Source organism: Heterocephalus glaber, unplaced genomic scaffold (genome assembly GCF_053883595.1).
Source record: "Heterocephalus glaber isolate CG9 unplaced genomic scaffold, H.glaber_assembly_v1.0 deba00001805, whole genome shotgun sequence".
Taxonomy (NCBI): domain Eukaryota; kingdom Metazoa; phylum Chordata; class Mammalia; order Rodentia; family Bathyergidae; genus Heterocephalus; species Heterocephalus glaber.
Genome location: NW_028258480.1, coordinates 1,535,631 through 1,808,848, shown reverse-complemented (window position 1 = coordinate 1,808,848; position 273,218 = coordinate 1,535,631). Strand labels below are relative to the sequence as shown.

At 55.1% G+C, this 273,218-nt stretch overlaps 15 protein-coding genes, 5 long non-coding RNA genes and 1 pseudogene across 50 annotated transcripts; 10 read left to right on the top strand and 11 right to left on the bottom strand.

The window, feature by feature from the left end:
• Positions 1-28,742: 28,742 nt before the first annotated feature.
• On the bottom strand, positions 28,743-75,743 carry Ctnnd1 (catenin delta 1). Of its 11 annotated transcripts, XM_087203646.1 has the most exons (20): positions 61,130-61,727; positions 50,225-50,509; positions 47,463-47,534; positions 46,385-46,537; positions 45,552-46,087; positions 42,138-42,601; positions 40,856-41,039; positions 40,256-40,373; positions 39,511-39,664; positions 39,126-39,143; positions 38,674-38,742; positions 37,780-37,907; positions 37,535-37,685; positions 36,601-36,793; positions 35,963-36,077; positions 35,502-35,589; positions 32,362-32,424; positions 31,538-31,638; positions 31,052-31,138; positions 28,743-30,775 (listed from the first exon to the last, which is right to left on the bottom strand). In XM_087203646.1, exons 1-20 carry the CDS (start codon positions 61,133-61,135, stop codon positions 30,764-30,766), a joined length of 2,997 nt encoding a protein of 998 aa, XP_087059772.1. In that variant the 5' UTR covers positions 61,136-61,727; the 3' UTR covers positions 28,743-30,763. The 11 variants fall into 11 exon arrangements, with proteins under 11 accessions (XP_087059772.1, XP_012922943.1, XP_021103941.1 ...); XM_013067489.3 differs by lacking the exons at positions 50,225-50,509; positions 61,130-61,727 and adding an exon at positions 75,492-75,743; XM_021248282.2 differs by lacking the exon at positions 61,130-61,727 and having other exon boundaries at positions 31,052-31,135.
• Positions 50,236-72,766, top strand: LOC110346704 (uncharacterized). Of its 2 annotated transcripts, XR_015448267.1 has the most exons (6): positions 50,236-50,423; positions 51,735-51,917; positions 52,007-52,569; positions 52,974-53,392; positions 59,917-60,020; positions 72,588-72,766. It is a non-coding gene; the product is annotated as an uncharacterized LOC110346704 (long non-coding RNA). The 2 variants fall into 2 exon arrangements; XR_015448266.1 differs by lacking the exon at positions 72,588-72,766 and adding an exon at positions 61,724-61,909 and having other exon boundaries at positions 52,007-53,392.
• Positions 75,744-84,092: 8,349 nt separating the features above from the next.
• Btbd18 (BTB domain containing 18) lies at positions 84,093-89,976 on the top strand. Its single transcript, XM_087203654.1, has 2 exons — positions 84,093-84,306; positions 87,794-89,976. Exons 1-2 carry the CDS (start codon positions 84,183-84,185, stop codon positions 89,530-89,532), a joined length of 1,863 nt encoding a protein of 620 aa, XP_087059780.1. The 5' UTR covers positions 84,093-84,182; the 3' UTR covers positions 89,533-89,976.
• A 125-nt stretch (positions 89,977-90,101) lies between these two features.
• Selenoh (selenoprotein H) lies at positions 90,102-91,645 on the bottom strand. The gene is made up of 4 exons (XM_004869761.3): positions 91,497-91,645; positions 91,268-91,413; positions 91,071-91,196; positions 90,102-90,263 (listed from the first exon to the last, which is right to left on the bottom strand). Exons 1-3 carry the CDS (start codon positions 91,616-91,618, stop codon positions 91,096-91,098), a joined length of 369 nt encoding a protein of 122 aa, XP_004869818.2. The 5' UTR covers positions 91,619-91,645; the 3' UTR covers positions 90,102-90,263; positions 91,071-91,095.
• Positions 91,646-91,876: 231 nt separating this feature from the next.
• On the bottom strand, positions 91,877-96,145 carry Tmx2 (thioredoxin related transmembrane protein 2). The gene is made up of 8 exons (XM_004869760.3): positions 95,915-96,145; positions 94,169-94,229; positions 93,895-94,008; positions 93,430-93,506; positions 93,238-93,344; positions 93,070-93,135; positions 92,861-92,990; positions 91,877-92,314 (listed from the first exon to the last, which is right to left on the bottom strand). Exons 1-8 carry the CDS (start codon positions 96,101-96,103, stop codon positions 92,213-92,215), a joined length of 846 nt encoding a protein of 281 aa, XP_004869817.1. The 5' UTR covers positions 96,104-96,145; the 3' UTR covers positions 91,877-92,212.
• Positions 96,146-96,425: 280 nt separating this feature from the next.
• On the top strand, positions 96,426-103,162 carry Med19 (mediator complex subunit 19). Its single transcript, XM_013067483.3, has 5 exons — positions 96,426-96,772; positions 100,383-100,639; positions 100,724-100,817; positions 100,945-101,039; positions 101,187-103,162. Exons 1-5 carry the CDS (start codon positions 96,505-96,507, stop codon positions 101,253-101,255), a joined length of 783 nt encoding a protein of 260 aa, XP_012922937.1. The 5' UTR covers positions 96,426-96,504; the 3' UTR covers positions 101,256-103,162.
• Positions 102,920-124,897, bottom strand: Zdhhc5 (zDHHC palmitoyltransferase 5). 7 transcript variants are annotated; one of them, XM_021248286.2, is made up of 13 exons: positions 124,761-124,858; positions 122,329-122,478; positions 120,737-121,789; positions 114,133-114,254; positions 109,156-109,313; positions 108,444-108,616; positions 108,215-108,317; positions 107,497-107,588; positions 106,356-106,488; positions 105,747-105,870; positions 105,022-105,230; positions 104,035-104,822; positions 102,920-103,912 (listed from the first exon to the last, which is right to left on the bottom strand). In XM_021248286.2, exons 3-13 carry the CDS (start codon positions 120,838-120,840, stop codon positions 103,753-103,755), a joined length of 2,166 nt encoding a protein of 721 aa, XP_021103945.1. In that variant the 5' UTR covers positions 120,841-121,789; positions 122,329-122,478; positions 124,761-124,858; the 3' UTR covers positions 102,920-103,752. The 7 variants fall into 7 exon arrangements, with proteins under 7 accessions (XP_021103945.1, XP_087059778.1, XP_021103944.1 ...); XM_087203652.1 differs by lacking the exon at positions 124,761-124,858 and adding an exon at positions 124,170-124,376; XM_021248285.2 differs by lacking the exon at positions 122,329-122,478 and having other exon boundaries at positions 124,761-124,897.
• A 176-nt stretch (positions 124,898-125,073) lies between these two features.
• On the top strand, positions 125,074-128,725 carry LOC147820746 (KRR1 small subunit processome component homolog pseudogene; annotated as a pseudogene).
• Positions 128,726-138,878: 10,153 nt separating this feature from the next.
• On the bottom strand, positions 138,879-142,399 carry Clp1 (cleavage factor polyribonucleotide kinase subunit 1). Its single transcript, XM_004869771.3, has 3 exons — positions 142,239-142,399; positions 140,898-141,525; positions 138,879-140,002 (listed from the first exon to the last, which is right to left on the bottom strand). Exons 2-3 carry the CDS (start codon positions 141,501-141,503, stop codon positions 139,331-139,333), a joined length of 1,278 nt encoding a protein of 425 aa, XP_004869828.1. The 5' UTR covers positions 141,504-141,525; positions 142,239-142,399; the 3' UTR covers positions 138,879-139,330.
• A 5,828-nt stretch (positions 142,400-148,227) lies between these two features.
• Ypel4 (yippee like 4) lies at positions 148,228-149,992 on the top strand. Its single transcript, XM_004869773.4, has 4 exons — positions 148,228-148,397; positions 148,510-148,553; positions 148,957-149,065; positions 149,161-149,992. Exons 1-4 carry the CDS (start codon positions 148,257-148,259, stop codon positions 149,248-149,250), a joined length of 384 nt encoding a protein of 127 aa, XP_004869830.1. The 5' UTR covers positions 148,228-148,256; the 3' UTR covers positions 149,251-149,992.
• LOC147820745 (uncharacterized) lies at positions 149,949-154,474 on the bottom strand. 2 transcript variants are annotated; one of them, XR_015448265.1, is made up of 3 exons: positions 154,289-154,474; positions 153,937-154,094; positions 149,949-150,182 (listed from the first exon to the last, which is right to left on the bottom strand). It is a non-coding gene; the product is annotated as an uncharacterized LOC147820745 (long non-coding RNA). The 2 variants fall into 2 exon arrangements; XR_015448264.1 differs by having other exon boundaries at positions 149,949-154,094.
• A 278-nt stretch (positions 154,475-154,752) lies between these two features.
• On the top strand, positions 154,753-166,421 carry LOC147820744 (uncharacterized). The gene is made up of 2 exons (XM_087203662.1): positions 154,753-161,310; positions 161,875-166,421. Exon 1 carries the CDS (start codon positions 154,753-154,755, stop codon positions 155,740-155,742), a length of 990 nt encoding a protein of 329 aa, XP_087059788.1. The 3' UTR covers positions 155,743-161,310; positions 161,875-166,421.
• A 301-nt stretch (positions 166,422-166,722) lies between these two features.
• Positions 166,723-178,652, bottom strand: Serping1 (serpin family G member 1). The gene is made up of 8 exons (XM_087203624.1): positions 178,343-178,652; positions 178,065-178,159; positions 175,996-176,419; positions 174,709-174,843; positions 173,859-174,062; positions 173,611-173,747; positions 169,227-169,446; positions 166,723-167,147 (listed from the first exon to the last, which is right to left on the bottom strand). The coding sequence occupies exons 1-8, from the start codon at positions 178,650-178,652 to the stop codon at positions 166,894-166,896; spliced, it is 1,779 nt and encodes a 592-aa protein (XP_087059750.1). The 3' UTR covers positions 166,723-166,893.
• Positions 178,611-188,627, top strand: Ube2l6 (ubiquitin conjugating enzyme E2 L6). Of its 5 annotated transcripts, XM_004869778.4 has the most exons (6): positions 178,611-182,041; positions 182,390-182,591; positions 183,267-183,395; positions 186,051-186,146; positions 186,754-186,940; positions 188,065-188,627. In XM_004869778.4, exons 4-6 carry the CDS (start codon positions 186,075-186,077, stop codon positions 188,214-188,216), a joined length of 411 nt encoding a protein of 136 aa, XP_004869835.1. In that variant the 5' UTR covers positions 178,611-182,041; positions 182,390-182,591; positions 183,267-183,395; positions 186,051-186,074; the 3' UTR covers positions 188,217-188,627. The 5 variants fall into 5 exon arrangements, with proteins under 5 accessions (XP_004869835.1, XP_087059789.1, XP_004869832.1 ...); XM_087203663.1 differs by lacking the exon at positions 182,390-182,591; XM_021248314.2 differs by lacking the exons at positions 178,611-182,041; positions 182,390-182,591; positions 183,267-183,395 and adding exons at positions 183,622-183,752; positions 185,284-185,568.
• Positions 188,628-190,383: 1,756 nt separating this feature from the next.
• On the bottom strand, positions 190,384-197,131 carry Smtnl1 (smoothelin like 1). 6 transcript variants are annotated; one of them, XM_021248342.2, is made up of 9 exons: positions 196,927-197,129; positions 196,095-196,169; positions 194,077-194,588; positions 193,735-193,876; positions 193,607-193,658; positions 193,174-193,302; positions 192,969-193,080; positions 192,495-192,646; positions 190,385-190,639 (listed from the first exon to the last, which is right to left on the bottom strand). In XM_021248342.2, the coding sequence occupies exons 3-9, from the start codon at positions 194,584-194,586 to the stop codon at positions 190,495-190,497; spliced, it is 1,242 nt and encodes a 413-aa protein (XP_021104001.1). In that variant the 5' UTR covers positions 194,587-194,588; positions 196,095-196,169; positions 196,927-197,129; the 3' UTR covers positions 190,385-190,494. The 6 variants fall into 6 exon arrangements, with proteins under 6 accessions (XP_087059783.1, XP_021104001.1, XP_021104000.1 ...); XM_021248341.2 differs by having other exon boundaries at positions 193,174-193,305; positions 196,927-197,128; XM_087203658.1 differs by having other exon boundaries at positions 190,386-190,639; positions 193,174-193,350; positions 196,927-197,131.
• Positions 197,132-200,828: 3,697 nt separating this feature from the next.
• On the bottom strand, positions 200,829-212,697 carry LOC106008163 (uncharacterized). Of its 4 annotated transcripts, none has more exons than XR_015448269.1 (3): positions 212,447-212,697; positions 205,502-209,359; positions 200,829-204,578 (listed from the first exon to the last, which is right to left on the bottom strand). It is a non-coding gene; the product is annotated as an uncharacterized LOC106008163 (long non-coding RNA). The 4 variants fall into 4 exon arrangements; XR_015448270.1 differs by having other exon boundaries at positions 200,829-203,434; XR_015448268.1 differs by having other exon boundaries at positions 200,829-205,683; positions 206,375-209,359.
• Timm10 (translocase of inner mitochondrial membrane 10) lies at positions 203,093-205,054 on the top strand. Its single transcript, XM_004869779.4, has 2 exons — positions 203,093-203,191; positions 204,757-205,054. The coding sequence occupies exons 1-2, from the start codon at positions 203,121-203,123 to the stop codon at positions 204,956-204,958; spliced, it is 273 nt and encodes a 90-aa protein (XP_004869836.1). The 5' UTR covers positions 203,093-203,120; the 3' UTR covers positions 204,959-205,054.
• An 80-nt stretch (positions 212,698-212,777) lies between the features above and the next one.
• Positions 212,778-230,393, top strand: Slc43a1 (solute carrier family 43 member 1). Its single transcript, XM_087203655.1, has 14 exons — positions 212,778-213,071; positions 218,205-218,382; positions 218,462-218,517; positions 218,602-218,678; positions 220,705-220,797; positions 222,466-222,599; positions 222,910-223,067; positions 223,698-223,844; positions 223,916-223,951; positions 224,073-224,211; positions 225,302-225,443; positions 225,711-225,784; positions 226,314-226,437; positions 227,019-230,393. The coding sequence occupies exons 1-14, from the start codon at positions 212,918-212,920 to the stop codon at positions 227,118-227,120; spliced, it is 1,614 nt and encodes a 537-aa protein (XP_087059781.1). The 5' UTR covers positions 212,778-212,917; the 3' UTR covers positions 227,121-230,393.
• On the bottom strand, positions 214,531-219,116 carry LOC147820743 (uncharacterized). Its single transcript, XR_015448271.1, has 2 exons — positions 218,663-219,116; positions 214,531-217,266 (listed from the first exon to the last, which is right to left on the bottom strand). It is a non-coding gene; the product is annotated as an uncharacterized LOC147820743 (long non-coding RNA).
• Positions 230,363-239,351, bottom strand: Rtn4rl2 (reticulon 4 receptor like 2). The gene is made up of 3 exons (XM_087203660.1): positions 239,127-239,351; positions 235,214-235,689; positions 230,363-231,486 (listed from the first exon to the last, which is right to left on the bottom strand). Exons 1-3 carry the CDS (start codon positions 239,155-239,157, stop codon positions 230,716-230,718), a joined length of 1,278 nt encoding a protein of 425 aa, XP_087059786.1. The 5' UTR covers positions 239,158-239,351; the 3' UTR covers positions 230,363-230,715.
• Positions 239,352-245,196: 5,845 nt separating this feature from the next.
• On the top strand, positions 245,197-252,781 carry LOC147820742 (uncharacterized). Its single transcript, XR_015448252.1, has 3 exons — positions 245,197-251,569; positions 252,265-252,384; positions 252,476-252,781. It is a non-coding gene; the product is annotated as an uncharacterized LOC147820742 (long non-coding RNA).
• The last annotated feature ends 20,437 nt before the right edge of the window (positions 252,782-273,218 follow it).

Below are 273,218 nucleotides of genomic sequence, written 5' to 3'. Positions count from 1 at the left end.
CAGCAGCAGGAAGGGGTTGGCACCGTGGGTCAACAGGGCATGTGACTGTGGCTTCCTTTCCGAACGAGCCCTCGCTACCAGCAGGTGGTGGCCCCAGCCAGGACGGCCTGTCCCAGGCCCCTTCAGGTAGACATGGTCTCACCAGGGCAGCTCGAGGAGAAGACAGGCCCCACTCCAGAGCATAGACATGGAAGAGGAGGGTAGCGCTAGACCTCCTGACCTAGTCTCATCCGCCGGCAGCTGAAGACACCATGTTAAGTCACTGAAATCTGCATCTGTCTAAAGCTGTCACAGTTACTGAAGAAGAACTTGGTTACTGAAGTGAACTTGATTCTTCCCCCTCGGCTGATAGAGCCTTCTCCTTCCTCCCTTCTGTCTCTGGCCGCTTCTGTCATCCCTTCCCTGATGGCTGCATCATTTGGCAATGCCTCCCCATCTCCTACCATGCAGAGCATCCTAGTGATATCTAAGAGTACGCTGAGTAACTGTCATTCTGATGATAACAGAGCTCCTTCCCCCTCAGGGCAACCATTTGTGGGGTGGATATTGTCATCCTCCTTTTACTCATTAAGAAAAAAGATTCAAGAAGTTCTCAACCTCCTACAAGTTGAGTCCACAGTTCAAACACATTCTCACAGCTAATAAAGACTTGCAAGATCTGGTTTGCTACTAAACATAGGAAAATATCCTTGGTAATTAGGGAAATGACAGTGAAAATTCCAAGATACACTTTTATACCCAACAAATGGGCAAAAAAAAAAAAAATCAGATAGTACGAGCATCAGTAAGGTTGTGAAAGGGCAACGTGTAAAATTGAACACTTTCAACAATAATTTAACATCAGATTAAAAAGGTGAATGTTATGTCTGTAATCCCAGCACTCTGGGAGGCTGAACCAGGGGGATCGCAAATTCAAACCCACCCTGGGCGACTTAGAGAGGCATTGTCTCAAAATGTATGAATAAATAAATGGATGGATGGCAGGATGGATGGCTAGTGGTACGACTCAGTGCAAAGGACCTGGGTTCAATCTTCAGTACCACAAAAAAGAAGTGAATATGTATATGTGCTATGACCCAGCAGTTCAATTAGTAGGCATATAATCTAGAGAAGTTCATGTTTGCACTATGAAACATGCACCAGAAATGCTTATAGTGACACTGTTTATCACAGCAAAAAACAAAAGAAGTAAACTTAAACATCTATCAACGATAACCATTAAAAAAATAAACATGGATGGACACAGCAGGGGAAGTTTGTACGATAAAAACTGAACAGCACAAGTAAACGAACCATGCAGCAGGAAAATGTGTCTGCAACAAGCCCGAGCCGCATGAGCACATCCAGATGCCCACAGCACTATTCCACTTGCACAAAAGTTTGAAAAGGGAGCCTGTTCTTAGGGGCTCGTGTGGAGCAGGCATGGAAACTCCGCCCAGCCCTAGCCTGGCCTTGGACCTCTCTCCACCTGTATCCCTTGTACCCCGCCCTTCCCGAAGCTCTGAGGTCAGAACACTGTCTGCAACTGTCCAGCTCACACCTGTGCCTGCACCCCCAGGCTCGTGGGGTCCCCCCTTTCTCCTTGCTCTCCCCAGCAGGCAAATGCAGCTCAGTCCCATGTATGCCCGAGACTCAGGCAGGCCTGAGGCCTCCACAGAGCGATTTCCTGGCCCAGCGCACTGCCCTCCCTGCTGAAGCGACCTCTCACCTCTCCCACCAGACTGTTCCCATTCTGAGAGACTAACCAGAACACACCTGCCTGTCTGAAATCCCAGGGGCCAGCACAAAGCCGGGCAACCTCCTCTTCAAAGAAAACAGATGTCACTAAAGGGCCATGACCTTTGTAAATTATTCTTAAGTGACGCATAAGGAGGGATATGTGTAATGTCTAAAATTCTGCAATTCAGGCTGGGGAGTATTACATTTGCTAGCACGTGTGAGGCCCTAAATTCAATCTCTAACATCAAATTAAGTATGTAAAAATTCCGATTAAAATCCCAGTTTGGGCCGGGCGTGGTGGCACACACCGTAATCCCAGCACATGGGAGGTTGAAGCAGGAGGATCGCTGCAAGTTTGAGGCCAGCAGGGGCTACATAGTGAGACCCTGTCTCAAAAAAATTTTTTTAATTAATAAATAAATAAAATCTCAATTTGGTTCAGAAAAAAAAATTAAGGAAGCAAAACAAAACAATTATATAATGCTTAGAAATCCATTCACAGATGGTAAGACTATTTAAATAAAGTAAGGAACAACCCACATGAAATTCGGGAAAACGGTTACCTCTTATGAAGAGAAAGAAGATAAATTTGGGGGAGGTACACAGAAGCCATTTAGACCCTGCTGCCCTGCCTGTGATGGAGAGGTGTGAGCCCAGGTCCTGGGGTCAGCCAGGGTGGGAATGTGGAATCTGGCTCCTCCCCAGCTATCCGGTCAGGATCCGCATTTAAACAGGATCCGAGGATGAGGTGGAAGCACAGTAAAGATACTTGTAAGGCTCTATTTCTAAGATACAAGAGTGTTTATTTTAGCAGCATTCTCTAAATGGGATACGTTTTAGGCACTTTCCTATGTACAATTTATTTTATAAGTTAATAATAGTTTTAAACATACCGTGTTAATAATTCTTTTCGGTGGTGATAGTGGTCCTGAGGACTAAATCCGGGGTCTTTGCACTGAACTACGCCTCCAGTCCTTTTTTCGGCTTTCTAATTTTGAGACAGGGTCTCACTAAATTGTGCAGGCTGGGTTTGAATTGGGATCCTCCTGCCTCAGCCTCCCAGAGTGCTGGGATTACAGGTGTGCACCACTACCACACCCAGCTTACAATATTATTAAATATATATATGAAGACAAAGGTGAACACCACAAAAGAACTGAAACAAACCAAGACATTCGGTCTGCTAATTCAGTGCTGGACTGTGCCTTTGCCCCAGGCAGGAACTGAGCTGACCCTGGTGAATGTGTCTGTCTCTATGGCCATGCTGAGACTGCATGGACCAACGCTGTCTTCAAAATAGATAAACTACTGGAAGCCTCCCTGGCTTGGTCATTCTTACTTAGGTATTCCAAGAAGGGGCATATCCCGAATGGCAAGGATTCCCATTCAGACATTCTCTACCTTTGATAACACAATACTTCTTCCCATTTTAGAAAAGGTTAGAAAGTCAAATGCCTGAAATCTGAACTTTATACTCTGGTGTTTTATTTGGTAGAAGAGAAAAAAGGAAAGAAAGAGGAGAAGAGATTCAATCCAGAAAGCTAAAAAAAATTATAGTTTCCAACATGGTATAAAGGCTTGATTTCATCAGGCATGGCACACGCCTATAATCTCACCACTCAGAAGGCTGAGGCAGGGGGATCACCTTGAGTTCGAGGCCAGCCTGGGCTACACAGTGAGCTTAGGGCCAGCCTGAACTACAAAGGGAGACTCTGTCTCAAAAACACTAAAAATTAAAAATAAAAAGGCTCAATTTGATCTTACATCTGAATGTTAGGCACTGTTTATAAACCATTTAAAACAGCTCATACTTTACATATTCACGATCAAATTTCACTTTCTGGTATAACTTTGCAACTCAATATCATTCAGTGTTCTTGAAATATTTGGTAGAGATTTTTTTGTTTGTTTGCTTTTGTTTTTAGAGATAGGGTCTTATTATGTAGTTTAAGCCAGTTTTGAACTGACTGTTAGCCTAGGCTGGTCTTGAACTCATGGTGATCCTCCTGCCTGAGCCTCTTGAATGTGCTGGGATTACAGGTGTGTGCCACCATCCCCAGCCCCAGCCCTGTTTTTTTTAACTTTGAGACAGCCTCACTAATTGCTAAATTGCCCAGGCTGGCCTTGAACTTATCATGCTCCTGCTTCAGCCTCCCTGAGTGCTGGGATTTTAGGCATGTGCCACCACATCCAGCTGAGAAAAAATTAATTTTAATGTTGCTGAGAAAAATCTGCTACTAGTGTCTATGCAAATGGCAGAGGATTGTGTAACTGTGAAGATGTCTTTTCAGTGCTCTCAAAAAGTTTGTAGAGGGAAAAATATAGACATGGATCACACTTCTGTATGAAAGGAGTCTTTCTGTCTGTCCAAAGCAAAACCACGGCCACCAGTGTGGCAGGCTAGGGCGGCCCTCTTCCCAGTCCCCAGCCCATGCAGGACGGGTGTCCTCTGAGGCCCAACCCATACCAGCGGAGCTTCTGCACCCTGCGAGTCCAAGAGAGCTCTTGGTCTAGCAGATGACAAAGCGCAATCTCCGGCGGTTCAGAGCCAGCAGTCGGTGAACAGCCTGCCCCTGACAGGCTCAAGGGGCTTGCGGGGCAGGTGGAAGGCGGGACAGGCAGGGACAGGGCGGCCTGCCAGGCTCTCAGCGGCGCCTGTTCCTGCCCGGCCCAGAGACCAGGGGCGCTTCACCCGTCTCCCAGCCTCTCCGACTGGCTGTGGAGGTTGCCTCGCGTCGCCTCTGCCAGCTCTGATAACGGAGGGTAACTGGACCACGGAATCTCAGGGCTCACTTGCTGATGGGGCGGGGGTCACTGTGGGCTCCTCCCCGGACGTTGCCTCCTGGCTGCCACGCTATTCCTCCAGCATGCTGTTGTGAGTACCAAAAAGATGTTCAACCATGCCGACATAGGGTGCCGCCAGGTAGACATTGCCATTCCAAAAAAGTGAAGGGGGGGATAAAAACCAATGGGACAAAAGCAAATCTGAAATCCAGCAGGACAAACATTAAGTCCCACAGTTCCATGTCCAGCTCCCTGGGGGTAGTTTCTGGAAAGAAATGAACTCCAAAGGGCTTGGGCAACCCCGTCCCTATGGCATTGCTGGTCGCTTCAGCTCCCATGGCTTCTCTCTCCTCTCTTGCTCGGTCCTTGCAGCTTTCCTCAGACAATCCACGCTCCGGGCTTCTCCAGGTTTATGGGGCCTCCACTGCACCTTCAGCTTCACACTCCCAGCTTCACACACTGCCCGCTGAGGGGCACACCGCCTGGCCTCCCAGGCCTTCTTCTGAAATCTGGGTGGAAGTCTCCCTGCAATACAACTCTTGTATTCTGCATGCTCTTAAAACCAGCATCACATGAATGATGCCAAGGTCTGCTGCCAGCTGGAGCAGTAGCTAGACCCTCTGGTATCCTGGTTACAGCATGTGCACACATGCACGCGCCCACGCGCGCACACACACACACACACACAGCCATTTCTTCTTAAGACGTACAGAAGTTCCAGCGGGTGACCCACAGGATTCCTGCCTGCAGATTCACCAAACACCAAAATGACTTCTCTTCACTTTATAAGCCAAAGGAATGTTTATAAAAGCTTTGAGAGAAAGGAAAGCACTGGAGAGACCAGCTCTGACCAACCACATTTTCTTACATGCTTGTGGTTAAGGCATGACTTTATGCTCTGGGTTATTGATGGTTCTAGCTTTTGAAGTTCAAGAGCTTTTTAATCAAAAAGGTTTTATCTCTGCCTGGAGTTTCCAAAACATATCTTAAACCTCAAAGGCCAGGGATTGACTTTTTTTGGTATCTGTGCTATGCTACTACCCCTATCCAAGGGCCTGGTCACCAAAAGGTCAAGATTGAATAAGGAGGAACACTGAGTAAAAAGAAATTTATTGTCAGAAAAACAGTATATCAAAATAATACTCTACTGCACATCATGGGGAAGATCCACACATTTGTTCCATTGCTGCACCTTACTGCTTAGCCACAAACGCTGGCGATGTATTTGTAACATGTTGTTTACCTCCAGTTTTGTTGTTTTCCTTTGTAATTGAACACAGTTGTCAGACTTGCATAGGTTCAATAAGTATCAAACTTACTGCTTTTGGCATAGTAAGTGGTATCTTCCTTTGTCTCAGTTATGAAATCATTAACCTCACCGTTTTATTTTTCCATTCATTTTCTGACTTTATAAATAAGGGCAAATATGCAATAAAATGCCAAGTGCTTGCACAAACACTGCCACATATAGAGGGCAACACAGTTAAAACAGCTGGCGCAGCACCAGGAGGAAACTTGGTGCAGCTATTTGTCTCCTGAAGTAGCCCTGTCACAATTTGGTATGGAAAAGAAATTTAGAAGTGTGGATGGCTGATATACAAAAACCCCATTTACGCGTGCTGGGACATGGTCAGTAGTAAAGCATTTGCCAAAATTAAGGATTACTTGCATTTAATTAACTTTTTTTCCCTGTCACTTTACACCTCTTAAATATGAATAATTATAACAATTTTACTTGTAAAATCTTTATGGAGATACAATTCACATAATGTACGATTTACAAATGTGATTTTTAATACAGAGAGTTGTTGCAACCATCATCACAACAATATTTGAGCATTTTCATCACACCTTCCCCCCAAAAAACCCTGCACCCTTTCACCATTACCTGCACTTGGGAATCACTGAAACACTTTCTATTTCAATAGATGCGTCTTGTGCACATTTCTATAGGTTCAGTCACAAAATATGCGCTTGTGCTGGGCTTCTTTCTCAGCAGGGTTCCATGGTTCCTCCCACGGCAGGTATCAGTAGTTCATTCCTTTCATGCCTCAACAATACCCTATTGAGGAGATAGATGATACATTTCATGGATCCATGAGTTACTTAGTAGACATTTGGATCATGTCTACCTTTTGGCCATTGTGAATAAGGCTGAGCATTCTTGTACAAGTCTTTGTATGAACATGTATCTTCTGTTCTCTTGGCTGTGCATCTAGGAGTGGAATTGCATAGAAAAATTCTGTTTTAAACTTTTCAAGGAACTGCAAAACTGTCTTCCGTGGACTGTTTAATAGTCTCACCAGCAAGTGTGAAAGAGTTTCAATTTTCCCACATCCTCAACACTCCGTATTATCTGCCCTTTGTGTTACCAACATCTAAATGGATGGGACATGGTGTCTCACTGTGGTTTTGACTTCTATATTGCTGATTATTAAACATTGTAAGCACATTTTTGTGAGCTTACTGGCCATCTTCTTTGACGAAACTCTTTGCTCAGCTCTTGCGTTCATTATTAATTGGGTTATCTTTGATTATTGAGCTTGAGTTCTTTATATAATCCAGATATAAGTCACTGAACAAATATGATTTTCAAATATTTCTCCCATTCAATATTTTGTCATTTTCTTATTTTGATAATGTCCCTTTGATGCCCCAAAGATTTTCCTTTTGATGAAGTCCAATTTATCTATTGATATGAACTGAATTACCCCCCCCACCACCACCACCAAATCCATACGTCAACATTCTGAACCTCATGGAAAGGTATTTGGAGAGAAATCCTTCGGGAGATAATTAGCTTTAGTTGAAGTCAGGAGGATGGGCCCCTCGTGATGAGATTAGTGCCCTTATAAGAAGAGACATCAATAAGCAAAGCTCTGGGTTCAGTCCTCAGCACTGCAGAAAGAGAAACAGAGACAGAAACTAAAAACCTAGCACATGCAGAGCTGACTGATCTCTCTCTCTTCTTTCTCCCATGTATTCCTTGACCTCTGTGTGTGTGTGTGTGTGTGTGTGTGTGTGTGTTTGTGTGTGTGTGTGTCCTCCAGACATGTCATTTACTCCTTCGGGACCTATAAGCATAAAAATCTTTATTTGCATCTCACATCTTTCTTAATCACTGATTACTAAGAACTATCCTAAATTAAAACCTTACCATTTTATATTCATCAGAACCCATAGAATGCACTGATTTCTGCAGTGAATCTTAAAATAACTATTTCTTTTGGATGATGTACTTTCAGAGCTGACAGGTGCCTGAATACCACAGTGCTGGAATGATTGATTTGGGTATGGTGGTGCACGCCTGTAATCCCAACACCCTGGGAGGTTCAGGCAGGAGGATCACAAATTCAACCCCAGGCTGGTCTGCGGATGTAGCTCAATGCAAAGGCCCAGGGTTCAATCCTCAACATCTCGAAAATCAGACAAAATGAAATGGAATGATTGGCTCTATAGGTGAGTAACTAGCCTTGCTGTGCTCATGTAGCTAGTTAAAGGAAAAAATGGGACTAGCACCGAAGTATTTCCCCTATGTCAGAAGATAATCTAAATCAACACTTCTCATTATTCAAACAGCAGCAAATTTCAGGGAACGGTGTTCATTTATTAACAGGTGTGGGGTCAGAAGTGGAGGCCTGATGTGTGAAAGCGCCCTTGGAAATCTAGGCTGAGTCCTCTCTGCATGAGATCCAGCGTCTCCTCAGAAGGACGGCCTTGAGCAGGGAGAGGAGCAAGCGCCAAGCCCGCTTCTAGCAGTGTGAGGGGCCTCGGGCAGAGGCAGAAGAGCGCCAGACCGCCCTCCTGAGCTGCCATCCGCCCGGCTCGGGGCACTGGCAGCAAAACGGGTGAGGCTGAGACCAGCAGCGCCGTCCCAGCTACTGCTGGAGCCTGGGGAGTCGGAAGTCACGGCCGCCCCATGGGGGAGCAGCGCGGTGTCTCTGGGGCCAGCAGAGCCCTCTCGTCCCGGGCCACATCGCGCCTCTGTGACACCCTCAGAGCCTCTGCAGTCCGCGTCCTCCGTCCTCCGAGTGCGCTGGGCCTGGGCCGCAGCTCCCCTGCCGCCCGAGCGGAGCTTGCTGTGAAATACCCTCCGACCCAGCCTTTAAAAGTCCCTAACTCTCAACCCAGCAACGCCCCCTCTGGAGGAAATAATTCCGAAAACAAAGATTTAGGCATAAAATGTTTATTACGGCATAGTCGTACTACTATCCGTGGGCACTGAGGTATCAACAGCTCAGCGAAAGTTAAGTAATGGTACATCCATGCAGCCATGAAAAAACTATGAAGAGTCAACTTAGAAATGTTATAAAGCAATGTTAGGCAAGAAAAACAGGTAACTATTGTATATATTGTGTAAGCTCCTTATGTTATTTTTTAAAAATAGAAAAAAAAATAGATGCCAAAATGTTAACAGTGGTTGCCCTTAGAAGGTGAAACCATGGATTATAATTGATTTATCCTCTGCTATTAAAAAAAGCTAAATTTTCTAAATTATCTTCAATTATATTTTTTAAATTTATAGCCGGTAAAAAAAAAAAAGATTCAATTAAAAGAAAGTTATTCAATAGATTAGAAGATGCAGAAACAACTCCAGACATGCTCAGCCACCTCATCTTTGACAAAGGATCCAACCACCCTCATTGGAGGAAAGATAGCCTATTTAATAAACGGTGTTGGAAAAACTGGATTTCAACCTGCCAAAGATTGAAAGTAGACCCATACCTATCACCATGCACTAAACTGAGATCAAAGTGGGTTAAAGATCTAAATATTAAGACAGAAACACTAAACTTGCTGGAAGGTAAGTTAGGTAGAACTCTTGAAGACATTGGCATAGGAAAAGACTTCATGAACAAAACCTCAGCAGCACGGGAACTAGCAGAAGGAATCAACAACTGGGATCTCATCTTATTAAAAAGCTTCTGCACTGCAAAAGAAACCACCAACAGAGCTAACAGACAACCTACAATATGGGAAAAAAATTTTAGTAGCTGCACCTCAGACAAAGGACTACTATCTAGAATACATAAAGAACTGAAAAAAATCAGACCCCACAAATAGAAAGACCCAGTTCAAAAATGGGCATCTGAAATGAACAGACATTTCTCAGACAAGGAAGTAAAAGCAGCAAACAAATACATGAAAAAATGTTCAACATCACTGGTCATTCAAGAGATGCAGATGAAAACAACCCTGAGATTCCACCTCACCCCAGAAAGAATGGCTGCTATCAAGAAATCAACAAATAACAAATGCTGGTGGGGTTGTGGGGAGAAAGGAACTCTTCTCCATTGCTGGTGGGAGTCCAGACTGGTGCAACCACTGTGGAAGTCAGTATGGAGATACCTCAAAGAACTAGGACTACAGGTCCCATTTGACCCAGCTATTCCCCTGCTGGGTATCTTCCCAAAAGGATTAAAAGAATCATACCACAGCAATATATGTGCACCCATGTTCATAGCTGCACAGTTTGTAATAGCTAAAGCTTGGAAGCAGCCCAAGTGCCCATCAACTGGAAACTGGATAAAGAAAATGTGGGGCTTATAAAATGGAGTACTACTCAGCCATAAAGAATGAAAACCTAGAGTCATTTATAGCTAAATGGATGCATATCGAGGCCATACTCTTAAGTGAAATAAATAGGACACACATGTGTAAATACCAATAGTTTCACTAGTGTGAGAAACTGATAGTGTAAACAAGGGTTAAAATGATTAAAATGAATAATTGATAATCTGAAATAGGAAAAAAGGTCCAAAGATGAAGGAGTGAAGGGAGGGGAAGGGGAAAGGAAAAGAGGGAAAGGAAATACTATGAGAAAAGAAAAAAAATGGAAATGAAATCTATGTAAATAGGGAAGGGCGGAAGGGGTGAAGGGTGCACAGGTAATGGGGAAAAAAAAATAAGAACCAAGATATATCGTGTACAGGTACAAACACCCAATGATAAATGTAAATGAATTGTATACCTAAAATGTACAAATAAAAGAACAAAAAAAGAAGAAAGTTATTCAATATGACCTTCTCAGCTGTTCCCAGTTTTGAACCTCTTGAGAGTAGCTGGACCTGCTAAATGTAGGCTGAAATCTGGGTGTGGTGGCGCACAACTGTAATCCAAGCATTCTGGGAGGCTGAGGCAGGAGGATCTCAAATTTAAGCTCACCCTGGACAACTTAGACCTTGCCCTAAGATTTTTTTTGAAAAGGGAGGGTCCTGGGGATGTAGCTCAGTGCGAAGACCTTGGGTTCAATCCCCAGTAACCCCCAACACACACACCCCAAAAAGATATAGACTTAACTCTGCAAAGCTTTTTATTGTATGCTTCCAATGCACTTGCAAGGCCCTGGATCGCTGTCCATGCCACAGGAATAACGCGCCTGGGAAGAGGCAAAGCTTCAGTCGAGCAGGCCTCGTGCTCGGTGGGCTGCTCTCATCCATACCGGAGAAATGGGTAGAGAGCAGCAGAGGGGCTCTCTGGGACAGGGGCTGGACTCTGGATTCCCACCTCCTGAGGGGAAGGGCCCGGACCTCCCTGTGGGATTCCACAGCTCCTCCAAGCAGGGCTCACTTTCCAGGTTCAGCCCGAAGCCACTGCCAAGTGCCTGGGGGAAGAAGAGGCTGGTGGGAGATTAGTGTCTTTCCCGCAGAACTTCGCCGCTGTTAGTGAGGCTACAAATTACTAGGAGGCTTGTGTGAACTGCTGGTCCCTGCCAGAAATTCTGATTTAATAGGTCTGGATAGGATGGAGAGTACTGATTTATTATCAGGCAGTCCTCATTCCCAAGTGTTTTTGATGCAAAAATCTAGAAACTCAAATTGCAGGCAAAATACAAGTGAGGTTATTTTGTTTGGTTGGATCTGTGTTTGGTTTTGTTGTTGTTTTGAGAAGACCCATAACTATTATCAGATTCTCAAGGAATTCCATCAAAGTTCCATGACTCAAGGTTAAAAACTGTCTTGAGCAAAAAAGATCAAAACTAAGGTGGCCTCATCCAAGCTTCAACTTGAAAGGTTAAAACACACATACACACACATACACATACACACCCACTCACATGCACGCACACGCACGCTCATACGCACACCGGAGCGGAGACTCGTGAGAATGTACAGAAGAGATTTTCACCTTAAGTCTTGGACATTAACAGCCTATTTTCATTCCACATAGGCAACGTGGTGCAGCACCTCATCCCTGGAGACCTGGGGATCAAGGAGGCTCAGCCTCAGCAGAGGTCAACGGGAGAAAAGGTCCCGGGTTTTCCCAGTTGGACAAACTCCAAGGGTTCAGAGACAAAAAACAAAACTGTAAACTACTTTGGGGTCTTTCCGTCCAGAGATGAAACTGTTATAAGAAGGCAAGGCAGTCCAGAAGATGCAGTGTGTGGACAGGGAGCAGCGGTATTCGAGAAGAGGGAGCTGGACAGAAGCAGCCACGGTGAGCCCGACCCGATGGCTTCACCCCGATCTCCTGACCCCGGCAGTGGTGTGCACAGGGGACCAGACTGGACACTGTGCCACAGCGAGGGGCCCTGAGTGCTGCTGCTGCTCTCAGCGGGGAACTGGGTCCAACCCACATCCCATGTGCTGGGAGGGGCCGGCTCAGATGCTCTGAAAATCTGTGAGCACATTTCCACATTCACCTTGTGTCCCCCTAGAAGGGGCCTGGGAAACACATATCAGCATAAACGCTGCCCTCCTGCACCTAATCTCCCTGGGCTAAATTCCTCTCCAGGTTTCTCCTCGCCGCCTGCTGCTCAAGCGCAAGGACCCGAGTTCAATCCCCGGTACCAAAAAAAATAAACAAACAGATTTCTCCTTCGCTGCATATTGTAATTAGTCTGTGGCTGACTTCTCTACCTTCTGTGCTTCTGGACTGCAGTCTTCCACACTACAGCTCAGGTGACAGCCTCTAAAATATTCCACTGTTCCCTCAGTGGCAATAGAGAAAATTTTTTAAATCTTCCAGAATCCTGTTTTTAAATAAAATATTACCCCAAAGCCATATTTAGCAGAAGTGAGAAGCAGAGCTGTTCTAGTTACAGTGTGACCCAGGGTCCCCGGGCCAGCTCTCCTCCTTTCTTGTGGCTGCTGGGGTCCCACCCCCAGGCCTCCCCAGCAAGGTGAAAGCTGCCTGCTGGCTTCCTGGTGGCAGGAAAGGAGCTTCCTAAGCCAGCGCCAGCCCTGCTCCTACTGCCCCACCTGGCTTGCTTCCTGTGGCTCCCAGCACTCCCGCCCCAGCCGAATGCAGCTGTTTGTTCTCAAGTCCACCACCATTACAGGGAATTTCAGATCTGCATAAAAATCAAATGGAATACTACAGTGAGCCTCCAGAGCCCTACCCGCCTGGGTGCTGAGGAGTGGATGCCCCGACCGCAACAGTCACCCACCAAAATGCCAGGCCACTGCAGCACCCATTCCCGAGGAGCCACCACGCACAACAGCACATCACAAAGTCATCTCGCCCGGGTAGCACCAGACAGCTCGTGTTTGAATGCCCAGTGTCTCATAAATGTCACCTTTACATTGGGATCCAGAACAGACCCATGCGTTGAGATTGTGTCTTTCTTTTAAAGCTGCAGGGCCTCTGAAAATGTTTTCTTCTTGAACTCATTTATTAAAGGAACTGAGTCAGGTGTTTTGTAATCCTTCCCTCGTTTCACTCATTAATCTTTATGGGGTGGTTTAACATTTCCCCACCCTATTTCCTGTTACATAGGAGCTTGACCAGACCCATGCTTGAATATATTTTTTCTCTTTGCAGTGTTGGGGTCAAAGCACCCCACGTGCTAGGCAAGCACTCCGCCACTGACCCGAACTCCCCAGCCCCAACTTCTTAACTTCCTCCTAGGCGACCCCGCTCCTTTTGGGTTGCCAGCAGCTGCGGACACTCAACGCTCAGACCTACTTACTGGGGTGGTGAAATGATGGTGTTCTATTTCAGTCACTCCTTCATCTACTCGGTGAAATGTGTCTGCACAAAAGACCTGCCCTCGCCCGCCTGGATACCAGGAGACGTGTTCTGTGAGTGCCTTGGCCCTTGGGCACTTCCCTCTGACTCCACCCTTTCATATCCTCTCCAATGGGAGGATCTGATTATCCTTTCAAACCAGCCCAAGTATCACCCCAAGAAGACTCGCCTCCCTCCTGGCAGAGTTCGCCTCTCTTCCAAGTGTTAAAAGGGCATCATTATAATAATGCTTACCTCATTGATACTGTTCATTTACAGCCTCTGTCCCCAGAACTGGAACTCCTCAAAAGCAGGAAGTGCCTGAAGCCCTGGTATCTGTGTGAAGTGGCTATGGAACAAATGTTCGCAGGATAAATGAAATACTGAAGGAGCTGGGTCGCATGTAAGAAAAGTTGGTTTCACTTAAGTGGCACTACGTAGCATGCAGGTCACAGGACCACTGGCGGTGAGGTGACCACCACTAGAACGACTCCCCTGAATCCAAGGCACCCACAATGAGTAGACATGGATTCAGTGAGTTACCAAATCAAGCGCCCACAGTCAGACATCCTTCCACCGGGCCAGAGAGGAGAGCCTGGGGCTGACTCCTCAAAGTACGGAGAAGCATGAGGAGAACCAGGCTGAGCCGGGCGTCTTCCTCAGAATTCCCTCTGCAAAGAGTCAGACACAGGGTGTCGCCTTCAAATGACAGCCAGGATTCAAAGCCAGCTGCATTCCCTTTTCTGTCTCTGCATCTGGTCCATGCAGGGCCAGGGTGGAGTGGGCTGAGGAGGGCAGGCAGAGAATCTCCTATCTCTGATGAAATGTGGTTTTTGAGAAGTCCCCTGTCATGTTCTAAAGAGGGAAGGTGGCATGTTTAGCGCCTCTGCTCTGGCACAAAAGCAGAAGTTTATTTCTAGGTCTCCTTGGGAAGTCAGCAGGCTGAGCGTGCCAGACAGGGCTGGGAAATGTGGCTACAAGTTCTGGTCCTCCTAACCACAGGGTCGGGGCTCCAAGACTCCCCAGGAAGTGGCTGGCTGCTTCCCTGGTGGCCCCTGGAAGTGATCCAAAAGCAGAATACCAGGTCCAATAAAACCACACAGACTTACAGTGCTAAAATGGGCAATCATGAGGAAAACAGGGCAGAACCATAGGCAGTGGAGTAGAAAGCTGTCCGTGATATATTTTCATGAGAAAAACAAACTGCAGAATATATGTACTATGCATAAAATCACCCCATCAGAAGTAAGTCTCTGTGGTTTGAGCACATAGAGAAAGACATCCAGAAAGGTATGTGACAAGTGGCCAACAGTAGTTATCTCAAGCAGTGACATCAAAGGAAGGGAGGAATTTTAATTCTGAAATCTGCTGTATTTCTTTTTTATAAGTTACAAGGGCTTTTATAATTTCAAAGATTTTTTTATGCTGGGGTTTGAACCCAGGGCCTCATGCACACCAAGCACATGCCCTATCACTGAGCTACACCCCCAGGCCCCTAACACAGGCCGGCATAGGAAGAGGGTGGGCTCCCGGCTAGTGCAGGGCTCTGCCAACAGAGGGCAACCACTTATTCTCCCACTGGGGGCCACCACATGCGGCTCCCGGGACACCTAGGCTGGTGCTTGGCTGCACCTGCATTGTAGTGGAGGCCACTCTGAAGGGCATGTCCTAGCCTGCTTCAGGCCCATTCGACCCTCCAGACCTGGGTTGATGTGACAATAGTTGTGTTGGAATCACAGTGAGCTACGGGGAAAGGGACAGAAGCAAAAAGGGCAAGGGCCATATGGGTTCCCAGGCCGGTCCGGTCAGTGGTCGGGAGGACACGCTGCCGGCGACTTGCATGGAACGTCTTCCCTCTTCCAGCCCCAGGACGGGGCAGGATACAGCCTCTGTTCTAAGACCAGGGATGGGAGAGTTTTTAACAGACTGTGAGGTAGCACTGGGAGCAACTGGAGACCTAGTGGAGAGAAATGAAGAGAACATCCAAGGAGACAGAGGCCACAGAACAAGCAGGGAGAAGAGGACGAGACAGGCCTCATCAGGCACAAGCCTACAACAGGAAGGAAATGCACTACCGCTGATACGTGGTCCTTAGTGCTGAGCCCTAGCGTAAACCAGCAGGAGAGAGGATCCAGGGGAGCACTGAATCCATGCCCTTTACCACTCCAGACCCCACAGCAAGATCCCAGCACTGTGACCAAACGGCAGGAAAAACGAACACGCCCGAAGATGAGACAGATCCGGCAGACCCTGCTCCATCTGGCGCTGATGCGTCCCTCTGCACCAGGAAGCTCCCCAAGCCCCTTAGAAAAGAAAGGCTCCTGTGCACTGCGCTCCCTCACTTTTCAGGCTCTCGCTCCCCTTCTTGAGTCTTCCTGTGCTACCAGGCCCAGAGCCAAACCAGCACCCCAGGCCGGCCTGGGCTGAGCAGCAGGCCTCTCGGCGCCATCCTCAAACCGACAGCTCGCTGCACTCCAGGGCCTCGAGGGACCCCAGCACCTTCCGCACCCACCCTCCCACTCCTCCTCTCCTCTCCGCCCGCCACTGGCACCAGCCAGGCACCAGCCTGCCCTCCCTAACTCTCCACCATGCCCTCACCCACCGGCCCTCCCAGCAATCCAGGTCAGTCATTTGAAAACAAAGGACTTCCAAGCAAAGACTTCTATCAGAGTCTGACCTCAGCCCTGAGTGTAAGGCAAGGCAAGTTCCTTAACTACTTAAGACCTCCTTTCTTCATTGTAAGACAAGGATAATCAGAGTTGCAGTAAATATTTAACAAAAATTGTGTATGTGAAGCCTTTAGGTCACAGCTTAGTCCAAAAATATTTGCTGTTGGGGCTGGGGCCTGCCCAGAGAGGAGCTGCATGGGCATGTGGGCTTCCGACAGAGGCCCGCCATTCCATCGCTGAGTGCATACAGATCCTGGGGAGCACCTGTGTGGCCCAGTTCCTAGAGGCTCGGGCACACCTGCCCAAGCCAAAGGCCTGCCCAGAAAGGGGCTGCACAGCGAACAGGCTTCCGCCAGAGGCTAGCCATACCATCAGCCACAGCCAGGGACCCGTCTGGAGAAGAGCTGTACAGATACACAAGCAATACCCAGAGGCTCGCCCGATACCATTGATAAGTGCAAGGAGACCCTAGCCAAAGCCTGTGCACACAACAGAAACTGGGGTGCACAGCCCCCAACCAAAGGCCCTCCCAGACAACAGCTATGTAGGGGGCCCAGTGAGAGGCACACCCAGATACCATCCCAAGTGTGCTCAGGCCCCAAGCAGAAGCCCGCCCAGAAAACAGGTCAGCTCAGGGATCCAGAAGGCCACCACTCTGAACCCAGAAATTGGTGTGCTGGTGAGCAGCAAGAGTAAAGGCTGCTCCGTGGCTTCCTAAGAATTCAAGACCATTGGGTGAGCAAAAAGTCACCTCAACAAAGACACAGCAGGTTGCATCTGTTGAAATGAGAAGACACATAAATAAGTCTCAAAACCAGACTTCCAGATCACCTAAGGCAACCCCAAAGGGAAAAGAGATAGAACAATATGATGCTCAACCACCTGGACTCCCTGAACTGGCAACAAAAGAGGATCTGGAAAAAATGAAATCAGAAATAATTTCTCAGATAACAACAGAAATTGTATCCATAGTGCAAGACATGATTAATAAATCTAGATCATACACAGATTAAAAAAATAGAGGAGCTGAGGAACATGATGGAATCCCAACATAGGAAACAAATGGAATCCATAAAACAGATGCAAACAGATTTCCAGGAGATTAAAAATTCCATTGAATTAGGCCGGGGATTTAGATCAGTGGTTTTGCCACCTGCTGCGGAAGCACAAGGACCCAAGTTCAATCCCCCATACCAAGAAAAAAAAAAATTCCATTGAAAGTCTACGCAGCAGAATGAGCCAATGTGAGGACAGAATTTCAGATACAGAAAATAGGATTGCAATGAGTGACCAGGAAATGAAAAATTTAAAATAGTAAGGGACCACGAGAAATCAATCCAGCAGCTGCTGGACGATGCAAAGAAGAATAACATAAGACTGATCAGACTCAATGAAGAAACAGGACAGAGTGCAGATGACATAAAAACTGTTCAAAGAAGCAATGGCAGAAAACTTCCCAAGCGGGGGGAAAAAAACTTGACATACAGATAAGTGACATATATAGGACTCCAACTAGCCTTGATCAAAAAAAAAATCTACAGGGTCGGGGATTTAGCTCAGTGGTTTCGCCACCTGCTGTGCAGGCGCAAGGACCCGAGTTCGATCCCTGGTACCAAAAAAAAAAAAAAATCTACACAAAGGCATATAATAAAGATTCCAGAAACCCAACAGAAGAACAAAATTCTACAAGCAATTAGAGAAAAGAAACAAATCACATACAAAGGAAAGCCCATGTGAATCATAGCAGACTTCTGAATGCAAACCCTCAAGGCAAGAAGAGCTCCGCATGATATATTTCAAGCCCTAAAGGAAAACAGCCTCCAACCCAGATTGATGTACCCTGCAAAACTATCTTTCAAAATCAAGGGAGAAATAAGATACTTTCATGACAAAGAGCACCTTAGGAACTTCATGAATACCAAACCAGCACTCCAAAAAATGTTAGACAACATCCTAGGAAAGACAATGAGGATCACAACCCCAGGAAGTACAGCAGAATTAATCTATCAGGCACAACAAGAAATTAAATCCAAAGGGGGAAATCCAACAAAAAGAAAAAGTCATGACAAGGATAAATCAATATATATCAGTTATAACCATTAATGTTAATGGTCTCAATTCACCAATCAAAAGAAATAGACTGTCAGAATGGGTCAACAAGCAAAATCCAATATGCTGCAAACAAGAAACACACTTAATTCAAAACAAAACTCAGAGACTGAAAGTTAAAGGGTAGAAAACAATACTCCATGCAACAGGAACCCCCAAAAAAGTAGGAGTAGCTATCCTCTTTGCAGATCAAGTGGATTTCTAACCAAATTGATTAAGAGAGACAAAGAAGGACACTACATCCTTGTAAAGGGAACAATCCAAGGGGAAGAGATGACAATCATAAATATGTATGCACCAAACACACTAGGGCACCCAACTATGTAAAACAAATACTAATGGACATGAAAAATCAAATAAGCACTAACACAATAGTAGTGGGAGAACTCAATACCCCACTGTCACAAAGAGACAGAGCAACTGGACAAAAAATAAACAACAAAATACAAGAACTCAATCAAACTCTTGAACAAATGGACTTAACACAGGTTGACAGAGTGTTCCACCCCACAAAATCAGAATACACATTCTTTTCACCTGCAAATGGGTCATTCTCCAAAACAGACCACATACTCGCTCATAGAACATGTTTAAGTAAGCACAAAGGAATTGAAGTTATCCCCTGTATATTATCAGACCATAGCATGATGAAGTTGGAGATCAATAGCAAAAGAAACTCCAAAAATTTCATAAAAACCTGGAAACTGAACAACACACTTCTGAATAACCAATGGGCCACAGAGGAAATTAAAGAAGAAATCAGACAATTCCTTCAATTAAGTGACAATGACAATACAACATATCGGAATCTATGGGATACAATGAAAGCAGTCTTACAAGGGAAATTCATAGCAGTGACTACTCATATTAGGAAAACAGAGTGAGCCCAATTAAACAACCTGATGTTGAACCTCAAGCTTCTAGAAAAAGAAGAGCAGGACAAAACCCAAAGCTCATACAAGGGAAGAAATTATAAAGATCAGAGCAGAAATCAATGCAATGGAGACTAAGAGAATGATACAAAAAAATCAATGAAGCCAAGAGTTGGTTCTTCGAAAGAATAAACAAAATTGACAAACCCTTAGCCAATCTTATCAGAAAAAGGAAAGAAAAGGCCCAAATCCATGCAATTAGGAATGAAAAGGGTGAAATTACAATGGACCCAGCAGAAATCCAGAGGATCATCAATACCTACTTCAAGAACCTATACGCCAATAAGATGGACAACACAGAAGAAATGGACAGATTCCTAGATACATATGAATTACCAAAGTTGAATGAAGAAGACCTAAAAATTCTAAACAACCCAGTATCAATCAATGAAATTGAAAATGTAATTAAAACCTTACCAACTAAGAAAAGCCCAGGTCCTGATGGCTTCAGTGCTGAATTCTACAAGACATTTAGAGAGGAACTGCTGCCACTACTGTTTACACTCTTCAATGAAATTGAAAGGGAAGCATTGCTCCCCAATTCATTTCTGGAAGCAAGCATCACCTTGATCCTCAAAGCAGAGAAAGACCCAACTGAAAAAGAGAACTATAGGCCAATCTCACTAATGAACATAGATGCAAAAATCCTTAATAAGATACTGGCAAATAGAATGCAGAAGATCATCAAGAAGATCATACACCCTGACCAAGTGGAATTCATCTCAGGGATGCAGGGATGGTTCAACATATGCAAATCAATAAACGTAATACACTATATCAATAGAGCCAAGGACAAAAACCATATGATCATCTCAATAGATGCAGAAAAAGCATTCGACAAAATCCAACGTGGATTTATGATAAAAACCCTACAAAAAATTGGAATAAACAGTCTCTACCACAATCTGATAAAAGCCAGCTATGAAAAACCAACAGCCAATATCATACTAAATGGTCAAAAACTGAAATACTTCACACTCAAATCAGGAAGAAGACAAGGATGTCCACTATCACCATTCCTGTTCAATATAGTTTTGGAAACATTAGCCACCACAGTTAGACAAGAGAAAGAAATAAAAGCAATAAAGATAGGAAATGAAGAAGTCAAATTGTCACTATTTGCAGATGACATGATACTCTATATAGAAGACCCCAAGAACTCCACCAAAAGTCTTCTAGACTTAATAACCAAATTCAGTAAAGTAGCTGGATACAAGATCAACACACAAAAATCAATAGCTTTCCTCTACAGGAACAACAGACTCATTGAGAGAGAAATACGGCAAACAATTCCTTTCACAATAGCATCCAAAAAGCTGAAATACCTAGTAATCAACCTAACCAAAGAAATCAAAGACCTCTTCTCTGGAAACTAAAACACTCTGAAAAAAGAGATTGAAGAGGATATCAGAAAAATGGAAAGGCACCATGAATTTAGCTCAGTGGTTACGCTGCCTGCCTTGCAAGCACGAGGACCAGAGTTTGATCCCTGGTAACAAAAAAAAACAGAAAATGGAAAGACATCCCTTGCTCCTGGGTAGGAAGAATCAACATAGTGAAAATGGCCATACTTCCAAAACTGCTATATAAATTCAATACAATCCCAATTGAAATCCCAGCAGCATACTTCACAGACCTGGAGAAAACAATCCAAAAATTCATTTGGAACAAGAAGAGACCTAGAATAGCAAAAGCAATAGTAGGAAATAAAGACAATGTAGGGGGTATCACAATCCCCAACTTGAAACTATTCTACAAAGCTACTGTAATAAGAACAATATGGTACTGGCAAAGAAACAGACCTGAGGACCAATGGAACAGATTAGAAGATGCAGAAATAACTCCAGACACACTCAGCCACCTCATCTTTGAAAAAGGAGCCAAACACCCTCACTGGAGGAAAGATAGCCTCTTTAATAAATGGTGCTGGAAAAATTGGGTTTCAACTTGCCAAAGATTAAAACTGGACCTATATCTCTCACCATGCACTAAACTAAAATCAAAATGGATTAAAGATCTAAATATTAAAACAGAAACACTGAACCAGCTGGATCAGAGGTTAGGTAGAACTCTTGAAGACACTAATGTAGGAAAAGATTTTATGAATAAAACCTCAGGTGCCCGTGAACTAGCACAATCAAAAAGTGGGATCTCTTCTTACTAAAAAGCTTCTGCACAGCAAGAGGAACCACTAACTGTGAAGAGACAACCCACAATGTAGGAAAAATTTTTCACCTGCTGTTCCTCAGACAAAGGACTACTATCTAGCATATATAAAGAACTTAAAAAAATCAGACCTCCCAAATTTAAAGACCCAATCCAAAAATGGGCATCTGAAATGAACAGACATTTCTCACACAAAGAAGTAGAAATAGCAAATAAATATATGAAAAAATGTTCAACATCACTGGTCATTCGAGAGATGCAAATGAAAACAACGCTGAGATTCCACCTCACTCCAGAAAGAATGGCTGCTATCATGAAATCAACCAATAACACATGCTGGCAAGGCTGTGGGGGAAGAGGAACCCTGCTCCATTGTTGGTGGGAGTGTAGACTGGTGCAACCACTGTGGAAATCAGTATGGAGATACCTCAAAGAACTAGGACTGGAAGTCCCATTTGACCCCGCTATTCCACTGCTGGGGATCTTCCCAAAGAATTAAAAGAATCATACCACAGCTATATATGTGCACTCATGTTCATAGCAGCAGTTTGTAATACCTAAAACTTGGGAAACAGTTGAAATGCTTATCTACTGGAGGCCGGATAAAGAAGATGTGTTATTTTGTTTTTATAGAATGGAGTACTACTCAGCCATAAAGAATGACGAACTAGAGACATTTATAGCTAAATGGATGCACATTGAGGCCATACTCTTAAGTGAAATAAACAGGACACACATGTGTAAATACTGAATATTTTCTCTAGTGCGAGAAACTGAAAGTGTAAATAAGAACTAAAAGGTATAATAATGTGAAATAGGAAGAAAAGGGACAAAGGGGAAGGGGAAGTGGGAGGGGTAGGGGAAAGGAAAGAAGGGAATGGAATCAATATGAGAAAATTAAAAAATGGAAACAAGGACTTTGTAAATAGGGAGGGGTGGAGGGGTTGAAGGGAGGGCAGGGGAAGGGGGAAAAATAAGAACCAAGATGGATTATGTAAAGGTGCAACTCTCCAGGCTGAGTGTCATATATTGTGTACCTGAAATGCACCAATAAGATTAATAGAAAAACATTTGCTGTTACTACGCATGCTCACGGCCCTTCCCTCTAATGAGTGGACGTGACGATTACGCGTGTGGGCAGAGCACTGAGAATAAGGCGGGCACTAAGTGCTAGCCACCCCGCTGGTCCTGCACAGATCCAAGACCCCCAAGCTTCCTCTCTGAACCCCGACCTCGCAGGCTGTCACCATTCTGCCCGCCCTAGAACCTGACACTCTCCCTAACTGCTTGCCCAGTTTTCCACTTTCCTCACCCCCTAGTAATCTGGTGACTTCACTGCTTAAAACTCTCTGCCTCAGGGTAGACTTAGCACAAACTCCTTGGGCACACTGTCCAGTGGCACTACGATATATTACTAGTATACATTTACCATATAGCAAGGTACTTAGTACACACATATTTCTTCTTTCATTCAACTAAATCCCTTCATATCTCTCATGGACTCTGCATGAAAATTACTTTATTTTTTGGTACCAGGGATCAAACTTGGGACCTTGCACTTTCGAGGCAAGCAGCGGAACCACTGAGCTAAATCCCTGGCCCTGAAAATTACCTTTTTAACCTCCTCAATATTCAGACATTCAGAAAAGCTTCAGTGCAGCTGGGCAGGATGGTGTACATCCCAGCACTCAGGAGGCTGAGGCAGGAGGATTGCAAGTTCAAGCTTAGCCTGGTCAACTCAGTGACTCAGGGAGACTCTGCCTCAAATTTTTTAAAAAAATTTAAAAGCAGGGGATGTAGCTCAGTGGGAAGATCCTGGGTTCAATCGTCATTGCCACAAAAGAAAAGGAAGAAAACACAGGTCTGCACAATAGGCATTGTAGACTTGCTTTAAGTGCATAAAGAGGAAATGCTTTCCAGTTCGAACACGGTGCTGTAACAAACACTTCAGGCACCATCTCTGAGCAAACCGTTCTTGGAGCCCAAGAAGTGCCCGACACCACAGAGGCAAGCTCCACACACCAGCGCTCTGCCAACAGTTGCCACTGTGTCGTGTCCCTCGTGTGCAGCTCTAGCCCGGCCCTGTGAGAAGATGGGAGGATCCCGAGAGACGACAGCCCTCTCTCTCCCTTGCCACCGGCAGGCCGCTGTGGAGAGGAGGCGCTGACCCGCTGTTGTGACTGCTGCCACAGAAGCCCCAGGTTCCTCCACTCTGCTCCCGCCTGCATCTGTCCTTCCCCTCTCTACTGGGATCTCTACTGGGATTCGTTAGTGGTCATCCAGGTTCACTAGTCTGCATCGGTACCTCGGCCTTCAAATCTAAGACGCTGAAAATCACAGTGCCCAACTTACAGGGTACTTGTCTTGGGTTCAGCCTCCCCACAGGGCCAACACGGCTGCTCTGGCTAAGGCCCACTTCCCCAGCAACCCCTACCAGTGCTTTTGTTCAGTCCTTCTTGCAGCTGACCTTCTTCCCCTCCCAGACGGCCTTCTGCAAGAGGAACTGCTGTCTGAGAAGGTTCTCAGGCCTCCTCGGCCAGTCCCGGCGGGAAGCGTTCTGAGACAGGGTCTTGCCATGCTCCAGGCTGGCCTCCTACTCACAATCCTGCCTCAGCTCCAGAGGGCCTCCGGTGCCTGGCTCGGCCTCCTCTTCTCAGGCAGTTTCCCTAGATGTACGCCTCCTCCCTAATGCTCCTTTCTTTTGCAGTACCGGAAATCAAACTCAGGATGCTGCACTTGCCAGGCAGGCTTGGTGCCACACAGCTACACCCCAGGCCTTCGGTAACGTTCTTCGAGAGACCGAGACGCCGCTTTCTTCCACTGTCGATGCTGAAGTTATCTGCCTTGGCTGTTTTCTGCAGTAATCTATTATTTCTAGCTCCACACTTGGCTTTCCTACACCTTTTCTTAATGCTCCCAGATATGTTGCTTTTGCTTGGGAGTCATCGGGTTTCTCAATTTTTATTTGTCTGTTGGTACCAAGAATTGAACCCAAGGAGTGCTGAGCTACATCAAGGCCCTTTTTGAGACGAGCCTGCCTCGAACTTGACCCTCAATCCTGAGCCTCCCAGGTTGCTCGACCACAAGTCTGTGCCCCACACCGGAACTGGGCCTCCCGAATCTGAGTCTCAGTGCTTTCGCCAAACTGAAAACTATCAGCCATTCTCTTTAAATGTTACTCCTCCTATACCTTTTCCCAAAACTCCAAGTAATATACATTCTTACTCCTTTATCCATATCTCAGTTTCTTTCCTATTTGTCCTATTCTTTTTTAAAAATTAATTTTATTGGTACATTTTCGGTATACAATATAATGATGTTCATCACTGGAGGTTTGCACCTTTACATAATCTTAGTTCTTTTTTCTCCCCACTCCCCTGCCCTCCCTTCAACCACTCCCCCCCATCTCTATTTACAAAGACTGTTTCCATTTTTTCATTTTCTCATGTTAATTCCTTTCCGTTCTTTCCTTCCCCTACCCCTCCCACTTCCCCTGCCCCTTTTTCTTATTCTAGGTGAGTGGAGAACTTCCATTTCAGTAGCCTTTCAATTTGTCTATTTAACCCATCCACTTAATACTTCAAAAGGCTTTTCCCTCTAGATCAGTAGTGGCAAAACTATGGCACAAAAGTGCTATTTTTCTTTTAAGACAAAAGTTGGTAATGTATGATTTTTTTTTCTATAAAGACCTCAGTGTTCCAGGTTAATTGCAGTGCTGGCACTTTTTGATAAATGAGTTTTGGGTTGCATTAGGACAATCATCTCTAAAAGGTTCACCATCATTGCCCTAGACCTTCTGGGTTTTTAAAATCTCATTTTCAAACCTGTTTTAGCTGATTAATGAAGTTATTCTGTTATAGTCTGACAGCTACCAGTGTCCTCAGGATTTAAGGGCTGGCTTCTGCCTGTTTGTCCCCAGTCTCTCTCTCCATTCCTTCATCTCCGTGAACTTTCACCTGCCTTGGCCTTGGGTGTTTCTCTACAGGGGCTGCTTCCGGAAGTCACACGGAACCATGACAAGCTGAGCTCTTCAGATTTCCCTCCCCGGTTTCTGGGTCACCGGGTGGCCTGGAGTTGGGCTGAAACTCCTGTGGCAGGGATTCTGGGGGAAGGCATTTTGTACGCCCCCTCCCCATCTGGCTCCAAGGCTGGGGTCACTGTCTGTGGAGTGAGCTGACTGCTGCCCACCTGCACACTGAAGCTGGTCTGTCATTTCCTCTTTCTCATATTCTATAGAAGCTTAAGGCCTGCTAAGTCGGGCACGATCTTGAGTAAAAGCAGCCTTTAGCAGTTTGGGATTTCAGTTTTTGCTTAATTTTCAGGATCTATGGGTTTCTTTTGAGCCTTCTTCGTAACAAGTTAAAACATTTTTAATAAACAGTTACTCGGCATCCTAGTTGCTTCTGTTGAAAGGGCTTTTCAGAGTATCCAATCTACCACACCACCAAAAGCAGAAGCCTGCATTAGTTCCAAACACACACCCTGTTCTCCTCTGCTCCTAGCTCCAACAAACATTGTAAAAAGACCAATGCAAAGCCAAAAGAGAACTAAAGCAAAAAGTGGGCAAGAAGCAACTGGAACATAACCACAGCTTTCTTCTCCTCAGGCACAAATGCCTTACGGTGCTCAGACTACCTGTCCGTTAGCACTGGAGGTATGGGGAGAGACAGCAGGGCTGAAATCCCACATGTCCAGGGAAAGTAGAAGAGCCTGTCTGCAACAGCGAGATAGACGCATGTGGAGGGAGGTGCAGCGCTTTCTCAGGGGGGATGGGGGGCAGTTATCACGTGCAAACGAAAACCTTTGCGGCTCCCAGTTACAGCAACAGGAGTGACACTATTGACTCATCCACTCCTGGCTGACCCACCCTGGTGATTTCATGCCACATAAAAGGAGAAAAGAAGAGGTCCGGCCATGCTAGACAGATCAAAAGGGTTTTCACTGATGTTTTACTGCATCATCACATCCTCCAGCTTTTCTCCATTCCTGTCTGCCCATAAATCGAGTGGCACATGTGAAGAATTAATGCTTCGGGCATCACAGCTAGATGACAGGGAAAAACTGCTCTACCAGTATCTTGTCTCCTGCTTTTGTTCGTTGAAGTAGGTGGGTCCTCCCTGTTTCCTTCTTTGGGCAATAAGCTCACCTGGCTGGTGGGTGCAGCAGTGCCCTGCATAGTACACAGGGCGAACTTCCCCTGCAGGTGACCATGTGCCTTGCAAGATGCCACCTCCTGCCTCTCACTACACCAGAGGCTACACAGGCAGCTCTTTTGAAATAAGCACTGCTTCCTCTGCAAATTCTCCTCAAGGGTTGACTGATCTACTCCACTCACCATGAACCAGCACCACGCAGAGTGCACTTGGAGCCAGCCAGCCTGAGCTCCACTTGGGAGGCTGGCACCTCCAAAGACCCGGTGTCTGGGAAGTGAGTTGACTGACCCCACCCGGTGACTCAACAAGACGTCAGATTCCCAGTCCCTCTGAATCAGTGTCTGAAAGGGACATGGAAAGGTGTGGCTGGGGGTGGAACCAGGGTGCTACTCTAGCTAGGCAAGGTCTCTATCACTGGGCCACTGGGCCACTGGGCCACCCCCCCACCCCCCCCACCCCCGCCCTCAGAATCCACATTTGCAACAAAGAGCACAGGTGACTCTTTTGCACTTTCTCAGATCTACAAAGCTAGGTCTAGTTGCCCTGTAACTCCATCTACGTCAGATATTAAGATGGGCAAGATGAGAAAGAATGACGACAGAGATCTGGTCCTCAGTTCTCCCTGGGTGAAATGTTTCTAGTGCAAAGTAACTTGGTTTAGCGAGAAAGAGTGACCAAGGGCGGTCACAGCGAGACTCACAAACATGCTCAGAAAAAAGTCCCGCTGCTGCCATACGGTGGTCAGCCTCATCTTTAAGCACGTCCAGAAAAATTCAGGCCCTACAGGATGTACATGGAAGTACATGGGCAAATCTCAGACAAAATCCAAAAGCTTCCTAACGTTCAGGTGAGCAACAGGTATCAAGAGGCTTCAAAAGCATTACATCAGCACAGAGAAAGTGGAGATACTGCTAACACCTCACTCTAGATAAGAGCAAAGAGAGATGTGTTAAAGATCCTGGATCTCAGCCACCTGAGTCTCACGGAGTGCAATCTATGAGAAAGGACCCATCTGCTTCATCCTCTAATTTAACTCTAACCTCCACAGGCACACCCAGCACATTTACTGAATGAGATAAACAAATCGACTGTGTGCCAGGGATGAAGCTCAGTGGTACAGCGCCTGCCTGACAAGTGTGAGGCTCTGAGTTCAAATCCTGGTTCCAAAAACAACACGAACAAAAACAAATGGACTAATCCAGGGCTAGCTAACAGAGAAGGGTAAGGTGTGTACCTAGCTCAATGCCAGTGAATGATAAGAGTGTAACAGGGAAATAGGCTGCTGACCAGTACAGCCAAGTTTTCCTACCAACAGTAACAGTCTCAGGTGGGACTGGCTCCCAAACTGCTTCAGAAAGCAGACTCTTGACAGCTTTTTGGATTTGTGCTGAGACTACAGATGTCAGGCACAAAGCAAACTGCAGTGATGAGTTTCCAAGTCTCACGACCCCAAGAAAGTTTCAAACCTAAATCTTAGTTCAATAAAATGCACCAAGTCAGGAGCAGCTATATAACTTTAATCTAAAGATGTGGGCATACAGAAAGCATTTTACATAGGTTCTCTGGAGGTTTTCAAGTCATAGGACAGGACATAAGGGTGCCCCCAAAATAAGTCTCTTCCCATAGACCACAATCCTTGGCATCCGAGGAAAAGCAGCCTTGGGTAACCCAGTGAGTATTTGCTACACACGCCACAGCGCTTGGTAGGACACCTTTTTCTATCCTATCCACCAGCGTGGACTGTCAAATAGCCCTAAGACACATGGCCCGAGAAGCAACATGACGACCTGGTGATCTGTACATGGGCCTTTCGAGTCTACATCTGCACACCTGTGGGAATGGCAGCTGGGGCTGGAGGCTTCTAATCTACTCAGAGCGTTGTGTCCGAGAGGGTCACGCGCTGCAGAGGGCTTTATCCTGTGTTAGTTTTGTCAAATGATCCATACGAATCCCAGGGACTAAGGATGCCATTAATTCTTTACACTGCCATTTCCTATCTCTCAGTCAGCAATGAGCTCCCAGCGCTCCACTTTGGCCACATTTAATTTTTAAGACTCTTCAGAGGAAAAAAAAAATGTTTCGTATAAAATTAAAAAGTATTGCTTGATAAGAGCTGGGACTGAGCTCAAAATAAATCCACCCTGATGTAAGCGCCGTCTGGCTGCTCAGGAGAAAACAAGACTGACACATGAGGAAGTGACCAGGGTGAAGAGGAGGAGGAAATGCAGCTGCGAGTGAAGAAATGACACAGACCTCCCACATACACACTTTAAAAACTTTATTTATATAAAAAACTCATTTGTTTTTAAAAGCATTAACAGGAGAGAAAGAAAAGAAAAAGAGCAAACGTGTGGAGCAGAAGACACGCCCCTAGTGTCCAGTGGGAAGGTGGGATTTTTGGTTCTCTGGAGACGAATGTTTAGTGTTTTATAAATGAAAATGGGAAAACAAAAACAGTTACAGGTCCCCCAAAGCCCATGGCTATTCTATGACCCACACCCCACCAAGAAAAGAGCACCAGGAAGAGCAGAGGAGGACGAGAGAAAGCGAGAGCGGAGCCAGGTCCGGATGGGGTCAGGTGCCCTGTGCAGTGAGCTCTGAGGTCACGGACAGCAAAGGCTCCTTGCGGCCAGAGAAGGTGGACAGCAGTGGGGAGAAGTGGGGGGGAAGGGGCTGGTGGGTGTGCACTTTTCTCCTACCCCACAGCCTCAATATGCAAGGGAAGAAAGGGGAAGAGGGAGAAAGAATTCCAGTTGCACCGAACGGAGCTTTCAGATTAAGGGGAGTAGAACACAAATAAGGAAAATGGTTAAAAGAAAAATAATCAACCCATGTAGCAGTCAACCTGCTCATGTATACGAGTGACAGGGCCTAGGCCGGGCTGTGTCCAAGCGCCCCTTCCCAGGGATGGCAAACGCTGGGCACTCAGTTGGCCACACTGCTCACCCCTCCTGCCAGCCGCAGAGACCCCTCAGGAGGAGATTTTCACAAAACCCCAACCCCATGCTGTGAGAAGAGCTTGCCATGGCGGAAATCAGAGCTACACCCATCCCTACTGGAGAATCTGGGGTTCTCTAGTCACCTCTCCTCTCCTTTCTGCTGTTGAGGGCCAATCGTGGGTAAGAAAGCAACAAAATATTTTAACTCAAAAAATCATGAACAATGAGACTGCAGAGGCAAAGAAAGGCACATGGAAGGGAGGGAGGAGATGCACCCAGGCCAAAGGCACAGAGAGGAGGCAGAGCCGGGGCGATCGCCACCTTAGAAGGGAGGGGGACAGCAGTTCTGTACATCAAGTCCTGTAGGTGCCAACCAATCCAGGGAGGAGGCAGGGAGGACAGGCTCAGAGGGTGGGGAAGGAGAAATGGGGCAGGAGAGCCAGCTTTGAAGCTTCCTGCCCGTTTCAGACTAACCGCTTCTGGTACTTCCCTTCCGGCTCCTCCTGAAGGTTCCTCTTCTTCCCAAAAGACATCTTTCCCTCCCTTCGCCACCAGTCTTCCTCGATGTCCTCCTCGACACAGCCTCCTGCAGATGGCCAGGCCGAGTCGGCGGGCACCGCAGGGTGGAGAGGAGGCTCAGGAGGCCTCAGCAAGGGCCAGCGGCAGCCTGGGGTTGGCTCGAGGCTCAGCTAAGAGATGGAGTCTGTGGACCTTGAGCTCCCTGCCTCAGAGATGAGGAGAGCAAGGGTTTCCCACCCCAGTGCGAGGAGACCTTCCGTGACTCAAGGGCTCTTGCCAGGTGGGATGTGCCAATGATGTCAGCCTTCTTACTCCACAACAGCCACTGGAATGAGGAAGAATTCACACTTCCCACTCTCCAAAAGAAAATAAAAAGTCCCTTCCCCACCAGGAAAATCATCTTGACTAAGAATCATCCGTGTAGCAGATTGCTGGACATTGCATATACAGAACGGAACTTCTGATGCTCCCCATGGCTTCCAGTGCAGATTCCCATTCCCTCCCTCCCTCCACACGAGGCCGATTCCAGGAGAGCCGGCCAGAGAGCTCATCTGCAGCAGTTTCTCGGGATATGCATACAACAGTCAGGTTCCTCGGCAGAAACCCAGGGGCTGAGAGGGGATGGGGGCGGGACAATTAAACTTCACTGCGAGAAGTTGGGAGTCGATGGAATGAAGGCAGCCACTTGGGGCTGAAAGGGCAGGAGGCAGCCTGGCAGTTGGCACAATAGTCCAGCGAAGAAAGGAAAAAATCATCAGTCCATTTCACCACCAAAAAATAAAAGTACATATATTATAAGCCCAGGTGGAGCAGAGATAGTGGTGCTAAATCTTCTGCTGCAGGGAAAAAAGAGAAAGAGGCTGTTAACTGGGTTGGGAATAAGAAGGCGGGGAAAACACTTGAGCAAATCTGGAGGAAGACAAGAAGCGACCGCATCATGGAGAAGCAGACCACCAGCGGAGAGGCCCAGCCTCTCAGGGGTAACAATCACAGAAGCAGAGCCCCGGCCCAGAGCTGAGACTCGCATCTCCGCCTGATCAGAGGGGTGATTGGCAATGGCTGGCACACAGGGCTCCTTCCCGGGCCAGTCTGCGAGTGGCTGGAGGACATACCATGGAGGGGTAAGACACCGGGTCCCCCTCATCATCCAAAACCAACACATCCAACTCTTCCTGCAGAGACTCCTGCCCCTGGTCCTGCTGTGAACACATGCAGTGGGTTAGTGCGAACAGAGAGGAGCCACCCGGTGAGGGCCGGGCCTACGGAAAATTCCAGAATTGGTACATTCAAACAAACGAGGTAGAGTAAGAGAGGGGCAAAACACTCATGAACAGCCGGGCACAAGAGGAGGTTGGCTGAGAGCAGATGGGTTAGTGTTAGTAGTGTCGGTGACACCTTTGCAGACTTCCGCAACCTGACCAATGCAGAATAATGGCCCGAGGGTCCCCACAATGAGTCAAGAGCCCTACTTTTTCCTGCAACCCCTACCAGAAAAAGACCCTCTCTTCCTCTTTGTACTTTGTCCCCATTTCATACAACATGCAGGCCTCAAAATAGAAGCAGTCTTAGATGGGCCTCGGGATCCAAAGGGGGTTTACCATCAAGGGCGTTCCCTTCAAAGGCTCCATGTCACCCAGATCCCCGCTTCGATCCAGTGTTCTGCTGTGATCCCTCTCGTTCAGTGTAGAATAGTTGTTATCTGTGAAGACAACACACAGACACATGGCGGCCCCTGAATACCCACCACACACCGAGTCCTAGGTGGGAACTGGCACCTCTGCTGGGGCTGAGCTTTGCCTCCAGAAAGGCTTTCAAGTATGACAGTCCTGGGCTTCCAAGCAACTTGAAAACAGCAGAAAGAGAGCACAAATGAAACACTTACAGCTGACATGTGACTCGAGGCTGACCGAAGAGGCCAGTCTCTAAGGGAACGGAAACTAAGAGAAGAGTGACACATGGTGCTGCAGGAAGGACCTGATGAAGGAAAGCAGAACTTGAGTTAAGCCTTTGGGGATGAAGAGAATTTTGAAAAGCAAATGGGAAGAGGGAAGTCCAGAAAGAAAATGAGACAGAGAAGACAGAACAGCAAGGTGAGACCAGGAGGCTGAGAGAGAGCACTTGGAGAAGCAGGGAGGGGGGCGAATGGGTCAGACCGTGGTGGGCTGGCTGCACTCGGGGACGCGAGCGTTGACTGCAGTACTGGGGGAGGCGTGTGAAGGTTTTCTGAAAACTTGAGTCTGTGCAGGAAGTAAACGGACCAAGTTCTACTGCACTTCCTCACATCCTTCTCAGTGGAAGGGGTCACCACGGCTCTCGCAGGACAGCAAACGGTGAGGGTGTCAGGAAAACCCTGGAGATCCAAGCAGGGCTCCTCACCCAGGGAAATGCTAGTCCACACCTCAGGTGGGAGTGCGTTACCTACCTAGTGATTTTGTGTTTGATCCCATATTGCTCATTTGAATTTCTTCCCGGTCAGGTTTCTTATCTACATGAAGTCAGAAAGTTATCCAGGTCAAAACCAGCGCTTCAAAACCTATCCACATCATCAATCGCTCTCTGGTCTGTCCTGCCCTTCCTTCATTCCAGTCTTTACTCCGCACCCTACATGCCAGGCTCCGACCTCAACTGCACAGCTAGACCACAGCCCAGGCTTAGCGAGGTCCTGTCCCTACAGGTAACTCGCTACTCAGCAGTTTGTCATGCTCTTCGTCTCGAGGCCTCTTTCCAGCCTTACATTATGAGGAGCTGGGCTGAGGATGTAGCTTCGGGACAGAGCAAGCACCTAGCGTGGGGGAGGCCTTAGGTTCAACCCCCAAAGCAGCAATTGAAAAGAACTGTGAGGATCAAAGACCTTTCACTGGTGAGTCGTACGTATTAGTATTTACTGTACTGATAAATTTTAAATGTCAGCTTTGCTTTAAAAATACATTTACGGGGGCTGAGGATTTAGCTCAGTGGTTTCACCGCCTGCTGCGCAAGCGCAAGGACCCAAGTTCGATCTCCGGCACCAAAAAAAAAATAAATAAAATAAATAAAATTAAATTAAAATAAAAACATTTATAGGGCCAGGGATTTAGCTCAGTGGTGCCGGCACCTGCCTCTAATGTGCAAGGTCCCGAGTTCAATCCCCAGTACCAAAAAAAAAAATACATTTACTACATGTTATAGTAATTTTTTGGTTTTGCCTTTGCTTTTGTTGTTGGTTACTGAAAACAGGGCCTTGCTATGTAGACCAGGCTGGCCTAGAACTCACTGTGATCCTCCTGCCTCAGCCTCCTGAGTCCTGGGATCACAGGTGTGTACCACCACACCTGGATTATAAATAATATTTTTAATACAAAACATTGTCCCCAATTTTGCAGATAGCTTTAAATGCTGGCTTAATCAAAGAAAGCTGGATTCTCACTTCTGTTTCTGCATTCAATCTCTTGTGATATTATTTTGGTTGCTGAATAATGAAGAAAATCTAGCCTCCCAGATAAAAAGAGAATTTGAATAGCCTTTCAGGTAACTGTGGATACTGTTTGATAACTAATACTCACAAACAGTAGTTCCCTTCCCACCCTTTTTGTGGTGCTGGGATCAAATCCAGAGCCTCCCTCATGCTAGCCAAGTGCTACCACTGAGCTACGTTCTCAATCCCAGTAGTACTTCTTTTTTCTTTTTATGCAGTTCTAAGGACTGAACCCAGGGTCTTCACACTATGCTATATCCCCTAAGCTTTTCATTTTTTTAAATTTCTAGACAAGATCATGCTAAATTAGGAGGGATTCAAACTTGTGATCCCTCCTGACTCAGTCTCCCTCGGTGCTAGGATTAGTACAGGTCTGGACCACCCTTTGGGCTCCAAAGCTTACAGGTTCTTAAAGGTTAGCAGTAATGTGAAATAAGAGAACAAACAATCTCTCTGTATCCTGTAAAACTAAAATCCACTGCTCTATGGATCGACTGCCCAGGCATGATTCTAATGTATCGCAACACTGGTCAACTGCAAGATACCAGCATGCCCAGGCTGGGCACAGCGGCAGATAGCTGTGATGCCAGCACACTTGGGAGGCTGTGGCAGGAAGATTACTGCGAGTATAAGGCCAGCCTGAATTACATAGCAAGACCCGTCTCAAAGAAAAAATAAAACAAAAATAATGATAAACCACAAAAGAAAACAAACAAAAAAACTAATTCACAGAAGTATACAGATGTTCCGGACATTTACACATTTCATACATTTTGTCTTGGGGTTTTTTGGTACCAGGGATCAAACTCGGGACCTTTCGCTTGCAATGCAGGCGGCGGAACCACTGAGCTAAATCCCTGGCCCCCCATTTTGTTTTTAAAAATCGTATTCACTAATGTCACTTCACCACTGATGCCATTAGAAAACCTTAAGTACTAGAAAGTTAGCAGACTCACAGAGGCAGACTCAAGATTTTCAAGACTATGATTTTCACTTGAAAGCTGAGGCAGAAGATACTATCGATTATTTTGCTCAAAGCGACAGGCTCACTGCATTCATTCTTTATTGCACCCAAGTGCCAGTTTATTATTTTAATGTTTTGCAACACTGGCGATTGAACCAAGGCCTTCACGCAGAGCAACATCTCAGCCCTCTTTACTTAAAGACAGGGTCTCAATGCACTGGTAAGGTGCCCAACCTGGGATCAAGTTTTCGATCCTCCTGTCTCACCCTCCCAGAGTGCCAGGACTAAAGGCATATGCCACTGAGCCCGGCTCCTGAATTCATTTTTGAGGAAATGCCAGCCAAATACGCTGTCTAAATACTGATAGTTTGTCTTCCAGTCATTTTTTCACGTAGAATGATGCTCCGTAAACAGGCGGCTAGTCTAACAACTGCTCCAGCAATGGCACAACTGCTTCCCCTCAAGACACCCGTGCCACTTCCATGCGTGGCAGAAACACTTGGAGAGCGCCTCTTCTCTCCCGGGCACAGGAATGTGAAAGATGTACACTCACAGCAGAAACGGAAACACCATTCCCCTGGGCTCATGCTCCAGCAAAGATGGCTTTTCTCGGCCTGGGAGTGTAAGGAGACTAGGGGCTCACTGGGTTGGGCCCCACTCGGCCCGGGCCAGAGCCCAGTCCTCAGTGGTGGCACCAGCGCCCAGCACGCAGGCTCAGCGGCCTGCAAGAACCAGGCCGGGCCAGGCACAAGCCACGTGCCGCCAGGGAGGAGGGCCACAGCGCACGGTAAGCGAAGCAAGGAAAAACCACTCACTTCCTGGGAAATGCATTTGTTCACGCGGCAAAAGGGTTTAAAAAGCTGTAACCCCAGACGGCACTGGTTAACACTGGTATTAGAAACAGCTGATTTTCTGTTATTTTCTAGTTGTCTATGTTTTCTAATTTTAATAGTGAACACACATTAACTGGAATTATATAAAAGCTTTAAAGGGAAACTAGGGTTCACTTTCCAGCAGAGGAATCACGCACACACGCCCACCCCAAGACTCTCCCTCAGAACAAACCCCTGCACCCTTCTTTGTAGCCGAGCAGCCCCACAGCGCCGCAGGAGGGGCCGCCAGGAGGGCGGCTGGCAGGGCGTACCTAGCTGCTGGGTGCGGTCGATGAGGGGCAGCGTGGTGTCGTCATAGGAACGGCTGCTCTGGCTCCGCGTAGCACTGCTGAGGTTCACCTGGAGGCCAACAGGGAAGCACTGCCACAGAGCCCTGGACTCACCCACATATTTTTCGCGCCCCTCTCCTCCGCACCTCCTCCTTCTCAAGCCAAGTCTGCTTCCCCACTCGCCATCTCCACACCCAGACCCCACTCCCCAGCAGAAGCCCCGAGGTTCCTCTTCCCAACACCAGTCTTAAGAGGGGTGGGACACAGCCCGGGCTTCAGGGGCCACAGACACGAGCGCCATCTGAGGGAGGCTGAGAAGCCACAGATGTTCCCTGAGCGGAGCTCCGAGTGATGGTGAAACACAAGGACCCAGAGACAGAAGAGGCAGTCCCGGTGTCCACCCCTACAGGTGGAAGGTGTGCTGGTGTCCAGCCTTACAGTACCTGGAAGTCTGACTTCTTCCAGCCTTCTTTTTCCAGGGGCTTCCTCAGCTCCTTGTACCCCCAGATTGTCTGCAACACCAGTGCTGCTGCTCGAACTTCTTTTTCCGAGCGATTCCTTTTGAGGAAAGTAACACCAAGGGAAATGTGGGTGGAAGAGCAGAAAGGGCGCTTAGAACCTATCCCCCCTAACAGCACCAGCTGGGCTCGGGGCGTGCCCACAATCCCAGCTGCCCAGGAGGCTGAGGCAGAAGGACTGCAAGTCTGAGGGCAGCCTGGCCACCGTCACTGGATCCTGTCTCAAAATACAAGTTTGAAGAAACAGCCTAGAAGCTGGTTGTGGTGGCACACGCCTGAGTGTAGCCTGGGCAATTCGGAGCCTGGCTCACAACAAAACATAAGGAAAAGGCCAGGGATGCAGCTCTGCATAGAGGCGCTGGGTTCAATCCTCAGTACCACAAAACCACCAAAGTAAAGCCTATTACCGACTTATGGATCAACATTAAGACAAAATAGCGCAATACCTCGTCACACTACTGCTCGAGTAAACAAGGGAAAACAATCCCAGAGAGCAAAGGAGGAGAGCCCCTTCCCAGCAACCCCTCCTCCAGACCCCCCTAGCTGTGATGCTAAGAGCTCACCCTGATTTGTTGATCAACACCAGCTTCTCAATGCCCTGTGTCTCGCGAAGCTTTTTGGCAGCCTCCAAGTTCTCAGCAATAACCTCATTGATGGTGTTCAAAAGAGAGATGACGGTATCCTCTGAGAAACTCCAGGAGGCGTTCTGCTGCCCTCCTGGCAAATTCTTCACCAAGTTGGGAATGGCATGTTTACCTGCAGCAGCGAGAGGAAGGAAGGAACACAGGCAAAGGAGCACACGTGAGGCGCGCACACACCGCACTGTGCAGGCACCGCCACACAAACTGCCCTTGGCAGCTTCCAGGGCTGTCAGACACCAGGGGAGAGGACAGGGAACAGCCAGGGACTCGCTGTCCTTCCTCACAGCTCCTGTCCTCAGATCACAGCAGAGCAATCTAAAATCCTGCCCAGTCCCCTCCGATCCCGCATGGAAACAGTGTGCTCATTACTGCAGTAATTCAATACAACACAGCCATTAGGAATTTTTTTAAACCAACAACCTTTTAGAGGCTGAGGCAGAAAGTTCGCTGCAAGTTCAAGGCCAGCCTGTACTACATAATGAGACCCTATCTCAAAAAAACAAAAAATTTAAAAAAACGACAACAACCTGCGCTCTGCCACTAACCAGGCTCCATAAACTTGGGGCAAATTACTTAACTTCTGTGACCTTTGGTTTCCTTATCCTATTAAAAAACAAAATGGACCTTTGTAAAGTGGTGATCAAATGAAAACAGTGCATAACAATGCCTAGTAAAAATGCGGTGCTGCAGTAACAGCGATTGTTCTTCTCTTCTGCAGCCATCACCTCTGCCTCTGAGAACCGCTCTGCCCCAGATGCACAGCCATGGAGGCCCCGACCCCTCCCGTAGTGATCTCTGCCAGCGACTGTCTGTGTGAGCTCCTGTTGCAGGCGGCACCTGCTGGCGCGCTCCTCACCAATGAGCTCCTTGTTGCGAGCATCCACAGCCAGGTTCCTCAGTGCCCCGGAGGCGGCCTTCAGCACGCGCTCGTGCTCATTGGTCAGGAGGTCCGCTATGGCCGAGAGAGCCTTCTCCTGACGCAGGGCGGAGCGGATGTATCGGCCGTACTAGGAGCACATGGAGGGTGAGGCACAGATGACGGAGGCAGAAAGCCGGTCAGCAGAACCCCATGTCCAGACCTATCTTCTAAAAGGTACTCACTGTCCAGCGCCCAGCACACAAGTTCTGAATGGCTCCGGCAGAGGCTTCCAGGATGGCAGGGGTCTTGCTTTCTTTGAGAAGTGAGATGTATATCCGGACCACCTCTGGCTGAAACAGGAGCTCATAGCCTACACAGAGAAGGGCGGGAAGACAGGGTGCTCAGTGATCCCCATGCACCGGGCTCTGGCTGGCTGGCGTCCGGCCTTCAGACTGGAGATCGAGAACTTACTCTCCTGCGGCACTAGGCCCAAAACCCCCTTGCCCACCAACAGCACAGCAGGGGCTCGACTCCACGCCTCTCAGAATGATGCTCCACCCTGCAAAGGCACCAGCGCCTCTCCTTCCCCTGGATGCTCCTTCCCACGGCGCACCCAGCCTCGGCTGAACCACTTAGCCCACCCACAGCATCCAGGGTTAAAAACTCATCTCAAATAAATTACTTCTACTTTAACCCAGTCATTCTCCCAACCTTTACTAGAACCGAGTAAAAGGGACCATCACAGATTTAACAACACTTAAATTTATATCCTTGGAGAGCTGTAAACATTACATTCGTCAATACAGTGAGTCCAAAGAGCCAATCTACAGCAAATAGGCTTCTTCTGTTAGTAAGGTGCAAGTCCCCAAAGCTGCTCTGCTGCTCTGGCCCACCATCAGGACCCTACTCTAGGCTGCTGTCCTCAGGTGACTCAGTACACCGCCTTAGCAAGCAGTCCTTGTAAGTTACTGCTGTAACTCTACAGCTCCCCAGTACACCGACCATCACCTCAAATCCAACCCCTAAGTCAGAGAAGAGAGAATGGTCAGCAGGCAGCATAAAGTCTACCTTGGGCTATCAAACACCAATACTGTGTTTATGAGACTTTGGAGACGGAAAAGAAAAAACTAACTTACCTCGAGCAGGACTGGTTCTTTTAGGGAAGTCCACTGTATCATTTGCTGGATCCTCTGTGGGTTTTTTCCCTGCAGAAATGGGGGGGAAGGGGCGGAGTTTAAAAAGGAAAGATTTCATCTGGCACATTTTCATGCTTTAGACAGAATCTTTGGACCAGAGATGCATCAAAGGGGGCCAAAGAAGGGGTCCCCCCACATCTGCCCCAGCAGGGGCTATGCAGAAACGAGGACAGAAAACAGGCAGCACTGTCGGTGCTATGACCTGAGTGTGGGGACAGGGCCGCTGCCCGCACCCTGAGCAGGAGCTCAGAAGAGCTAGCTCGTGTCAGAGGCCTTCCTCAGCAGGATTCCTACATGCATCACAGGGAAGGCTTAGGCGAGGAAATGCCGGGACCCTAAAACCGGAACACGCGAATGAGACGTAGAGGAGCACCATCAAAGACTCCACTCACCTCTGGAGAACCATTCATCTTCCAGGGCGGCACCCAAAGTGGAAAGCGGAGGAGAGAAATAAAGGAAGAAAAATGCAGGAGAAAGACGTCAACAGGATCATGGGCCAACGAGCAGGAAAGCACAGAGAAGAACGGAACGACACAGGGAACTCGAAGGAGGAATGGGGAAGGGGCCCCACTCAGAACTGCTGTCCCTCAGCACCCCAGTCACTGAGGCTGACAGCCGTCGCTCCGCCACCGATGCACACAGCAGGGGAGGCGGAGGCACAGCCGAAAGCCCGGGCAGAGCCCACGTGTCCGCCAGCACCCTGCACCTCAAGCTGCACTCTTCCCTCTCGCTGCCCTGCCCCGCGTTCACGAGCAAGGACTGAGCAGTAACACTCACCTTTGCCCTTCTTGGCGCCAAAGCAGCTGGCCGCGTGGGGCCCTGAGTTGTTGGCAACAGTGGGCGGTGCCTCCTGGTAGCGCTCGGCCTGTGGGATCTCCCGGTGAACCTGATAGGACAAGTTCCGCAGGAGGCAGACGCAGTTCTCCACGAGCTGGGGCCACAAGACAAAGGCCCGATGAGAGAAGAAGCCGTCTACGGTTCTTTCCCAACAAGGACACGTTTCCATGGCTCAGGTATCAGGATGTCCATCCTCAAAGCCAGGCGTGGTGGCACACGCCTGTGCTCCCAGCACTCAGAAGGCTGAGGCAGGAAAAGCACTGGGAGTTCGAGGCCAGCCTGGGCTACACAGTGAGTTCAAGGCCGGCCTGAGCTACATTGTAAGACCTTGTCTCAAAACCCCAAACACAACGAAAGCCCTTCTTCATAAGCACAGACCAAGCCATCCTGTCAGGACAGCTCCTCTTCAGTGCCCCAGGCTCCTGGCATCCTTGCATCTTCAGGCCAATGGAAGGCCCAATCATGGATTTAATGCTTCTACCACTGTTTGGTACGTGACCCAAAACTCAAGTTTTGTTTTTCCTACTTAAAAAGTAGTCTGGGAAGACTGCCAAGCAGCTGTGAGTAGTGTGAAGGAACCATTCTTTTCTAAGCTGAACACCCACCTGAGCAGGAAGGAGCTAGCCTGAAATGTGAGGAGGTGGGTCGGTCTGCACCACAGTACCTCCCAGATGCAGCAACTCACCTTGCTGTCAGAATCCTTCTGTCCAATCTCAGCCTGGACAATGAAAATGAGGGCATCAACTAGGCCATCGCACTCCCGAAGCTTCCGGCGGGCTTCACTCCTCTCTGAGCTTACATTCCTGCGGGGAGACCAGGAGATCCCTGAGGTGACCCAAGCCCAGCAGTCCTCCCGAAACACCCTCAACATCTGCAAGCTTCCTCGAGGCCTTCCGCTCACCGTGATGAGTGAGTGTCTGCGGTGAGCAAGACACTGCCGCTGGGAGGAGCAGGACTGCCAGTCTCTGCCTTCTCCAAGCCCAGAGCCCCATACATGTAGGTGTGAGGTTCCCCAGACTGCTGAGGTTCCAACAGATTTCCCAGATGAGATGAACAGTCAGAGAGACATAGGAGCAAGGAGGACACATAGGGACAGTGACAACCCACATGGCAGGTGTGTGCGGTACACATGCAGGGGCAGCCATAAAGAGGGACAGGTTGGAGCTGCAGCATGTGATACAAAAGCAAAGGCGAGGAGGAGCAACGGGCTCAAGGATTTAACTATTTTTAAAGAAACTGTGTAAGTCTTTAGAAATCGCAGTCTTCTTCTAAAGCCCCCCGTTACCTCAGGCAGCCAGCTGTGTTGGTGAGCACGGACTCCCACTCGATATGGCGCGGCTTGCAGTCCTCACTCGGCTCCCTCTCCCAGCCAGAGTGCGGGATGATCACTTCATCCGTCAAGGCGTGCAGCGCGTGGTCCACGATTTCCATCTTGATCGAGTCGTGGGATGACAGGTTCCACAGGGTTCCTGGCAGAGACAAGGGGCAGAGCCCAAGACAGCCCTTGAAGAATGTCAGAGGACCCCCTATTTCAGTGATAGCGAACCTTCTAGAGCTCTCACTGATAACAAACAGCCTGCCTCGGCACGCGTGCCACAAGCTCGCCTCCACTGCCTGTTCCATGGCTTCCCGGTCTTCCTCAGAGACCCGATGATACCTGTGGTGACATTCAAGCTTTTGTCTGGGACCCGTGGTGAGAAGCACATCTTACACTGCAGCTCAAGACAAACAGACCGTGAAAGCACCATGCATCTGTCTGCCATTCTCCACGGCAGCACCACGTCATCTCGGGCCACAGGGTCTTTGCTGCGGGATGGGTGTTTACCAATGTCCCTGTCTTCACGCAGTAGATGCCAACAGCATTCTCTCCCCAGACTCCAGGTAAGACAACCAAAAATATCTCTAACAGCAAACGTCCTCTGGCAAGAAAAATCTCCCCCACTTTAGTTCCCATGGGTTACACTATTGCTTGTTCTTTCTTTTTCTTAGAATGCTGTTTGTGACCCACAAAATTAAATTCAAGTCACTCTAATGCATCACAGCCCACAGTCTGAAAAACTACCATTCTGAATGAGGGAAAGACCACAAGCTCGAATGTCTAGATGGCCACGCAGACATTTAGAAGAAATGATAAGACTGTGGGGAAAGGTGACTGACTCAGCTTCCATGGGCGAGACACCTTCCTTAGGACTGCAGCTGGTCAGGGCCAACGGAATGTGTCCAGATGGCTGTGAACTGGAGAACAGCGTGTCCAGTCAGCGCAGACCAAACACTGCCACAGGGGAAGGAGCCATCCTGTCCTCATCAGCTCTTCTGTTTTTAACAGAAGCCAAGAATCTAAAATTTCAGATCACAGCTTCAAAAATCTATACATCAGCAACCAATTCCTTAAAATTTCTTTAATCCTCAGTACTGTGAAAAGCAAACAATTCTTTAAGATTTGACCCAGTGGCCACCTGCTCAGAAGCTACGACCAAAAGGCAAAGGCCCGAAAACGCCTCTGGTTCTCGACATCTCTGGTCCGACTGAACCCAGCCTAGTAACAACTCCTCCGGCCTAGGACTCACCAGTAATGACTTCAGTAAGGTCCAGATCACGAGCTTTTCGCAGCAGCCGCACAAGGGCAGGAACACCGTCACAGTTTTTTATGGCAATCTTGTTATCTTGGTCCCGTCCAAAAGAGATATTCTTGAGAGCACCGCAGGCCCCAAGGTGCACTTCCTTTTTGGGGTGGTCTAGCAATCCCACCAGCACTGGGATGCCCTTGAGCTTCCGCACATCGGTCTTCACCTTGTCATTGCGGTAGCACAAGTGCTGCAGGTACGCGGCTGCGTTGGACTTGACGGCATCCAGGCGGAACCCCAGCATGGCGATCACCTCTGGCAGCTCTGGCTGTCTCCAGTTTGGAGGCGGGGGGCCTCCCTTGCGAAGGCTGTCCAAGCTTGCGAGGCTTCCTCGCTCATGCTGGGCCAGAGGAGCCCAGTAGTACTGATCCGACGGCACCTCCTCCCCAATCATGTCTTCATAGCTCCTGCCAAGGTTCCGGAAAAGCAAGAGAAAAGAGTACTCCATCAAGCAGTTGTCTAGCTTCCTGGCACCAGCCTGAATCCTCATCTGCAGGATAAACCAAGCCTAGCACACAGATCTCATCTCTCATCTTCATGAAGGACACACTGACCAATTCTAATAATTTTAAAGGCACCTACACTTAGACTAAAACTACTTTTTTTTCCTGTGAAGTTTGCTGGCTCAGAAAGTAACATTTGGAAAACCCAACCACAAAGGAGGAATTAAATCTTGATTACTTAGCATTTATTTAAATGATATCTGACAGCTACTAACTTCTCTGGGTAGAGATTAAAATAAATCCTTAGACAGCAGTGTTAATCAAAGCGACTGACTCAGTATGACAGAAGTCAGCAAGCAAAGCCTGAGAACAATTCTTATAAGACTTTAGCTAAACAGGAAATGGGGCATTTATACACAGGAAACAGCTGGTGGAATAAAATCCTTGAACACACTTCATATTCAAGCTTCCCCTTACCCCACTTTAGAAGTTGTAAAAAACAGGGCTGCTAGAGAAAAGCAGAAAAGCACTTCTTACATCATAAGAAGACCTGGCTTTCATACTGATTGGGCATAAACTTGAACACTGATTCTCAGAGTTCACCCCAGTGTCACTGTGCTACTCCACAAATACGTGTGAGATAGGACTTCCCACCCTCCAATTCCTAAATATCTCCAACTCTGCTGAAATGAAGGCTAGTGACCAATGTCACATTTGGGACACCAGGCCTCTAGGAACACAAGACAAAGCGACTGAAGTCAAAGAGGATGCCTCTGTTTCAGTACTAACAGCAACCACTAGAGGGTGAGTGGGTCCCACCATTACTTATTCATAACCACCAGGAAGGAAGAGACCCATTATCAGTGAGCTCATCTCCTTCTGAGGCTCCCACAGGAGCGGGGTAATCTATTGTGTGGAACTCTCCAAATAAGACCGTTGTTTGTTCCACAAAACCACTCCCACTGCCACCCAGCGCACCAGGTTGGCTGAAGCAGAGCTGCACAGGTACCAGCGGAGCCCTCCAGTGACTCAGAGACAAAGCGCCTCATCAAAAGCACCAAGACCTTTTCAAACTGCATGGAAACAAAATGAAGGCATTACAGAGCTAAGTTTTAAATCTGACCAGGGGAAAATGGGCCATGTGTGCATTAATAGGAAAAAGAATTCAAAAGCTATGTGCCAAAATGTTCACAGTGGCCTATGTGAATGTTGTGCTCTTCTGAGATTTTCAGACTCTGTTGACCATGCCTTGCCTTTGTTATTATTCTAAGCAATTCCTAAAAAATTACAGTAACCAAACTGCAGTCACTCAGAGAAATCTGTGTTCTTTTCCCTCTTGCACAGCCAGAGGATCAAGATTTATTTTTTTTACAAAAATAACAATGCTGGGCCCAGAAAGACCAAGCGACTTGTCTGAGTGACACTGCAAGGGGCAGGTGTGACCTTGTGCTGCTCTCCCAGGCCTGCCCAGGAAGCGGCCAATGTTCTGGCCAGTCAGGCAGGTTTACCAGCCCAGCACTGCCCTGGAACCCACCCAGGAAGCAGGTCCCAGGCCCTCCCAGTCAACTGAGCAGCCAGGGACAGCAGAGTGGCGGCGTCCAACCCACCTGCACACTCGATGCTCCAGGAAGTCAGGAGAAGCCATAGCCAACGCCCGGGCAGACAGCAGCTCCAACCCTGATAGCTGCTATCTCCCGGCTCTGGGCCCCGCCACCCTCCAGGACTAAGCCTGAGTCAGACCCCAACACCTGAAAGGTAAGCAAGCTCAGGCTAAGATTATAGAGCCCCTCCCCTCCCTGGGCCAGCCCGGCCCAGCAGGCTCCGTCCGTCCCAGGTTGGGAACACTGCAGAACAGATAGAGAAAAGGCACCGAGGCGATTTTCATCAGAGGGTCATGGCCACTCTCGCAGGAACCAGCAACAGGGGCCTGGACGGCGCCACCAAGACAGCCATGACTCTTCCCCACTTCTCACTATTTCCCTCTGCCTGGAGAACATACTGATTTACTTGGAAGCAGGATCTGCAGCCCATGGGCTAAGCCTGCTTTTGTACAGTCCTAGAATTGAAAAATACTTCGAAACCTGCTTTAGCTAGGTGTGGCGGCACACACCTATAATCCCAGCTACCCGGGAGGCTGAAGCAGGAAAAGTCAAGTTAGGGGTCAGCCAAGGCAATTTAGCAAAAGGCTGCCTCCTAAGTAGCTGGAAAGCACCACTGCACTCAAATGCAAGGCTGTTTTAAAAAACAAAGAACATAGCAGGGTGTGGTGGTTCACGGCTATAGTCCCAGCCCCAGCACTCCAGAGGCTGAGGCAGGAGGATTGCCTGGAATATGTAGTGAGTTCAAGGCTAGCCTGAACTACATGGTGAGACTCTATCTCTGAAAACAAAACTAAAAACAAACAAAAAAGCAACAATAAGAAAAACCAAAGATCAAGACAAAAGACGATGGTGACACATGGCCTACAGAGCCCCAAGTATGTCCTGTGGGAAAGGTCTGCCGATCCCATTGGAAAGTCTTCTCTCAAGGCAAAAGCCAGACCTCCTCCTAGGCCAACATCAGTCACCTCACTTGCACCCCCACAGAATGCCCAAGGACACGTAGGTCAGAGTGGCCGCTGCTTGGTGGCCTCAGAGTGCGGCTGAGGCCTCACCAGGTGGGACCCACGCACCCTACTCGGTCTCTTCTGCTCCCGGCTGCCAGCACCAAGCCAGAAGCTGAGCAGATTCCCGGGGCGAGGCGCCGAGTGCGGGCCAGGACCACAGAAACCACAGTGCACCTCTGAGCCGGAGCACCGTGTGGGACTCCCAGAGAGGGACAAAGGGGCGGCCTCCTCCGGGGAGGACGCCACGGAGCTCCCAGAGGTGGGAACAGCCACCCGGCTGTCCTCAGACCCCCTCCTTGCTCAGCTCACCTGAGGCGGCGGCGAGGGTCGGAGGGCGTTCCGGTGCGGCGGGCAGTGCCGTAGTCAGACATCATGCCGTAGTCCAGGTCGTCATAGCCCACGCTGCGCTGGTCGTCCTCCAGCCCGTAGGGCTCTGGGTGGAAGCGGTGCAGATCCACGCTGCTCCCACCCACCCGCACCTGGGGCTGGGGCCCGTAGACGTCCTGCCGACTGGGGGCCCGGTAGCCCTCCATGCTGGGCCGGTACCGCTCCTCGATGCGGGCCACCCGGGACAGGCTGCCGTAGCTGTCGGTGCCCCCTGGGTAGCCGTCTTCGTAGTGGCGGCTGTACCCGTCGGGAGGGTAATGGAAGTTCCGAGGAAGGGTGGCGGTGCCCGCCTGCCCCACGCAGGGACCCGGGCCCCCGTTGCCATTCTTGCGGAAGTCACGGCCCAGAGTCTGGATGTAGCTGTTAGAAGCCGAGGAGGTGTCCACAGGCAGCCCGTCTGGTCCCACAGGCATGGGCTGCACTGTCCGGGTCGTCACGGTCTTCACTACTTTCTTCACCTTCGTGAAGGGAAGAGCACCGGTTAACAGGCCTCGCAGGAGCCAGTGAGGGCAGCTCAAGCTCCACACAGAGCCAGGCTTCAGCTCCTCCACCCAGAAACACCCTGAACGGTGCACCCAAGGCCCGGCCCAGCCCAGCACATGGCCCGCTGCTGCAGACCGGACCCAGCCTCTCTCTCCTCTCCGCCCAGACAGAATCCCTGCCCTCGGGAAACCAGGGAGACCAGCACAGACCAGCGCCCGCCCAGCCCAGAGGAGCAGGAGATGGCCTCTCCGCCACCTGTCCCTGCAGCTCACCGTGGTCTCCGTGCGGCGCGTGGTCCCATCATCTGAGGTCTCCACAGAGACCACCGACATGGCTCCCTCAGGGTCCTCCTCTGTGTAGGTCTCCACGATCTGCCCTGGCTCCTGCATCCTGGGGATGGTGCTGTACAGAAGGTGACTGTGCTCCTACCAGGGAAGACGGTAGAAGGAAGCGGCCGCTGAGCCCCGCAGACTAACAACCCTCCTGGTCAAAGCACAGGTGACCCTGGAGGCAGCTTTCGGGCACCCTCCACAGGACTGAGCAGTTTTGCTTCCTTCTGGGCAGAACAGGGCCTTCGCACTGAGCTACCTCCCTGCGCCTTTTTATGGTTTGAGACAGGGTCTCTAAATTGCTAAGTTGCCTAGGCTGGGCTTGAACTCCTGACCCTCCTGCCTCAGGCTCCCAGAGAGCTGGGATGACAGGCATAGGCACCACACCCAGCTCAGACTGGGGATTTGGGGAGGAGGTGCCTATCAACTTTGGGGCTGTGCAAAAGGAGAGAAAATGAAGCCTGCAGATTCTAGTCACCTAACAAACATGAACCAAGTTAACTACAGCCACGCCAACATCCAAGCCACAGAGACAGCAGCCCGAACTCCCCGGTCCTTGGCACCTAAATGAGAATGAACTGTGTCAACGGCGTACATCCACCTCTAACTGACCCTTCAACAGAGCTGCCTGCCCATTCGGAAACTGTGAGATAAACAGAAAATCCCCAAAAGAGCCATCTTTTGACTAGGTCTAGGTTACTCTCTCTCTCTCCTGCCTAAAGCTCAAGACCGGCCAGATTTTAGGTAGGAGTTTTTGCAAGTAGAATCACACCCTCCCTAAAAACCCGAAGGAGAGCCCAAGGATGCAGGACCACATGGGGGCAGGGAGACGGTGATGAGTATTGTACTGATCTCAGAACAAAACTACCTGTCCACTCAAGCTCCACCCTCCTACCTCCCTAAAGGAGAGAAACTAAAGAGCGGGTGTCCACACTTTGCAGCCACCAATGTGCTCTTACAGGCGGGGCTGGGAGGAAAAAGATCCAAACAAAGCAACCCAGGCCTTGAGCGGAAGAATTACCTGGGGTCCGTTGAGTTTCAGATCTGACAGTTTCTGTCTCTCAAGGTCAGCATCGCCCACAAACCGGCCGTTCTGAAACACAGCCCATAGAAGACAATTCATTCCCGTGGCCTTCCTCTGCCCTAGTGGACACCAATGTCTCGCTTCCAGACAGGAAGAGGGCTCCAGAAGGCACTGCCTGAGTCCTGGTGTGAGCGCTCACGGAGGACCCCTCGGGTCTCAGCACTCCCCTCACACCTGCGAGCAGGCCGGGGCTCTGGCAGGCTGGATCTCGGGAACCCAAGAGCACAAGCCCCAAGGGGAATCAGAGGGCCTGGCCAGTTGGCTTAGGGTGGGCCCCTCTTCCCCTAGCAGCGCCCAACACAGGACAGTCAAAACTGTTTGCTAGCTGGACATGAGAGTCCATGCCTGTGATCCTAGCACTCAGGAGGCTGAGGCAGGAGGATTCCAAGTTCAAACCCAGCCTGAGCTACATAGCGAAACCCTGTGTTAAAAAAAAACACAACTATTTGCTGAATAAATAGCAGAGACTCAGATAAGCTTCCCTACACACAACCTTTCTGGAGAAAACCCTAACAATGTAAGGAAAGTTGGGAAGCCTAAATCAGGGGGTTTCCAGGAACCTTCTTTATTGTTCACGAGTCTTCATGCTCTGCTCCCAGTGGAAGCTCCCATTTTTAAAGAAAAGCAACAGATATAAGAAGCCCTTTCCAAAGGTAAAGAATTAGGTACCAAAACTGCTGCCAAGGGAGGTCTCAATGTTCTTATCACTGAGGGTTACACCAAAGAACACGCTCCAAAAGCCCTCCCGAAGCTGCTGTCCTCAGTGGCAGGAAAGAGCTGAACAGCCCTTCATGAAAATACACTCCCTGCTCTTCGTCCAGCCGGGCAGTGAGGCTGGCTGGCCAAGGAGTCTTCTCCCACCCCATCCCCTTCATATCAGGAATGCTGAGGGACAGGAAGTTCAGCATCACTTTCAGGAAGAGGAAGGGTGTGGTTTCACTGCTAAACAGAAGTTAAAAATAAGAGCGCCAGAGAAACCTCAAACTAAATCCTGGAATTCCCCACCGACCAACGCCAGCCTGAGCAGCCCTGTTCTCCTTCCCACTGTCCACGGACACACAGCATCCCTCAGCCTCTGTTCAGTACCCTTAACATACCTGGGACCCTGCAAACACACAGCTCCTTCAAATCTGATCACCTCCAAGTGGATTTTGTCGTCTCACCTAGCTACAAGACTCCTCAGCACGAGGGACCTTCTTAAATTTGCATAAGCAATATCAGCTGCTTGGGAAGCTGAGGCAGGACCCAAGTTCAAATCTATCTTGGGCAACTTAGCCAGATCCTGTCTCAAAATTTACAAACTTTTTGCTGGGCACACACCTATGATCCCAGCACTCAGAAGGCTGAGGCAGGAGGATTGCCGAAAGTTCGAGGCTGGCCTGAGCTACATAGAGAGTTCAAAGCCAGCCTGAACTATTTAACATGGCCCTGCCTCAATAGTAAAAACTTGGGCCAGGGATTTAGCTCAGTGGTTCCGCCACCTGCCTGGCAAGCCCAAGGTCCTGAGTTGGACCCCTGGTACCAAAAAAAAAAAATTTACCTAAAAATAAAAACTTTAAAATGTTTAAAAAGTATGTATTTCAGTGGTGGAGTGCTTACCTAGTATTCACAAGGCACTGGGTTCAATACCCAGAACTGCCCCGCCCAAAAAAAGGAGGAATCAGGGTCCTGGTGCATGTCTATAATCCCAATATTGTGAAGCTCAGGCAGGAAGATCGAAAATTAGGGCCCAACCTGAGCAACTTAGTGAGGCTCATGTTAAAAAAGCAAAGCAAGGGCCAGGGATTTAGCTCAGTGGTTCCGCCACCTGCCTGGCAAGTGCAAGGTCCCGAGTTCAATCCCCAGAACCAAAATAAATAAATAATAAAAAGCAAAACAAAAATACAAAGGGCTGGAAATGAAGCTCAGTGCAAAGGCCCAGGGTTCGATCCCCAGTAACATAAAAAACAAACACCAAAAAGTATAAGCATCGTTCTTCTTCCAACCCCGAGATCTCTGAGATACTATCAAACAATACCTAACACACACAGACGCACTAAACCTCAGACAGATTCCATCACAGGGAAGTGCGGCAAGATAAACCACAGGAAACACAAGCGACTTCTTTCCTCACTGCAGCTCTCCTGAGCTGAGCTGAGTCTCAGCAGCCGGCCTCCCCAGAGAGTGCCAGCTCCTGCATCATCTGGTTGAACAGCAGAGCGGTACGGCTCTCGACTCTGGACTCTCACCAGCAGAGCGGAGGAGGAGCCCTTCCTCCAACAGAGGATGTGCACAGCCAGCAAAAAGGGACACGGGGGACGCGGGGACACAGGGGAGTGAGCACCTCACAGCTCCGAGAACTCTCCCAGCGAGACCGAGCAGGGCTCAGACAGGATGCTCACCTCCTCCACCACTACGTGGGCCTTCACTGTCCTGAACTTCTGGTACCAAGGAGGAGGAAACAGAAGTAACCTGAGTGCGGCCCAAACTACACAATCTGCCATCATCAGAACTGCAGCCCAACCCGGAAAACCCACTCCAGCACACAGGAAGTCGGACGGTCGCTACCAGTGCTAAGAGCCCCTCTCAGCACTGCGGCAGCGCTCATCTCTCACTCAGCACGGTCCCCACGGGAGAGGCTTGCAGGACGCCCGGCCTGGTGAGCCCCAAGGGGAGCCGCGCGAAGGCCACGGCCCACCGCGGTCTGCTGGAGGGGTTACCTGATGACGGCGGGTGAGGGTGCCGTTGGCCATGAGAGGGTTGGCATCTTGTGGCGAGACCCGGACGCGCTCCAGCTGCGCCGAGACGTGGCGCCGTTCCTCCTCCAGCGCCCGGGTCAGCTTCTCAAACTGGGCCTCTTGCTCCTTCACAGAGGCCAAGATGCTGGCGGTCGACTCCACCTCTGAGTCCTCCATGAAGGTAAGGGGCGGAGCCGCCGCAGGGCAGGGTAAAGAGGAAGGTGGCGCAGAGGAAGGGGAGGAGGGAGAAGGCCCCCTCACTTCACACTATCGGGAGAGGCAGGGGGAGGAGAGAAAAGAGCACAGGTCAGAGGAGACAGGTGCATCGCCAACCCGAGCCGAGCACACCCGCGAGCGGCTCCCTGCAGCGCGGAAAGCAAACCGCCACCAAGCCCAGGGCCCACCACCAGTGACCGCACAGGCAGCCCTTGGCCCGCCACCCGTGCCCACAGCCTAGAGTCTCGGGAACAGGAAAGGTACAGCTGGGTCCCAGGCGGCAGGAGCGCGGTCAGGTGCCGCGGCCCTCGAGTGAGGTCGGAGCTGGAGTCTCCCGCCCTGCCGTGGGCTAGTGCCCACTAATGCAAGCCTTAGCTCCAAGGCTCGGACTGGCACTCACTGTGCTGGAGGGGTCAGGCTGCCCTGGGGTCCACGGGGTCCAGACTCTCCTTCATGTCCCCCAAAACTGAACACTGAGACTGCCACAGTACTGGCAGAGTATACTAAATTAATGGGCAAGTAGGAAATGGAAACACTGGGCCAGGAGTGAGGGCACATGCCTGTAATCCCAGTGCTCTGGGAGGCTGAGTCAGGGGAACTGCCAATGTGAGCTCAGCCCTGGCAGTGCAGCAACTTAAGGAGACCCTGTATCACAATAAAAATTAGAGAAAAGGGCTCCGGGGATTTAGCTCAGTGGTTCTGGCACCTGCCTCACAAGCACAAGGTCCCGAGTTCCATCCCCAAAAAAAAAGCTAGAAAAAGGGCTGGGGATTGTAGCTCAGTGCAAAGACCCCGGATTTAATCCCCACTAATTAATAAATCAATCAATGAATGGAAAATATTAGTTAGGCATAGTGACATATAACTATTAATCCCAACTACTCAGGAGCTGAGGCAGGAGGAGCTCATGTGCAAGTCTGGCCTCCCAAATTCAGTGAAACCTGGTCTCAAAATCAAAACAGAAGACCTGGCAGGGTAGCTCAGTGGCAGAGCGCCTCTGGCTCCATCCCCAGTCCCAAAAAACAAAGAAAGGCCTTAGAACTCTTACCATCAAAGGTGGAAGGCAAAACTAAGGTTTCCTTAACACCTTTACAAAAGGGCCGTTCTGCCTCCCCAAACTGCAGTACAGTACCGAGGGCAAGCGCATACCTCCACAGAGAGGGCACGAGGCCCCCACCCCGGGACAGGGCCTCGGAGCAGCTCCCACCCTGACCCCCGATGGCTGGGCCTCCCACGGAAGCCTGAGCAGAGCTCTTTCACCTCTTTGCTGTTCCAGCTCAATAAACAGCCAGCATCGGAGGACTCCCGTGCGCCTTCGTACAGTAAGCAGCAGTTACTACACACAGCACCTGCGAGTGAGCCCATGGCAGACACACGGGAGTCACCCTGCAGGCTCGGGGTGCTCCCTGACAAGCTGCAGAGACACTGTGGCCAGTCCAAGACACACTGGGGGGGCAAGGTAGGCTGGGCACCCACCTCCCCTGCTCCCCACCCCTCACTGCCCTACAGGAAAAAGGCACTTACAGTATCTGTGCTCTTAATAAACAGATTTCCATACACACCTGTTCACAGAGGGTCGTAACGGACTGGTCTAACACAGAGAACAGCCCAGTCTAGATTCAAAAAAACCACGAAGAAGCATCCCAGCACCACAGCAAGGAGGAAGCAGAGGAGAGAGCTGCAGAGATATTTGGAGGAAAATTGAGAATGGGAGGAAAATTGAGAATGAGAGGAAAATAAAATATACCCCATGCGTGAACCCAAGAGAGCCAGAGGTGTCGGGGACGTGAGGAGTAACTGGAACAGACTTGGCCTTGCTGAGTGTGACAAGCGCCCTCGGCTCTGCTGCACCAGCCCCGGGACCCAGGCAGGTCTCACTAGAGCACGGATCCGAATGTCGAGGCTCAGTGCTGGACCCGTGCTGCCTGCCCAGCAGAACCAGGGACAGCTTGCGATGCGGACAGAAGCCCACAAGGCCCTGCTGCATGGTGGGGGAAATCTTGGCTGGAAAGCCCTTCCTCTCCTTCCCTCCCCTAAGGCAGAAACCTCCCTCCAAAGCCGACCCATCATCCCCGCAATCACATTGGGAAACAGCCGACAGCGGCAGCATGGTGAGGACAAGTGAGGACTAGCTTAGGCCGGGCCTTTCGCTCAGGTTCCTGTTCCCACGCTCCGCAGGGCCCCACCAAGCACAGAGGGCTGCAGCGCTCAGCAGCAAGAGTGCCGGAGGGAGGCTGGGGAGCAGACCAAGGGACTTGTGCAGGCGTCCAGCCCCTAGCCCAGGCAACACAGGCCCTTCCTACATCCCTGCCCAGCGCTGGGCGCTCTGGGCTCCCGTCACTGCTGACCAGATCCTGTTCTTTCAGTCCAAGGTGCCTGCCCATTTCTCATATTCCCACCCTTTATTCCAGCAGGCCCTCTGACCGGGGTCTTTCTTTAATAAGCACCCTATTTTTCAAAAGTGCTCCCCTTTCATCTCCACTTCCTCATCTCAAGCACTTGCCCTTACCGCTAGGTACCATGACCCGTGAACCTTGCACACCCGAGATTCTCCGTGACGCCATGGAACAGGGCCTGCACTACACTCTGTACTCACAGCCTGCACCCTGCAATGTTGCTTGCTCACCAACGCCCAGACAGCCACCGCCCGGACAGAGACAACACTCCTAGGGGCACCCTGCCATTGAGGGCCACTTTTGGCCCCCACAACTCTAACTCAATAGAGGGACTGGACAGGAAGGAAGGAAACTACCCAGGCCTCGGTCCGGAGCGGTGTCTGGAGAAGGCGACCCCAGGGCTAGGCAAGGGAGAGCACAAGTTGAAAGGGCCCTGGGGCTCCACCGCAGGCCCAGCCCAGACTGCGTGCAAGGCAGTATCGCCAGCCATCTACTCTGCCGCCCTGAAGACAGGGGAGACACTGTGAGTTACACACAGGTGAGGTCGGCAGCTGCTTTGAGAGCTGCTTTCTATCTTCCAATTACATTACCTCACGGTGATGTCTCAGCCTCAAACTATTTGGTGAAGTAGAAGATGAGATTACCTGGATCAAGAACAGAAGTGGGCTCCGGGGAGTGGCGAGCTGACCTCCCCTCTCTCCCCTCCGGCGCCCTTTACCAGCAGGTCCCACCTAGACCTGCTTCTGGGGCAGAGGGTGCTTCTCCAGGGTCTGCAGCCCCCAGGGCATCACGGACCTGCTACCCGGGGCTCTGGGCTCCCCACCCACGGGGCCTTCCTTCCCTGTTATGACCAGGCCAATGGGGACTAGAAGAGCCAACAGACACTTAGCTCCCTGGCCATGCTCTCAACAACGAGGGCTGAGGCTTACTACAAAGGAGAAAAACTCACAGTGAAGAAATTACCCAAGGTGCTGCACTTAACAGGCATTTATTTGTTCTTAGCAGTACTGGGGATTAAACCCAGACCTTCACACTGAGCTACATCCCCAAATCTTTAAAATTTTTATTAGTACACCCTGACAGTATGTAATGATTACACAGAGAGTTGGTACATGTACTTAGCACATCTTAATTCCTTTTACGTCTCCTTCTCCCCTCCCTCCCTATTTTTGAGACAGGGTCTTGCAAAGTTGTTAAGTTGCCCAAGCTGGGCTCAAACTTGCAATCCTTCTGCCTCAGCCTCCCAAAGTGCTGGACTACAGACATGCACCACTAGGCCCAGGTGGAAATTAGGAATTTAAACCTAGGTCTACCCCACTCCAAAGCCTGCAGTCTACCCAGTCCAAATAAAGGGGCAAGAAGAGATGACAGGCCAGCCCCTGGCCCCAATAACCTCTGGGTGCTTTCTTCTTCACCATGCTACAGAATTACCTGTTGCTACATAGGGAGAAGAGAGAGGATGAGGGGGAAAGGAAGGCATCATGGGGCAGAGAATGAACCCATCAGACCAGCTTCAGCACACTCCTACAGCTCTGAACATGATGCTCCCTCCATGCACACCCCCTAAAGAGTCTAAAACCACTACCTGACTCTGAGAGGCAGGGCGGGCGAAGCCCTATGAGTTCCATCCAACCCCTTTCACATTTGTTGCTTAATGTTTTCAAATAGCTTACACCTGGGCCAGGGATTTAGCTCAGTGGTTTTGCCACCTGCTGCGAAAGCGCAAGGACCCAAGTTCGATCCCGGGTACCAAAAATTAATAAACAAACAAACAAACAAACAAATAGCTTACACCTGCTCTCCATCGGGTACGTCCCAGAGAGGGATTTTCTGGGAATAGCTGCCTTACCTTTTACTGAGCCACAAGTGCTGGGTTACTAGGGCCCACCCACTGCCAGGCCTGTTCTGCCATTGCATCCATAGCAAGGTACCTCATTCAAACAACGAGCACAGACTCCCACCCCTTGTCAGAACTCCAAATCAAAGCAAGTGACTCGACAACCAGACAGTACCAACCAGACAGCTATCAGTGAGGAGGTGCATGCTTGTGATCCCAGCACTCAGGAGGCCGAGGCAGGAGAACTCCCACCTCCGGGCCAACCTGGGCTACACAGCAAGTTCGAGGCCAGCCTGGACTATGCAGCAAGACCCTGTCTCAACCCCTCACCAGAAAAAAGCCACCAATAGCACTGTCCCTAGAATGACTTGCTGTACAGTAAACTGGCGGAAATGTAATTTGGAATTATGATTCTAAAAGGCTAAGAATATAGGCTTTGAAGCATATACAATAACTCATGCCTGTAATCCCTGGCACTTGGGAGGCTGAAGCAGGAGGATCAAAAATTTGAAGCACTGGCAACTCAGCAAGGCCCTGGCTTAAAAAAACTAAAAGCCAGACATAGTGGTGCACACCCGTAATCCCAGCACTAAAGAGAATGAGGCAGGAGGATCACCATGAGTTTGAAGCTGTCCTGAGCTATACAGTGAGTTCAAGGGCAGCCTGGAATATATAGCAAGACGCTTGTTTCAAAAAAATAAAATACAGGGGCCCAGGATTTAGCTCAGTGGTCCTGCCACTTACCTCACAAGCGCAAGGTCCCAAGTTCAATCCCCGGTACCAAAAAAATAAATAAATAAAATAAAATACAGCACAGCACATGTAATACTACAGAACTACAGGACACAACATTCAAGCCAAAAAAGGATTTGCCCCAAAACTCAAAGTCACTTATTCCTGTCCAATCACAAATGCACAGGTAGAAAATTGCCTTTTGGTTTCTAAATCAAAAGAATGAATATATAATGAATTTTTTTTTTTTTGAGACAGGGCCTTGCTATGTAGTTAAGGCTGGCCTTGAACTCATGGTGATCCATCCTCCTGAGTCCTGGGATTATCACACACACGCACAAAGGGATCCATTTTCTCAACAGGTCTTCCTTCTGTGGCTCCTGGCAGAGACCAGTGCCAGAGTCCAGGGGCTGAGCGCCCTGTCCCCAGCTGCCGGCCATCCTGTTGCCCTCTCTGAAGCACAGGTCAGCTCCAGGCCCCTCACCTCCATGGGAGACACACTCTTCCTGCCAACCTGGCATCCGGGCTGCCCCTACATGGACATGGATCAGAGCTGGGCAGTCCCAGCTACAGGGGAGCCTGAGGAGGATGGATCACCTGAGCCCAGTGGCCCAGGGCCAGCCTGGGCAACAAGGTGTGACCCAGAGGACAAAATTTCAAGGCACCCTGCTCCCTCAGTCTCCTCGCCAGCTCAGCGCACCTCAGGCTCAGGCCTTCCGGGCTCAGCCTCCACCGGGCCTGGCCTCTCCCCTGGAGTTCCCAGGAGGCTGCTAGTCCTTCTCGCACCCACCCTGAGCCTCCCCAGGGAGCTGAGGAAGGCTCCCCGTGGGCAAACCGCCTTCCTCTTGGGAAAGGGCGGCACAAACCATCAGACCACAGTGTGGAACACAGAGCTGTTGTTTTTACACACCCCTGCTTCCAGCTACTGGGAGGCAGAAGTGGGAAGGTGTGGGAGGGTCACTTTAATTCAGGAGTTTGAGGCCAGCCCAAGCAAGTTTAGGAAGACCCTGTCTCTTTAAAAACCAAAAACAAGAAAAACTTCCAGGTAAATTGACGTTGAGCCCGGGAGTGGCAGCACACACCTGTGATCCCAGCACCTGGGAAGCTGAGGCAGGAGGACTGACACAACTTTGAGGCCAGCCTGGGCTTCACAGAGTTCAAGGCCAGCCTGAATAACACACTCTTCATGGTCAATCAGGCACCTTAAATTATCTTATAATCATAACCCAAAGTTACCTTGCAGGATTTAGTTTCCACCGTGACTTGAAAAAAATAAAAAAGCCTGGCATTGTGGCACATGTCTGCAATTCCAACACTTGGGAGGCTGAGGCAGGACAATCGTTTTTGAGTTCAAGACCATCCTGGACTACATAGTAGAAAAAAAGGAAGGGCCAGGGATTTAGCTCGGTGGCACCACACCTCCATGGCAAGGCAAGGTGCTGAGTTTGATTCTCAGTAGAAGAGAAGAGAAGAGATCAGATCTACAATCCCCCTATTTAAGAGGCTGAGGCAAGAGGATCAGAAATCCACTTAAGAAGGGGTGGGGACGAAACTCAGTGGCCTCAGTGGCGGAACACCCGCCTAGCAGCTCCAGGCCCTGGGTTCCATCCCAAACACTGTGAGGGGCAGGAGTTCTGGGCCTTGCAGTACACGCTCAGGGTCCCAGCAACCCAGAGGCTGAGGCAGAAGGATCACTTGCACTCAGGGGTTCAAAATGAGCCTGGGCCACAGAGAGCCCATCTCAAAGAAAATACCCCCTCACCCCAATGTGGGACCCCAAACCACAGCAAACTAAAACAGCTAAACGCTGGGCTGGCTCAGAGCAAGGGAAGGTGAGGGGCCCAGGCTGAAAGAAACAAAACCTGCTCCTCCGGGCAGGCGCTGGGACACCCAGGACTGGTCTGACGAGTCCCGCAGTCTCCCGGCCAGCCTGCCTCCTCTCCTCCCCCTGCCCACGTGCTCTCTGGGCCCTGCAGCGGACGGCTCGGCTCGACCCGCGCCAGTCTCCTCTCCATCCTGAGTCTGAGCAGTAACAGTCACTCACCTGGGTCCCTGGGCAGCCCTGCCAAAGGTACCGGCCCAGCCTTATAAGGAGAAGCAGGGCTTCAGGGAGAGGCAATAAGGAAACAAAGACAGGAGGGAGGGGCAGGTGAGGGAGGTGTGCAGCGGGGGAGGGAAGAACCCCCGGCCTCTCTCCTTCCCACAGGCTGGGAGGGAGGGCGGGAGGCCAGGTTCACAGTGGGAGAGAAAAAGCTGACGGAAGTGGGAAGGGGTGTAGTGTTTAAGCCTCTAGTCTTAAAAGAGAAATCCTACAATAACGGGGGGACCTCACGCTTCCCCAACTCGGCCGGAAAGAAATGTTCCTGGAAAGGCTTGACCCAAGGTTTGCTAAGTGTCACACAACTGCTTGAGTTCACATTCCTTTTTGTACAGAGGCAGCTTCTCACCAACGCCCCCGCCCGCTTCCTATCTGGCACCCCCACTACTTGGCGATAACTTGGGAAAGGTGACAGTGTGTAACTGAGCCACTCAATCAGACACGGTCCCTTCCTTTCCGGCTTTAGGTTTGGGGGACGCACCTCCCTTTATGGAGGAGCACCTGGGAGAAAGGGGGGGGGCACACACCTGTGACCCCAGAGCTCGGGAAGGCTGAGGCAGGACTGCAAATTCGAGCCCAGCCTAGGCAATTTAGCGACTTGGTGAGAACCTGAACTCTAAAAGGCCGGCGCAGTGTTACAGACCAGCTATCCCAACACTCTGGGAGGCTGAGGCGGGAGGAAAGCAAGTTTGAGCCCAGCCTGGGCAACTTAGTAAGAAAGGGTCTCAGAGCAAAAAACTTCGAGACGGCTGTGCTTTTATAGCTCAGTGCAAAGGCCCTGGGTTCAATCCACAGTACTCGGTACTGAAAGAAAAAAAATGTTTTTAAGAAAAAAAGAAGAAATCAAGGAAGTGTTCATTTCCTTGAGACAAGGTTTGCTATGGAGTTCATTCAGACTTGGCCTGAACTCACCGTAGCCCAGGCCGGCCTGCCACGCACTCACAGGGATCCTCAGGCATTCTCCACCACGCCCTAGGTATCAAGGCAAGTGGTAAAGTCCAGGTAAAGAAAAAAATGCCTTTTTTTTTTTTTTTAAGTACTGGGGATTGAACCCAGGGTCTTCACACTGAGCTACATCCCCGGTCTTTTTTACTTTTTCTTTTTAATTTTCAGACAAGATCCTGCTAAATTGTTCAGACTGACCTTAAGCCTCTAGGCTCAGCCCCCAGAGTGCTGCGATTACAGGCATATGCCACCACACCCCCACAGGAAATACAGTATTTCTCTCTAGTGAAAGAGAAAATCCAGCCCTAAAGGGGAAGGGAAGTTGTTTATTACTGATCTTCCCCTAGAAGTTATCACATACAATCTTCCAACCACACTCTCAAAGATAATGCCTCCCCCCACCAGTAGGCTGCCCAGGCTGGTCTCAGCTCCTGGGCTCAAGTGATCCTCCTGCCTCAGCCTCCAAAGCAGCAGGGACCACAGGCAGGCACCACCCCTCCCAGCTAATGGCCCTTTTTATGGATGAGTAAACCACACATCAGAACTAATTAGGACCTTGCCCAAGACCATGGGCTAGTAAGTGGTAGAAACAAAGGCACTATTTGGATTTATTTTTTGGATCTTGAGACCTGCTCTCACTGAGTGATCTAGGTGGGTCTCAGGCTGGCCTCAGCCTCCCGCCTCAGGCTCCCAAGTGCTGGATGGACTATAGGCATGTGCCACCGAGAACAGCTCGAAACATGACATTCACTCTACACTCCTAGGTACAGTAAAGGAGTACAAATTTCTATGCTTCCAAGGGTTAAAAGTTATTCTAAGTCCAATAAATAAACAAAAGAAAGCTCTGTGTGCGCACACGAGTGTGTGTGTGTGTGTAGAAGAGAGGGCAACAAGATGGCATGGAACCAGCTGAATCTTTGGGTCCTACCTTCACTTACTTATTTGGTTTTTGTTTTGAAACAGGGTCTTGCTGTGTAGGTCAGGCCAGCCCTGAGCTCACTCTGTGTCCCAGGATGGCCTCAAACTAGCAATGATCCGCCTGCCTCAGCCTCCCTAGTGCTGGGATTACAGGCGTGAGGCACCACATGAGGCTCCTTAGCTTCACTTTAAAGAGCAAGAGCTTACTCAATTCTGGGGAAGAGAAGCTTGCGTTCCACTTAGATCTCTTCTTTTATGAAGAACAACTACTCAAGAGGAAAGATACTAGGGAGAAAATAGGTCCTCCTTTGTATCAATCACCTCCCTTCCCACCAGCAAGCCTGCTCTAGAAATCTGGCTACATGACCCCGTTCCCAGATCACTTCCATCTCAAGAAAGAAAACACAATCATGGGCCGGGGATTTAGCTCAGTGGTTCCGGCACCTGCTTCGAAAGCGCAAGGGCCCGAGTTCAATCTCCGGTACCAAAAAAAAAGAAAACACAGTCACAAATAGTCCTATTCTCATTACAGTGTCACGTCGCACTAAACTAAGAGCAAAGGCCAAGCTGATGTGGGAAAAAGGAAGCGGGCAGCCAGCATCAGACTGAGGGCAGGGATTGTTCCACACTCTCGAGGTATGTCAGCAATCTGCCTCAGGGGCAGCTGCCTCCTGGGCAATCAAAGGGGTGTTTGTGTGTGTGCTGGGGGGCAGGCCAGCCCGGCAAGAAGCTGAGGACTGAAGCTGAGGACTTGGTCACCCAGTCCCCAAAGTGAGAAAAGATGCCTGCTTCACAGCTGGAACAGAGGGAGGAAAAACACAAGAGGGAGCAACGAGGGGGCAAAGAGTGCTACAGGTGCCGCTTCAGTCTAGACACAGGGGGAAATGCAGGAAACTACTAGCAGCTCCCTAGCTCTCTGCAAACCAGGGAATGGGTAGGCTTCCCCTGCTCTGCACCAGCAAGATGCCACACTGAAGGCTGAGGTCTAAAACGAAGCCTGGCCCACTTTACAGGTCTCGGCCCTTCCGTGAAGTAAAAACAGCGCAGGAACCTTATTTAACATCTATCTCCTAGAACTCCCTACTTAATTAAATCCTAGCCACCCATAAATAAGAGTAACACACACAAAACTCAGTAAGCTCCCCAAGGCCGAGATCAAGGCCACCCGAACTCACACCCTCAGATGGCCCTGAGAGCGCGACACTCTGAGACCCATGAGGCACACAAAGGCTGCTCTCTCTTCAGCAGGGCCTGAGCAGAGCGGCTCTCCAGGGACGGGGATTTCACCGGAGAGCCACAAAGACAGCGCCCCTCTCGGTTCCCCCACTCCCAGCTTTCTCACTTCCTGTCACAGTAGCACCAGACCACAGTCTCCCAGAAACAAACAAATACAGAGTGCTGGATTCTGGGCTGCAGGCCAGCCGCATTCCAGGGCATCCTGTCCACCAATCACCGGCCGAGCTCCTGCTTTGCCCTGCTCCATTCCTTATCATGTTCGGGAAAACAACCCTCCTCCCTGCCCCAAGCCAAGGCTACACAGGACAAAGCTCAGGCTGCTAAGAATCAGCAGATCCTGGAGCACTGTGGAGGGGGCTCCAAGAGTCTGCAGAGAGTGGGGTGCTTTGAAGCTTCCTACTCAGCAAGTTTCTTCACTTTGGAGACAGTAACGCTGAGGATTTTAAAGCTGCTCTGTTATGTTCACATCAGTTATGTGGGACCGGTCCTCAGGCCATCTGATCACCTACCTGCATTCAGTCATGCAACATCCCACCGGAAAAAGTACTTCAGGACATATCTTCCATCATGTCACCTTCCCTACCACTCAGCTCTGCGGCTTGGCTTTCGGAGCCTTTCAAAGCCTTCCCTGCAAGCACAGAGCTGATTCCTGAGCAGGCCCCACCGAGAACAAACAAAGGCAGCAGACTCCACCCCAGTGAGTGGCAGTTGATCAAGTGCTGGGGCAAAGTTCCCTGCTCCTCTAGAGAGGGCCACTGGGAAGGAGCTGCACTGCAGCCGGCAGGCAGCCGAGAGGTCACAACAGCAACCTCAGCCTTTCCGGCTCGGCTGGAGATCTGCAACCCAGTCAGAAAAGAAAACCTCCCTTCCTAATTAGGGGCTTTGGCTGAATCTAAGAATGGGATAAATGATACATTTTTCTATTATCCTGAACAGTCCACTGGAAGTCAGCCCTAAACCCAAAGAACTCTGGCCCACAGAGCTTGATTCCTTGTGCATAAACATGGTAGTATCAGCAGAAATCTCCAACAGGGACATTCCAGGCAACTAACTAGTACTGTGCTATCTTTCTTCATCTTCTCTCATCCTTTTCGTTCTCCTAGATCCTCCCACACTCCTTTCTTGGGCCTGCTAAAAGCGCTGAGGACCAAACCCTAATCTCAGGAGTCTATGATGCAATGGGAGCCCAGTCTAAACCAGCACAATTCAGAAGGATCAGTTCTCACCTGGACCTGGTACAACCAGGGGGAGCACTGGGGCGGGAATGTACACAACAGTCAGCCATTCCAGGCTTGGAAAGAAAGCCAGAGCCAGCAACAGTACTACTAGCTTAGAACACAACTTCCGCAGCAAGTCTTGGCCACTGTAAAGTCTGTCCTGGAGCACACAAAAGCCAAAGTTTAAGATCTCCTATTTAGGGGGCGGGGGATTTAGTTCAGCAGCACTGCACCTTGCCTTGCAAGCGCAAGGTCCTCAGTTCAATCTCCTACCCAGGACCAAATCAGACTGGCTTCCTTTCTCTCTCAAGAATACTGACGCTGGGCCTAGTGGCACACACCTGTAATCCCAGCACTTGGGAGGATCGTTCAGAGTTTGAGGCCAGCCTGGACCACATAACAAGATCTTGTCTCAAATAAAACCCAAGAGAAGAAAGAGATACCTGATGCTCCTTTGCTCATGGCATAGACCAAATATACCAGGCTCCAGCACCAGTGTGCACACAAGAACTCAAAAGCAGTAGCTGGCGTCTAAGGGAGCAGTTTTCTGAGGCACTTAAAAAAGAAAAAGTTGTGAAGGACCCAGCCCAGACAGGGCACTCCACACGCCCTCATCAATGCTGCTGTGGCCTGCAGAGGGTGCCTGGCAGGTTCTGTGCTTCACCCGAACAGGTGAGACAGAAAGGAGTGCTGACTCAGAAACAGTCACCCTGCCGTGTGAGGGCCGGGAACAGCCAGCCCGAGGAGTAATGAATGGGTGAGGAGAAAGTCACTGAGGGTGCTGGACGTGCCACCACAGGACGGATGAAACGCTGGCTGTCCAGCTTCCCACACCACTCTCCGCCACTCTCCAGAGGGCCCAGAGCTGGCAGCACTGGAGGAAGGGGAGGCAGAGAAAAGAATGTGACCGGGAGCAGTCAGCTACATTCCAGCTGACCAACATCCCACACAGTACGAGGATGCCTAAGACTCAACCCCACCAGATCCTGGGGCTCTGTTGTGTGGCTCCAGTTCCTCCACACCCCTCACCCTCCAGCCCTCGGGCTGAGGAAGGCACCAGCTGTTTCCGCCACGAGCCCTCCCCCACCTCCCAAGACTTGCAGTTCAAACTCACATCAAACACTCAGACAACTGCCTGGTCAGTTGGAAGAAGCCTGGCCTAAAATAGCAGGAAGGGTGCCAACTGGCCCCACTCAGAAGGAACGAGCTCTTGGTTCAATGGTAAATAAAAAAACTTTTGTTATCCACTCCCTTCTGCCCAATCATGTTCTTTCTACAACCTAACCCTCAGTGTCAGATGGGTTTCAGTCCCTCCCTACAACTCCTTGGTTTATTTTCAAATATCAGAGAACACAGGGGAGGTGTGAACAAACTAAATGTAAAACAACGTCTGGGCGATCAGGTTTCCTGGCCTGCTAAAGCTACACCGAGTGCAGGACTCCCGTGTAAACCAGGGGAGACAAGGGTGCACACAGCAGAGGGGCAGCCACACCTCATCAGTGATGGAGACACAATTTCCTACAGCAAAGGCAACTGGCTGTGAGCAGCACGACCAGCTTCTCCCCCACCCAAGTTCCAAGCTGGCCAGAGTTAGGCAAGGAGGAAGCGAAGGAAGCCAGCACTTCCTTTTCAGACAGGAAGTAAACTGGCCTTTCCTGTCCAGTTTTAAACAAATTGTCCAGCTAAGTTTCAATGCTGACATCCTCTCCTGAATTTGTTCCACAATTTCAAAATGGAGACGCGGCCTACAAGTTTCCCTTCCCCACAACAGGCGCGTCCCCCACACCATGGGAAGTGCTAGCCTAACCTCCACACCAGGGGTAACATTTGCCGCTCAAAAGCAACACAGGACAGAGGTCGATCAGTCCAGACCCCTCTGCCCATGTCTACTGTGGGAACCGCAGGTCTTCTGGGCTTCTCCTGCTACTGAAATAACCACTACCTGAGAAACGGCATGGAGCCTAACTCAAAGGTTCAGGTTATATGGTCCTCGAAACTGACCATCAGAACACAATCACCTGGGAAGCTTTTTGGAAAAAAACAGTCCCTGAGCTCAACTGTCGGAGAGGGGCTAGAAATTCTGTGTTAAGCTCATTTTTCTGTTGTTTGCTTCTTAGCAGTACATAGGGCCTCCACACTGAGCCATGTCCCCTGGCCCTTTTTGTTCGTTTGTTTTGAGACAGGCTCTTGCTGAATCCAGGCTGGACTCACAAGCCATCCTCCTGACTCTGCCTTTCATTATGCTGGGATTATAAACGTGTGCCACCACATCAGTGTGGAAATTCATGTTTTGAGGCCGGGGATTTAGCTCAGTGGTTTCACTGCCTGCTGTACAAGCCCAAGCATCTGAGTTCGATCTCAGTACCAAAACAAAAAAAAAAAGGAAATTCATGTTTTTAAAAAGTCCTCATAGTGGCTAGGGATTAAGGCTAGGGGCCTTCTACGGAGGAGACCCTGTCTCAAAAAGCAAAACAAAACCATTCCTTCAAGGAACAAAGAGCCATGCCACGTTTTCAAAGACTGGTTCCATATTCTGTCCCAAAAGAGGTCCAAAGTCTTGGACCAGGGATTTAGCCCAGTGGTTCCGACGCCTGCCTCACAAGAGCAAAGACCCGAGTTCAATCCCTGGTACTGGAAAGGAAAAAAAAACACAAGGTTCAAAGTCTTAGTCAACACTCAGGTTATTTCTAGCTCATTTGACAATATATAAGAGAAATAACCAGAAATCCAGATTCAAGGGTTGCCGGACATTTACCCAAGCAAGTTACTTTAACTTCTGGCTTAAGTAAAAGCAGGTATGGTACCAAAATGTCTTTCAAAGAACTGTGGGGAAGGTGAAAGGGCTGGGGATGGAGCTCAGTGCTACAGAACCCATGCATAAGGCTGGCTTTGATCTCAACACTGCAAAAAGAACAACAGAAAAAACAGCTATGGAGAAAAAAATTTTTTTTTCTTAAATTCTTTTATTGGTACATTTTAGGTATATGATACATTTACATTTATCATTGGGTGCTTGTACCTGTGCATGATGTATCTTGGTTCTTATTTTTTCCCCATTACCTGTGTGGAGAAAAATATTTCCAAGAGGAAGCATGTGTCACTGAAGACTTAGCAAAAGACAAGCTATCATGGCCGGATGGGGGGGGGGGTAACACGTCTGTAACCACGGCACTGGGGAGATGGGTTGCCCTGGGTTCCAGGCCAGCCTGAGCTACATAGCAAGACCCTGTCTCAAAAAAACCAAAAACAAATTTTAAAAATTTTTTAAAAGATACACTATCGTAAAAAAAAAAAGATACGCTATCATGATAATTAGCCAGGTATTTAAATCAAGTTCAAAATCTTAAGGAATCTGTGATTGCCTCTAACATTTCCCATGCAAGATGATAGTTACCTGACCAAAGAAGAGAAGTGAAGGGGAAAAATGCTTCTTGATTAAGGTCATCTCCCGAGGATGATATTAAGTAACAGGATGTAGATTAGATAAGCATGATTAAAGGGAAGAAGGGAGGGTAACCAGGTCAAGTACTAGGGCTGAAAACTCCCAACAGAGAAGAGGAGACACAGAGACAGACCCGCTGAGCAGCGGGCTGGCTGAGCCAGTGAGAGTAGGTGACTCACAACACAGGTCCTCTGCTAATCACACACCCTTGCCTCCTCCACGGGGTTGCCACAGGATAGCCGGCTTCTTCCTCAGCTCTGCCCAAATCAACGGTGCTCTGATGGCCCCAGTGAGCTACACATTCACACAGAAGGGGAAGAAAGACCTGCCAGTCAGGAACGATCCTGGACCAGGATGTGCAGGCTGGAAAAGTGAGTGTGGTAACCTGTCAACTGGTCCTTCATCCCCAGACAGAGGGAGAAAGGAGGAGGGAGGAGAGAGGGAACAAAGGAGAAGAACCAGAAACAGTGAGGAAATCTGGCCCTGAAGCCTTCAAATCCCAAAGGCCACAGAGCTTTGAAGACGCAAAAACTTTTGGTTAACAAAAACAGCAGGGCCGGGGATTTAGCTCAGTGGTTCCTGCCTCGCAAGCAAGCGCAAGGGCCTGAGTTGATCCCCGGTACCAAAAAAACAAAAAACAAAACAACTAAACAAAAGCAGCAGCAGAAGATAAGTGAGGCGAGTGTCGCATTTAGTCAAAGCAACAGCTTCTGTCTTTGAGGACCAGGTCTCAGCTGCCGCCCTCCTATTCAGAGAAAACTATGTAGCTAAGAGAAAGAAATTTGCTCTCAGCTCCCAACCACACAAACTTACTCCTACTTGCTCTAATGTTATCATCCTCCATGACAAACCTGCTACTACACAAACTCCTCTCCTGGGGCTGTTGCACCGAGGCGGGGGCCTGGACCAGTGCTCCTCAACCCAGGAGCAGCACGAAAAGCCTTCGAAGCGAGGAGAAAAAATCTCTTTGTGCTGCCTGGGGCTCAGCCAGGTCCCCCAAGGGCCTACAACAAGGGCTGTGCCCTTCCGCGTGCACACTGCGGGCCCTCTCCCCCATCTCCTGGTCCCCAGTAACAAGGAGCCCCAGGTCTTGGCCTTCCCAGCCCTCGCATCGGCACCGGCACCTGCACCTGCGTGGCGTGGGTCTGCAGCCACTCCCCACCAGGGCTTCCTTCCCACACCGTCCGCTCCGCACCTCTGACCCTGCGTCCTCCCTTCTGGCTCTGCCTGTCTTTCTCAGCAGCAGCGCAGCACACTCTGACACGTCATGCACTACTTGCTTATTTACATTTGCCCCTCACCACGCTGACATGGACTCTGCCAAGACAAGCACAGATGAGGGCTTCCTGGCTTATCAGTGTGCGCCCGCCAGTCCACAGTATACAGCATGCTCTCAAATTTCTTTTGAAGGAATGAAGATGTTTTACTTCAAATAAATACAAAAAGTTAATTCTCAGAAAAACAAATCAGCTGCGTTCCATTTTCATTCCGTCCATGTTCCTGGCTGTGATCTGAAGTCAGTGCCCTGGGGCTCCTGTGGCCGCCCCACCCCATGTGACTGACGGTCAGCTGGGGGACACTCGAGTGCCAACTGCGCCCCAGTTCATGAAGTCAGCAGGGAGAGCAGGACAGCATGGAGGGTACAGAGCCTCCCATCTCAACAAAGAAGCAGGAAAGAGATCAGATTGGCACCAACTGCTCTTTAAAATCAACTCCTCTATTCTGAAAGTGTGCTGAATATACAGCAGCTACTTTATTTCAATGAGATTCACTTCACTTCCAATGAAATGGGAACTGCAGGTGCTTTGATACAGCAAATGAGAAGTTGACCTAGTTTCTGAAACAGTTTTATGTCCTCAAACATCAGAATAAATTTTGGTTTCTTAAAATATAAGCTCCCTGAAAACAACCATCTTCACTCCACAGAGAGAACTCCCAGTGTGGCACTGCTCTCCAGCGCTGAACAACAGGGGCAGCACAGACAACACTGAACACTCATCCCAGGAAAGTAAATCCTTTTCCTCCGCTGTCAGCTGGACTAAAATGAGCAATTGATTAGGAAATAAAGACAAGCTCTGAAAATGAAAGCTAAAAACTAATCTGAGGACTAGAAGAGACCACTCTCCTTGGGTTACAACTGTAACCGTAATATAGACCCAACTGAAACACACCAGGAGTGACACCTAACACTCCCAACTTTGGCACATATGTACAATTCATTCCAGAATAAGAATCAGAAACTTCTCCACTATCAACCATCACTGAGGCAAAGCAATGCACATAAAAACCACCAACCAAAGGGGGAAAGGGGGCGGGACGGTAAAGAGAGACAGAGACACCACAGAATCAAGAAGGCAAAAAATAGAGGAGAAAAACTGTAGAAGAATCCGCAGAGGAAAATGTGGAATAAAAAACTGAAGGAAGCAGTCAGGTGTAGTGGTTACACACCTGCAATTCCAGCTACTTGGGAGGCTGAGGCAGGAGAATGACCAGGTCAAGGCCAGACTGGGCAATTTACGGATACTTTCTCCAAACAAAAAAGGGCTAGAGATGTTGCTCAGTGGTAGAGCAACTGGGAACAAGAGGCCCTGGGTTCGATCCTCGCTACAGCTAAAAAAAAAAGCTGGGCGAGAACGTTCTGGCAGGAGGCTTCAGACTGTCAACAGAAATTATTTTAAATCCTACCTAGAATACCAGTTTCATGGGTTACTTAGTGTGAAGGAAGGGGAAGAAAAGAAGGAAAATTCCAGGCTGAAAGAAAGCTGCAAGCTTTAGGCCGGGCTGCCTCCAACACAACATCCATCCCACAGGCCACAGCCTGGCTTTTCCACAGGAAGAGCAGGTTCTGTTCTTAGAAGTACACTTTCCCCAGGAAGCATTCACAAAACTCAGAACTTCTACATGGCACAGTTTTGCAAATGTACGAATGTTTACTGAGCACAAAAAAAGGGAACTTATTTCAAGAAAAGGGATAGTAAAAGCCTGCCTTCACTACCGTGTGACTGTTTCCTCTACAGCCGCTCTGTAATCCTCCAAACTCTTTTGGACAAGTGAGACTCTGCGGTAAAGAATCTGGTTCCAAGTCAAGAATAATAAACCCAAACAAAAGCTTTTTCAATCCCTTCTATGCCAAAATTTTTTAAAAATTGCCCTTTGGATACTAGAGTTCTTTCCTATACTGTAGACCCAAAACGGTAAGAGTAACTTGTATCACCAATTTTGTCCCTAAACTATCTAAGTGTCATGAAATCATTAAGAGCTGGGTGTGGTGGGTGGCACACACCAGTAATCTCAGCACTCTGGGAGGCTGAGGCAAGAGAATCACAAATTCAAGTCCACTCTTAGCAGCTTCACAAGATTCTGTTTCAAAATGGGAAAAAAAGCGCCAGCCACAGTGGCTATAATCCCAGCACTCAGAAGGCTGAGGCAGGAGGACCGCCGTGAGTTTGAGGTCAGCCTGGGCTACACAGTGAGTTCAAGCCCAGCCTGAACTACAAAGTGCGACCTTGTCTCAACCCATCAATCAATCAATCAACAACAACAAAATAAATGGGTTGTGAATATAGCTCAGTATGAAAGACCTGGATTCAATCCCCTGTAGCAGGAAGGAAGGAAGGAAGAGAGGAAGGAAGGGAGGAAGGGAGAAAAAGAGACTGTAAAATACTCAGGCTTTGCACCTATTTCTCTTCCCCCTCACTCACACTTCACTTTAATAAAAGTTACCCATTCTCTTGGGCCGGGGATTTAGCTCAGTGGTTTGGCCACCTGCTGCACAAGCACAAGGACCCGAGTTCGATCCCCGATACCAAAAAAAAAGTTACCCATTCTCAAACTGGGTGCAGTGGTACACGCCTGTAATCCCAGACCTCAGGGGGCCGAGGCAGAATGAGTAAGAATTCCGGGCCAGCCTGGGCTATACAGTGAGGTTCAGTCTCCTGTTTTGGACAATTCCACCCCACAAAACCTCCTAAATTTGTCTATTACTAAAAATGCCCTTTTTCCCACTGTAAAAAAAAAAAAAAAAGCTGGCCTACGTACCCAGGCAGCCTAGTTATTCTGTACTGTAAGAAACTGCATCAGTCACTGTCAGGTTTTGGTGGTTTTCTGTTGTTTTTGGAGCTAGGAATTGAACCCAGGGCCTGTACATGCTGGGCGAGCACTCTGTACTAAGCTGCAGCCCAGCCCTAAATGTCAGGTTTGTGGGGTTTTTGGGGGGGCAGGGGTTAAAGCTCAGCTTTCCTTGTTGTTATTTTTTTTCTCTTAAACTTCGGCTTTGTTGCTGCTGTTGTTTTCTTTTGGTAGTACTGAGGGGTTGAACCAGAGCCTCACACTGAGCCGCATCCCCACCAGTTTTTGAGACAGGGTCTCTCTAAGTTGCCCAAACTGGCCTAGGACTGGCCATCCTCCTTGTCTCAGCCTCCCAAGTACCTGGCACTACAGGCAAGGGCCAATGTGCCCACTTAGATCTTGGGTTTTAAAAGGATTTAAAAAGATATTTAAATCCGGGTGTGGCACTGCGCCCCTGTAATCTCGGCACCCAGGAGGCTGAGGCAGGAGACCTCAGAGCTCAAGGCCAGCCCAGCGAGACCCTGTCTCAAAAATGACAGCAAAGGGCCAGAGATTTAGCTCAGTGGTTCGGCCACCTGCCTCAAAAGCTCAAGGTCCTGAGTTTGATCCCCAGTACCAAAAAAAAAAAAAAAACCACAAGGTACCGAGTTCTATCCCCAGTACCAAAAAAAGAAAGAAAAACAAAATGACAGCAAAAAGGGCCAAAGATTTAGCTCAGTGGTGCCACGCCTGCCTCACAAGTGCAAGGTCCTGAGTTCAATCCCCCATACCAAAAAAAAAAATTAACACTGAAAAAGACACAAAGCCCACAACCAAAGTTTGAGTTCATTTACTGTTCCACTCTGAGCTGCTCACTGTTCCATGCATTTTACGTACCAAACCACTGCACTGTCCCAGTGGAGACGGTTAACGTCACTGTCACCACATCACAGGGATCAAACCACGCACGCGCCCCGTCAGCCTCAGGAGCCGCAGCTCCAGCTCCAGGCCTCAGCCGGGCGCACACTTGACTGCACTGGCCCAGCACTCGTGCTCCCGTTAGAGCCCGCCTCTGGGTCCGTACAGTGACCGCAGGCGCCTGATGCTTAAACAACGGAAGCAGAACACTAACACCGGCGTCTGAGTGCACGGAGGTGGGCAGGGGTCACTGCGCTATCCTCGAAGCTCTGCTGCAAGCCTGAAGTTAAAGCTTAATCGCTTGTAGCAACACACAGCGAGACACATTTTGTGAAAATCATGACTAAATTACCCAAGGCCACCAGCACACGACACTATGAGATAAGAAAACTCAGAGCTAGGCACCAGGCATGCACGCGCCTGTGGTCTCAGCTACTTGAGAGGCTGAGGCAGGATATCATTTGAGCCCGGGAGTGTAAGGCTAGCCTGGGCAACACAGCGAGACCATCACACACACACACACACACACACATACACAAAACAAAAAAACCTCTTTGGATCCCAGTAACACTCCCACTCTGTGCCTGATCTAAACTGTCCATCCCCTGAGAAAGGGGCCCTACCAATGGGAAGCACTATCCCTGAGCCCGAATGGTAAACGCAGGCTGCATCATCAGTGCTTAATATCCATAATCAACAACATGCAATTCCAAATGAACTAGGGGGAAATTATGTCCAAAGCTACATTATTACACCTAAATGCGCATCAGCCCTCCCTAGTTCTCCCCTTGCTCCCTCGTGCTCCCTGGACCCTCAGAGCAGCACACCTGAGGAAGGGTAGCGAGAGCGCTCGAAGTCATCACGTCCCGCTTACCCGAAGCTCATTCCTGAAAGCGAGCTTCCTGCTAGTACACTTCCAAACTACCCGTGAAAACTAATTTTGGTTCTGAAACTCATAAAGTTCCGAGTACACTTCATGAAGAAAATCTCCCACAGGTTGATGCCTGAAGCAGTGCTTTTGAAAAGACAGTATCAGGCACTGGGGATGAGCTCAGTGGCAGCACCCTTGCCTAGCAGGCACAAGGATTCGGGTTCACTCCCCAGCACCACAAGAGAAAATAACGAAAACCACAATGACAGCAATATACTTTCTTTAAAGCACTAACATTATTGATGTCCAACACTCTCACTCCAACCTCTTTTGTTTTGGAGACAGGGTCTCTCTATGTAGTTCAGGCGCTGAACTAACGCACTGCGTAGCCCAGGCTGGCCTCAAACTCGAGGTGATCCTCCTGCCCCAGCCTCCCAAGTGCTGAGATTACAGGCAAGCTCTTTATATTTTTACTAACAGGTACAAAACCAAGGCTGAAGGCAGAGCTTCCTTGCCGCTGCCTGCTATGCTGTGCCTAGGGAACAGCTATGTGAAGGTTTTCAGGGGTCGAAGCCGGCAGCTGCCTGTCTGTTACAAAAGGAACTAAGACCCCTTACTCTTTGCTCTCTGACCGCTTGCCAAGAAAGGAAACATGATTGAAGCAAAGTTAAAACTTAACCTACTGTTTCCAGTAACTTTGCTTAAGAATAGGAAGGAGGGGATCCATGATGGGGTGAAGCCACAGCCTACCATAAGTTTTTACATTACATGGAAATTTTATTAATTTATGTTGTTTTGCTTCCTATCTCAGCTTCTTTTCAAGTCTTCCACACAAGTCCCTTACAGTTTCTTGTCTTATCAAGCGACTCGTGTAACCTGAGGCTCCATGAGGGACAGGTGCTAGGAGGACGAGTACAAGACAGTACCTCACCCAGGCAACTCAGTCAGGAGGAAAAGAAGACAAAATAAAACAGACCAGTGTAATACAATATGATAATACATTATCTGAACTACCTCCCACCAGCCTCCTCTTATGAGGGGATAGCACAATTCGAAAGCAAGTACCTGAAAATTCCCTGAAGAAATTTCACTGACAACCAAATGAACCAAATGAAGTTTAAAAGTTGAAGCAATTAGGGCAGCAGGACAGGGGCACAGCTCAGTGGCAGAGCACTTGTCTAGGTTCTGGGTTCGATCCCCAGTACCTCAAAGAAAAAAAAAGAAAAAGAAGTGTGATTAAAAAGCCAGGAGTGGTGGCTGAAGCCTATAATCACAGCACTCTGGGAGGCTGAGTCAGGAGGATTCCAAGTTTGAGCCCTGACTGGGCGATGTAGCACTTAGCAAGTCACTCAGAAAGGAAGAAAGGGCTAAGGATGTAGCTCTGTTCAGTGGGGTGCACCCTGGTCACAGATGGGAAGATCCCTGCCTAAAGATTAAAATAACACCCATTTTACCATATCCTGCCCCCACAGGTGCGAAGGAAAATGGACCTAATGATCCCCACACCAGCGGGAGGAGAAGGCCTGAAATCTGCCTATGACCCTGCCTGAGATACAGCACATCTAGCAAGGGTCCATTCTAGTTCCAGCTGCTATTTCCATTTCCTCTGAATAAGGTCTGTGTACTAGGTAAGTCCATAGAACTCTCTAGTTAGTCACCAGGGTACATCTGGGCCTCCACCAGTTATAGACAGCAAACCTCAGCTTCTCTGAGTCTCAAATTCCTTTAAAAAAATGGTTGGTTTCAGAAATTAAATAGTTTATGAGCCGGGGATTTAGCTCACTTAGCTCAGTGACACCATGCCTGCCTTGAAAGTGCAAGGTCCTGAGCTCCGTCCCCAGTGGGGGGGGGGGGGGGGGGACGGCTAGTTTACACAAAATGCTTAGGGTACAGTAAGAAACCAGTGAGGAGGAGGTCAACGACAGGAGGGCCTGGTGGTTACCAACAGAAGACTGGCAGGTCCCAAAATAGAAAGCAATAACTTACACAGAGCTTATCATTCTGTTATTGCAGCTGATAGTGATCTATGCTTACTTCATTTGCATCCATCCTATCTCACTGTCCCTAGAGAGCAGCTACTTCATAAACCTCGACTAGATGATAATTGCTCAGAGCTTTTGTTTTTAAGATCCCCAACAGCCACAATTTTATAGCAGCTGAAGGAACATGTTCTTGCCCCTCTGCCTGCCCAAGGAGGAATCCTAAGAAAGGAACTAGAACTCCACCACCCAAAAAAAGACTCCCCCGGAATAGAGCCCTCTACCTTACCCATGTAACAAAGAAATCAGCAGTATTACAGGGGAGGCAAACAAGGGGGGAAAACTGCACAACCCATACTTATTTTTCATCTTTTTTTCACCCCCAAATCAAAATGAGGTGCAAAATTTTTAAATTACAAAATTAGACATTTACTTAGCACCCCTTTCCATCAATTTCTGAAAGAACCGCTGGAGGTGGGAGATAAATCTTCCATCTTACCAAAGGCTCTATTCTCCACACCAATCAAAACAATGCCTCACTCCGTTCGTTCAGAGCAGCAGTGCAGACCGGCTAACTTCCATGCTCCAGGCAGCCACACAAAGCCCACATCTAAGGCCGGACCGAGTCATCATCACCCAGCCACCCAGAACCTACCTTCAAACTGCCTTTGTACTCCCTCCTCTCTCCCCCAAAGGCTGAGTGGGAAACCCACACTCGGCAGCAACGCAACCGAGCCTCCCAGACCCACCAGGACATCTCCCGATGCCGCCGAGGGCCAGGCAGAGACCCTCAAAGGGAAATCTGAAAACCATTAAATGGAGACTACAGCCCAGCACACTGTACACACGGCTTTTTCTTTCCTTTTAACTGACTTGTTATAATTATGAGATCCAGCCATCCAAATGTTCCTGTAGCCCTTGCCTAAATTATATTGAAAGAAGAAACAAAGTTCTGTTTCCTCCTGAAGCCACAACCTCACAAGGATGAAATCATCTTTCAAGAAATGCTCTCATGCTACCAGGGAAATCCAAGGAAGCAATCTAGTTGAGACAGAACCAGGCGGGGGGGCAAGATCAGAAGGTTACGAAAGAGACACACCACCTTAAAGCTAAGGGGCGGCTTACACACGCAGCCTGGTCTACTCACAATTAGGGCAGTGTCTCTTCCGGCTATAATTTTCAGACGGATTCAAATTTTCAAAGGAGGAAGAGAACACCCTAGTTTTCAGCGACTGATGAGTTGGCTATATAATTATCTAGAATCAGTACTTTTGCAAAAATGTATTTACAGAAATGAAAATCAAACAAATCTTAAGATTAAATGTAAGCCACGACAGCACTGCCTTCAGCTCTAACAGACTTACGATTTGTGGTAAATCAAACAAAAAGCTCACCTCCAATAAAACAACTTCTTGGTTAGTTTAAAAATAAAAATTCCCCTCATACTTTCTCAAATGCATGTTAAACATGAAAGTTTGTGTGTTTTCGCTCAGCCTAACATTCAACCCATGGCCTTTTCAGACCACAAGGCTGGAAATATTTTCAAGTGTGCGGCCACTTCACCCAGGTGAGGAAAAAGCGCAATCAGAATTTCTCCTCCCTTTAAGCACAGAAAGCAAATGCCGCTGGATGTGCAAACGGGACGTGCGATGCGCCTGCACACCTACACCTCGGTCGGTCGTCAGAGGTGGCTCCGGGAGGACAGGGGTGGCAGTTCCGTCTACATAGACCCACTTGTTTTCTCCTCCGAAGCAGAGCAGGGCGGCTCCCACCCACTGCACCTGGAGAAGTGGAAGAGGGATCCACCCAGACGCGGCAGGGCAGAAACCGATCTGGGCCGAGCAGAGCAAACGGGGGGGGGGGAAGAGGCACTGCTGTACCATTCAAGCTGCCAAGTGCCCTGCAACTTTGCACTTCCACAAAGCAGTGGTAAAAGGAAAACAAGTAAGTTCTGAAACATATGAAGAGCCGTCTGCATAACGAGCTACTGACCCGGACAAATTGCTTTCCCAACCCACACACAACATGCCAAAAAACCAACTTTTGATTTGGTCCGTGAAGACAAAATTGTGTTCGTTTAATCCAGAAAAAAAATATAACATCAAAGAATACATTTCTGCAACTTCTCTTACTCCTCTGGTTCTATTCCGCTCCCGGTATTAGACTGAGAAGTTTTTTAGGTCTTGAATATTTCACCTCTTTTAAAATAACAAAACACCGAAATTCCCCCAGAGTATTCAAACTAGAAAGAAAAAAATAATGGCATCACCAAAACAGACTCACTCCCGTTTTTAAATTCCCTCTAGTTACGGTCAGACAAAAATTCGACTTCACTTTTCCTCCTCTGCCCATCTGTACGCCCATAATAAATAAAATAAAAATTAAAAAGGCACACACCTTGAATGTGGACTCCTAAAAACCAGTCCTGTGGGCAAGAGACCCTAGGCGTAGCCAATGTGCTGAGGAAGGCAAATCCAGCCAGGCAGTTGATTTTCGCCACCGCTTCTCCTTTCAGGATCTTTCCTGCTCTTCTTTCTCTCCCTCTCCCTCTCTCTCTTTTTCTCCCCTCAGATCCAACACCTAAAATGGAAGTTGCACCCAGCCAAAGGCAAGAGAGCCTGGGTGGTGACAAACTGATCTGGCAGCCCTACCCCCTCGCTTTCCTATGTGATGTCAGCCCCTGCGAGCTTCCAATAGGAGCCAGGCATAAATCAGGGAGCTGACTGTATCCAATAGGAAACTTTATTGTAGGAAATTAAAAAAAAGAGAGAGGAGGAGAGATCGCGACAGGAGGAAGTTGTATATATACATTTATATTTAAAGCCAGGACTGTACAATCTCTGGGGGATCGCTGCAGAGCAGTGGGGTGGGTGCGCGGGGACAGGGCTTTTCAGAATGGGCCTCCTAAGCTTGGCTTCTCTTTGATGGGGCTCCTGCTGCTTCTCCTGCCCGGCTGGGTGGGGAAACAGAAAGAGCTGATTTATTTGTCTGCTGCTGTTCAGGTTTGTTGCTTTCTACCCAGAGCATTTTCCCAAAGGAAGACAGAAAAGGAAGGAGAGAGACTCTGGAAACGGGACTCCCGCCTGTTACTGGGACGGTGGGGAGAATCCAAGGTAAACTCTCATCGTCAGTGCATCAGAGCTCAGTAGGGAAGAAATGCATGGACCTGTCACTAGCTTTAGTCTCTCTCTTCCCAACTACAAGGAGGAGAATCCACGGGACTGTTGAAGAAAATCACTGTTTCCCATTTGTCCCCAAAGCAAGAGACTGTGGATTTATGGGACAGAGAAAATGCAATCCAATAAACAAGCAATCGATTTGGAGCAGATAATAGCATAGGTACAATAAGTCTTACATCTGAAGACTTGATTGCTTTGTCAACTCAGGCTTAAGACTATCTGGCTCATACATTTTCTGCACACAGGTCACCTAGATAAAGAAGTGCTGGGGTATTCTTTTTCTGAGTTAAGAATTATTTTAATATGTTCTTAAACTGTCAGACCATAAAGGAGAGGGGCTGGAATTTTTTACCTGCTGACAAACACCAGTATTTTATAGTTACTCACTGATCACTGAGAATCTAAAACCTATCTTTCTGCCACATGACCCTTCATGAAGCTTTCGGAGTCCAGAGCAGTGGTTGAGAGCACAGCTCTGTGGGCAGACAGCCTGGCTTCCAACTCCACCTCTGTAAGTCACTGACTCGAGTACAAATACTGCTGTGCACCCTTGGCCACATTATATAACCTCTCTGACCCTCTGTTTTCTTACCTGTGAAGTAAGCTAATAACTGCATCTCTATTACCAGACTGTTGTAGCTGGGTGCAGTGCACAGGCCTGTAATCCTGGCAGTCGGGGAGCCTGAGGTAGAAGGATTGCAAGTTCAAGGCAGCCTGCACAACTAAATAACTTAGTGACACTCCACCTCAAAATAACAAAACAAGGGCTAGGAAGTTAGCTCAGTGGTACAGCACTTGGTTAGCATGCATGAGACCCTGCATTCAATCCCCAGTACTGCAAAAAGAGAAAAAGTAAGAAAGAAATCAAATAATAACAAATGCTGGTGAGGCTTCTAGCAAGGCTTCTGAGCAAAAGGAACCTTTCCAACCTTTGGTGAGACTGTAAACTAGTGCTATCTCCATGGAAACCAGTGTGGAGAGTCCTCAAAAAACTAAAATTAGAAACTCTATTTGGCCCAGCCATTCCCCTTCTACGTATCTTTCCAAGAGAATTAAAGACATCATATCACAGTGAACCATGCACACCTTTGTTCATAGCAGCACCACTCATAACAGCTAAATCTTGGAAGCAGCCTGTGTGCCCATCAGCAGGTGAATGGATAAAGAAACTATTGTTTACACACTACGGAGTACTACTCTGTCATAAAAAGGATAAACTTGAGTCATTTGTAGGAAAACGGGTACACCTTAAGACCACACTGTTAAGCGAAATAAATCAGACACACAAGCTTAAATATTGCATAGTTTCTCTTACATGAGAAAGTATAAATACATTAAAGAGCAAAATAAAAGACAGACAATAGGAAACAGAGATAGATCTTTTCCAAAAGGGAAGGAACCAAGAATGGAGGGAAGAGAAGGGGACATAAAATGAATTAAGTTGTGCTACGTACATGCACCAAATCTTCACAATTAATGTAATCTTTATGTACTACAAACAAGTACTAATAAAAATAAAAATTGAAAAAGGCAAAAGTGAATGCCAGATTTGTGAAATCAGCACAAGAAATGCTTGCTGATTTCACTGGTTCCTAGAGCCATGTTCCAGAATAGTCTATGATTTTCTAGAGGTAGATTAGGCTTGTTTACTTAACATGACTACTCACAACTGGCAAGTATTTTGCCTTTTTCTTGAGTGAGTGAATGTGTGTGTGTACTTCTGCCTGTCCTACCAGGAGGTAAGCGCGCTCCATGATGCCATGCACAGTGCCTTTCTTACACAAGGTATCTCCCCAGAGCTTGCCCTTATGTTTCATGTTCAGCAACGGCTGAGTGGGTGAATGAAGATGCTGCCTAGTCGTTACATAAGCCTGGACAGGAATCTGTGCATAACACTCAGAAGCAAACTGTATAAATCAAAGACACAGCAGCAATTAAAAAGATGTTGAGGGCCGGGGATGTAGCTCAGTGGCACCATGCCTGCCTGGCAAGTGCAAGGTCCTGAGTTCAATTCCCAGTACAGAAAAAAAAGATGTTAAAATTTAACTGAAAAAAAAATTTAACTGTACCTGAAACATTCTCCAAATAAAGCATTACAATCATTAATTGTTTGAGAGACAAACTATTTATACTCAGTTAATTGGAAATAAAATAAAAGGACTCGTCCCACAGTGTTATTCTGAGTACCCACTGTGAGCCAGGAGCTCTACTAAATGGCAGGGATAAGACAGACGAACTTCCTGTTCCCATAAAAGCTTATATCCAAGGTACAGTAAATAGAATAGGGGTGATGGTGTATCCCAGTGGTATGCTAGAGGCCCTAGGTTCAATCCCTAGCACCAAAATATAAATAAAATAAAGACATATGCAAATGGCTGGGTGGTTGCTCTAGACTGAATGTCAGGGACAGACTGCAAAGATGACAATTAAATTGAATTCAAAACACTAAGAAGCAGGGCCGGGGATTTAGCTCAGTGGTTCCGGCCCCTTCCTCGTAAGCACAAAGACCCGAGTTCGATGCCCCCCCCCGTACCACAAACAAATAAACAAAAACCCCCCAAAACAGTAAGAAGCAGCTGTGAGAAGATATTATCAGCAATGACCCCAAGGTATGGGGCTGAATCACACTGGACCCAGTAGAGGGCACTGGAAATGAGGATGGAGGGATGGCCATTTATCATTCCCTAAAGAAATCCAACTAACACAAGAAATGATGTTAGATTTTTTTAAAATTGAGTCCTCTACTTCTTTGAAAATTAATATAAAGCCAGGGTGGTGGCTCAGCATGCGGGAGGCTGAGGCCAGAGAATGGGAATGCAAAGACAGCCTGACTTATACAATGAGTTCAAGGCCAGCCTGGACTATACTATAAAACCCAGTCTCAAAAGCCAAACCAAAGAATGCATTTAAACCCGCTGGAAAGATACTGATGAGGGACTATCATATCCATAACCTCCTCTTGCCCCCACAGGACCATCTGCGGTGAGAATCAGGATACAAGAAGGGAGCTACGGGGCTTATTCTCAGATAGACAAAAGCCTGTGGGCTTGTTTGTGTGATACAAGGCTTCACATCGACCTATATCCCCGGCCCTTTTTTAGCTTTTATTTTGAGACAGAGTCTTGCTAAGTTGCCCGGACTGGACTCAAACCTGTGAACTTGTGATCTTCCTACGTCAGCCACCTAAAGTGTTAAGATTACAAGTGTGCCCCAGGAAACCAGCTCCCTGGGGATTTTAAATAGAAAAGTGACACCACCTAAATCACAATTTGAAAGAGCTAGTAAGTAGATTTCTGCAACAAATGAATTAAAGAGGACACAAGAGTAAAAGCAAGACGAGTTTGAAGGCTATTATACCAGTCAAGCTGCAGTGACAGGGAGTCGGAATCAGGTGCCATCGTAATGGGGGAAGTTAATAGATAGGTATTAAACCAGACACGGTGGTACACACTTACAATCCCAGCACTTTGAGAGGCTGAGGCAGAAGGATCACAAATTTAAGTCTTGCCTGATCAACTTAAGAGTGATCTTCTCTCAAAAAAAGAAAGATGTTTTAGACATACAGATGTTTTCTGTTTTGTTTCTCTTTTACTTGTTCCCATGGAACATTACATTCAGTGCTCAGTCTTAAAACCCTCAAAAGTTTAACTTCTCCACCCATAACCATAACCACATACAAACACAGAAAAACAAAATACCATAAAATGGTGAAAGACAAGGTAAGAACTGAGGGCAAAAAACTGTTTAAAAAAGAAATAGGAAGCTGCAGATAGTATACACGTCTGTAATTCCCGCTACTCAGGAGGCTCAGGCAAGAGGATCACAAGTTCATGACCAGCCTGTGCAACTCAGTAAGGCTTTGACTCAAAATAAAGTTTAAAGGGCAAAGCACATAGTTCAGTCATCCCTGGGTTCAACCCCAACCCAAAATAAATAAAAAATAAAATAAAATAAAATGATCGCATAGGACAGAGTGCTGTGCTATGATGATACCAGTTCTAAAACTATAAATACCAAAAAGAAATGAAAAAAAAATTAACTTCAAAAAACACTAGCTATCTGTCCAAAGGAAAACAAAGTATCTTTACTCCTTCCCACCCTCTGGTGGCTACACATCCAAAGGTGCCCTTCTTGTTGTTTTTTGTTTGTCAGTATTCAGGATTGAACACAAGAGCTTCACACTGAGCTACATCTCAGCTCTCTTTTTATTTTTTTAGCTTGAGACTAAACCAAAGTTGCCTAGGCTGGGCTTGAACTTGTAATCCTTCTGCCATGACAGATGTGAAACACCACCCCCAGCTCCAAGTTTGTTACTCCTAAAGCCCTGAGGAGAAGGGCCATTTATCATTCCATTTAGAAATTCCACAAACGCAAGAAATAGTGTTAAATTTTTTAAAAGAAAAGAACCTAATCCAAGAAGTGAGTCTTCTGTACCTCCTGACAATCAATTTAATCCTGGTGGCAATATATTAAGGAAAGGGTGTGATATGGTTATCTCCTGGTCCCGCCAAAGAATCAGCTACACTAAAATTCCACCTGTCCAGTCCGCTCCTGATTTGAGAGTAACAGATGCATAAACAAGAAATTGTTATGCTTCCTCATTTTCTTCACTTGCTTGCGTGTGTGCATGTGTGCACATGTGTGTGTTGCCGCTGCTAACATCTAAAATCTGTCCTCCTAAGCTTTATGTCCTTTCACAAACTGCTTCCTCTTCAAAACATGACAACTGCAACAGAAAATGTCTTCTGTTCCTGTTTCCTTTTCATTTTAAGAAGTGATACTTCAAAGTAGGGAAAAGATGATATGACTTGGAAATGCATTTCCCACATTACCAGTTCAGTCAACCACCACAAATTCTTTTTGGGGTCAGGGGACATGCTAGAGACAGAACCTCCCAATCACTGAGCTACAGCCCCAGCCCTCAAATCCTTTGGGAAAAGATGTCAGATATCAATGAAGGCATACTGCAAGTCAGGAAAGGCAGTGTAGGCCAGTCAATTTGGGAGGCTGAGGCATGGGGATCACCAGTTCAAGCCCAGCTTGGGCAACTGAGGGACTTAGCAAGACTCGTCTCCTCAAAAAAAAGGTAACGGGCTGAGGATGTACATGAGTATAAGGCTCTGAGTTCAATCCCCAGTACTGGGACTGGGGGCATATTTGAGAGCACTATACTACTCACCCCTGCACGTTCTGTCCCTTGCAGATTCCCTCCTCTTAGCCACCTTCCTTTGTATCTCCAGATGGCTTCTGCAGGGGCTGCTCCTTTCTCATTCCCCACATTTTGTAACCAGCAGCTGTGGATTCAGCTATGGTGGCTCACAGCTGGATGTCACTGGACCTCTACCAAGGGGCACATGGGAAAAGAATGCTGTCCACATCTGTATCGTAGCTTGGCATTCTCTGTAAATGTTTTATCACTTGATTTTTAGTATCATCCCTGAAAAACAGCTGTTTCCAGACAGCTCCATAAACCATCTGTGTGATGGGCACTGTGGCTTATCCTGTAATCCCAGCACTCGGGAGGCTCAGGCAGGAGAATATCTGTGAGTCTGAGGTCAGCTTGGGCTACATAGGGAGTCCAAGGCCAGCCTGAACTACACAGTGAGACTGTCTCAAAAAAAAAAAAAAATCACTGATTAATTAATTAAGCCATCGTGGGGAGGGAGATTTCTATAACTCCCTTGGGTCATGAGTTCTCTGAGATTCAAGGGTGGAATGGAGTCAGTAGAAATCTGAATTAGGGCCGGGCTTAGTTCAGTGGAGGAGGTTCCCCTTGTCTGAGGCCCTGGAGTGATCCAAAAATAACCAAAAGAACCCTGAATTCAGACACTGGCCCAGTGACTTCGCACCTCTGGCCTTGGAAAAGATCTAAATTAGAGATACGGGGGACTAGGGGCAAACGGAGGCGCCCAGAGGCCTCTGCCACCCTGAAGCCTCACATAACCTTAGGCTAAGGTCACTGGCACCTCTTCGAGGGCCAGGTCGGAAATGTCCTTCCACAGCCCTGCAGCCCACCCTACTGGGGTGTCCTCCCTTCCCAGGGTGTTTCCATCGAGGGCCTAGGGCCAGTCGGCTCCCACCACAATCCCTCTCAGCTAGCACGCCCCCTACCTCGGCTAGCGCTGCAATCTTCCCTCCACCCGGGGCGCCCTCACGTTCGGCCTCCCGCCCAAACATCTCCTCTGCTCTGATTGGCTCTCGCTGGAGCCCCGACCAATGGGAACGGGGTATCCACATAGACGCATGAGCGCGTGGAGGGGAAAACGTCGGCCCCACGACGCACGCTGCGCACGGACGCTGCGAGAAGTGTGGCGCGGGCCTCTAGAGCCCGGGCCTGCTGTCCTCAGAGCCTTGCGCATGAGGGTCCCGGGGCCCGCGCGATCAGAGGGCGCCGGGGCGGGACTGCACGGCCTGTGCGGCATGCTGGAGACGACCTGGAGGACGCGCCCCGAGTCCGGGCCTCCGAGCCCTCCTTTCCCAGCAGCCCTCGCGCGGTGTCCCTAGTAGCCGAGCAAACCCAGCGTGCGGGTTCCCGACGCCGCTTCCCACCACCCGGTCCGGGACCTGGGGGCGGCCGCAGGGCTTGGGGCGAAGCTGGGTGGGACGGAAGCCCCAGCCCAGGAGGACGGCCGGACGCAGCCGCTGCAGAGCCATCCCAGGTGGGGCCTGTGCGAGGCCGGGCGGCCCTGTACTGTACTGGCTGCACACCCCCGGCTCGGGCTGGCATCAGAATTGAGCCCGGCCTTTTCTGAGACAGAATCCTGCTGTGTAGTCCAAGCTGGCCTGGAATTTGTGGCGATCCTCCTCCCTCAGCTTCCCAGATGGTGGGATCACAGGTGTGCGCCACCGCCATGCTTGGCTTGAGCCGGTGTCCCTTGAGCCGGTGTCCGGATGCCCAGTTTGTTCTGGGAGTGCAGTGCTTTCCTGGCCGGGTTCCACTGCTAGCCAGGTGGTTAACCAGGCGGACAGACTGCAAGGCCACACTTTTGCCACGTTAGGGGCGCTCAGGCTGGGTTTGGTCAAGAACAGTTGAACCTTCAAGGGTGGCAGCGTCCTTGCTTCTGTGACAGTCCTCTCCACGTGCACCCTCTGCTGGTTACTGTGGAGCGAGCTCAGTGGAAAGAGTGCCAGCGACTTCCAGAGAATGTGACTCCCAGTATAGCGCCCCTAAATGTGTCAAATGGAGGTTTGTACCCGTGGAACTGGGAAGTCAAACCAGCAGTTATGGGAGTGAGAAAGTCGAAAGATGGTAACACCTGCCGCTTGAGGGGTGTGGTTTATTTGTGCCAGCACACACTGTGCTAAGTGACCTTACCTGTGTAGCTCACATAATTTTTAAAGCATCCCTAGCAGGTAAGCCCTCTCATCCCTGTTTCATGGGTAAGCAAAGTGAGACTCGAGGACGTTATGTCACACACATCAGGTCATACAGCCAGGCTAACAGACTTGAAGCCAGGCCTGGTGACAATATGTCTGCCACTCAGGACTTTGTGGGGCTGAGGTAGGAGATGACAAGTTGGAGCCCTGGGCAACTTGGCAAGTTAGTGAGACCCTGTCTGAAAATTTAAAAAGGGCTGGGGATGTAGCCGTGTGAAAGCCCTGGGTTCACTCCTCAGTACGAAACACACACACACACACACACACACACACACACACACACACACACATATACTTTGGATTCAAATCTAGGCTTACTTTCCCACATGGAACTTCTACAGGGATGTTTTTTCTTGAGATACGCTTGGCACAACTGCACTGATGTGTCCTCAACTCACTGTCTCTCACTTTCAGAATTTCCCTGCTGTTTCAAAGACAAAAATTAAGTATTACTGTGCCTCTGAATTGTATGATTTCACCTGCAGAAATCTGGTCTGTGAAAACCGAGACCCCATCTTGAGAGGCTCCCAACATGTGCTCTCCTGCCAGTTCCAAGATCCTCTACAGGAACCCGAGGTTCCCCCGCTTGGCCTTTGTGCAGCTTCATCACCAGCAGCAGAGCGGTGTGTTCTGTGACGTCCTGCTGCAGGCAGAAGGTAAGAGCCTGGCAGGACTCAGCCACAAACCACCACCAAATAAGATGGAATGAATTCAAGGCTCGGGTGAAGGGCAAAACCGGAAGAATGTTATTACCTCTCAGTACTGTAAAGTGTTTGGTAAAGAGCTGTTGTGTCTAGCTGTTTGTGTTTTCAAGAGTGAAATTGTCTGTGCTTTTTTTTTTGTTGTCTCTTGTTGAGACAGGCTCGATATGTAGTCCAGGCTGGCCTTGAACTTGCGTCACCCCAGCTGGGCTTAAACTTGCAGACCTCCTGCCTCAGCCTCCTGAGTGCTGGGATTACCAGCTTGCACCACCACACCAGGCCCTACTTTCTTTTTCTTTGTCTTTTCGTTTTTTTGGTACTGGGGATCAAACTCGGGTCCTTGCGCTAGGGCAGCAGGTGGCGAAACCACTGAACTAAATCCCCGGCCTTACCTTTTCATTTTAAAAAATGAAAATAAAATTCTGTGAGCATAGAAATTCTCTAAAATGTCAATAATATCTTCATGGGATGGTTACAAAAATTAAGTTAGCATATGTTAAGTGTTTAGAACATTGCCTTTAATATACTAACCACAGGGCTAGGGATTTAGCTCAGTGGTTTTGCCGCCTGCTGCCCTAGCACAAGGACCTGACTTCGATCTCCGGTACCAAAAAATAAATAAATAAAAAATAATATACTAACCACAATATGAATGTTAGATGACACCATTGTGTTTTCCCATTTTCTTTCCAAAGTGTTGCTTAATTTTTTTCCTTATCTCTAAATGGGTGATTCTTGTTGTTTGTTGATGGAGCAAAAAACGTGTAGCTTATTTCCACCCCTTCTCCTCACATGAGAACGTTAAATCAGCATTAAGTAGACCATGGTATAATGTAAAAAGCTCAAAATTAGTAGTCAGAAGCCCTGGATTTAGTCCCAGTTACTTAGTAACTGTCAAACGAGCAAGCAATTTCATCTCTGTGGAGCTCAGTCTCTTCATTTATAAAAAGATTGTGGCCAGGGATGGTGGCACATGCCTGTAATCCCAGCACTGACAGAGGCTAAGGCAAGAGAAATGCGGAGAGTTTGAGGCCAGCCTAAACTACATCATGAGACCTTGTCTCAAAACAACAAAAAGAGGATTGTGACATTGTATGGCACCCTACAGTTGGCAGAGTGCTCACCGTGTAGTGACTCATTTGACTCCAACAGCAGCTGTGCAAGATAAGTAGTGTTATATGGTTCCAGTTCTAGAGATGACTGAATTGAGGCCTCCAGTTAAGCGACTTCCCCATTGGTTCTTTTAGTAAGTATGCAGCTCAGATTCATTCTTTTTCACTCAGAATAAACACAAAAATCGCCAGATGTGGTGCCGCATGCCTGTAATCCTAGTACTCAGAAGGCCGAGGCATGAGGATTGTTGCAAATTTGAGACCAGCCTGGGCTACATAGGGAGTTCAAGGCCAGCCTGAACTACATAATGAGACCCTGTCTCAAAAAACAAAACACACACACACACACCAGCTCCCTGTTGGATGCTACACACTCTGCTAAGGCATACAAAGATAAAGTCCGTCCCCTGAAGGAAATCGTGTTGGGGAGAAATCAAATAAGCAGTGCAACACTTTAAGAATCTAATTGGTAATAAAATGTAGGCTGAGGGTCACAGAGGGCCCCCTTCAGAGACATGAGGCATCTGGGAGGGTGCAGTAACTGTTCTTGGAGGAGATAACCCCTAAAGTGGAATCTGAACGACAAGCTGAAGTAAAAAAGATTTCTCCAGACCGAGAGAAAGGCACATAGAGATGCACAATTCTGTCACAGAGCTCAGGAGAGATCCATTACGGCCAGAGCTCAGTGGGAGAAGTGCTGCCCAGCCAGGGCTAGAGGAATGAGCGCTCCTGTCAGGTCCGAGGCAGGACACCTTGTTCCCAGGACACTAGGAAGCTGCAGAGGATTCTAAGCTGGAGAGCCCGCTCCGATTCCCACTTAACGGCACTCAGGCTGGTTAAGAATCACTGCCTCATCATAGGTCATAGAGCCCGAAGTGGACAGTGGCCTGAGCTAAGGCATCAAGAGTAATGTCTGGGCTTTTGGCGAGAATTTATAAAACTTGCTGGAGTGATTAAGAGGGTAGACTCTTCAGATCTTACACCTGCCACTTACTAGCTCAGTAATCGTGGCCATGTTACTCAGCTCTACCCAGTACCTACTTGACAGGATCATAGTGAAGAATAAATGGATTAATACTGGTGAAACCCTTACAACAGTGCCTGGTGGCGTACAATATTCAAGTCTTAGTCCTTTAAAAATTGTGGTTGGAGCTGGGTGTGGTGGCATCCACCTCCAGCACGCAGGAGGCTGAGGCAGGATCATGAGTTCAAACTAGAGACTATCTAAAAAAGAAAAAGGATAGTAGACATGGTGGGTAAGGGAGAGAGGAATCAGATGACCTAGTTTTCAGGCTTGGGCAGTTGGATGAATTTATCTTACTTTGAGGTACAAAATAGGGAAGGAGGGGACAATGGTGTGATGAGTTCACTTGTTTTTTAGGGTGCTTTTTGAGACAGGCACACTGTAGCCCGGGCTGGCCTTGAACTCAGTGAACCCCATCTCAGCCTCCCGAGTGCTGGGGTCACCACACCTGGCTTCTTTTTTCTAAGACACGGTGTTCTATGTGGCCCAGGCTAGTCCTGAATTCACTGTGTAGCCCAGGCTGGCTTCAAGCTCACGATCCTCGTACCTCAGCCTCCGAAGTCCTAGGCTTGCAGGTGTGCACCTCCATGCTCAGCACGAGCTCATTCTCTAGGAAGGGTGCGTTGGAGGGGTTTGTGAGGTGTCTGTAAAAATGCTGGCTGTGACGTGTATGTGTGCTAGCTCAGGAAAGACATCTGCGGAGAGATGTGGATTGGGGGAGCAGCCGTGAGTCTGGGCGTCACAGCCATGGACGAGCCTGAGGTGCCCATGTAGTGAGGAGAGGTGCCTCAGAGCAGGCAGGGGCAAAGCTCAGGAGAGAAGGGACCCAACTGGCACCCTCCACAACTCTTGCTTGTCCTTAGACATAAGCTGGCTCTGTGACAGTTTTGAATCCTTAGGTAAGTCAATAAAAATGGACTCAGCAAGTACCCGATGCCCTGCTTCGTGGCAAGCACTGCCTGAGCTTACTTGGTTTCCAGAATGAGCAGGGCAGAGAAGTGGCACCGCCCCATGGCTGTGGAGGACCTCAGGGCGGGGCACCAGCCTGGCTGCAGCTCGGGGGCTGGAGGGGCTTTCTGAAGGGAGCCCCGGCTGAGCTAGACTGAGCTGGAGGTGGGAGAAAATGTCAGGCCAAGGCGAATGGTGGAAGGTCCCAGGCCCATGGGAGCAGGTTTCTCCCTTGTCCTTGCATGGATGGGACCCAAGGGAAGGGGCGGCGCTCGGGGTAGCACAGCCTGCTCCCTCCCTCTGCGTGCCGGGCCATGTGTGGGACATGTGTGGGACACGGGTGTGTGGCTTCCCCCAGGTGAGGCTGTGCCAGCACACCGCTGCATCCTGTCGGCCTGCAGCCCCTTCTTCACAGAGCGCCTGGAGCAGGAGAGCCCTGTGCAGGGTCGGAAGGTGGTCCTAGAGCTGGGGGGCCTGAAGATCAGGACCCTCCGGAAGCTGGTGGACTTCTTGTACACGTCGGAGATGGAGGTATCCCGGGAAGAGGCCCAGGACCTGCTGTCTGCGGCCCGCCAGCTCCGTGTGTCTGAGCTGGAATCGCTGCAGCTGGAGGGCGGGAAGCTGGTGAAGGCGCCCCTGGGCCGAAGGCTGAACCGAGAGTGCCTGCAGCCCAGCGCCCTGCCCATCTCCGCCAGAGTGGTAGCCCCCGGCTGCCACCATCGACCACCACTGCCTGGCACCCGGCCCCCCTGTCCTCCAGGGCTGGCGAGGTCACTGAAGCTCGGAAGGGAAGAGGGTCCCCCAGAGGAGAGCGCCCCGCCGAGCACCAGCCGGGCAGGCACGCTCGGCCCCGTGCGCGGGCCAGCGCCGTCCCCAGCCCGCCTGTCCCCTCCTGCGGACCAGCAGCTGCTGCCCAGGAAGATCCGGCTCAGTCGCCCAAGGCCACCCCCCAGCGGCGGCACAGCAGGTGGGCCCAGCTCGGTGCCCACAGCCCCAGGCCGGCGGCTCTGGCGGCAGAGGATGAACAGAGGCGCGGTCGAGGACAGGCAGGAGCCAGGCAGGACCAGTCCTCTGCAGAGCACCCCCAGCCCCTCTGCGCCCTGCCGGAAGCGGAGCCCCGAGGCCAGGGCGCCCCCGCCCGAGCCCGCGGAGGAGGGGCAGGTGGGGAGAGTGAAGCTTCGGAAGGTGGTCAACGGCACGCGCTGGGAGGTCGTGCAGGAGCCGCCCCCGCCCCTCAGGATCCCCGACCGCGGTGATGGGGAGGCTCCTCCCGGGGCCCCGCTGTCCCCGGCCAGTGGGCAGGAAGAGGCGCCGGGCCGGCTGGAGCTGTACCAGGACTCCCCCGAGGGCAATGGGATGCTGGACGTCATGTTGGCCGGCGGCCACTCACCAGATCAGCCCGGGGCCGGCCGGGCGTTCGGGTCCAGCCCCGAGCTGCCGGGGAAGGAGCCCATGCTGAGCAGTAACCGGGGCGAGCCCTGCGCCTTCGCAGGTGCCCTGCGCGGACCGCGCCATGCCGGGGCCTCAAGCGCCAAGGCCGCCAGTGAGTTGGAGGACATCCTGGACCTGATGCTGTGCGGCCGGGACCTGGGGCCGCCCGAGGGGTCCCCGGAGAGCCCCGGGCCCGAGGGCTGCCGAACGCCCAGCTACCACCTGGCGGGCGCGGGCGGGGCGTGGATGGAAGAGGGAGCATGGTGCCTGCCAGACCTGGAACTCTGGTCCAGAGAGCTCTCGGGCCTGGACGAGGAGCCTGCGGGCCAGAGCCAGGCGCCCCCGGGGGACGGAGACGCGCTTCCGGTGGGCGGCGCTTGGACTCCGGATCTTGAAGCCCCGGCCTCCCGGTCACCGGAGCTGGGGGAAAAGCCCTCGACGCCGGGCTCCGGCTGGACAGAGCGCGGGCTGGACGAGCACCCAGCAGCGCTCGAGGAGCTGTGCCCCGCCCCCGGGACGGGGCCCGGCCCGCCCACTGCCAGCTCCGAAGACGAGGAGATCGACGTGGACTGGACGGCGGAGGCCGCGCTGGTGCCCGCCGGCGTCCCCTCCGTGTGGCCCGACCCTTCCTCGGAGTCAGACACAGAGCTGGACGTCCTGACGTAATGAGGAGGAGTCTGGACTGCTAGGCCCCTTCCGCACAACCGGCTGCCCCCGCAGCTCGGCCCCTGGCTTGGGCGCCAGGCGGAAGTCAAGGGGATACCAGGGGTTGAAATCAAACTCTTAGCATCCTTTTTCTTTGTAATGTTTTCCCGTTAGTGGGAGGTCGGTAAACTGTACCCAGCTAGCGGGCCCTAGGTGGAGCCCCGCCCTGTGAGGCAGGCCCCCTCGGAAGGGAGGCTCCTGCCTCAGCCAACACTGCGTGCGTTCAGGGCGTCCTGGAAGAGCAGCACCTGCGTCTGAGACTCGGCCAGCGCCAGCGCCACTCGGGAAGCCCAGCTGACAGCTCCACCGGGCCAGGGAGATGCACTTCTGTCATCACTTCCAAGAAGTGAGTCCAAAAAGGTACAGTTGCTTTTTAAAAAAATAATTTCCTTTGCTCCCTTAGTTTTGACAAGTATTTCACATGCTTTACCAGAGGCCAGGTGACCTGTGGCTATGGAAAATAAAAGGCTCAGCAACCCCAAAAGGCCGCTCGTCCCTCCCTCAGCGCGAGCTTCCGCTTACTCGGACACTTTATTTCACCTTTTATTAAGCCAGTCCCCGACCCGTACCGCTCGGGGCCGCCGCACAAGAACGCTCGCTTCTGGAGTGAAAGAGACCGTGGTTTCAGGTCCATGACTGAAGTTTGGCCATGTCCCGTCACAGACGCTCCAACAGCACCAGGGACAGAAACGCTGCAGAGGGAGGGGCAGGCGGTCAGACCTACGCCCACACCCCGAGCTGGAGGACCACCCTTCTCCAGAGCCCCCCAACTAAATGCCCGGAACAGGGCTGTAGAAAGCACCAGGGACAAAGAATTCTGGTAGCCAGGAGTGACGATCTCAGCACAGGCGCCTCTTAACTAAGGGCAGCCTGGCATGGTGGCAGATGCCAGTAATCCCATCACTCAGGAGGCTGAGGCGGGAGGGTGGCTGCCTAAATAATTCAAGGCTAGGGCTAGCTTGAACTGCGTCTCCAAAAACTGAAGAACCTCAAGAATAAAACCCAGAAGGGTGTAGGGAAAGCTGCTGCCAGTAAATTGAAAAAATCCCTAACTCATAGCAAAGCAGCAAATATCAGTTTCGTATTTGCTATCTCAGTAAGAGAATTGGTAAGATTTACAAGTGAATCAAGTAATTAAAATAACCACCAGGAATGCAAAGTGAATTTGCAAATAAATGCAAAACTGGTCCACACCCCAGGGCAACAATGAACACCAACCAACTGCAAAGGACCGAACAGCCCACCCACAAGAGCCTCGAGCCGCTCCCGCCGGAGGTCGTGGGGCCGAGATTCGGCCTCAAACTGAAAACTAGAAGGGCCGGGCCTGTAGCTCAGTGGCGCCGCGCCTGCCTGGCAAGCGCAAGGACCTGAATTCGATCCCTGAACCCTAAATAAAAGGCAGGGTGTGGAGCGCAGTCCCAGTACTCCAGGACCGGGCGGGGAGGCCAGGAGAGAAACTGGACGAAGGCAGCCCGCCCCCCCCCGCCCTGGCCACGAACCTCAGCGTGGGTCTCCGGCCGCGCCTTACGGAAGGTGCTTGCTCAGCTCCTCCACCACCGCCTGCGGCTCCGGGAACTTGAGTTTGCGCGGTGGTCCCTTCTTAATTCCGGTCCAGAGCGGGGCACCTGCGAAGGCCCGAGTGAGGCGGTGCGGGGCCGCGCGCCCCACCCGCCGCCCGCTGCCCCGGCCCACTCACTGCTGCCGTCCGCGCGCCGCAGCGTCACCTCGAAGCTGCCTCTCCGCGGCCGCGCCGGGTTCAGCGCCACCGCCAGCTGCGGGGCCGCCTCGCGCAGCGCCTGGCTCAGCGCCGCGGCCTGGCGCGCGTACACGCGTCAGCTGGTGCTGCGGACAGGGCACAGTGAAGGGCTCAGGGCGGGACGCGGGCACCGGGGTCCAGGGACGGGGCTCGGGGACGCGACCCTCACCAGTGCTCGATGACCACTTGGACCTCCGCCGCGCCCGCCCCACTGTCAGCCAGCTCCTCCCGCTTCCCCGCGGAGCCGACCTCCGAGGCCTCCGCTTTGCGCTTCCTCCCGCGAGGAGCCATGGCGCCACAGTAGTGTAGGCCGGGCGGGCGGAGGGCACCACGTGCTGCGCGGGCCGGCGGGCTACAGGCGGGGCGGGGCCTCAGCGGGGCGGGGCCCTTGGGCGCCCAGTCCGGGAGCGCGCGCCCCAAAGCCCGCCCACCCGCCGTGCTGCAGCCGCAGCCCCGGAACTGGCGCACGCTTCACCCGGTGAGGACGCGGAGACGGCACGGCGTTAGCGCTGCAGGTGCCCGGCCGAGGCCACAGACAGAAAACCACGCTCCAGAGGGAACCGGGCTCTTTATTGCGGGGGCCTCCGAGTGCCGGGAGGCGCGCGGCCGCCTTGTGGCGCCGCCACCCTTCTGCTCCCCATCCGGGGAGGGCGTCGTCCGCTGTGGCGACAGGTTTCTCCCTGCGCCTCTAGTCTTTTTGTTAGCCTGCTTTCCCTGGAGCAGCCCGGGCGGCAGGGACGAGGAGACCCTGGCTGGCCGCTGAGGGGGCACCGGCTGGCACCAGCCGAGCCCGGAGGGACCTCGCCCCCGGTCCCGGCTGGCCACCGTCCAGCAGGGTCGCATGTGCGCAGCGACAGGGCAAACAGGGTTACTGGAGAGCAGGCCCTATTTGACTTTCTTGCCCTCCGGAATGCTGTCGCCCGCCTGGGTCGCCCCCTTGGCCCGCTGGTGCAGCTCATTCAGGTTGAATTCTCGGATCACATTCTCCTGCAGGAAACGGATGGACGTGTGAGGCAGCCAGAAGGCCAAGTTCAGGGCCCGGGAGAAGTTGTTTTTGCAGTCCTGGCATTGAACCCAGTGCCTCCGCGCTGACCTACATCCCCAGGCCTCTTCAGGCTTTGATTCTGGGACAGCGTCTTACTAAGTCGCATAGCTCCCCAGGCTGGACTTCAAACTAGCGATCCTCCTGCCACAGCCTCCCAGAGCGCTGGGGTTGCAGGCGTGCGGCCCATACCCAGCTGAAATAAGTATCCAGACACAGTCTAAGGAAAGGAGGGAGGAAGCAAGGCCAGCAATCGGCCCCATTGTAACTGTGCTCGCTTTCAGGTGCCCAGCAAAGCAGTCAGACCTAAGTGTCCGGGCGGTGCCTGCCAACATTTACACTCTGTGCAGTCTCGCGGGACAAACCTGGGCGCCGGCCGCCCCAGGCCTGCGCGCCGACCCCCCGGGGGGCCAACAGGCTGCCCCAGCACTGCCCGGCCCACACTGGCCCACACTCCCACAGCTCGGAGCGGCCCGGCCCCGCCTCGGCACCTCGGAGAAGGTCCAGGACACGGCGCGCCCTTTCCGGTCGATCTGAGGCCGCCGCATGACCTCCCTGCCGCCCTGGAACAGGATGAGCGTCGGGAGCTGCTTGGTGAGGGGCGACGTGCTCACTTTGTACCTGCGGGCAGGCGGGAAAGGCCTCAGTGTGCCGTGCATACGCGCAGAGCACTCACCCCCCACCCACCCCCGCTGCATACCGCGTGCTGACGTCCGTGTAGCGCCCCACGTCCACCTTCCCGAAGCTCAGCCCCGCGCAGTTGTACCTGGAAGAATGGAACCTTGAACACTGAGCACAGAGAGGGATGGGGGAACAGCGACCGAGGCCGCGGCTGCCCCTCCGCTCCGTTCTGCTCTCCGCTGCTCACTTGAGGGACAGGTCGGCGTAGATGGGCGCGAACGACTGGCAGTCGCTGGACCAGTTGGCGAAGAACTCCACGAGCCACGTGGCCCTCCTGTCCTGCTCCAGCTCCTCCTGCCACAGGAGGGGTGCGGTGAGCTGGGTTCCACGGCCCCGCCCAGCTCCTCACCCCTGCCCCGGACGCAGGAGGAGCACTCACATCGATGGTCTTGTCGTTGAAGTACTTGATGTACTCGGGGCCCATGTAGAGCGGGGGCTTACAGGTCATCAGGAACACTGCATGGGGACGGGAGACAGAGCTGCCCTCATTTCACAGCCACTGCGGCCACCAGCCTCCAAGAACAGACTTGTGGGTGGGGGCACACAGCAGTGCCCTCCTCTTGGGTTTCCTCTTTCCCCTGCCATACTAGGGAGCAAACCCGGGCCTTCATGCTGAGCTACATCCCCAGCCCCATTTTGTTTACTTGGAGACAGGGTCTCACTAAGTCACCCAGGCCAGGCCTGAACTTGAGATCCCCTCCTGCCTCGGCCTCCCTGCGTGCCGGCTTGCAGATGTGCACCGCCCCACCTGGCTCTTCCCTTCCTCTTAAAACACAGCTCAGGTAGGTTCTGATCACCTGAGCTACACTCATCTCACAGGCCAAGGGAGGACGGAGGCCCTCACCTATGCACAGCGTGAGGTACACCAGCCCCATGCGCAGGTCCAGGCGGAAGAACAGGATGGCGTTGGCCACCTTGCTGAACATGAAGATGTTGCCCACATGCTGCTCCACGGTGACTGAAACGCAGGGCAGCAGGTCAGCCTGGCGGCGGCTCCTGAGCCCAAGGGGAGAAGGAAGGGGCAGGGGAGGGCACAAGTGCCCGGCCAGGCTCAGCCTTGGCCTGAGGCAGGCTCAGGACCCTCCTCGCCAGGAAGCCCGAGCCCAGGCTGCACTCACTGGACCTGCGGTTCTTCATCATCACGATGGCACTGAGAAACATCAGGATCTCCACTTCCCTCTGCAAGAGCACAGGGCAGGAGGCTGAGAACACCTGGGCAGCTGGAGGCCGAAGCCATGGAACCTCGCCTCAGCCTCCCAAGTGCTGTTCACTTCCGAGACGGCCTCTCACTGTGTTGCCCAGCTGATCTTAAACTGTTGGGCCCAAGTGCTCTGCCTGCTTTGGCCTCCCCAGTAGCTGGAACGACAGGCACACACCACTGTGCTGGGTACAGAACTTGGGTCCTGAATGTCCTTCATGGCTTGTTTTCCAAGGTGGTGCTAGGAGGTGCGGACAGCAGGCCCTTGACGTGCCCTTGTGGGGCATGGAGGGACTCTGACCCCTCCTTGCTCTTTCTTCGTTGCACGGGGCAGGTGATTCTGCCCCTGTGGTCCTCCCTGAGGGACTGCCTGGCCACAGGCCTGAGGCTCTGGGCCCAGCCAGTCATGGCCTGAAACCTTCCACACTGAGACAAAAGAAACAACTTGCACTCGAGGCTGAGATAGGAGGCTGAGACAGGAGGATCGCATGTCTAAAGCACCTGCCTGGTGGGCACAAGGCCGTGGGTTCTATCCTCAGTGCTGGGGGGAGGGGTTTATGGAGAAATTAATTCTAAAAAGGACTCCTACATTCATTAAAATTCTTATTACTATACACGTATACTTTTGAGCCCCGTCTCCTTACAGTGATACAGCATGTTTTGAAATAGCGTGGCTACATTTGAGCTAACAAATAATACTGCCTGGGAAAGGGCAGACAGCAAGAGAGAAGGGGGAGGAAGCAGGAAAAGGTTAGGGGATGGGTTCTGGTAAAAGTCGGGCTCACCTTGGGCCCTGGAAAAGGACAATCCTAGGGGCTGCTTTCATTTCGGCTCCTCTTGGCACTCCTGGCAAGGAAGCAGCTTGGGACTGATTTCTTTCTTTCCAGTACTGGGGACTGAACCAGGGGTCCCAGCCCTTTTTATTTTTTATTTTGGGCAGAGTCGCACTAAATTGCCTAGGCTGCCCTTGAACTTGGGAGCTTCCTGCCTCAGCCTCTGCAGTAGCCGGGATTTCAGGCCTGGACCCCTGAGCTGTGCAGGGTGGATTTGTTTACAATTTATTTTTAGGTTTTTGTTTTGCTTCTTTTTTTTCCGTGTCTCAACTGTGATTCAGTTTCGCATCCTCGGGGTCCTGCACTGCCCTTAGGAAAGAATGTGCATTCTGGGAACTTTAAGGAATGAAGACACGCCCGAGAGGGTGTGCGGCTGTGCGCTCTCCTGCCCGCCTTACCTTACGTAAGGAGCAGCCCCGCACACTGCTGTGCTGCGGTTTGGTGGGGCTGTGGATTAGCACGAATGGTGTGATGGAAAAAAGCATGAACTGCGCGGGGCGTGGTAGGGCACGCCTGTCATCCCAGGCCTCTGGGAGGCTGAGGCGGGAGGGCCTCAAGTTCCATCCCAAACTGGACAACGTGGCGAAACTGTGCCTCAAATTTTTATAAAAGGATGGGGATGCGGCTCGGTGCCAGGGCGCTGATTCTGGTCTCAGGAGCGCGGGGATGGGCCCAAGATGAAACGACCTCAGGTGGTGGCCGGGAGCTGCGGCCGCGGCTCGGGGTCCCCCGAACACCCAAGCCCCCGCCCTCCGAGTCGCCCGGAGCCCCGCCGGCCGCAGCTGCGGGCAGGGGCCGTCAAGGTCGCGGACGGGGAGCCAGGGGGCGCTCACCCAGTCGAAGTCGCACGGGTTGCCATCTTCGCGCTGGGTGGGGAGGCCGTTGCAGAGCGGCGGCAGTTTCCTCACGAGTAGGAAGGCAGCAGACAGCAGGGCCGACAGCAGGCAGTAAGGCCGGGCCAGCCATCGCGAAAGCCGCGGCACCGAGTACACCAGGGCAATCAGAGGTGCGAGGACCGCCATCTTTCCGGTCCCCGCGCCCCCCCCCGAGCCCCGCCCCCTCAGTAGGGCTGGCCCCGCCTCCCCAGTCTCGAGACTTTATTGGGACAAATCTGGGGGACTCCGCCCTTGGACCCGGATGTAGATTTCTGATTGGGCATTACATGAGGTCAGACACCCCCAAAGAGGGATCCAGCATTTTATTGGTCAATCTAGCTGTCACTTTTCCAACCTAAGTCATTTAATTGGATATGTAACTTTGACGAACCAGCTCTGAGACGAGCTAATAAGGTTAGTTAGCACTTCCTGAACGTTCTCACAGAGCGACGGAAGTGGTCGCCGGAAGGAGGTGGGCGTGGCCTGGAGTATCCAGTGACTGGAGGTCTTTACAGGAAGAGGGCGTTTCCCACTCAAAGGCTTGCCCAATGAAAATCACTAACGCCAGACACACGAGCAGCGCCGGAGCCAAGTGGACGATGGAGAATTTCACGGCGCTGTTCGGAGCTCAAGCTGACCCACCACCGCCCCCAACCGCACTCAGCTTCGGGCCAGGAAAACCTCCACCCCCACCTCCGCCTCCTCCGGGCGGGGGACCCGGCACGGCCGCGCCCCCTACCGCGGCCACGGCTCCTCCGGGTGCGGACAAGTCAACAGCCGGCTGCGGCCCCTTCTACCTAATGAGGGAACTACCAGGTGAGTACTAGGACTGGCCGAAGCCAGCCAATCAGATCAGAGATAGTGGTGGGCGTGGCCGCCAGCCTGCTGCCAAGCTGGGCGGTAACCTAGGCGACGCGTGGCCAGAAAGTGCAGCCCAAATCAGAGGGCTTTGAGGATCAGAGTTGGCTTGAACATAGGAGGGCTTGGAGTGGGTCAGTGTGCATCTCTGGGACAGCCTTTCGCTTTAAATTCGGGTCCTGTCACTGACGTGTGTGCCTCCTTTAGGAAAAAATGGTCGAGTTTGAACCTAAGGTTTTAGTTTCCAGTCTGCCACAAACTTGTTGGCTTGGGGCAAATTGCCTTTTCGGGGAATAGACGATTCATCTGTTCAAAGATGGGGTTAAAAATTAAGCCAAATCTTTTTATTAAAATAAAAGTATTTAAAAATATATATTTCGGGCCGGGAATTTGGCCCAGTGGTTCCGGCGCCTGTCTCGCGAGCGGAAGGTCCTGAGTTTGATCCCCGGTACCAAAAAAAAAAAAAAAAGGAAAGGATTTGGAGAAAGGCCTGGTGGAGCACACCAGTAATTCCAATTCCAACACCTGGGAGGCTGAGGAAGGAGGTTCGCAAGTTCGAGCCCACCCTGGGCAAGTTAGAGATTTAGTGAGACCCTGTCTTAAATAGAAAATCCAAAAAGGGCTGGAGATGTATCTCGGCAAAGGGTGTGAGTTCCATCCTCGATACAGCAAAAGAGAAAGAAGTGCTGGAGGTTTATGTGAACAGGACTGATAAGAGCCTTACCTTTTGAAGCTTACCTGTCAGCAGAGGAGGTGAAGTGTAAACAAGAACATCAGAGAGTGGTCAATACCACCAGGAGAAAAAGTGAATGGACATTCGAGCCACAGTTGTGTGTGGACAGATGGCCGGGGACTCGGACGGGAGGGAGAGATGCTTTTCGGTATCAGGAGTCTGGGTGTGAGAAAAAGCCTGAAGACTGCGGGACGGAAGTCCTGTGGGACTCCAGCGATGAGAGCGAGAGAGGTGGAAGCAGAGGCCTTTACCAGGCAACATAAGGATTTAGCTTCCATCCGCCAAAGGCAAACGGTTTTAACGTGGGAGGGAAATGATCAGATTTATTCATTTTTAATTATTCCAGCAGCTACAGGAGCACAAAATGGGGACATGTGTGAGAAATCCAAGGAGAGATGATGGTTTGTAACAGGGCTTGGCTGTGAAGTGAATGGATGCAGGGAACAGGTGCGTGGACAGGAATGAAGAATCAAATGTCCTTTGACCAAATTGGTGTCCTCTAGCAGTTTCCTGAGCCTTTCTTGTGCCTTGCTTATTCAGATCGTACCTGTTTCTATCAACCAGTTGACAGATACAGAATAGGTATTCTGAGCAAATGTGGGAGACTTCAGCTTGGGGAGGGGGGAATTAATAAACATGGTTGCGCATGTGTGAACCCAGGGCTTTTACATTAAGCTAAATTCTTAGTCCCCCTTTAAATTTATTTAGAAAAAACATCCTCTAAATTGACCCAGCAGGACTCAAATTTGCAGTCCCCCTTCCTTAGCCTACCTCATGATGGGATTATGGGCATGCACCACTGTTCCAAGCTGCCTCCTTGCTTTTTAAAGGATCCTATTTAAGAATATAAAACATGGGCCGCGGATTTGGCTCAGTGGGTTCGCCGCCTGCTGCGCAAGCGCAAGGACCCGAGTTCGATCCCCGGTACCAAAGAAAAAAAAAAAGTAAAGAATATAAAAACATGGCATATGAATAACAATTATATTTCTTGTCAGTGCCAGTCTCATTAGTTTGTGGTCATGTTTTGTATATAGCACTTAACAATATCTTAGCAAACAATATTAAAAACTATCCAATAGTTTTCAAAATGTGTTATCCAAAATGACAGTGGGGGCTGGGGATTTAGCTCAGTGGTTCTGCTGCCTGCCTCGAAAGTGAAAGGTCCTAAGTTTGTTACCCGGTACCAAAACAAAACAAAACATAACGACAGTGGGCCAGGGATTTAGCTCAGTGGCACTGCGCCTGCCTCAAAAGTGCAAGGTCCTGAGTTCATCTCTGGTACCAAAAAAACAAACAAAATGACAGCAAGAATAAGATGTCATTTGAACTTTACCTTGAAGAATTTATACAGGTGAAGAAAACTAGGAAGAATTTTCCTAAAATGAGAAAATATAAGGTCACCCCACTACACACCCCCAGGAGACATGGAAACCCATTTGGATGGACCTGAAATTTCCCACAGAAGAGTGGGATTGAAGAGCTTCGGTGCCAGATAGGGATTTTGAGCTTTTTCCTGAGGGTGATAGGAAGGAAGCCTTTGAGATTTTTGAACTGAGGAGCACTGCTTTGTGAAAATATCTGGAGAATGTGAGTGCCAGAGATTAAAACAGCCGCAGGGAATGTGGGCATCCTTTGGAATTTCAAGGGAAAAATGGAATCTGTGTAAAGTTGATGAAGTTGGGAATCCAAGATTCTTTTTCAGGAGAGGAGTCAGCGGTGCAGAGCAAGGTTTGGAAATCACCTTCACTGGGCTGAGAGAACAGGAAGTTAAAGGCTTTTAGGGTTTAGGAGCAGCCCAGTGCCTTCCTGGGTGAGGAAGCATCACCCTGGGCCGGGAGGCGGGGAGATGCGAGGGGCAGCTGCCCTGCTGGCACTGTGTGGCAGGAGACGGCAGCTTGTGTGTGCCCTGCAGAGGCTCCCGGGCCACTCTTGCCTTCTGTGCCCTTTGTGTCCATCCTAAGTATAGAACCTCGGCAGGGCTGAGGCAGAAGGATCAAAAGTTCGAGCCCAGCCTGGGCAACTTGGCGAGAAGACCCTGACTCAAGGTAAATTACCAAGGGCTGAGGACAACGGAGGTCGGTGCAGAGGCCCTGCCCATCCCACCCCCAAAAGGCACAAACCTCCAGAAAGAAAGTCTTCCCAACTCCCCAGGACCCTCAAGTCCTTGATCATTGTAGCTGAGCCGCGAGCTGCTGTTATCCCTGTCAGGTCAGAGAAAAGAACTCCTCACTCTGCGTCTTCTGAAAAGCGCGCCCAGCATTGTTTAGCACAGAGCAGCTGTTACTCCAGCCGGTCTGGTCTTGTTCGTTACATGTTATCACAGGCACAGTGTCCTTATCCAAAAGGCTTGGACCAGAAAGGCTTCGGATTTCAGGTTGTTTGCATACTTTACCCTAATCCAAGAATCTGAAACGCTTACTATCGGAATTTATTTATTTTGGTTTGTTTGTTCTTGTTTTGTTTTCTTGGTTGTACTTGGGATCAAATCCAGGTAACACAGGGATACATCCAACCTTTTCTACTTTTTGAGATAGGCTTTCACTAAGCTGCACGGGCTGGCCTCAAACATGCTATCTTCCTGTCTCAGCCTCCTGAATAGCTGGGATTATCAGCATGTGCACTGCACCCAGCTGAAATCTGAAACGGTGGAATTCAGTGTTTCATGGCATCTCAGATTTCAGGTTTTCAGAGTTTCGGACTTGTGTTTACGTGTGCTGCTTACTTCAGAAGCTCCACCATGCCCACACCTGGGTGGCAGTGCAGCCATCAACCCTCTGGTGGAGCACGGAGAGCACTCTCTATGGGCACTGAACCCCCCCCCCCACCGGCCCGCAGGCAGCACGGAGCTCACGGGCAGCACCAATCTGATCACACACTACAACCTGGAGCAGGCCTACAACAAGTTCTGCGGGAAGAAGGTCAAGGAGAAGCTGAGCAACTTCCTGCCCGACCTGCCTGGCATGATTGACCTGCCCGGGTCCCATGACAACAGCAGCCTCCGCTCCCTCATCGAGAAGCCCCCGATCCTGGGCGGCTCCTTCAATCCCATCACAGGGACCATGCTGTCCGGCTTCCGGCTGCACACGGGCCCGGTGAGTCCGCTGTGGGGGAGGGCAAGCTGGGAACCAGGCCCAGAGCACCCTGAGCCGCCCTGAGCCGCGTGCCTGTCCCCGCAGCTGCCGGAGCAGTGCCGCCTCATGCACATCCAGCCCCCCAGGAAGAGTAAGCACAAGCACAAGCAGAGCCGCACCCAGGACCCAGTGCCCCCAGGTGAGGGAAGGGTGCGGGGCCAGGAGTGCGCGGGACCTGGGACCTGGGACCTGGCACGGCCACAGCCGTCTGGAGGGAGAGCAGGAGGTGGCCAGCTCTGCAGCGACAGCCTCTCATGTCCCCACAGAAACACCTTCCGACTCGGACCACAAGAAGAAGAAGAAGAAGAAGGAAGAGGACCCTGAGCGGAAGAGGAAGAAGAAAGAGAAGAAGAAGAAGAAGGTAGGGTGGCAGGAGCTTGCCCAGCGCGTGCATGCGTGCCCTGAGTGGCGGCCTGAGGCACTGGCCCAGGGGAACCACAGTGTCCCAGCCACCCTGCTGCAGGCCCAGGCTGTGCTCCGTGTCCTGACCCCACCCTTGACTCCCCAGAGCCGCCACAGTCCCGACCACCCTGGCATGGGCAGCTCCCAGGCCAGCAGCAGCAGCAGCCTGCGCTAAGGGGACCACCAGCCTCCGCCAGGACAGCTCTTCCTGCCGCGCGGACCTGCTGTGGACAGGACAGGACAGACCGGGCTGGGCCGGGCCAGGCCAGGCCAGGCATGGCGCCCACCTGGAGGGAGGAGGAGCGGCTCCCTTAGACCTCTCCTCCTCTCCCAGGAAGTGTTCTGTGGCTCGCTCTTTCCTTTGTGCAATTTGTCTGATTTCAGGACTTGATTTGTTAGGGTTTCTCACTTTTAAAAAACTGAGTTTCCAAACTGGCTCAAATGTGGCTGCCTGTCCAGAGGTAAGCGCGCAGGGCTGGGGGCACAGGCCTCGGGTCCCAGCACTGGGAGACCTAGGCCAGCCCAGGCAAGGTGGACAGCAAAGCCCCCTCTCCAGATATGAAGCGTTTAGAAAGGGCCGCGGATGTAACTCGGGGCCCTGGCTTCAATCCCCAGTGCTGCAGAGAGAAGAGCTAAGTGCCTTTCTTGGGTCAGGGTTGAAGGCAGCACCGCTAAGTGGCGCTGGGGGCTGGGTCTCCGTCTCAGTGCATCTGTCCTGGGCAGAGCAAGCTGCGCTTGCACCTCCCGGCAGACATCCCACACCCTGCCCGTGGGGGAACCTGCAGGCGTCACCTGAAAAGCTGCCCCTTAGACCCCTGCTGCACATTCCAGGCCATTTCTGTCCAGGAACGGCCGGCCGCCCGCAGGAAGGCAGGCAGTCCCTGGGCATGTGAGCAGCAGCAAGCCAGGCCTGAAGGGTGTGACCTTGGCAGTGAGCTCCTGGCAGCCAGAGGCACCTGCGCCTTCCCTGAGGAGCTGAACCTGCCTCGTTCCTTGGTTAAGACAAATCCAGCAGCAGAACAGACTGACTCCTCCAGCTCAGCTCGCCTTCAGGGGCCGCGAGCAGGGGTTTGTGAACACTGCTTGGGCTGTGTGTGCACTGGCAGCCTGGCGCCCTCACTGCTGTGCTCCACTTGCGGAGAGGCGGAAACAGGCACTCCGGAGTCTGGCGTGGCATGGTGTGGCGGCGCCCTTCCCAAATCAGGGGCATCTTCTCTAACGACTGCCACCCCACCCCTGGCTGCTCTCCAGGCCTCCACACGGGCCGCCTGGGGAGAGGAGCCTCTTCCCCGGGACAAAAGGGGACAGCAGGACACAACCAAGAGGTCTCTAAGCTTAGCAATGGTGAGTGCTGGTTGCTGGACTTTTGTAGGGGTTTTTCCAAATGGGGATTAAACCCAGGCCTTGCACACACCAGGCAAGTACCCTACCATTGAGCTTTTTTGAGACAGGGCCTCACTGAATTGCCCTTGGAGTCGGCCTCCTGCGCAGCTGGCATTACAGGCATGCACCGCTGGCCCTGGCTGTTCTCACAAGTCCTGGAATTATTCTAAACCGTGTGTGGTGGCACACCCCTGTAATACACTCAGGAGGCAGAGGCAGGAAGATTGCTGTTTCTGGCCATCCTGGGCCAGTGAGTGCAAGGCCAGCCTGCACTATGTACAGCGAGACCCTGTCTCGAAAAAAAAATCCTTTTACCCAAACAAAACCAGGAGCTGCTGTTACAAGTAATTTCACCCCGTCCTGCCTGAAGAGGGGCTGACTGGGTCCCCTGGGATGGCTTCCACAGAGCACTCTACCTGCCTTTAGAGGACAAAATGACGCGAGCCGGGCAGCTGGTCAGAGCAGGGTTTCTTTTTATTCCTCGTTGGTTTAAAATGGCTAATCAGAATAAAAAATAAACGGGCCTGTGCATAGAGGCTGGGGCCTGCCCTGTGTGGGGGTCGGAGCCCAGTGTGCCTCTACCCAGCACCATTCCGAGTGGGCCGGGGGGACCCCCAGGGACAGCGGGAGGGGCCCAGGCCTGCCACTCCTCCTCTCTATCCCGTTTTTGGCATGTGATTAAAAATATTGCTTTTTGGATTCTTTTCTCCTGTCCTTTGATTTTAAGATTACATTAACCATGTAGGCCTTGCGAAAGCCCCAGAACTGCGGCTCCCGAAAGCGAACAGAGAGGCCAGGTCCTCCACCCCACCGCCACCCGGCCAAAGGCCCTCGGCCCTCTCCCAGCCAGGGCCCCAGACTTGGCTCCCCGGCTCTGCCCCTCATCAGGGCATCAGCAGCGCCGGACCCCAGGTCAGAGGCTGGGATGGGGGAGCCTGGGGAAAGGCAGACCCCGAGTCTTCTGCTGGTCTGAGGAGAGGCTAATCTCCCTCCTGTGTACCTCCCTCCCTCATCTTCCCATCCTGGGATAGATATATAATCTTTGATATTTATAATATATATAATATATATATATGTACACACACACCTGGTAACGCAGAAGAGGAAAAAATAGAATCCGTAACAATAATAAAAAAAATTATTTCTGGTTTAAAAATGATCTGGTTCCCTCCAGAGCAAGCATTGCACAATGTCCACTGAGTCCGGGCCAGGAGGCGGCGGGAGGGCTCGAAGACGGGGCCAGGCTGCGCCCCGGGCCCTGTGGTCAGGAGGCAGAGGCGGCGCTCAGCTCACACGGAGATCTCGTAGGTGGTGCCACCCACCCCTGACACCTTCTTCACGCCTCCGCGCGTGGGACTGCTGAGTGGTGGCTGGCCGGGGGAGGGCGGGCCCAGGCCCTTGGGCTGCCCGTTGGATCTGCTGTAGGTGCCCTTGGGCTGCACCTCGTCTCTGCAGAGGCAGTGGGCAGAGGGCAGCGGGCGGGTCAGCAGGGTGCCAGCCTGGCCTCTCCTCTCCCTCCCCTCGCCCCCCCCCCGCCTCCCGCACAGCCCCGAGGGCGGGCAGGTACTTACTTGGGGGTCAGCAGGGGCTGCAGGGCTACCTCCTCTGCCTCGGAGACACTGGCCGGGGCTTTTTGGCTGCTGTAGGACACGGCTCTGCCCAGGAAGGGGGCGGCCGCGCCCGGCTCGGGGGACCCGAGGCCCCGGGCCCTGAGCCCCTCGGGCTTGCCGAAGCGGGGCCCGGCTGGGCGGCCCGGCGCAGTCTTGGCCAGCGGCGAGCGCTTGCAGTCCTCGGGGGTGTGGGCGGAGGCCGGCATGGACGGGGCGCCCGAGTCCCCCACGGCCTCCTCCTCGCGGCCCAGGAGCGGGGGCGACTGGCGCAGCAGCTTCTCCCGCTCCTGCAGCGACGCCACGATGTGGCGCGACAGATTGTCGTAGCGCACCGGGGATGGCTCGCGCTGCGGGGCCAGCCGCGCGGACAGGAAGGGTGAGGTGTAGCCCAGCGGCTCAGGCGCGGGCACGGCCTGCAGGGACTCGAAGTCGGGGCTGTCCGATGGCGTGAGCAGGCTGTCGTAGGAAAGGCTGCCATTGCGCGTCTGGTTGGCCAGGCTCTTGTAGGACGTGGAGGTGGTGCCCTCCGAGCGGATGGACTGCAGCTGGCCCAGCTCAAAGCCCACGCCCTGGGCCGACTTGAGGCTGGACGAGCGCGAGCCGCTCGACAGGGGCTCAAAGTGGAAGCTCCTGCCGAAGGTGGGCGAGCGGAAGCTCTCTGGCTCCAGGCTGGGCTCTGAGCGGCAGCTGGGCTGGCGGCTGCTCTCTGCAACCGAGGTCGCCTCCTTCAGGCTGTCCCCGCGGCTCAGCTGCGGAGGAAGGACAGCACCCTGAGCACGCACTCGCGGTGGGCAGCTCCAGGTGCAGCAAGGCTGAGGCCTGCAGGGCGCGCACGGACCTGGGTCTGGAATCAGCGCTGCGACCTGCATGCCAGCAGGGCAACCAGGCCCCAGTGCAGAGCAGGGCAGTGCTGGGGGCCTCTCCGCCGCACACCCACCTGTCCCCTACCTTGGCGCTGGAGGAGTGCGGCATGGCGGCCGACGCGCTGCTGCTGCTGTAGCCGGGCCGGTACTTGTACATGGTGGGCGTCGGCGGGCTGTCCCTGCCCAGCAGGCTGCTGTCTACAGGAAAGAAGCCAGCGGACGCAGCTTCACAAGCTGCTCCTGTGACCTCGGGCCCTAAGGCACAGGGCAGGGGCACCACAGCAACAGGTTCACCTGGCAGAGGAAGGCCCAGGAGCCAGGTGTGGTGGGGCGCACCTGAAATCCCAGCACTCTGGGAGGCTGAGGCAGGAGCCTGTGTTCAAGCCCAGTCTGAGTTAAAACTCACTGATTTAATGACAGCCTGTCTCAAAATAAAAATTTAAAAAAGGCTGGGGATGTAGCTCAGTGTGAAGGCCCTAGCACCAATCCCCAGTGCCTCAAAAAAGGAAAAAGAGGTCCAGGGATTTAGCCTCAGTGGTTCTGCCGCCTGCCTCACAAGTGCAAGGACCCAAGTTCGATCCCCGGTACGGAAAAAAAAAAAAAAAGGGAAAAAGAAAAGGAATGTGTAGGGAACAGGATCTACCGCGATCAGGTGGTGCGCACTGGCGGGCCCTGGGAAATCCTCCGGTCAGTCTAGACGCCCAGTTTCTCCCCTCACCTGTCCTCATCCAGACCCCAAACAGCCTGCTCCAGTGATGCCACCAGGCATCCCCCGCCGAGCCGGCCGCCCCTCAAGCCCGTGGGCCTCACCCTCATTGGGAGCCAGGCTGAGGTGGGTCCGCAGCCCAGTGTAGCGGCTCAGGTCTGGCTTGGGCGGCGGCGGCGGCTCTGCGTCTGCTGACTGGCTCTCGGTGATCTCCAGGCTGCCCTTGGACTGTGGAAGGAGGGAGGGAGGGCGAGGGCTGCAGAACCCGCACAAGAGGCTGAGGACAGGCGCGCAGCCCGGCTCAGACATGGCGCTGGACCAAGGCAGCTTCCAACAGGCCGCCACTCCATCGCCCGTCTGTTCACTTTGAGCAACCGAGCAACAAGCAGGCGTCAGGCTCCCGTCACCTGCCAGCTGTTAAGTCTTCTTACGAAACATCAAAATGAACGACACAACGTCTACTGTCTGAACTCAAAATCTAACGAAGAAAAGATGATCTGGACTTATGTGATTTGAAACACAAATCGTGACCCTATAAGGAAGCTGCAGATGCAAAGGGGGCTTCTGGGCAGGAGGTGTAGCTCTGAAGCAGAGCACACGAGGCCCTGGGCTCGGTACCCGGCCGGCAAACAACAAGGAAAACTGAAAGCAAGTCTGCATGCCCTACCACGAGGGAGACCCCACATCAGGCTGCCTCGCCTCCCCGCGCCCACCTTGGTCCTCCTCAGCTCGCCCTGGATGCCGTTGTCCATGACCTTCACAGTTATCTGCCCGTCCGACACTTCCGGCCGAAGGAAAGGGGGTCTGATGACAACCGTCTTCTCTTTCTTCGGTCTCCCCAAGTACCTGAGTGCCAAGAGGAAGGCTGCTTCACGTACTCATCCCTCTGGAGCTGTGTGCCTGCTGCCTGTGTTGGAGCAGCAGTGTAGGTGAGGCTCAAAGGGCACTGTCCTCTGCTTACCACGGCCAGCGCAGCCCGCTCAGCTGAGTTAGGCTGCGCACTTGGATTTCATGGCAGCTGAAGGGCCATGTCCAAGTGCGCAAATTCACTTGCATCTGTGGTAAACTTTATTTTGATGAGAAGTTGCACTACTAGTACAATCTTTTACTACTCGAAAACACAAAGGTGATCACTTAAAAATTCATGTATTTAAGCTGGGCAGGCATGGTGGCGTGAGTCTGTAATCCTAGGACTCAGGAGGCTGAGGCAGGGGGATCACTGCATTTGAGACTGCCTGGGCTACATAATGAGTTCGAGGTCAGCCTGAACTACAGAGCAAGACCATCTCAAAAAGTAAACAGGGCTGGGGATTTAGCTCAGTGGTTCTGCCGCCTGCCTCGCAAGCGCAAGTTCCCGAGTGCGATCCCCAGTACAAAAAAATAAATAAAATAATTAAAAAATTAAAATGAATGTGTTTAAAATAAAGCACAGAGAAAAACATGTATATATCAGACTTTGTTTTGAATCTTTTCCCCAATCCTTAATGTAAACATCTTGTGCTATAACTTTTAAAGCCATATAAAGAAGGTTGCTAACCTATGGACTTAACAGTAGGTGTGTAAATATCTTTAAGGAGTATTATTTGGAAAATAAAATATAACAACCACCAAAAAATACAAAAGACCCTACTTGTTGCCCAATGCAACACTCCTCGCCAGGAGTGGCCCAGTGACAGGTAAAGCCCTGGGTTTGATCCTCACACCAAAAACCACCACCACCCTGTCAGGCTTGGCACATCCACCATCCACGCATCCCCTCACCCAGCTGAGCACAGGGTCCTGGAGAACACCGCTCCCCGGCAGGCTCCAGACACTGACCCCCCAGAACACACCCGGGGGGTTGGCCCGGTGTACCTCGGTGCCGGAGAGCTACAGAGCACACGGCTGACGTTGCTACAGCAGCCGTTGGTGAAGGGGTTCACACCTCCCCGGAATTTACCCGTAACCTGGACAGGAGAGAGGACAAACCAGTCACTCCTTGAGGCCAAAGCATCTCAGCAGCAAGTTACTCTGGGGGTGCAAAAATAAGCAGAATGCACAGCGACCATCAAAAAGCTTAAACGTGTGATGGCTACAGACAGGGACTCAGGCTCAGGATCCTCAGTTCGAATCCCAGCCACCTCAGGGGCAGTGTCTGACCCTGAACATCAGTTTGCTTAGGTGACATGGGATCATTTTCCAGATACCAAACAGTAAGGAAACTGCAGTTGTCCTTGTATCAAGTGGCACAGGGTCTGTACACCTCATTCACCCTCGACACCTGACAGCTGTCGTACGCTGTATTAGGAGTGTGTCCGGTACAGACAGTGTCTTTCGGAGTCACACCCCCCGCCCTCTGTGGCTGGCTGGACTCCCAAACACACAGCAAAGACATGGGGCGGCTGCACAGACTGGGTGATCCATTCAGTTTGGCCGCTGCTGTGTGCACAAAGGCAAGGGTCGGGCAGCCTGCCCAGCAGCAGCAGGCACTAAGGGGGCCCTGCACCCACGCCCGAGGATGAGGCCACGTCCCTCCTGAGGCTGCTCCTGCCTATGAAATCGCCCATGCTGCCACCCAGCTGCGGCTCCATACCTGCTCGTTGGTTGTGCGTCCCCTGGCCACCAGCACCACGTGAAATCCAGTGAGCCCTGCGACAGGGATGAAGAACAAGCCCGCCACACACATCACTGCCATCCTGACGCCAAGCAGTCAAGGACAAGGGCACAGCGTGGCCTGAGTGGAGCCGCCTCCCCAGCCCCTTCCGCTGGCTGGCTCCCTCCCTCCTCTCCACCCAACCCACAACCCCAGGCCTGAAGGATACGTGACAGCCGTGCGGACCCCTGAGAGCTCCTCCAAGTGGCAGAGGACGTAGAGGAGGCCGAAGCCGAACACGCCCATGATGTGGGCTGTGAGGGAGAGGAGGAAGAGGAAGAAGTAGCGGTAGTTCCGGCGCCCGATGCAGTTGTTCACCCAGGGGCAGTGGTGGTCAAACTCCTAGGGCGGAAAGAACACCCTGAGAGGCACTCCTGGAACCCTGTGCCCTTGGCCTGGGGAGGGCAGGGCAGGGCAGGGCCAGGCCGGGCCCAGGGCTGAGGCGAGGCGAGGCGGGGCGCTGCTGAGTGAGCCATTTAGTAGCAATATTAACAAGGCACAGGCAGCTTGTCTCAGTGCTGGCTGAGGGAGACCCTGGGGAGGGCGGCCAAAGGCCAAGGCCAGTTCTCAAGTTCATCTTGTGTGAGCAAAAGCCAAAGGCCTCGCACCGCCACCACTCCAGATTCGGGGAAGACAGGCTTTGGGAGGGCCATGTGGCAGGCAGCTGCTCACAAGTCAGCCAAAGGAAGGTGAAAACCCAAAGGACGCAGAGGAGCGTCTAGGAAGAGAGATCCAGCTACAGCTGGAAGCCGGAGCCCATTCTCGGCCAGACCCTGCGCAAGGTGAGAGCAGAGTCCGCGGCTCCGCACAGTGCCCGCCCCTCGGGGACAGCCAGCATCCCTCCTGTGACCCTGCAGGCCCCGGCCCGGCGGCACACTCACCTCCACGCAGTTGTCGCAGACGCTGCAGTGGGAGCAGCGCGGCGGGCGGTAGAAGCGGCAGGTGGCACACCACTTCATGCGCACCTGGATGCCCCTGATCTCCACGGTCTTGTAGAGGGGAGCGCGGAAGTCATCTTCTTTGTCCTCATCCTCCTCCGCTACAGAAAGGAAAAGCCGGTTGAAACACAGCTATGGCGAAAACTGCAGAAGTGCCAGCCAGGGACAAATGGTATTGAAAACGCGACCTCTCCAACTGCACACAGGGAACGTAAACATTGGGGACTGCAGGGCCGGGGAGTTAGCTCAGTGGTTTTGTCACCTGCTGCGCAAGCGCAAAGACCCTAGTTCAATCCCCAGTACCAAAAAAAAACCAAAAAACAAAACAAAAAACATCGGGGACTGCAAACGGGTGCCAGTGAGAACAAAAATGAAGAGACAAACAATGGATAATCTGAGCAGACCTACACCAAGTGGAAAAAGTAAAATGCAATATGCCTCTGCCTTGGAGGACTTCAGCCTGATGGGGGAGAAGCCAAGGGACCAGGATGCACCCGGGAGCAGCTGTCAACCAGGCAGGAACTGAAGTTTGAGAGAAAGTGACTCAGCGGAGGGGCTGAGAGCCACGGCCACCCTCTGCCCACAGAGCAGGGCCGCCCTTAACAGCGACAATCACGGACACACGGGCGCCCGCACAACCGGAGACCTGCAGGGTGGCAACCAGAGGACTCGGCCAGCCTCGCCCCACACGGCCCTTGCCCTGTGGCTCCCCTCCAGCAGTCCCACTTACACACAGTGTTTTCCTTTTCTTGTGTTTCTCTGAGACAGGGTCTCACTACGTGGCCCAGGCTGGCTTCACTCAATGATCTTCCTGCTTCAGCCTCCCACGTGCTGGGGTTACACATCTGGCCACTCACGGCTGTGTCTAGGTGTTCCCTGAGCCTCAGGTGGTCACACGTGGGGCTTTCCGGTGGTGGCCCGGGCTTAAGGATGTGATGCTAGGACTAAGGCTGCCCACCCGGGTGTGAGTGCTACCCCTAAGGCCGGGAGCCTGGACAGGACATCAGGGACAAAAAGAGGGCTGCTGTGGTCACTGCCATTCACTTGCTGCTTCTTTGACACTTTGTCACTTTGCTGCCTTCTGCCTGCCATGGACTGTTTCTCCTCTGCCACACACCCTGCCCAATGGACTGAAACCTCTAAAACTGTGAGCAACATAAACCTTTCCTCCTTATGAATGTCGGGTATTTTGTCTCAGCAACAAGAAAATAACTAAGACAGCCATACACACACACACACACACACAGATCGCTGTCCAAGCCCTAACTGGCCTATCTCTCAATTTTCAATGATTGGAAACCAACCCATTTCACATAGTGAGAAATTTTTTTTTTTTGGTACCAGGGATCGAACTCAGGACCTTGTGCTTGCGAGGCAGGCGATGGCACCACTGAGCTAAATCCCTGGCCCAATAAATTTTTAATTATTTTTTTTGGTACCAGGGATCGAACTCGGGTCCTTGCACGTGCAAGGCTGGCAGCAGAACCACTGAGCTACATCCCCGGCCCCCTTGTTTATTTTTAATCCAGGAGATATACACAAGGGAAAGAAAATGATGGTGCAGGGATTAAAAACTGCCAGGTGTGGTGGTAAATGCCCATAACCCCAGTATTCTAGGAGGCCGAGGCAAGAAGGTCACAAGTTTGAGCCCAGGCTGGGTGACTGCTTAGCACTTAGCAAGACCTGGTCTCAAAATTTTAAAACAAAAAAAATTTTTTTTTTGTTTTTTTTTTTTTTGTACCAGGGATTGAACTCAGGACCTTGTGCTTGCACGGCAGGTGGCAGCATCGCTGAGGTAAATCCCCAGCCTGATGAATTAAGTCTTTTCCAATCTTTTTTTTTTTTTTTGGTACCAGGGATCAAACTCAGGATCTTGCACTTGTGAGGCAGGCATGGTACCACTGAGCTAAATCCCCGGCCCTCAATTTTCTCTTTTTGAGATGAGGTCTCCCTGTATGGCCCAGGCTGGCCTAAATCTAGGCTCAGGCAACCCTCCTGCCTCTGCCTCCCCATAGCTACAGGTATCCACTGCCTTGGATAAAAATCTTTAAATACAGGGTCTTTGGAAGGGAAAAAAACTCAAATGCTGGTTATTTTGACATTTTTGGTCCTTCTGCTGGAATGAACTTGCTCTAAAGAGCTCTTTGATTACAGTTACAGCTGATCACTGTGTATTCACTCATAGCAGCAGCTTCTCCAGCTTCCTCTCCAGACAGAGCGATCTGAAAGCAATGACCTTTCGAAAACAGTCACCCGCATGCTCATCACCGTGCCCTCCGTCACAGATCACGAACGAGGGATGAATGGACACTCAACTCCGTGCTTTGGAGACATAAAGCTCCCTGCCCTCGGGGACCGCAGATCACACAGGTGCAGGGCTGGGGATGTGGGGAGCCTCAGAGAACCCTGTCCCAGCGTGGCCAGCCCTCCGCCCACCTCTGCTGACCGGACTGCCCCCCTTCCCCTCCCAGCGTCAGCCTGCACCCTTCAGTGGGCACAACTGTCTCAAAAGCCCCGCAAGCACCTCCTCTCTGCACACTCACTCCCAGCTGCACACTTCGACATCCGCCTCGTGCTATTCTCTGCTTCTGTGTTCATCCTACAAACCAGCTAGGTCTCCTGCACCCCGGAAAGCCCTTGCTTCCCCCATGACTCCCTTCACCCTGTGCTTACTTCTAGACACCCACTGACACCAGTGGCCCCTCATTTCCCCTCACGTACACCCACACACTCCTACTCTGCTCCTGTCATGACCTATTGCTTCTCAGTTCCCTCAACATGGGGATCCTGAGTACTCTGGACACACACAACGGGCAATCTCTGTAACCCTTGACACTGCCAGCCAGGAGCAGCTCACAAACCTGCCTGAGTCCCCAGCCTGTCCCACTGTCCCCTCGGCAGCACCCCCCGGCCAGGGGCGTGCTATGAAAGTGGCAGCTGAGCAGGCCAGCCTCAGCCTCCCCCAACCTTTCTACTTTCTCTAGACAATCTCACTCTTACTGCTTCAAATGCCGCGGGGCCCAAGACTTTTAAAACCCTGCTCTTTGACTCCGAATGCTCAGCTGCCCACTGGGTAACCCCACCTGGGTGTCACATAAGTCCCTCAGGTTCGGGAGATCTGGAGCTGGGAGTACAGCTCAGCAGTACAGTGCTGGCCTAGCATGTGCTAGGTCTCTAACACCACACACACACAGGCACACAACAGAAGGGAAGGGGATGTAGTTCAGTGCTAAAGTGCTTGCCTAGCATGCGTGAGGCCCTGGGTTCAATCCACAGTACTAAAAAAAAATTTTTTTTAATTAACAGATGTGTTGATGCGTGCCTGTAACCTTAGCAGCCTAAGGCAGGATTCCAACCTGGGCGACAATGACATAGCGAGATCCTGTCTCAAAATTCCCTTTTTCTTTCTCTCTTTTTGTTTTTTGGAGACAAAGTCTCGCAGTGTAGCTCAGGCTGGCCTGGAACTCACTATGCAGTTCAGGCTGGCCTGGAATTCACAGCAATCTTCCTTTCTCAGCCTCCTAAGTGCTGGGATTACAGGCGTGTGCTACCACACCCAGGTGTCTCAAAATTTAAAGGTGGGTTGTGGGGAGTATTTCACTGAAAAGAGGGCTGGAGATTTAGCTCAGTGGTTCCGCTGCCTGACTCACAAGCACAAGGACCCGAGTTCAATCCCTGGTACCCAAAAAACAAACAAAAACACTTGATGAATTTCACTGAAAAAGCCCGGGGTACAACCCCCAGTACCATATAAAACAGAAGAGAAAACTTAAGTATGCCTGAGAGTATTCTCTGTCTTCCCTATCTGATCTGTTCAACGTTCCTATAACTCACATTGTGGTTTCCAAAAATCAGCACAAGTCAGGAACATGGAAGCTGCCAGACGATTCCTTCACCCTCTCCTATCCAAGCACTACAGGCCCAGCTCCGCCTGGCTCCCGACAGCAGAGCACCCAAGCACAGCATGCAGCATCCTGGGCAGCGGGGCGGAGTTGCCTTCCACCTCCCTATGAGTCCAAAGTCCTCACACAACAAATCTCTAAATCCATGCCTGAGCTGAGTTCTCCTCTGGTCTGTATCATTTATCACCACAGCCACCTAGAAGGTATCTGTCCTTTCTTACAAGAATTACTTTTGCGAAAGGAAATCTGATCTCCCGAATCCTCCACCTCGACACCGCTTCATGTCAAAGGAAGAGACGTCACCTAACCGACCGCATAACACTTAATTTAGCTCATGGTGCTTTGCAGCGTGGCTCTGGGTTCCCTCCTGCCTCTGCTGGGTCTTGCCATGCCCTGTACCCTTCAACCCCACTGAGTTCACATCTCACAGCTACAAGATTCTGTCTACACCGCCTCCCTGGTGTGATAACGCCTCTCCCTAGCCAGGTGTGGTGACACACAGGCAATCCCAGCACTCAGGAGACTGAGGCAGCCAGATCACAAGTTTGAGACCAGCCTGAGATGCAGACTGACTTCAAGGTCAGCCTGAACTACACTGAGACCCAGTCTGAAAGACAGAAGGAGACAATGCCCTCCCCTCCACGTGGGACTCTCCCACCCGTTCTCAGTGGCACTGCCTCAGTCTCCCTGCAGACCCGCTGTCCTCTTCCTGTATCCTCAGAGCGTGCTCGTGCCTCCCTTAGAGTGTGCGTCCCACTGCTATAAGGACTAAGACACCACTGGAACTCCTGTACCCAGCAACACTGTGCTAAACACCATCCTACTGAGTAAAGAGCTAAAAATGCAAAGGCCTCACCCCAAGTGAGTAAAACAGAAGAAGCGATAACATCTACTCCTCAAAACCCTGCCCTGATTGCTATCCTCAGACCACAGAAGCATCCCACAATCCTAGGACTCCGAAGGCCCAAGATCCACCATGTCTACCCAAGGCCACAAGGAGCTTGGAGGGAGATCTTACCTCGAGGGAAAATCCCTGGGTCCATGAAGGTGGCCATGCTGAAGTTGGCCAGCACAAAGAGAAACATAATGGCATTGTAGATGGGCACTGCAGGAGACACATACAGGCTCAGTCCTGGACACCTGCACGAGAATACACACAAAGTGAGGGACAGAAACCATACTCAAAAACCTGTCAGGATTCAGCCGCTAAAGCAGGTATGGTGCTGTACACCTTCAATCCCAGCACCCGGGAGGCTGGCACAGGAAGGAGGATCACAAGTTCAAGCCAAACTGGCCAAATGAGAGATCCTGTCTCAAAATAAAAAGTAACAAAGACACAGTACTAAAAAAGAGAGGAGGAAAAAAAAGATTCACCCCTACCTGCACACATAAATCTCTCACGGCTTCCACGTGCTGACCCAGTTACCACCTTCACCCTGCCCACCACGAGGCCCAGGGTCCCCGAAAGGCTCATTAGAATGAGCAGGAGGGAGAGCGGAATCCCGGAAGCCCTCGCTCAAGGGCTGGCTCTTCCGGTTCCTCCTCCTCTGTCTTCCACATATTTTACAAAGCGTCCTTATCTCCTCACTAGGGTCAGGACGGGGAGGTAACTGAACCAGCCGATCCCATCCCGCTCTGCCTGGAGCCTGGCCACATCCCACTGATCTGCACTCGGCTCCCCTGCATCTGCCTCTCCACGCCCTCTGCACCTCCACTTTCCCCACCGTGTCAGGTATTCCTGGGTCTTACTCAATGGCAGGGAATTTAAAAGAACATGGGATGAGAGTCACTATCGAAGTTCCCAGCCTCTAGACTTCGGAGTGGAGCGGAGCACAGAGCATGGATGGGGAGAAACAGATTTTAAAACCAAAGAAGCCTGTCTAGGGTGGGGCACTCGGGGTGCAAACGGAGGAGTGGCAGGCCCGGCGGCCAGGGTCAGAACTTCTGTTGGGAGCTGAAGGTGTGAGCAGCAGCAAATGCCCCTTCTCCTGCCTCATGCACAACTTCCCACTGCCAAGATGGGGCAAACCCAGTAATCTGCTTGCAGCTGAGAACTTAATCTCCAGGCAGGGCAGCATCTGTCCTCAGGCCGAAGGTCTGGACCGGCCAGAAGAAGAGCTAGCTGAAGGGAAAGAAGACGGGCCGGGAGAACAGAACACCTGTGCGGAGACCTCGATCTGTCCCCTCACAACCAGAAGCGCAATCCGGCACAGCAACTTGGGGAGGGAGGTCTGGAGGCCCTGACTCCCTAACGAAACACAGTTAACCAAAAGCCAAGGAAAGAGGCAGAAATGCCACAAAGCACCCCACAACCTGCACTGCCGTTATCTACTTTACCAAATCCCATTCAGCCACTGATTTAAAAACATTTTGAGTAAGTATGTACTATGCTCCAAGCTTTTAAAGTGGTAAATATCAGTCACCCCTTGAATCTCTGATACATACTGTACTTGAGAGACAAAACAGTGAAGCCGGGCCTCTGAGTTCTCAGCTCTGCCAGGGCGCACGCCCAGGGCTGGCCCTCCCGCCGCCTCAGGAAGGGAAGCTAGACACCAGACATCTAAGTCCGGTCCTCCCAAGCACTTAGCTGCACTTCAATTTCCACCTGGGGAGGAGAGGGGGGACTCACTGCACCCCCACAGCTGGGAAGGCTCTCAGAAGGAACCCTGAGGGCACAGAGGTGCCTAGGACTTCAAGTGCCCAGCACTGGCCACCGTGACCACCTCGGCCTGACCTCTAACAGAAACAAGCTGGGAGCTTCCAGCCAGGGCGAAACAGGGGAGTGACTAAGAGCGAGGCTCTGGCCTCTGGCCCCGCTCCACAGCTCTGCCTCCCAACACAGCACCTCACCCGGCGGTCAGGTGCAGTGCCAGCCTAGCTGGTGAGGAGCCCTGCCCTCCAGGCTTCTCGGACCAACCCATCCCAACTCCCGTGTGTGACCCTGGAACCCACTTCCAGCATCTGTTGCCGAAATAAAGCCTCCTCCATGGTGGCAGCATCTACTACAAGTGACAAGAGTGACTCAAGCTCCTGAGGACTGGCTGAGGCCGTGGGTGTCACTGTGGGGCGTGGGCCCACTGCAGCCCTGCTCTGCCGCAGCGCTGAGACATTGAGTGACACTGAGTGACCGCACCAGTGGCCTGTGAGTCTGCTGCCTGTGGTGGGGGAGGTGGCCCATCTAGAGGGAGCTGCCAGGACCTGTCCTCAGACTCCGTAATCACAGGGCACCTGCAAGCGGGAGCGGCCCAGAAGGCTGGCTGAGTCATGAAGGGTTCCCAGGCTAACTCGTCCTGGGCAGAACTGGTTCTTCAGCACTCTGTCCCAAGGCCAGAGGGGATCCGGGAGGAGGCCTCGATATCCAGTCCTGAAACCTACCCCCAACACTCCCTACTGTAAAAAAATAAAGTTCCTAGAAAGAAAAGCAAAGTAGACACAAGGAGCGCTGGCTTTTAATCCAGTCTCAAATACTGCTTCACTGTGCAGCCCTGCGTAACCAACGCGACTCTCAAGCTCATCACTTCCACTACACAAGACAAACAGAAGACAGAGGGTCTGCAACTGCTGCACACTGCTGCACTGCCCTGACACACGGGTTATTAGTTATCAGCATCGTCACCAATTACTGCAGCCCCACCTGTACCGACTCCACCTCCCCTAGCCACGGTGCTGGGACTCAAGGACACGCTGGGACAGGGCTAAACTCCTCTGGCGGGCAGGACTCGAGTCCCGCCCATGCCAGGCATGCTGCTCCTCACTCTCAGGAAAGGCTGGAGTGAACGACTCACTTCCTGCCCTTGGGGACCCTCTTCTAGGAGGCTTTCTCAAGACTCTATGACAGTCCACAACAGCGAGCATGGCAGGGCTGTCAATGACACAAACAGCCTGCTGTGGCACACGGGCGATAGGGTTGCTGTCACTGCTCTATGGGAAAACATTTTCCCTTCATCCTGGGGACAAGTTTCTCTCAAAAGACTTGCCTGCTAGCCAGGCAGGGTAGTGCATGCCTATAATCCCAGCGTGCAGGAGGCAGGGCAATCACAAGTTGGAGGCTAGCCTGAGCAAGACTCTGTCTCAGAAAAAGGCCAAGCATGGTGGCGTGGCCCATCATCCCAGGATGTGGGAGGCTGAGGCAGGAGGATTGCAAGTTAAAGGCCCCCCAGACTGCACAGTGAGATGCAATCTCAAAAACCAAACCAAATTAGGCACTAACAACAAAGCCCCAGCCCCACTTGCCATGGTGCTTCTGGAAGCTAGACTTCCCACCAACCCATGCGAGAGGCAGGGCCTGGGCACGAAACCATGTGGGAAAGCAAGGAACAACACCTCGTGCCTTAATGAATGGCCCACGGCATGAGGCCACTCCCACTCCAATCAGGAGCTAGCACCTCTGCAATCACGGAAAAGACAACAGGGAGAGACATTGAGGCTGCCCCACTCGGTGGGTAAAAGGGCTGGAAGGGGCCAGAGACAGAAACCGAAAGCCATCGGGATCCCGGAAAGGTGCTCGAGGCTTCCAGAGGAGCTGGAGCTCTGGCCCAGAGGCTCACTGGGAGCAGAGTTCTTACCTCGAGCTGGAGAAACCGCACAGCCCTCAGTGACCTCACTGGCAGCTGGAGGACTCCAGGAAGATCTGCTTGGTGACTTCAAGTAGGGTTGCCAGGAGCCCTGAGGTCTCAGGGGCCCCCAAGGAGCCACCAAGAGGCTGGGTCCCTACGCGCTGGCCTCGTGTGGACCACAGCACCTCCACCTGCTGCCTTTCACGCGGGGCTCAGTGTAAGGTCTCTTCTGAAGAAGTGTTACACTGCCCACCTCAGCTGCTCAGCCTCAACTTCCTCACTGAGAGAGGAAGAGCACAGGGCCACCAGGGCAGACAGCCTAGCGAAAGCAGGCCCTGACCGCCGACTGCTGCCCCCACTCACACTGGCCCCGGCCAGCCACAGCAGTCAGCTGAACACCGTGAGGGGGCGCGGCCGCCTCACCTTCCCCGCAGAATCCGGTCTACTCTGCCCAGATGGACAGGACCTCCACAACTCCTGCTTCGGGGCAGCCCTGAACAGACTCAGGGAAGAGAGGGCCAGCGCCAGCTCTGGGGGAAGACTTCAACTGTTCTATCCAAACTTCTCTGGGCAGAAGAAAATCACCATTTCTCTGGCAGCCAAGCCCAAAGGCAATCCCTGCTCAGAGCTTTCCTCACTTGACAAACATGGAGGGTAAGCTGTTCCTAATTAGCTGGAGCCTGCGTGCCTCACTAACTTTGTCTGCCCGCTAAGAGACACCTCCTGCTCCCAGCCCTCCAGGCCCCAGAGTTCCCACCTCAGCCTGCCCCCCTGAGGAAGGGCAGCCAGAGCCAGAGAACAGCAGGGCACGGGCAGGGCAGACTCAAGACCCTCCCAGGAGCTGGCTCAGTGCAATCTGAACCCAGCGACACTTTCTGAGGCTGTCTACAGTCTTCATCAAGGAGTGCCCCAAAGAACTGCACCCAAAAGGGACAGGGTCCACAGAGCAATAAGAGCACCTTGGGCTAGACACGGGCTCAGAGACTATGGTCGGACAGAGAGATGAGATGCGGAGCATGGTGGGTGAGGACAGACTTGAGGTGGGCCGGAGACCTCGGGGAGAAGGGGAGGCGAAAGCCAACACCAGTGGGGACTTCACCCGAGACCCACGGCTCTCCAACTGGGTCAGTAACTCCTCCAACCCGGAATGAATGTAATCAAGTACTGCGTACCGCAAACGCATGTTAGCAACAAGAACGTCTGGGAAATCTTTTCTCCTGGGGCCGAGAGACCACAGGAGGAGGGCCCCTATTTTACTGGCACCAGAGAATAAGCAAAGTAGGTTAAGTACCTTCAACCATCAGTTGAGAAAATGCCTATGTCCATCCAGCGCTGTGGGCAAACTGGTATAACCAGCCAAGCACCGCAAGGTTCCAGATCAGCAAATTAAGCACAGGGCTCTGCATGCCCATCTTAGGACCGGGGTACGTGGAGGGAGAGCCGCCACTGTCCCTGACCACCCCGGCCTCCCGGGGGCGGGGGGGGGGGGGTGCTCCGCTGGCCTACCAGGGCAGGGCCTGGGGGGAGGCCGGGTCACCCTCCCGCCCAGCCCCACACTGCCACAAGGACACGAGGACACCCAGCAAGCCCCGGTCAGGAGTGTGACGCTGCCTCCTGGCCACGCAGCAAAAGCAGAGGCAAGTGCAGACACAGACCTCACACCTCGTCACCGGCAGGGCAGTCGATGGCGGAGGGCAGGCTGCTGAACAGGCTGAGAAAGACTGAAGGAAAGAAGCCAGGCGGGGGGGAGCAGGGCTATCTCCAGACCCTGAGGGACCCGGCAGGGACTGGAGGGACTAGGAGCTGGGCCGCAACATCTAGGACTTCTGCACTCCAGGCAGGAGATGGGAAGCGGGCTGATGGCAGACACCACACCAGGGACAGAGTAACCTTCCTTGTTTAAAAACCAGAGAAGGGCACCAGCAACTTTCCTCACTCTGGCCACACTGGGCAGTCCCTCCGCGGAACTGGCCACCACACCCCTCACTCCGGCCTCAGTGAGTCCAAACTGCTCTCGCCCCTGTCACTCCATCCTCTTCCTCTTCCCAGCAACCTCATGCAGCTCAGCAGAGCCTCATCATTAGGGGGGAGCTGGAACCGCACCACAAGGAACTTCCCAGAAGAGCCGGTGTGCTCTGATCCCTGGGAGAGCCCCAGCTTGAGGGCCACCTCAGTGACTCAGCGGGTCAGGGCTTGGAAGACTGGCACCGGCCCATCCCTACCCTGGCAGCAACAAGACAGCAGCAGACAGGCAGACCAGGTCTGGAGGCCCCAGCTGGGAGAGGTGCAGACCCTAGACCCTAAGCAGGGAATCCTTCCGTCAAGTGAGGCCTTTCCCACTGGACTTCACTTCCCCAGGCCTCAGAGCTTACAGAAGAATACAGAAAGCCACATGTGTACACCTGTGATCCCCGCACCCTGGGAGGCTGAGACAGGAGGAGCACAAGTTCAAGCCCAGTCTGGGCAACTCACTGACTTATCCAGACCCTGTGTCAAAATTAAAAAAAAAAAAAAAATTTAAAAGAAATTAGAGGGAGGGCCAGAGATGCAGCTCAGTGGCACCACTCCTGCCTGGCAAGTGCAAGGTCCTGAGTTCGATCCCCAGTACCAAGAAATGAAAGAGGCCTTAGGGGTGTAGCTGAGTGTGAAGGCCCTGGCTTCCATCTCCCAGCGCATCCACCTGAGATTCTCCAGCACTGCTTCCACAACCTCGGACCTGAGCTCCAGACAACCTGGGGAAAGCCACTCCCATGAAGAAGACTTTCGCCTCTTGTCCTCCCCACAGGACTGACTGCTTATGCTGCTGTGAGCCTCCTGGTGGCTTCCTCCCACCGCCTGCACCTACTTGACGATGAGTGGGGAGGAGGCACTGCAGGGAGGCGCGGACGGCTCCCGAGGAAGGGGACTCGAAGCAGGAGTGTCAGGGAGCGGGCGTGTAACACAGCCGGAAGGACAGGCCTCTCCTCACCCTGCACTTCTCTCGGCTCCGCGAGTGACCACAGCACGGGGGGCGGAGAGCACCCTCTCTACCTCCCAGGGCCTCCCCACCCACCAGGGGAAACTCACGTAAAGGCAAAGAAGAGTGTGGTGGCGCCCACTAGGAAGACGGCAGCCGCGGACACCGGGACATACTTGCTGGGTTTGAATCTCTTTCCGGACTCTGAGGGCATGTTGGAGCTGTGAAGGGAGAGCTGCCCTGCCGCATAGCCCAGGCACACCGGCGGCAGGACAGACAAGAAACGGGGCGAGGGGGACAGCAGGGAGGTCGCCAACCAGGGGAGGCCGGAGACGCAGAGCCGCCACCCTCCCCCTCCCGAAGAACACGGCAGCTCAACAGGTCCTGGAAGAGGGAAGGTGCACGGGAGGGGGAAAGGCGACTTCCCAGCCTGAGAAGCGGCCTCCCTGGAGCAAGGCCGGCGGCAGATCAGGAGATGGGGCTGCAGCAGTCTGAACACGGAGCAGGGAGGTGCAGGTGGAGCAGGTGGCGAGCGAGCGCAGTCAGGCAGGCCGCAGGGCAGCTCGTGGAGGTGGGGCTTCCCAGGAAAGGAGGACGGGGTTGGGGGTCAGAGTCACCAAGAAGCTCCGAGGGGAGCACCGGCAGTGCCCCCGAGGCTGTGCCCTGAAGGTGCGCCCCGCTGCCCTGCCTGCAGTCCTGTCCTGCGCAGCCTCCCGAGGCCACCACGCCCACACGGCTTCACCAGGCCCTGCAGTCTGGCACCGGCAGCTTAACTTTATTTACTTCTCTCTTGACGGCCAACACTGGACAACAGCTGTTACAGGGCTGAGTTGTAAATCCTTTCCTTTGGAGGGGGAGGGAAAACGGAGCAAACCTGACCGTCTTCAGTCTCTGCTTGTTACTCCTGACCCTGTTAAGGGCTCTGTTTCCCACAGAGTTCATGCAAAACTAAATGGAAACTTAAAATCCTTGAAGCCATGTTCTTCCCAGTAAGCAGAAGAGGACGAAGACACAACTTCTACTTGATGGTACTTTCAGACTTCTGTGAATAAAGGCAAAGCTCCAAAGATGCCCCTGTTCCCAGGTTTCTCAAGTTCTCTGATCTTTTGTCTTCAAGCTGGGGCTCTGCAGATGTGGAGTTCAGCTGGGTTACAGGGCCTCACCTGGAGAAAAACAAGGATGTTTACCAAGAAAACTTCCCGGGCATTTCTAAACCACAGCAATGCCCCATCCCCACAGGCTACTCACTTAAAAAACCTCCTTCTGGAAAAAAAAAAAAAAAAAAAAAAATTTTCCTCTTCCCTTCTATGCATGTGGGAAAGGACAGCAAACGGAGAAAAATGGACCTGGATCCTTCTCCCTCCTAAGTGCTATTCTGCCAGGTAGGAGGGAGCAAGGCTTTCCCTGGCCTAACGTCATCTAAGAACAAGCTCTTCTAAGAGGCCCATCTCACCTGTGACAAATACCGTAAATATAAAAAGCAAGACATAAAATCAAACATGAGCACAGCATGAGGGGCAGTTCTAGAACAGAGATTTCCCTTTGTGCAAAAAGAGCATTTATTGCTGCAATGAAAAATGTAACCTTAAAATTAGGACAACAAGTTCTATTTTCTTTCTGTGTGTGTGTCTCTCACTCCTGTCTGCTTTTTAGTTATATCCCTGAAGAGACTAAAGCCCAATTTCTGGCCTCCCAGAATCACCTGCTAAGGACCTGGGTGAGAAATATTCTTGCATTCAACATAAAATGCCCTCTAGGCAGCTGGGTCCACCATGGGGACTAGGCCTCTTCCTCCCAGTCCAACAGCTGTTTCGGCCTCCACTGGCCTCCTAGGAAGCAAACTGGGCCCCACCTAAGGCAGCAAGATTGAGAGTAACAATTATTTCTGTTGATGACAGTAGCAAAATAATACCAGCTACTTGATTTTATGAGCTGTTTTTTATCTGATGATCTCAAAGCACTCTGCTCCCATTATCTGGTGACACAGCCCCTTATCCCACTCCGAAGAACTGAAGGCCAGAGAGCGCCCCAGGCCACTGCGCTGAATCACCTGAGCCAGAGAGTGGAGGCCTCCTCAGCCCTGGTGCTGACAGAACCCTGCAGAGCACCTCCTGGTTCACCACACAAAATGACCCAAGAGAAGAGCTTGGGCCTGCAGACCAAACATTTCACTCAAGTTAGAATTTTAACAGAAAGCAGTTTCATTTCCCTCAGCAGCCTATTATTTAAAACCAAAGGCAGATAGTAAAATACAAACGTACCCTAGAATTCATCACTTCTCTCACCTGTGGCATGGTAGGCACAGGTACCTGCCCTCAAGATTCACCTCCCCCTTTAACAAGAGGGTCCAGAAGGCCAAACACTAACCCTGGAGTGGAGTGGGAACCCAGAGACCACAGAAATTACTACAGTGCTGAAACACATAGGACCTCTCTAGTCCCTGATTCCAAACTTACTTAATCCTCAGTTTCCAGAAAAAACAAAGCACAGCTTTCTGAATTTAGGCCTTAAGTAACTTTGTTAACAACAAAAGGCAAAATCTTGGGTTGTATCATGTATTATTAAAGCAAAGGTTTCCCTCAAAACCCCAAAGATTAAAGAGAGAAAATTATACTAAGTTTCATTGGGAGTATCATTTAGAAACCATGTATTATTTCAATTCTATTTCTACAGGGAAAATATACATGGTCTAATACTGCTAAAGTGATACAGAGTCATGAAAGGCTGTACAATTTTGGAAGCACAATACTGACATATAAACAGTGTCAACATCTGAATTGGTTGAGGAATGTATGTTAGAAGGGACAACATAAAACCTAAGAACCTTTTGGGTATAATGATACACCAAGTCTTAGCACAAGGATGTGGCAGACAGCAGATCCTAGATAACTTCTAAGATGATTAGAGTGCACACGCCTGGAATCCAAGCACTCGGGAGGCTGAGGCAGGATTGCCACAAGTTGAGGCCAGTGTGGGCTACACAATGCGTTCAAAACTAGGCTGAATTACAAAGTGAGAGACCCTGTTTCAAAAAAAAGACCAAACAAAACAGCTGTTACTGTAAATAAAGGCAAAGTCCCAAAGATGTCCCTGTTTCCAGGTTTCTTAATGTCTCTGACCTTTTTTTTGGTTTGGAGGCTTCTAATAAGGTTTAACATGAGTACTTCCGTAAAGGAGTAAGTGCATGTGAGCAGTACCACCGACAGAACAAGTATCAGTGTGCTGAAATAAATTAGCATAATACTATAATACAGTAAATCTGAATGCACAGAATTCAAGGGCCATGCAATAAGCCACAACAAGATATCAGAGGCAGGCAGAAGTTAGCATGAGTGTTATCACTGTAGACCTAGGTACCAAAGTGCATGGCAATATCATTCTTATAAATGGCTTTTACAGAATGTGGGAAAATAAGAGATTTTGACACAGGGCAGAGGGAGATTAGGACAAAAAGGAATGCAAATGTACAATTAACCTGGACAAGGCGGCATTAACCAGGAAGTGAAAGCCCAAGGCAGAAAAATGGCCTCAGCCATCACATACTGGGTCCCAGAACTGCTTTTAATAACTTCTAAGTCACTTCCTCACTGCTCATCCCGGCGTTTTCCTGCGGCCAAACGGGCAAACGCTTTCACCGCGTCCCGCAAAGGGGTCCGCAGAGGCGAAGCGCTGGCCACCTCCTGGAGCTCGCCAGTGCGAGAAGCAGTGCCGGGCCGGAGCCCGGGCCGGCTGGGCTAGGCGAGGGGCCGGCGGCGGGGACCAGGTAGCAGGATGGAGCCCGCGCCAGGGAAGGGGCGGCCCCGCGGGGCGGACACCGCGCGGGGCCCACCGGGGCTGGGCAGAGCCCACCGCGCGGGCCGGACGCGCGGGATCCGGGGCGCAGGGCCCGAGAGGGACAGCGGGGCGCGGGCCGGGGGCAGCGGGGCGCGGGCCGGGGGCGGCAGGGCGGCGACCAGGGCCGGCGCGGGGACCAGGTCCAGCCCAGCCTGGCCCCCGCCCCGACCCGCCGCCCGGCCGCCCAGAGGAGGACGGGGCCTCGACCCCCGCCGCGGGCCCCTTCCCTAGAGGTCACTCTCCCCTCCCACCGCCGGCCCCCACTTCCGGTTCCGCAGGGCCGGCGTCCCCGGGACTCACCGCCGCCGTCGTTGTCACCGCCGTTTCTCGGCAGAGCCGTCCGGCCGCTGAGAGAAGAGGTGGCGCGCGGCCCCCGCACGCTCCACACCCGCCCCGCTCCCGCGCGCTCCCGCCCGACGCTCGCCTCCGTGCCGGCGCGCGGCCGCGGCCCTCAGCGCCAGGGCTCCAGCCCTCCCGGCGTTCCCATTGGCTCCCCGGCCCGGGCGCGCGTGGCGTCTCGCGCGGGGCACGTTCCTCTCATTCATGAGGCTCGCTCCGCCGCGCCCGCCCCCGCTCACTCTCTCATTCACCCATGGCCCCCACCCCCACGACGCTCCAGTGCGTGCGCGCGAACGCCGGCGACCGCGGCGACCTCACGTTCTGATTGGCTGCAGGAGCACAGCGCCATACGCACGCAGGGCGGCGGGGGCGCGCGCTCAGGGCCGCCAGGTTCCGGGGACAACTGAGCAAGAAAAGCTGGCCAACTGCGCAGGAGTCGGGAATGGGGGAATAGCTGAGCGAGTCCTCCCTTCTCCTGCGTCCTATTTGTACTCCTGCTGTATCCAAGCAGAAACCTTAAATTTAAAAAAGTACATACGTGTACTAGAACTACTCCGAAGCAAGGGCGACTCTCGAATTCACCAGATAGCCCCCCCCAATAAAAGTGGTACGGTCCAGACTGGCTCCTAGCCTAACCAATCACAGACGGGCTGCCGTGTCTTCCTGCTCCGCCCCTTCACGCATTGGCCAACCGTGTGGAGGCCAAGGAAGACGACCTCCTTTTTTTTTTTTTTGGATAGTGTAAACTTTATTTAAAACAGCCTTGCTGCAGAAGTCCGATCTGGCAAGCGCCCTGGCCCAGTCCCGATCCCTGGGTGTTGAACGCTCTGGGCGGCTCGAACTTGGACGGGGGCCGGACTGGAAGGCCGGACAGGGCGAGGTCCCCGCCAGGGCCCCGTGCTGCCTCGCTGACCTCCTGGCCTGAGAACACGGCCGCACAGCCGAGGTTCTGCAGAATAGCTCCGGTCCCTGGCGAGCTGCCGGACGAGACTCTACGACCACAGCGCGTCGCTTTGCCCTAATTAGCCCGAGACAGCGGCGAAGCCCTAGATGCCACGCGTGCCCTCCTCGTGGAGCTCGACCGCTTCCCACCCACAAGCGGCGCTAGCGGTTACATAAGCGCCCCCAGGAGGAAGGGGGTCTCACCTCTATCCTGCCCTGCGCGCTCCGCTCGGTTTCCAGGGTTGGGGCTGGGGATGTAACTGCAGGAGCAACTGTGGTCCTGATACTTTAGCATCAGGAGCCAGGGGAAGGAGGAGTCTGCCCTCTGTTTTCCAGGGTCCAGGTTACTTCCTTCTCTGTCGTGTCATTATTAGTTCTAATTCGTCCTTGTTTTTTCTGTTTTGGTTTTTTGAGAGAGGGCCTCTGTGTTAGTTACTTTTCTCTTGTTGCTGAAACAAAATACCCGACACCCAAAGTTAGAGGGGAAGGGGTTTATTTGGCTTACAGTTCGTAGGTTTCAGTCCATAGTTAGCTGGCTGCAAGGCAGGGATGGCAAAACAGACATTGCAGAGGAGAAACAACATGGCGCTACAAGGTAGCAAAGGCAACAAGGGACAGTTTAACAGCATCTTTCTGCCCCTTTTATCTTATTCAGATTACCAGAATTAGGGCGGTGCCAAACTAATCACTCACATGTAGTGGTTTAGTAATCACACGCCATTAATCCCAGCATCACACATTCCAGATTCAACTACCTCTGAAAAAGAAAGTCCGCATAAGGCTTTGGGGGACATTAAAAACAAACGTAACAGCCTCGGTATGTATGTAGTTCATGCTGGACTAGAACTGACCAGGCTCCTTCTGCCTCAGCCTCCATTCTGGAATTAAAGGCATGCCTGGCTTACTTCTAATTCATTCTTGCTATGGGCGTCTACCCAGCATCTATTGCAACACTGTTGAGAGTTCTTGTACTTTTTTTAACTTTTTTTTTTTTTTTTTTTTTTTTGTACCGGGGATCAAACTTGGATCCTTGAGCCTGTGCAGCAGACGGCAAAACCACTGACCTAAATCCCCGGCCCTAACTTTTAGATCATAAAAAACATACATTTAAGTATTGCTGGAGATAAAATATTTACATTGTGTATTTTTGTTTTTATTTACTTATTGGGTTCTGGGGATTGAACTCGGGACCTTGTGCTTGTGAGGCAGGCAGCGGAACCATTTAACTAAACCCCCAGCTACATTATGTGTGGGGTTTTTTTTGTTGTTGTTGTTGTTTTGGTACCGGGGATTGAACTCAGGTCCCTGCGCTTGCGTAGCAGGCGGCGAAACCACTGAGCTAAATCCCCGACCCCTACATTGTGTGTTTTTGACCTCTAAATCATTGCTCCCTAAGATGAAATAAAATTTCATTTTTCTATTAGATGTTAACATTTTTCATTTCCTCCACTGCACAAATTGGGCATTATTTTTTTACTTCAACTAAGAACATAGAGGCGTAGTGATGTTAGTTGGCTAGTGGAAAACAGCCGCCCACCTTTCATCATCCAACAACTAAGCTCCTCAGCTCATAGGAGACATTAGGCCCCTGGATGGTCCAAGCTCTTTTTCAGCCGGATGAACACGGAGGCATAATTACTAACCCAAGGGAAGCAGTTTGAAAATGGCGTCCTCCTCGAAGAACGGGACAACTGCAGCACCTGAGGAAAATGAATTTCGCAGCCAGAAACCGAAGCCAGAGAACCAAGATGAATCAGAACCCCTCACTGTTCCTGATGGTTGGAAGGAACCAGCTTTTTCTAAAGAGGACAATCCCAGAGGACTCTTGGAGGAGAGCAGTTTTGCAACTTTGTTCCCTAAATATAGAGAGGCCTACCTGAAAGAGTGTTGGCCTTTGGTGCAGAAGGCTTTGAATGAACATCACGTTAATGCAACCCTGGACCTGATTGAGGGCAGCATGACTGTTTGTACTACAAAGAAGACTTATGATCCATACATCATCATCAGGGCCTGAGATCTGATAAAACTGTTATCAAGAAGTGTTTCTTTTGAACAGGCAGTACAAATTCTTCAGGATGATGTTGCGTGTGACATCATTAAAATAGGTTCTCTAGTAAGAAGTAAAGATTTGTAAAAAGAAGACAACCACTTATTGGTCCCAAAGGATCTACTCTGAAGGCATTGGAACTCTTAACAAACTGTTACATTATGGTTCAGGGAAACACAGTTTCAGCCATTGGACCTTTTAGTGGCTTAAAAGAGGTTCGAAAAGTAGTTTTAGATACCATGAAGAATATTCATCCAATTTATAATATCAAATTTTACTTTATATGTGTATGACTAAAGACCTTAATGATTAAACAAGAGTTGGCAAAAGATTCTGAATTACGATCACAAAGTTGGGAAAGCTTTTTGCCACAGTTCAAACACAAAAATGTGAATAAACGCAAAGAACCAAAGAAGAAAACTGTAAAGAAAGAGTATGCACCATTCCCACCACCACAGCCAGAAAGTCAGGTTGACAGAGAATTGGCTAATGGTGAATACTTTTTGAAGGCAAATCAGAAGTGACAGAAAATGGAAGCAATAAAGGCTAAACAAGCAGAAGCTCTCAGTAAGAGACAAGAGGCAAGAAATAAAGCATTTATTCCACCTAAAGAAAAGCCTGTTGCAAAACCTAAGGAAGCGTCTACTGAAACTAAAATTGATGTGGCTACCATCAAGGAAAAGGTTAAGAAAGCAAAGAATAAGAAACTTGGAGCCCTTACAGCTGAAGAAGTTAAGCTTAAACTGGAAGCAGACAAAAAGCAAAAGAAGAAAAAAAAGTAACATTAAAATACCAGACCTTGAACTGTTAATTTATGAATCTACCTCCTTTTGTAAAGGATTTTGAGAAACAGGGCATTAGTTGTCCTATAATATTGGGTTTCAGTTATTTTGTTCATAAAATAGTACTTTTTATAAATATAAATTATTCTATTTTTCATGTGTGTTCTGAGAAATTTTGTGCTACAAAGTAGTATACATGTTGTGTATATTGTATGACCAGTTCCAGGCAAGTTTTACTGACACATGATTTTAGGAATAACGTTTTACTTTTTAATTTTAGGATGTGCATGTGACTATTGTAATTATGCATTAAATCCAAAGAATGTCTGAGCTGTTGGTTAGTCTTTATGCTACCCCAGCATTTGGTTTTAAGAAAAATAAATGTAAAAGTAAAAAAAAAAAAAATTACTAACCCAAAATTTAGAGAGTCGGTTTTCTCATCCAGTTTTCCTTTGGATCAAGCAAAGTTTATCAAATGATGTTGAAGAGAACATCAGGTTTAAACTGCTAGCCACTTCTAAGTAGTAGTCTTGAGTAAAATCTAGCCTAAAATAAAAATATCCAAATGAAGGTACTAAAAATGTTATTTTGATATGTCTATCAATAGCTGATAATTTTCTAGTGTTCTCATCTATCAGGGTCTCGTTATGTAGTTAAGGCTGGCCTCAAACTCACCAGGTGTGGAGGGCCACCCCACTGATTTTGCCCAAAGCAGGCTGTGAGCAGTGTAGGCTGCAAAAAGTTAACCCCGCAATTGGCTTGTTTTGTTTTTTTAGTACAGGGGACCAAACTCAGGACCCTGGGCTTGTGAGGCAGGTGCAGCACCACTGAGCTAAATCCCTGGCCCACAACTGGTTATTCTGAGAAGTGAGTCTGACCAAAACCTACATGACTACACAACATGGCAGCCAAAGTCACAGTGACTCACACCCAATTCCATTCCCAAAATTAAGAATGCTTTGTCTCTTACAAGCCTTGAGTGCGTCAGCAATGTATCCCTAGCCACCACATGTAGCCCTTTCACCCTAACCTAACTAGGATGTCACCAATAAATATCAATGGCTTGGGCTAGTGAGAATCTTTGCTTCTTAACAAGCCATCCTGGCTTCCTGTCTCTTTCTCGCTCTCTGACTCTGTCTCTGTCTTTCTTCTCACCCTGCTCCAAGCAGGAGATCAGGACCCGCTGCAGGGGTCTCTGATAACTGGCACCCAGCGTGACCGCATGAGCCCATGAGGGATCGCCTGCTCAGAGTGTACAGGGTATATCGATGATGCTTGGCCCTCACGTGACCAACTTGGGACGCCTGAGGAGAGACAAAGTAAAGTGAGTCCTTCCCACCTGAGTAGGATATCAACTGGGATTAAAACACATGATAAGCACTTTTGGCAAGAGAGCAACATTACATCTAGTTGATCTACACCCATTTTAAACAAACAAAATGCATGGTGCTGGCCAGCAGTATCAAAAAGTGCTGCAGAGGGCCGGGGATTTAGCCCAGTGGTTTCGCCGTCTGCTGTGCAAGTGCAAGGACCCAAGTTCGATCCCCAGTACCCCCCCCAAAAAAAAGTAAAAAGTGCTGCAGGAGATAGTGAAATATAATCCTTGGTTCTCACAAACGAGAACTTTGGATATGGAGCTTTGGGAGCATGTCAGAAATAACCTCCAGACAGCTCAACACAAAAGAGAAGTTCTGTCCTTCACTGAGACCTTGTACACTCCATGGGGTCCTTACAACGGGGCCCAGGAGCCTCCGCAGCAATCCAGCTGATGAGAGCCACTTGGTTTTGGTTTTAGAACAACTGCTCCCCAAATCTGCTCTCTGTCACATGGCAGGCTCACCCCTTTCAGAGAATGTGACATCATTACAGACAAACCTCAGTGCTCCCCTCCAGGGAGGTCGAGCTACCACGTTCTCCACCTGAGTTGCTCAGAGGTGGGGGCAAAGGCATGAGAACTGCTTGCCATCAGTGTAGCAGGATGTGTGGGTAGATGCCCCAGTCAGACCCAGAAAGAATTAAGCAAAATCCACACCCAGTAGAAAAGAACTGAGATGAGACAATAAGTAAATGGAATGAAAACAGCTAGGAAAGCTCTAGAGAGCACAAGCAAAACAGTGAGAAAAATACTCCTAGATTTAAGAGCCCCAGGGCCAGCGCTGTCATCAGCCTGATGCTGCCTGCTCTGGAAACCAAAACAACCCCATCCTGGAGCTGAATGGTCAAGCTGCAGAACAGTGACTGCGCTCTGCCAGGCATAAAGAGGTTTTACCAGAGAAATCAAATTACAATGTTTAATTAATTGATAAATGTACTTTTGGTTTCCAGTTTGGCTTAATTGGTGTGCTTAAAACATTTCTTGTACATTACAAACTCTTGACTGTAATTATCAGATTAACTTGCTCTTCTCTCTACTCTCTGCTTGTTGACTTAAGAAAACTCAAGGGCCGGGGATTTAGCTCAGTGGTTCCGCTGCCTGCTTCAAAAGCATAAGGTCCTGAGTTTGATCCCCGGTACCAAACAAAAAAAGAACACTAACTCAAGGTTACTACTGTTCTATTGGCAGATGGTCAAATTTTAAAATGTAACAATCTGAGAACAGAAAGGAAAAAAAAGACATTTTAAAACCCAAAGTGCCTGCAAGCAAGTTTGTTATAGAAGGTTTATAGTAAATGAAAAATATCAAGACTATAAGTAGAAGAGATATACTTTTAAAAAATAAATTTTACTCTATTTTATCCCATTCCCCCCCTGAAGCCCCGACTAGGAGGTATACTTTTGATATGAAAGGATTTTGTATGATAAAGGTTTTGTCTTGTTAAAAGGATAAAAAGAGAGAGATATAATGACAAGACTGGAAAGCTTATGTATGTCAAGAAAATGTATGTAAGTAATTTATCAAAGGAAATATGTATGTTTGCTTGTTGGTTTCAAGTTTGTCATGGAAGATTTATAGTAAATGAGACGAAATGGCCATTAACCTAGGGCCCACCTTAAAAATTGTTTTAGGCTTTATAGATACAAAGGGCTTTCATTCCTTCTGATTCTAATTATAAGAGATCTCTATTAATTGACCTATAAAAAGTTTTGACTAGTCTTACTTACATTTATAAACCTAAAAATTATAAAAGGGTTATTATAGTTTAATCTGGCCAAATACATTTGGGTGCGCTCCAGTTTTATGTTTGTTTGTTCCATTTGTCTATCCAATTTTAGAGCTATTTTGTTTGAGCTCAATAATTTATTTTCCTTTTTAGATTTTTTTTTTGGGGGGGGTTACTGGGGATCAAACTCAGGACCTTGCACTTGCAAGGCGGGCACCGGAACCACTGAGCTAAATCCCCAGCCCCCCTTTTTAGATTTTTAAAAAAATATTTTTGCTTATAATTAAATTGTCTTATAAATAAATGTCATGAGCTAAAGACAGGCTTCCCTCCCTGAGGTTACCAATTGGTAAAAATCATGTCAAGATTGATTATACAAATGCAATGCATATTGTTGTCTGTATATAATAACTAAAATTTTTTCATTGCTTAAAAATAATGTTAATAGCAGCCAGGGACTTAGCTCAGTGGTTCTGCTGCCTGCCTCACAAGCACAAGGTTCTGAGTTTAATCCCTAGCACCAAAATGATAAAAATAATAATACTAATGTTAATTGTTACAATCTAGTTTTTATACATTATTAAAAATTTTGTCACAGAGCCTGGGATTTAGCTCAGTGGTGCCACAACTGCCTGGAAAGCTCAAGGTCCTGAGTTTGACTTCCAGGACCAGAAAAAAAAAATTTTTGTCAAGGTAATTAAATGGAGACCATCAGACTTGGAAGGACTGCTAAATAGGACTCCCCTTGGTGAATAAAGGAGCAGGTGCTGGGAGATATTTCCCAGCTTTTGTTCGCTAGGGGGACCCCAATAGTTTCCATAGCCTTATGAGAAACTTATCCCAGTTATATATTGTTAAACATTACCGTTATATATTTACATTGGTTAACTTCAAAAGGTTAAATTTTCTGTGGGAAAAACAATAAGGTTTTATTAAAAAGATGCTTTTGGTACAAAACTAAATTAAAGGTTACAGGGTTTCATATAATTGTGATATTTATTAGGTTATTTTATACTAAGATGGACATTTAAGTGTGTTACAAAGATAACTGTCATCCTGAAATACTATGTGTGGCTCTTGATTTTAGGTTTAAAACTATATAACTGCTGTCTGGTAACATTTTACAGGAATTCAACTACTAGAACAACCATGGTGACAAAAATAACAGTCCCCTAACTGTACTTTTTATTTCAAAGTGCTTAATATCCAGGTAAAATTATAATAGTTAAGCTCACTGCTCCCATTGCAATGCTAATGTTACTGATCTTCTCTTCTGAGTGTTCAACAACTAAAATTTAGAGACCAAAACTAGAAACGTAACCGAGCTAAGAAGACAGACAATATTTTGGCCCTGGCCTTCCAAGGTCAACAAGGACTCAGGACCTGAGAGAATCTTTGCTACAAGGTCCTACAACTTTGGTGAGTCACCCAACCTCATGAGCAGGACCCCAAAAGATAAGAATCAACAAATGTACAGTGTGCCAAAGGAGAATCACCGAGAGAGAAAAAATCTCCCACGCTTTCACAGAAAGCAACATGGTCAACCAAGGCCATGACCCATCCTGATGGCTGACACCGACAGGAGTTGGGAGGCTCTACACACGGCTCCAAAGCAATGCCTGAGGAGACTTCACTGACCCTGATAGACAGCAACAGGTTAATTTTAATTAATATAGGTCTCCCCTTAACTTGGTCTTGAACACTCAGTAGAAAAGTATAACTAAAAGATATTTGAACTCAAGACATAGAGAAGGGGCTCCAACTGCTGACCCCTTCTGGTAGTTTCCAGCTACACCAATAGCTGACCACCGTTAGGGGTCATTAGAAAAAACTATGGTAGGCCAGGGATTTAGCTCCATGGCACTGCACCTGCCTTGCAAGTGCAAGGTCCTGAGTTCGATCCCTGGTACCAAAAAAAAAAAAAAACTATGATAAAATTTATAAGAACTCAACAAGAGTTTTAAAATTTTTTAGCTAAAATTGTTTTTTTTAATTATTAAATTTTTAATCTTTTTACAGCTAAAATTAGAAAAAGTTATGACAAAATATCAGACTTACAGATAAGCCTTCATTAGTGGAAGGGCCTAAGAGCCAGCGGGTTACAATCGCTATTATAGTCCCTTAAGAAGAGTTTCTAAACATGGCTCTTTCTCCAACCTGCCTTTTTATTTTAGTGCTTATACTTTGATTATACATGTTCTAATTTCTTAAAAAATTTGTTTATTCTTGCCTATAGGGTGCCAAACTGCAAGTGTTCATACAGATAAAATCAACAACAAATGGACCAGCCGGGGACTTAGCTCAGTGGTTCTGGCTCCTGCCTTGCAAGCACAAGGTCCCGAGTTCGATCCCCGGTACCAAAAAAAACCCAAAAAACAAAACAAACAAACTGAATTACAGAGCAAGACTCTGTCTTAAAACAAAACAAAAAAAAACCCAAATGGACTAGACTTTTTTTTTGCCAAGATCCACCAGGTTGACTTGATGAAGAGTTTATAATGGCTAAATTATAACATGACTTTTACGGCAGGCCTACTAAGTTAGTTCCCTGGAGAGAGCCCCTAACTGTGGTCTTCCCTACATTGACCCTTGTCGGCTCAAAGCAGTTGGATGTAAAGTACGCCCTTTCTCCCCTAACTGCAGCTGAGGATAGCTCTTCAGAGAAAAATAGAGACAGCTAAGTCAGTTAGACTCATTATAGGTCCTCATAACCCACAGGGACAAGCCATTGTTAAGCGCACTCATCTTTCCTTACAATGACAATAGCAAAAACAAAAAAAGATACGGCTACTTCTACAAGCTCAGTTAGATCCTGTTACTTTCTTTTGGGGGGGGGGGGGCGGGGGGCGGTCCTTGCGCTTGTGCAGCAGGCGGCGAAACCACTGAGCTAAATCCCCAGCCCAGATCCTGTTACTTTCATTTAAAATTTTTTAAAACCCACTTGTGGAAAGAAAATGCACTCCATCAAAACTCCACTGATACAAAGATAAATGTAGAGACATGTCCTAGACACAAGTGTTGTCAAAGGATGTCCTAGTTAAAAGGTTAAATGGCTCACTACAATTAATAACATGGGAGCCAAGGTATGCTTGTATTCTAACAGAGAATAAAAAGACACTCTGGCTGCCATCCCGGAACATACAACCATGGACCGGGATGATGGGTTCACTTCAAGCAGCTTGATGTAACAGCCCTGCTGAGAGCCATGCAGAGGCTGTGAACCCCCTCGCCCACGACAGTCCTCGGACCTGCAGAAATCACTGGACTCAGTGCACCAACTGCTACTGAGTCCCAGGAGCAAACAGGCCCAAGGACAACCATGGCTCACCCTGATACAGCTGCTGCAGCTTCCAAAAACAGAAGGGGGAGATGTGGGGGACCACCCCACTGACTGCGCCCAAAGCAGGCTGTGAGCAGTGCAGGCTGAAGAGTTAACCCCACAACTGGCTTGATTTGAGAAGTGAGTCCAACCAAAGCCCATGTGACCAAATAACACGGCAGCCATGGTCAGAGTGACTCGCACCCAAATTCCATTACCAAAATTAAGAATGCTCTGTCTCTCCTCTTACAAGCCTTGCCTGTGTCAGCAACGTATCCCTAGCAAACACATGTAGCCCTCTCACCTTAACCTATGATGCGACCAATAAATACCAGCAGCTTTGGCTGGTGAAGGTCTTTGCTGTTCAGCATTGGCCATCCTGGCTCCCTGTCTCTTCCCCTCTCTTTCTTCTTGCCTTGCATCATAGCATCAAGCAGGAGACAGGCACCTGCTACAGGGGTCTCCAATAACCAGGAAGCCCTATTGGCCTTGAATGCAGTGAACCTCCCGGCTCAACCTCCCTCATCCTCCTGAGTGCAGGGATCACAGCCTTGTGCCACCATGCCCACTTATCATTTGTTTTTGAGGAAAGGTCTTCACATGTAGATCAGGGTGGCCTTGAACGAGTTATCTTCCTGCCTCAGGCTCCCAACTGCCTGGATTACAGACCTGTCCCACCACATCTTGCTGGCTGTGCTTTTTCGAATCTCCTCCACTTGCATTTTCTGGTGTCTATAGATGGCAAACCACAGGGTCGCTTTTAGTTCAACTCAGCCATCAGAGAAGAATGAATGTCCTTTCAGCCCTAACCTACCAATGAATTTATTCATTCATTTGTTTAAGGCCTCTTTATGTTTCTTCTCTCCTGTCCTCATTTAAAAATTTTTATTACTATATACTTGTAGTACATCATGATCACATTCATCATGGAAGCTGTTGGTACCTGCACTCTCCTGTCCTTGTGAAATGGGCTGCTTGGGGCTGAGTGGTGGAGCCCGGACTTTGCTTTCCGAAGGGCCTGGGTTCAATCCTCAGCATCACCCCCCTGAAAAAGTCTCTGCCCGTATTAAAGGATGGTCTTTCCTTTGTGCTTTGGATCCCAGTTCTTTCACTCCTGCATTCTTACTAATACTTTCTTTTGATATGTCATTTGAAAAATTTAAGACATATACACAAAAATGTCCACACACACACCCATTGTTAATTTCTCTCCATCTAGTCAGTTGAGAGACACCACCCTACCTAAAAAACCAACACTGAATACCCCTTCCACACCATATCCAGTCCATATCCAATCCTCCTTCCATAACCCTAGCAAACTTTTTTTCTGGTGGGGGAGGTCTTGCTATGCAACCCAGGCTGGCTTGAATCTCACAGTGATCCTCCTGCGTCAGCCTCTGAGTGCTGGGATTACAGGAATGAGTAATCATGCCCAGCTAAAGTGTCTAAAAGATTTGTCTGTAGTTACCTTTACTTCCTCAGTCTGTATCATCTCTTCAGTCTATTTCAGTAGGGCTTTCGTCCCCATTACACCAAGGTAAGGCTACATTTTTCAAGTCGCACCAACATACAGCAATGCTTGTAGATCCACAGTGAGATCTCAAGGACCAGCTCACTTACACTTGACCTCTCCCTGATCATCAGTGCTGGGAGCAACCCTGCAGCCTGATGCATGCTGGGGAGAGCTCTGTTGCTTCAAGTACATCCCAAGTGCCTGCCTGACCACTTCCTTCAAATCTTTGCTTCTTCTTCTTTCCATTTCCATAGTCCCTAAGTTACTTGAGCCAGTACTGCCACTCTAAATCCCTTCATAGGCCAGTGGCTCTCCTGAGCCTTCAGATTCGAGCTGTGTGTCCTATCCCATTGGGGATGACTAACACAGCTGGGACTTGACCAGTGCCAGAACATTTGTGTTATTCCCTGTTCCCTCCCTGAGTTTCCCCAATCTCACATTCAACCTAGTTGCTGAAATTAAAAACAGCTAAAAAAAAAAAAAAAGGCCCTTGGTTCCATTAAAACAAAAAAACCCTTGATTCCAGTTTCTTTTCCTTATCACTCTCATCAGCAAGTCCTACCCATTTTACTTTCAAAATATTTCAGCCCAGGGATTTAGCTCAGTGGTTCCACCACCTGCCTGGCAAGCACAAGGTCCCAAGTTCGATCCCTGGTACCAAAAAATGTCAAATCAGGTGGCCATGCTGGGGCACACCTGCCAGTATAACCCCTGCACTCCAGAGGCCAAGGCAGGAGGATCATAAGTTCAAGGCCAGCCTGGGCTACATAGTGAGACCCTGTCTCTAACCTCCTAAATGCCCCCAGTGCGAACAGCAACTCTCATCTCTCTACCTAAGCTGCTGCCGTCCAGTCTCCCCAGTTCTCAGTCTAACAGGGAAGTGTCCTCATTGCATCCTCGCCGCTATGCTGCTGCTGTCACCTGTTCCCACACAGCAGTGATCTCTTCAAAGTGTAAAGTAGGTCATGTCGCTCCCCTGCCTAACACTCCTCTCCAATGGCCTCCCACCGCCATTCTTCACCTTGACTTATAAAAATCTCACCCTCTTTTTGTTGTTACCAGGGTTTGAAACCAAGGCCTCCACACAGAGCCATATCCCTGGCCCTTTTTTATATTTTATTTTGAGACAGGATCCTGCCAGGTAACTAAGTTGCCCAGGCTGGGCTCCAACGTGTGATCCTCTCACCTCAGCCTCCAGATGCTGGGATTACAAGGGTGGGCCCCCATGCCTGGCTCACGTAAGCCCTCATCTCTGTACTCTGCTGCCCACCTAGCTTCATCTCCACCTCTCTCCTTCCCTCACTGAACTCACCACGTTCTTTCTGAGGGCCTTGTGCTGTTTCCTCTCCCAGGAAAGTTCTACAGCAGTCATCACGTCGCCTCTCCCATCTTACGCACATCTGCCAGGCGGGCGTAGTGGCACAGGCCTGAACCTACCACTCTGAGAGGCTGAGGCAGGTTCAAGTCCAGCCTGGGCAATTTTGAGACTTAGAGACCTTGTCTCAAAACAAGAAGGGCTGCTGACGCAGCTCGGTCTTCAATCCCTATTACCAGAAAGACCAGGTCTTTACTGACCACACAGGCTGAAGCTCGTCTCCTAGCGCCAAAGGCAAGCCTCCGCCTCGAGGGGACCCTGTTAAAGGTCTTCATTCGATGGAAGGCGCTTGCAGCTCTGTCCATCTTGTCCCCACTGAGGACAGCTTCTGAAAGAGCATCGGCTCAGCAATCATTTGTGCCCCATGTTGAATCCCAGCACCACAAAAAATAGATAGACGGTGTCCTAAGGAGGAATGGATGAATGGCATCAGATACTTATTAACCCAAGTCCAAACTAGGGACACCGAACAATCACTTGCAAGATATCAAAAAGAAACGGGCTATCCCAGCCTCTTCCTCTCTGAAAGTTCAAGCTGTATGTGACTTAGGACCTGGTTCCAGTCGTACAGACACTAATGGTAACTGCAAAGAGAAAATGAGCTATCTCTAGGAAATGAGATGAGAGCTCATCCCAAGATTATCAGCAGCCTTAACTCCCCAGAGTAAACAGCACTGACAACAGATCTACTATTTCCCTAACTGCAGAAGAATGGGGAATCAGCTGGCCTTATGTAAAGCCCATACTCCCAGCACTGGGATCTCCACAAGTCTGAGGCCAGTCTGGGCTACACAGTGAGACCCTGACTCAAAAGAACCAAAAAGAAGAGAGGAGGAGGGAAGAGGAAGAGGAGGAGGAAATCATAAATCCTGCTCGGCTCACCCGTAGAGTCTCAATTTTCCCCCTAAGTATTTGATCAATAAGTCATTCCAATAACGTTTCTGCAACGCTGAGGAGAAAAATTACTTTTAAAAATTACACTTCTAGGATATAGCAAAAATATTAAAATAACTTTTTATTTGAAGTTTACTGAAAAGAGGCCCTCTAATTTGCACTTTCGTCCTGAATAAATAAGCCAACTGTATATATACTGCGTACAAAGTGGTATTAAGAATAGTCCAAATAGCGGGCCAGGGGTGCAGCTCAGTGGGGCCTCACCTCCCTGGCAAGGGCAAGGTCCTGAGTTCGATTCCTGGTATTGGGGAAAAAATGTCTAAATAGAGGCACAGTGAAACAGTGAAAAAGATGAACTCCTCCAAGGTCTTAAGAGCTCCCAACAGCATCTTGGGTGATCTGAAAAGGCAACTACACCTGCATGGCCCTTCTGGCTCCAGCTCAAAGTTCGGTGCCCAGAGGTAGCATCCATGCTCTTGTGAGTGGTTTCCTGGGCAGCCGGCCTATGCCAGCAGAAGAACGCACGAGCTCAGAGGCCACAGCCCCGCCCACCCAGCCCTACTTGAGATCCATGAACCGGATGTCCATGATGAGCAGGAAGTTCTTGGGCAGAGGGCGGGGCGCCGGGGAGAGCACAGTGAACACCTGGTGCTCCAGGTCCACGCTGGTCACCACGATGAAGCCGGCCACGCTGGTCTCCGAGAGGTTCTCCTCGGTGCCCTCAGCCGTGCTGACGCTCAGCAGGTGGTGCACCATGTCCCGGCCCGGGGTGACGGGCACCAGCTTGAGCTGGTTGTCCTCCTGGGACATGCCCAGCGGGAGACAGGAGTCGGGGATGGTGGGCGCGCCCACCTTGTAGATTTTCACATCAGAAAATTTGACATTGAAGGCATGGGGATAGAAGCAGCCCCGGAAGCCGTAGAAATACTCACGAATGCGCTCGTCCCTGCACTCCCGCCGGAAGTCCTTAGAGCGCTCCACCACGCCCCCAGACTTGGGGAGCAGCACCGTGCGAACGAAGTGAGGCAGGTCCCGCTTCAGCTCATTGTACAGCCGCTCCTGGTCCAGCACCACGACCACGTCCACCTCGAAGGCAGAGGCTGCGTGCACCAGCGCCTGGTAGCCCGAGCCCTTGACCCAGCCGCAAGTATTTATAACGCAGCCGCTCACGGAAGCCCTTCGGTTCACCTCACACCGCTGGTTAAACACATCTGCTAGGCGAGATGTAATCTGCAGTAAAACGACCAAGGTGAGAGAACAAAAAACCCAGACAAGGGCAATCCATTTGGGACCGACCTCTCCAGTCTCCCAGGAGCTATTCTCACTCCCCATTCTTATTTCCCATTCCGATTCCCCAATAAGTTTTCCTATTCTTAACCTCCAAAAAAAATAAAAAGAAAAACAAGAAAAGAAAACCCAGACAAGGTGGAGGGAAAGAGGGGAAGGGAACATATAGAAGAATTGAGATGTGTTCTGTACACGCAACAACTCCCCACCAGGAAGGGAATCTTTATGTACAGCAAACATGGACCAATAAAATTAAAATTTTAAAACTTCAGACTGCTCAGTGGCTATTCTGTTCCCCTTTAAGTGGTACTGGGCACAAGAAAAATGGCCTATTGTGCATGTACTTGCACAGTGCTGGGCCAAACCCAAGAAGTCACACAAACTAGGCCAGGGCTTGACCACAGAGTTACCCTCAGGCCCCAAATGACACTTCAGGCTGGCCTTGAACTCACTGTGTAGCCCAGGATGGCCTATCACTCACAGCGCTCCTCCTGCCTCAGCCTCCTGAGTGCTGGGATTACCGGTGTGTGCTACCACACTGTGCTTCAAATAACAATTTTAATGCCTGTAGCTTTGACCTCGTAAGATGGACTTAACTTTTATTTCACGTTGTTTCTGCTTCCTGCCTTATGTCCCACATGGACATTTATAATAAATTAGTAACAGGTCCACAAAAATGTTTAGCAATCTGAGGCTAATACTTGAAACTGTGCTTTCTAAAACCATGAGGCAGTAGGAGCAAGAAGCTGAGAGGGAGCAAAGTGTAGCTTTAGCTAGCAAACTCCCACAACTTCCTACCCTGAGAGCAACCTGACCGCCTGCCCAGGATCCAGCTGACCTTATTATACAGCTTGATGTTGGTCCCCGGAGTGGTGGAGCCAAAATGATACACCAGCGGGGCCTGGATGGAGAAACCTTCTTCCACATCTGCAGGCCGCTCAATGTACAGGGCTCCCATGGTACCAGGGATGGACACAGAGCCCTGGCCCACATCCAGCTCCACGTAAGTAGGACGGCGTCCCAAACGCACTGCATAGTTGAGCAGCAGGCGACACACCGTGGATTTGCCCACATCTGTGGGGCCGACAACCATCACCCGGGGCCCACGCTCCTCTTCCTTTTCAGCCTGCCTCCGCATCTGCTCCAGGGCCGTGTGAGTGTTGAGATAAAGCAACATAGGGGTGTCCTTGGAGACGTAAGCCACCTCGGTGCGGCCACTCAGCTGCACGGAGCAGCCATGCCAAGTGAAAACAGCCACCTTGGCCCCGGCGTCAAAGGTGAACTTCTTGTTTCGTGTCAGCTCGGTGCCAAAGATCTCTGCCATGCCAGCCAACAGCTCCAGCTGAACCGACTGCGACGCCTCCACCTCAAAGCGCAGTTCTGTTTCTCGCTCTAGTTCGAATTTGGTCGTGGGCTTCTTGTCGTCATTGGCCTCCTCGCCCATCTTTTCAGAGTGGCCGTGGTGGCTGCAGCACAAATGAGATTCCAGGTCCAATCATAAGGCAGGCCACTGTGCCAAAGCCTCCACTGATACTTTCCCTTACCTTACTTTTTTTCTTCACCTTTCTTACTACTTCTGTCTCAGTACATGTTTGCTGTCCATCTTCCCCTACTAGAAGTCAGGGTCGGGTACTTTTGTTTGCTGCTGTCACCTCTAGTCCTAGAGCAGGGCTTTACAAATTGCAGGCACCTCAACAAACATACTGGGTGAACTAATGACTTAAAAGAGGAACACTGCCCACGGACTAATCTCCAAGTTTCCCTGCAGCACTGCTAATACGCTCTGGGGGGAGAAAGGAAGGCAGCAGATAGCCACTCCCCAACACTCTCAGTCAACAAGAAGAGAGCATCTGCAATCCGGATGCAAAGCAGAGGACGCCGGGTTTGGACTCGGGAAACAGCCTAAGGTCCAGCTCTACCACGATTACAGACAACCGGTTGGCCTCCCCGAACCCTTTCCTCAGCTGTCACCTGGAGGACTTCAGCTTCCTCACTTACAGGGCTGCGCTGGGGAAAACAAGGCGGGAGTGGGGGCGGGACTTCGTGAACTAGAAACATCGAGGAACCGTAAGGCTTTCTTTCAACTCTCACTCCAGAATTTGTCCCAGCCACCCCGGACACTGAAATCTGCCCAGGCCCCAAGGAGGCGACCTCTGCGTCCCGGAGCTGATTACCTTACCTGTAGAGCCACAAGCTGAAACCGGTAAACCCGAACGCCCCGCAAGACAAGGCCCAAACGCAACCATAAACCGCGCCCGCCTAGAGGCACGCCGGAAACGCACGCGGTTCCGCTCTTGCGCAGTGCGAGGAGGCAAGGGTGCGCGGTGCCTCTTGGGGACGTGTAGTTGGGGCCGGACGGGGTGCGGCGGTTGCGCATGCGTAGCCACTTAGCCTTCTGGGAGCTGTAGTTGGGAATTGTTGCGCACGTGACGTCGGAGGTGGGCGGGGCGGCTGCGGAGCCCGGCTGGTCCGCGTCTCGCTGCTGAGGCAGAAGCGCAGGGGCGTCATCCGCTAGGACCTGCGTGGTCTGCTCGCTTAGCCCCAAGACAGCAAGTGGGAGAAATTAGCAAAACTCCATTTGGGCATGAAGAGACCAAGGGGTAGGAAAAGTGGAGGAAAACAAGCCATGCCAGGCCGACAGGCTCTGCCTGACACCGTGCTTGGTAGGCAGGAGGCATTCAGAAAGTGTCCTTTTGCAAAGGAGTAACAGACCGGTATTTCTTCTGGCTCTTAGTCACAAGCCGGACTTGGTGCACGCCTGTAATACCAGGACTCAGGAGGCTGAGGCAGGAGGATCGCGGCGATCTTGAGGCCAGCCTGGGCTACCCAGTGAGTTCCAGGCCCGCCTGGACTACATACGAGAGCCTGTCTCAAAACAACAGAAGAGTCACACCTCCTTCCCGCTGAGCTGGGCATTTTGTTGGAATCTTTTTCTCCATAGATCCCTGGCTGTTGTACAAGGTCAGTCACGTGCCCTCAGCCTGGTGTGTAAGCCTCTTCGCACAAGCGTGGGCTTTGGAATCTCGTGTTGCTCGCTCACTGTGCGACACTGGCAAATCACAGGCTTCCTCTTGCACACTAAAATGGGGATAATAACAGTACCCAACCTCTTAAAATTGTTATAAAGGTTGGACGGGATGGTGCGCCACGTAGAAGCACTGGGCACAAAAGTCTGACAGAGCAGATCTGACGTTGGCCTTGAAATTCTGGTGACAGGGTGGGGGCTGTCATAACATCTGTTTATCCGAGCTTCCCAGTTTCCACGTCCTCGAAGCTATCTGTGTTTCACCGCGCTGCACCGTCACTGTTATCTCCGATTTCACTCGGGGGAGGAGGCTGGGCGGCACTTGCGGAGCGCCCAGTCCTTGGCAGGGAGAGACGCTGAGTCAGGTGCCAGGTACTGTGCTGTGGGCCCTGCAGGTGTCAGTCCTTTGTCCTGCACGAGCCCTGTGCGGTTGGTACTCTGACAAGCATCCCCACTTACATTTTCTTGTTCTTTTTAAACTGATGAGTACTTTTTCCGACCCAGCTTCCTGGTCCATACAGACAGATTCCCCAGTTTGCTTTTTTCCTGCTGGTTCTACTTAGCCCTCATTTTTCTTCTTTTCTTTTCTTTTTCAGTGAGGCATGGTTTTGAGACAGGGTCTCACTGTGTAGCCCAGGCTGGCCTTGAATTCACGGTGATCCTCCTGCCTCAGCCTCCCCACTGCTGGGATCACAGGCGTGTGCCACCGAGCCCGGCTCAGCCCTCACTTTTCAAGGAGTGCTCTCTCTGCTAACCTCGAGCACTTCCCTTTGGTAGTTTCCTTTAGTTATTTCGTTTGTTCTCCAGCATGCACGCATTAGTTCCTCCATTAATTATTGGGTATCTGCTGATCTTTCACCATTCCGCACACTTTCAATTCCAAGTCAGACATGGTGGTGCACACCTGTAATCCCAGCACTGGAGAGGCTGAGGCAGGAGGATCACTGTGAGTCAAGGCCTCCTTGGGCTAAATAGTGAGTTCAGTGCCAGCCTCGACTGCATAGCAAGACCCTGTCTCAAAAAAACAAACAGAAAAACAAACAAACAAACAGAACAAAATTTCAATTCCAGGTTTCCATTTGCAAACTTTCTTCCTGGGTGAGCGAATATTTTCATATCCCATGTAATCTGTCCCCCTGGTCTGTTTCTTCGCCTCCACAGTCTCTCCCTGAGGCAAGTTCTCCCAGTTACCTGAAGGTCATCTTTCTTTGGGTATTGTATAACCGTCTCATGCTGAATTTAGGAAGAACCCTGTCTCCCTTAAGCACAAGAAAAGGGCACAACATTTAAAGCATCTGGGCTTGCCTACACTCCTTTCTCATGCTCAGTCTCTCACCCGGCATTTTCTGCCACCCCAACCACCCCCAAATGACACTGTCCTCATCCTCCTGGCCAGCTAAACCCTGGATAATTTTGTTCCTGAGCTGACTTAAGTTCCCGGTATCCATTTTACCAAACTTTAAATCCATGCCCTAAAAACCAGTTATCTTTCCCCCTCAAAAATTCCTCCTTAGGGCCAGGGATTTAGCTCAGTGGTTCCGCTGCCTGCCCTGCAAGTGCAAAGACCCAAGTTCAATCTCCTGTACCAAAGGGAAAAAAAAAATTCCTCCTGTGCTCATAGTCTTCATTCTTATCTGTTACCCAAAAAGGCCATTTCCCTCTTTTTTCTTTACCCAGCTCTTCCTGTCAATTCTAGACCTCTGTACTATCCCCAAACACCCACCTTGTGTTTTCAGAATTCCCCTTAAGCCCCAGAATCCTTCCTGATTAAATATTCAGAATTCCTTTAAAAAATATCCAAATTCTTTGTTTTAACTTTCCTCTTTCCTTTCAGAAGATAAACGAACAATTGACAGCATTGCTTTCTAGGAGTCCCTGTCTTTGTCAAACTTCATTTTCTGAATGTTATTAAAAATCAGGGATTTTGTCATAGGGGATGTATTTTGAGTCTATCGGTGACATAAGTAACACAGTACCCCAAGAGCGGTATTCTGAGTCCAGTGACATTTAAGGGGAAGGTGCTAGAAAGTTAGCGAGGGGACTGGGTGTGGTGATCCAGGCCAATAATCTTAGCATTCTGGTAGGCTGAGGCAGGAGGATCAGAAGGGTAACATAAGGACTTAGCCAGACTTTGTCTCAAAATAAAAAGAAAAAGGACTAGGGATGTAGCTCAGTGTGAAGTCCCTGAGTTTCAACCCCAATACTACCAAAAGAGAAGAAAGAAAAGAAAAGGAAGAGCGAGGAAAAATATGATTTCTGCATAAGACAAGTTTTTTGAAATATCAAAAAATCTTCTCTGGGTTTAGAGGTAATAAATTGACAGCAATGTTTTTTCTTTCCATTTTTATTTATTTTTTATTAGTATATGTTTGTGATAGATAAAAATCACATTCATCTAGGGCCAGGGATTTAGCTCAGTGGCACTGTGCCTGCCTTGCAAGCACAAGGCCCTGAGTTCGATCCCGGGTACCACAAAAAGAAAAAAAAATCATCTTCATCTTGGGGGATTGGTACATACACATATTGCCACCTTTGTGGAGGCGTGGGGAGTGATTGAGACAGGGCCTTGCTGTGTGGCCCAGCAGGCTGGCCTTGAGCTCACCATGTAGCCCAGGGTGGCCTGGAACTCATGGCGATCCTCCTGCCTCAGCCTCCCGAGTGCTGGGATGCCAGGCGTGCAGCACCACACCTGGCTACATATTGCACCCGAATCATGTGCGAATGCTGACTTGGAATAACACTATTGTTTACCAGGTGCTGTGTGGGCCGGCACGGGGCGGGGCGGGGCGGGGCGGGGGGGGGGTCCACCTTATCTCAGAGACCTCTTCCAGCTCACAGCTCAGGTGCCCGCGGTCCCGGGATATAGGGGGACCTGGCCGGGCCCAGCCCGAGCAGGCCGCGCAGCCCAGGGCGTGCGGGGCGCGGCCTCCTGCGTCAGCTCAGCGCGAGGCCCGGCGCCCTCCCGCCCGCCCGCCCGGTGTCTCCCTCCCGCGCTGACGCGGAGGCGGGGCGGGCGGTGAGTCACAGTGTTGTGATGCAGCTCCACGACACACGGCCAGTCACCCACGGCGAGGTGCGGACCCCGGCCCGCGCCCCCGACCGCGGAGCCGAGCGCCGAGCGGAGCCGAGGGCAGAGCGGAGCCCGGAGCCCGCGCCAGGTGAGGCCCCGGCCCGCAGGAGCCCTTTGTCCCCCGCCCGGCCCGGCCCCTCGAGCTGCGGCCCCGCGCTTCCCGCAACTTCGGCCGCGGCACCGTCGTCCCCCGACCCCCGCCTGGCCCAGAAGCCGCCGCACCAGTCCTCGGAGCGCACCGCCCGGCCCCGTCCCCAGGTCGGGATTCGCACCCGCGACTCGGCCTCCGCCAGTGCCCCCCCCCACCGCGCCCCGCGCCCCTCGCCCCTCGCCCCGCGCCCCGCGCCCGGGCACTCGGCCTCCCCCGGCCCAGCTGGCCTTGGTCTGCCCGCCCCCGGGGAGGGGACTGCGAAGGACTGACCCGCTGGCCCTCGGGACCCCACAGCCTCCCGCAGCCTTGGCAGGATGGGCTGGGAGGCCTGACCGTCCCTCCCAGGTCGAGGACGGAGCCAGAGGCCGAGCTCCTGGGCTGGACCCCGCTGCCCCGGCCACCAGGAAGGAGGCGTTCGGAGGGGGCCCTGCCTGGGGTCACTGAGGCAAAGTTGTCAGCAGCCCAGAAGCAGTCTGCCCCAAAACCCAAAACGGGTAGTGCCTAGGGCCCCCAGCAGCAGTGCCACCCGGCTCAGCCCGGGCATCCTCCCGGTCAGCCCTGGGCCCCGAGGAGAGCTGTGCAGACCGCCCTGCGGCCCCTGGACAGAGCAGGGCGGTGGGGCACTGGGGCCACCACAGAGGACAGGACGGGACAGCAGCTGGGGCCACCGGGCGCAGACTCGGGCTGCCCTGGAAGGGCAAGGCAGCACTGCACCCGCTTCTCCGGGCCACCTCCCTCCTTATCTGCCGCTCCAGGGCAGCAGTGTCATCTTCAGTCAGCTGGCGTCCCTGCTGCTCAGCCTGCCCCTGGGAGAGGGGATGCTGTCTTGTGTCCCACAGGACAGCTTTATTTATAACTTCGTTTGAGGTATGGGGTACTGGGGCTTGGACCCAGGGCCTTCGCACTGAGCTGCATCCACAGCATCCTCCTGCTTTTTAGACAGGGTTTTGCTAAGCTGAGAAGTTGTCCAAGCTGGGCTGGAACTTGTGATCCTCCTGCCTCAGCCTCCCAGAGTGCTAGGATTGCACACGCACCACCACGCCTGGCTCTGAAAACCAGGAGCTCCCTTGCGCGGCTGTTTGTGCATGTTGCTCTCACGGTCCTAGGCAGCCTGCCCAGCCGAGGACTTGGGCTTCTCCCATTGGTCCAGCTGTCAGACTGGCCCAAGGCAAGGGTTCTCCTCTCCCGCGGCCGGAAGCCCGAGTCTCACCAAGTGAATAGTGAGGAGCAGAGACTGGGCTCCAAGCCTGGGAACCAGCCGAGTGCTCTGTCAGGCGGGTGGCAGTGAGTGGCCAAGGGGCTGGGTCCTCAGCACGCTGAGGTCTCTGGTGCCGAGGTCGACAGCCAGGGAGGGCAGGGCAGAGCCTCGTGCACCTGCTGCCCCAAGAGGGGAAAGGCCCCTGCCTGGTGGAAGGAGGCCGGGAGAAGCAAAGCTGGCCAGCCGCGTCTGGAAGGCCCCTCCCTGGAGCCGCGGGTGCAGCTTGTCCCCAAGGCCCGGACTCCGAGGACAGGCCCGGCCGGTGACGTGGCTTCGGTGGTAGCCTTGGTGCCAGCGACCTGGTCTCAGGGGGAAATGGCAGCGGCCGCTGTGGCCCCAGGAGAGAGGCGACTCCCTCCCTGCTCCGCCCCACCAGCAGAAGCCTCAAACGGCTGCCAGGCGTGGGGAGCGACGGGGACTCGAGGGGACAGAGGGCCAGTGCGGGGTGCTGGGCCCGGGGGACGGAGCGCCCCGCGCACACCAGGGCCCCTCACACCTGGCCCTCTCCCCAGGTAACTTCGTTTCTCCCCGCTTCTCGTCTGGGGGGCCCTGGCCGGGCAGCCCCCCACATCTTTCCCGCCCTGAAACACGGCTCTAGCCAACCTGCTTCGCTGCTTCACCTGCGACCGGCTCTGCGGGGGCTGCACCGCGCCAGCCCCCCCAGCCCGCCAGGGCATCGTCCTGCAGCCCGTCATGCCCAGCTGTGACCCCGGCCCGGCCCCCGCCTGCCTGCCCACCAAGACCTTCCGCAGCTACCTGCCGCGCTGCCACCGAACCTACAGCTGCGTCCACTGTCGCGCCCACCTGGCCAAGCACGATGAGCTCATCTCCAAGGTAGGTGGAGGGTGGCACAGCTGTCCCTGAGGGCAGGGCAGCCCACCTTTCCCGGCCCAGGCGGAGGCAGTGGGCCGGCCCGCTGGTGACTGACTGTCCCGTGTCTCCACAGTCCTTCCAAGGGAGCCACGGCCGGGCCTACCTGTTTAACTCCGTGTGAGTCCCCTTCTCTCTCCCCGCGTGTGCCTCTGCCCTGGGGATGGAGGGGTAAAGCCATCAGAAAGGAGTTCTTTAGCCCACTGTGATGGCACACACCTATCATGCCAGCACTCGGGAGGCTGAGGCAGGAGGATCACCATGAGTTGGAAGCCAGCCTGGGCTGCGTAGTGAGACTGTCTCAACCTCCCCTTCCCAGAGAGTGGTTCTGTGCCTTCCTTTGGGTCTGTCACCTTCCATGAAGGGCTCCCAGGCGTTGGTCTGCAGTCTTCTCAGGGGGCGGGGCAGAGCCAGTACCAGTCCTAGGGGAAGAGCCAGGGACCACTGGCCATGGGGCCGGCGCTGCTTTGGGCTGCACTGATGGAGTGGCTGGCCGGGCTGTGGCTCCTTGTTTCCGGGACAGGGTCAACGTGGGCTGCGGGCCAGCCGAACAGCGCCTGCTGCTCACCGGGCTGCACTCAGTAGCTGACATTTTCTGCGAGAGCTGCAAGACCACGCTGGGCTGGAAATATGTAAGTACCGAAGCTCTGCCAGGGCCAGGCTGGGCCGGGCCTGGGCTTGGGTGGAGAAGCTTTGTCCTGAGGTGGCCGCCCCTCCCCGTTCTCAGGAGCAGGCTTTCGAGACCAGCCAGAAGTACAAGGAGGGGAAGTACATCATCGAGATGTCACACATGGTGAAGGACAACGGCTGGGACTAGGCCAGGCGGGCCGGCCCTGCATGCCCACCCTCCCACCTGCCCCATGGCCAGACCAGCATGTGTACTGCCCACCCTGGGGACCCGGCGCCCCACCGCCTCCCTGCCCCCAACTCCCCCACCAGGCCCCCTGCGGCAGGGTCAGGGGGACCCCAGGGGTGTCCAAGGCTCAGGGGTGGCAGCAGCAGTCAGGGGGATGCAGCACCGGAGAGGGGGCCTGTGTGTCCCCGAAGGCAGACGGCAGGGCCAGGACTCAGGCAGAGGACCAGGGAGGAGCCAGGCCCCGACCCGCCTCATTTTGAGGACAAAGCAAGGTCTTGGGCCAGGCAGAGCCTCAGCCACAGGAGAGCAGAGAAGAGGCTGGGCGGCTCGGAGAAAGTCCTGGCCTCCATGCCAGACTGAGGTGGGGAGGGACTCGGGGGAGGGAACCCCAAGTCCAGGTCCCAGCAGCGACCACAGGGCATGTCCCCCCACTGTTTACCTTGACACGGAACAGGTACTGCGCACGTGGTGGGGTGTGGGGGACCCTCAGCCACACAGCCCCACCCAGCGGGCTGGGCCCAGAGGGAGCAGGCGTCGAGGGCTGTCCAGGGCCCGCCACTGCTCCCTGGGACCTGGTCCCAGGAGGGCAGGTGCGTTGTCAGGGCCACGGGTGTCCCGTGGCTGCCACCAGCGAACGAAACTTTTGTATGATACATAAAGTGTTTGGGTCTATTTTTAATAAAAAGAGGAAAAGCCACCGTGAGACACTGTCCCGACTTTCCTTCTTCATGCAGGTGCTGTAGATTGTCCCCAACTGGCACCTGGGGTGAGCATCAGGTGAGGCTTTGCTTCCTGAGGACGGGGTTCCGCAAGCTGTATTCCAGCCAAATTCAAAACAGGTCCTGTGGAGTCAGCTGTGGTGGCTCAAACTGGTAATCCTAGCACTAAGGAGGCTGAGGCAGGAGGATTTCCATGAGTTCAAGCCCAGCCAGGACTACATGTTAAGATTCTGTCTCAAAAAACAAAACAACAGGCCTGGGATTTAACTCAGTGGTTCCACCGCCTGCCTCAAAAGCACAAGGTCCTGAGTTCAATCCCCGGGACCAGAAAAAACAAAACAAGAACACCCTAGCTGGCGTCTTGTGGCAGGAGTCCACTTCCACTGGGGCACGTGTTGGGTGGCTGGAGCCAAGACTTCCGTCCCACTGCTGGCCTGGTGCTACAATGTCTTGGACACTCAGGCCTAGGCCTAAACCTCATCAGGTGCGGGCCCGGCCGTCACAGGGCAAGGACAAAATGCCTCAATGCAGCCCTATGACCCAAGGGACACTCTGGGGGGCAGTGACCCGACGTTTCTGGTATTTTGCACTCTTCAGGGGAGATTTGCACATCATTCGTAACAATCCCGCTCCCTGTCTTTTTTTTTTGGTTTTTGAGACAGAGTTTTGCCAAGTCGTTCAGGCTGGACTTACGTGCACTAGGTCACTGGGCTGGCCTTGAACCCATGCCGCTCCTCCTGCCTCAGCTTTAGGGCTGAGATTAAAAATCCCCTTTATAAACTGGGTGAGGTGGCACACCCCTGTGATCCCAGCACTCGGGAGGCTGAGGCAGGAGGCTCCCTGTGAGTTCCAGGCCAGCATGGGCTCCAGAGTGGGAACTTGTCTCAGAAAAGCACAGGAAAAGCCAGGCCGGCAAAGGGCAGGGCTGAGGAGAACAGTTTAGGCAGCAGAGCATGTCATGATTCAAGCCTGGAAGCTGAGCCAAGAGCATTCCAAATTCAAGTCCAGCCTGAGCAACTAACTTAGCAAGGTCCTACCTCAACATAGGTAACTTTTAGAAAAAAGCTCTGATGTAGCCCAGTGGTAGAGCATTTGCCTAGCGTGAGTGAGGCCCTGGGTGCAAACTCCAACACTGATGCTGTGGGTGGAGGCACACGCCTATAATCCCCAAACTCGGGAGGCTGAAGCAAGATTGCTGCAAGTTCAAGGCCAACCTGAACTATACAGTGAGTGTAAAAAACAAAACAGAAAGTGAATTCCAATACTGGGGAAAGAGATGAAACAAGGTAGGCTGGGGCTGTACAGTATACCCTTGGAGGGATCTCAATCCCATCCCCAGGGCACTGGGGAGCCATGGGAGGATTCTTGTTCAGGAACATGTGATCATCAAATGGCTGTGCTGTGCCCAGACCAGAGGCCAGAGAGGAGGAGCACAGAGCCAGCAGTGCCATCTCCAGCACGATCAGCAGCAGGAGGGCGAGGCCATCCCTGTCCATGGGGGAGAGAATGGAGACACACAGGAGAAGCTAGCACTTCCTGTATGTTAATGACACTGTTCTTGGGCTCTAGCAGGGGACTTGAACTCTGTCCCCCATAATCCCACCTTGACACCAAAGCAGGCCCAAACTCTGCCCTTGAAAACAAGGCAGCCCAGTGTAGTGGTGCACACCTACAACCCCAGCACTCTCGGGAGGCTGAGGCAGGCGATACATGGTGAGATAGAGCAGCCTGGACCATATAGTGAGACCATGTTTCAAAAAACCAAAAACAGGGCCGGGGATTTAGCTCAGTGGTTCCGACGCCTGCCTGGCAAGCACAAGGACCCCAGTTCGATCCCTGGCACCAAAAAAAACCATATAAAAAACTAAGCACAACCTAGCTACTGGGTTTTGTTTCATGTTTGGGGGACAGTCTTGGTAAATCACCAAGTTGCCCAGGCTGGCCTGGAACTTGTGATCCTCCTGCCTCTGCCTTCCAGAGTGCTGGGATAAATGAATGTGCCATCGTGACTGTTTACAAACTAGCTAATTTTCTTTTCAGTACTGATGACTGAACCTGTGGAGACTGAGGCACAACTGCAGCCCTTTAAAAAACTCCTCAGGGTTTTTTTTTGGTACTGGGGACCAAACTCGGGACCTTTCACTTTCGAGGCAGGCTGCACAATTACTGAGCTAAATCCCCAGCCCTTCTGGTTGTTTTTTTTTTTGAGGTCTTGCTGTGTAGTTGGGGCTGGCTGTGAACTCACAGGGATCCTCCTGCCTCAGCCTCTCGAGTGCTGGGACTGGAGGTGTCTACCACCATGCCTAGCTCTGAAATCTTTTTTTTTTGGTACCAGGGCTCGAACTCGGGTCCTTGCGCTTGCACAGCAGGCGGCAAAACCACTGAACTAAATCCCCGGCCCTAGCTCTGAAATCTTTCAATTTTTTTTTGGTACTAGGGATCAAACGAGGAAACTTGCGCTTGCGAGGCAGGTGGCGGCACCACTCAGTTAAATCCCTGGCCCTTGAAATCTTTCAGTTCTGAGACAGGGTCTCACTAAGTCACAGGTTGCCCTGGCTGGGCCCAAACTTGTGATCCTCCTGCCCCAGCCTTCAAGGGCTTGGATTACAGTTGTGTGCCACGGCACCCAGCTACTAGATGCCCTCCTAAAGAGCTCTCCCAAACACTTCAACTTACAAAGCCACCGGAGCACTGTGGCAGACAGAGGAAGTTACTACCTTAAATCACTTGCTGGCCTTGACCTTTGGTGTTTTGAGACTGGGTCTCGCTATGCAGGTCCAGCTGGCCCTGAACTCGCTATGCAGCCCACGCTGGCCTCAAACTCGTGGGCATCCTCCTGCCTCAGCCTCCCCGGTGCAGGGAGTACAGGTGTGTACCACGACTCCAGCTCCAGAAATCCCATTTAGATCTGATCCCCAGGACCAGGTCTTGGGCTTCGCTGTACACATCCTGACTCCCAGACGGGTCAGTGTGCAATGCCCTAGGGCAAAGGGGCCGTGGGGGGCACTGGGTGGAGAGGGATTCCCGAGTCCCTGCAGGGAGGAGCAAGGGCACACAGGTCTTTCCTCTTCCATCTCCCTGGAGCGCGTGGTGGCTCTTCTACCCAGCAGTTGGGAGCCCAGCCCCGCGTTCATCCTTCGGGCCGGGGCTGCGCTCTGGAAGGTGCCCTGGCACTGCCAGCAAGTGGCTCCGGAGCTCTGCAGGGGGAGGCTGGCTGCAGGCTGCTGCAGTCATGGGCGTGGGGCGGCCTCGGGTACCCACAGGCTCTGTCCGAAGCGCAGCACACTCTGAACGGGGAAGGAGCCCAGGGCCGGGCTCCCAGGGGCCGAGGGTGCCGGGACGAAAGCAGCAGCACGGGGAGGGGGGCGGCGCTGGGTAGCACTGCCCGGCCAATGCCCTTTTAACATTGCACTGCTCGTGACGGGTGCAGACAGTAGCACAATGTGAAAAGAGCTCCGGCCAGCAGCAGGGGCGCCCCACTGCCCCCGACACTGCTTCCAGCCCGGCAGGCGGCTCAGCCTGCAGCCCTTTCCTGTCCTCGGCCGCGGTGCCAACCCTCCTGCCCTCCCTTCCTCTCCGGCCTTCTCTCGCCCCCTTTCCAGCAGCGCCCCTCTTCCTTGGAGGTTCGGGTGCCCAGGCAGGGCCCGAGGAGACAGCTGAGCGACCCTTTGGGAGAGGCGCTCGCCCCTGAGGACCACGTGACCCTGTCTACTCCTCAAACATGCAGCCGTCTGCTTTTCAGTTTGGATGAAGCGGAGTTGTAGGGTTCACGGTGACAACCCCAGTTGACCCTCTAAGGCCAGAGAGCAAGGATGGGGTTAGGGGACCCCAGAAGAGGGCGGGCACTGGAGCCGGAAGCTGCTTTTGAGACAAGGTCTCGCTATGTAGCCCAGGTTAACCTTGAATTCACTGGGCAGCCCAGGCTCACCTGGAATGGTGATCCACCTGCCTCAGCCTCCCGAGTGCTGGGATCACAGGCGCGCACCACCACACCTGGCCTCTTTCAGTCTTCAAGCACTGCACAGACCCGACCCTGAGCAAAGTCGGCAGGTGGCCCCGCTCGCCCGAAGAAGTTCGGGATAATCTCTGCTAGGCAAAAGGGATGAGAAACGGAGTTTCCGGCCCAGCCCTGGGACTCTGGCGGAAGACTCGGAGTCTCCAAGCTCGCCCCCTCCGGCTATCCCACCCGGCACCGAGACCACTCCACCCAGAGCGGGGGGGGGGGGGGGGGGGACGGGACAGAGGCCGGGGTGACTCCTCCCCGCCCATCCGGGCAGCACCTCTGGCTCTCCTAGTGTGCTCCTCGGCCGCAGCAGGATGGAGGCCTGTTCCAGTCCGGAGCTCTCCCTCCAGGCTTCCCTCAGCCTCTGCCGCCGCCAGGAAGCAGAAGAGCTCCTTTCCCGCCTTGTCAGGCAGTTTGTTCTGAGTCTGCAAACCCGGGACCCTGCCCCACGGCCTGCCCAGCACCGAGGGACGGAAACCGAGGCCCCGCCAGGGTCAGTGGCCAGGCCTGCCTGCTCCTGAGGCCAGGCCACCGGCGGGGCGCGGGGGCAGCTCGCTTGGGGGGCTGGGAAGATCTCCCCCACGGAGCTCCCAGAACGCTCCCTCGGGAGGGGAAGGAGGGGCTGGGCCCGGAGGCCCCGAGCCCGAGCCCGCAGCGCAGCCCCTTCCGGAGCGGCCGCGACCCCCGGCCCGCAGGACCCTCCCCCGCGGCGCCTTCCAGACGCGGGTGGAGACAGAGGAAATGGGGGAAGGGAGGCCTTGGCTCAAGTTCCAGGCTCCCCCTCGTCATTGGCCACCGTCTTCCGGGCCCTGGACCCGAGCAGCGGGGGCTGAGGCCCAGCCCGCGGCGCGGAGAGAAAGGGCAGGTGGGGGAGCGGGCAGGGGTGGCCCCAGCTGTCCCCGCCCCGCCCGCAGCCATGGCGACGGAGGAGGAGACCCGGAGGGTCCCGCAAACGGTTCAGGGAATAGGACGGCCCCGGCGGCCGGGTCGAGGGGCGAGGGGCGAGGGGCGCGGGGCGCCCACCCCGCCCGGCCGTGGCCCTCCGCACGCGCACCCTCGAGGCCGGACCACGCGCGCGCGCGCGCGCAAACTCCAGCCACACGCACCGCACAACTCCGCCTCGCCACGTCCGCCCCGAGCGCCAGTGCGGGGCGCCCCTGCGCCCCACAACTGCCAGCGAATCCAGCGGCAGGCGCAGCCCCGAGCCCCCAAGTTCTGGGGGCGCACAACTCCGGCCCCGCGCTCTCCGAGTCCTCGGCCCCCACCCTCACACCGGGCAGAGGCTCGGCCCCGCCGGGCCCCAGGCCCCCGCTCTTCCCACCACGCCCCCCGCCGCACGGCGACAGCGAGGCCACCTCGGAATGCCGGGCGCCGGGGCTCCCCAGATGCAGTTTCCAAGGGGGGGTCAGAAAGAGACGCCCGCGAGTGAGAGGGGGGCAGGCGGGGAAAGAGCCCCCAGCCCCGGGAGCGCGAAGCCAAGCCGGCGGCGCTACCGTCTGGGCGCCGGGGATCTCGGCGCGCTCCCCTGGTCCTGCGCGCGCCCCTGCGCCCCGCCCCCCGCCGACCCCCTCCGCTCGCCCCCCGCGTCCCCCGCGTCCCGACGCCGGGGTCGGGGTCCCCGCGCGCCCCTGCGTCCCCGGCCGGGCCGGCCTGGGGGTCCCCGCGCCGCGCGCCCCTGCGCCCGCGCCCCGCGCCCCCTTTCTCCTCCACACTCCCTGCCGTCCATCTTGAATACTTGGGATTCTTGAATGGAGCGAGCAGGATCCGCTCCCCCCGCCTCCCATTGGCTGCGGTTAACCCTTTTGAAACGAGATCCTCCCTCCCATTGGCCGCCTGGGCCCCTCTGCTCCCCGCCCCCACCGTCCGCCGCCCGCGGTCAGGGTCCCCGAGCCCCTCGCCGGCCCTCGCCCTGTCCCCGCTCGAGGGCGCGCTGTCCCCGCCGCCGCCGCCGCGCCGCCGCTCGGTTGCAGGTGGACGCGGGACCTGCTCCCGCCAAGCGCGGGCCAGAGGTGGGCTGGCCGGACCCCTCTCGGGTCCCAGATGGCCCCAGTGCCGATGCTTGGGGACTTACGCGGTGCGAGGGGTGCACTTGGCGGCGGCACCCCACTCCACCGGGACCTGGAGGACTTTCTCGCTGGGACACCCAGAAACCTCTCCCTTCACCCAGGCCCCGCGAAAGCCCCCAACATTCGCCCTTGGGCAGCTCCGGAGAGAAGCGCCCGGGCCTGCGAGAGCTGATCCCTAGGCTGTGGGGCAGGCCGACCCGTGCAGCGGCGGACAGCACCAAACCCCGGGCCACACGCTGTGCCCGCCTTGGGGACTCTGACCCGGGCCAGAGCCGGGCCAGGAAGAGGGCAGCGGGGCCAGGACCCTGAGTCACCTGGAACAGGGTGCTTTGGTTGTAGGCCCAGATCTGCCAGAACACGCTTGGAGGGGTCACTCCCCCTTGTGGGCCTCAGTTTGCCCAAGTCCAAAAGATTGGTCTACACCAAGCATGGTGGTGCAAGCATGTAATCACATGGAGAATCACAGGTTCGAGGCCAGCCTGGGCAACTTCGAGAGACCTTGTTTCAAAATAACAAAGGTCTGGGGATGCAGCTTAGTGCAAAGGCCATGGGTTCAGTGCCCAGTAAGACACACGCACACACACACACATGCACACTCACTGTGGAAGGCCCTGTGTGAAGATGGGATCTGTGTCTGCATTATCCAAGTGAGAGTCACCGGCATGTGGCAGTTGAGCTACAGCCGTTGAGAACTGGCTTTTAGTTGTATTTCATGGTAATTAGCTCCAGATAGCTCGCCTGGCTGGTGGCTACATCCTGGTCAGTGTAGAACTAGCATCCTGATGGAGCCACTGATGACTCTGTTTTGTTTTTTGTTGTTTTGTTTTGTTTTATTTTGTGTTGTTTTTCGAGATAAGGTCCTTCTGTGTAGCCCAGGCTGGCCTGGAACTCGCTGTGATCCTCCTGCCTTAGCCTTCCAAGTTCTGGGACTACAGGCTTACAACACCGCACCATGCTAATGCTGGGGGGGGGGGGCATCCTTTTTCTTCCTGCTTGGATTCAAACCCCTCCAGATCCAAATTTGGAATCACCCAGGGCAGCCATGTGTAGGAAATGAGATTCACATTCCTCGAACTTTGCTCAAAAGCCCGTTCCTTCATGTTCCTTCATCATTTTAAGCCTGTAATCCTAGCTCTCAGGACACTGAGGCAGGAGAGTTGCCACTCATTCAGGTGGCAGCGTCACTCCCTGTCCTGAGGAAGGGGCTGAGATACGCACATCCACTACACATGGGAAATTGGGGCTAAAGGGGAATTTGCAGAACTGCTTAACCTTACTGTTCCTTCAGGGATAAAAACCAAGAAGTTTTCCAGGGTAGAGGCAAGAGATGCCATGTGTCCAGGCACATGGGAGAAGTCACATTTGCCCAAAGGATGACGGGCACCTCTACAGCTAGTGCCTCTCTGTGGGGCTCTTGGGCACTGCCCCGAGCGTACACTGTTCAGTTTGTTCATTAAACCTGCATCCCTGACTCAGGCCAGTAGCAAGCAGGAGCCGAAATCTCCCAGCACGGCTGGCACTAAGGGGTGCCCGGGTCCTGGGAGGTCGCAGGGGTCTCACCTCAGCATGTGAAACCCCATAGCCCCCTCCCCGGGTCAGCATGACGGTGGGGTCCATCACATGGAGGGCAGAGGCAGGGGAATGACCAGCCTGGCTCCTCCCCGGCTGACCAGGACTAGTGGGCCCTCAGGAGCAGGCAAGCCCAGAGCCCTAAGGCGGGCCCTGACCGTGCAGGTAGAGAAGGACCCCCAGGAAGTTTCTGGTGGCTGAAGTTTCGGGCTGATTTCTCTGGGGGGAAACAGGTAAGAAGGCCTGAGAGGGATCCACAGCTCGCAGCAGGGGGTAGAGCCAGGAGGGGGCCCTGGGGAGGGGAGGGGTCAGGGACACAGGACGGGAGGGCACAGCATGAGGGCGGGGCTGGATGGAGGAGTGTTGGGATTTCAGTGGGAACCTGGGTATCAGGAAGGACGAAGACCCCTTGTGGAGACTCTGCTGCTCCTCAGCCGCAGCCCTGTGTCCCTCAGGCCCCTCCCCAGGATGGAGTGAGCCCAGCTTCTCTCTGATGCTGGTGTTCTGGGGACACTGCTGGCCCCTGGGTGTCGCCCTGTGATGCCAGCTGCTTGAACTGCGTGTTGAGCACTCGGGGTTACACACCCCTGAGAATCCATCACCTGATGACCCCAGGTGCAGCGGAGGTGGGAGTGTGATCCCAGCCGAAGTCAACTTTTTTAGCTTCCCCATGTAAGAGAGAACAAGCAGTTTGTCTGGAGCGTTTCATTCACTTCCTCACCCATTTAAAAACCACATGGTTGGGCTTCTGCCCTCAATTTCCACCAAAATGGTTCCCACCAGGGCACCTATGACCATGATGCATTCATTCTCTGTTCTCATCACACATCTGCTTAGCATTTGCCACTTGTTTGGTCAGCGTCTTGTCACTATGTCTAACACCTGAGATAAAGAAGGAAGTCATCATTGCTTTTTGCCTGGGTTTCAGAGGGTCCAGTCCATGGTCAGCAGGCTCCCTTGCTTTTAAGCCCGTGGCGAGGCAGAAACATCCTGGCGGAAGGGCATAGCAGAAGAGAGCCGCTTACCCCGTGGACGCCAGGAAGCAGGGAGAGAGGGAGAGAACCAGAGAAAAGGCGCTGAGGACCAGATGTCCTACAGTCTCATCAGCGCACTCACCCACTTGATGTCATTGGAGCCTGTACGATTCCATTGCTTCCCAAAGAGCCTTTAGCACATGAGTTTGGGGGGCCCATTCAAATCCAAACCATGACACCACAATTGACTGTGTCCCCCTTGAAATGTCTGTGGCTGTGGGCGCCAGGTGTCACGGCTGTGTCTAGAGGTACCCCCAAAGGCTCATGCAGTCATAGGTGGGGCCTCTTGGAGGAGGCTGGATCCAGGGTGTGTGACACTGGGATCAAGCATGTGACGGTGGGATTAATGCTGTGGTGCTGGGATTAAAGGTGCTCCGCCCTAGTGGCGGGTAGCCTGATGAGATGTAAGGGACAGAGAGAAGGCTATTGCTGTCATGTGCTGCTTCTTCTTCACTACTTTGCTCCTTTGCTGCCTTCTGCCTGTCCTGCCTGCCCTGCCATGGACTGTTTCTCCTCTGCAATGCCCCTCTGCCTGGGAGCCAGCCAACTACGAACTGAACCTCTACATACTGTGAGCTACAATAAACCTTTCTTCCTGTAGGTGTCGAGTGTTTTGTCTCAGCAAGGAGAAAAGTAACTAAGACACAAACCTTGCCTGGGTGTCCTCCAGCCTCTCAGGCTACTCCTTCTCAGCTCCCTTCCTATGGGTCCTTTTCCTCCCCTTGCTGTGTAAATGCCAAGTTCTCCAAGGATATGTCTATGCTTTCTTCCCCATCTGAACTCACTGGGCAAAAGCACTCATGTGCCCGCTCTTGATGCCCACTTCTGTATTCATAGCTCCAGTGTGAGGCTCAGGAGATGAAAGTCTAGATTATTTCTTCTCCTCTTGCTCCAGTCCTTTCTCCCCCTCCTCCTCCTCTTCCTTCTATTTCTTTCTTTTGTGGTACTGGGGATTGAACACAGGGCCTGAGCTACATTCACTGACCCTTTTTTATTTTGAGACAGGGTCTTGCTAAGTTGTTCAGTTAGCCAGACTGGGCTCAAACTTGCAATCTTCCTGCCTCAGCCTCCTGAGTGCTGAGATTATAAGAATGCAACACTATGCCCAGCTGATAGTCTAGATGTTTTGGTTTTTTTAGACAGGTTCTTGCTATGTAGTTCAAGCTGGCCTTGAACTCATTGTGTAGCCCAGGCTGGCCTTGAACTCCTGAAGATCTTCCTGCCTCAGCCTCCTGAGTGCTGGGATTACAGGTGTGTGCCAGCATGCCTGGCCTTTGGAAGTCTAGATTTCAGGCAGGAAGGTGTGATTGCTCCTCACCTGTACGTCTTACTGTGTAAGCATACGGAACATGTCCACGTCTTCCTACATCCCTGCGCTCCTCTGTCCCTCAGTCCCTCCTTCCATCTGCCCTTTAATCATCATGGTGCCCATGAGCTCTGCCCCCAACTCCCTTCTCTTTGGGAGCAACTGTATCCACTTTTACAGTCTCAGCTCTTGCTTGTTCTGCATCACAGCCATGCCTGCCTGCACTTCTACATGCACTCCCAGCTGCTTTCTTCCCATCCCAAGCAGACGTGCGGGGAGAGCAGCTGCTGACCTAGCCTGGCTGGGTCCCGTGCCCCGTGGGTAACTGCAGCTCCTGGCTGCTCTGGGGAGGCACTCTCCACTTCCGGTCATGTGGTGCATGAGACCAGCGTGGGCAGTCACCACACAGAGAAGTATCACTGTCCCTTGCCACGTCACCAATCAGCCCAAAACTTAGTGGCTTAAAACTGCACAATTTAATGCTCTTGTAATTAGGGACTTGGGAACCTGGGCAGGGCTTTGCTGGGCCCTGTAATCAGCCCCTCATGAGGCGATGCTCAAGTGTCCCTTCTTGGGGGAATGGGTTATTTCCAAGCTCGCTTTCGTGGTTGGCAAGATCCAGCCCCAGCGGCTGTGGGACCAATGGCCTCTGTGTTTTGGGGGTGGCTGGGGTTCCTTGACATGTGGGGCTGTCCAACAGGGATGCTTGCATCCTCAAAGCCAACAGGAAAGAGCCTGCTAGCACACTGGAAGTCATCGTCTTGAGGAACCTCATCACGGAAGTGACAACACAGCAATGTTACCATGGTCTACTGGCTACCAGGGATGGACACGAGGAAAAGGACCACTGAGGGCCATCTTGAAGGAAGTCACCCAGACAAGACTTGGCCAAATAAAACAAAATAATTGATTCAAGGACCAGTGGTAAATTACCGCCATCCAGTTGGATAAGAAGCCAATCAGAGCCACCCAATGGGATGAGACGCCAATCAGAGACACTCAATTGGATGAGAAGCCAGCCAAAGCCCATCATAACTTGGCTTGAGGTGTTGTTGCCTATGTTGGGATGAAGATATCGGCTTGAAACCTCCAGAGCCCTAACTGCAGCCCCACGTGGGAGAATGTGCCTGAGCTGAAGACATGGGAGAGAGAAGCCAGAAAGAGAGGGAAACAGACGCCTGAGGGTGGGTTGAGAACCTGGCAGGGCCCCACTGCCGCTGAGGCCCAGGAGCTTTGACTGAGCGCCGAGATGTCCCTCCCTACTGTGTCAGCCTCATCTGTCACCATGACTGACGAGATGGCCCAGAGCCTTGGAGACACTGAGGTCAGTTTATCCAAGCCCAGTTCCAGGGTGCCGCTTCACAGGAAGCAGTGCCCCTCGGTGGCTGGGGCTGAAGCTCGGGGTGCCCACATGACGACACGCACCAGGGAGGCCTCTGCCCTGCCCAGAGGGACTCGAGGGGACCAGGGGAGCCCAGGGGAGCCCAGGGGAGGGGGGCATGGACTCTCAGTCCAGACCCCAAGGCCGAGAGGAAGGAGCCCACGGCTTTGGGACCCCAGGGGCTGAGGCTGGACCTGTGAGGCATCTCTGTCTCTAGCAGATTAAAGAAACTTTACCGCTGGAAAGCCAGTCATTTCCGTTAGGCCTTTTCCTTAAATTCAGTCAGTTCTAGCTCTTACCTTTCCCTGCCTTACCCCTTGCCCGGCTGGCCCAAACCCTGTGCGCTCTGTTTCAGACATCTCCTCTCCCTCACTCCCAGCCAGCTGGAATTGTCTTGGGGTTTTGTATTGTCTTCTGAACAACTTTCCCTCCAACCCCCGCTCCAGCCGAGTATGAGTCGACAGCACGAACCTCAGATCATTAATCTGTCCTTTTTTTTTTTTTCAGACAAGGTTTCACCATGTAGTCCATGCTGGCCTTAAATTCCTAGAGATCCTCCTGCCTCAGCCTCCCAAGTCTCAGCACTATAGGTGTGCACCACCATGCCCAGCTTAGTTTGCTCTAATTGTGGTGACTCCCCAGTGCCTGGACACTGCTTCCTAACCATGGCTGGGTTGTGAACTTTAAAAACACACACACACACAAAAACAGTCACTGGTGAAAGCTATGGGTATTCTGTCAAAAAAAAAAAACTGGTATTTTGATTACGTTTCCAGGAGAACCTGAGCCCTTTGGACGTGATTCACATATGGCTCCCCATGCCTTTATCTCCCTGCAGTCAGGAAGACACATTCCGAAGTCCTCAGCCTGGCTTTCAAGGCCTCCCTGCTCTGCCTGAGCCGCCTTCTACCCCAGCTCGGGGGTTGTGTCAGGCCGGCTTCCACAGCAGCGGGAGAGAGAACTCGGTGCCTGTCTTCCTCCTGGCCTTGCACTCGGACGCCAGCTGTGTCCACTCCCAGCCACAGGGCGAGGTGCTGGCCCGGGACAACTGCCACACCCTGAGCCCCAGATGGAGACTGGGAGCGTTCTGATCTCAGGACTCTTCAGATCTGGTGACCCCCAGAGCTCAGGGGCACCTCGGACCTGTGCCGGGACTGACGTGAGAAGACTCGGCCCCACTGGTGAATTCCACACATGCGCCTGTCGCTGGAGCCGGGTGCCTGGGGCCCTTCCACCCTGCAGGAAGGTACTGCAGAGGCCAGCGAGTGGGTTCTGTAGCATTTATTGGTTTCCAGTTGCAGCCTGGATCCAGCCTGTTTCTTAAGACAAGCTGGGGAAGGAATGGGCCCCACATCCCTCTGAGAAGGCCATCCTGACAGCCGGGTGTGATGGCCCACACCCGACACCCCAGCACTCAGGAGGCCGAGGCAGTACGATCACCATAACTTTGAGGCCACCTTGTGCTACATACACAGTGAGTTCAAGGCCAGCCTGGACCACACACGGGATCCTGTCTCAAAGCAAAGCAAAGCTAAAGAAGGTCACAATGCACCTGCACAGCGGGCTGGCCCTGCTTCCCACCTGTAAGTTACACTTCCTGCCACAGACTGCACCCCCAAGGAAGCAGCAATCTGAGCCCTCTGCCCCTTCCTCTCCCACTGCTGTGCTTCAGTCTTTGATGCCTCTGTAGCTCGTAACATTTGGTACTTGAGCTGGGCATGGTGGTCCCCACAGGAGGCTAAGGCAGGAAGATTCCCCTGAGTTGGAGGCCAGCCTGAACCACAACCAAGAAAAGAACAACAAAAGCCTGCCATCGATGGTCATGTGAATCGAGCACTGTTCGTGTGCATCGTAACATCTGGTAGTGATAGTTGTGGCTGACGGGCTGCAGGTGCAAGGCTCAGCGCTGCCGTCATCAAAGCCCTCCCCACCTCGAAGGATGAGATTGCAGAGTTCACTAGGTGCGGCGTTAGTGCCTGGACGCTTTCCAAAGTCAACAGTTCTGTAATGGGAGCTGGATGTGATAAACCCAAAGAACTATCACGACACCCCAAGCAGTTAATCTAGGAGAAACCTGCTTCACAGAACATCAGCAAGCTCAGTGTTCAGCAAGTAAGAAATAACGTGCCCACCAAAATAGTCTGGCCTGGCTGAAGATTTCCTCCCTACTGGAAGTTGAAGTGTCAAACACTCTGTTTTTAAGGATTCGGTGTCTTCAGTAATGTACGCTTTACATAAAGTGTGATCTCTCCCTAATTTTTCTTTTAATTTGAGATAGGGCCTGCCTATGCGGCCCAGGTTGGCCTTGAACTCTCAGAGACCCTCCTGGGTCCGCCTGCAGGGTGCTGGGGTGACAGGCGTGCCCACCGTGGCTGCTTCCCCTGACGTGAAACGCTGTAGTCTGGATTAGGGTTCTCCAGGGCTGGGGTGGAGCCACGGCGGGGCACTCGCCTACCCGGCACAGGTCCTGGTTTCCACCCAAGCACAGAAAGGGAACAAGAGCCAATTAGACGGGGACAGCTGAGCTGCAGGTAGACACACGGGGGTTGTTAGGGCCTCGGCGAGCATGATCAGGAGGTGGGGAGGCCCCAGGACAGGCCTTCCACAAGCTAGCCAACCGGGATGCCCGGAGCATGCCCAGGCCAAGGTCAAAGGCCTGGGAACCACGAGGAGCTGTATGGTGAAACTCGCAGAGGTCAGAGCTCTGAGAATGGGGGACTCGGGGAAAGTACAGGCTGGAATCTGCAGGCCAGGAGCTTAGTGTTCTTTCCTTGAGATAGGGCCTCATTTTGTAGCCAAGGCTGGCCTCGAAGTTGGGGCAACCCTCCTGCCTCAGCCTCCTAAGCACTGGGATTACAGGTGTGCACACAGCAGAAATTGACGTTCTCATAGCTAAGGGTAGAAGGGTCTCCTCGCTCCAAAAGGGAAAAGAGAGAGAGAGAAAGGTGGGGGAAGAGACAGAGAGAGAGAGGCTCCCCTCCTTCGGCTTTTAAGGCAGACCTTCCCTGCGCCATCTACAAACTCCCACACCAGATGTGGCCACCAGGTAGCCCCGCCCCCCACCTGAAAGTGTACAATCCGAATAGTGTGTTGGCTTCGTGCAGGCTGCAGGGCGTCTCTGCTGTCAGTTACCAACTGCAGCTCCAGTGCAGCCCACCCTGGCAGTCACCACGTCAGTGAGACCCTGCCTCAGAAGCAGAAATAGCCAGGGGTGGGGCCAGGGATTTAGCTCAGTGGTTCCGGCGCCTGCCTTGCAAGTGCAAGGTCCCAAGTTCCATCCCTGGTACCAAAAAAAAACACCAAAAAACAAAAAAACAAGAAAAATAGCCAGGGGTGGTACTGCACACCTGTCATTCCAGCACTTGAGAGGCTGAGACAGGAGGGTTGCCACAATTTGGAGGCCACCCTGAGCTACATATCGAGTCCATGGCTGGCTTGAACTATGTAGTGTAACCTTATGTCACAAAAAGAGAGAGAAAGAGAGAGACAGAGGAATACAAAGGGCCGAGGATGCAACTCAATGAAAAACGCCAAGACCGGGGATTTAGCTCAGTGGTTCTGTCACCTGCCTTGCAAACGCAAGGACCCAAGTTCAATCCCCGGTACCAAACAAACAAACAAAAAAACCTGCCAAGGCCCTAAGGATCGGCAGGGACTGGGATTCTGACAGACAGTGCAGCCTTCCCGGATCCAGACAGACCTGAAATGCTGGGGCTGCCGTGGGCGCGCACCTCCTGGCTCCTGTGCGTGGGAGCCCCGGGTCTCAAAGGGGTGAGAAGGGAGAAAGCCCAGCTGGGCTGGGTCTGGGTGCCTCACCTCACCAGTGGGGGAAGCGGAGGGCTGAATCCAGAGCCACTGTCTGCGTGGGGCCAAGGACCCGGAGACAGTGCGAGGTGACAGACAGGGAGACTGGCAGAGAGATGGAGGAGGAGGACGAGGAGTGAGGAGAGGTTGGCAGCTGGAGTGACAGTGAGTCTGGGGGACAGCGAGACAGGACAAAAGCAGATTGGCATGCCCTCAGAGGCGGAGGGACTCCGAGCTACAAACCCTCCATCTGCCAGGCTGCAGGGCTTTGTTTGTTCTGTTTTTTGGGACAGGGTCTCGTTATGTAGTTCATGGTGGCCTTGAACTCACTATGTAGCCCAGGCTGGCCTCAAACTCAAAGTGATCTTCCTGCCTCAGCCTCCTGAGTGCTGGGATCACAGGCGTGCGTCACCACCTGGCAGGCTGCAGGTTTTGATGTCCTCAGTGCTGAACACAGACCAAGATATCTGGTAAAAGCTTTTCAAATAAAATATTAAGAAAAGGCAGGATTTTAAGGTAGAAGGATAAAGACAGAAAGCAGTAGATGTGCATAGATTTAAAAGTCATAGAGCCAGGGCCGGGGATTTAGCTCAGAGTTTCCACCACCTGCCTCGAAAGCACAAGGACCCGAGCTCGATCCCCAGTACCCAGCCAGGAGTGTGGTGCATGCCGGTAATTGCAGCACTCTAGAGGCTGAGCCAAGAGGATTGCAAATTCAAGCCCAACCTGGGCAATTTACCAATTTAACAAGACCCTGTCCCCAAATCTAAGAAAATGTCTAAAAAAGGCTGGTGCTGTAGGTGGAGGCCTGGGGTCATTCAGTCCCCATTCCCGGGGTGGTGGAGGAGCCCCAAGACTGTTTTCAAAGCCCAGCGCTGCCAGTACCCTAACTGCAGGCCTTGGAACAGCCTGAGTTTACTGAGCTCAGCCTGGGGAAAGCAGCTGAATGCTGTGTGAATTCCCAGCAGGGTGAGCTCTCACATCGACAGCTGGGCCAACAGGACGGTGGCAAACAACCCAAGCACTCACGTGACAGGAGGCTGTGCGAGCTGATTTCCTTCTTGGGTCCCAGCCTTGGAGTTAGCTTGGTGACAGGCTGTGGGGAGCCATGGAGGACAGCCAAGGAGTGGCAGTGGGACCACCAGAGACCAGCGGCCCCAACAATGGCAGGTGTGTGTGGGGAGCCTGGCTCAGCCACTGTGCCCACCAGTCCTGAGACTTCTGTACAATAATAAATGGTTACTGTGTAAGCCACTAAGCTTGGACTGATTTGTTAAGCAGCAATAGCTGGCTGATACGGGAAGTGCAGTAGCTCTTATCCTAAATTTTTTTGCTGGAGATTGAACCCAGGGCCTTTGCACTGAGCTACATCCCCAGTCCTTTTTATTCTAAGACAATTTCTCTCTAAATTGCCCAGGCTGAGCTCGAACTTGCAATCCTCCTGCTTCAGCCTCTCAGACCCTTGGGATGAAAGGCGTGTACCACCACTCACGGCTTATTGTCCTCTAACATTAAACCAGTTGATAATGCAAAGGCAAACAAGAGAGCAAGTCATGGTTGGCCAGCTTTTATTTGTAGGGCCTGGTAGACCTGAACCAGAGAAAGCCGAAAAAGTGCTGAGCAGAGTGTGCAGGGCCATGGGAGGGGCTGCCAGGAGGGAGGCAGCAGCAGCAAGGCTGCACCCGGGAGCCAGGAGCGATGGCCCCCGCCAAGCTCCCGGCTCTAGGCCCTGGGGTCATAGACCCGGCCCATGAAGACGGGGAACTTGTGCTCCTGGTGCCAGAGCAGGAAGAGGAAGGGCTGCTGCACCTCGAAGATCAGCAGATTTCGGGCCACAGTGACCACGGAGGCTGCGGCCGCCTCCACGCCAGTCTCAGTGAGCTCCAGCACCGTGTGGTGCCGCATCGCCGACACCTGCAGGTCCTCGTCCTCCGTTACCCCACACAGGTTGAGGTCATAGGCGAAGTTGAAGAATTCTATGGCAAAGCAGGAAGTGAGCAGTCAGAGACCCGCATGAAAGGCCTACGGATGGAGACCTTCGTTTTCAGTGTTCAGGGTTTTCCCCAAGGCCCCATGCCCTTCCTCCTCCTGCCTAGCTCGTCAGGTTACACATCGGCCTTCTGCCATTTAGTTGGTTTTGTTTTTTGAGACAGCCTCTCACTATGGAGCCAGGCAGGCCTCAAACTCATGGGAATCCTCCTGCCTCAGCCTCCCAAGTGATGGGATTACAGGCCTGCGCCACCACACCCAGTTAGCCTTCTTCCATTTGTGAGTCTCTCAAATCGGAACCATCACTGTCTCTTGGGAGCTGAGAGGCCCCACCCCCCAAAACCCCCTAAATAATGATGTCAAGACTTCCTGGTCTCCAGTGATGGTGGAGAAGTCACCCACCATGGCTCGGTCTCCTGTTGTAAAAGGAGGCCGCCTACAGGTGAGGTGCTGGTCCAAGGAAGTACGGAATGGGAACTGTGTGCTCTGCCCAAAGACCCCACCAGAGCTGCAGAATCCCGACAATTCCTCAGCACTGGGCGCCAGGCGTAGCTTTGGGTCTAGCGTTTGCTCTCTGGCCCTGGGTGCTTGAGTGGCATCCTAGGTCCCCGGGAATTCTTTGATGGCAGGGGGGTTGATCTTCCAGGGAGGGGCTGTTGGTGTCCCCTAGGGAGACCAGGTGGTGGCTGGAAGCTTGGAGCTGTGAGTCTGGCTTCTGCTCAAGGCCTGGGGACAGACCCTAGGGTGTGGGGTCCCCAGGGCTCCCTGCAGGCCAACACCACTTTGACCTGTTGCCCTGCGCACCTCTTCCCCCAGCTAGGTGGTTACCACAGCTGCTGTGTTACCTGAGGCACGATCAAAAAATACGGTCAGTGCTTAAATTAAAAAAAAAGATGATCACAGCAAAATCCCTCTGCTGTGAATCCTTCTCAAAATCCACCCTCTCACCTCGAACACATTCCTCCCACCATCCTGGCCACTTCCTGCAGCAGCTGTGGAGTCCTCTCTCCTGAGGGTCTTTAGCTGCGCTGTCCTGGGTGCCTCGGTGCCCTGAATGGATTCCAGTTGTTTTTCTTTCATGGTCGAAAGACCCAGAAGACCCAGAAGTCACACGGTGCCAGATCCAGTGACTAAGGTGGGTGAGGACACAGCATTGTGTGTTTGTGAGCTGCCTTTCCGCTGGGTGGCGCTTGGCAGCAGCAGTCACCTTATTTTTGATCACACCTCATACAGATGCTGGGGAAAGAGGACTGCAGAGCTTCAGCAGAAATCAGCTGGGCCAGTGGGAGGAGTGTTTCTGAATTGAAGGGAGGTTCTGAGGGGTTCATGGCCATGTGTTTCCCTGTGATACCCTTAAAACCTAAACATTCACCGCAGGCTTGGATCACTCCTTGTGTAGTACACCGGTAAACAAACATGATTGCCCTGGTGGTGCCGGCTGCTGTAGCCAGGCCTGGCCCCCAGAGGCTGCCGGAAGCTCTGATTTGTGCCTGGTGTCTGCGGGCTGCCTGGCAGGCGGAGCCTCCAGTGCTGGGTTTGATGCCGCCTCAGGACTGGAGCTGGAGAACTGGAGACCTGCTTGGCTGTGGCTGGAGTGCAGATGAGAGGACTGTTTTCCTGCAGATGCCGCAGACTAGGACCTGAGACCCTGCTCAAGGCGGGCAGGTCCTGCAGCAGGAGGTGAAGGTCACTCGGTCCAAGCTTAGGAAGTGGGGACTCCATCATCTCCCCTAGGCTAGGCAGGGCACACACCTGTGGTCCCAGCACTCAGGAGGCTGAGGCAGGAGGATCTCTGCAAGCTTGAGCAGGCTGAGCTACATAGCGAGACCCTGTCTCAAAAATACCCCAAATAGGGCCAGGGATTTAGCTCAGTGGTTTTGCCGCCTGCTGTGCAAGCCCAAGGACCCAAGTTCAATCCCCAGTACAAAAAAAAAACCAACACAAAAATACCCCCAAATAAATCAATAAATCAGTGCAATGAAAAACAAAGATAGACTCAGAATGGGAACTGCCTTGGGGGACAGCGCTGCCCTCCCCCAGCCCACAGCGCCCCCTGCAGGCCTCACCCAGCTTCTCCATGATGGGCAGCAGGTCCTGGCTGCCCGTCACCTTGATGCGTGGCATCACCAGGTACGTGGGCTGGAACTTGGACATCTCCAGCTTCCGCATGATGGCCCTGAAGAGCGTGGGACTCAGTGCCTGCTCCAGGTCCTCCAGGGGCTGCCGAAGGCTCTGTGGCACCAGCATCACGAAGCTCAGGTTGTGTGAGAGCTGCAGCTGCCCCACCTGGGAACCAACAGGCACCGGTCAGCTCCGCCAGCTCTCTCCCGCTCCCGCCATCTCCCCAGGCTGGGCCTCTAGCTTTGTTGTTTAGAGACAAGGTCTCACTGTGGAGCCCAGGCTGGCCTCAAACTTGTGGCAATCCTCCTGCCTCAGCCTCCTGAGTGTTGGGATGACAGACATGTGCCACCATGCCAGCTCAGGACTCATGGTTCTAATTCAGGGGTTCTAAATTCAGGGTGACTCTGCCCCCCAGAGGATATCTGGTGACATCTAGGCTTTGGCTGCCACAGCTGGTGGGGCCTGGGAGGACATACAAACCTCACTCCTGGCTGCTGCTGAGTGGGATTGGAGGGGATTTGAAAACCTCTCGAGCACAGGACCTGAGCCCCACAGCAGAGAGGCACCCAGCCCTGCAGGGCTGGGCACCAAGGCTGAAACCTTGGCGATGGCTGCAGGGAAGATGGGCAGAAAGAATCCAGAAGCAGGAGGAATTGAACTAGGAGTGAGCAGAAACCGGCTGTGGTCGGAGCCTAGCATGGTCCCCAGGAAGCAGGTCGCAAACAGACATTAACCAAGGATGGATGAGGGGTCCCTGAAGCCTCGGCCCCAAGACGATGCATTCGCCCAGGCTCTGTGGGGCTCTCAGTTCCTGCAGATAGACTGACTGTGACCAAAAGTTTACCATGGTGAACTGGAATTCTCAAGTCAGGCATCTCAGCATAGGTGAGTCGTAAATCTAAGCCCCTGGCTTGGATAAATACCCTAAAATCCCAGGAAGATTTAGGAAACTAACTCCGACATATTAACAGCAGGTGTTAAACAGAGAGTAATCTCAGCACTCTGGGAGGCTGAGGCAGGAAGATCTTGATTGTAAGTGCAAGCCTAGCCTGGGGAATTCAGCAAGTTCGCAAGAATGAATGAATGAATACAATAGTGTTTATGAGTTTTAAGAGACTCTGCTAGTTTTATTTTATTTATTTATTTATTTATTTATTGGTACCAGGGATTGAACTTGGGACCTTGAGCTTGCGAGGCAGGCACCAGAACCACTGAGCTAAATTCCCGGCCCTACTCTGCTATTTTTAATGCTGTTAAGCAAAAAGTTACAGGACAGCTTCATTAAGTTTGGGAATGATATTAAAATGTTGGGTAGAGGGCCAGGGATTGAGCTCAGTGGTTCTGTTGCTTGCCTTGCAAGCACAAGGACCCGAGTTTGATCCCCAGTACCAAAAAAAAAAAATAAATGTTGGGTTGAAGTTGATTTACTCATCAATTTAATTTTCAGCTCACAAATGGGCTCTGGGGCCTCCTGGAATGATGCGGCCATGCCAGCTGGATTCTGCCTGTTGGGCACTGGACGGGCTACAAAGAAAATGAAGTGCACTGCATCTATAAAGGGGCCTTGCAATGCCTTGGGATTGTTAATTAACTATGTTTGTAAATGGGACAAACAATTAAAAGGAATATAATCTGTTCTATATGGCTCAAGAAAGTGCTTTTTGTTTTTGTTTTTTTGGTACCAGGGATTGAACTCGAGACTTTGCACTTGCAAGGCAGGCTGCGGAACCACTGGGCTAAATCCCTGGCCCAATGAAAACGTTTTTTAATAAAGTTTATTATAATGTCGAGAGTTCACTTAAAATTAAAAGGTATAAGCAAAACTTTGATTTTGAATTTGTAATTTTGGGGTTTGAGTGGGCTGCTGGGCAGAAGGCCTTGAGCACACTAGGCAAGTGCTCTACTTCTGAGCTATATCCCCAAGCCTGAATTGATTAATTAATCTATTTATTTATGCAGTACTGAGGATTGAACCCAAGGCCTTTGAGCCAAGATGCATCCACAGAACCTTCTTTGAATTTTTTATGTTGAGATGGGATCTGGCTAAATTGCTTAGTTGCCCAGCCTGGGATTGAAATTTGTGATCCTCCTGCCTCAGCCTCCTAGAGTGCTGGGATTACACGTGTGCACCGAAACACCCAGCTTGCCCTGTATATATAATGTTAATACATTAAGTTAAATATCTATTCAAAACCCCAAGGAAATGTAATAGTGGTTTTTGTGAACAAAATTCTCCTTGTTATGGCTTATGTCTAGATCTCCCCTCAAAGCCTCTTGAGCTCATGGGTGGGGCTTTTGGGTAATGGCTGGATCATGGTTGTGTGATGAATGGATTGGTCCACTGATTGGTTTCCTGTGGTTGTAGGTAATGGCGTTATTGATGAGGAAGGGAAGCCCCACCCTCGGTGTGGATGTCACCAAATAATAGGCTTGTAGCCTGGATGGAATAAAAGGGAAAGGGAGGCTGCTGCTTGCTGCCTCCTGCCTGCTCTGCCATGGGCTGTTTCTCTCTGCCATGCCGTCCTCCTTTGGAGCCAGCCAGCTATGGACCAAAACCTCTACAAATTGTGAGCTGAAATAAACCTCTCCTCCTTTAAATTGTGTGTGTCAGGTATTTTGTCCGAGCAATGAGAAAATCATTAAAGTACTCCTTATGCATAAAAACCCCTCAGATTGATACTGTCCCTCACGTGCGGTCATCCCTCTCTCTGTCCATGGAAATGTGTTCCAGGAATTGGGTAGATACCAAAGCCCTTGACACTCAAGTCCCTTATAGAAACAGTGGTGTAATACCCGCCTGAGAACTGTGCACAGCCTCCTATACACTCCACATCGTCTGGCCCTGGACGACTTCTAATACCCACTACCGAGTCACTATCCTGCTCTGTTTAGGGAATAATGACAGAAAAAGTCTCCAACGTTCAGGATGGCTGGCTAAGCCTAGGGACGGCTAAATAATATGTACAGAATGGTTGAGAGCTGGGCGCGGTGGTACACGCATGTCATCCCAGCACTCAGGATGCTGAGGCAGGAGGACCACTGGGAATTTCAGAGCAGCTTGAACTACATAGCGAGACCCTGTCTCAAAAAACCAGAAAAGAATGGCAGAAAGCAACCTCCTGGGGAAAGGTTCCCAGCTGTTCACATGCAGTAGGTGGCTCCCCAGAGACCCCATTTCATGCATTTATTTATTCACTCAGCAAACAGTGCAGGGCCCTGATTGTATCTGGTCCCCTCTAGGCCCTGTGGATTCAGAAGGCAACAAGACAGTGTCCTGTGCTCAAGGATGGAGGCCACATCTCAGGGCAGGAGACAGTGACATCTCAGAGGGACAGAGCAGCCAGCGAGGGGAAATGAGAGGCGATAACTCGAGGGTGTTCCAGGGCAGCAGGAGGCTCCTGGAAGGGGAACAGCCTCTCAGCCTTGAGCTGGACCCAGAGAGCCGGGGGAAGAAGCTCCGCAGCACTGAGAGGAGGAGCCAGGCAGGCACAAGCCAGGAGCAGCAGCTGCTCTGGGTACAGGGCCCCACCTCCGCCACCTCGGGCCGGGCGGCCTCACGGCGCTGCTTTCTCTCCTGGGCCCTGCATCTGCTCCTCCAGTCTGGGCCACCAGCCTCAGATGCTTGAGTCCCTGGAAACCTCTGCGGTCCATTTGCTGTCTTCCCTCTCTCCTCACCCACGGAAGTTATTATTTATTTCACTTATTTGCTGTAAGGAGGGGGTTGAACCCAGGGTTTTCACACAGAGCCACAATCCCAACCCCCTTTTCATATCTATTTTGAGACAAGGTCTCGCTGAGTCACCACATTGCCCAGGCTGGCCTTGAACTTGTGACCCTCCTGTCTCAGCCTCCCAGAGTGCTGGGATGACAGGCTGCGCCACCACGCCCAGCTCTAACCATTGCCATTACGTTGTTCCATTTCTGCTAAGGAATGTAAACCATTTCAGTCATTCAAACGCTGCATACATGTCATGCCTGGACTCTGTGCATGTGTGCACACAGGCATGCATGCTGTACACCAGTACACATACACACACACACACATATACAGAATGCGAGCAGCCACCAGCCCACCTAGGGGTTGACGGCTAGAGACTCAGAAGCTCAGAGCAGAAACCTGACTCACTTTGGCTGCCCAGTGCAGCAGAGACAGTGGGAAACTGAGTCAGGACGTCCAGCCTAAGACACACAATGTCTGGCTTGGCCAAGACTGGAAAGCGGAGGAGGAGGAGCAGCACAGACAGGGCGGAGACTGGAGACAGCAGTGGCGGAGCTGCATGGCTGCACCCAAGGGCTCGGGGCCTGGGGAGAAGGAGGCGGTGGACTTGCCTTGGCCCTCAGGGTGGGCTCATTGAAGTGTGCCATCGGGTGCTTCTTGCTCCTCATCATGGGCACTTGGATGACCGAGTTCCTGAGGTGGAAGGTCTCCAGCCTCTTCTGCTGCTCAAAGGGCTGCTTCCACTTGGCTATGGGGCAGAGGGGGCGGCTTTCAGGCTGTGGGTGTGGCTGGGGGACCCGGGGTCAGGGCTGGGAGCAGGGCGCACCCCGGGACGGCCAACGCCCTGGGGACTCCTCACCGCTCAGGTAGATGGCGTTGAGCAGCACCAGGCGGGCGTCGGGCGGCAGGCTGTCCAGCAGCCGGCTGATCTTGTGGTTGGTGCTCTCCGCCACCCAGCCATTGATGAGCGCCAGGCTGGCAGTGCTGTCATTGCCCAGCACCCGGGGGCTGCTGCCGTACAGGCGCTGGGAGGCATTCACAAAGCTGTCCTTGATGGGCAGGTCTGGCACAGGCGGGCGGGCGGTGAGTCTGAGGTCCCTCCTGGCCCCACGCACACCAAGAGGCCAGGACCGGTGGAGGGGTCTGGGCCCTCCACTGCCACCAGCAGGCAGGAGTCCCAAAGAAGACAAACGCTAAGCCACATGTGGGAGGACGAGTCCTGCTGCGCCCACCACATGGTGAGGGACTGCACTATTGACCTCCTTGCGCCTCCATGGCTCACCCTCTCTCTTCCTGTAATTCAGCAGGGCACAAGCTTGGGGAGGTTCCCTCCCGGGCATCTTGGCTTCTCATTTCCAGAGCACAAGTGCATCAGAGAAAACGGTATTTGAAACAAAAAATTTTCCTGAACTAAATAGATCAGAAAGCCACCCACAGTAGTGCACACCTGTCATCCCAGCACTTGGGAAGCTGAGGCAGGAGGACTGCTGCGAGTTCGAGGCCAGCCTGGGCTACATAGGGAGTTGAGGCTGAGTCAGGAGGATCATAAATTCAAGCCCAGCCTGGGCAGGAGGAACCAGATGCCTGGCCTGGGTCCAGCCAGCTCCGGAGCCCTTGGAAACTTGTGCCTAGGCCCTCATCAGAGACACCCCAGCTCCCTCTGTCCCTCCTGTCCTCCTCAGCATTGTCCCCTCCCAGCACCCCCTCACCTGGGCTGTGGAAGATCTGGGAGGCGGAGCTGACGCCCTTGGATGCAAAGGCCTGCAGGGCCTGGTGGACGCAGGCGAAGTCCTGCGGGTAGGAGAGGACGCTCTCCAGGCCGCTCCGGGTGCTGTCCCCGGCCCCTGTGGAAAAGGCAGAGATGGCTGGGTTGAGGAGGGCGGACCACAGTGGCCCCTCTGTGGAGGGGACCCCAGGGGGAGAGTGAAGACACTGCTGGCAAACGATACGCCGTTTGAGTGACAAACACAGGGAATGTCTAAATTAAAACATTATTACAGTGGCCAGGGATTTAGCTCAGTGGTTCCACCTCCTGCCTGGCAAGCGCAAGGTCCCGAGTTGGATCCCCGGTACCAAAAAAAACCCCCAAAACAAACAAACAATCAAAGCCAAGCTTGAGCATGTCTGTTCCACATGAGCTATTATTTAGTTGGTTTGGGTTCACCCTACAGGCAACGGACACCAGACCACTGTTTATTATTATTATTGAGACAGAGTCTCACTGTGTATCCCATGATGGCCTGGAACTCCCGGTGATCCTCCTGCCTTAGCCTCCCCAGTGCTAGGATGACAGGTTTGGACCACCATGCTGGGCCTGGAAGAAAGTTCCATGTTCCTGGTCCTGTCTCCAGTAGCCTCCCTGGATTTCAATCCACGGGGAGGGACTGCTGTATCGCCATCGCTTGTGGTAATTTGTTTGTGCCATTTCTCGGGTAATGAGTCCCCAGGGAAGGCAGAGGGTTTAACATTTTTTTGACTTCCGGCTGAGCCAGGTGCTAGGCTCCTCTGGTCCTCATTGCTTGAGGTAGATTTCACCATCTTACTGAGGCTCAGAGAGGCTGAAGCACCTGGGCAAGCCCGCCCAGCTGGAGAGCAGGGACACCAGGCTCCTAGTCCAGCCCTCTCTGGGATGGTTTCATCTCCCCTCCTGCCTATCTTGCCTTGAAGCACGGTTCAAATAACAGTGCCTATCAAATCAAGGATCTCTTAGTTTTGCACTGAAGACTGAACCCAGGGCCTTCAGGCTGAGCTACACCCTCAGGCCTTTTTTAACCTTTCACTCTGAAACAGCCTTCTGCTAAGTTGCCCCAGGCTGAGCCTGAACTTGGGGTCCTCCTGCCTCAGCCTCCCTGAGTACTGGGGTTACAAGCAAGTTCAGGAATGAAAGGGAGACCGCACCTGCCCCCGCAGAGCCCATTTTGTTGCTTCTTCCGGGGGCACAGACTCCTGGAGGGATCTGGTGTGGGGACCCAGAGAGGAGGTGGGAGGAGCCTTACCCAGCAGGACCTGTGTGAGGAGACTAGCAATGCTGAAGGGGGAGAAGGCCATGTTGGTTTCTGTGTTCTTCGCAGCGGCAAAGGCACGGTACAGCTTCAGGGAGAAGTCGGTCAGCGCATCCCCCAGGACGACCTTTGCCACCTGAGTGTCCGCACTGGAGCAGGGGGCGACAGGGCCAGGGCAGAGGGGCTTTGTGGGGGGCGGGGTGGGGGGCTCCGTGGGGGACAGGGTGACAGAGCCATTGGTGGTTGGCACTATGGTGACCGACTCCACCATGGCACTGGGTGCTGGCCGGGTGGAGGAGTTGGCGGATCCTCGGGTGGGTGCCGTCTCAGGGACACCAGTACCTCTGCTCTCCGCCTGCTGCTGCACCAGGGCCTCGGAGCTGGGCCCAAGAGCCGTGGGGCTCAAGAAGGCTCCATCCTGCGGTTCAAGAGACCGGGTTTCAGCTTTGTTCCTGCAGGATCTCCAAGGGGGAAGAGCAGGTGGAAAGCCAGCCTGGATCAGAGGTCACTTCTTGCCCAGCCTGGTGGGTGAGGGGCCAGCCCTGGAGCCCTCACAGTGCCTTCCGGAGGGTTCAGTGCTGGGGCAGGTTGGGGCAGGGGCTTCCCTCAGAAGGAGGGGAAATCCTGGATTCTGCTATTTCTGTCCAAGCACTGCCTGGAAAGAAGTTTTCTTCTTCTTCTTCTTCTTTTTTTTTTTTTTTTTTGAGACAGGGTCTTGCTATGTGGTTTAGGCTGGTCTTGAACTCACAGAGATCCCCCTGCCTCAGCCTCCCGAGTGCTGGGATCACAGGAGTGTGCCACCTCTCCCAGCTGTTTTCTTGGGCATAGCTGCGTGCCTGGATTCACTTGCCTGGCCAGCAACAGACCTTTGAACTTGTGGCCTGTGTTACAGGCCACTGGAGTTTCCCAACTGTGGGCTGCATCCCACTAAGAAACATTCCCTAGGGAAGCACAGGGAAAGGATGTGGAGGACGAGGGAGGGGAGAGAGAGAGGAAATTGAAACTGGACCATGGGCTCTGGGACAGTTTGGACGCCAGGAGCTATCTGGCGGGTCTGGGGCTTTTCCTTTGGTTTTCCTAAGCCAGGGAGGAGGGGAGACACTGGGAGTCCGAGTGCAGAGGTCAGAGAGGCTGCAGCACAGGGTGGCCCTTGGCGGGAACCGTCCAGCCCCGAGCACCAGTAGCTCCTGGGCTGAACAACTGTGTCTTACCCTCTTTCTCAGCCAGAGAAACAGAGGCTCCGGCTTAAGCAACAAGCTCTGGGAGCCACCGCAGGGCGGCAACTGGAGGGGGAAACCAAGGTGAGACAGTGGACCCCACACCCACAGCACAGGGTCTGCGTTCAAATCGTACTTGAAAAGAAAACGTGCACTTCGGGACACAAAGCCAACCCAGCCTTGTTCCCTCCTTCCAGGAAAACTCCTGAGGGCTCAGAAACCGAGAGCCTGCCCGCTCCTCCTCCAGCCGCCCGGCCTCGAACCTGGGGCCCCGCCTGAGGGGACAGCACTCTCTGTGTCAGATGCTTTGGACGGTGGGGTTCTGACAGACCCACGACCGGGGGACAGGCGTCCAGACGCGGCCTCTCCCTCCCGCACACCCCACTCTGCTCCGAGGGTGCTTTCAAACCTCCGCCTCACAAACCGGTCTGCCTCTGATTCTGAGACTTCCCTTTCTGCGATAGAAGCCAGCGACCTGCCGGGGTGGGCGAGTCCTGGGTCCCCACCTGCTTTGGGGACCTCCTGGGACCCGTCTGGGGGGGCACCCCCTTCCCCAGGCCCCAGCTGGGCACAGCCTGAGGGAGTCGGGGGCACGGCCTGGGGCAGGGGTAGCAACTGCCCTCCAGCCCTGGCCTCCCTGCCCCCTTGGCTCGGCCACCTCCGGCGGGCTGTGGGGCGGACTAGGACGGGCGGGCTCTAGTTCTCTCCGGATCCTAAATCAGGACCAGGAGGGGGGCAGCGACTCGCCCAAGGCCACTCCGCCAGTCAGGACTCTCCTGGATCCGGATCCGCATCCGACCCCGACCCTGAAGGGTTAATGGCGAACCCCGTCCTGTCCCCGCTCACCACGGCCACGGCCGGAGACAGCAGCAGCAGCAGCAGCAAGAGCAGCAGCAGGGGCGCGCGCGGGGTCGGCCTGGGCGACATGGCGACGCTGGGACCTGCGGACCGAGGAGAAGCCGGCGGGTCGGCAGCCGGAGGGGCCCAGGGTCCACCCGTCCCGCGGCCCGGCCCCGCCCCCGTGTCGATTTCCCAGAACCGCGCCCGTTCCCGGCACCGCTGGCCGGGCTCCCCTCCCTGCCGACCCTCTGTCCCTCTGTCCGTCGGCGGACCAGGAGGCGGACCCGGCCTCAAGTCGACGGCGACAACGGGCGGGGGTCGGAGGGGGGCGAGGAGGGGGTGCTCGGCAGCCGGCCAGAGGAAGGGGGGCGGGGCGGGGCGGGGCGGGGCGGACACGGGGAGGGGGCGGGGCGGGGCGGGGCCTCTGGAGACCACAGGGGCCGCCCAGGGGCGAAGGGGCCGGCTGGGGCTCGGGCCAGGGCGGGAGCTGGGCACCCCGCCGGCCGGCCCGACCCGCTTCCCCTCGGCCCCGGGGCGCACACTTCGCGGCCTGGCGCACGGGCGGCGGGGCGGGGAGCGGGCGCGCGTGCCCATTGGCTGCCAGCCGGGTCGCCGGAGGTCCCGTGAGTAGACGGACTAGAGGGCTCGGCCCGTGGCCCAGGCCAGGGCCCAGCCCGGAGCGGGCGTGGGGGGCTTGCGGCCGGTGAACAGCGTCCCCCGGGCCGGGACAGGGCGGCACGCAGGGCGCTCCGAGGACCAGGACGGGCGCGTTTGGCACCGTCCGTCCGCCCCTCTGCGCAGCGAGCGGGCCCTTGGTAGCCAAGATCCCCAGTCTGGGCCCTCAAGGCGGGAGCTTTCGGCCTCCCCGGACGTGAACCTGGGCCTGGATGGGCCGGAAGCCCCTGCACCCCGCGCCGCGGGCGGGTTTCTTCGCGCCGCCGCCTCCTGTGTAAGGGACGCTGAGGCTCCCCGCCGTGACCCCGCGCCCGAACAGCCGCTGAGGCCGGGTTTGGTCCCCAGCCCTGCAAACAAAAGCAAAAACAAAACAAAACAACCCTCTCACCCCAAAACCTGGCCAACCAAAAAGCTCGGAAAAACTGGAAGTTGAGGCATGCGCTTGTGACAGGCCACCGCAGTGTGACAGCTCGCTGCGCACCCTGGCAGCTTCCTCTCCCTGGCACCTAACTGTCCTCTTGGGCTTGTCAGAAAAATTACAGGAAGCCAGGTCAATTTGGATTTCAGAAATGCCACAACAGAAACGTTTGGCATAAGTCTATTTCATATTGCATGGGCTGAACTTAGGATGTGTTGTCAGGCAGCTGAAACTGAGAGGGAACTGAGAATTTAGTATTTCATTCCTAAGGAGGACAGCCCCACAAGGAGGTGGGTCCTGGTGCCGACAGGGATGCGCACATGCTCAGGATGGCCTTCAGAGGGCAGGCAGGTGGGCGGGTGTGACCCCCAGCCTGGACTGGCACGTCCAGGAAACGCTGCTGCCAGCACCACATCTGCTCCTCCAAGCACCTGACTGAGGGCAGAGTCAGGAGAACATTCGTGCCTCTCCCTGGGGTCCTTGGAAAAGACCTGGAAGAACCCACCCCAGGCCTGCACCTCACTCTCACCTGCTCGGGAACCCTAAAGCGGGAAGCCCCCTGACCTTGGAGACCTGGTGTGAACAGCTGCAGACCCAAACACCACTTCTCCATCCCTGGGGAGCAAGCTGAGGGCTCAGGGGTCCAGGAGCCATGGCTCCTGGGAGGTGGCCTCCATGCAGAGCGGGTGTGGGAAGCACGCCATCCCAGCACTGTGCTTACCGTGGTCTCCATGCAGCCTCTCATGACTTTCGAGATGCCCTGAAGTGCACGCCCATAGTAATCCCAGATTAACTCATCTCAAGGAAAATGAGCGGATCCAGCCTGCTCACGTGGCCCTCGAGGGACAGAGCCGGATGTGGGCCATGGCCCGTGGGCTTGGCATGGCTCCTGGGCCCTTGGCAGTCTCCCAGTGGGGCCTCCCTCCTGCGGCCCTGTATCTCTGCACTCTGGACAGTCACAGGGTCGCCCTGTGGGGACGCTGATGGACGGCCCTGCCTTGCCAAGTGAGAGGACCCCTGCTCTGGGCACTTGGCTTCTCTCCCTAGGGGCTCCCGGTGGAGATGAGGTTCAGTTCTCACTAACGCCCGGACTCTACGAATTTGGTCAGGTTTTCCTCCCTGAAGTACAAGCCGCTGTGGCCCATTCATTTCTTTTTTGAGTTGCTGGGGGTGGAAGCCAGGACCTCATGCTGGGTAATCGCTCTGCCACTGAGCTCCATTCCCTGCCCTGTAGATTTTCCATCTGAGAAAGGTGTCCACAGCCTGGAATAGGCCGGAAGAGTCTCCGTCACCTGAGTCCCAGAACAGGACACCGTTTGGCCTGCAGTGGAGAAGACCGTGGGTCCCCAGAGAACCATGGGCACCAGGTTCCACTCTCTCTGGAGCTCGAGAGGCTCCACTCCAGGGGACCCAGTGTCCCCAGCCTCGTGTTGTCTTGGGGAAGCGGAGCCATTTGGAGGAGATGGCAGGGAGGACCCCAAGGGGGACAGCTGTGCAGTCCCCAAGCAGTGGCCGGTCTGTGACTCATTAGCTGTGTTGCTCCAGCCTTCTCACTGAGGACACACGTATGTGGACACACACACATGTGCACACACACATACACGCCAGCTTCTCAACTCTGAATCAGCTTTGGCATCAGGCTGGGGCTTCCTGCAGGCTCTCATCACCTAAGTGGAGAAAGATACCTCTGCCCTTTGGAGAATTATCTTCTCACACATCCTGTTCCGTGGTTTGGAGGATTTGGGGGGTTTTTGGTACCGGGGATTGAACTCAGGTCCTTGCGCTTGCACAGCAGGCGGCAAAACCACTGAGCTAAATCCCCGGCCCTGGAGGATTTGTATTAACCGGAGCTCCCCTACCCTGTACTGGGAGTTGAACCCAGGGCCTCTGCACTCAGCAACATCCCCAGTCCTTTGTATTTTTTATTTTGAGACGAGGTCTTGTGGCTAAGTTGCCCAGGTTGGGCTCAAACTTGAGATCCTCCTGACTCAGCCTCCCAGAGTGCTGGATGAGAGGGGTGCACCACCACATCAGCTGAGACTTGTCTCTTATTCCCTATAGTACAGTCCCCTTTGTCCCCTATAGTTCAGGACACAGGTTTGGCAGCCAGGAGTGCAGGCTCATTGGGCTTTCTGATCCCTGCCACATGGCTCACTGTGGGCTTTCTCAGCAGTGCTGGGTCCTCCCGCTAGAGGACCCCTCAGCCAGGAGCCCTCTCCTCACCTCCCTGCATGTTCAGTGGCACGAGCAAGTGGCTGGGGACAGAGATGGAGACGAGGATCAGATGGCAGCCAGTGTGATCTCCCCTGCCAGGCTCATGAGGGGAGGCCCAGGGAGCTCTGGGGAGGGAGAGGAATGACTGGTGGCTCCTGCAGGCTGCCTCGGGCCAGGCACCAGAGTTAACTGAGTGTGTCAACTTGAGTACGGAATGCCCAGCCAAATGGGAGCTGCACAGTTCTGCGCGCAGCTGAGGGCTTCACTGAAGACGGGAGACCCAGCTGGTGTGTGTGGCACCAACCCCAGGGCTGTCGCCTGGAGGATGTAACAGGACGGAGTGGAAGTCTAGGACATCCTTATGTATCTCGTGTCTTGCCTTACCGCTGGGTCTTTCGGGAGCACTGACTGACACAACCTGGAATCACCTTTCGGCTCCCACCACGATGCAGTGCACGATCCATGAAATTTCCCACACACTGCGGGAGGCTGTAAAACGGAAGCTGTGGCAGCCGCGCCTTCACGGGAGCCTCACCGGGGCACAGGCTCTTGCCTTTCTGAGCACCTCCTGTCCTTTCTGGCACCTGGGGCTGATTCTTTTTTTTTCTTGGAGAGAATCTAAGAACTTTATTCATAATAGCCCCAAATTAGGAACAGCCCAAATACCCACTAGCAGGTGAGTATACTAGCAAGTATACTAGCAAGCAAATCATCATACTTATGTAGAACAGAATACTGCCCAGCGGTACAAAGTGTGTGCTGTCGGTGTGTGTGACGTCACAGCTAAGTCTCAAAAGGCCAATGCTAGCCGGGTGTGGTGGTTGCACACCTGTTATCCCAGCACTTGGGAGGGAGGCTGAGGCGGGAGGGTTGCTTCAAAATCGAGGTCAGCCTGGGCTGAATGGAGAGACCCTGTTTCAACAACTCCCTGCTCCAAAAATAACCCCCAGACCCTGCACAGTTGCATCTGGTCCCTGTTGATGGACATTTCAGGCTTCCAATTCCAAGCCACCCTGCCCTGTAGGAAGGCTGTGTGTGCAGCGTCCTGCGCTCTGCTTCTACCGAGCGGCATCAGGAACCTGAGGCACCTGTCTCGGCGGGGAGCTTCAGCTTTCCTACATCCTCCGAAGTGGCTCTGCCACGCTGCCTCCCTGCAGCACTTCTTAAAAGCCAGGCTCTGTCTGGGCTGCACAATCAGCACATTCATCCGGGCCCCTGGGACCTAGGTACGCCGCATCTGCGTCCTCTACTCCCCCCGCCCTTCCCCTCTCCGCAAAGTCTGCCTCCCGCTTCCCGTCCTCGCGCTTTGATTCTCCACCTTATTTCTACCTCGGATCTCCCTTAAGAGGAGCCCTGGGGTATTCACCCTCTGCCTGCCGTGTGTTGGGGAAGCGCGGAGCCCTGGACTGGTCCTTGCCTGTGTCCCGGCTCAGCACCTGCGGCTGGGTCAGATGTGACCCCGGATGGCGAGGAGCGATGGGCTGGGGTGGAGCCGATCTCCCGGGCCGCCCCGCTCGGCAAGAGCGTTCCCGGGGTTCCCAGGCTGCTCCACTCCCGGATTCTCCAGACCTGAGTCCCGGCCTTGACCTCCCGCACCGCCCTTCGGGGCTTATCTGCAAGGTCCCCTGGGGCCAGGTCGCCGTATCAAGCTGACCAGGCGCCTGCTGTTAATCTTCCGGCAGCAGAGAGGGCTGTGGCCGCGATGTCAGCGTCCAGGGTGACTCCGGGGGCTGCGCCTCGAGGACGCCCGGAGCGGGGCCACCCTGGTCAGGGCCGAGAGACTGCAGCTTCTCGTGTTCAGGGCGCTGAGCCTTGGGGTGGTTGTCAGAGCTGTTAACTCTCCTACGCTGGTACTTGCCCACTTTTCCATGGGGCCTTTGCCTTTTAAAGTTTTTTTCTAGCCAGGTGTGATGGGGCACGTCTGTAATCCCAGCACTCAGGAGGCTGAGGCAGGAGGATCGCCATGAGTCCAAGGACAATCTGAACTACATAGAGAGACCGTCTCAAAAAACAAATACCGTGCCTCCCTGGTAAGTGAAAGGTCCTGAGTTCGATTCCTAGTACCGGAAAAAAAAAGAAAAGAAAAGAAAAACAAATTTTTAAAAAGAAAGAAGAGGCTGCAGGGGCTGTCCTAGGGCTCTGCCTGACCCACGCTGCTCCCAAGACATCGCAGGCGCCCATTTCCCAAGCCTGAGGACAGACTCCGGGCCGGGTGGTCTGCCCCCACCGCTAGCAGCGCGGGCCGGGGTGGGCGTGGCCGGGGCAGGAGGGCAGGAGCCGGCCCCCCGCCCCGCCCCCGGGCGGCGCTGTCTACGCATCCAGCTCCGCGGGACGGGGCTGCGCGCGGCGCTGGGTCCGAGATGTCGGCGAGCAAGCGAGTGGCGAAGGTGAGCGCGCGTGTGGCGCCAGCAGCCCTCCTGTCCCCGGAGGGCCGGGCCTGCAGGGCCGAGCTGGAGCTGGGGCTGGGGACGCCCCGCGGCCCCCATCCCGCTGACCCTCAGCCGCTTTCGGTTTCCCTTGTGCCGCAAGCCTGTGGGAGACCGTGGGCTGAGCCAGGAAGTGGGGGACAGAACCAGCGGAGTGGGCACGCCTGTACCCCAGCACTGGGGAGGCTGAGGCCAGAGGGTCGCTGGAATTGGAGCCCAGCCTGCAGGACAGAGAGCCCCTGCCTCAACGCCCCCCAGCCCCAAGAAAAGAAACACTGGCTCTATTGAGCTTTCAGGCCACAAGGGACACAGCTGGAAACACATCTGGAAGGGGGCAGTTTCCCTGGGAAGAGGGTTGTGTGGGGACCAGGTGTGCCCGGGCCTAGTGCCGCAAGGGCCGCCCTGCAGGTGAGCCCCCCTCCCACCGCTTTCACTTTCGTTCCTGGAGTCAGGCGGTTCCCGGCAGGAGGCGCCGACCTTGCAGTCTGTCCAGCCTGGGCTTGGCTCCTGCCCCAGGCAAGGCGATGCTGGCGGCCGGGATGCAGAGTCTCGGGGTCCTTCTGGCTTGGGGACCGGGTGGACGAGGCCCCCACAGCACTGGGGACAAAGAGCGCCTCGGCTTGTCAGGTGGGGAGAGCTCGGACCCCGCGGAGGTGAAGTCCCCCACCCAGGCCTGGCTCTGGGGAGCTTTGTCTGTTTACCCAAGGGTTTCTCAACCTCCTCCCTGTCCACATTTGTGGCCAGACAATTCTTGTTTTCTCTTTTTCGGTGCTGGGTTGGGAACCAGGGGTTGGCCCCTGCTGGGCAAACACACCCACTGAGCTACATCCCAGCCCAGGTCAGATAGGTTTTCGGTTTGTTTTATGTAGTCCAGGCTGGCCTTGAACTCACTATGTGGCCCAGGGTGGCCTGGGACTCGTGGCAATCCTCCTGCCTCAGCCTCTTGAGTGCTGGGGTCACAGGTGTGGGCTGCACTGTCAGCTGGGCCAGGTAGCTCTTTGTAGGATATTGATCAGCATCTCTGGCCCACGCTCACTAAACTCGAGCAGCCCTGTCCCTGTGGATGACCATGAGAAAGTCTCGATGTTGTGGAAGGTGCTTTGTGCCCACCCACTGCCCCGGGAGACGATGGCTTGCCCCTGATTGCTTGTTATCCCCTCCCTCCCTCGAGACACAGAGGCTTGGTCTCACAATGGAGCCCCAAAGCAGTGTGGCTCTGTAGGAGACGCTGCCAACAACCACAGCCAAAGGAGGAAGGTTCGCTGGCTCACAGTTTCAGAGGGTTTGGTCCATGCTTGCTGGCTCCGGGGCAGGAGCACCATGGCAGGAGGGCCTGGTGGAGCAGAGCTGCTCAGCTCCTGCTGGCTGGGGTGGGCAGAGCAGGGCAGCAGCGGCAGAGAAACATAATGGCCCCCAAGGCCTCACCCCCCTGGTCCCCAGCATGCCTAGGAGTGTGCCCTGCTCATCTGCTGGTGCTTTTCAATCCCGGAAGCTGCCAGTTCGGGAGTAACAGTCACAGCTTCCTTGGTTCACGCCTTTGAGAAGGATCCCGTGCTGCAGGGCTGAGCTCCACACCACAGCTGTTCAAGGCCTGGGGAAACCCTGTGGGAAGAAAGCATTCAGCCAAAATGAAGCTTGGCTGTGGAACCCTCGTGTAGTGACTGGTGACCTTCCAGTGACCCTATGATGCCTGTCCCCTTCGGACACGGAGGACTCCTATTCATCCCGCGTGGCCCAGCTCCCAGTGTGAGGCCTGTGCCGCCTACCCCGCCCCGCTGTATGTGCACCCACATTGTCCAGGCACTCACCCCTGCTTTCCCCACTGCTCCAGTGCTTATCTTGGGTCAGGTTCAGTAGAGGACGCTGTGAGCATGGCTGTTGGGAGGCTTCCGTGGTGTCCAGGTGAGGGGCCTCGCGGCCGGGCACCCCGCTTGCTGTGCGCACTTCCTGCCTGGCCCTGTGTGGAGAGCTGTGAGGGGCTGGTGGCTGCCCACTGCTGGACACTTGTGCTGTGTGAGGTATAGCACATGCCTATGGAAGGTGGGGGTTAGGGCCCAGGGACTTTCCAGGAAGAGGCCAGAGCTAAGCACCTCGCTTCCAGGAAAAAGGCTCCAAAGAGAGTCTGTGCCCCGCATTGACATCTGGGAGACACTGGGCCTGCTGGCGCCCACCTGTCTTCCCAGCACTCAGGAGGCTGAGGCAGGAGGATCTGAGATGGAGGCTGGCTGGGGCCACACAGTGAGACCCTGTGCCCCACAGGAGCTGGAGGATCTGAAGGGGGAGATGCCCCCATACCTGCGGGACCTGTGCAGCGAGAAGGCCAACGTCCTGGTGTGGCACATGCTGCTCCTGCCTGTGAGTGTCCCCGGGCCAGGCCAGCGGTGCAGGGAGGGGAGGGGACTGCCTTTTGCAGACAGATGATGACACTAATGATTGTGGGCTTAGTAGGAGAAGAGCAGCAGACACAAGGCCCCACGCAAGTCCAGACACAGATAGGCCTGAGAGGAGAAGCCAGGCTGTGGCCTGCTCCTGAGACCTGGGTTCGTGAGAGGCTGAGGCAGGACGGTCTCTTGAGCCCAGGAGTTCAAGGCCAGCCTGGGCTACACAGCGAGACCCTGTCTCAAAAATAAAATAAAATAAAATCTCTTGGACCTTTTTTAAGGAGTAGTGATAAACTGCTACATATGTTTTTTCCCTTGGTAAGACAAAATCTTGGTCTTGAGCTCACAGTGATCCTCCTGCCTCAGCCTCCCAATGGGATTATATTCGAGCATCCCCACACCTGGCTATTTTGTTTTCTTTTAAAGACCTTATTTCATGTGGCAGCAAAGACAGCATTCTTGCGGGACCTCAGCCTGTGTCCTTGGAGAGCTCTGGCGGGTCCTGGGAGGGCACAGGGAGACGCCCTGCCTCCCAGGCGGGTGGGTGGGGTCTCAGTTTCCACCTAAGCTTCTACCCTCAGGTGCAGCCTCCCTACCACCTCAGGGCCTTCCGCCTGCGCCTCGACTTCCCCAGGGAGTACCCCTTCCGGCCCCCCACGGTGATCTTCACCACCAGGATCTACCACCCCAACGTGGATGAGCAGGGCCGGACCTGCCTGCCGCTCCTCAGCAGGGAGAACTGGAAACCTCACACCAAGGCTGCCCAAGGTGAGGGCCCATCCTGCTAGGGCTGAGGCCGGGGACTTGGTGGAGTTGGAGCTAGGAACCCCTGAAAGAGGGACGCGAGACTCTCAGTGGGGTTTTGTGGCGCACCCTGGAATTACAGCTCTTGGGAGGCTGGGGCAGGAGGGTGTCGACTTCCAGGCCAGAGGAGCTCAGCTATGCTTTGTGGGGAAGAGAGGGTGCTTGGCCTCGGAGGGAATGTATCCCCGTTTCCTGCTGCTGGGGCACAGGACCTGACCCCACAGCTGCAAGGATGAGAGGCTTGTTTGGCTCACAGTTTGTAGAGGTGCAGTCCATGGTCAGCTGGCTCCGAGGCAGGGCGGCTGGCAGAGGGGTCTGGCGGAGGAAAGCGGCTCGAGGCATGGCACACAGGAAGCAGAGAGACTCAGGGAGGAGCGGGGAGGGAGATGGACCCTTCCAGGCCACACCCCCAACAGGAAGTCAGCTAGGAACCCGTGATGCAGCCACCTTGCAGACCGGCCTGGGGACGCCTGCACAGGAGCCATCCCAGCGCTCGAGGAGGGAGGCCTGGGCTCGGGCAAACCTCTGTGCTCCTGCCACAGCGCCGAGGGACAAGGGCACGGTGACACCCACTGCCATTTCGTCCTGCACTTCCGCCACCGTGCTGGAAGCGGCAGTCCTCCCTCACTGACCTCGCGTGCCACCCCCGAGGCAGCGCTTTCATTGGCCTGGGGAATGGCGGGAGTAGGAAAGCACAATGGGGGGCGGGGGACGACACACGTGCAGGGCATGGCAGGCAGTGTCCAACAGCTTCTGCAGCGCTGCCCAGTCCAGCAGTCACAGGCGCAGGGCGCCAATGCAGCTGAGGAACTGAATTTTTTAAATTGTTTTTGAGACAAGGCCTGGCTCTGTAGTTCAGGCTGGCCTTGAATTTACAATGTGGCTCAGGTTGGCCTGACTTGTGGCCATCTTCCTGCCTCATCCTCCCAAGTGCTGGGATTACAGGAGTGCCCCGCCTCACCCGGCTAGCACGTAGCTTTTGAAATCCGAAGTGTGGTGTGGGGTCTGGAGGGACCTGGGGACAGGGGCACCTGTCACCCCCGGTCCGGGCTGTGCCTGCGCCCTGACGTCCTGCCCCTTCTCCCCAGTCTTGGAGGCCCTCAGCCATCTGGTGAACAGGCCCAACCTGGAGGAGCCCCTGCGGCTGGACCTGGCCAACCTGCTGGCCCGGAGCCCGGAGCAGTTCTGGAAGAGGGCTGAGGAGTTCACGCTGCAGTTTGGCGAGGACCGGCCCTCCTGATCCTGGTGGACTGCGGCCAGGGCCCGGAGTTGGGGGGCGGGGGGGATGCAGCCCGGGTCCCTGGCCCTGTGGGGTCACCTCTCCATGGTCTCCCCTGAGCCCACAGAGTTAGGGTCCGGGTGGTTTCTGCACCTCTGCCGGCTTCCAGCACCTCAGGGCCCAGGCCCAGGGCGGGGCGGGTGCGTGGGCGGGGTCGGGTGGGAGCAGCACATGGCAGTGTCCTGTTTCCAGCCGAGGGACTGAAATCCACCGGACCCTCGGCCTGTGCAGATTTAGGTGCCAAACCTTTGACTTTTCACTGATGAACACACATGAAGAATGTAACCTCCGCCGCAGAATCTGACCCCACAGCCAGCCTGGAGATCCGTAGAGCCCAGACACTTGCCTGGCCATTAAAGTCGCAGAATTCCAGAGTTCGGCTAAATCCTCTGTGAGGGCTGGGACTTAACTGGCCCTGTTTCCCATGGACATTCCCCAATCGTGCTAAGAAGAATGAGTGGCCATGAAAGGGTAGGTTGGCATAGCCAGGCATGGGGGTACACGCCTGTCATCCTAGCACTCTGGGAGGCTGGGGCAGGAGAATTCCAAGTTCGAGGAGCCTGGGCAACTTAGCAAGACCCTGTTCAAAATAAAAAATAGAGGGCTGGGGATTTAGCTCAGTGGTTCCGGCGCCTGCCTCGCAAGCGCAAGGTCCCGAGTTTGATCCTCGGTACCAAAAATAAATAAATAAAAAATAAAAAATAGAAGACTGCAGATGTAGATCCGTGTGAAGGGCCTGGGTTTGATCACCAGTGCCAGGCCAACAGAGCCAGGCTGAGTTGCTAACAGAATGTTACAACCAGCTCAGGGCTGGTCCTGATGCACACGGACAGAATGAGACCTTGACTCCCACCTGGGTGGAGGGTTAGCTCCACAGGAAGGACGGGAGAGCTCTGCAGCCACCACTGCCAGAAGCTGATGGGGTACACAGATGTCTCAGAGACCGGAGGTGGGTCTCTCAGGACCCAGCCTTGTCTGGTGAGTGTTCTAGTTACTTTCTTGTTGTTGAGACAATATACTCAACACCCAAAGTTAGAGGAGGCGAGGTTTAATTTGGCTCACAGTTTGTAGAGGTTTCAATCCATAGTCAGCTGGCTCCAAGGGAGGGTGGCATGGCAGAGGAGAAACAGTCCATGGCAGGCAGACAGAAGGCAGTGAGCAGTGAGCAGCAGGAGCAGCCTCCCTTTTCCTTTTTGTGCGTGGGGGTACCAGGAGTCAAACTCAGGACCTTGTGGTTGGGAGGCAGGTGTGGTGCCACCAAGCTAAATCCCCAGCCCCTCTCCCTTTCCCTTTTATTGCATCCAGGCTACAGACATGTTGGGCAGTGCCACCCACACTAGGGCTTCTGTCTTTGGTAAATCCATCCAGCCACACTCAGCTATGCTAATTCCAATCGGTGGACTAATTTAGTGCCACACACCCTTAGTCCTGATATCACACACTCTAGAACCTGCCAGCTCTGAAGAGCCCCACCTATGGGTGTGTGAGCCTTTGGGAGGACATCCAGATCCAAGCCGTAACAGTGGGATTCCTGGAGAATCTTCCACTCCATCCCTTCCCCGGAGCCCCCCAGCGGGGGAGCATGGGAAGAGCTGGAGGGAAGTGGGGAAAGCACCACAGATGGCTGTAAGAGTGAGCTTGGGTGACCTCAGCTCGCCACCCTGTGGCGAGGACAACATGCATGGGGAAAGGTCTACCCAGGTTCCTGCTTCCGAGGACAAGCCCAGGCTTGGCCACCTCCATTATCTCAGCAGAAACATCATGGCGGAAGGGTCTGGTGGAGCAGAGCTGCTTGCCTCATGGCGGCTGGGAAGCAGAAGGGGGCGACAGAGCCAGAGAGGAAGGAGCAAGGGCAAGAGAGTGCCCGAGGTCACCCTGTGATGCGCCCCTCGGCGAGGACCCTTCCTAGTCCCCGGTCCATCCATGCTGAGCTGGAGTCAGCATCCTCACCACACGGTCACCTTCCCAGGCCCCAGTGCTCAACACGGCTGCACCAGGGACCAAACCACCAGCCCAGCAGCCCTGGGGCAGACTGCAGGTCCCATCCATGCAGGTTTATTTTTAGCCACATTTGTGGAACAAGGGCATGGCAGGGGAAGGAGAGCAGCACGGACTGAGACAGGGTTTTATGAAAGTCCTTTTAATGCAGTCAAGACTGGGACCGCCATCCCTGCCCGCCCCCCAGCTCTGCTGTCCCCGAGGAGCAGAAGTGAGGCCCAGCACCCTCCTGACTCAGCTGTCACTTCTTCTTGGTCTTCACCAGCCCCTTCTGCACCAGGCTGCGGTACAGCTCCTGGATGTAGGTGTAGACGCACTTGGAGTCGGGCACTGCCAGCCGCACCATGTCCTCCACGTCCAGCAGCTGGGCACAGTCAGCCAATTTCCTGTGGGCGGGCCAGGATGGGGAACAGGGGAGGAGGTCAAGAGACAGAGCCAAGGAAGTGGGTGGGTGGCCTGCAAGGTCCTAGGGGGTCACTGTGTGGGTGCTGGGAAGTGGCTCAGTCATCACCCCATTGTACAGACAGGATAACTGAGCCCCAGGTGGCACAGTCCGGATTCGAACTCAGCTCGGGGTGGTGGTGCACGTTTGTGATCCTAGCACTCTGGGAGGCTGAGGCAGGAGGGTTGCAAGTTGGAGCCCATCCTGGGCAACCTAGTAACTTAATGAGTTCTTGTTTCAAAATAAATGAGGGGCTGGGGATGTAGCTCAGTGTGAAGGCCCTGGGTTCCATCCCCAGTGGCATAAGGAAAACTGGAAAAAGGACTCAAAGGCAGCAAGGTGTGCGCATAGCTGGGGAGAGAAAGGTGCTGGGCAGCCTGCGGCGCGTGGCTTGACTCTAACCGCTGTGTGCCCTTCAGGGCGCTGCACACTCCTGGCTTTGCTGAGGCGTCAAGCTGGGTCTTCCCAGCCTGGGCATCACCCCCTGGATGCCCCATCCGCCTCTGTACTGGGGCTCACGCGCTTGGTGGTTTGCCCAAGGTGACCCTGGGCTGTGCTCCTCCTGGGCCGAGACTGAGGTCTGGGGTCAGGCTGGCCCCACGCTGTGGTGTCTGCCTCAGTTTCCCTCCTGGGCCACCGGTCTCCAGCTCCAGCCCCTGGCGCAGAGCAAGTCCTCCGACCCAGTCAACCACAGCGACCCAGGTGTCCTCGCCAGCACCTGACTGCTGCAGGGTGGCCCAGGTCCAGGGCGCTTCACTGACACTCCCTGCAGCAGCCTTGAGAGAGCAAGTGTCCTGCCGGCTTGAGGTCAGAACACTGAGGCTGGGGACGGGAGGAGCACAGCAGGATCACAGCTTGTGGGCAGTGCAGGTGGAGCCTGAGCCCGCGCTCCCTGTCCCAGCCCTGCCGGCATCACCTCCATGTGCCCGTCACCCTGGCTTTACACCGGCTGTGATTTAAGGAAATACAACGTGTGCTCACAATAGCTGTTATATAAAAGGCACACTCTGTGAATCCCCTCATAATCTGCCCCTCGATCCAACACTCCGCCCACCGTCTGTCCCGCTTCCTGCTTCCTGAAGCAACTCTGGAGTGCTCTTTCTGGAGGGTCATCACTTTGACCTTGAGGAGGAGCTGGAAGCCAGATCCGGGGACTGAGGTGGGTGAGGACACAGTGTCATGTTCTGACCAGCTGCTTTCTGCTGGATGGCGTGTGGTGGCAGCACTCATTGTTTTTTTAAATTTTGGTACTGGGGGTTGAACTCAGGACCTTGTGCTTGGGAGGCAGGCTACTGGTATTTTTGATCGCACCTCATAAAGACACTCAGGAAAGAGGATTTCAGAGCTGCTGCAGAAAGAGGAAAGGACGGTGAAATGAGTGTGTTTGAAGTGAGAAGGAGGAGGTTGAAGGGGATTCATGACAATCACTCATTTACTAGAATAAAATTTGAAAAATGTAAATATTCTTTTTTTTTTAATATTCTTATTTTTGACCACCCTTTGCATTTCACCTGTGTGTGTCCACGATGTGTGTCTCTACTGATTTATTTGCTTTGTTTTGTTTTTGAGGCAGAGCATTACTGTGTAGTTCAGGCCGGCCTCGAACTCACTGAGTTCCTCCTGCCTCAGCCTCCCCAATGCTGGGATCACGGGTGTGCGCCCCCACGCTTGGCCGTCCGTTCATTGAAAAGGTGACTCCAAGCAGGCAGGGGCTTTTGTTGGCGACAGCTCCGGGTAGGAAACAGCCCTGGTCTCAGGGTCCCCGGCCCCTGCTTCCCCACCCACGGGGCAGGGCTCACTCTGCGGTGGAAAAGGCCAGGGTGAAGTTGTGCCGGCGCGCGGCGGGGTCCAGCGCCACGTAGTCGAAGGCGTCGGGAAAGAACTTGTGGATGAGGGCGCAGAAGGCCATGCCGCTGCTCCAGCTGGACGAGAAGTTCTGGATGTCCACGTGCTGCGGGAGGAGCCAATGAGCCTTGCTCGGCGTAGGCCCCGCCCACACCCCACCAGGGCCAGGCCCACCAGACCCTCCCACCCCAGGGTCCCGCCCACCCAGGGGTCACGCCCACACAGCAGAGTGACGTCCACCAGTTCCCGCCCACCCCCAGGCACCGCAGGGCCCTGCCCACCTGACCCCTACCACCCAAACAAGGCCCCCGACCACCCAGGGGTTCCGCCCACCTAGCAGGACCACGCCCACCAGGCCCCATCCAAACAATCCCCGCCCACCACAGACACCCCCTACAGGCCCCGCCCCCCGCGCATGCGCACCTCACCTCGTACTTGCGCGTCATGGCACGGCACCACTCCAGCAGCATGGTCTTGACCCCGCCGACGGCCGCGCCCGCCGACTTGTTGCGGAACAACGCTGTGGGGCCCGAGGCTGCCCTGCGGGACCGGGACCGGTGTGCACCGGTGTGTGCGAGTGCGGACCCCTCCCGGCCGCCCGACCTCAGCCCTCCCGCGGACCACCTGGCCTACCCGCCGAACTTGTCCACGATGGCCTTTCGGTTCTGGGGGCGGGGGGCCCGGGGCCGGGCCGCGGCCGATGCCCTGTGCTCCGGCTTGTGCTCCTCGGCTCTCTGGGGCGCATCGCTGGGTGGAAACTCACTGCTGGGGAGGCCGGTGGGTGAGATGGGCGGGGCCATCCCTGGGAGGCTGAGGCAGGAGGATCACCAGGAGTTGGAGCCCAGCCCGCACTACGTAGTGAGACCCTGTCTCAACACAACGGAGCCGGCCGAGTGACAGGGCCGCGGTCCGGCCTCCTCAGTGATGCCGGCCCTCGGGGCAGCTGGGCAGCCGGGTGAGGAGCCACCAGCCCGTGCCTAGGGTTCCGGCTCCTCACGGCCGGGAAGCCGGGCTCTGAGTCCCAGGCAGGGGTGAGGCTCGAAGGTTGGAGCCCGGGCCACCTTACCTGGCCGGAGGGCTGGTCTCTCCCGAGGCTGTGGACGCGGGGGCCTCTCTGTCTGCAGGGACAGGGTGGACAGTGGGCTCCCTGACTGCCCTCTGCACCCCCCCCAGCCACGCACCCCGCTGGCTCACCTGGGCTGAAGCCAGGGCCCCCCTCGCTGGGGCTCTCGGGCCACTCCTCGGGGGAGCTGGGGGAGCTGGGGGCACCCGTGGCCCCCTGCTCTGGCTCTCTGTCCTCGTTCTGGTCTTCCTCTTCCCCCAGGCCTCCAGGCTCCTGTAAAGGGCAGAGTCCCTGTGGGCTCCTGGTCCCAGGAGCACCTGCCCCGCCCCATCCCCGAAGACCACTGGAGGGAGACTGGGCCTTCCCGAGGGAACTCAGATATCCTCCTGCCTCCGCCTCTGAGTGCTGGGATTACATGGGCCTTAGAGCTCTGTGGCTGGGGGCAGCGAGCATCCCTTCTCTGCCGCACTCACCAGTTCCTCTGCACCCCTTTCGGCCCCCTCCTTCCCATCGGCCTCCTGAGGCTCTCTATCCACAGCTGCCTTCTGAGGTCCCGCCGTGGCCCCCTGATGTACAGCGTTGTCCCCGCCAGCCTCCGTGGATGCGGGTTTGTCCCTGGCGTTCCCTCCGTCTTTCTCCTCAGGTTCTGCCTGGGCCTCTTTCTCATCAGCCTGCTTCTGTGCGGCTGGCGTGGCCTCCTCCCTTTCGCCGGCCTCCCTGGGTTCAGCTCCGGTCTCCTTCTTGTCCGCCGCCTCCAGAGAAGCCTCTGCGGCCTCCTCCTTCCCGCCGGCCTCCTTCTGGGGCTCCCCCTGCGCGTCCTCCTCTAGCTCCCTGGCTTCCCCCTGTGGCCCTGTGGGGACAGTGTCCATTTCCCCCGCCGGGCCTTTGGTCACCACGGCTGCAGCCCCCGACGTCTCAGGCCCCTCTGGGGCTGGGGAGACTGTGCTCCTCTCCTCGGCCGGCTTCCCTTCTGTGGGCTCCATGTCTGGAAAGAAGAGCGAGGGCCTGTCAGGCCCTGTCCCTGTCTGGGGGAAGACATCCCCAGAAAGCCTTGGTGCCCCAGCATCCTCCGTGGCCATGGCAACAGGAAGGGGCCTCGGCTGCCCAGGTGGGCCAGGCCGGGTGCTGGCAGGGCTGAGTAACGCTCCCCCGTAAGCTGCCCTCGCTTTCCAGCCGCACCCTGGCCTTTCCGTGGCTTCGCCTCTTTCTGATGACTCTGGTGAGGCCGTCACGGTGTAGCAGGGTCCAGAGCCCGAAGCAGGCAGGAGAAGCGCATCACTCACACAGCATTGCTTGGTTTCCAGTGTATTTATTTTTACAGCTACTTTCTATTTCTGGCAAGTGATACTGAGTTTTCATTTCCAGCCATGATAGAAAGTGTCTTTTAAGGATACATTATTGAGGGCTGGGGATTTAGCTCAGTGGTTTTGCCGCCTGCGCAAGTGCAAGGACCCGAGTTCGATCCCCGGTACCAAAAAAAAAGAATACATTATTGAATTCTGAAACTTAATTCAGAGGCCAGCACTGAGAACAATAGAGTAGGGAGTGTCATGCAGATGTGGCTGAATTGTGGCTGGGGCCCAAGTCCGACATTTGGGAACCCCTGGGCCAGCTGCCTCAAGGGGCCCTGCCAGGCTGTGGTTCCCAGAGAGGGGGGAGAAGAGTCCACTTTGGTGACCGAGGCATCTCCTCTCGCTCTGCAGGGCTCAGGAGAGATCGGGACCCTGGCTTGGGGAGTCCCAGTAAGTACTGTATCTTAGTACTCCTAAGTACTGTTAAGCACTCCTATGTAAGAAGAGTGTGTAAGTACTATAAATACTCCCATTTAAGTACTATACTAAGTACTCCCACCTAAGTACTGTATTTAAGTACTCCTATTTAAGTACTGTATCTACTGTAGGACCCACAAACAGGTGAAGGACCAGGGCAGTTCCTTCATCCACTGCCCTTCCCAGGGCCCTAGTTACAAAGAAAACAACCCCAAATAGGGCTTGGCATGACTCAGGCAGTTAGAAGGGGCATGCTCCTGTCACCGGCTAAAAATACTGCCCGGCGTTGGCAGTATTGTCCCGGAGACAGCGCAGTGTTGTCCCTGGGAGCAGGATGGGCACGGGAGGAGGCCTCCTGTCCCAGACCAGAGTCCAGGGCCCCTCGGTGCTGAGCTGCAAGGAAGTACCTGAGGGTCACGCCGCACCCAGCCCTGGCCTGGCTCTGCACTGATGGTGAGACCTGGAGAGAGCCGGGTGCTGTGGGCGGGGGCAGAGTTGGGCCCCATCTTCTCTCCATCTGTGCATCCCTTAGGGAGTGCAGGGGAAGGGCAGTGTGCACACACACACACACACACACACAGCCATGTTCACCACCTCCGCCACCCAACCCCCAGGAGTGTGGCCAACAAAGGAGAGAAGTTCAGAAATGGGGAAGCCAGGCTCACCCCACCCCGCACCCCAGGTCTGCAGCAGCTTCTAGCTACCTACAGGCCCTGCCTGACCTTGGTTGCTCCTCACGCTGACTTCTGGAAAGGTATTGTTGATGGAGTACTACTTAGCTGTGAAGAAGGACGAGCCTGAGTCGTGTAGGAAAAGAGATGCTGCTTGAGACCATGATGCCAAGTGAAGTGCCTCAGACACAAGCTAAAGTATCTGGAGCCCATACCGGGACCCGGCTCCCAGCCCCTTGGCCCGGTGGGGGACCGGCTGGCAGGCAGGGCTGTCAGGTGGTGGGGACTCTGAGTATACCCCGGGCACCCGCAGGTTTCTCCACCCTCCTCCTGGTTTCCTCTCTCCCTGCTTCCATCCCCCTCCCTCCCCAGGAAGCCTCCCATCCTCCTGGTGTTGTCCCCTTGGGAGGGAGAAGCACTGAATGGGACGGGTCCCTGGGCTGTCTTCCGGGGGTCCTTCCGGCTCCACACCCAGCCAGGGACCCCGAGGTGCCCCACTGAGGGTGCCCTCCTCCTGAATGCCACCTGCAGGCCCCTCCACAGGTCCCCAAGGTGACCGCATGGCTGCTCAGGGCCTCTAAGGAAGCTGACCGAGTGGCAGGGAGAGGAACAAGGCATGCTGGGAGGCTGAGGCAGAGGCTCACAGGTTCCAGCCCAGCCTGGCCAAGTGAGCAGGGTAGCGAGGCCCTGTCTCAAAATGAAAAATAAAGAAAGGGCTGGGAATGAGCTCAGTGCAAAGCCCCTGGGTTCAGCCCTAGTAGAGGAAAAAGGAAACAAGTCGGAGCCCGGGCTTCCCTGGTCAGGAGCCTCCTGGAAGCCTGGCCAGGAGGTGGGGGTCGGGTGCCTGGGGAAGCCACTGAGAAAGGCCCAGGGCGTCTCCTACCTGGGCCTCAGGCTGCTTGGGAGCCGGCACTTTCCTCCCCAAGCTCCGGCTGCGCTGCCCTAAGTGGTGGCTTCACCCCGGCCCGGCCCCGGCCTGGGCATGAGCATTGTTTACCCGTTGGTACAACACTTCCCCGGCCAGGGGGCTCCGGTTTCCGCACTGACAGGTGCGGCGTTCAGTCATGCCCTGTCCTGGGAGCCTCCTTCCCAGCTGCCATCCTGGGGACCTGGCGACTGGGTGAGGCCCGTGGGAGCCAGGGCCCGCCCAGAGCCCGGGCCCTCCATGGCCTCGCCCCTCGGCTGCCTGGCACCTGGGCCCCCTCCTCCCGGGCAGCAGCTGCCCTGGGACACAGGGGACGCAGGGTCGTCTGGGCTCACCCTGGCTGGGGCGGCTTGGTGATGACCCAGGTCCCGAGTGCTCCTGAGCTTTACCCATGGTGTGCCCTGTGGCCTGGAAGGCGCCCGAGCAGGGCGTGGGCAGGGAACAGCCCTGTCACCCGAGTCTGTGACCCCAGCCCCACCACTCCGCCACACAGCCGCCCCTCTCCAGCCCAGTGCTGCATTCTCCATGTGCTGTTTCTTTTTTCTGGGGAGGGGGATGTGGGGGGGATGAACCCAGGGCCTTCACACGGGCCCACGTCTCCAGCCCTTCCTTAGTTTCTATTTTGAGGCCTCATTCAGTCAGTCACTGAGTTGATCAGGCTGGGCTTGAAATGGTGAGCCTCCTGCCTCAGCCTCTGTGTGCTGGGATGACCCGTGTTGGCCCCATGCCCATCTTCCTTGCTGTCTTCCCAGCCTGGCTCCTTCTCGCTCTTCTAAGCCCAGCCACTGCCACCCTGCCCAGCGCGCTGTTCCGCCTGACTCAGCCGACTCCACATCTGCCCTTGGCTCCCTGGCCTGTCTTTCTCATTCGGGCCCTAGCTCCACACGGGTGGGCGGGACTTTATCTGCCCTGCTCAGGTCCCAGTAGATACACAGATAGATATACACACTACACACCGGAACTCACCAACAAAGGAACCGTCACAGAAACACAGCCGGGAGTGGGGCTGTGCCCAGGGCCCTGGGAGAGGCCGGAGAGCGCTCACTCTGGATACCAATGTCCACAGCCCAGTACTGATGCCCGCCTGTCGCCACCTCAGGGATGGCACTCTTCATTCATCCAGGGTTCCTCTTCATTTGTTCATTTTTTGAGACAGACTCTCCCTATGTAGTCCAGGCTGCCTTTGAACTCACTGTGTAGCCCAGGCTGGCCTCAAACTCCAGCAATCCTCCTGCCTCAGCCTCCCAAGTGCTGAATGGCAGGATACACTTTACTTTTATTTTATTTTATTTTTTTGGTACCAGGATCAAAGTAGGGACCTTGTGCTTGCAAGGCAGGCGGCAGCACCAGTGAGCCAAATCCCTGGCCCTAGGATGCACTATAGACAGAGGGGTCAAGCGTGCCTCACCGAGGTGGTGAAAGGAAGCAGCCTGGGTGGAGGACAGCGCTGGGAGGGAGAGGAGCGGAGAGGAGGCCAGCTCCGCAGGCAGAGTGGCCCTGGGGGAAAGGCCTAGGCAGGGGTGCAAGGAACGCAGGGCTCACAGACCGCGCTGAGGGCTCCGGATTTGGTGTCCCTGCCGCTGATGACCACGTGGCCCTGGCCACCGTCTAGAGCACGTGGAGGGGACGGCAGGAGACAGCACAGAGGCCCAGGCCTTGTGGGGCAGCGTGACAGAGGCAGAGCCAGCCTGATCCTCAGGCCAGGGAGGGTCTGGCTCTGTTTTCTTTGCCATCTCCAGCGGCCGGGTCCCCGAGGGCGACACAGAGCTCCCCAAGAGGCCGGGGAGGGCCAGGCCTCACGGAGAGCCCAGTCTCACCACGGCATGACAGGGACAGACAGTGCGAGCCGCAGAGCTGCAGCTCTCTAAGCTTTGACAAGAAATTTAGCCAGGCCTGGTAGCACACAACTGTCCTCCCAGCACCTAGGAGGCTGAGGCAGGAGGATCATTCCGAGTTCAAGGCTGCACAGTGAGTTCAAAGCCAGTCTGACCTTCATAGAGAGACTCTGTGTCAACACACAAACAAAACCAGACAACTCAATAGGGCAGCTGGAGGGTCTTCCTTGTAGGTTGTCCAATGCCCAGGCATAGGAGATAGGGTCTCACAGTGGCTAATAAGAACAATGATATGGTCATTAATAAGATCAGTGACTTTAGGAGCCGAGGGGAGAGGGAAATGAGTTACTGTTCACTATATGCTCTGCCAGTTACCAGGATGAATGGGTTCCAGAGATCTGCTGTACAGCATGGTGCCTAGAGATAATATTACATTGTGTTATTTTTTTGTTTGTTTGAGACAGGGTCTCATTATGTAGCCCAGGGCTGGCCTTGAACGCACAGTGATCCTCCCATCTCAGCCTCCTGAGTGCTGGGCTCACAGGAGTGCTCCACCACACCTGGCAGTAATACTGTATTGGGCACATGTATATTTGCTAAGTGGGCAGATCTCATGTTAAGTATTCTTACCACGATGTAGGAAACAAAGGCCTTCTGGAGAGGTCGGGTATCAGAGAAATCTGTATTCGATTCCATTGCAAAATGACTGGGGGCTGAGGTGTAGCTCCGTGGTAGGATGTTTGCCTAGCACGTGTGAGCCCTGGGTTTGGCCATCAGTATTGGGAAAAAAAAAAAGGAAAAAAGAAATTACTATAATTTTGAGGGTATGAAAATAATAGTTTGGAAAAAACCCACTCCATGCATTAGAGATAAAAACAGACCAAGAGTACGGTGGAAGTGAGCCGTTGTTCCGTTCTGGTGATCCAGCTACAGGGAAGACGGAGCTCTTCATTTCCCGGAGGTTCTAAACCTGCCCCAATAAATGATAAAGGACAATGATCTCTTTTTATTGAGCATCTACCATAGACTAGGTGCTTTACTTCCGTTGTCTTTTTGTTTTCTGTTTTGTAATGAGTTCTTAAAGTTTTTCTTTGGAAATCATTACAGCACAGAGAGGTCCTGGGTAACCCGTCCCTTAGCCTTCACGGGAGAGAAAGGCGTAGAGGACTACAGCACATGCAGGGTCACAGCACGGCGCCCACAAGGGACAGTGTGCGTATTCAGATCTGTGACAAGTGTGAGTGTGCGAGTGTGTGAGAGGCAGCCTCATGCTGAGCTGCATCCCAGCCCTTAATATTCTTCGTTCTACTGAAATAGGTTCTTGCCACATTGCCCAACTGCCCAGGGTGGGCTTGAACTCACAGTCCTCCTGCCTTGGCCTCCAGAGTGCTGGGCTTCCAGGCCTGCACCAAGCCCAGCCGTTCCGTGCCACCGTAGCCCACGTGCAGACTCCTAGGCACCATGACGGCTGGACACAGCCCCATCCTCCGAACGCAGACTGCGGCTTCCTCCACCCATGCGCCCACTCCTTTCTTCACCATCTATAATTTTGTCCTTTTGAGATTGTTATTTAGCTGGAATTGTACAGCATGCAGCCTTTCATAACTCAGTAAATATCCCAGATTCCTCTCATAAGAACACCTCCCTTTCCCTGGGTAGTTTCTTAATCATTTATTAATCAGTTTCATAATATAGTGACTATTTTCAAAAGCAAAAATTAGAGCTGGGCATAGTGCTGCACACCTGTAATCTCAGCACTCAGGAGGCTGAGGCAGGAAGATCCCCAACATTTCAAGGCCAGCCTGAACTACATAGCGAGACCCTGTCTCAAAAACCCTAAAGACAAAAAAATAAAAAATAAAATAAATAAATAAATAAAAAGCTCACTGACTCTCTGGGCCGGGGATTTAGCTCAGTGGTTCCGGTGCCTGCCTCACAAGCGCAAGGACCAGAGTTCGATCCCTGGTACCAAAAAAAAAAAAAAGCTCAAACACTGAAGACAAACAACAGATAAACACAGCAGGATCGATGAAATCTTTTTTATTTTTGGTACCAGGGATCAAACTCGGGTCCTTGAACTTGCACAGCAGGCGGCAAAACCACTGAGCTAAATCCCCAGCCCAGGATGGATGAAATCTTACAGACAGTACTTGGAGCTAAAGAAGTCAGGCACAGGCAGAGAAGGCATCCGTCCATTTAGATGAACTTCCAAGCCTAGGTAGAAGTACAGGAACTGTTCGTAGAAGTCAGGGAGTGGCAACTTCACAAGAAGGGGTATTAACTGGGGAGGAACGTGAGAAAACTTGTTGGAGTGCAGGAAATATTGTGTAAATTGATGTGGTTATGCTTTATGAATGTACATCTATTTTAAAGATTGACTTTAGGGGCAGGGATGTAGCTCAGGGGTGCCATTCCTGCCGGGCAAGTGCAAGGTCCCGAGTTTGATGTCCCTGGTACAGGGAAAAAAAAGAGAGAAAAGATTAATGTTAATAGAGCCGGAGTCGTGGTTCAATGGTTGAACACTTGCCTTGCATGAATGAGGCCCTAGGTTCAATCCGCAACACCACAAAAACGAAAAATAAGCTTAAGATTTGTGTGTTTTGCATACTTTACTGTACCAACGTTCTATCTCAGTCTTAAAGTAATCGGGGCATGGGTTTGACAAACACGAGTCCTTACGGCAGTACTGCGCCTGATGCTTAAAGTCAGCATTGCTGGGGTGGGGGCCCGGACCTCGCCTCCCAAGTCAGGGCTGTTTTGGATAATTACAAAAGCATAGCGATGACCATATTTAAAACATGCAGCCCCCTTCTGCAGTGAGCAGTGTATCCTCGTCCATCGATTTACATCGTATAGGTCTGGTGTGCTGGGGCGCGCCTGAAATCCCAGCACTCTGGAGGCTGAGGCAGGAAGATTCCCAGTGCAAGGCCATCCTGGACTACATAGAGAGACTGTCTCAAAATAAAAATAAATTTTCATTTTGCAAATTTAAACTGGTAAATTATGTGAAAAATCAAGAGTTTGCGGGTTCTTCGTTGTGGGGGGTAGTGGCGCAGAGGGAGGAACCCGTGGTCTTGAGAGATGAAGAGCTCCCCAAGACCTGCTCTGCTCCTCCCGCAGACCCCAGAATCGCCCCTGCACCTCCCTGTGGCTCAGCCGAGTGCAGAGCTGAGTGAAACCGAGTCTACCCGAGCCTCGCGTGAGTGAACCCCGGCTGCTGCTCCTCCCTGCAGGCCCGGGGGTGGGAGATGGGGTTAGCGTCCTAGGCCCGCAGCAATCACGCGGAGTCCCACGGACACTGGTTCTCCAATCCAGCTGCAGAGGATTCGCTGGGGCAACTGTACAGTGCTGGGCCAGCTCCAGAGATTCAGATTTTGTCTCCACGAGTCGAGGTCTGGGCACCCAGCTTTGTAGAGGCGTCCCGAGTGGTTCCGACGTGCAACAAAAACTGAAAGGCGCCGTTCGGCCTTTCTCCTCGCTCGGCCGGCGCCCTCTCCCGGCGGGGATGCGGTCGCCCCTCTCGGCCGCCACGCCCCGGCCTAAACCGTCGGCTCAAACGTCTCCTTGACAACCCCAGGGATTTGGGCGCCCACCGGGCTGCGGCGCTCTGCCCCCAACCCCCGGCCTCCATGGTACACCGGCGTCCTCTCTAGCGTTTGAAAGTCGGCTTTCTTTTCGGCCGGCTCACAGCTCCCTCTCTATGGTAGTCCACTTCCCAGCACCGCCTTGTTGGCGTTTCCTTCCGGGTCGGGAGGAGGCGGGACTTTTCCTCCCGGAAGTGACCCAGGTGCTTCCGGCGTGGTGTACCCGTGCGCCCGGCGGCTGTGTACCGTAGCATTTGCCCCAAGGTGGCGGCGCCCGGTGCTCTGCGCGCCGCTGCAGGCCGTGGTGAGTGAGCCGTGGCTCCAGACCTCAAGGGGACCTGTGGTGACGTCGCCGTTGCAGTGGTGCAGCCTTTGAGTCGGGCTCTGGGCGCCTCGGTTCCGAGTGCGGTCGAATTCCCGGGCCCCCTAGGTGCAGGCCTGCGGGCTCAGCGTCGGGCCTCGGTTCCCGCTCACCCGGCTGAGGCTGGGGCAGGGAATAGGGCGTCAGGCGCCGGGCCTCCCCCATGACATCCCGGTGACCTTGGGCTGGCCATTGGGCCTGGCCTCAGTTTCCACGCCTGTGAGCGGGGTGGCTAAGCCACCGAGGCGGTGGCCCTGCTGGTGACACCCGTGATTGCCCCGATCCGCCAGCCCCTGGGTGCGAGGGAGGACGCGAGGGCGGTGCTCACGGCCGTGTCTGTCCAGTACCAGGTGTCCTACGGTGCCGGGCTCCATGGACCCGCTCAGGGCCCAGCAGCTGGCGGCGGAGCTGGAGGTGGAGATGATGGCCGACATGTACAACAGGTGAGCGGAGCCACCCGGCGCTGCCTGCCACCCCAGCCAAGGGCAGAGTGGGTGGCTTCCAACACAGACAGTGTTGGGGGGCCTGCGGCCCGCCGCCCTGCACACTCCGGTGGGTGCCAGCGTGGACACGGTCCGGGACCAGGCCCGTGCTTCGATGGGGGTGGACTGGCATGGAGGAGCGGAGCAGGACTGCGGCTCCCATCCGGGCTCTTGCTGCGTTTCCAATCACAGGCGCCCATTTATCTGTTGACACATAGCCCGGGTTAACATTTTGTAAACCGTTACACATGGTGGACACTTGCCAAGAATTTTATATTCATTTTTTTTTTTTTTTTTTTGGTACCGGGGATCGAACTCGGGTCCTTGCGCTTGCAGGGCAAGCGGCGGAACCACTGAGCTAAATCCCCAGCCCTTTTTTTTTAAACATAGCAATTTATTTTTTTCTGGTACTGGGAATTGAACTCAGGACCTTGTGCTTGCCAGGCAGGCGCAGTGCCACTGAGCTACATCCCCAGCCCAGCAGCAGTATTTTTAATAGTCCCAAGCTGGGAACAACACTTGTCCACCAAGAATGAAGTGATACATATCGTGTGAGAGTCATACAGTGAAATACAGTAGAGCTTCTCCAGTAGGTAAAGTGTGGAATCTTTATAATTTAATCTTTTTTTTTTTGAGACAAAGTCTTGCTATGTAGGTCAGGCTGGCCTCGAACTCACAGCTACCTTCCTGCCTCAGCCTCCCGTGTGCTGGGATTACAGGAGTGTGCCACCTCGCCTGGCTTTATAATTTAATCTTTTTTTATTAATGCACATTAGTTACACAGATTCACGGATCTCATTTTGGCAGAGTGGTACAGGCACATAACACGTGGATCACTTTCACTCCTCATGACCCCTCCCCACTCCCCGCCTAGTTTCACATTCTGTAGGTGGGTCCAATATACTGTTATCATTTTTAATCCTCAACATAATCTGGCGGGTTTGTTCCATTTTAAGATGAGGAGATTGAGGCTAAATAACTTCCTCAGAGTCCGCAGCTGGTCAGCTGCAGTGCAGGAGTAGAACAGTACCCAGCCTCCCTCTACTGCTTGTGACCATTTGGCAAATTTGGGAACAGATCCCGTGTCCACGAGTCAGCAGTATAACCTTGGGCGAATTAAACTCTTTGACAGCTTTCTCCTTCATCAATAAAAGGGATGGAATAGCAGATCTCAATTCCTGGAGACATAAATATTAAATGTAGCCACGCCCAGCACACGGGAAACAAATACCTGCTCTTACCAGTTGAGCTCCCGTGGTTAGTTTGTCTTGGCGACTGTAAACCAGAATGATCCGTACATGTAGGCTCTGAAGGCCCTGTGTCAGCCGTGTGTGGGCCTTATTTCCTCCTCGGTAAAAGAATAAGCTTGGGAGTGCACGCAGATGCCTGACGGGGTCTTTTATGAGCTTGGTCCGGGCTGGCTGGGGCACCCCCTTGGGGATGGAAGTCAGCGCAAGGCTGGGATAGCTGGGGGTGCTGGGAATGCTACAGGACGCTGCTGACCCTGCCATGCCCCAATGCCCCAGGATGACAAATGCCTGCCACCGGAAGTGCGTGCCACCCCACTACAAAGAGGCAGAGCTGTCCAAGGGTGAGTCGGTGTGCCTGGACCGGTGCGTCTCCAAGTACTTGGACATCCATGAGCGCATGGGCAAGAAGCTGACGGAGCTGTCCATGCAGGATGAGGAGCTGATGAAGAGGGTGCAGCAGAGCTCCGGGCCTGTGTAAGGCTGGATGTTTGCCAGGGTCAGAGGGTGTCAGCCACACTGGTATGTGTGGCTGTATGTGTACATGTGTATATATTAAACGCGCTGTTGATGCCTAGTGTGTGCAAAGCAGTGTGCTTGGAGTAAGGGAGCAAAGAAACGAGACACAGCTGGGTGTGGTGGTGCACGCCTTTAATCCCAGCACTGGAGAGGCTGAGGCAGGAGGATCACCAGGAGTCTGAGGCTAACTTGGGCTGCATAGTTAAAAACTGACTCAAAAAAAAAAGACAGCCTCTACCAGCAGAGGGCGTGCAGTGTGTTTTAAGAGTATAGACCTGCCAAAGAGCTTCGTGTGCACCTGGGGCGGCTGCTTGCTGTGTGGCCCTGAACGTGGCTCCTCTGAGCACTCATTTCGCTTATCTGGACAGTGGGGCAGTCGGGGCCGCTGTGAGGGTCGGGTGAGTTAGTCAAGCGTTGGACATACTGACTGGGTGCAGCATAATGGTTGGGTGATGGGAGGCACGACAGTATTTTTAAAAGCTTGAGCAGGGCATGGTGTGCCTACCTGTGATCCCAAGACCTGGGAGGCTGAGGCAGGAGGATCGCCGCAAATTTGAGGCCAGCCTGAGCTATGAGTTGAGATCCTGTCCCAGAAAACCAGCCAAACAACCAACTTGAAACGCAGCAGAAGCAGGCAGGCATCTTCGCGCAGAGGACGGCACAGTTCAGAGGAGAGGATGCAAAGTACTGTGTGGGATTGAAAGATACAGTGAATGCTTAAATTGTTAAAAGGTTTATTATAGGATGAGACATTGGCCTTAGTTCCTCCCAACCCTCCCCGCACTGAGCACATCCCATGGCCCTCGCCGCTTCCTGCGGTAGCGCTGGAGTCCTCTCTCCTGAGGGTCTATAGCGGCGCTGTCCCCGAGCCCTCCGCGCCCTGCATGGATTCAGTTTCCCTCTCGTGGTCACTCTGACCCTGGGAGAAGCCAGAATCCCTTGGTGCCGGATCAGTGACTAAGGTGGGTGAGGACGTGGTGTCGCGTTTCTAGGGGCTGCCTTTGCGCTGGGTGGCGCTCGGGTACAGACCCTCAGGAAAGAGGCCTCCAGAGCTGCTGCGGGAAGTGGCGGACGGGGGGAGCAGTGTTGGAATCGAGGGGTGTTTGTGAGGGTCCCACTGAAGCGCGGCCTGCGCCTTCGCTGTTTGGCCCACACTGGGATGCTGAGGTGTGTGTTGGGGAGGGGCCCGCGGTCACGCAGCCACCCAGGCCCCTGTCACTGCAGCCAGCGCCCAGGCGACCCACCCCTGGGCACTGCCCGGGCCGCAGAAGAGCGGTGGCCAGGACGGCCGGGGCACGGTCTCCCGGGCCTGCAGCTCCCCCTGGGGGTCGCCCCGTGGCACCTGGAGACACGGGCCCCCAGGTGGCGGGGGACTGACCAGATGAAGCGGACGACAGAGGCGGTGAGTTCCGGGCTCACAGTGCAGGTGCAAGCCAGGTGATTGGACTTGTGTCTCACGTGAGATTTTCCAGCCGTGTGATCTTGGGTGAGGCGTTCGACTGCTCTGTACCTCAGTTTCCCCATCTGTGAAGTTGCTGTCAAGGTCCCTGCCTCCTTGGGTGGTTGTGATAATTAACTAGAACATCTAGAAAAGTGGCTCCACCCGTTGCTCAATAAATGACAGCTCACCTGGGCATGGTGGTGTGCGCCTGTCATCCCAGCCCCAGGAGGCTGAGGCAGGAGGATCGAGCCCAACCAGGCAACTTAGTGAGACCTTGTCTCAAAAACATTTTTTAAAGGCCTAGGGATATAGCTCAGTGCAAATCCCAAGTACCACAAAAGCAATCAGGAATCTGCCCTTTTTACTGTGACTGGCGGATGTGGACACGGGCAACCTGTGCGGGCAGCCGGGTCAAGGCGCCGTTCCTGGCCCCGAACTTCAGCCTTGGCCAGCAGGTGGCGCTGTCTGCCCAGGTCTGTGCCGCGGTGACCAATTCCACCTGTGTTAATGCATTTCTTCTGCGGGCTGAGCCCTGCGTGGGCAAAGTCCCTGCCCTCGGGTTAGCGAGGAGGAGTGGGAGGAGAGGGTGCTGTAGGAATGGCTCACACATACTGAGTTGGTATTGTGCACTAAGTGCTTCAAACATGCTTTTTCAGTCGGCCCCTGCCCTGTACTGGGGATCAAACCCATGGCCTTTGTGCTGAGCTCCAGCCCCAGCTTTTCTATTTTTATTTTATTTTAGACAGGGGCTCACTAAATTGCCAAGGCTGGGCTCAAACTTGCGATCGTCCTGCCTCAGCCTCCCAGAGTGCTGGGGTGACAGGCCCCCACCACCACGGTTGGCTTCAGTTACTCTCAGGACAACAGGCAAGAGTCTGCTCCCTTCACAAGGGAAGAACTGAAGCCCTCGCGAGTGCACGGCTTCCTGAGGCCAGGCTGGGAGCAGGCAGCACCCCCTGGTTCTGGTGTAGACCAAGGCCACTTCCGCCTCCGCACTGCTTGTTCCTGCAGCCACGTGCAGAATGCCGTGGGAAACCCCACGGTGAGGGACAGGTCCCTGCCCAGCGAGCCTGGGGTGTAGCGTGGATGGCACCCGTGGTCTCCATGGTGACAGGGAGAGAAGCCGGCCGCCTGCTCTCCGGCCTCCTGCTGATCAAGCAGCTCAGCTCGGAGCTGACTTGCAGAGAGGCTGGGTGAGGCCTCCAGCCTGCAGCCTGAGGGCACAGCACACCCCGCTCCCCCCCTGCGAGCTGGGGGACCTGCACCCCTGACCTGCTGCAGAGCCCAGAGCCCGGCTTAGCTGACGCTTTCCTGACCCATGGGAACTGAAATATAAACGTCTCAAGATCCTAGCCAGGTGTGGTGGCACATGCTTGTCACCCCAGCACTTGGGAGGCTAAGGCAGGAGGATCGCTGTGAGTTTAAGGCCAGCGTGGGTCACATAGCGAAGGCTTTGTCTCAAGAAGAAGAAAAACAGCTATGTCCAAAGCTGTGACTGTGTTCTCCTTGCTCCAGCGAGTTAGCATGCGCTCTGAGATCTTCATAAGTACATGTGTGGCTGCTGGAGACTTGTGACAAGCACTGTTTTGAGAGAAAGAAGACAAAACCCCAGTCTGGGAGGCAGGTGTTAGAAACGGGCCTTTCACAGCGCGCTAGGCGTTACGGGAGGCGCTGGGGCAGTGGGCAGGCGGCTCTGGGAAGTGAGCCCCCGGGGTGGCAGAGTTCCAGGGCGGGAGTGGGGGGGGAGGTGCCAGGCCTCCCAGTCAGGCTCTTCGGGGAAGGGACCGCCAAGGCCTGATGCCAGGTGGGAAGGAGTTTGTCCAGAGAGGCCGCAGGGCCTGTCAGGAGGTCACGCAGCCGGACCCGAGAGGCCACAGGGCAGCGGAGGGCAGCAGGCGGCGCAGTGGCCAGCCTTGGGGCCATGGACCGGACCTGCATTCCCGCCATCCCTGTGGGCTGGGTGGCCGGGCCACGCGGGGTGTGCAGGAGCCTGGGCCGGCGGGCGGCAGGGCAGTGGCAGGGCCGCGGGAGGGCAGTGCGGGGGTGAGGGGCTTGGGCAGAACACGGAGGAGCAGGGAGCGGGGCTGATGCCCCCAGGCCCAGGGCCAGCGGGAGAGGAGCTCTGAGGGTCACCGCCCGTCAGGGACCAGGGCTCGGGCTCCCAGGCCGGCTGTCCCGCCTTCTGGCTGCAGACCACCTCGTGGGCCCTCGCCCCGGTCCTGCTCTCTGGAACTGGTGGCTGTGGGGTCCTCGGGTCCTGGGTCCGCTCCTGAAGGTGGCAGATTCTACTGATTCCCGCCCAGGAGCCATCTCAGGTCGTGGCCCCTGCACTGCCCCGAGCTCAGAGCAAACCTGCCTCAGTTATGTGGGTGACCAAGGTGTGAACTGAGGGTTCAGATCGGAAACTACAGTAATTAAAGGTACCGTGTGCCCACGAACCCCTAGAGATCCGGCCCTCACTTCAAACACATGCCTCCCACCGTCCCGGCCACTTCCTGCAGCAGCTCCGGAGTCCTCTCTCCTGAGCGTCTTTATGAGATGTGATCAAAATACGATGACAGCTGCTGCTGAGTGCTGCCCAGCCCTGATGCTGTGTCCTCATCCACCTTCATCCCCTGATTTGAGGCCCCGTGACTTCCAGCTCTCCCCGAAGGTCACAACGACCTTGAAAGGTCAGTGCCTTATCAACTCAGGGCATGGAGGCTGCCAGGTCAGCACAGGCGAAGACCCTCAGGAAGGAGGACTCTAGAGCTGCTGCAGGAAGTGGCCGGGACGGTGGGAAGAGAGGGGAAGACTGAAGCGATTCACAGCAGCGTGTTTTACTGTAACACATTTTCCAAACTTCTCCGTAGTGCTCAATCACGCCGTTTGTGTTCCTGTAGCTGTGTCTCCTCCGTGACGCTCCTGGGGACACAGTGACACCTAGTGTGGAAGCCTCGTCTCAGTTATGCCTCCTGCCCTGACTCCACGTGCTCTGGAATCGGGGCCTGTGTGTCATTCCCCACCCCACCGTTAGTGCGTGACACACGAATTTGATATGATGTAATTGAAGTGCTTTAAAATTCCCTCCTTTAAAACGTGCAGTTCAGTGCACTTAGCATATTCACAAGCTGCCCGCCACTAACTGCAGCACTTTCCTCACCTAGAAGCAACCCACACCCATTAGCAGCCAGCCCTTCCTCCTGTCTCTGACCACCTGGAGTCCAGGGCCTGCCTCTGTGGGTCGCCTGCCGTGGGCGTTTCCCATAAATGCGAGCCCACGTGATCTCCGGGCTCTCGAGTATAAGGCAGCGCGACACAGGGCTTCACTCCTTCCTCAGGGTCAGGTGCAGCAGCATCACTGCATGGAGGCCCTCTGGGAGGACGGATCGCAGGCCGGCCGCACTGCTGGCTGCTGGGGTAACAGGCTGAGCGCCCCGCTGTTCTGGGTGCACATGGGGGGTGGGACTGCGGGCTGGGAACTGTCAGTCTTTGTGTCACTGTGAGGCCCACTGCCCATTAGTTACATTCTTCATGCATATTCACAGCACACGTTTGCTGGGCCGAAGAAGTGATCACGTACACAGTGGGACGAGTCAGGTGCCTGCAGGGGGCGCAGTGCCCCACCACAGCAGCACAGCTGAGGAGCCCGCCGCGGCCAGCTCTCCTTCCTCAGCAGAGAGGGGCACCAGCCCCGCCCCCTGGCCAGTGTGGCCACGCTGCTGTGCCACACTGTATCTGGGAACAGAGGCAGAGGTGACCAGGAAAGAGGAGCTAGATGCAGCTGTAGATTTTTTTTTTTTGGTACCAGGGATCGAACTCAGGTCTTTGCACTTGGGAGGCAGGCAGCGGAACCACTGAGCTAAATCCTCAGCCCCTATCGATTCTGATATGGAAGTGGTCTGGGGTCTGGCCCCCCCCTTATCTTTCCCTTTTAAAAAATTATTTATTTTTTTTATTTATTTTTCTCAGACAGGGTCTCACTATGTAGTCCAGTCTGGCCTCAAACTTTCATCAATCCTCCTGCCTCAGCCTCCTGAGAGCTGGGATTATAGGCATGCGCCACCATACCCGGCTTCTTTTTAAAGTTTTAAATGGGAGCTATTTCAATGGGCTCCTCATGGGTTTAATAGCTGCTTTCCAGTGTCTCCTCTGCTCATCAAACACAAACTTAACCACGTCTGTCCACTTCATCAGAAAGAAACAAGACCGGGGCCGGGGATTTAGCTCAGTGGTTCTGCCGCCTGCCTCGAAAGTGAAAGGACCTGAGTTCGATCCCCGGTACCAAAAAATAAAAAATAAAATAAAAAGAAACAAGACCAGCTAGGTGCTGAGGTGCATGCCTGTAATCCCAGGGCCTCAGGAGGCTGAGACAGGAGGATTGCAAGTCTGAGGTCTGCCTGGGCAATTTAGCAAGGTTCTATTTCAAAATAAAATAGAAGAAAGGGGAAGAAGGGTCCGGGGATGTGGCTCAGTATGGGGGTGGGGGGCACCCAAGAAGAAACCATTCAGGAGCTCTGGGCCACCTGCCTCCCCACACTGTAGGTCCGAGGCTTCCCGGGCCCTTCCAAGGCTATCCAGCCTACAAGTTCAGCCCCTTCCCCGCCACACCCTCTCGGTTTGCGCCACAGCTGTGTGTGGGGTGGCTCCAGGGGGGGGGCCCACGGCGAAGTCGCTCCTGCCCCAGACTTGCACGGCTCCCAAGACAACCCGGGATCCGGGCGGCTCAGGCCGGGCTCGGGCCTCTGTCCCGGCAGGAGGATGAGCAGGTGCAGGGGAGCCGGGACACAGCCCGCAAAAGGCCCCGGCCTCGGGACCCCCACCCGAGCCTGCGTGACCTGCCGTGGCTCCCACACGCGCGGTCGGAGCGGAGGGAACCCCCATCACCCTCAGGGAGACCCAGGCCCTCTGTAGCTGAACCTCTACCCTCGGCTGCTGTGCCCAGCTAAGGAGTCTCTTTCCCCTTCCGTGCTGCGGGTCGAACCCAGGGCCTTCACACTGAGCTCCAGCCCCAGCCCCCCCCCCCCTTTATTGAAACCAGTTCTCACGAATTTGGTAAGTTGCCCAGACTGAGCTCAAATTTGTGACCCTCCTGCCTCAGCCTCCCAAAGTGCTGGGATTACAGGTGTGCGCCACACTCGGCTAAGGAGTTTGGCCTGGAAGTTTTGGGGGCCTCTGTGTGGTCCTGGGGATGCACCCCAGGGCCTCCCCCGCTCTGGGCAAGCGGCCAGCCTGGGCTGTCTCTCCAGCCCACCCACCCGGTGGCGCTGCACTCTAAAGTGAAACCATCGAAGGCGGCCGGCAAGGTTCCATCCTGACGTCCTCGGGATTTAGTAAGTTTGGGAAACGCGGCCCACGCAGCCGCTCCTGCTGTCCTGCCTCTCCTGGCTCGGCGGCTCTCAGGACCTGTCTGGAACTCCCAGTGGAGCTGCTCGGTTTCCCGACGGCTCCAGGGCACCCCCCCCCGCCCATCCCCCGCCCATCCCCCGCCCATCCCCCGCGCTCTTCCACGGCAGGTGCGTGGGGGCGGGGCGCGCCGGCCCTTGCCGTGACGTCATCACCGTCTCAGGATGACGCCGCCGAGGCACAGGGGGACTGGGATCCACCGGAAATCTGTCACTAGGCTGCGGGAAGCCTCCGGTCACCCGGGCTATTTATTATGCTTACTCTGCCAAGGGTCACAGCCGTATGGCACCTGTATCCTTCTTTGGTTTGTTTGCTCTTTTTTTTTTTTTTTTTTTGGTACTGAGGATCGAACTAAGGACCTTGCGCTTGTGAGGCAGGCGCCGGAACCGCTGAGCTAAATCCCCAGCCCAAGGCAGTGCTTTTTTTTGGGGGGGGGGTACCGGGGATCGAACTCAGGACCTTGCGCTGTTGAGGCAGGCGACGAAACCACTGAGCTAAATCCCCGACCCTTGTTTGCTCTTTTGAGCCAGGGTCTCGCCAGGTAGCTCAGACTGGCCTCGAACTCGTGGGGATCCTCCTGCCTCAGCCTCCCCAGTGCTGCGATAGCAGGCGTGCCCAACCTACCTGCATGCTGATTCCGGATGCCCCCCGCAAGTGGGCCGGTGTCTGTCGCTACCTGCAATTGCAGAGGATAAAACAGGAGCTCAGAGAGGCCACGTCAGGGCCCAGGCTCGCCCAGCCCGAGACCCGGACTCGGAGATGCAGACTCGCCGCGTGGGAAGCGCCCCGACGGCGCCCGGCCAGTCTTCGTGGACACCGGGGTTGGGTGGGGTGCAGGGGGCGCCGGGGCGGCGTCCTGGGCCGGCTGGGTCACGTGTGCGGGAAACCCGACCCGGGAGGGGAGGGGCGGGGGGGGCGGGGCGGCGGGCGCGGCTGCCGGGGGCGCTTGGCCGGGTGAGGGCTAAGAGCGCGGGGCTCCCGCCGAGCCCGCTTCCCGGCCGGGCTTCTTCCTGCGGCCCGCGCCCTCCACGTGGCAGCCGCGCCGCGCGCGCCCGAGCCCGGTGACCGCGGAGAGTGCGCGCGCCCCGGCCCGGCATGGCCCCCGCGCTGGCGCAGGCGTACCGCAGGCGCTGGTGGATGGCCGGCACGGCCGCGCTGGAGAACCTCTTCTTCTCCGCCGTGCTGCTGGGCTGGGGGTCGCTGCTCATCATGCTGAAGCGGGAGGGCTTCTATTCCAGCCTGTGCCCGGGTAGGTATGGAACGCGGCGGGCAGCGGCGCTGGGCCTGGGCAGCAGGGCGCGGGTAGCGTCCTGTCCACGCTCAGCCTGCACGGGGGCGTCCTGTGGGCCCCCAGATCCTGCGGTGAGAGCTGGAGCTGTAACCCCGACAGCCTCCAGTCTCACACGGGGTGTGGACTCCTAGGAGAGCTGCACCTACGCGGGCTCTGGCATTCCCAGCACTGGGGAGGCTGAGGCAGGAGGATTGAAAGTCCAAGGGCAGGCCAGGCTACATACTGAGACCCTGACTCAAAAACCAAGAACCAGAACAAAACAGAAGCGGGGCCCCTCACTGGGCGAGGAGCTTGCTTGCTTGTTTTTTCTTTTTTTGCCGTGCTGGAGCTGAGCCACACCCCCAGCCTAGGGATTAAGAAATGGGGCGCTTTTGCAGCGCCCCCATGGTGGAGCGTGCGGGCCTGTGCTCTGCCGGCCGCGGGGTCGCTCGTGTGCACCACGTTAAAGCCCGCTTTCCTCCAGGCTGGGTAGGGGAAGGGCTGCAATTTCCTTCCAGTGGCCTTGGCTGGGAGTTGGAGGGAGTGGGGTGTGAACTCCCTGGGGCCACCACCGCCAGCGCTGCAGGGAGTCCCCGCTGTCCCAGACTCCTGGCTCCCGGCTGGGTGCTTCCCGGGAGAAGGGCAAGAGCAGCCCGCTCAGTGAGGAGCCTGAAGGCTGTGCACCTGGCCCCTCCCCCGCCCCCTGCTCCTAGCCTCCCTGTCCTGGAGCGGGCTTGGAAGGGAGTTGAGCTGGGACCTGCCCCCCCCCCCCCGCGTCCCCAAGCCAGCAGTCAGCAGTGTGTCCCTTCCCAGGGTGCTGGGCTTCAGTACTCGTAGAGCGGGGCCCAGTGTCATAAGTGCCCTGGCTGGGCAGTCCAAGCGTCCTGGCCTCACAGCTGGGGCGCAGCTGTGGGAGAAAACCAGTTGCCCAGGCTGGCTGGGGGGAGGTCTTTCTCACCCTGCACCTGGCCTGCCAGGGTTATCTGTGGGGAGGCGACAGGTGGCAGGGAGAGATAGGGTCCTGCCCACGCCCGCTGGCTGAAATCACAAAATCTCAGGGCGGGGCAGCCTAGCAAGGCCCGGCAGTGGCCGGAGGCAATGCCTGAAGCAAGGTGATAGGGCCGCGTGGGGCTGGGACCCCCGGGAGGCGGGAGGCCCAGTGCTGTGTCCTGCTGTCCCTGGGAAGGACCCGCCGCCTCTGCTGCCCGGGCGCTTGCTCCTCCCTGCCTTCTCCGGAGGTGGGGTTTCTCCAACTGGCTTCTCTGAAGATGAAATTATATCCTCTGTTTTGAGGAGGGCTGACGAATCCACACACCCGGGGACCATGACTGACTGTGTCACTGCTTACGATGGTTCTGTGGGTCCCCCAAACTCCTACCTCCCCTTTAAGGGCCCATCCCTTCACCTGTGCTTTTGAAAAACACGCTCAACAACTTCATATTTTTATTCATTATTTATTTAGTTATTTTGGAGACAAGGTCTCGCTATGCAGTTCAAGCTGGCCTTGAACTCACTACTTAGCCCAGGCTGGCCTTGAACTCACTGCAGTTCTCCTGCCTCAGCCTCCCGAGTGCTGGGATTACACCATCACATCTGGCTAACTTTTAAAAATTTTATTTATACTTAGGTTTTGTACTTTCAAGGCCTTTGCACTAAGCTACATTCCCTATCTTTTATTCTGACACAGGTCTGGCCAAGTGACTGAACTACCCAGGCTGGGCTCTAACTTTCTGTCCCCCTAGCCTCCCCCAAGCCTGGCAGTTGTGTCTCTTTTGGTACTGATCTGCATTTCCCCTGGGGCGTCTTTTCATCCGCTTTGTGGCCCTCGGTAATGTCCTTGACTGTTCATATCCTCTGTCCATTTTTCAGTGAGTCGTTTGCCTTATTCTTTTTTTTTGGTATCGGGGATTGAACTCGGGTCCTTGTGCTTGTACAGCAGGCGGTGAAACTACTGAGCTAAATCCCCGGCCCGTTTGCCTTATTCTTATTATTTTCCCTTTCTCTATTTTGGGAGCTGGGGGTTGAACCCCGGGCCATGAGCCTGCTCGGCACTGCTTGCCACTGTGCCAAACCTGTCCTTTTATCACTGAATTTCGGGAGTTCGTCATGTTCCGGACACGAGGCCCTCAGATGCCGGATGTGCGGGCTTGTCTCAAGGCCGATGTTGCTTCCCTGTCTCCACGTTGTCTTGGTCCCTGACAGTTTCCGAGCACTGGTGGAGTCCAGTGGATCCACCTCCCCCTGGCCACTCCATCTCCGTGCGAGTTTCAGGCCATGGCCTGGTCTGAGGTGGCCGAGGCTGCTCTGGGTCCTCATAGTCCCGTGGGCTCTGCTGTCCCGTAGGCCCTGGGTCTGCCGGCATCCTGGGTGTGTCCTGGGTCTGTCTCTACAGTCTGCGGTGTGCGTTTCCTTCCACCCGGGACCTGCAGTGGCCCCAGTGCCCTCGGGTACCAGTTGGGCTCTTTGGGGTCATGGGAGGCAACCCGGATGCACCCTCCTCCGCTGTCTGTTCTTGGACCTGGGAGAGGCGAGCATCCTCCCCCTCCGTCAGGGCGTCTGGGGGGCCCCAGTGCCATCCCTGTCCCTGTTGTGTCCCCGCTGTGCTGCCTAAGCACAGGCGCTTCTTGGAGCAGTTGTGCAGTGGCCCATTAGAGCAGGAATTAGAGCAGGAATCCTGTCCCGGGATTGGTGGTTTGGCTCCTGCTCAGGTGTGTTCGGGTCTCGAGACCTGAACCACTTAGCAGGCGTGGTGCAGGGACCCCTGGTCCCCCGCCCAGGGCTCCCGGGCTGCCGGTTGGGGGATGCTGTTCTGGCCCAGCACCCTCTGGAGCTCTGTGACTCCAAGTCTGTGAAACGGAGTGGACAGTTGTCACCTCACTGCTGCAGAACCAGGAGAGGGAGTCCAGTGATGTCACCTAACAACTATTAAAGGGCTCAGAAACATGGAACGTACTGTTGGGGTTGTCATCCGAGTGGGTAGGGGTTCTCTGGCCAGCCCCTATGTCTCAGCTGATTACTGGCTACTGCACGGTGGATCAAGCAGTCCCTGGAGTTCACCAGGTGATTGCTGGTTTCTGGTGAGAGCCGAGTCCTCACTGCCCCTCTGGGATGGCTTCCTAACAGCTCCACCCTGCAGAGGGGTGACCCACAGCTCCGAGCTTGCCCCCGAAGATGCCCGACTGGACTGGGGAGGAGCAGAGGGAGGGAGGGGCTTGCTAGGGCTGCTGAGGCTGTGCCGGGCCACTCGGGCCGCAGCAAGCCATTCCAGGGTTCTGAGTGTCAGGTCAGGGCCAAGGAGACCGCAAGAGGGGCGAGCAGACCCGTGTGCACGCGGGGCTCCCCGGAGCTGGCCCCCTGAGGCAGAGCGTGCTGTCCCCTCTGCAGACGGTGACAGAGCCCCAGTTTCCCTGGCTGTGCTCCAGGAACCAGGGTTTGACTCCAGGTGGCCGCTTAGCTGGGATCCACTTCCTGGGTCTCTCAGACCTGCTCCTTTGCAGCCGCCTTCTCGATGTCACCGTTTCCGTGTGCACAGGTGCTGTTGTTAAAGTGCAGTAGCCTTGAGATCTTGGGTTTGACGCTAGATGCACACGTCTACATTTCCCTGCGTCCTTCTAATAGTCACTCACATAACCACACACCACCCAAGCCTGCTGGGCCGGCTTCCCTGCCTCCACGTCCGCCTCAGCGCTAACTCACTGACTGTGTCGCCCGTCATTCGTGAACGCCTCTCCCAGGAGGGACCCCGTGGAGATACCTGTTTTCATTCCTTATCTCCAACCGCAGATGAGATTAAAGCCTTAAAATGAGATTAAAGTTCACTTAGCGGCAGTGAGTGGAGAAACAGATGTCTGGGTCTTTAGAGCCCACCCTTCGGGGGTGGGGGTGTCAGAAGAAACACAAGTGAAGGGGAGGGCATCTCACTAAGTTGCCCAGGCAGGACTTCAACTTGCAGTCCTCCAACCTCAGCCTCCCGGAGTGCTGGGATGACAGGCGTGCGCCTGATTTCTTTTTGTTCATTTCACTTTTGGAGCTGTCATCATGACAGTGTGTGTGTCATTTAGCACGCAGAGGGGTTACATGACGTGAGAGGTCATCTGGAGGTCGCTCTGTGGTAGCCAGCTGGCTTTGGCTAGCCCACTGGAAGGAGAAATTTTGGCCTTGGACATCCTGTCTTCTGCAATAAACAAGACGCAGGCGGGTGGAAACCCTACTGGGTCACAGACACACCCTCCCCGCCCCTCCTCCCCATGCCGAGGGCCAGGGCTGGAGGCCCAGTGGCTTTGCTCCCTGGGCCGATCAGCTGTCAGGTGACCATTATTTTCCTCTTATTTGCAGAATTAGGGATGGAATCACCCAGGGGCTCTGCACTGAGCTACATCCACAAATCTTTTTACATTTTTTCATTTTGAGACAGGGTCTAAATTGATTTATTGCCCAAGTTGGACGTAAACTTGTGATCCTCCTGCCTCAGTCTCCCCAGAGTGTGAGATACAGGTACACTGTGCCATGCCTGGTTTATATTCACATTTTAGGGTGTGGTGAGAACTAAATGAGATTCCCCATGGAAAAGGCCAGCTAGTGGGAGGCTGTCATTTGATTGTGAGAGACTTAGGGGGAGGGATAATTCAAATTCAGTGACCGAGAATTCAACCTGCAGGGTCCTTTAGGACAACTGGACATAAAGGGACTGTTTTAACTTGGTAAATACTTTGATGTCCATTATCTCATTTGAGCTAGGTTGTTTTGTTTTGATACTGGGATTGAACCCGGGGCCTTCACCCTGAGCTACTTCCCCAGCTCTTTTTTAAAAGTTTTTATTTTGAGACAGGGTCTCACTGAATTGCTAAAGTATCCAGGCTGGGCTGGAAATTGTGATCCTCCTGCCTCAGCCTCCCAGAAGGCTGGGACTAAAGGTGCGTGCCACCACACCCGGGTCTCCTTTGGGGCAGTCGAGCCTCAGGCTGAGGGTGTATGTGACCCTCCTGTGTACGGAACACCCCCACATCCACCCGATCAGAGGCTGGGGTTTGACCCAGGACCCCAAGCCAGCTGCTGTCCCGTGCCCAGCGCCTCCTTTGCCCTGTGTTGACTCCTTCCTCCCCCCCCCCCCAGCTGAGAACGGCACCAATGCCACCCAAGGCGAGCGGCAGCACTGGCCCAGCTGTGACCAGCAGGACGAGATGCTCAACCTGGGCTTCACCGTGGGCTCCTTCCTGCTGAGCGCTACCACGCTGCCCCTGGGCATCCTCATGGACCGCTTCGGCCCGCGGCCCCTGCGGATGGTGGGCAGGTGAGGCTGCTGGGCGGGAGGCTGGGGCGCTGCGGGGCGGCGGGGGTCTTGGGTCAGCACCACCCCTGTGTCCCCGCAGTGCCTGCTTCACGGCGTCCTGCACCCTCGTGGCCGTGGCCACCCAGGACACCGAAGGTGAGCGCCGGCCCCCGCTCGATGAGATGGGTGGGGGCTCCCGGTGACCCCGGGCCCACGCCTCCGCTGTCCTCCCCCTCCCAGCCCTGTCCCCGCTCATCTTCCTGGTGCTGTCCCTGAACGGCTTCGCTGGCATCTGCCTCACCTTCACGTCGCTCACGGTGAGTGGGGCCCGAGCAGCTGCGTGGCCGGGAAGGCAGGGGGTGCGGGAGGCCCCGTGGGCGCAAGGGGCAGCGAGACCCGCGTGGCAGCCAGGCAGGGGAGGCTGTGCCTGCGTGGACGAGGCTGCAATGCGCGCGTGCGTGTGTGTGCGCCCACACGCTGGGCCTGTGCGTGCCCAGGCACTGGGGCTGCGCGGGGCGAACGGGTCCTTCTCCCTCACCTTGCACGAGAGAACCGGGAGCGAGCGGGTGTGTGGCGCTGCCTGCCTGAGACAGACGCGGCCCACCAGGTGTGAGGTGCGCGTGTCAGCGTGTGCTTACGCGCGTGCAAGGTGAGGCTGGGGCGCGGGGTGGGAGGATGGTCCCTGTCCCTGCTCGGTGTTGTTTACCAAACTGGGCGTCTGGCTGAACCTCTCACCCCAGCAGCCGCCTCTCACTCCACGGGACATTTCACAACTCTGAGGAAGCGGCTCCCGGCACCCCGCCCCTCTCCGCGGCTGCCTCAGGCTGTGCAACTTGGCTCAGCTCCCCAAATCCTTTCTCCCAGGCTGGAGGCGTGACCTCCGGCTCCGCCCACCACTGTAGTCTCCAGCCAACCGTAGGTCTCCGTGGCAGACTCCTCTGGCCCCACCCTTGTCCCCGCCCACCTCTTTAGGCCACCCCTCCGCTGTCAGCTCCACCCCCAGGGCTGTAATCTCCAGCCAATGGTAAGGCCTGGTGCTGGCCCCGCCAACCCCACCCCTCGGAGGCCCTGCCCCCCTGCTGACATTCCCCCCTTCCCGGGGCTGTAATCTCCAGCCAATGGTAAGGCCTGGTGCTGGCCCCGCCCAGCCCCACCTCTCCCTGGCCCCGCCCCCACCTGTTGCTGGTCTCTAGCGGGATGTCCGTTGGCACGCAGTGCCACCCTGGTGGGTGCCACCTGCAGTCCCGTGCTCACGGCACATCAGTCCGGGTCAGCCCATTGTTAGCCGGCCCAGCCTTGCCTTCTGCACAGCGCCCGGCTGAGGCAGCGCCCCCCTCCCCCGCCCCGCCCCGAGCGTTGGGGGGGGCCCCTGCCTGGGACTCTTCCCTGGTGTCCTTGGCCCTGCACCTGGCAGACAGAGGGCGAAGTCTGAACTGCAGCCCAGGGGCCACTACCTTCTGATCAGGGTCTCATCGCCGTGCCTCTCAGAGCTGCTTGGCTTCCCCTGCTGAGCCTCGGTTTCCCCTGGGGGAGGGCACCGAGGTCGGTGTGGCGTCTAAGGTCCTGGTCTCTGTGAGATACGTGGCCAGGGGAGGATGTGGACTGGTGGGGCCATGACCACGGGTGAGGGGACTCGGGCCCCCTCCTGCCCTGCGCAGGATCTGTCCTGGTTCCCTAGGAGCTGGGGGCTGTGGGCTTGGGGCCACCAAGAGGCTCAGGGCAGAGTCGGCCACCAGCGGTCCTGGTGGACAGGACGTAGGGGAGCAAGTCTACCACGCTGACGCTGAACTCGGGGATGCGTCCTCCCCACTTGGCTTCGGTTTTCGCGTCGGTGACGGGGTTGGCACCGATAGATCAGTGTCCTCAGCACCGCTCAGTGAGGCATTCAGGGGCTCATGTGGCCAGGGGTGAGGGTGTGGCTCATCTGTACAGTGCTTGCAGGAGACCCTGATTTTGGTCCCCAGGCTCCCCCAAAGGTAATGGGGCTCCGTAAGCAACTCACTTGGACAGCCCTAGGACGAGCCAGTGTGAACAGCTTTCTCGTGGGTGGAGGGCGTTTCTGGGCACTGAGTGTTAGAAGGGCAGAACCTAGTTCCCCACGAGGGTTTTCTGGTGACTTATTTTGGTACCGGGGATCGAACTCGGGATCTTGTGCTTTCGAGGCAGGCACCGGAACCACTGAGCTAATCCCCGGCCCTCCTGGTGACTTTTCTCCTGGGACTCCAGGGCTAGTGTCCCCGGCACTCACTCTGACACTGCAGGCCAGTGCCTCGGCTTTCCCGGGGAAAGGGGAGCCCCGGGCGGCGTTGGGGGCCACCCTGCTCAGGGCTGCTTCCTCCCCAGCTGCCCAACATGTTCGGGAACCTGCGCTCCACTTTCATGGCCCTCATGATCGGCTCCTACGCCTCCTCCGCCATCACCTTCCCAGGGATCAAGGTACAGAGCTTCGGGGGGCCGGCAGGGTCCCCTTGGGTGGCTTTTTGGCTTTGGCACGGACCCAGGTGGGGCCAGGGAGCAGCAGCCTTGGAGACCTGCCACCTGCAGTCCCCACGCTGGCCTCCCTCTCATCCGTAGGCTTTCTCTGCTGCCCTGGTTGCCCTCTAATCCGTTGTTATTGGACCGGGGGCGGGTCTTGGCGTTGTTTGTTGGTGTCCTGAATGAAGAAGTGAGCAGGAAACTCAGAAAGCAGCGAGAATCAGATTTATCAAAAAGGAATAACAAGAGTAAGCAAAAAAGCTGGTTGAGACACCACGGCTGTAATCCCAGCACTTGGGAGGCTGAGGCAGGAGGATCAATGCCAGTTCGAGGCCAGCGTGGGCTACACTGCAAAACTCTGTCTCAAAAAAAGTAAAATAAAAGAAAAGAAGTAACACATGAGTGCAGGTTTACCCCACAGCGGGGAGTGGGCCGGTGAGAAGAGCTCATGCCTCTGCTGGCAGGTCTGGGCTCCTGGGTGGGCAGGAGTCCTCTGTGATGCAGCCCACTCTCGGCTGCAGAGTTGACCACACAGGGATTTTAGAGGGCGGACCCGGGGTCCAACCCACAGTGCTAAGGAGGCCAGATGTAGGCCGGTCGCAGACCTTGGCTTGCGAGTGGCTGGGGTGGGGGACAGGGTGACCCTCACCTGCCTCTCCCATGTTTTGATGTAGCCGTCCTTGTCCCTCTGCTTCTCCCAGGGCTTCGTGTTGTTCTCCTGTCTGTGCCCTCGCCTGCCTCAGTGCCTTCCCTGGGGTGCGGGGTGGGGACCCCCGGAGGCTTTGCTGTTCCCGTGGTGTCCAGCCCTTGTGATCCCCAGCCTTGTCTCCCTCTGGGGAGCTGAGGACACGGCTGAGGTCGCCGGGCCTGGGCAGGTCAGCCTGGCGCCCCGGCAGTGGGGACACCACGTCTCCTCGCCTGGGCCCCCTGTCCCATCACCTGCCGGCTTAGCTGTGCCTTGGGCTCCGCTTCCTCAGAGGTGCTGCAGAGCAGCGTGGACGTCTGGGGGAGCCATGTCCTCCCTTCGGGGTCTGGCCCTCGATACTTTCCTGACCCCCAGGCCGGAGGCTGAGGCAGGCAGGTTCTGTCCCTGCAGGACTGGAGCTTGGAGTGGGAGGGCGAGGACAGGGCCGTCTCACCCGGGGCACCTGTGGCCAGGTGCCTGCTTCTCCCAGAGCCTGTTCGCCCTGGCATCAGGAGGCCTGGGGTGGCACTGGCGACCCCTCCCTAGCCGCCCCGGGGACCCCTGGGAAAGGGAGCCAAGCCTTGCCCTGGTGGGGTCTGCCTCTGCCCAGGGGTGCCAGGAAGGAGCAGGGAAAACACAGCCGGCCTCTCGCATGACACAAGGTGACATTTCTGCGTGAAAATAAACCCGAACTTTTACCCAATGGTCACGAGATTCCAGGATTCCTGGGGCAGGTGCAGCCGGGCCAGCACTCGGGGCAGCGGTCCATCCTCGGGGGCTTGGGTGCGGGGGCAGGGTAGGGTGGGGTTTTGGGGTCTGACTGTCCCTGGCTTTGGTTTCCTGTCGTCTGCAATCGGGGTGGCAGAGTGGGGTGGCAGAGACCCCAGGCCCTGGCTCCATGGGACAGGCCCGGTGGCCTCCTCACGGCCGGCCGGTCCCCACAGCTGATCTATGACGCCGGTGTGCCCTTCGTGGTCATCATGTCCACCTGGGCTGGGCTTGCCTGCCTCATCTTCCTCAACTGTGCCCTCAATTGGCCCCGGGAACCCTTCCCCGCCCCGGAGGAGGTGGACTACGCGTGAGTGGCTGGTGGGGCTGTCACGGGGACTTTCCTTCCGGGGTTGGAGAAGGAGTCAGAGTAGGAGGCCCCTGGCAGTGGTATCGGAGGCCACGGGGACCCCAAAGGGGGGCCTGGGCTCCCCAGGTTTGGGAACAGCTTGAAGGGGGACTCCCCAGCCCCATTCTGTTCAGCAGGGGCAGCGGTGAGGCCCGCAGCTGGGACCCTGGGTGCACACCCTTCACCCCCCTCCGGCCAGCCGGGCAAGGCAGGGCTGGGCAGGGTGCTCTGGCCCCCACGCTGGAGGCTGAGGCTCGGTTTTGTGCCCCAGGAGGATGATGAAGCCCACGGGGCTTGGCCTGGACCACAAGCTCACAGGTGACCGCTTCTCCATCCACGCGAGAGTCGTGGGCCAGCGGCTGAGCCAGAGAGCACCCAGCCTGGAGGATGGGGCCGGCGCCTTCCTCCCAGCCCAGCAGCCCCCGGAGAGTGAGTGTCAGGCAGGCAGGTGGCCTTGGGCTCGGGGGTCCCTGTCGCCCGTCTGCAGTCCTCAGGCCCCGATGCAGCTAGGGTGCACTGCCCGCTACTGGTGGGGGAGTCCACGCTTGGAAGCAGGTGGCGGACTGGGGGCTCGGGTGGGTTGGGGAGCCAGGCCTGCTGCTGACTGTGGGCCGTGGGATCTGCTCCAAGCTCGGCCGGGCCCTGGTGCCCGGCGCCCCCTGCTGCCCACGGGGCGAGCTGCGCCCACCTCTGGGCCCCTTTCCAGGGTCCTGCTACCAGGCACAGGGTGGTGAGCAAAGCGGGGCTGAGGGCCATCACCCCCACTGCCACCCCAGTACGGTGGCTGAGGTGGGAAGATTGCCGGGGTCTGGGAGTTCAAGACCAGCCTGGGCAACAGAGCAGGATCCTGTCTCAGAGAGTTGCTAACGCCGTGGAGATAGTGAAGAGCGGGGTGCACGGGCGTGGTGGCGCATGGCTGTCATTCCGGCACCCTGGGAGGCTGAGACAGGAGGATCCCAACTCTGCAAGTTGGAGCCCAGCCTGAGGATGTAGCTCAGGGCTGGCAGGGACAGGGGAAAGGGAAGATCTGGGCCTCAAGGGCGTCCCCGTCGTCCCCAGAGTCCGTACCCTTGCGCAAGAGCCTGTGCGCCCCCATCTTCCTGTGGAGCCTGCTCACCATGGGCATCACGCAGCTGCGCATCATCTTCTACATGGCGGCTATGAACAAGATGCTGGAGTTTCTGGTGACCGGGGGCCAGGCGCACGGTGAGCGGGGCGCACGGCGTGTGGCGCGGGGGGGCAGGGTCCCCTGGCCACTCACCCCCCCACCCCCGCAGAGACCAGCGAGCTGCGGCAGAAGGCGGCCGAGACAGGTAGGGAGGGAGGCAGGGGCCCGCCCAGACACAGCTGTTCCCGGGGGGCTGGGGCTGGTGCTCGTTTGCTGGGGGGGGGGGGCGCTGCGGCTGCAGCTCCCACCGCTCGCTCCGCCCCCAGTCGGCTTCTACTCCTCCGTGTTCGGGGCCATGCAGCTGCTCTGCCTGCTCACCTGCCCGCTCATCGGCTACATCCTGGACTGGAGGATCAGGGACTGCGTGGATGCCCCAGCCGGACCCGCTGCTGGCGGACGCGCCAGGTGACCCTGGGCCGGGACCGCGAGGGGTTTCCGTCCCCAGGCCTTGCACATAGGGGTCTCATCTCCCTGCACTCTCTCCCCACTCTACAGACGGGGAAGCTGAGGCCAGAGGGGCGTGGCTTGCTTAGGAATAAGAAGAGCTAGCTGGGCAGGGCGGTGCAGGCCTGTCGTCCCAGGACTCAGGAGGTTGAGGCAGGAGGATCGCTCGCTGGGAGCCTAAGGCCAGCCTGGGCTACACCTTGAGGCCCTGTCTCAAAAACCCCAGAAACAAAAACCCGAGCAAATGAGAAACGAAGAAGAGCTGGTGTCTGTGCTGGGGATCCTAATGTCCTCGCTGCTCGGGTGACAGTCACACTGCAGGCTCCAGAGCCGGGAGTGCGGGGCTCGCTGTGGAGCCCCCCAGGGTGTATCAGCTACCAGGGTGGCGTAACAAGTCACCCCCCACGCAGACGCCCAGGGCGGGAGGCATGGGCGGGGCTCTGCGGGCGTGTGGGAGCCCTGGGTTCCATCCCCAGCTGCAGCACAAAACAGCGCAAGGCTTCACCCCGTGGTGCCATGCTGGGGGCCTGGGAACACTTAGCCAGTGCCTCTGCCTCAGTTTCCCTCCTCGGGCTGTGCCAGGGCTGTGGTGACCTGAGGCGCGGCAGTGGGGCTGGCAGAGGTGGCGGGGCTTCTGTAATTCGGTCTCCACACAGCCCCATCACTTGTGGGTTCCATGGGCAGGGCCTCACCAGTCTCTCTCTCTGTCACACTGGGCATTGAACCCAGGGCCTTTGGATGGAGCTACAGACCCAGCCCTTCGTATTCCTTATTCTGAGACAGGGTCTCCCTAAGTCTCTAAGTTGCCCAGGGTGGGCTGGCACTTGGGCCCTCCTGGCTCAGCCTCCCAGAGTGGGGATGATGCGTGCACCCCCATGCCCAGCTGGCTCTGGAGATTCCCAGCTCCAGGCCAGCCCCCTGGCTGATGCCGCTGAGGTCGAGAGGCAGAGTTGGAGGAAAGGTTTTCTGCTCCCCCCTGCAGGGCGTGGGGCCAGGAGCCGGGAGCCGCAGGGGAGGTCGAGGCAGGGACCTGACATCCCGTTCTCCGCAGGGGCCGGGCAGCTGCCATGTCCACTAAGCCGCGCTACTGCAGGACCCAGAAGCTGAGCAACGCCATCAACGCCTTTACCCTGACCAACCTGCTGCTCGTGGGCTTTGGCATCACCTGCCTCGTCGACAGCCTGCACCTCCAGGTACCCTCCGCCCCCAACGGGGTGGGCAACGTCGTAGATGTAAACCAGAACAACACTCTGCCAGCACTGGGGACTGAACTCGGGTTCCCACTCAGCCACACCCCCAGATCTTCTTATTTTGACACGGTCTCCCTGCGTTGCTCAGTCTGGGCTCATTGAACCTGGGATCCTCCTGCCTGAGTCTCCCAGAGTGCTGGGATGACAGGTGTGCGCCAGCAGCCCCGGGCCACTGGGCTCCTGACCTCTTCACTCTCCTTCCGGTTTCAGTTTGTGACCTTCGTGCTGCACACCATAGTCCGCGGGTTCTTCCACTCGGCCTGCGGAGGCCTGTACGCTGCTGTGTGAGTCGTGGCCCTCCGCGCAGAGTCCACTTTCGGCCTCCTCCTGGATGCTGGTCTTGGAGGCCATCTGGTCCCCACTGCTCCCCAGGGGACCCTGCTGTTGACCTGGCCACCCTGCTCCTGTGTCCATGGTCCAGCCTGGCCCTGCTCATCTGCAGCGCCCTCTCTGGCTGTCAGGACCCCTTCTCCGAGAACAAGCCAAAGCCTGTCGTTTTTATTTTTTTGGTATGGTGCATTGAAGCCCCAGCCTTGGCAGCGAACTCTGTCTCTAGCCCTTTATAGGACTGTTTTGTAAATGTGAGACAGGGTCTTGCTCAGTAGCCAAGTTGCCTGGGCTGGGCTGTCGCTTTCAATGCTCCTGCCTGAGCCTCCCAGTGCTGGGTTGACAGCGTGTGCTGCTGTGGCCCACCTGGTTCCTTGTGTCCTCTCCAGCCTGGAACCCTGTCCAGCACCCAGGGGGGCCTGTGAGACGCCAAGAGGTGGGCATGGGGCGGCGCTGGCCTTGACGCCTGCTCCCCGCGGTCCCCAGGTTCCCATCCGGCCACTTCGGGACGCTCACCGGCCTGCAGTCGCTGGTCAGCGCCGTGGTCGCCCTGCTGCAGCAGCCGCTCTTCATGGCCATGGTGGGGCCCCTGCGCGGGGAGCCCTTCTGGGTGAGAACTGGGCCCGGGGGTGGGAGAGGTAGCCCACGCCTGTCATCCCAGCACTGCGAGGCTGAGGTGGGAGGATTGCAAGCCACAGCCCACCAGGACAGCTTAGCGAGACCCTGTCTCAAGATAACTACAAAGGACTGGGCTGCGGCTGTGGCTCAGTCCCCAGTGCTGCAAACCGAAAAACAAAACCAACCCCCCGCCCCCCCCCCCGCAATTGTCTGGCTTTTGGATTGTTTTTTTTAAAATTTTTTTTTTTTTTGGCTTTTGGTTTTTTGAGACAGGATCTCCATGTGTAGTTAGGCTGGTCTTGGACTCCCTATGTCGCCCAGGCTGGCCTTGAACTCACGGAGACCCTCCTGCCTCAGCCTCCAGAGGGCAGAAAATGACAGGCGTGGGCCACCAGGCCCGGCAGCTTCTTCACTTGCCCTGCGGCAGTGCTCCCGAGATGGGACACTGAGTCCCACCCTCTCTGCCATCTGAGACCTCGCTGTCCCCGCGGGCCAGCCCCCAGCCCCGGCTCAGAAAGGCACAGCGTGGTGTCCGGCCTGGGGCCTCTGACTCAGTTTCCCTTCCTGCCGCAGGTGAACCTGGGCCTGCTGCTGCTCTCGCTGCTGGGCTTCCTGCTGCCCGCCTACCTCTTCTGCTACCGAGCGCGGGTCCACAGGGAGCTGGCGTCGGCCTGAGGTCGGCCAGGCCCGAGGCGGGGCGCGCGGCCCTGGGAGCTCTCTCTGGGCACGGGACTAGGAGGGGAGGGGCTGGGCCAGGGGAGGGGCTGGGCCGGCGGAAGCGAGCAGAGCGGAGCCGTGTTTGTCGCGGCGCTGCCGAGCGAACAGATGGCTGCGGAGGAGGAGGGGTGCGGGGGCCGGAGGATGAGGAACGAGGAATCTGACGCCCGAGTCTCCCAGGAGAAACCCCCTCCCCATCTCCCCCGTCGTGTGGGGCGGGCCAGCGCGGGCTTCCTCCAGACCCCTCGCGCTCCACCGCGGCCCGTGCTCCCGGGGTTGATGCCACCGGGAGCCGCCGGGTCGCAGGGGTTCACGGGGCTAAGGGGGCGGCGGGAAGCGGGCTCGGGCTGGGAGCGAGTTCAGGGATCGCAAATAGCAAAGGGAAAATGTGTTAATTGGAACTTTATGCAGATGAGCTGGGACGGGGCTGGGAGTGAGTAGGTCAGAAGGACGAGGACCGCTGGGTGGCCGGGCGGGGCAGTGACAGGCGGACCCCGCCCCGGAAGGGGGTGACCGCCCGGGGCCCCAGCACCCGGGCTTCGCGTCACCCCCCCACCGTCCGCCCCACGCGGCCTAGGCCGCCACGCCCGAGACCTGCCGGCTACGTCCACCGAGACGCCCGAGCCCACTCCTCCCCCAAGGCCACCGCAGCTTTGGGGCCACCGACCCCGTCCCCAGCTCGGGGTGGCACTGGGCACGGGACAGGAGAGGGGAGTGGGGGCCGGGGAGGGAGACAGACAAGAATCCCAGCGTTTGGGAGGCTGAGGCAGGAAGGTCCCCACAAGTTCGAGGCCAGCCTGGGCTACACAGCGAGACCACGTCTCAAAAAGCAAATAGAGGGCTGGGGATTTAGCTCAGTGGTTTCGTCGCCTGCCGCGCAAGCGCAAGGACCCGAGTTCGATCCCCGGTACCAAGAAAAAAAACCCCAAATAGAAAACCGAACTCCTGGAAGATCAGAGGGGGAGGCCACGCGGCTGAGGCCGTGGGAGGATCACCAGGTCTCCTCGGGAGCCCGGGGTAGCGTGCGGGCCACCTGCTGCCTGCTGGCCCCTGGCGGCGCACACGGCCGTGCCGCGTCGGGTTTCGAGCCCTCCGATGGCCTGGCCGTGGCATTAAAGATGCATGGACAACCTGAGCCTCCGGCCCCGAGCCCACGGCGCGCTGTGGCCTGAGCAGCTTAGGCCTAGGGCGGTATCTGGCGCCCATACCGGCGACGGCCGCCCAGAGGCGGCCGAGGGGGCAGCGGTTCCCCGCGTGGCGGCAGGAGGCGCAGGGACATCGGGGGCCGAGGTGGGGTGGGGGGACCTCGAGTCCGCACCGCGGGGCAGCCGGGCCCGGCCGGGATCGGGGGCCGAGGCCCAGGAGAGGCCTCGCGGTTTAGGGAGACTGGGCGGCACCCGCAGGATGTGCGCGGAGTCGGGGAGCGGAGGCACAACACTGCAGCCGGAGAGGAGGCCCCGCGTGCCCCCCCGGCCGTTTCCCCTCCACCCGTGGGCATAAGGAGCCACGGCGGGTTCTGGAGCGACACCATACACGCGCGTTTTGGTGCCGTGGATATGGCCGCGGCAGGCTGGCGGAGGGGGGGCAGGGGCCCGATGAGGAAACCCCGTGGAGATCACAGCCACTGTCCTGCGGCAGGCAGGCATACGGTAGCGAGCAGGAGCCAGGGAATGGGAAGCCCGGCAGCGGCCGGGAGCGCCGTGGAGGACACGGGGAGGAGGGGGAGGAGGGGCGGCGGCCCCGGCCCGGAGTCTGGCAGCGGCGCGCGGGGGCGGGGGTCGAGCTCGTCGTCCCGTCCCCCCCCCCCCGCCGGAGCCCGGGTGGTGGTTGGGCTGGGTGGCCTTGAACGCCGCCGCCAGTTCAGGCGCCAAGCTGGGAGTCTGGTCGCTGGGGGGCTGGGGTCGCTCGGCGCAGGGTGTGCGTGCTCGGGCGCGGGCGGGCGGCCCGCGCGTGCGTGTGAGCGCATGTCCACGCGTGGGTGCGCACGTGCCGGCGGCGGGGTCCGTCCGGGGGCGGTGCCTCCCTCCAGCTCCGCGGCTCTAAATAGCATCTGGGCCCGAGCTCGGCCATGAATATTTCACGGCGCTAATTCCGCGACCTGGGCTGCTGTGCGCTTCCCAGCAGCCCCTCCGCCGCACGGCTCCGCCTGCCTCGGCTCCCAGTCCCGCCCGCGAGCACAGCGGGTCAGGGGCGCGGCCTGGAGCCCCCAAACTCCCCAGGCCCTGGCCCGCAGCGACTCCCACCAACCCCCACCGCCGGGCCTGCCAGCCCAGCACTCTGGGAGGTTGAGGCAGGAGGGTCGCAAGTTCCAGCCTAGCCAGGGCCGCTCAGTGATTTAGCAAGACTCTGTCTCAGAATCTAAAAACAGAAATGAAAACGGGCGGGGTATGGTGCCGTCCCCAAGACTGAAAGAAAACCCTGGGTCGGGCGCCAGCGCACCGGGACCTCAGCGGCCTCCTGCAGCGCGCACTAGGTGGTCCTGCCCTTCGACCTCGCCTCCCACGCCCGACGACATCGACGTCCGTTGTTGTTTTTCCAGCGCTGGAGGTTGGACCTAGGGCCGTGGCCCCGAGCCGCACCCCCACCCGTTCTTTGCTTTTTTGAGACAGGGTCTGGCTAAGCTACTCAGGCTGGGCTCAACCTTGCGATCCTCCTGCCTCAGCGTCCAGGAGTGCCCGGGGGGGGGGGGATAGGCCCGCACCGCCATGCCTGGCTCAGGGCTACATCCTTAACCCTAAGTGCGCGCGACCACGGCCCCTGCTGTCTCCCGAGCCCCGCCCAGCCCTCAGCGGAAGTCCTTCGGCCCTCCTCCACACACCGGAAAGTCCAAGCCCCTGCTCAGCCCTCTGGCTGGCCAGGAACCCAATTTGGGGTCCTTGTCCTTCCACCCCGCTAGCTGCTCAGTCTCTCTTCTCTCCTGCTTGGAGAAATGCTTCTCTGACCTGCTCCATCTCTGATGCCTTCCACCCGGAGTGTCCACAGGGTGGCTGAGGACAGCTGTGCAGGTTGTGCACTGCCCAAGGACGTGCAGGCCCCGCATCGTCTGGCTGTCAAGACTTCCCCCACCCGGGCTCCCGCTCCCAGGATAAAGTGGGGTCTCTAAGTCTTCTCTTTCTCGACTTCCCCATGGCCCGGGTCCTTGCCCGTCTAAACTCTGCTCCCACTTTTGACGTCTGTAGCCCCAAACAATCTTCCAGGAGTAAAATAATAGAATTTTTAATAAATTTTTTTCCGAAACAATTTCTTTTGATCGTCGTCACCAACAGGAGCCGTGGCGGAGAGGAAAGCTCTCGCAGGGCCCTAGAGAGTGTCCAGGGTAGACTCAGGAGAACAGTGCTCCTCCGGCGGCGGAAGGCCGAGGAGGGCCGGGGGCAGCGGGGTCCGGGCCGCCTGGCCCTGGCGGGGACGCCCCTCCAGGGACGCCCAAGGCTGTGCTGGTGGAAGATACTCTACGGACAGCAGCCCCCGGGGTCCTGCAGCCCCGGGATGGGGACATAGCGCCGCGCCGAAGGTAAACTGAGGCAGCGAGGCCGGAGGCGCGGGTCCGCGGCCGTCAGAGGTGTTGCAGCGCCAGGACCAGCAGGCAGAGCAGCGGGGAGCGCAGCAGCACGGGGGCGCGCGTGGGGCCCCGGGAGTCTGCGGGCACTCGGCATGTGGGTCCCGGGCACGCGCGCCCGCCACCGTAGCCGCCCCAGTAGTCGTCCTCGGTGGGCGCGTCCCCGTCGGCGTCCCCGGCGTGGCGCTCGCTGGCGTCCGTGTCCTCGGCCGGGAGGTCGCGCGCCAGCGTGGCGGGGGGCGCGGGCGGCGCGCCGGGCTCGGCCACGCCGTACAGGTGATTGGAGGAGCTGTTGTCGCGGGCACGCCCGCTGCTGCCCACACCGCCCCCGGCCGGCCGCGGCCCCGCTGGGCACGCGCGGAAGTCGGCGTCACGCAGCGCACGCAAGTCGCGGCCGCGGCGCTCGGGCGGGGTGGCGCAGGTGACGTCGGAGCTGGACACGCGCGCGCGCTGGAACCAGGCCCAGAGCGGGCGTGCGCGGCAGTCGCAGGCCCAGGGGTTGGCGTTGAGGCGCAGGAACTCGAGCGCGGGCAGGTCGGCCAGCGCCTCCCCGGGCAGCGAGGCCAGGCTGTTGTTGAACAGGTAGAGGATGGTGAGGCGGCCCAGGCCGCGGAAGGCCGCGCGGTGCACGCCCTGCAGCCGGTTCCCGTGCAGCAGCAGCCGGTCCAGGCCGCCCAGGCCGCGGAACACGTGCTCCGTGAGCAGTCGCAGGCGGTTCCCGTGCAGGAACAGGTGGCTCAGGTTGGCCAGGTCCGCGAACAGGTCATCCTGGGGACGAGGGGACAGAGGGGCCGCTGAAGGGGGACCCCCCTCGCTGCGCCCCGGGGTGACTCCTCCCGCCCCACCCACTATACCTCGGCAATGACAGCAAGACGCAGTGCCATGAGGCCCCTGGCTCCAGCCACTCCTCCCACAGCCCACCGCCCGGCCGCTTCCCGCAGCAGCTCTGCAGTCCTCGTTCCTGAGGGTCTTCAGCGGTGCTGGCCTGGCTGCCTCTGGGTACCGAGTGGATTCCAAAAGCTTCCGTTTCAGGTCACTTTGACCTTGGGGAGGAGCCGGAAGCCATACGGTGCCAGATCGGGTGACTGAGGTGGGAGAGGACGCAGCGCCGTGTTTTTGCAAGCTGCCTTTCTGCTGGATGGCGCTCAGCAGCAGCCTCACCATATTTTTGATCACGCCTCAGGAGAGGACTCCAGAGCTGCTGCAGGAAGTGACGACAATGACGGGAGGAGTGTGCGCTAAGCCAGCGGAGGGTTTTGGTGGAGATTCATGGCAGTGCGTCCTTGACTGTAGTAAAAATATTACATTTAAACACACCCTGTGCTTTTGGGGCAGCCCAGAACCGCGCATGTCCCCAGGCTGCCCGGTCAGGTGGACGCAGTGCCCAGGCCCGCGTGGTGAGAGCCGAGGGTCTGGCTAAGCGTGCACACTGGGGGCCAGGCTTCCCTAGTCCAGGCCCTGGGTCTGTCAGTAACTGACAGTACCCGGCAGGCTGCTCAGTACCCGGGCCACAGTTTCCAGCCCTGGCTCCTAATCCAATTCTCTTGCCCTGCTGCGTTATTTTGGGCAAGATTTTCTTTCTTCCCTCTGGTCCTGGGGTTTGAACCCAGAGCTTTGGCACTGAGCTGTCTCCCAACCCTTTTACTTACTTTATTTATTTATTTATTTTTTGGTACCGGAGATCGAACTCGGGTCCTTGCGCTTGCACAGCAGGTGGCGAAACCCCTGGCCCCTCTTTTACTTATTTTAAATTCTACCTGAGACGGAGTCTAAGTTGTCCAGGCCTAGCTCAAACTTGTGATCCTCCTGCCTCAGCCACCTGGAGTGCTATTACAGGTGTGCACTGCCACACCCGGCTACGGACACACTTTAGCTGTGTACGCGCGATGCTGCATTTGGACCAGGAAGCAGGACCCCCGCCCCGTCTCCCAGGAGCCCTGGGGACCGGAAGTTCTGCCGCAGGTGGGGGGTCCCCTAGGGTGGGGACCTTGGGGTCACATGACCCACGGGCCCTGTGGTGAGGTCAGCGGACCGGATGCCGAGAGCATCGGGTGCCCACCCCTCTCCGGCAGGGGGCTCCCGAGTGGCGGTGGTCAGAGGTCTGGTTCACCGGGACAAGCACATTCCTCGCAGTCACCTCCACGGCTGTGGTACTAGCCCCCTCCGCCTCCCGGGGAGCCCCAGCGCCCCGCTGGAGAGGGCGCCCACCCCACCTGCTGTGCCTGTCCCTCTGGCCTGGCTTCTGCCCGGCTGACGTCCGCCCCCGACTCCTGTCCAGGTCCCCAGCGGCCCCTGCAGCTCCCCTAGCCTGGCGCCTCCTCCTGACCACACAGACGGCGGACCCCAGCCCCTTCCCAGCTACGGGGGCCCTGAGATCCGCGAGGCCTCGAACTCGTGGGGATCCTCCCGCCTCAGCCTCCAGAGTGCTGGGTTTACAGGTGTGCACCATGCCCAGCCCAATCAGAAAACTCTGAAATCTCTACTCCTCTGGAGTCGGAAACCCTTTGAAGGTGGATCTGAAGCGTGAGTGTAAAATTCTGCACCAGCAGACACTGCTCCAAGCACAAAGTTTTCAAACCAGAGGCAGCCACCTTCGGGCTGTGCAGGGTGCAGTGGAGCAGACGTCTCAGGGCGCGATTCCTCCGCCCCACGCGCCCCGCCCCTCGCGTCCCGCCCCTCACCCAGCCCCTCACCCAGCCTGAGTCGGGCAGGCTCCAAGCACAGCTTTCAGGAGCTGCCCTTGTATTCGGGGCCCAGCCCCCGGAAGTGCATCAGGCTGCACCTGCTCCCCAAGGGTCCCTGTGGCCCGGCCACGTGAGCTCAGACGGAGCCCGCCACACACAGCCCGTGCTCAGCCACCTGTCTCCGGCCTGCTAACAACGAAGAGAACCCACTCTCCCACAAATCCGGGTGTGCACGCCTGTCATCCAGCACTCGGGAGGCTGAGGCAGGAGGATTGCTTCGAGTTCCAGGCCAGCCTGAGCTACGTATCTGACCCTGCCTCAAAAAGAAAACCCGAAAACCAAAAAGCCACTCTCCCAACAGAGCTGCAGGTGTGACAAGAGGTGCCGAGTGTAAAGCATGTGGGGATCTGGTGAGAAAAGACAGCAGAGTGTTCTGCCCTCCCAACCTGGGGAGCATCCCATGGTGACCTCGTTTTCCAGGAGCTGTGGCACTGGGGACACTTCAAGGCCAGGTTAAATGAAGCTCTCCCCACCAGTATCTACTCAGCGCTTACTTGACCCCAAGCACGATGCTAAGTGGTTCACGCATCATGCATCGTTCATGTGTTTAACGCTCAGGCATCCCCTGAGGTGGTGTGCCTGCAGCCCCATTTTACAGACGGGTAAACCGAGGCCCAGGCTAATGTGATGCACTCTGGCCGGGCGTGGTGGTGCACGCCTGTCATCCCAGCACTCAGGAGGCTGAGGCAGGAGGATTGCTGTGTGTTGGAGGTCAGCCTGAACCACACAGTGAGACCCTGTCTCTAAAAAAGAAAAATGTGACGCCCTTGTGAATGGCAGGGCTGTGACCCCATAAAGTGCACATCACCAGCCTGCTGCTCACTAAGTGCCTGTGTCAGTGTGGCCCAGGCTGGCCCTGAACTCACATGAATCCTCCTGCCTCAGCCTCCCCAGTCCTGGGATCACAGGTATGCACCACCTCGCCCAGGAACGCTAGCATGACTTATGCAGTAACAAGGCAGGGCGCATTCTCCCGGACCTGTGCTCCTGACTCCTTGGGCTCCTCGTGGCCACACCCCTACTGCCTGCCTGGTCCGTTACTGTGTTCTCAGCACCTAGCGGCCCAGGGTGGTGCTCAGTGCTTGCTAAGTCATTCTCACTCGCTCCTCCCCGTGTCGGGGCCTCTGTTCCCATCGGACCCTGAGCTGGCGGGGCTGAGAGACAGGGCTCTAGAAAGGGCGAGGTCTCCCGGTCCTTGTGCCCAGGGCCTTGGAAACAGGAGACCCCAGGGGCGGTGGCTCCACCTCCTGCTAGCCTGTAAAGGGGGCAAGAAAAGTGAGCCACGGAGGGCTCTGGGCTGGGGTCCCAGGAAAGGTGGGGTTTCCCAAAGGCAAACAGGGAGAGATCTGCAGAGAGACCTGCAGTGCCAAGTGGGTGTGGTGCCGCATGCCTGCACTCCCGGCACTCAGGAGGCTGAGGCAGGAGGATCGCTGAGAGGTCGAGGCCAGCCTGGGCTACACAGTGAGTTCAAGGTCAGCCTGGACTACCTATTGAGAGCCTGTCTCCAAAATAAATGAATAGAGACATCCCCACCCCCAGACAGACTTGGGCTCAGGGGAAGTGTGGGGTGTGGGTGTGCGACAGGAGACACAGACAGGAGGGCGGAGGCGGACGGGGGAGGCAGGGGAGGGAGAAAGGCAGAGAGGGACGGGAGGGGACAGCAGACAGGCAGGGAGTTAGAGGTGGAGAGGGACGGCACCCCAGGAGAGGGCAGGGCAGAGCAGGGCGGGAGGCTGGGGCAGGAGGCTGACCTGGAGGTGCAGCAGGCTGTTGTCCTGGAGGTAGAGGTACTGCAGGCTGACCAGGCCGCGGAAGATGGTGCTGGGCAGGCTGCTGAGCTGGCAGCGGTACAAGTGCAGCGACTGCAGGCGCTCCAGGCCCTGGAAGGTGTCGGGCTCCAGCGCGCGCAGGTGCCGGTTGTCCCCGAGGTCCAGCTCCTCCAGGGCCTGCAGGTGGCGGAAGGTGCCGGGGTGGATGGTGGAGAGGTTGTTGGAGAACAGCCACAGCGTGAGCAGTCGCGGCCCAAAGGTGCCAGGCCGCAGTGCGCGGATGAGGTTGTTCTGCAGGAAGAGCCGCTGCGTGGCGGGCGGCAGGGCCAGCGGCACCGCGGAGAAGTTGTTGGCCTGGCAGCTCACGGTGGGCGGGGGCGCGTAGCAGGTGCACAGCATCGGGCAGCTGGGTGCCGCGGCGGGCAGGGCCAGCAGCAGCAACAGGCAGGCCGGGGGACCTGCGGGACAGCGCCGGGAGGTCGGGCCTGGGGCGGCTCCGAGCCCCCCCCAGGGCTCTGTGGGGGCCGCGCACCTCCCTCCCGGCACTCGCGAGGCTGAGGCAGGAGGACCGCTGGGCTATGTACAGGGCAAGACCCCGTGCGGCACCAAACACCCAACAAAACCCTGGGAAAGCCAAACCCCCAGGAGGAGCCCGAGGGAGACAGCACGGTGATGGCGACGAATTTGGAGCAGGGACAGTCGCCCTCCGCTGCTCCTGTCAGTCCTCCGAAGAGATGAATGTCGCACACGGCCTCGGGCGCTGCGCGCCTCGGCCCCCACTCGCAGCAGCTCCCTCACATCCACTAGACGCCACCAGCACCCTCCCTGCTGTCACCACCGAAATGTCTCCAGACGGTCACCAAATGTCCCCCGGGAGCGAGCGCGGCCCACTCGCCAGAGCTGACTCGGGGCGCGTGCGGGGCGGCCGGGTCCTGGCTGTCTTCCCACGTGGCCCGGGAGGACCCCGTCCCTGCCCGGGGCTGATGCCCAGGGGACCCCGGGGAGGGGAGCCTGCACCCCGGAGCCAGGCAGTCGCCCCTGCACCCGCAGCGAGCGCCAGACCGAGGCTGCAGCTGGAGCCGCGCCTGACGCGCACGCTCACACCACGAGGGCAGGAGGTGTGCGTGGCCCAGACGCCCCGCGGGCGGCCTCTTCCGGGCGCACAGGGGCGCAGAGTGGGAACCCCACGGCCCAGCGTGGGACGCCGGCGCCACCCCAGGACCAGCGGGCGCGTGCGTGGAAAGCGCCGGCCGTCCTGCGGGAGCGTGTGCACGCGCGTGTGTGAGCGCCGGCCCCGTGCTCGTGTGGGCTGGCGTGATGTCATACGTGGTGACACAGCGCGGCTGCTCCCACCCTTCACACCGCCTCCGCGTTTCTCGGCCCTTCTCACCCCTCCCCCGGCGGCGTTTCACGAGCACCCTCTCCGAGTTTCTCAGACCCACGTGGGGCGGAGGAGCGCGTCTCTCAGCCCTGGTCCCCGCCGGAGCACAGGGGGTCCTGGGTGTGTTTGGGGCTCCCAGCTGGAGCCACAGAAACCCTCCAGGTTCCAATGTTCTCTTTGGCTCAACCGGGCCCAGAGAGGGCAGGCGAGCCGCCAAGGTCACACAGCGAAGTGGCGCAGGACGCAGGGAGAAGCGCCTCCTGGCGCCCAGCCAGGCCACGCGCCCTTCCTGCCAGTCACCCGCGCAAGCCTCTCAGGGCTCACACCCGAGGAAGCCAAACGCTTCCCCCATCCCCTAATCCCACTCCGATTCCCCAGCTCGGGGTGACTCCCGTTGGGCCCTGAAGGACCGACAGAGGGGTCACGGAGCCCCCAATCTCCGGGAGTCGGGCCGTGGCGCAGGCCCCTCACCCGTCGGGCCAGGGGGCAGAGACCCCCCCCCCCCCCGCGGCCTCCGAGGGGACCCTGCGCGGCCCCTTCGCGACAGCTGCTGCGCACCGGTGACTGTTGCCATTTCTGGCCGCGCGAAGCAGCTGTAACCCAAGGAGCCTCATCCATAATTCAGGCTGCGGCTCGGCTTGCGCTGGAGGCGGAGAAGGCCAGCGGGGGCTGGGGCGCGGGGCTCGGGTGCCGGCCAGGGGCCGGGCTGCCGCGGGCACCCAGTCTCTGCTCCTGCGTGCGGCGCCCCCGTGTCCTCTGTACCCTAGCCCTGCTCCTCGCACCTCCCACCTCTGTCCTCCCTCCGCCCGGTGTCCTCCCTCCGCCCGGCCTCCTGAGTCCCTGGCCCAAGCCTCAGCTGCTGGGCACCTGGGGCGAGAGGTGAGGGTCAGGGCTCGATGGGGGGCGCCTCGGGTCACAGGTGACACATGGGGGGGCAGTCAGGCCTCAGCCACCTGGTGGCTTTATGGGAGCCTCCCTGTCACCCTCCACTTCCTTCCAGGAGGACGAGACCCTGACAGTCAGCAGGTGGGCCCGCTGCACGTCAGCCAGGAGACCTACTGTGTGCAGGCCCCCTGGGCGTGCACGGTGACTTTGCTGTCCACTCAGCGCAACCCGCGGAGGCCAGCTTCACCTCACCCGACCACAGAGCAGAGCAACGGGCTGGAGCCAGGAAGGGCGCAAGCACGGGTAGGACGCAGGCAGGACATCAAGGCCAAGCCCTGCTGTGCAAAGCTCAGGGAGGCCCTCTCCCGGCCTTCACGAAAGCACCCCGACGGGAGAGATGCTGCCCTTGAGGGGCGCTGAGGACAGACCTGCTGCCCAGTGCCCGGGCACAGCTGGCTATTGTCAAGGCAGGAGGGAGACTGGGGTCCTGCTCAGCTGTCCGCCCTACCCGGGCTCCCACGGTGGCTGCTCCGGGGGACAGCACGTTGGGCACGGAGCAGAGGTGACCGGTGTCCGGCGTCTGGCTGGAGCTGGCCAGGGGGGCGTGGGCAGGGCAGGGCCGGACCCCGACCCGGAAGGTGGGCCAGGAGGTGTCCATTCACCGGGGCCACCGAGCTCAGAGCGCGGAGCTCGGAGACAAGCCCTGGCCCAGCCCCGGAGGCCAGGGTCGGTGCAGAAGGAGCAGGCGGGCAGGAGGCCGCCCGGGGCAGAGCGAGGAGGCCGAGGGCGGGAGGTAGGTGTTGGGCTGGGGGGGGGCGGGGCGTCGTCGTCTCTACGCCGAGGCTGCTTCCGGGCGGGGCAGGGGCGCTGGGCAGATGCTGAGGGGGCCGGGCAGCCGGGTGGAGGTGGCAGAGACGCGGGTGACGCAGGGGCCAGGGAGGCACTGACGCGGGCGACGGGGGCTTAAAGCCGGCACACACAGCTTCGCACTCTGCCAGAATGTGATGCCCCCCAAAAGCAGCCGCCGTGGGGTAGCACCGACGAGCTCATGGGGACGGCAGCCCCGACCAGAGGGGGCCACCGCGGCGGTGCCACCCTCTGCCCTCGCCCGAGTTGGAGTCGGCGGGTGGCCGCGCTCGCTCGGAGCCGGGCGGCCCACGTGGAGCCTTTGTCTCGGCCCCGGCACCCCTCCCCCTCCCCCCATCCGGATGGGTCCCCACCTCTCCAACCCCGGGCCCCTCCACCCGGCCTCACCGGCTCCCTCGCGGCGCCCCCTCCCGTCGCGCTCCCGTCCAACCCCCCCCCCCAGCACTCTCCTCAGCTCCCCCACCCCACCCCACCCACGCCCCGCCCCGGCCTCCCCGCCCGGGACCCCCGGCCCCGCCCGCCGCCCTCCCGGCGCTCGTCCTCGCGGGTGACCCCAAAGTGCTGAGGCGCCCGGAGGACTTGCTGAGTCGGCGCTTCCCGGCCGGCCCGAGTCCTCCGCGTGCCCGAGCAGGTGGCGCCGGACCGGGAACCTGAGCCCGGCCCCCGCCCCCGCCTGGCCGGCGGTCACGAGCTCCGCGCACCCCGGGCGCTCCGCTGCCCCCCGGCCCCCCAGCCTGGGCCGCGCCCCGGGTCCCTCCCTACCTTGCAGCCGGCGCCGCCGCCCGGGCAGCATCTTGTCCCGACTCGCGAGGGCGGGGGCTCCCACGCGCTCCCACGGCGCGCGGCCGGACGGCGGGGACCCGCAGGGCCGGGGGTCCCGGAGCGGCGAGGCCGGGCCGGGCCGGGCCGCTACCCTGCGCCCCCTGGGCCGCGGGGCTCTGGAGGAGCCATGGGCCCCGACGGCAGGGACCGGGCGGGCGCGGGAGCCACCGTGCCGAGCGCGTCGTCCGTCCGTGCGCCCCGCCGCTCGCGCGCAGAGTGCGGACCGCGCGGCTCCCGACCCCGCCCGCGCCGTGGCTCCGCCCCCGCCGCGCGCCGCCCGCTTAACCCCTTCCTAGCCGCGGGGCGGCGCCTCGGCCCTGGTCTCAGCGTCTGATCCCGCCGTGGGGACCCTGGGTCTGCGTGCCAGCGCCTCCGCCGCGAGCCCCGGAGACTCCCTTCTGGGGCTGCGGGACGGCTGCGGCGCCCATGGGCTCATCCAGGGTCCCTTCCCCACTCTGGGGCATCCCACAACACGCAACCCTCTGCTGCGGCCCCGGTGGGGGGGGGCCCTAGGAGGTCCCTGTCCCTTCCAGCCCGGGACCCCGCGTGCAGTGCGCTACACCAACAACAGTAGACGCCGGCGCGCTTGGTGGCGCGCATGTGGTCCCAGCACTCCGGAGGCTGAGACAGGATTGCTGCGAGTTCGAGGCCAGCCTGGTGTATACACAGTGAGCTCAAGGCCGGCCTGAACTACACAGCGAGACCTTGCAGCCAAAAAAACCTTCAAAAAACAAAAAAGGAAAGTAGATGCTGAAGTTTGTGTGCGCGCGCGGGGCTGCTCCTGCAGGAACACTGGGCGCTGTCGCGCAGCCTCGCACGCCGGCCCAGGAGGGTGCGTGAGTGCGCGCGGGGCCCCGAGTGCCGGCTGTTGTGCGTGTCAGTGCTGTGGGAGACACGAGGCTGCGCGAGGGGGGTGAACTCCTGAAAGCGTTTACGCGCGGGGCAATCGGGGCGCAGTGCGACACTGCGTGTCTGTGCCCACGTGGCGTGTCCGAGCGGGGACAGCTCGCCCCACTCAGGAAGACGGTAAAGGACCCCGGGGCGGGGAGGCGGAGACCTCGCGCCTCGAGGCTCCCCCCTTTCTAGGAGGGGCGGCTCTGGTCTCCGGGCTGGCGCCCCTCGTGGCCCCTCCCTGGCGGTTTCGGCAGATCCTCGCTGGGCCGCGCTGCGGTCCACGCGGGTCTGACCCGGGCCTCGGAGCTGCCCCAGCGCGGGAGAAGCGTCGCCAGGGGGCGCAGGCGGCGGGGCGCACAGTCGGCGTCTCCGCCCACCCGCCCTCCTCGGCGCTCACGCTCTCCCCCACTCTTGTTCGTATTTAGGGTCCCCGTCTCCGGCCTCGCTCCCGTCCTCGCCTCTTGCCTGCGTCCGCTTCTGCCTTCCCAGCCCCTCCCCTTCTCCTCTCGCGTCTGTGCCTGTCTCGGCCTCCTTTCCCCTTTGGAGCACTTTCCCCAGCCTCGGCCCCACGCGCTCCAGCGCCCCCTGCTGGTCCCACCCCTTCTTCCTCGGCGCTTCGGGTCGGCCCGGTTCGGTCCAGCCCCGCGGGCGGGGGCGGGGGCGGTTGCGCTGGAGGGGGCGGGGCGGGCGCAGCGCGGGTGGATTTGGCGTCCTTCCCCGAGCGCGGCGCAATCTGTCGCGGTTGTTTGCCGAGCTGCCTCCGGGCCGGCTCCTGGGGAGCGAAATATCACAAGATGCGGAGACAGACGCGGGCCGGGTGGGCGGCGCTGACTCAGGTGCGCCGTCATCGCCCGGCCGCGCGGGAGGTGGGAGGGGACCCCGACACGCGCGGGGAAGCGGGAGGGGCACCTCTCCCAGGAACCCCTGGCTCAGCCTCCGTCACGCGTGTCCGTGTCCTCCGGGGGCTGAGCCGGCGTTCGCAGGGCAGGAGCTCCTGTTTCCCTCCACTGTGTCCCGCCCGCGCTGGCGCTGGGCCACACGGCTAGGTGGTTCCCGCCGGCACGGGGTGGGGGGTGGGGCTGCCTCAGTTTACCAAAAGTGCCACGGACAGTGCATCCACCCCACAGACCCGCAGGACTCCTTTTCCTCTCCGTCCACTGGCAGCCCCCACTGATCAGAAGCAGTTCACCCTCCTCCAGGTGGCCCTTCGGTTTTTCGCGTGGACGGCGAGCGGCTGCCAGACGAAGCGCACATGGCCCTGTGGCTGTGGGGTTTCCGTGGTCCCCTTCCGTGGCTGCCCCAGCCCAGTCCCGCGCTGTGCCTCAATGACTCTTTCAGCGACCCGTAGGATCCATGGGAGCCTGGCGGTGGCAAAGTGCAAGGAGGCACTGCCCGCCCGCGCCCCTTGGGGACCCTTGGCCAGGCTGGGGGCCCTTGGTCTTTGGGCCTCGGCCGCGGGGCTGGCCCGCCCTCTGGTGGCTGTCTGTGGAACTGCAGCGCACCGGGAAGCCCTCGGCCTCTGGCGGGTGCGTGGCCGTGGGCTGTGAGGTGCAGGTCTCCTGCGTGGGCACCGGAGCGCTGGGAAGGGAGCTCAGGAGGACAGGTGGCATGCTGGCACCGAACACACGAGTGACATCCTGCCCACGGCTGGCCCCGGCATCCCCACCTCCCCTTGCTCGTGGCGGGATGCCTTGGTGACTACAGGAAGCCCAGCCCTGGTTAGAAGTTTATGGCGCGACCTTGTCTCCAAACGGCTGTGTATCCCGGGTGCCAGAATTCCTGTTATTGAAAGGAACTGGACTTGGTGCTCTGGGAAGTGCTAGGCTCAGTGCTCTTGAAAGTGCTGAACACAGTGCTCCTGAAAGTGCTGGACTCAGTGCTCTTGAGAGTCTCACAATTCGATGGCTTGGGGACACCTTTTCTCTGTGGATTCTGAGCTGGAAGCCACTGCACATGGAGCTCAGTGGTTGCATCCCACACAGGCCCCTGCACCCCAGCTGTGGGCCCTGACGTGGTCTGGGAAGGAGCAGGACCCCTAGAGACTCCCCAGGACCCTGCTCTGGGCCCTGTCCTTGCGTTGGTCGGGACCAAGTGGCCTGAGCACTGTCGGTGGAGCAGGGCTGGGCCTGCAGCTTCCCTGAGACCATCTGCCCCGGGCCCGGGCCACCCCTGAGGAGACAGGGCCCCTTCCAGGTCCTAAGTCATCACTGTGTGCTCCTCTCCTGCCCTGCCTGGTTTCTAGACTCGCTCTCCACTTAGATCATCATCATCATCATCATCTTGAGGCTTTTGAGACAAAATCTGGGCTCAAACTTGCAGTAATCCTGCTACCTCAGCCTCCCGAGTGCTGGATGACAGGCGTGTGCACTCCCTGGCTTTATGTGCTGTGTGCTAACTGCTGCCGGAGCTCTGGTGCACACTCAGGGCATGCACGCGCGTGTGCAGCCGAGTGAGCAGATCTGTGGGCTGGGTCCATCGCAGCTGGGGAATCGGCTCAGTGGTGCCTCTGTCCCTGAGCCCAGAGCTTCCACCCTGGAGTGAGGCCTCCCGAGGGCCCAGTCCCCTCAGTCGCACTCCACCTGGATCCCCAGTCCCTTGCTCAAGGGGCTGTGTCTGCTCCTGGGGCGCGTGTGAGCTTTCTCTGGCTACCTTCACGGGGTGTGGGCCCACACCGTCCCCTTGCTGTTCACCTGGCACGTAGGTAGGGTGGGCGAGGGACAGCCAGTTTCTGTGGAGAACTCCAAGGACCGGGCCCTCCTGCCAAGAGAGGGAGCGGGTGCAGGCGTGTCCTTGCTGTGGGGCCAGGGGCCTTGGGGCTGCTCTGCTTGGCCTGGTGGGGGTGGAGAGAGCTCCGCCCAGTGACCAGGAGCCCCCTTTGCACCTCTCCCTGCAAGCGTTAGGGGCGCCGTGTCTTCACGTGAAGTCACCCCAAGGGGTCCGACTGGAAGTTCAGATGCAGGCGAATCTTCCCTTCTCTCCCGAAATCCACACTTTTTTTGGTCAGTCTTGCTAAGTTGTGCAGCCTGGCCTCGAACTCAGTCCTCCTGCCTCAGCCTCCTAGCAGCTGGGGGCAAGGTGTGTGCCCATCCACCGGCTTCTCCAGGCGGATCCTGAGGTGCGTTGACCCTGGGCCCCTCTTGGAGGAGGAGAGCCTGGCTGGGAAGGACCCGAAGCCCTGCCTGGCGAGGCTCCCAGGTGACTGTGCACGCCCTCCTTGTCCCGGCCCCATATTGGGGCGAAGCCTGCTGACCACACCGCATGGCCCTGACCCTGCTGTCCGGGGACCCGAGTGACACGGGGCGACCCTTCCCCCAGTCTGGTTAGGGACAGGGAGGGTGCGCATGTGGGGGGCCCAGGAGGGGACCCTGGGGCTGGGGAGGGTCACGGAGCTCCCTGCAGGCTGGAGTTCGAGGCCCGCCCAGGCCCGGCATGGGATTCCGCTGCTGCCAGATGCATCTGCTCTTGGCGGGTTTTCCTCAGTTAGCGGAAGCGTTAATCCTGCCGGGTGCTGCTGCATCCTGTGCCTCTCTGCTCTGGAGCTGCGGTGGCCAAGTCTGCCTGGCAGATGATGCTCCGCCCTGTGGGCTCCAGGAGCTCTCCAAATCCGGCAGGAGAGACTGAACGACCTTGCCTGCCGCTGGGGTGTGGGGGCTTCCCTGAGCCCTGAGCCGGAGCAGGGATCTCCTGTCCACGACCACACCAGTCGGGTTGCATCTCACCCATTCCAGGAGATTTTTACCCACGCTGGCAAGGAGGCTGGCGATGTCCTCCCCCAGCCCTGGCGGCTGCGCGTAGCAGACTGCAAAACAGTCGAGTAAAACTGAACGCGAGTCTGGGCACGTGATTAGCTCTGGGCCCGCTGAGCTCACTTCTGGGAACTGATTTTAAGAACAGAATTCAAGCTGAGCGTGGTGGCGCATGCCGGTCATCCCAGAGCTCTGGGAGGCTGAGGCAGGAAGGTCGCAGGTTCAAGTCCAGCCTGGCTGGCTTAGAGAGATTCTGTCTCAAAATTTTAAAAAAATATAAAAGGGCTGGGATGTAGCTCAGTGTGAAGGCCCTGGGTCCAATCCCTGGTGCTGAACACAAAACAAAACAAACAGAAATCATAATCCAACAGATGAAAAAGCTCGGGAGAGCCTGGGCGGACCCCTCCTTTCTCCCAAGGGTGAGAGGGTTAGGGAAGCTGTGGCTCATCTGTTCGTTTCGTTGTGGCATGGAGAGCCAGAGTGGCAGCGGAAAGGAAAAGAATAGGTGGAAGCTGGGAGACTGTTTATACCGCGTGCTGAGAGAGGGCAGGAGACCGGGTGTGGCCCATGCTCACAGCCTCGAAAACTACCCAAGCTCGGTTAACGGGCACATGTGGGGCGGGTGCAAAATCAGACATCCTCACCCCCAGGCAGAGGCTTCTCCGTGACCGTGTCCGTGACCGTCCACAGAGTGAGCTCTCTGAGGACAGGGCCTCTTTACCGCTTACCGGGCAAGCTGCAGACTCCCACGCTCACACCCACTTTCATAATGACTTCGGTCACATCCTCGGCGCTGTCAGCCTCACCATCACCTCACATGGCACGTCACTGACTTCGTGACAGCCCCGTGCAGTGGGAGCTATTGGCCTGGAGTGGTGGCACAGCCCTGTGATCCCAGCACTTGGGAGGCTGAGGCAGGAGGATCACCTTGAGTTCAAGCCCAGCCCTGGACTGCGTGGCGTGGCGAGACCCTGTCTCAGTAAGTAAGTAAGCAGATAAAGAAACCCAAGTATTGCAGTACAGATTCAGAACCCCCGACCTGCCCCCTGCACACAGGCGTGGCAGCCCAATGCCTCACCTCGAGTCCGCCACATCAACAGAACCCAGGCCACAGCCTCAGCAGGCGGAGGCGGGAGGCTGTTATTTATCTGTGTATTTCCTGGAGCTGGGATTGACCCGGGGGGGTGGCTGTCCTGAGCTACGCCCCCTGCTCCGAGCCTGACTCTTCACAGTTTAACCTTTTGTGCTGTGAGAAGCCATCACCTCTTTAATAATTTAAAATAAAAAAACAAGAAGAATTTTTTGCCTGGGGCAAGACCTGCATCAGACACAGAAACTTTCCAGGACTCAGGTGCACCCAGCGGGGTGGCTGGTGGGGGCTGCACACTATTCCCCACACAGCGCGGCCTGGCCCACTCTCTGGCTCCTCTCTGTGACCCTTCCCTGTCTCCCACCGGCAACTGGTGAAGATGGTTTTTGCAGGTTTTTGGCCAAGACGTCTTTCATTTTTTTGTTTGGTTTTTATTTTTATTATTATTTTTTAATTTTAAATTTTTTGTACCGGGAATCGAACTCAGACCGTGTGCTTGAGAGGAAGGTGGTGGAACCACTGAGCTAAATCTCCAGCTAGGTGTTTATTTTTGAGACAGGGTCTCACTTTGTAGCCCAGGTGGGCCTTCAACTCTGGTGATCCTCCTGCCTCAGCCTCCAGTGTGCTGGGCTTGGCCAAGACATCTTTCAGGAGCTTCGCAGAGCGCAAGTTCCCTCCCTCCAAGGACCCTGAACACCTGGTTGTGTGGCCCTGAGCATGGGGAGGAGGCACTGGTGCTGAGGGGCAGGTAGGGGTGACAGGAACACCCTCACCTTGGCAAAAGCACTGAGCTGGGGCTGGGGATTTAGCTCAGTGGTTCTGGCGCCTGCCTTGCAGGTGCAAGGTCCCGAGTTTGATCCCTGGTACCAAAAAAAGAAAAGAAAAGAAAAAAGCACTGGGCTGGGCTGTGAGTCACACTTGCCCAACCAGCACAGAGTGAGTGGCCAGGGAAGGGTGCCCCCAAGTTATTTTGGGGGTGCAAGTTGCAGGAGATCCAGCCAGTGGGCCCAGAGGTACAGGGGTGAGTGAAGCACGGGTGAATGTTTCAATTTGAGAAAACTTTGTACAGGGCCGGGGATCTAGCTCAGTGGCACCACACCTGCCTTGAAAACCTGAGGTCCTGAGTTCAACGCCCAGTATCAAAAAAAAAAAAAAAAAAAACCAAATTGAAAAGTTTAATTTTTAACTACACAAAGTAAACTTCACCATTTAAGTATTTTTAGTTATTCCGTCCAAAAACGGAGGGAGCTTTTCCACCACCACAAACCATATTTTCTCATTTTGAAGGACTTTTCAATTGATGAGCGAGCCGTGCTGGGGCATTTCAGAGCTCTGCCCGGAATGAAAACGGATGTGGACGAATTATGCATGGCACGGATTTCTCTGCAGAGTCTTTTCCTAGACCCAAATGCAAGCTCTCATAGGGTGGAATTGAGCCCGTTTGTCCCGCACTTAGAAGCGTCGATCTTGAAGACCATGACGGCTGGGTCCTAGGAACTCCCAGGCCGCAGAACTGCCCAGGGATTGGAAAGATTACTCTTATCTCGGTCGAAATAAGCAGCCGGGCACGGTCTTCACTTCTGGGGGTGAGCGCCGCTCTGGCCACCTACTCCTCGTTGCTCTCGCTGGCTGGCATTTGCGTTTGTCTGGGCCGAAGGGACTCAGGTTTCGCTGGAGCACTGGGCACCACACGTCCGCAGAAGGCAGCCGCGGACTCGCCGATCTGGACGCGCAGATAGGTGTTGGCAGCAGTGCCGCCTTTGCAGAAGTCTGAGACACAACAACAGCCCAACATCCGAGTTCCTCCCCCTGTGGCGGCTGCAGGACAGGCCGGTGTGGTGGGGGAGCCTCCCTGATCCCGCGAGGGGCCGAGCCTACGAGCTCAAGGCCTCCGGCACGTCCCGTGGGCCTGCGGGTGCCGGACGCACGCAGGACGCACGCAGGGGCCGTCTGACCTCTCCCGCTGTCTGACGCCACGTGGCTCTGCATCTCCCAGCTCCTGCTGTCCCCAACTCCGTGCCTGAACTCGGCCCACTAGGCCGCTCACCCCAAGCCGACTTCCTGGCCTGGGGCAGGGAGCTGAGGGGCGACAGAGGTCACAAAAGTCCAGTGTGGCCCTGATTCTGTCTCCCGCCGCCACTTCTCGGAGAGCTTCTGATCCATAGTCACTGCTCCAGAGCAGGAGCGCATAGCACCGGGCCTGGCCGAGGTAAGCTGCTCTCAGTGTGGGGGACAGGAAGGAGTTGCGGGAGGAGGCAGGAGGGAGCTGTGACCTTCTTTTCCCGCCCTGCCCTCGGGACGGTGACGGCCTCTTCCGGCCAGGCCCCGCCTCCTAACATCGAGCCAGCTGGAAGCCGCGTAATCCAATCAGCCTCCACCCCAGGCTTTGGGGACACCTACACGCAAACCACAGACCTGTCTGAGCCTCCTCCTTGGCTCAGTTCTCTCCTCTCCTTCCCGGGGTGGCACTGTGGGCTCCACTGGGCACCGGAAGGAGGAAGAAGCTTCTGCCCCTCTTGTCACCTGAGTGCAGCCCCACCCACAGCGCCCTATCTGAAGTCGGGGCTAGCTCGGTGTGGAGTCCTGGACCACCGCCCCCCGCCCCTCCCTGCGGAGGTGCTGGGCCTGAGTCCTGTTCCTTAATTGCTTGGTGGCATCGCTCAGGTGTCCCTTCTGGCTGAGCCCTGCTGTCTTTTGGGTGGGGGCTGATGAGCAGCTGATAGCGGCCCTGCTGTTCGGTCACCCCTGGGAGGTGTCAGAACCCAGAGAAATGGCACAAGCAGCCCTTCTGGCTGCACCCGGAAGCAAGTGCATCTGCTGTCACCAGGAGGGAAGGGGATCAGGCACCTGATGTGGTAGAAACCTGGCCCCTGTGCCTCCAGGCCCGGGCTCTTCCTGCATCTCTCCAGGGAGAACGGGTCCTGGCTTCATCCTCAGGAGACGTGGCTCCCAGAGGACGACCGGTGTGGCCAAGGCTGGATTCTGCTTGCACGAGGAGAGGGCACATGAGTGGAGTCTGGGATGCAGGGAAGCATTACGCACACAGAGAGGCTGCAACTCCAGCAGCTCCCAAGGGAATGAATGGTCCACAAAACTGGGAAGCCATTAGGCCATTGGCATCTTGAAACCCGAAGCAATTCAACTTCAGAGATAACACACACCTTACTGCGCTGCTGCTCGGAAGGAGCTTTATCTGATTAGGTCCCACTTTGTGGGTGCCTCTTTTGGATGGGAATTTGCCTTTACAAATCCCAGAGAGTTGGATTGAAGTTGGCTGTTTTCCATCCTTGAAAAATGTGGCTTTTGCATGAATTTAAGGATGATGGACTCTGCAGAACGGGGAATAAATGAGGGAAGAAACAGGAAAAAGGCAGAGTTCTCCCGAGAATGGTATCAGGTCTCTGGGGAGAGAGCCCAGGAGCCTGTAGTCCATTTTAAAGTTAATGCTTGTTATTTCTACGATCTGGATCTAAAATGCCCTCCCCAAGTCTCCCATATTCAGAGGTGGGGCCTTTGGAAGGTGATGGGCACGGGGTGGGGCATTGGTCTTAGTCACTTTGCTCAGTGCCGAACAATACCTGACACCTGAAGCTTACAGGAGGAGAGGTGTATTTTGGCTCACCTTAAAATCCATGATTGGCAGGGTGGGGATTTAGCTTAGTGGTTCAGACGCCTGCCTCACAAGTGCAAGGTCCCAAGGTCGATCCCTGGTACAAAAAAACCCCAACCAAACAAGAAAACATGATTGGCTGGCTCCAAAGTAGAAACGGATAGCAGAGGGACATGGTGGACAAAAAGCTGCTCATGTCAAAGCATCTGGGAAGTAGAGAAGTGTTGAGCGAGGGACAAAAAAAATACCCTTTCAGGTCACACCCCGGGACCTGCCTCTTCCAGTAAAGTGGCACCTCCTAACAGTACATTCAGCCATGAACTCATCAATGGATTAATCCACTGATACTGGAGTGCTATTATGTTTTAGAGATAGAATGACCCCCAGCAGGCTCTTGTGTTCAGAGGTGGGGCTTTTGGAAGATGATTGGGTCATGGAGGCAATATAGTTGACTTGCAGTTAGGAGGTGGGGCCTGGTTGGAGGTGGGTCACTAGGGATTGCCCTGGAACAGAGTATTCATGGGTTGAGCAGCCTTTCCAACAGTGCTTTCCACCATTCTTCCTTGGGACTGAACCCTCTGAAACCATTAGCCAAAATGAACTTCTTCTCCTTTAAGTTGTGTGTGTCAGGTATTTGGTTCCAGTGTTGATAAAACTGACTAGTATAGAAAGTTGGTACCAGGAGTGGGGTGATTGGTGTGACTGAATCTAACCATGGTTCAGAATCCTGTGGAACTGGTTTATGAGAGAAGTTTGGAAATGTTTTGGAGAATCAGGTTAGAGAAACCTTAGAAGGCTGTATGCATAGTTTAAAGGGCAATTCTAGCTAGAGCTTAGAAGATCAGAATGCTGTTAGGAATGTGGACAGTAAAGGCCAAGTTCATGAGGTTTCAGATGGGAAGGAGGACTCTGTTGGAAATTGGACTAGGGGTCAAACGTTGCATTTTGGCAAAGAACTTCTCTACATTTTGACCTTGTCCTAAGACTTTGTGTGATGTTGAATTAAAGGTGGTGGACTAATTAATCTGGAGGAGGAAATTTCAAGGGAGCCCAACATTCAGGATATGGCCTGGGTTCTCCTTACTCCTTTCAGCCAAAATTACAATAGGAATTGAGAGTAAAAAGCAGAGCCAGAAAGTGTGGAAAGTGTACAGCTTGGGCACAAAGGAAGCACCTGTAAAGTTGGGGCTTAGGACACTGTAGTTGCTGAAAAGATTAGTGTCATAAAAAGAAGCCAGGTTCTTTGCATTGGACAACAGGAAGGATGCTTTGCAGGTACCTCAGGAATTGGCCAGACCCCACCCATCAGAAGTTCAAGGGTGGAAAACTTTTTAACTTTCTTTGAAAGAACTTGAATTGAGAAGAGAGCCCCAGGGTGCCCTGCTCACTCAGGGCAACTAGGGAAGTATCTTCCCCAAGTTCATCCATTCAGGCACTCAGAGGCCACTGTAGCCATGTTCCAAGGGGGCCAGGCTACTGCTCCAGCTGGCAGGCAACTGTTATGGCACCATCCATGTAGGTGCTGGTTTTACAGGCATGTAGAATGCAAGAGTTGTGGGTCATGGAGGCTTCTGTCAAGATTTCAAAGGAAGGCCAGGCAGTGTGGCTTTGGGAGGGGGAAGTATGAAGCTGTGAGTGAAACTGAAGGTGCAGTGGAGACCCCAGGAAACTGCAGGTGCCAGGAGTACAGAATTTCTGCTAAGGAAACTGCAGCCAGAGTGGAGCCAGCCCAAGAGAGAGGCCACAAGAGCTGTAACCAGGGATGCTGCAGGGGTGGCACTGCCCAAGCCTTTCAGAACTCCCCACAGCCTGCCCCAGTCTGGACAGGAGCTCGGGGATTTAATGTTCACTCTGCAGGTTTTTGGTTTCATTGTGGTCCAATTCCCTCCTATCCCTCTGCTCCTCCTTCTGGAATGGGAATGGTTGCCCTGTGCCATGTATATTGGGAGTTTTTCTTTTTCTTTTCTTTGTATAGAAGTTCACAGCTAAGAGTTTGCATTGAGTCTAAGAGGAGACTTTGGACTTGGATTTTGAGCAGTGCTGGAAATATTAAGTCTTTGGGGATGCTCAGAGATAGACCAAATGCATTTTGCATAATGAAAGGGACAGGAGCTTTTGGGAGGCCGGGGATAGACTGCTACAGTTCAGATTTAAAGTTTCCCCCAGTCTCAGGTGTTCAGAGATGGGGCTTTTGGAAAGCGATTGGGTCCTGGGTGCTGTTCTCCCCAGTGGATGAGGCCGTAGAGGTCCCAGGAGAATGTTCTGTTAGGAGGCAGGGCCTGGCCGGAAGGGGCGGGGTCTGGCCAGAAGGAGGTGGTCCTGGGGGGCATGGCCGGAAAGGGTACAGCTCCCTCCTGGCTCCTCCCTGCTGTCTCTGCCTCCTGCCAGCCCTGCCAGGAGCAGCCCCCTCTGCCAGGCCCCTCGGTGACACCTGCCTTGTGGCCATCTGACCTGGACGGAAACCTCGACAACCGTGAGCCAAGATAAACCTCTCCCCTCTCATCCCGCGGGTGTTGGGCATTGTCTTCCAGCAGTAAAGAGGCTGAGCCGTGGAATTGCCTGGTCATCAGGTGGAGTGGGACTTTGTGTGCTGGTGCCCTAGCTGCACTGGCTCCTTTCCTTGGTGTTGGCGGTTAGGGTGGGCGACAAGGGGGACCCTGGGGGGGCCTTAGGGTGGGAGGGAGGCAGCGGTTTGTAGCTCAAACACGTGGCACAGGCCTGCTGACCTGGCGGCAGAGCGCAGCTTGGCCCGCCCCACGCCCTTTTCTTGAGTTACTGGGAATTGAACTCCATGCTGGCCCGCACTGCAGCCCGTCTTTTCATTTTCAGTTTTGAGACAGGGTCTCCCTAATTTGCTAAGCTGCCTGCCCTGGGCTCCTGGTTACATCCTCCTGCCTCAGCCTCCCCAGTGCTGGGACGATGGATGTGTGCCGCACGCCAGGCTGGGCTTCCCTTACCCTTGGCGAGGTGCGGACATGCTGAGCTTCCGGGAGGTCGCCGGCCCCCCTAGGCACCAGGGACAGCGGCGATGGAGCCGACGCAGGTGAGGCTCAGCCCTGGGGACTTGGGTTCCAGGCTGCTCCTGGCCTCCCACCTCGGTCTGCCCTGAGCCCCTGACCTGCAGTCTGGATCCGACACAGGATGCAGAGCCAGCGGCCACAGGCGCGACAGCCTGGCTTGGACAGGAGCGGCCCCACCCCCGGGCCGCAGGCTCAGTTAGGACCTGCGGATGCCTCCCCCAGGGATGTCCCTGCCCCTCTGCCACACTTCCGTTCTTTTTCATTTCACCTCTTCTCTCGGTGGTGGGTGTCTACTTGGTTTTCTTTTTGTGTTGCAGTACTGGGGGTTGAACCCAGGGCTTTGGCACTGAGCTGCACACTTAGTCCTCTTTTTATTGTTCATTTTGAGACAGGGTCTCACGAAGCCTCTACATCACCCAGGTTGGATGTGAACTTGCGATCCTCCTGCTTCAGCCTCCCAGACTGCTAGGATGACAGGCGTGTGCCTTGTGTTTTGAAACAAACTTTTCTTCAGCTTCTTACTTAAACTAAGGGACAAAAAACTAGTTTGAGCCAGCCACACATGCAACCCCAGCACTCAAGAGGCTGAGGCAGGAGGATCACCAAGAGTTTGAGGCCAGCCTGGGCTACATAGTGAGACTCTGTCTCAGAAAACAAAACAATCAGGAAATATCACCCGAATCCCATTACCACCAACAACTATTCTCTGTTAACACAGAAGCTGCTCTGCGGAGGGAGGAGCGTTCCTTGGAGGAAGCCAGTTTGATTCTGAGTGTTGTCTCCACCAATCCTGGCTGATCGTCATTGACTCCTCTCTCTGGGCTTTGGAGTTTCATCTGTGAGTGAATTATTGATCTTTGCTAACAAGTATCGGTTGCCTCCCAGCCCACACCCTGCACCACACGATCCCTGTCTTTTCTCTGCCTTAGGGAAGAGCCCCTGGGCTGGGCAGGAGTCTCCGATGGACTGAACCATCCAGAGCCGCGGGGCGGGGTCACCCTCAGGCCCCTGGGATCTCCCAGCCTGCAGGAAGGCGGCTGTAAGGGCCGTGGCCCACCAGGCTTCACCTCCTTGTCAGTGTCAGCCCCTCACGTGACTCTGTGCTGACCGAGAAGCTTCTGCTATTGATTCCCTTTCCCCGTAGTCCCCCTCCCAAAAGAGTGTGCTGACCGGCTGGCCTCAGGGTTCCCAGTTGCTGGGTAGTTTCAGGTCTCCCTGTGAATTAATAAATTGCACTTTAGGTTCACGGTCAGTCTGCTGTGAGTTGTTTCCTCTCTGCCTACACAACAATAAATCTCCCGGGGGAGCAGGGCTGGGGAGGAGGCAGGATCACCAAGAAGGGATGAAACCTGTGTGAGACCAGAGGACAGCGGGCGGACATGTGTGCGGGAAAGGGACCTCCAGGAGGGCTTCCTGAGGGGTAGCAGTGGTACTAGATGGGAGGGCTTCAGCACGAGGCTGCAGCGCAAGCCCAGAGCCCACCCATTCAAGCTGCAAGGCTCTCTTCTCTCTGGGAGGCGACGGGTCTCCGGGCCTCCAGGCCCCATCTTTTTATTTTGAGACAAGGTCTCCCTCTGTAGCCCAGGCTGACCTCAAACTTATGGCGATCCTCCTGCCTCAGCCTCCCGAGTGCTGGGATCACAGGTGTGCATCCCCACACTGTCTTCTGTAGGCTTTAAATGGTTACTAGGTTCCTCACATTCCCTAGGGAAGCGGTGACGCAGTGTAGACAGCTGCTGTGCTGTGCTGTTCAGGAACGAGGACCAGAGAAATGGTCCCCATGGGGTCAGTACAGACGCTGCCTTTTCGTGCCTGCCATCTGCAGCCCGGTGAGTCTGGCGCTGACCACCTGCCACACACACAGCTCAGGCCCAGGCCCAGGTCGGGCCCACAGTGCCACTGAGAAATAGCCACTGCGAATGCACACCAGGGCCCCTTGGAGGAGGGTCCGGGGAGAGAACCAGATGCCTGTAGCATCCCGAGAGCCCCCGGTGCAATTGTGTCTCCTGGAGCAGGGGCTGAGTCTGTTTGCTGTAAGATCTGGCGGGCAGCGGGTGAGGTGTGCTCTCCTGTCATCCCAGCTCTGTGGGAGGCTGAGGCCGGAGGATCGCAAGTTCAAGCCGACTGTGTAATTTAGGAATCCAGTAAGGCTTGTCTCAAAATAAAAACTAAAGAGGGCTGGGGACTTAGCCCAGTGCGGAGGGCCCTGGGATCCCTCCCCAGTGCTGGGAAGGAAAATGAAGACATAAAGGGCAGAGTGTTCTTCTTGGGCCTGGCTCCCGGTCCGAGAGCTCACAGGCAGCCTGTGGTTTGCTGCCCACAAGGAGCGGGTGTGATCTATAAGAGCCCATCCGCCAGGAGCTCCGTGGTTTCTGAGTCACCGTCCGTCACTGGCTGCCAAGCAGAGGCCAGGTGGTCACCTGGGGCCCCTCCTGCCTGCCCTGGCTGGGACCAGGGCCCAGGGACCCCATGCCCAGGGTCTGCTGGAGGCCCAGGTCTCCACTGGGCTGAGAGTGAGGACAGGGGCTCAGGACAGCCCCCAATGGTCCCAGCCAGGCCGGACCCGGGCCCTGCTGGACCTGCGGTGGGGCATAGGGGGCAGCCCGAGAGCGGATGCCCTGGCAGGCTGGTCCCTTTCCCCAGGTCCCCCACTGCTACCCCAGGGCTTCAGCCCCAGGGAAACAGCTCCAGCCTTTCCCCTGTCCTCCCTGTCCCGAACACAGCCAGGCATGCTGTTACACACCTGTAATCCCAGCACTCGGGAGGCTGAGGCAGGAGGATCGCCAAACACAAGCAACACTCTCCACTGACCCCAACCACTTCCTGTGTGCTTTCCTTGTATTGTGGGGAGCTGCTCATGCTGTTTGCACTCAAGAGCCCCGCGCCTCCCCCTGGATCCCTTTCCTCTGCGGGGACCATGCATGTGGGTGGCCGTGTGGCCGGTGCTGGGGGCCTGCATCTCTTGACCTCTTGCTTTGTTTCCTTCCTGCCTGCCTGTCTGTCTGTCTGTCTGTTTTTGTCTTGCTATGTAGCCTGGGCTGGCCTTGAAGTCGAGATCCTCCTGCCTCAGCCTCCTGAGTGCTGGGCTCACAGGCCTGCATCTCCACGCTATTTTGGCTCACGGCTTTAGAGGCTGCAGTCCATGCCGAGGCGGGTGGGGCTGTCTCTCCTTTCTGATGAGCATGGATGGTGGCAGTGAGGATGTGGGACAGCAGGGCACTTGCCTCAGGCCTGGAAGCAAGAGGGAAGGGAGGCACTGGGGTCCCACGGTCCTCTACAGCGCCGGCAGGGACCAAGCCTTTAGCAGGGGCATCTGGACACATTCACGTCCAAACCACTGTGTGAGCCAGGCATGGTGTGCACGCCTGCAGTCCCAGTGCTTGGGAGGCGGAGGCAGGAGGATCGCCGTGAGTTCAAGGGCTACACAGCGAGACTCTGACCGGAGAGGAGGCCCCTTGCAATATGGTACCCACCCCTCCCCACACTCAGGGCCAAGTGTCCAGGAATTTCAAAGTGCGCAGTAACTGATTTTCTCTGAAATTCACTTTCCTTTAAATGCTTCATGCAGAGGAACTGGTTTAGATCCAGGGAGCCGCTGTGATAGACGGCCACAGAACAACTGCGTACGCGTCCACGGTCCGCTCACCCACGTGCAGCTCCAGGCCAGGGCCCACGGGTAACCGGAAGCCTGTTTTCTTCCTATATTTCCCAAACCAGTTCCCCCTTTAACTTCCGTTCTGTCCCCGGTTTCTTTTTGACTTCCCAAGATGGCAGGCCGGGCAGTACGATGAGCGACACTGCAGGAGCAGCAGCAGGCACTGTGGGGGAGGCGGAGCTCTGGCACGCGGGCTGCAGCGGGCTGTTTGGCCCATGGAAAGCTCTGAGAGGTTCGCCGTCACTGATGCGGTCGGTGAGCTCAGTGGAACCAGAGACTCGCGTGTGCTACGCCAGCTGCAGCCCCACACCTTTAAAAACCTTGAAAAGACAGTGTCTCGCTAAATTGTCCAGGCTGGTCTCAAACTTGCCATCCTCCTGGCTCAGCCTCCTGAGTCTCTGGGATTCTAGGTGCATGCCAGCATACAGGTGCAGGGCGTTTTGTTTCTGCAGCTAACAGGAAGCCATCTCACTCATAGTCCGTGTCCTGAGAAGACAGAGGAGGCAGGAGGGAGGCCAGAGCAGGAGACCTGGGCCAGGTCCAGCAGGGCCCAGCTGCTGTTCCATCTCAAGTGCCCACCCTGGGCACTGTCAGCAACCACAGGCCGAGCTGGGCGCCTCCTTCCGGGGCCTCTGTGCATGGCTACCCCAGTCACGTGGGGCTCCCACCCGAGCGCACAGCGGTCACCAGAGGTGGAGACACCTGGGCTTGAGGACACACAGAGACCTGTGCCTGCCACGGGCCTGTCTCAGCAACTGGGGTCGTCTTCAGCTTAGAGCACTTTGCAGCACTTCTCAAATACAACTTCACCTCCTCGTTGTCTGCCAGTCACATATTCTCATTAGCAACATGAGCTGCAGCCCATTGCTCAGCCAGGTACCAACCAGACAGCTTTCATGCATGACCTACCCGCAAAGCCTGACACTGAGTTTGTCGTAAATTGCCATTCTTATTCTTTAGAATATTTCTATTGATGAATTACTAGCTTTAGTTTGGCAAGTCTTATTATATTAGGCAATGAGTACGTAATAGAAAAAAACACAACCTTGAATGTACCAATAAACTTAATGGAAAAAAAATCACAAAAGTAAAGTATTGAATTTTTAATGTCTATTCAGTGTTTATAAAAAAGCACCACAATTTTCAACATCGACTGCTTGTTTAGTGTACAAGGTCTAAAACAGAACAACAGAAATAAATCTCTATATAAACTACAGTAGCACTCTACAAAAAAATCATCTTCACTTCAACTATCACACCTAAGGCAGTCTGCACACTTGGCAACAGCACGTTCCATACACACGTATCGCTTACACTGACGGCACGTGTTTTGTTTCCCTGGCCTTTTTGGGGGGGGGTACCAGGGATCGAACTCAGGACCTTGTGTTCACGAGGCAGGCGGAGGAACCACTGAGCTGAATCCCTGGCCCTCCCTGGCCTTTTTCCAGGACATACTTCACATCTCGCTGGTCTTGCTGTTTTATCAGGAGGATCTTATTATATTGTACAATGTGTAGTTAACAGGGACATAGCGTTACATTATTAATATGTATTGCACGTTTAGAATAGACATCCACATTTTCACATCAGCTGTTTACTTGCTCACAAAGCCTAAAAGATAACATCAGAAATAAAAACCTATGTGAACTACAATGAAAATACCAATAGAACTCTACAACAGAAATAAGCTTTGCTTCAGCTGTCACACCCAAGGCAGACTTCACACAGGACAACTGCACGCTCCTCACACAAGTGTCGCCTTCACTGATAGCGCGTATGTTTGGTTTTCCTGTGCTTTCTTGTAGGCCACAGCTGACACCTTTCCGGTTTTCCCATTGTCACAGGAAAGTCTTTGTAATACTGTGCCTGCTCACCTGTCAGCTCACCAGTCTGCTCCACAGTTGTTTTGCGTAGTTCCCTGGGCAGAGATGTTTTGCTTTTGCTGGTGGCTGTGGCTGAGGCTGGGCCAGGGGAGGCAGCAGGGCGGAGCTGTCTCAGTCCCTGCCCTCATCTGGGGCTCACAGGAAGTCTGTGAGCTGGGCCCTTGGACAGCTCAGCCCATTTGCATTCCAACACAGCCCTCTCAGCCTTGGCTTTTTCTGTTCTTCCCCTGCGGATTCCACTTCCCGATCCCCCAGGTCCTTGGGAGAGCGAAGCCTAAGCCAGGGCAGAGCCAGGACTTGCATTAATTTCGGTCTGTGTCCTGTGGCCTAGCAGGAAACCTTGCATCTTAAGTGCCGAGTGTCCTGGGCTGCTGTCTATCACGGTGGTTTCTTCCCCATCAGTTTCCTTTTTGTAAGCAAACACTTAGTTTCTGAAGTGCCGGAGCCTGGGTTGTGAGGAGTGGGAGCTGGGCAGGCCTTGCCACTGGCTGCGTGACCTTGGGTGTGGCCCTGGGGGTCCCTCCCAGCTGCTACTCTGGTGGCTGAGAACCGGGATGGCCACTTCAGCAGCCACCTTTCCCCCACGCATGTGTTTTGTCTGCTGGACCCTTCCTAATTCCAGCCTGTCCCTCTAGGAATTTCTATTTTCTCCTTTAAAAGCTTGAGTTCCTGGCCTGTGGGTCTGCAAACCGAATCCCCGGCAGGCAGCTCCCTGGCCAGTGTCGGAGGAGCCACCCGCCTGCCCGCTGTGGGCTGGGGCTGCACAGAGAAGCAGCCCAGCTGCGTGTGGCTCCCGCATGTGGACCAACGGCGAGGGTGGGCCATCCGGCAGGGCTTTGATTAATAAGAAATGGGCGAGATGAACAGTTAACCCCCACAGTCTGTCAGGAGAGACCGAGGGCTGCGGGGCAGCGACAGAGGTCGGGGGTCTGTGGGCGCCTAGTGCGCCGGTCTGTGGTGGGTGGGTGCCCGAGAGCAGAGGGCAGGAGCTGGTCAGGGGCACGGACAGAAGAGGCAGATGGGGAGGAGGTGGGACCAGGGCCATGCAGCCCCTTCTGGGCAGCAGCGCAGCCAGGGAGGCGTGGGGGCCCCGGGCAGCAGCTGGAGGGGTGCCCAGGGCGGGGACTGCCGGCCTCTGTGTGAGTGATGTGCTGGACAGTGGGGCGCTCGGGGCATAGAGGGGCTTGTTCCTCGGGCAACCACACACCCTGACGATGAAGGACAGATTTGGGGGCGCTGAGACCTCCCTGGGCTGGTGTGAGGCTCCCCCCTCCCCGCCCCGTGCTGATGCGGGGCTGCTTGTCAGAGGCTTGGGATTCGCACTCTGAGCCTGGGAGGTGGTGGCGCTCACCTCCTCCCTGACCCTGCTGACCTCACCTGCCACCCTGCTTGTTCCTCAGACTGGATGACGTGCCAGGAGTGGAGGCTGAGGCAGGAGGGTCGCCATGAGCTCCGGGCCACCCTGGGCTACGCAGAGAGACCCTCTAAGAACCCTCCAATCAGATGAGCGAAATGCTGTGTGAACAGTGCTTCCAGGCTGGGAAGCAAGCCCGGGCCAAGGCATCGCCACCCATGGCTTTTGCCCAGTCCGGAAGCAGCTGGAAGCCCATGCTCCAGACCCCAAGTGCCCGCCTATGGAATTTCCTGGCCTGCAGCCCCGGGCAGGGGACTCCGATCTGCTCCGTCCACACCACGGCCAGCCGGATCCTGGGCCTCCGCGTGGCCATGCTCCTGGCTGGGGTGCTGGATGTCTGGGCCCCGCCGGCATCCTCTTAGCTGGGCCTCGCTGGTGCCATCTTCCAGCCCGGGTGCTGCTTGGAGGAGCCGTGTGACCTGGATGCAGGTCCCTGGACTGCAGCGCTCAGGACCTCAGGATGAGAGCCCCTCCCTCATCCTCACCTGGCAACCTTCACCAGAGGGAACTTTCTCTGCAGAGCTGAGGGTGGAACCAGGGCCTCACTTATGCAGCCAAGTGCTGTCCCTTGGAACCCAGAGCAGCCCGATGCTTCCCCTGTGCAGAGGGCTCCAGGGCCCAGAGGAGACAGCACTGTGGCTAAAGTCACATGGCGAGGAGAAATGAGGACTCAGGGGGTCTTTGAACCTTGACCAGGCCCTGTGACCTGCCCCCCCTCCCCCCGGCTTCCTCAGCCTGCGGAGGGGCCGGGCGGGCACAGAGGTCTGTGGGGACCCGAGGTCCAAGGCTCCGAGAGTCCTGGGTAGACAGTGCGTCCCTGCTGCCTGGGGACACTGGGGAGGCTGGAGGAGGGGGCCGAAGGAAGGGTTTGCTGTCATGGGAGCTCACACAAGAGTTTATCCTGCTTGCATGTGTTGAGATGTCCTCTGCTCTTTCCCTGTCTGTAAGCCTGGCCGCAGTGGGTGAGTGTGTCTAACTTACGGTTTCTAGGCTTCTCGAGCTCCACAGCGGTAGCTCCTGGGAGGAGTCAGAGGGACGGATGCTCCCCCCGCCTGCACCCAGCCTCCAGGCTTCTGCTCTGGACCAGCCAGGCCAGGCCAGGACAGCCCGATCACCCAAGGACCTCAGTTTCCCTGGTCCTCTCCCTCCCTCCCCTGAAGCCTGTGGCCTCCTTGCCCTCCTTCTCCCTCCTTTTCCTGCGAACTGAGTCGGCACCATGTCCGGTTTCTGCAGCTCCCTTACAATCCCATCTCCTCCCTCCTGCTCACCCTCCTCCGTGTGCTTTGCATCTTTGCTTACAAATACCACAAACCACTGCTGGCCATGGTAGACGTGGGAACAGGATGGCCGGGCGTGGTGGTGCACACCTGTCATCTCAGCACCGGGAGGCTGAGGCAGGGGGAGCTCCATGAGTTTGAGGCCAGCCTGGGCTGCATAGCGAGACCCTATAGGGAGTAGGGAAGGGGACATTAGCAGGACCTGTGAGCCACCACAGCACAAGGCTAGTCCAAGAACAGACAGCGACGAGACTTAGAGTGGAGGGGCTGTGTGCGTGCCCCGTGGAGCTGCGGTCTGACTCCTGGTATGAACAGCAGAGCTAGCGCTGGCCAGGGACGTCTGCTGCGAGACCCGGCCCCACTGAACTCGCAGAGAAACGACAGACGGAGGTGGCAACGGGGCAGCCAGAGGCTCCAGTCTGGCGATGTGGGGCACGAGGCCCGCGGCTCGCAGAACTCCACGGCACTTGCGATTTTTGCCGCATGAGCAGATTTTGAGTCGTTCTTGGCACAAGAGAATGGGAAACTGCGCTGGTGGAGATGCCAATCCCTCACTATAGAAACCACTTGCTGTCTATATCGGTCTCGTGGCAGACTGCATACCTGAAACTACACAGTGAAATGAATTTTTTGTTTAAATAGAGAATTGCAGGGCGTGGTGGCGCATGCCTATAATCCCAGCGCTTGGGAGGCTGAAGCAGGAAGATCGCTGTGAGTTCAAGGCCAGCCTGGGCTACATAGCGAGGCCCTGTCCCAGGGAGAGAGGGAGGGAGGCCGGTGGGGACAGCGAGGTCGGGCCGACCTTGGGCAGAGGCTGGACGTCGCTCAGTCCCACCGGGCTGGCAAGGTTTCCAGGGAAACTGAGGACGGGTCCCACAGAGAGGGGACGCGGAAGGGCTGGAACCCGGGGTCACCGTGGCGTGAGGGCCGGGTCGGATTCGGGGCCCCGGGGCCACTCGAGGCCGGCGCGGGGGTGGGGTGGGGGTGGGGGTGTGGACACGGGGTGACCTGCCCCCCCCCAGGGCGCGCCGGCCCCGCCCCTTCCTGGCACATGCGCGTCCCCGCGACCCCGCCTGTTCATCCCGTCCTTCTCCTCATCCCCGTGGGATCCGGTGGACAGGAGGGAGATGGCAGGGGAGGAGCTGGGAGGCAGACGCCCAGGGGCTGCGCCAGCAGGCAGGGTTGGAGAGGGAGGGAGGGAGGGAGGGAGGATGCCCGCAGGAATCTGTCTCTTCTTCCCCTCATTCATTCTCTCAGGCATTCATTCCGAGCTCAGTCCCTCCCTCATCCGTCCATCCACCCCTTCCTCATCCCCGTCTACTCAGTCGCTCCATTCAGGTACCTGAGCGCCCTCAGTGCAGCAGGCCCTGTCCCGGTGCTGGGGACCCAGGGCACTCGAGAGACAGCATAACAGTTCCCTGTTTATGGAGGAAGTGTCCGGAGCAGGCGCATTGAGGGGAGGGGAGCAGGTTGGTGACTGGGCCTGGAAGGGATGGCTGATGGGTAAGGGGGTTCTGGGGGAGACGATTTTCTAAAATTGATGATAGAGCCAGGTGTGGTGGTGCACTCCTGTGATCCCAGCACTCGGGAGGCTGAGGCAGGAGGGTCATCTCCAGTTCGAGGGCAGCCTGGGCTGCACAATGAGACGCTGTCTCAAAAACTAAACAACAAAAAAAGCCTCACAAGCTTCTCTTTATGTCATCAAGAGTCGCCAAGACATGGTGTTAGACAGCTGCCCCCACAGCAAGGCCCCCTCGCTTGACCCCATCCGCCGCCTGGGCTTCCCTTCACACCACTCTTGGGGTGCTGCCCCCTCCCGTTCTGACCCCTTTTCTGCTGGTGCTAGTGGACCCAGGGTGGGCAAGGTCAGCGGGCAGGACAGCACCAGGTCCCGACGGCACCGGGCAGGGGGAGTCCAGGGGGCGGGATGACCCATCTGCCCCCTGCCGTGCATCCTGGGGGCCACTGCCAAGGGAGGTGCTGGTGCCAATGGCTGCTCCCTGGATCCGGAGCTTGGAGTCTGGAGGCCCCTTCCTGCTGCCCAGATGGCGTCTGGCGGGCTGGGGGACCCTGCAGACCTCTTGGGGCCCCTGACAGCCGGCTGTTGCCCACAGCAACAGCCCCTGCTCCTGTGCAGTTGGTTCATCACTCTCCAGCCCCAGGCCCTCTCTCTCCTGCCCAATGCTTGGCTGCATTGAGCAGCTGAGGAGGCCCAGAGACAGCTGTGGCCCCTGGGCCCTGGCGTCCTCGCTGTGTGGGAGAAGTAGCATGGGGCCAGGTTGCTGGGACTGGGCAGAAGTCTGGGGAACGGGAGGTAGCAGCAGCCCGGGCTCCGGGGTTGGACAGCCACGGCCATGCCAGCTTCCCCCCAGCCTGGGACTGAAACCCACACCGCGCCCAGCGGGTCTGTACGGGTAACGTAGGAGTGCAGGGATTTAAGTGACTCACGGGCCCCAAGCAAACCCACAGCTCCTGGCCCCGAGCGCGTGACCGCAGAAGCCACCTGGCAGGGGCGGGTGCTTGGGCTGGTGCGGATGTGGTGAAGCCTGGCCAGCGCCTCCCAGCTGTCGCCCGTGCAGCTGCATGGACCAGGCAGCTGCAGAGGCAAACAGCATCTTGCTTGTGACCTAGAATCCTGAGCAGAGTCGATGAGAAGCAATCTGCATATTTGATTTGTTTCCCCAAAGTCAATGCAGAAAGTCCAGGGAGGGTAGAGAGGAGCCGGGCACCTCTCCATGTCCTGTGCGCTTGCCTGAAAACAGAGGTTCCAGTGCCCCTCAGAGGGTGGCAAGCTCCCCCAGGACAGGGGCCGGGCTGGCACATAGTAGGTCCACAGCTCAGGACTCTTCAGCGTGTGTTATAGATGCAAAATCACAATGAAAGTCAAGAACATGCTGGGTGTGCTGCACATGTCTGTAATCCCAGCACTCAGGAGGCTGAGGCAGGAGGATCACCGAGAGCTCAGGGCCACCGGGGCTGCATAGCGAGACCCTGTCTCAAAACCCAAAATGAGACAAGGCGATACAGATTTGCCAAGGTGGGCTTGAGGCTGGCTGGTCGCCGTCTCAGGTGTGGTCGGTGAGCCGGGCCCAGGGAGTCCTCGTTTGCTCTGGCAGCCTGTTTCGGGTAGCTTTAAGCTGGTGGTGGGAGACCTTCAGGTTCATCCCTGGAGCTCTCCTATCCCGGTGTCCTCTGTTGTGAAAGGGGCTGAGCCAGGTTTGGTCAGTTCGGGGCTATCAAGCTGGCCTTGAGGCCTACTTCCTAAGCGGTGGCCGCGCTGTGCCCAGTGCCAAGCAGGGGTCTGAGCCGGAGCTCTGAGGCAATCAACTAGGGCCCAGCTTACTTCTGCTTTAAGTCGCCCACCTGGCGCCCGCGGCCCCAGTGAGGAGCTTCGCCTTCCGCAGAAGCCGCTTTCATCCCGACTCCTCTGAAGGAAACTTGAATCCTGTTCTCACCGAGTAGCGGACTAAGCCTCGAGTTTGTTCTCAGTGCCCACAGCAAGGTCAAAAACACAAATGTTCGTCTCCCGGTGACTTGGAGCTCCGCACACAGTGGCCGTGTCTTTTGTTGTCTACTGCGGCGGGGGAGAGAGAGAGAGAGACAGAGAGAGAGAGAGAGGGAGAGAGAGAGAGACAGAGAGACAGAGAGAGACAGAGAGACACAGAGAGAGGCTGCAGCTTCGGAGAACAGTTATGGCTCCAGGTGCTTATCACTTAGCCCCTCTGTAGGGATTTGTCTCGAGCAAGTGGCTATGCCTGAGATGCTCAGAAAACCCCCTCAGGCTGCCCCACCCAGCACCATTCCAGCCCGGCCAGGCCATCGAAGGTGAACTCCGCTCACCTGTCCCCGGCCTTGCTCTCTCGGCCTTGGCCCAGGGATGGGACTCCAGCCGCTGCTCTTTGTGGGCTGCCAGGTGGATGAAGGCGCCGCCAGCGTCCCTGTCCCCAGCCCCTGTCCGCCCTAACCCCGGGAGACAGAGGTGCCTGGGAAGAGTGCGCTGCCCGGGCCTGGCTCACAGGGCAGAGCCAGGGTCTTTCTGGACCCACGGCCCCGTCCCGTCCACCACAGCCACGCTTGTGACCCACAGGGTTGCCTTGAGGCCCTCAAAGAGACCAGCATGACTGCTCCATGGCCTTTGAAGCCTCAGGGTAGGGGCCCAGGCTCTGGGTTCAAATCCCAGCTCCACACTTTCCCACTGGCCACAGAGCTGCTTTGAGACTACACTGTAGGGAGCATCTGCCCAGGGGCTGGGCTCCAGAGAACCCAGCAAAGGCAAGGCGGGCTTCCTGGAGGGGGTCCCCCTGGGCTGAGGCTTAGAGGACCAGAAGGGACAGGCACAGTGGCCGGGGAAGGGGTTGCCCAGCAGGTGCAAAAGGAAGGAGAAGCAGCGTGTGCACCACGACAGGAGCATGGGGCGTGCATGTGCGCGTGTACGTGCGTGTGTGTGTGTGTGTGCGCGCGCGTGCGCGTGTGCTGAATTTGGTCTCAGCTGTGCGATGCACAACGGGAAGCCACGTGGGGAGACTGGTGTTTCGATGATCTACGTGAGTCTGTCATGGGGTGCGGGTGGAGCTGGGGAGGACACGGCCGGGCTTCGGACACAGCTGTCGGGCAGAGGGAGTTTGGGGTGGGGCTGCCATGGCTGAGGCAGTGGGCGCCTGGGTGGAGCAGTGGGGAGGCCGGACAGCGCGTCCCGGGGGTGGGGAGCAAGGGGGACAGTGCCAGCTGCAGCCCTTGCTGCTGGGGCCTGGCAGGGTCCTCCGGAGCGCCATCCTGGGAGTCCTAGGGCCCGGCCCAGTGCCTCCTCCTCCCGGAAGTCTTCTTTGCCTTCGCTTGACCCCGGCAGCTCCGGAAGTCTGCGTCTTCTTTTGTGTAAATTCTCTACCTGCTCCACGGGCTGGTTCTGTGTTGCATTCACCGCTGCGTTGCACCTCCCCGGGCAGAGTCCAGCCCCGACTGACGTCGAATGAGTGAACGAATGAGTGAGTGCAGCCAAGCCCAGGTCTGTCTAAGGGTGGCGTCCATGGAAACAGGCTGGGAAACCCCAGCAGAATCAGATGCATGGGTGTGTACGCTGCTCTAAGCTCAGCTGGGCCTTTTCCAGGCTGTACCTTTGGAGGTCATCAGTTAATTGACGATGAGTCGACGCATCGTTGATGAACTTCTGCAACAGGGCAGGCTTCGGGCAGTGGATGAGGCAGATGGATCCGGTGTGGTGCGCGCTTCCCCAGGGATGCAGATGAGCAGCAGGGACCCTCCGAGGGGCTCGGGGAAGGGGATGGAGGAAGCGAGGTGGGCTCGGGGACGGGTTCTCGGGCAGGCTTCTCGGAAGAGGTGGCTGAGGAGGAGCAAGCCAGGGACAGGACCCTGCCAGTGCTGGCTGAGCGGAAGACTGAGTGGTATGTGTGGGACAGTGGCCAAGGCCTGGGCTGGTGCAGGGCGGAGACTGAGAAGGGGTGGATCGGGAAGCTGGGAAGGTGGACGTCAGGCGGGGTGGGGACCCCAAAGCTACTCCTGCCTGGAAGGGCTCCCCAAGGGCAGCAGGAGTGGGAGCGGCCCCTGCAAGCACGCAAGGCCCCTCCAGGTTTCAGACGCCCCTGGGCCGCACACCCAGCCCGGACGCTCAGGGCCCTGCAGTGCCAGGCTCTGGAAGGGGGAAGTGGGGGACTGTGGCTGCGATTTCGCAGGGCAACGGCGCGCTGGCTATCTCGGGTGCTCGCCTCGGCGCTGGCTGTTTCACCACCTCTTATCTGCTCGCTGGGCCGTTGGCTGAGCAGGCTCAGGGCAGCTGGGGAGGGGGAGGGGGGGGCTCTGGCCTGGGGCAAGGCCCCCAAGGGTCAGTGTGTTCCTTTGTGTTTCAGATCTGACGGAACTGATTCCTCCAAAGTCCGTGTCACAGAGAACAGACAGGTGCAGGATTCCAGTCTACGCATGGTGGAGTCCGCTGTCTCTTCAAACAAAGTCTTCCCACAAAGACTCTTCACCGAGGGACAGGAGTTCTGTTTGTTTTTTACACTGCAGGAAGGCTAGATCTGACAGCTCAGGAGGCTGAGGCAGGAGGAGCACTGTGAGTTCACACAGTGGGTTCGAGGCCAGCCTGACCTGTGTTGTGAGACCTGGTCTCAGAAAGCAACAACAAGCTCAGAGCGAATTTCTGATGTGTTTTGCTTCTGATGAATTTATTTCACTGTCAACTTGGGATGGGAGGCAGGAGTGTTCATGACTCAGGTGATTTATGCAAACGAAAGCTCCGTTTCCCTCTGCTAGGAAGCCCGGTTACGCCTCTCGCACAGGATTGCATACTCCATGCTCCCCTCCATCGCTTCTTTCCTTTACCTTTTCTTGACTCAAGGTCTCGCCATGTAGCCCAGGCTGATCCAACTTCTGCGATCCTCCTACCTCAGCCTCTCCAGTGCTGGGACAGCAGCCGTGTGCCACCATGCCTGGTTCGTTTTCGTTGTTTACTTCCTCTCCTTGCTGAAAGTGTGGGTCACCGTCACTTGTGTTTTGTGTCCTTGTCTTCAGTGTGGGCCTCATTTCTGCCTTGTGCATCATTACACCAACTCCCACTCCAGCCTGGGAAGCAGAGATCGGGCTGAGGCCCACGAAGGGGCCCTGAGACCCCTGGGTGGAGTCTTGCTGTGCTGGGAGCTCCAGCCCCTGCCCTGCCCCGCTGCTCCCTTCCCCTTCCTTTTCTGCAGCACTGGTTGTGGCACCCACTCCAGGCTCCATGCAGCTCCCCTCCTTGTCTGAGGCCCACTTCCCGGGGTACAGAGATGCCCGCGAGCCCCTCATGTCTGGCCAGGGCTCGAAGTGCGTCCCGGGCTGGGTCTCCGAGGCGGCCCCGGGTCGGCCTGTCCTGGGGCCCGCAAGGCCTTCCTGGTCAGGGGGTCCTTGGCTGGGGTGCGGCCTCGCCCTGGACCCCACTTTGTCTGTCCACGGTCCAGGTTTGCGGCTCAGAGCCTCAGGCATCGCTGATGGGCGGAGAAGGCCGTGTCCCTCGGGCACATTTCTCTCTCGGCCCAGCCCGGTGCTCTCAGCGCTGGCAGCCGCCCAGGCCCGGGCACTCAAGTATGCAGGCACACAGGACCACACTGGCGGGGCCCCAGCAGCTTCCTAGGAGCCTGGGCTCACGTGAGCTCGGCATCCTCCTCGGGGCCCGATGTGTGCTGGGCCACTCAGCTCGGGGCTACTCAGGGTGCATGGCTCCCGGCTCTCACGCAAAGCCCAGGTCTAGGGGCACGGTGGGCACAGGGCGGGATGGGGCTGATTGGAGCCGCCAGGAAGCCGGCCCCTCGTGGACCCGGGTCTCTGTGGGTCAGACTCAAACACCTTGTTCACGGCAGGGGTTAGCGAGAGGGGTCACTTTTCAGTCTGATGTGATCCCATTTGTTCATTCTTTCTTTTACTGAAATAAACAATTCTAATTTTATTATGAATAATCTTAGATGTGATCTGTAGGTATTCCATCTGTTGATTCTTGTGCCACTGGGGTTCTGTTCAGAAAGTCCTTGCCCACACTTATGTCTTGGAGAGTTTGTTCCTGCTTTGATGTCTAGATCTTGTTCCATTTTGATTTTAGCTTAGTACACGGAGAGAGATATGCCTCTTGGAGTACTACTCTGCCCCGAAGAAGGAAAAACTGGAGTCCTTCATAGGAAGGTGGAAGTACCTGGAGACCATAAATCAGACACTCAGGCTTGAATACCATATTGTTTCTCTGATATAAGAAACCCAGTAAATAAAGAGCAAAGTAAAAAGTAGATGATAGGAAGTAGAGAGGTTCCCACAGGGGAAGTGGACCACGAGATGAAGGGAGGGATTGTTAAGCTAATGGTTGCTTAATACATGAATGCGAGGCAGGATGTAACCCCAGAACTTGGGAGGCTGAGGCAGGAGGATCACCTGGAGATCGAGACCAGCCTGGCCTACATAGTGAGACCCAGTCTCAAAATACAAAGGTAAATAAATTGATACCTCCTGTGCATATTTTTCCATTTTTTTATTAGAACACATTAGTAGTGCACCTGTAGGCATTTATCTATCGTGTGTACATAACACATCTCAGTACCCACCCTCTTTCATCCCCTCACCCTTCCCTGGGTGTCTCTAGTGGTGCTGTGGTTGATGCTTCTGTGCCCTGCATCAGTACTAAACATTGTTGATGTTTTGTGGTCAGTGTGACCTTGGGGAGGAGCCGGAAGTCACATGGTGCCCGATCCGGGGACTACGGTGGGTGAGGACGCAGCGTTGTGCTCTTACCAGCTGCCTTTCCTCGGGTGGGACTTGACGGCAGCAGTCACTGTATTTTTGATCACACCTCTAAAGATGTGAGAGCGGACTCCAGAGCTGCTTCGGAAGCCAGCTGGCCGTGGGATGAGCGTGCTCGGAGCGGGGCGGGTTCTGCGGGGCCTTGTGGCAATGTGCCTTGCAGCACAGTAACCGTCTGCATTTGCACAGCTTTGTGTTCGCCCTCCCCTGGCAGGGGCAGCAGGTTCCCCTTGTAAGGGCGAGCGAGGCCGCATGGGGCACAGCAGTGGGAAGAGTGCAGTGGTCACTGCCAGGTGATGCCCAGTGTGGTGACCGCGCTGGCCAGGGTGGGCACTGGATCAGGGTGCCAGCCACCTGCACCCCTGGGAGCTCACAGAGCCCACATCTGCCTGCAGGCAGGCAGCTCCTGGGGTTCCTGGGGCAACATCTGCAATAAAATAAAGCACTTTCCCAAAGCCACTCCCCAAATCACAGGTGCAGCCCACGTTGAGCACAGCCACTGGAGAAATGCAGGGACGTAGAAGGAGGGAAAGCACCTCTCCCTCTGCCTGCCCTGCTGTCCCGAGCTCTGAGCGCACCAAGGCGACCAAATCCTTCCCAGGGTCCCCCGCGGCCCAGGTCCTGCTGTTGTGGTGCTCACAGGCGACTTTCTCTGCAGGATGCAGATGCACCTGGCCCCGGTGCAGGCACTTCCGGTGTGACAGCCACACTGCAGGTGACGTTGTAGAAGTTCTTCATAGGATCAGCTGCTTTTCTGTCGGGAGGATTCAGTCTCCAAACTGTAAAATCTACCTGGCGTCAGGTTGAATGCTAATAGATGTCGGCTCCTTCATTTATCAGTATTGGGCCACGTTCTCGGTGCCGGCACGGCCCTCGTGGGCTTAGTCCGAGCACGAATCGCATCTCGATTCTTTCACACCCCCTCTCCAGCATGATCTCTCGATCCCCTTTCCATTTACACAAGACCTGTCCCCCACTTCCTGCCTTTTACTTTCTCTTCAATTTATGTGTATTTGGGGTTTCTCACACCAGAGGAACGCTTTCTTCACCCGCTCTGGGGTGGTGTTGAGACCCCTTCGCAAGTGTCCAGAATCCGCAGGCCCACGACCAGGTAGCTGCGGCTGAGCATCTGCTGGGAGCAAGAGCAGCCAGCCGGGCCGGGCCAGTTGGGAGGTGAAGAAAGGACTCTCATGGGGAAGCTGCTCCCTGGCCACTTTCCCCACACATCTCTTTAAAGGCCCGAGGGTTGCACACAGGCACCGGGAGTGGAGGGAGCTGTGTGCAGCTGGCTCTGGTGACCGGTGGCCTTGGCCTCAGGGGGGGGGGGGGTACTGGGGTCCTGGATGGGTGGCCAGGCATCGGCGGCTCCTTGCACACTTCCCCTGAGGGAGGCTGAGTTGCAGGGCTGGGATCCTCCTGCCACAGCCTCCCAGAGTGCCGGGATCACTGACCTCTAGTCTCGCTTTGCCTTGGGTTTCCACCCAGCTCCCCAGTTCTTGACGCCTGCTCTGAGTGTGCGCACGTGTGACACGTCTCCTCCCTGCAGGACGAGCCAAGATGAAGCGCCCTCTCCGCCTGGCTCTTCTGGTGGTGGTGGCATCCTCGCGGCATCTCGGTGAGTCTCCTCTCTGACCCTCTCTGTCTCCTTCCTTGACGGGTCAGGCGGGGTCCGGCTGCCGGCCCAGGCGGAGCTGTCCGCGGTGCTGGGAGGACCAGGACGCGGGAGGGGCCCGGCTCTCTCTCCCTGCCGGGACTGAAGCGCTGGCTTGCAGCAGCCTCGGGGAGAGGAACGCCCGGCCCAGGGTGGGGAGACAGTGGCAGGGGTCCCTGGGAGGCCCTGCTGGGGTGCTGATGCCGCTGTAGGAGGAGGCGGAGGGCGCTCCGGAGCTGCAGACGGCCTGGAGGAGGGTGCGGTGGCTTCCGGCGCGGAGCTGGACATGGGGCGCGAGGGTGTCCAGTGTCCTAAGGAAGAGGACACAGTGAAATTCGTGGGCAGCCCTGGGTGCAAAGCCTGCAGATCCGTCGTGGTGGCCCGCCCATGCAGTTTGAGCGTGCTCAGGTGAGTGCACGTCGGGCATCCTGGCCTTTCCCACTCCCCCCTCTGAGGTCTGCGGTCTCCTCAGACGCTGGGCTGAGAGGGAGGGGCAGGGTCCTGTGGAGGCTTTTCTCCCGTCATTATGTGACTGTGGACAGCAGGAGGCCGTGGGGCGTGGGGACCCCAGCCACGGTCCCAGCACCCCATCCTGGACGCTCTCTCCACCCCGTCCTGCCCTGCAGTCCGTGTGCCAGAGGTGCTACCGGGGCAACCTCATGTCCACCCGCCATTTCGCCTTCAATTCCGAAGTGCAGTGCGCGTCCAGGGGCTCAGCGTGGGCAGCGTCTGGATCGGAGCAGCTCGTGGGCTGGGTAAGAGGGGCTGGGCGACTGGGCCCACTCACCCTCACAGAGGCTCGGCAGGCCAGGACCCGGAGCTGCGGGGGCAGAGCGGGCGGTGCCGCTCCCTCCAGCTCCCGTGTGCCCCACACGCTTCCTCCCCGACAGCTTCCCGAGGGTCGCTGGCGGCGCTGCTTCCTCCGCATGGACAGAAGCTCCTGGAACTTTGCGTACTGGGCCCCCGCCAGCCCTCCACTCGGGATCCCCACAGCCCCTGTGTGACCCGGGGTTCCCAAGGTGAGGCAGCCTGGGGCGGCGCCCCCCGAGGAGGCCCTGGGAGAGGCCCCGCTGCCCGGGGAGGGCGGCTGGTCCCCCAACCCCAGCTCCCGAGGCTGCATGTCTTCTCCGTCTGCCTGCCTGGGTGGCCGCTGGAGCCTCACCAACCATCTACAGAAGCTTCCCTTCGCCTGCTCCTTCTGATCGGCCGGGCGGAGCTCCTCTCTCCCCCCGCCGCCCTGCAATAAAGTTGCTTTTTGGAAGAGACCCCCTCTGTCCTGTGGCGATTGCTCCTTGCAGCGTGTCCCGCTCCACAGCTTTCCCAGAGGAGTCGAGCATGGAGGCCGGCCAGGCAGCAGAATGGGCTCAGGCGGCTCCCGACCCGCAGCCCTGCCCTGGGCCCCAGGGTAGCAGGTGTTGCTGAAAGCCCATCCATGTCTCACGGGCCCTCAGGGATTCAGGGGATGCCAGTCTAGGGGTCCCCTATCGCTCTCCACCCACCCCAGGACCTGCTTGGTGCCCAGATCAGGAAATCAGCAGGACCCTGGACCCATGCACCCCTGGGAGCACGGGGTGTGGGTGCCCAATCCTTGCCCCTCAGCAGCTTCAGCCCTGCGGGGCCTGGACACCGTTTCTCAGTCAGCCCGAGGCGGCCAGCCTCAGAGCACACTGTGTGAGGGCTGGGTGGTCATTGCAGTCCCGCCAGGCACTGTCCCGGAGGGCAGGGGGAGGCTTTGAGCTCAGGTCCTGCTCCGTGTGCTGCTCCGTGTCCTGCTCCGTGTCCACTTCCTGTCAGCCTCCTGCCCTTCCACCCTGCGGGTTCCCGGATGGGAAGCTCCTTGTGCATTGTAGAAAGTCTCTTTTTCCACAGCAAATCCCCCAGTGTTCGCAGAGTGGCCTCACACCCCACACATGGCTGCGTGTATGCGTGCAGCCTTCCTGCACCCACAGGCTCCTGCACTCTGTGAGCCCTGTCTCCTCTGAGGACGGGGTCCCAGGTCCCTTTGCACTGCAGGGCTTGGCTTGGGGAAGGCACCCCACTGCCTGTTCACAGGCCAGGCCACAGCCTCCCCTGCACCTGCACCATCCGTTGCAGGAGAGGGAGGCCCTGCCATATCCTCGGGGCTCTGCTGGGGGGCTGCGGGGCTTGGGGTCTTGTTGGTCCCAAGGCGGTGACACCCAACAGTGGGCTGGGGTCCTGGGACAGGAGGCAGAGTTCAAGCTGCCGTGGATGTAACTGTGAGCAGTGAGTGAGAGCCCCGGGCGCGCCCAGGATGCTGAAAGCAATGACGCCACTGGCTGCATTGGCCTGGACCCCGGGCGGGAGCCAGACACCCTGGGTCCAGCCACACCCACTCTGGGCTGTGGAAACATGCAGAGAGATGGCAACGTCCAGTGTGTTGTAGGATGAAGTATGAAGAAAGGGAAAAATGAACCATGATGGGCCTAGGTCCGGGTGGGCTGAATCCCTGAAAATTAGCTTTGGTTTTGAGTCAGATAAGGTCACCATGGTGGTCAGCGAGGTCACTGGAGTCATTCTGCTGTCTTTGCCCACGATTGACATGAGGCACAAAGTAGGCTCGGCTGGGCGGGAGGGAGACCTCAGAGCAGGGTGGAAGAGGGCAGCTAGGGGGCCAGAAGACCGGCTGCTGGCTGCTCTCTGAATCGCTGTGTGACCTCGGCACTCACAGGAAGTCTCTGAGATGCCCCCGCCTCATCTGCGGCAGGAAACAGCGCCTGCCATGCTAACGGCGGAGCTGGCTCTTGAGAGTGACACGGGGACCCTGGTCATCCCACCACAAAGCAAAGTGGTGGCCCTGGCTGGGCCCCGGCCTGAGGAAGATGGTGGGGTCTTTCTATTCTCCTGCTCCTCACCTGGAAGGCCCCAAGCCTGGAGTCCAGTGGCCAGGATTTGGGGCCCTGGGCTTGGCCAATCCCCATCAGGTTGGTCAGCAAAGGCTCCAGTCCGTTGGGCGGGAGATAATGCCTGCGCGGTTTGTTACTCTGCAACAGGGCCCAGAAGTGACCCCACGGCCACTTCCCCATTTGCGGGGCTCGTGGAGAGCAGAGGAGGGGGACTAAACCTGGCCCGCTCCCCCTGAGCTCCCTGGCCCTGCTGCGCCGGTGGGTGACAATATGCCCCGCCCAGCAGGGGTCTGGGGGCTGAGTCGTCCCTACCCTGAAGCCTCCTAACTCTGCACAGAGATCGCCAAAGTCTGGCTGTGGCCACAGTGGGTTTGCTGAAGCTTGGCTAGATATTTGGCATCGGGTTCATCATGGGTGCTTTGCATTAATTTCGATTTTCAAGAAAGACTGCAAGGAGGGATTGTTCATTTGCAGACTGCACATTGTGGCGTGTCTTTAGGCTCTGCGTTTGCCTTCACTGCCTGATTCCAGCCCCCACTCTGGTGGTGACAGAGGGTGGCAGCGGGTGTGGGTGAGGGTTGGCCAGGAGGGTGCTCCCGGGTTCTGGGGGCCCCGCACGGAGCTCCTCACGCCAGCCACCGCATCCTCACCGCTGCA

What these genes read in the sequence shown, in the direction of transcription:
- Ypel4 (XM_004869773.4), top strand. Translation starts at nt 148,257, where the DNA reads ATGCCCAGCTGTGACCCCGGCCCGGCCCCCGCCTGCCTGCCCACCAAG. An exon ending in ACGATGAGCTCATCTCCAAG is followed by an intron (nt 148,398 to 148,509) that starts GTAGGTGGAGGG and finishes GTGTCTCCACAG; the next exon opens with TCCTTCCAAGGGAGCCACGG. An exon ending in CCACGCTGGGCTGGAAATAT is followed by an intron (nt 149,066 to 149,160) that starts GTAAGTACCGAA and finishes CCCCGTTCTCAG; the next exon opens with GAGCAGGCTTTCGAGACCAG.
- Smtnl1 (XM_087203658.1), bottom strand. Translation starts at nt 194,586, where the DNA reads ATGGAGCCCACAGAAGGGAAGCCGGCCGAGGAGAGGAGCACAGTCTCC. An exon ending in AAAGGGGTGCAGAGGAACTG is followed by an intron (nt 193,877 to 194,076) that starts GTGAGTGCGGCA and finishes TGCCCTTTACAG; the next exon opens with GAGCCTGGAGGCCTGGGGGA. An exon ending in CTGGCCTTTTCCACCGCAGA is followed by an intron (nt 190,640 to 192,494) that starts GTGAGCCCTGCC and finishes GCCCGCCCACAG; the next exon opens with GAAATTGGCTGACTGTGCCC.
- Timm10 (XM_004869779.4), top strand. Translation starts at nt 203,121, where the DNA reads ATGGACCCGCTCAGGGCCCAGCAGCTGGCGGCGGAGCTGGAGGTGGAG. An exon ending in ATGGCCGACATGTACAACAG is followed by an intron (nt 203,192 to 204,756) that starts GTGAGCGGAGCC and finishes CCAATGCCCCAG; the next exon opens with GATGACAAATGCCTGCCACC.
- Ctnnd1 (XM_087203646.1), bottom strand. An exon ending in TGAAACTCAACGGACCCCAG is followed by an intron (nt 46,538 to 47,462) that starts GTAATTCTTCCG and finishes CTTCCCTGGTAG; the next exon opens with GAGCACAGTCACCTTCTGTA. An exon ending in CGCGCCGCACGGAGACCACG is followed by an intron (nt 46,088 to 46,384) that starts GTGAGCTGCAGG and finishes CCCTTCACGAAG; the next exon opens with GTGAAGAAAGTAGTGAAGAC.
- LOC147820744 (XM_087203662.1), top strand. Translation starts at nt 154,753, where the DNA reads ATGGGGGAAGGGAGGCCTTGGCTCAAGTTCCAGGCTCCCCCTCGTCAT.
- Zdhhc5 (XM_021248285.2), bottom strand. Translation starts at nt 120,840, where the DNA reads ATGCCCTCAGAGTCCGGAAAGAGATTCAAACCCAGCAAGTATGTCCCG. An exon ending in TCTGCGACAACTGCGTGGAG is followed by an intron (nt 108,617 to 109,155) that starts GTGAGTGTGCCG and finishes TTTCCGCCCTAG; the next exon opens with GAGTTTGACCACCACTGCCC. An exon ending in CGCACTCCTCCAGCGCCAAG is followed by an intron (nt 104,823 to 105,021) that starts GTAGGGGACAGG and finishes CTTCCTCCGCAG; the next exon opens with CTGAGCCGCGGGGACAGCCT.
- Rtn4rl2 (XM_087203660.1), bottom strand. Translation starts at nt 239,157, where the DNA reads ATGCTGCCCGGGCGGCGGCGCCGGCTGCAAG. An exon ending in GCGGCGGCGCCGGCTGCAAG is followed by an intron (nt 235,690 to 239,126) that starts GTAGGGAGGGAC and finishes GCTGTCCCGCAG; the next exon opens with GTCCCCCGGCCTGCCTGTTG. An exon ending in ACAGCCTGCTGCACCTCCAG is followed by an intron (nt 231,487 to 235,213) that starts GTCAGCCTCCTG and finishes CCTCGTCCCCAG; the next exon opens with GATGACCTGTTCGCGGACCT.
- Btbd18 (XM_087203654.1), top strand. Translation starts at nt 84,183, where the DNA reads ATGTGCTCTCCTGCCAGTTCCAAGATCCTCTACAGGAACCCGAGGTTC. An exon ending in CGTCCTGCTGCAGGCAGAAG is followed by an intron (nt 84,307 to 87,793) that starts GTAAGAGCCTGG and finishes GGCTTCCCCCAG; the next exon opens with GTGAGGCTGTGCCAGCACAC.
- Serping1 (XM_087203624.1), bottom strand. Translation starts at nt 178,652, where the DNA reads ATGGGCACGCGCGCCCGCTCCCCGCCCCGCCGCCCGTGCGCCAGGCCG. An exon ending in TGTCTCCGGCCGTGGCCGTG is followed by an intron (nt 176,420 to 178,064) that starts GTGAGCGGGGAC and finishes CTTGAACCGCAG; the next exon opens with GATGGAGCCTTCTTGAGCCC. An exon ending in GCCCATCATGGAGAAGCTGG is followed by an intron (nt 167,148 to 169,226) that starts GTGAGGCCTGCA and finishes GCTTTGCCATAG; the next exon opens with AATTCTTCAACTTCGCCTAT.
- Med19 (XM_013067483.3), top strand. Translation starts at nt 96,505, where the DNA reads ATGAAAATCACTAACGCCAGACACACGAGCAGCGCCGGAGCCAAGTGG. An exon ending in CCAGGACCCAGTGCCCCCAG is followed by an intron (nt 100,818 to 100,944) that starts GTGAGGGAAGGG and finishes ATGTCCCCACAG; the next exon opens with AAACACCTTCCGACTCGGAC. An exon ending in AAGAGAAGAAGAAGAAGAAG is followed by an intron (nt 101,040 to 101,186) that starts GTAGGGTGGCAG and finishes TTGACTCCCCAG; the next exon opens with AGCCGCCACAGTCCCGACCA.
- Clp1 (XM_004869771.3), bottom strand. Translation starts at nt 141,503, where the DNA reads ATGGGCGAGGAGGCCAATGACGACAAGAAGCCCACGACCAAATTCGAA. An exon ending in ACATCAAGCTGTATAATAAG is followed by an intron (nt 140,003 to 140,897) that starts GTCAGCTGGATC and finishes GTTTTACTGCAG; the next exon opens with ATTACATCTCGCCTAGCAGA.
- Ube2l6 (XM_004869775.4), top strand. Translation starts at nt 183,726, where the DNA reads ATGTCGGCGAGCAAGCGAGTGGCGAAG. An exon ending in GGCACATGCTGCTCCTGCCT is followed by an intron (nt 186,147 to 186,753) that starts GTGAGTGTCCCC and finishes TTCTACCCTCAG; the next exon opens with GTGCAGCCTCCCTACCACCT. An exon ending in TCACACCAAGGCTGCCCAAG is followed by an intron (nt 186,941 to 188,064) that starts GTGAGGGCCCAT and finishes CCTTCTCCCCAG; the next exon opens with TCTTGGAGGCCCTCAGCCAT.
- Tmx2 (XM_004869760.3), bottom strand. Translation starts at nt 96,103, where the DNA reads ATGGCGGTCCTCGCACCTCTGATTGCCCTGGTGTACTCGGTGCCGCGG. An exon ending in GTACCTCACGCTGTGCATAG is followed by an intron (nt 93,507 to 93,894) that starts GTGAGGGCCTCC and finishes GTCCCCATGCAG; the next exon opens with TGTTCCTGATGACCTGTAAG. An exon ending in TACACGGACGTCAGCACGCG is followed by an intron (nt 92,991 to 93,069) that starts GTATGCAGCGGG and finishes GCCTGCCCGCAG; the next exon opens with GTACAAAGTGAGCACGTCGC.
- Slc43a1 (XM_087203655.1), top strand. Translation starts at nt 212,918, where the DNA reads ATGGCCCCCGCGCTGGCGCAGGCGTACCGCAGGCGCTGGTGGATGGCC. An exon ending in CTATTCCAGCCTGTGCCCGG is followed by an intron (nt 213,072 to 218,204) that starts GTAGGTATGGAA and finishes CCCCCCCCCCAG; the next exon opens with CTGAGAACGGCACCAATGCC. An exon ending in TCGACAGCCTGCACCTCCAG is followed by an intron (nt 225,444 to 225,710) that starts GTACCCTCCGCC and finishes TTCCGGTTTCAG; the next exon opens with TTTGTGACCTTCGTGCTGCA.